This window comes from Aricia agestis, chromosome 3 (assembly GCF_905147365.1).
Source record: "Aricia agestis chromosome 3, ilAriAges1.1, whole genome shotgun sequence".
In the NCBI taxonomy this organism is placed as follows: domain Eukaryota; kingdom Metazoa; phylum Arthropoda; class Insecta; order Lepidoptera; family Lycaenidae; genus Aricia; species Aricia agestis.
This window is the reverse complement of record NC_056408.1, coordinates 20,881,430-21,139,045: the sequence shown is the minus strand read 5'-3', so window position 1 is coordinate 21,139,045 and position 257,616 is coordinate 20,881,430. Positions and strand designations below refer to the sequence as shown.

Genomic DNA, 257,616 nt, shown 5'->3' with positions numbered 1-257,616 from the left:
GTTTTTTGAATTATTATTGCACCTTTTAAAAAAATTACATTATACACAATTGACTTTATTAGAATCTAATTTAATATTTTTGTAATAAACTATGTATGACCCGATCCAGATATTATGTGTAGACCACTGGGTCTAGGCCGTCTAGGGTTGCCAGGCGTGCGGATAAAGCCGGACACAGTCAGGCTTTTTGATTGCGTGTCCGGCCAAAATTAAGAGTTCGGCTTTTGTAGAGCTTTGAATCAATATAAATATATGAAAATCTACTAATTTTCGAAGGTCTTACACGTAATAACATAAACAAATAAATTATTATTATTATTAAAGAATTTCAATAACGTCGGTAACTTTACAACGCGTCCAGAATCGAGTCGATTTCATTCGATATAACGTAGCGTTAGAACTAGCGCGCTTGAAATAATGGAGATTTCATTCGATATAACGTAGCGTCAAAACCATCAAAACTAGCGCGCTTGAAATTCGTTGTAACATAGCGTCAAAGCAAGCGCGCTTGAAAGAATCGGGATTTCATTCCTTATAATGTAGCGTCAAAACTAGCGCGCTTGAAAGAATCGGGATATCATTCCTTATAACGTAGCGTCAAAACTAGCGCGCTTGAAAAATGTAGCATATTCCACATAGCGTGTTAAGAAAATATAGCCGTTAGGAACACCACTGCTCTGTACCCCAGATTTATAAGACGGGCGCCAGACATGTGATCAAATACGCAAATTCGCCAAGTGTGGCACTGACATTTGCCTATTTGTGCAAATTAATTGCTGGCATTTTCCTATTTGTGCAAAGTTTGCTCAAACTTTGAAGCCCAGATGTCTGGCGCCTGCTTTATTTCAATCAACAAATTAGGGTAACTAACTAAACAAGTATGACACATTACCCTGACCGAGTTTAAGAGGATACACCAGGGGCGAGAGAAATTGAAAATAGGTATTTGAAAATGTATTGCTGTCTCACCAATCTTAAGTCTCCCACCGCAGAGCGCGATAGAGATAACACGACAAAAGTTCTAATAAAAGAACAGAAAATCTTTGATTCGTTGTCCGCTGATTCCTTTTCCAAAACTTAACCGATTTAAGTAATTTTTTCATTAAGAATTAAAGCAAGGCTTGAGCTGTGTTCCTATGTTTTATTTTTTTTGTATATTCTAGCCAGTTTTGTTTTCTGGGTGTTTGAACACAGAGGAAAATCTGACCATTTTTTTGGGTTTTTGGACGTTCTTATCTTTTTTAATAATTAAATTATGAAAAAAAGAAAACATAGGGACATGCTAATAGTGGCCATAGATATTCAGGAAAAAAATCATAACTCTACCGGCATTATCCAGGGAGGAAACAGGGGACAGCGTATGTATGGAAAAACGGCGGTGTGGACTCCTCTTGAAATTATTCCTACTTACCTACTTACTAATAAAATTATTTATACAATGGTTAAACTATACAATATTTTCTTAACTTATAACTACATTGGAAAAATCAAATAACATATTTTAACAAGACATATATTTTTTATTATTATATACAAAACATCATTTTAACAGTACCCTTATAGTTTTGACCTAGAGTCCACCCCATTTAGACCATCGAGTAAAAACGGTGATACATATTTGGCAACCAATTCAGGATTATTGATATGCACATCGTGGTTTCCTTCCACAACCCTGACTCTATAGTTTTTGTTCGGGAAGGATGCTTCATCAAACAAGTACTCATAGCCTCTGCATCCACCGAGCTGTTTGGTTTCCGCTGAAGCTATCACCAGTGTAGGAACTTTACTGTTGAGGTCTCTACTCGTTATGAATTCCTTGGAGAATGGTGGATAAGTGATGTTTTTGTTCCTTTGATCGTAGGTAAGCCTGAAAATGTGTATAATAATTTATTCATACTAATATTATTATTATTTTTTTAATTCGTAATTTGAAAATGTGTTTGCTAGTTCAATATTGTAATATTCTTTTCTTTTTTTTTTGTGGTACTGTGGGAGTTTCTTAGGGGGGTATTACATTATCATTTCTATGATCATATATAGGATCCAATATATATGATCATTTGATCATATCTGCTTATTACATTATCATATTTCATTGATCCTATTTTACGTCATATGTGGTTTCAATAGCCAATGGAGAGCGCTAACGCTGACAGGTATTGACGTCAGGGTTACTAGATCTCAGAGAATTCGATGTGTCAAAAGACATCGTCATTTTTAATATGGCTTGTTTTTTGGTATTTCAGCAAGATTATCCAAGTATATAATTAGAAAAATAATTACATTACATTATTTGAAACATATTAACGAACAAGAAATTAAAAACTCTTTTTTATATTAAATAACTGGCAACACCTATTTATATGACCGTATTGGATCTAATCTCTCAGCAAATGTAAAAATCTATGATCAAGGAAGAAATGAATCATATTATGTCTATATTACATTATCCAATATCATTGACTCAATGATCTCGGATCCAATATATATGATAATTTAATATCCCCCTAAGGGGGATATTAGATTATCATATATATTGGAATAATGTAATGTAATATTTTTCTAATTATATACTTGGATAATCTTGCTGAAATAACAAAAAACAAGCCATATTAAAAATGATGATGTCTTTTGACAAATCAAATTCTCTGAGATCTAGTAACCCTGACGTCAATACCTGTCAGCATTAGCGCTCTCCATTGGCTATTGAAACCACATATGACTTAAAATAGGATCAATGAAATATGATAATGTAATATGCATATATAATCAAATGATCATATCGGATCCTATATATGATCATAAAAATGATCCAATATATATGATAATGTAATACCCCCCTTACACCGGGTAAGTTTCCATACTGACTACTGAGTAAGTCAACACGTAATAATTATAATTCTTTAAATATTACTTTCAAATTAATTCTGAAACAATTTTCATTTGAAAATCACAAATCAACTTGCACGCTGATTGGTTGAACGGAATACGCCTCGTGCCGTCACACTTGTACCATTGAGGAAATTGATTCCTGGGCAGTTGACAGACCAACGTCATTGTTATCTGTCGGCTGGGTTTAATGTAACGCCACGAAACTACGTAGGCCCCCCCTCGGCCTAAGAATCTACTTCTCTGATTTTACCGATAAGTACCGACAACATATAGAATATGTTTAATTATTAACTAAACAATGTAAACTGGTCTTTGTCTGGCACAGTATAATAGTCACTTGACAGGCGAAGACAGCAACAGACTTAAGGTGATCATCATCAAATCATACATTTATCATCGAGGTTTCACATTTTTTGATGTTGTATTAACCCGTCGATTGTGGAAAAACGAATTTCTATTGTGTCTCGGTCACCGGTGACCGTTTGGGGCGTGATGAATTAAAAGTCAAAAGATGTGAAACCTCGCATATTTGTCCGCACCGTACGCGCGCGTTCGACGCGTACGCCGCAAACGATGTTGACTAATGTGCGATCAGCTTTATACGCCGTTTATCTTTAATAGTAAGAGGGCAGGTACCTTATGTATCCGTTGCCAACTGGTTGCGACCATCTCTCTAACGTCGCCTCAGCCGCCTCACGACTTAAAGCGCGAGAACTCATTAGCTTCTCTATTACCTGATAAGTAAAAAAAAAACCATCAAAATCGGTTCACCTACAAGTCAAAAAGTCTGATGTAACAAATATAAAAATACAGACAAAGGACACTTAAATAACTATTAAGCAAGGTTGTTGAACTTCTGTTCGAAGCGAACTCGCGACCACATCCCTAACCAATATCCTTAATTAAATATGAATCAGAAATTACTAATTAAACTATCCTGTCTTAAGGCCCTGTATTCCTAGATTTAAAAGTGACAGGAGACATAAAAATATAGTACTTAATATAAATTCTGAAAAAAAAATGTGTTAGTTAAGGATCTAACACAGTGGAATTTATATTCCATTACACAATATCATGAACTTCACTCGATAGAAAAAAATTCCAAAGTTACCTCTTCTTTTAACGAAATTGCCTTACTATGTCCAAATTATTTGGAATTTTCAGATAATTTTTGTACTGAATTAATGACAAAGAATATATCTAGGGCGTTTCGTTTTTTTGACTCGATTTAATTGATGTATAAAATAACGGCGATCAAAAAATACAGGGTCTTAAGGCCCTGATAGTTTAACTATCGTAATCGTAATCTGTCTGGGCTTGACACGAACAAATTGCGTAGCTTTTCTTATGTCTATGAATTAATTCCTGTGGTAGTACTTCTAGAAGATTCTAATTAAACTAATCAAGAACTTTTTCTATGAGCTGCCACTTTAGTTTCTATTTTGCATGATAAAAGTGTAAAACAAAGTGTTTATTATGTCAAGCCACCAAGGCTCGAGTTCTAAATGATAATAAAAGTAATATACTTTAATAAACTTACGGTTTCTTTTTTATGTTTAGGTGCAGTTTCCAGGGGTGCGTTGTACAATTCATAATTGTCGAAGTACTCAATAAATTTCTTCTTGTACCTAAAACATTTTTGAAGATTGTACTTTTGGAAACTTTTCTTATGAGTGTATTCAAGTCATAATTCATGTCATTGTCTATAAATCTTTGACTGACCTATGTGATGTGTTTGGGTTATGTCAAGAATCAAGACTAGCCAACAAATGATGTTAATTGATATAACCCAACCAATCAACGTAGGTCTCTCTGCTTATGAGTTATTTTTTCTATAGTACATATGTACACTTAATACAAAGTTAAGAAAGCAAAAAGTTACCAGTCTGCAAATTTATCCGGGGATACATGCTGATCCCTCGCAATTGGATCCAGCTGCACAAAACGACTGACTTTCTCAGGATAAGCGTGCACATACATCTTGCCTGAAATGTGTTGTTGGTGTGATTACATATCAAATCTGTGGCTGAGAAGATAACTATAAAATTGCTAATAATAATTGCAATAGTGTGTATGTATGTCCATCTGTGTTTATAATAAAAATATTTATGTTATTAACCCTGGAGTCGTCGCGCGGATTACAATAGTAATTCACCGTTGCAAATCTAAGTATTTCAGAAAAACTACGCAGTGACATCGTTCGGCGCTCCGTGTACTTTACACTGGATAGTTGGTGCATGCGCTCAGTGCTGCGCGAGCGCCGATCGCGTGTGGTTGTCGAACAGGAGTCCCATGAAGTAGTTTATACTACCTATATTAAATTAACTTAGGTTAATAAATTACTGGCATAATGCATATTTCTTATAAAAATAATTAATTTTAGAATCACTATGGATCAACAGCGTGCTGCTCAAATTGAAGCTTGGCTTCATGAAGATTCTGAAGAAAGGCAAGATTCTGACAATGTTTCTAGCTCGGATGATGAAGAAGACTTTGTTGAGGAGCAGAACTACGAGTCCGAGTCTGAGCAGGAGGCAGACATCCCAAATGAGGTATCCGAAAATAACTCTGTCTCAGTAGCTGATCAGTATTACGTTGGTGTTGATAATACTATCTGGTCAATGACTGCGCCATCTAATAGAGGAAGAACTCGTCGACATAATATTGTTTTTGTGCCTCCTGGACCCAAAGGTATGGCACGGCAGAAAACAACTGTTGAAGACTGTTTATCTCTCTATTTACATGATAATATGATTGATCTAATTGTCAAATACACCAATATCAAAATTGAATCTGTCAGGACCAAGTACGGAAGAGAGAGAGACGCTAAATTGACGGATCTTCTTGAAATAAAGGCATTTTTTGGGATTTTGTATATGTGTGGTGCTTTGAAATTAAACCGGACCAACTGTAAACAAATATTTGAACATAGAAACCACACTGGGATCGACGCAATTTATTTAACAATGTCTTTGCAAAGATTTGAATTTCTTTTAAGAAATTTACGCAGTACGCTTTGATGATATTTTTGATCGCAATATCCGCGCTACGATTGATAAATTGGCACCAATACGAGAAATTTTCGATTTGTTTATTGCCAATTGTAAAGAGTACTTCATCCCAAGCGCAGAAATGACATTAGATGAGCAGCTGTTGGCTTTCAGAGGGCGATGCTCTTTCCGACAATATATTCCTAATAAGCCTGCAAAATATGGCATAAAAGTATTTGCACTTGTCGATGTTCATTATCCGTACACATATAATTTAGAAATACATGCTGGACAGCAGCCTAACGGACCTTATCGTCTGAGTAATGAACGTAGTGAAGTAGTGATGAGAGTTACACAACCTGTTTTTGGTCGAAATATAAATATCACGATGGACAACTGGTTATCATCGCTTGATGTCGCTAAAAGACCTTTTGAAACCAGACTACAATGGTTGCTACGGTGAGAAAAGATAAAAGAGAAGTGCCAAGAGAATTTCGGATAGCAAGAGGAAACCCATTATACAGCTCAAAATTTGGTTTTTCATAGTCCGTGCACAATGGCATCCTACGTAGCAAAACCAAATAAAGTTGTGATCATGATGTCTACAATGCATAATGATACAGCAATTGATAACAGCACAGGTGATGAACGAAAACCTGAAATTATCACTTATTATAACCGGACAAAAAACGATGTTGATCAGGTGGACAAGATATGTTCTCTTTATGATGTGTCTAGAAATTCTAGACGATGGCCAGTAACAGTATTTTATGATTTGCTCAATCTGAGTGCACTGAATGCGCTATGCGTGTATACAGCGAACAAAAATTTCGAGAAGATTACTAGACGTGAGTTTCTAGTTTCACTTGCCTTGATATGGATGAACTCATAGGAGGTTACAGCAAAAATCACTAAAGTGCCATTTTTATATTAAAATGAGGAGAAAATTTTTGTTTTGTTTTACGTACATATAGTTATATTTTAAGTAATATTCATTTAAATAATAAATAATACTCTATGTTACTACGTTTTTAAGTATAATAAACCAAATTGATTACTACACTCTCGTTTTATTCTTAGTTTAAAATGGATTTATGTAATCCATGCGACCACTTACATTCTTTTTCCAAGCGCGACGACTGTAGGGTTAAAATATCAGATGTTGATCAAAGGGTAAACTTTTTTTTTGCAGAATGAAGTTTCAGGCAACATCTAGTACAAGGGTGGCCAACTTTTTCCTCACTTAGGCCAAAATTCAGAAGTAGAATTTTACCCCGGGCCATTTAGCCACCAGAACTTAGAGCTTAGAACAAAAATTTTACTGTAATTAGCTAAAAAACACCCGTCATGCGCTCAGTACGTTATTTTAAAGTCAGCCCCACTTTATGTAGATAAAGCATGTGTTGATTTTAAAAGTAAAAGAAATGAAGTGTTTAGTTTGCTTTTTATAGTAGTTAGGTATATATAGGTGGTAATTTTAGTATTAACTTTGTTACTTTAAAAAAATGTGCTCGGCTCTGCGGGCCACAAGGTAACAGACGGCGGGCAGCATGTGGCCCGTGGGCCGCGTGTTGGCCACTGTTGATCCAGTATACTTAAAAGTTGTAATATGGCCTATTAAGTTTCTCATACTGACCAAGAAAACTGCCCATGGAATGTCCAAGTAGAACAAATGTGTCCCATCTAAAGTGTTTGATGACCACATGCATGCTGTACATGAGATCATGGCTGCTCATCATCAGACCTGGTGGCATATGGTCAGAGCGCCCAGACCCAGGGTACTCCATACCTGGAATAATATTACAGTTCTTATCTAATAATAATAATAACTTCCACACCGGTTTTGGTGGCCAGTTTCAGTTCTTATCTACTCCTCATACATTTGCACACTATGAGTATACAGTAATTATAGGATTTCTTACAATTTTCTAGGCAGTAAAGAGATATATTTAAAAAAAAATACTCATGTAAGTTATTACTTCTGTAGAGAATAGATGAGATTGTGCTCACTGGATGCACATCTTTGCTGAAGACAATACTCCAGATGACAATCGCACATCGCACTAGACTATTGTTTGAATAAACAGATATCTAGATAGAGGTTGCAGGATACATTTAAAAAAAAAGTAAGTTGTTCAACAGAATAGGGAAATATTCAAAAACCCTCATTGTAAGTATAACAAACTTTGTATGACACATATTTACCAATGTAATAAAACTGTTTAGGAAGTAGTTTTATAAGTGGCCGGAAGCTTGCAGCTGAGTCCAGGTGTCCATGGCAGACCAGTACAGGTGGGTCTAAGCAGTTTCCCCATGCTATAACTAAAAAAAAAACTTGGATTTTCATTTTCAGAAATAAAGAAGTAAATGGAAATACAAAGAAGCTAGTAAGTACTCATATTTGTGAATTACCGATTATAATTAGATAAAGCTGTGCCATGGTTTTATAATTAACATTCATTAAGGTACAAAGTACACAACTAGCAAGCACATTAGTTGAATCAATACAATACCACAAATTCTTCCCCAGGGTGCTTCAATAAACCATTCCTTTTCATACAGGACCATTATTGATTTAGATATGATTAGTCACAACAAAAATATTGCAGAAAAGCCAGTAAAAGTACTGGGGTTATAAAAAGGGTGATAAAATGTCGATAATTGTTTCATAAATTTAATAAACGCAGCTAATAAAAATGTACATTACGATGATTATTAAACTTTAACTACTGTGCTCAAAACTTCAATTTACTTATTTAATTAAATTTCTTAGTGGTAATTCTTGCACAGAAATTAAAATTGATAAATCTATGAGATGTTTTGATATAAAATACTTCTTCTTCTTCTTCTTTGCTTCTTTTTTTCTTTATTATGGCGCTTCGGCTATATAACTATGGCTAGCCGCCACTGTCAAGAAAATGGCGGGAAAACAATTTTTAGTATCGAATATGACTTATTAACTGATTAGATTTAACATCTCGCTATCCTATTTATGTAAAATGACTCCAAATAAATCATTGTAAAACCAAAAATAGTAAATGATCACCGACATTATACTAGCATTTTAATGTAAAATGATCACCAAAGATTTAACACCTCGCTGTTCTATTTATGCGAAATGACTCCCAATAAATCGTTATTATACCAAAAGTAGTAAACGATTACCAAAATTAGTGAATTATCACCAACATCATACTAGCATTTTAATGTAAAATTATAACCAAAGTATTTTCATTTTGCTATCCCATTAAAGAAAAATAAACCAAAAAAATTATTGCTTACCGGAAAATAATAATCTGTACTTATATAATATTATAAAGCGGAAGAGTTTGTTTGTTTCAAGTTTCAACGCGCTAATTTTCAAATCGGACCAGTAGTTTCAGTGTTACATAGCCCATTTATCAAGGAAGGCAGATAGGCTATATTACGCTAAGACGAATAGGAGCTAAGAAACAGAGGAAAATATGGCAAAAACGGGGGAAAATATTTGAAAGGCCTTATCTTACGAACTACTGGAGCAATTTTTTTATTATTTGGCACAGATAATTAGACAACGTGAAGGATCATAGGCTATTTTTTTGTGGACTAATTTGTCTGTAAAATATCTAATCTACGCGGGCTAAGCCGCGCAGAACGTCTAGTATGATAATAAAAACCAAAGGAGACTGGGCACATTTGTATGGGAAGTGATCCGTGAACCAATTATACGTTTTTTAACCGTTTATACGTGGGAGAGCTATGCTTCGGCAAGAATGGGTCGGCTCGACCGGAGAAATATCACGTTCTCACAGAAAACCGGCGTGAAACAGCGCTTGCGCTGTGTTTCGCCGAGTGAGTGAGTTTACCGGAGGCCCAATCCCCTACCCTATTCCCTTCCCAACCCTCTCCTATTCCCTTCCCTACCCTCCCCTATTACCCTATTCCCTCTTAAAAGACCGGCAACGCACCTGCAGCTCTTCCGATGCTGAGAGTGCCCATGAGCGACGGAAGTTGTTTTCCATCAGGTGACCCATTTGCTCGTTTGCCCCCTTATTTCATAAAAAAAATACCGTTGATGTATTGTTGTAAAATTGTAGATATACTTACTTCAACATCATCCTTGTGCAAAGAGGCATCAAAATCTAACCCGGCAGTTTTGAAAAAATAAATAAATAAGATTACCATTATTTTGCTACTTTTTGTTTGAAAAACGTTTTAGTCGAGTATTTTTTACTGTAAGTACCTATTATTACGTCTTATTATTTTCTCTGCACTGTCTTATCACCGTGTCTCATGACTTATTCTTTCTTTTTTATTTTCTCTTTTTTTATAATTTTGTGTCTTTTGCGTATGTGATGTTTTTAATTTCCTTTCTTTGTATTGTAACGTGTAATTTATTATTGTAGTGTAATTCTGTGTCATATTGTTGAATAAACGTTATTATTATTATTATTACATAATATTATAAATACAGTAAAAAACCGTGTAGTGGCGTGTCAATTAATGGCAATTTAGAGTTCCGTAGTACCGCTAATTTTTGATACTTTTTGTATAGTCAATGAATATTATACATTTATAACGTGTTTTACACTACTAACAACATCATCTCAGTTAGAGTCAATTTATAATAGCGCAGAGTCGAAGCGAAGCGAATTCCCAAAAACTTAACACAGAAAATTCAACCTTAACTCCACAGCGTAACGTATACATTACTTCTGAGAGGCCAATCAAGGTTGGTCGGGCTTATTCACACGAATTCGCGCGCCTTTTTAAATTCTGAGAAGTAATAAAGTTCGTTAACGCTTTGAAGTGCGTTAAGGTTGAATTTGTTATGTTCAGTTTCAATAATTCGCTTCGATGCGCTTCGACTCTGCGCTAGTATAAATTGACCCTTACGTTCAAAGGAATTTGAACGAAAAATTCCTTTATACTTCGCCGAATACATTTTTTATTTTTTTTGATCGACTCAATAACTTATAAAGTCTTCTTAGCCGTGATAATTTTCCTTTTAAATTCAGCATATTTCCTACTTAAAAACCGGCCAAGTGCGTGTCGGGCCACGCGCAATACAGGGTTCCGTAGTACCACTAGTTTTTTATACTTTTTGTATAGTCAATGAATATTATACATTTATAACGTGTTTTACACTACTAATAACATCATCTCAGTTATGTTCAAAAAGAAAAAATCCTTTATACTTCGCCGAATACATTTTTTTTTTGATCGACTATACTCAATAACTTATAGCCGTGATAACTTTCCTTTTAAATTCAGCATATTTCCTACTTTCGTGAATTGTTTCACATTTCCAGAAGCAACCGTTTAGCTGATAGACGGGGGGACACTGGTCTCAAAAGATTTTTTCGACTTTAAAACTTCATATTTCACAAATAGATCCCTAAATCGGAAAATGATTTTTGCATACTCGTAATATTTTTAAAAAATCTATCGAACGATACCGCACACGGTGGGGTGGGCGCGAAAAAAAAATCATCCCCGCTTGATGTGTCCCATATAAAGAATATTTTTTTAATATTTTATATACCATTTTGTCGGCACCATTAATAAATTATGTTCATTCATGCTGAATTACAGCTTTGTTAGTTCTATAGTCTTTGAGCAAAACGTCAGACAGACAGACAGACGGACAGACCGAAACTATAAGCGTTCCTTGTTGACTACGAAACCCTAAAAATACGCAGTTTTGAAAAAATAATTAGATTACTTAGATTACTTAGATTTTGATTCCTCTTTGCACAAGAATGTAGTTGAGGTATCCCTACAATAATACATCAAATCAACAGTATGTGTATTGGTTCACGGACCACTTTTGCTTAGTTTCCTTTGAACTACATTTTAGTAAATGAGAAACAAAAGAATTTCGGAAGCGGAAGGAAACCTTGCACTTTTTATTTTACAGCAATTTTAACCGTGGATCACCTATCGGATTTGTGCAAAAAGACATTTTCAGACAATAAAAGTACAGAGAACATGAAGTTACATAGAACCAAATGTAGCAATATTATAAATAAAGTCTTGGCACCGCATTTTGTATTTGAATTCATAAAAGATGTGGGAGATGCAAAGTTTAGCATATTAATAGACGAAGCTACGGACATATCAGTCACAAAAGTTCTTAGTACGACAATTAGGTACTATAGCCGGACAAAAAGCAATAACAACATTGTTAGGTTTGGTTGAAATTGAGAACGGGACAGCCATTGCTATAGTCAATGGACTAAAGACCCTATTTACATTATTAAATTTAAATATAAAAAAAATAATAGGGATTGGAACCGACAATGCTTCTTCTATGATTGGTGTCAACAACGGCGTGCACAGCCTTCTGAAATCTGAAACTGGCAATAATAATCTAGTATTAGTACGGTGTCATTCTTTACAGTTGGCTATTACTCATGCATCTGAAGAAACTCTACCACGAAACACCGAGTTCCTGATCCGAGAAACCCACAACTGGTTAGACAATTACAACAGTATAGACAATTGTTCTACAAGCAACTTTTTAAAACGTTTCAATTCAGGTTCACATTTGCTTTGGTTGTGGTTCACTTACGGTTTGGTTCTGCTGCGTCTGAACAAAATACAAATTTCAGTATCGTGCTAATGTTCCAACCGTAACTCAAACTTAGATGGAACTCGAACGAAGCACAACGTTTGACCTTTAGACAGACATTGCAGCGGACCAATCAGCGCCCTTCTGATTTAATTTTGATTGCCTTAAATATGAACAAATTTTTTCCGATGCGTTAATTGGTCAATTGACAAATTGTTTATTTACATTATGGAGGGTAGATGGCTCCTTAATTTAGATAAATAGGGATGAATATGACACGAGTGAAGTGTTATGAAATATGAATGTTATTTGGAGTTTTTAATTTACGTAGGTGAATTCTTAATATTGTTTTACTTAGATATTTTACAAACGCCATACTTAAGTGTTGACTTTTGTCACAAGTCACAACTTGTGAGTTGTGACTTGTGACAAAAGTGTTTTGGGGAGCGGAAAACATTTACGTAAAGAAGTAATGTCAAAATTCAATTCACTTTTTAACAAACTCAAATAGTCCGTAGTGTTATTTTACAGCTTTGAAGTAAAACATACGCTTATACATAATATTATAATTTGATTATAGCTTATGTTATATTTTTCCATTCATTTTTGTCAATTTGAGACACCAAAATAATGAAACGTTTCAGAAACGTGCGAGTAGAAGTAGAATTGTATCAACTTTTTGTTTTGCCAGCGTTTGCGCTTGTGCTAAGGTTCAGTAACGTCTCAACTAGCTGTCAAAACGTTAGCGCGATACCGAATCGTACCAAAAGTTTATCAACGTCCGAGTTTCATTTGCGCTTCAGTTGAAAAAAATTTAAATATTCAAACATTGAGAAAAATGAATATGTTTTCTGTATGGGAAACTTTGAAAGCAATTAAACCTGCAGGGCAATCGCGATAAATTTTTTCAGCCGGCCTCGAAGACCTAAAATCGTGTATCGAATATGCGTCTGACGAGGTTAAAAGTGACAGAGTTGTGCTCAAACTTAAAAACAATGTGTAAAAACTCAAGATCGAAACGGATTGCAGTTTTAACAAAAGTACTTTTAGCACTGAGACTTTTAGTGTAAACAAGATAATAAGATTTAGAGGTGGGTGGTTTTGATTTTTAATTAGTTGTACTGTGTACATAAGTTCATTGAATTTTTTAAATACGCCTAAATGCAAAGGATGTGGTTTAGATTTATTTTAAATTTCTAAAGCGATTATTGTTCGTAATTAAAAAGTTGTAATTTTCCATTCTTTTGATGTGTACTTATAAATAAATTTTATTCTAAACATAGCTACGTCCTTTACATTTTGACGGTCCTAAAGTACCCCGTACACGGTAATTCAGCATGACCATTCATTTACGTGAATTACATGCTGCATGATGAACGCTCATTTTTCATCATGCAGCATGATAATTCATTTTATATCAGACAAGTCTATGGCCTACGGTGAGAAGGTCATCTTTGTCGCTATGGATCAGTATATTTTGTCAAAGACAGATGCATTTTTTCTTGTAATGACAGCTGTTATGCTGCGTAAAAAGAAAAAAAATAGAACAAGGCGATGGTCAAAAGAGTGGTACTTGTTAAGAGGATACACCAGGGGCGAGAGAAATTGAAAATAGGTGTTTGAAAATGTATTGCTGTCTCACCAATCTCAAGTCTCCCACCGCAGAGCGCGATAGAGACAATACGACAAAAGTTCTAATAAAAGAACAGAAAATCTTCGATTCGTTGTCCGCTAATTCCTTCTCCAAAACTTAACCGATTTAAGTACTTTTTTCATTAGGAATTAAAGCAAGGCTTGAGCAGTGTTCCTATGTTTTATTTTTTTTGTATATTTTAGCCAATTTTGTTTTCTGGGTGTTTAAACACAGGGGAAAATCTTGCCATTTTTTTGGGTTTTTGGACGTTCTTATCTTTTTTTATTAATAAAATTATGAAAAAAAAGAAAACATAGGGACATGCTAATAGTGGCCATAGATATTCAGGAAAAAAATTATAACTCTACCGGCATTATCCAGGGACGAAACAGGGGACAGCGTTTGTATGGAAAAACGGCGGTGTGGAATCCTCTTAAGGCACCGATTTACGCACGAACATTTACAAAGAGCGCTTGTTGATACAGAACCAGATGATTTTAAAAACTTCCTAAGAATGGATGAAGCAACGTACGAGTATTTGCTATATTTAATAAGACCTAGAATTGAGAAGCAGGATACTGTAATGCGACAGGCAATACCTGTAAATCAAAGACTAAGTGTGACACTTAGATATCTAGTATCAGGTATGGATCTAGAGGATTTAAAATAAATTACTTGTGCTATAGCTCCGTGCACACTCGGAGGTATTATAAACGAAAAATAATATTGTGATTTTTTTTTTTTAATGAATTAAAATTTTGTAAATATGTTGCTAGCTGCAAAGTCGATTCAACTCCAGTACATTCATTCTCTGTTCTAGAAGATTTTTTTTGAGTAGGCTGATTAAAAGCATTCGAAACAAGCGATGTGTTTGAACTGCTTGGGCCAGGATTATTAATAGGATACGACTTGTTTAGACAAGGTTCTTGAATCACATATTGCGTCATAGTATAAGGTTGGTTTTGTGATGGTGGTGATTGGTAAGCTACATAGTCATACTGATTCGGAGATGAAGTTAGAGACGGAGTAAGCGAACCGCCAAGCACAGTGTCATTACGGGACGGGATTGTTGTATGTGAAACGTTTTTTGTAGGACTGTTAATTGCAGTCGAAACAACCAATGTGCGTGAACCCCTTGAGCTTGGGTTATTTACAGAGGATGGAACAGCTGATGTGTATGAAACACTTGATGTAGAGGACCGCTCCAAGATCACTGGTTGTTTAGATGCAGAATCTGATGTAGTAGTAGATAGGCTATTACATGGACTAAATCTAGGCAATGACTGAGAATCAACAGGAGGGATGTCTGAATCAACCGGAGACGAAAAATGTGTATCTGGAGTTGATGATATGAAAATAACTCCATCTCGCGTTAATGTATTCATTTCTGCTTCAAAAAGAACGTCATTTATTATTTTTTCTGCAAACCGTCGTTGAAGGGGACTTAATCTGTTAAGTTTCATTGCCCAACCCTTCGCGATAATATCGGTGTCACTCTCTGGTCTCTTAAAATAATTCATGGCTAATGATAAAAAATCATCGTCGTTGGACTTTTTTTGTTTCTTCCGAGTTGTGTTTGTAGTAGGAGAGTTAGTAGACACTTTTTCCGTGACCTCCTGTAATAGAAACCAATGAGTGCATTATTAAATTAATTAATTTTGTTTTTAGGTTCCCAGATCATCGGAAGAGTGGTGCAGAGTTGCCGAAGGATTCCAAAATCGATGGAATTTCCCTCATTGTATAGGCAGTGTTGATGGCAAACATATAAATATTCAGAAGCCAGCTAATTCAGGATCATACTATTATAACTATAAGCAATCCTATAGCATTGTCTTTATGTCTATAGTAAACTCTAGCTATGAATTTATGATGGTTGATGTGGGAGCAAATGGTAAAGTGTCAGATGGAGGTGTTCGCGCCAAACTTTAGCGCGACGAATGTGGCAGTTGGCAACACTGCGCATGAGTCTGCGCTGTCAGCTGTCATACGTTTGACGCAAGTTCGACACAGTCCATTACCGGCGCGCGATCGTTACATATGAAAAATATCGGCTAGCCGTTCCCGTGATTCGCGATAAATCCTCAGCTCAGTGAAATAGAAGGTGACAGTGTCGTGTGACTACGAGCATCAGCACATCAGCCCTATCAGCCCATCTGCCCATCTACCCAGCTACCTCAGCCACCAGGTAACCCCAGTTTCCTTTCTGCCCAACGTTGTAGTGTAGGGGTCCTCGCCCCTACATTTTCTGGTCCTTCGAGCCGTCCAGTGACCTTTCTGGTCCTTTCGAGCCGTCCAGTGACCTTTCTGGTCATTTCGAGCCTTTCAGCACACTCCCTGGTCCATAGCGAGCCTAGGAATATATTTTTTTCACCCACCCGCTTTAATGCCCCGCCCGGCGAAAATTAAAACTACAGTTCATTCTGCTCATATTTCTGCCTAATCTTATTAGAATCCCATTTTATTACTAATATTCTATCGAATAAAGTAGCCTCCGCCCATTTTTTACCCCCTTACGGCAATATTTTTGCAAAGTTTGCCAAATACGATTTTGTTCGTCCGCCATATTAAATAGATAATAATTTGCATAGGTAATTTAATCCCCTATCATCTTATTGTATAATTGTAATCGCATTATTTTCAGCCAATATATTGCGTCTATATTGCATTTAAATTAAATTCCCGAATATATTTCAGCCCAAACACCAATATAAAAATATCTTCAACATAATTCCGTCGGGTTGTAGGAACAAAGAAACTTTCATACATCACATAGTTTGTGCCTATTACATTAAGTGTTATTATTGTTCAGCTCATTGAAATATTTACAGTTGTTTTTGTTAACTTAGCACTTAGGTACTTCGACTTAATTACTCGCCTTACTGCGATCGATCTTTCGCCGCGCGCGCATACCTCAGCACCTCTGCTCCGATAAGAAACATCTGTTAATTGTTTTTAATAACTATTACAATAACAAGCGTCTTAGGTATCGCATTTAAACGTTTTATGTCTCCGCTCATTACATAATATTGCTGTTACCGAGTTATACTTGCGTTAAAATTCAGATATTATACTAACTCAGCACATTACTATACCACTTTACTATTTTTTCAACATAGTTTATTAACTACTTATATACATTTTTATCAGCTCGTTAAGGTTCCTTTACACTAGCATGCCTACTAAATCGCAAGCTGCCGTTTTCAGAGAGGCCGTCAAAGCTTTCAGTCGGCTCAAAGAAATTGCGACAGCACTTTCTAGTGGCGACTCCAAGGAGTCTTCTCAAACATTAAGAAAGGAATTTAATGCGCGTCTTAAGGAAGTCCCCTATCAAAAAACAAGGTTAGAAAATATTTATCATGAGATTCTAGACGACCCAAACTTATCCCAAGATAACGAAAAACTATATACGTCCAATTACGACAGTGCGATTTCGGACTATTATTTTATTTTAACGGCGGCGGAAAATACACAAAGTACTTCGGAGACTCCTCAGCTCACTTCTTCCGTTTTGCCTAAAATTGAGCTTCCGAAGTTTAATTCGTTGGTTGAAGAATGGCCTTCTTTTATTACGATTTTCCGTAGTCTGATGGACGACATGGCAACGTTGTCGGACGCGGTTAAATTACATTACCTGCTCTCATGCCTGTCGGGGGAGGCATTATCCATGGTTTCTCATCTAAAAATCACTAATGAGAATTATAGTGTTGCGCTCGACATACTAATGCGTCGATATGAAAACCGTCGCGTGTTGATCGACAGGTTTGTCGATATTATACTCGGTCTGCCCAACATTCATATACGCTCGAGTATCCGAGCTACTTTTCTCACTCCGCTCATCTCAGCTCAAAGCGCATTAAAAAATTTAAACTTGCCTATGGACAGCAATTATGTTTTTGTTTCAATTGTAGTCCGTAAACTACAGGGGGAGCTCCGCACATTATTCGAGAGGAGATACGGCGCCTCTGATGTCCTGCCCACATTAGATAATTTAATCTCTTTTTTAGAAGAGCACGCGCGCTGCATCGAGACAGAATGTCCGACGCCAGCGTGCGCTGAGTCTCAAGGTCAAGCGGGACCTTGCCGTCAACAACCCCCCTCCCCCCGCTCTCCGCGCAGTCTCCGCTTTAGACCCATAAGCCCCGCGTATCAGCGCTCGCCTTCAGCACATACCATGCGTACCCCGCATGTCAGCCCAGCTCCATCTCATTCTCGCCAACACTATGCACCCCCCTCTCCCCCCCGACAAGTTCAGCACGTATACTCAGCTCAAGCCAGTTTTAAATCTAAGTTTTACTGCCCATATTGTAGGTCCACAGAGCACAAATTAATAGCTTGTCCCAAGTATAACCATCAGCCCATTCAAGGACGTTGGGACTTTATCGAGTCAAAAGGTAGATGTCGTAAATGTTTAGGTCCGCACTACGAAAACGAATGTAGGTCGACTGGTGTCTGTAAGGATTGTGGTAGTCCTAATCATCACACTTCTCTTCATCGTCATGATGCACCACGCTCGCCAACATCATCAGCTCATTTACTTCCCGCTCACCTGCGCGCGCAGCCCCGTCGTCGTGATAATAATAATGCTCATACCTACACATCTAACACAAACCATACGATAGTTCATTATCAACCATCTACATTTAATCAGTCGCGTTCATCTTCGCCTCATAATAATAATAATAACAAACAATGACTACCTACCATCACGGAGCATTCAGAGTTAGAAAATCAGCCCAATAATTTAAATAATAATTTTTCTCATCATAAATCCGCTCATAACTCAGCTCATAATTCAGCTCATAATGATTCCGCTCAAGTTAATACTACTCAGCATAATAATAACTCATTACAAACTCCCATATTATTACCTATAGTTGTTTTGAAAATTTCAGATAAATATGGTAACTATCATAAAGCACGCGCATTACTTGATTGTGGTAGTATGATAACTTTAATTACTCAACGCTTAGTAAAAACACTTAATTTACAACCGAAACATTGCTCATTAAAAATTACAGGCGTTGGAGATCAGCACATACAAAATTCTAAAGGTCATGTTTCGATTACTTTTCGGCCCACACGTAGTGACACGCCTTCTATCACAACTTCCGCTCATATTTTGAAGGATGTCACAGGTTACCTACCTATGCAAAAAATTCCCGATGTAGTACATGACTCGGAAAGTCAGCTTATTCTGTTAGCGGATAACAATTATCATACTCCTGCGCCCATCGATCTCATTTTAGGCTCAGATGTTTTAGGCCATGTGTTAGATGGTACTAAGGTGACTTTGGGCCCGGGGAAGCCCATAGCCTTCGGCACGATTTTTGATTTTGCACTCATAGGTCCCATTGAACAATTATATGATAACTCAGTAGTTCAAGTTAACTCCGCTCATATCGCTCATTCGACTCATTCCGCCCAATCCGCTCATTCTGCTCATTCTCATTCTCATCAAGATATAAATAAAAGTCTAGAACGATTCTGGGAGTCAGAAGAACCCCAGCCGCGTCCAACTCACTCAAACCCATTACATGAACAATGTGAAGACTTATTCCGCTCAACTACTACTCGTAACCGATCGGGACGTTATATCGTAACTCTTCCATTTTTATCGAATGCTCCGCAATTAGGTAGTACACATGCTATTGCTCTCCGTAGATTTCTCAACTTAGAAAAGCGATTGCAATCCGACCATTCATTCCGCTCAAAATACATAGAATTTATGAACGAATACATAAACTTAGGCCACATGACACCTTGTCATCCTTCTACTTTTACCCATAAACCTCATTATTATATTCCTCATCATGGTATATTTAAATCAGGTACTGATAAACTCCGCACAGTATTCGATGGCAGTTGTAAGTCATCCAATGGTGTCAGCCTTAATGATTGCCTACATACAGGCCCCGCCCTTCAGCGTGATATTGTCGATATAATTCTGACATTCAGGACACATCGTGTAGTCTTTACCACAGATATAAAAATGATGTTTAGAAATATTATTATCAATCCAGATCAACGTCATTATCAGCTCATACTCTGGAGATCGTCTCCTGATCGACCTTTACTCACATATGCGCTCAATACTGTTACATACGGATTACGTTCAAGTCCTTATCATGCTATCCGCACATTATTACAACTAGCTGATGATGAAGGTCATCGCTATCCCCAAGCTGCTCATGTATTACGTAACTCCATATTCGTAGATGATATTCTCTGTGGTCATGACTCCATAGAAGAAGCTTCAGCTCTCCAATCTCAGCTCATTAATTTATTATCGCTTGGTGGTTTTCAGCTCAGTAAATGGAAATCAAACACTCCTCAACTCTTACAACGTTTCCCAGATGATCAATGCGAAATGCCTAAGGACTTTGACATCAGCTCAGATTCTCCCTCTGTTAAGGTTTTAGGTATTAGATGGATTCCGCAGTCTGATGAATTTACATATCACGTTTCACTACCGCCAATTCCTCACATAACGAAACGATCCATACTCAGCACTGTAGCTTCTCTTTATGATCCAAACGGTTGGATCACTCCTGTCATATTCCGCGCGAAATTACTTCTACAAAAATTGTGGTTGCTCAAATTGGATTGGGACGACCCCACTCCAGATAACATTACACAAGACTGGCAGCGCATTTCTCACGATCTTCCGCACATCTCAAACATACATTTTCCCAGACACGTAGCTCCGCACAAATTAACTTCTACATACTCACTTCACGGTTTCGCAGACGCCTCAGAAAATGGTTTTGCTGCAGTCGTATATTTACACGAATTAAATCACGATGGATCAGCTAACGTTCAGCTCATAATAGCTAAATCTAAGGTAGCCCCTATTAAAAATAAACTCACAATTCCTAAATTAGAATTATCCGCGGCTACACTTTTATCTCAACTCATGTCTCGTGTCTCTCAACATCTCTCCGCTCATCTCACAATATCTCAACACGTCTGTTGGTCAGACAGCACCATTGTACTCGCGTGGATTAAAACTCCTACTCATCGTTTACAAACATTTGAAGCTAACAGAGTAACCAAAATTACTAATAACTCTCTCTCACTCATCTGGCGTCATGTACCTACACATTTAAACTCTGCTGATTGTGCCAGCAGAGGAATCTCAGCACATTCTCTTCTTTCGCATAGTTTATGGTGGTCTCCTCCTTGGCTCAAACTGCCAGAGGATACCTGGCCCAAGATGCCTTCAGCTCACACTCGACAGGAATTACCTGGACTCAAACCTAAACAAGTTCCATGTCATTTCACAATCCCCGGTATAGATAGTGATCTTCTTACACGATTCAGCTCATTAGATAAACTTATCGGTGTCACAGCGTACATGCGACGATTTATTTCTAACTGTAAATTACCTACACACTCGCGAGAACTAGGTCCGCTAACTGTAAATGAACGTAGACAAGCTCTGCTCTTCTGGATCCGCTCTGTTCAACAGAACTCATTCGCAGAAGACATTCACCGCCTGCAAATTAACAAACTCTGCACAGTTAGGTTACAACGATTATCACCTTTTATGCAGGACGGTCTCCTTCGAGTAGGTGGTAGACTCACTCGCTCGGAACTCACATACGATACACAGCATCCATTCATTCTGCCTAGTTCTAGTCCGCTCACAGACCTTATCATCGATCACTATCATCGTATTCATTGTCACCCTGGCACCGATACATTACACGCTATATTACGTCAACAATTCTGGATATTATCAGCACGCCGCATCATTCGACATAAAACGTATAAATGTATAAGATGTTTCCGTTGTCGCGCTCAGCCCGAAATGCCTGTCATGGCTGACCTTCCAGCCGACAGAGTTATACCTCAGCCCGTATTTAGTCACGTGTCAACAGACTTCACCGGTCCATTTTTACTTAAATCGAGTCAACTACGAAATGCTAAGTTAATAAAAGGTTACTTTTGTATATTCGTTTGTCTCACTACAAAGGCGGTTCACTTGGAACCCGTATCCGCACTTTCTACAGACGCATTTATTGCCACGTTACAAAGATTTTGCTCACGTCGCGGTGTTCCCGTTTTAATACGTTCCGATTGCGGCACAAACTATGTAGGTGCTAGGAATCAGCTCCTAGAAGTTCAACAATTTCTCAATGACAATAATGACGCCATTTCCCATAAACTCTCAGCTCAAAATATAACTTGGTTACTTAATCCGCCCAAGGCCCCGTGGATGGGAGGCATCCACGAGATTAATGTTAAATCTACCAAGCAACTTCTCTACCGTGTAATCGGTGAACAACGCCTCACATTTGAGGAATTCTCAACTCTGCTCGCTAGAATTGAGGCCGTATTAAATTCTCGGCCTATCAGTCCACTATCGTCCGATCCTACGGACTATCAGCCCCTCACAGCCGGCCATTTCCTCATAGGCCGTCCGCTCACAGCTCTTCCCGAGCACACAATAGATGACAGAGTCATCTCCCCCCTTAAGCGCTTTCAGCTCATTCAATCTCTCTCTCAGCGCTTTTGGGCTCTCTGGACCAGGTCCTACCTCCATACCCTTCAAATCCGCTCCAAATGGCTTTCCTCTTCCTCTCCACCCAAAATTGGGGAACTGGTTCTGCTCAAAGAAGACAATCTGCCTCCGCTCCAATGGAAGATGGGAAGAATCACACGCCTACTACCTGGGAAGGATGGAGTCATCAGAGTTGTGGACTTGGCCACCTCACAAGGCCAGCTGCGGAGACCTGTCGGCAAGATTGCCCGGCTTCCACTGGATTCAGCTCAAGATGGGGATCAGCTCACGCCCATTGCCGGCCCCCCCCAGGATGTTCGCGCCAAACTTTAGCGCGACGAATGTGGCAGTTGGCAACACTGCGCATGAGTCTGCGCTGTCAGCTGTCATACGTTTGACGCAAGTTCGACACAGTCCATTACCGGCGCGCGATCGTTACATATGAAAAATATCGGCTAGCCGTTCCCGTGATTCGCGATAAATCCTCAGCTCAGTGAAATAGAAGGTGACAGTGTCGTGTGACTACGAGCATCAGCACATCAGCCCTATCAGCCCATCTGCCCATCTACCCAGCTACCTCAGCCACCAGGTAACCCCAGTTTCCTTTCTGCCCAACGTTGTAGTGTAGGGGTCCTCGCCCTACAGGTTTTCATCAAATCAACTAAATATCCCACAACCCTCAGAATTACCATCAACAAACCAAACGTTACCCTACGTCCTCAATGGCGACGAAGCATTTCAGCTCACCTCAAATTTCATGAAACCATATAATCAAGCTGTTTTAACAGACGAGCGCAGAATCTTCAATTATAGATTATCTCGAGCACGGATGGTTGTTGAAAATACATTCGAGATTCTAACAACGAGATTTAAAATATTTAAACGAAATATTACCCTGCCTCCACAAAAAGTGAGAAAAATTGTACTGGCTTGCTGTCATTTGCATAACTTTTTATCAAAGAGAAGAATAAATTATATTAGACGTGACGATGTAGACTTCGAGGATACACAAACCGGAACAATAATTCCGGGGTCTTGGAGAGCAGATACGGTAACAACCTTGCCTTTACAAAATTATAGAGGGAACTCAGCAGTGGAAGCAAAAAGAATTCGCTACATTTTTTGTGAATATTTTAATACAATTGGCGAAGTCTCGTGGCAACAAAGATGTTTATCATAAGTAAAACATTACAATACACGTTGCACTATTCATAAAGATAAAAAAACGGTCGGACTCGCGCACGAAGGGTTCCGTACCATTATAGAGCAAAATTAGGCCAAAATTTATATTTTTTGTATGGGAGCCCCGTTAATTTTTTATTTTATTTTAAAATTATTCTTAAATATTAAAGTACACATATAATTAAGGACTCTTTGAAAAATTCAAGTACCTACCTGTTGTCATTATTGATATAGAGCAAAAAAGGCCAAAAAATCACGTTTATTGTATGGGAGCCCCCCCTTAAATATTAATTTTATTTTGATTTTAGTATTTGTTAATAGCGGCAACAGATATACACAATCTATGAAAATTTCAGGAGGCTAGCTATAGCGGTTCTTGAGAGTACAGCCTGGAGACAGACGGACAGACAACGAAGTCTTAGTAATTATAGGGCGGGACCCTACTTTTATCCTTTGAGTACGGAACCCTAAAAATTTTCTGCAGCAGATTACCGTTTACCTATTACCAGCTATTTTTTATGTACTATAATAATAATTATTATACCTATATTAAATACATTCCGGATCAAAATTTGTTTTTTTTTTCATATTGGTTTATTTTGATAATTATGTGGATGCAATTCACATAAAAAATTTTCAGATGGATGAAATAGGGTAAAACGAATAGTAATTGGACAGTACCAGTCATGTCTATAATATTTATAATGGGTTGCTTTAAAAACTGCCTGTTTTTAAAGTAATAGAACGCCTGATTTTAAAGAAAAACCTTCGATCACTAATATACAGAAAAACAGTTAGTTTTTAAAGCAACCTTATTAAATATAATGCTTAGGGCCTGTTTCACCACTTCCTGATAAGTGACGAATAGGTTATCCACCAATTAACTTGACAGATCAAGTATGGAGAATATGTCAAAAAGGTTGTGAATAGCCTATTCAGCACCTTATCAGAAAGTGGTGAAACAGGCCCTTAGTGTTATTGTGCTATGTCCAATGACTAGTATAACTGTCCAGTCACTATTAAGCCCGGCCGCACATTGTCCGAAATTTCTGATACGAAACAGTTGAACGTCCGCGCTGTCTCTTACATTTTGTATTGAGCCGAGTGAGCTCGAACTCGCCGGAAGGATATTTCGGATAGTGTGCGGGGTGCTGGTCCGTCGAAATTCAACTGTGATTTTTTTTTGACATAAGTATTAAAAAATATTACCGTACTCCTTTCCATTGAACCTTCTGTCGGTGCAATGTCGATTGAGTCTGTGATAAATAGCATATCCTTATAGTACCACAATTTTGATTGATACACTTCGTCACTTGCCATTCCAGATTTTAGGCTTTTTTCAGTCTTGTGTGTTCTCGGTGGAAATTCGATCGTAAAGTGTTTATTTTTCTCTTCAACTTCTCCACATTAAAATCTTTGTCAAATCTTTTTAAAAGGTTCGTCATTTTGTTTAGCGCAATGTTTCGCTTATTTCTGTCCATATATGTTTTTTTTTTTGAGTCCCACAACTCTGGGTAGTCTTTATATAAGGAAATTAATAATAGAATAAATTCCTTAGCATCTGCGCTGGTGTTGCTTTGGTCATTATCGTCGTGCTGTGTCTCGTTGACCGTAGCCATCTTGGTTAATATTACCTATATTATACAATAGTTTTCACTATTTGAAGACAATTACAAAGAGGATAATAATAATATTATTTACTGGACTAAAAAATACTAAATTTTAATTATTCTCAATAGTAATATAATCATATAATAATATAATATCTATGGACGCTTCACACCACGTCAGTCTGGCCCTGTGGTAAGTATGTAACTGAAGGACTTGTGTTACAGGTACCAGACAACGGAAATATATTTAATACTTTTATATTTATACTATACATATATTTAAGATTTTTATTATATGATACACATATTTAATACACAACCATGACCACACATGAAAACTTTTTGTTCCGTCGGCGGATTCGAACCCGCGACCCCCGGCTTGAGCTACCAACGCGCTCACCACTGAGCCACAGAGGTCGTCAATTTATATTATAAACTATTAAAAAAATAATTAATATTTAGTGCTGGTGTCTGTACACGGGTGGCGGGGTTTTTTCATAATATTTACACACTCGCGTTAATAACAAGTTAATTAAAATATATATTGTATTGTAAGAAATAACATATTAAAACATTATAATATATTGAACAATAAAACTAAAATAATAGACTAATAAAATAAAATTAAATAAATACCTTACGAAAACAAGTTACCGCGTGAAGCTCGGAAAATTATCTCCTTCTCTATTCTATTTTATTTAAATTTCAAAATTCCGCGGCAAACTCCTTTTTTTTTTACTAAGTCACTAACAAAATCTAGTAAGTGCTTTGGCATTGAAACTTTACGTCGTTGCCTCAATGCAATACTGGCGGGACCTCAGGCGGGACAAAGAAGAAAAAAAAACACATAATTTTTTTTTTAATGTATGTTTAGGTTAGACCAAGGTTAAACATTATTATGAAACATTCCAGCCTAAACTGATTTTTAGGCGCAAACTATTCAGGTTACAAAAAAAATGATATTAGAAACCTCAATATGATTTTTGAATACCTATCCATAGATACCCCACACGCATAGGTTAGATGAAAAAATAATAATTTTTGTTTCAGTTGTACCTATGGGGACCCCTAAATTTTTTAATATTTTTTCCATTTTTGTATCAAAATCTTAATGCGGTTCACAGACTACATCTACTTACCAAGTTTCAATAGTATAGCTCTTATAGTTTCGGAGAAAAGTGGCTGTGATATACGGACGGACAGACAGTCAGACAGACATGACGAATCTATAAGGGTTCCGTTTTTTGCCATTTGGCTACGGAACCCTAAAAATACGCTCAAAAAAATCGTCGCTTCACCACACTGTTCAATGCGAGAGAGAGAGAGAAACATGCACTACCGCACGGCTTACAACTATAGCAATTTTGCTATAGTTGTTAAATTTAACAACTATTGTATTTATACATTGTATTTATACAATAAACTAGTATAATATTATGTAAACTGGAACTTCGTTCCATCCGGGTGTCTCTTGAGTCTTGACACCTCTCAAGTTTTTTATAATGATAATCTTTTTTATCTTATTCATTGCACCTTGAATAAATTATTGTAAGTACAAATATTTTTCACACCGGTTTCGGTGACGATGGCCGGTTTCATTGAAACCATCGCACAGGAGTAATTTTATAGTGCTCAAATGTGTGCACAGTACACAAGAGTAGGTATACTCTCTATTCCTTTTACTCTCCTAGCCCAGTGGGCCGAAAAAACGACACGACTGGCGAAAGATCAGGCGCAGGGCCGACTTTTTACATGCCCATCCGACGCATGGATCATTACTTGTCAGACGATTAGGTGATCAGCCTGCATTGTCCTAACCAATCTTGGAAATAAAATATTGTTTCCAACGCGAGAATCAAACCCACGACCACGCTAAACCACTGGACCACGGAGATCACGATACGTTCTTGTAAATACTTACCGACGTTTTTTGTATAAATTAAATTGAAAAAGTTATTTCATCATCATCATCATCATATCAGCCTATATTCGTCCAAAAGTTATTTATTAGCAATAAAATATTATATTATGGCAAAATATATTATTTGATTTATTAATTTTGCGCACATTAACAGTTTGTATGCCCTGTTCAAAGAAACGCATAATTTTTTTAAGTGTTCGGGAGCACCACCCTGGAACTGAGTTGTCCCATGGGCATGCCGATGATATGCCGATCGCGCGATCCGCTGCATTATTGCATGACGAAAAATTAAACCACTTGTAAATCAATGTACAGCACGTAGTTTGCATGTCATTCGCGTCATTCACTACAATAAACGATCATGCGTGAATTACAGCACGTGACTCATGTCGTGCTGAAAAATTAAAGAAGTTGTCATTCAATGTACAGCACGTTGTACAGCACGTAGTTTGCATGTAATTCGCATCATTCACTGCAATACACGATAATTCGTGCATTACAGCACGTAATGCATGTAATGCAGAATTACCGTTTAGCGAGCGCATAAGCCCGTCAAAGTATGAAGGGAAAATTCGCAACTTATGATAATAATATTTAATAACAAGAATGTCAATGAACTACGTACGGAACTACTAGCGGAAGGGCGGGGCCAGTCCGCGCATGTGTCCATATTTTGTGGTGTTTAGTAGGATAACTTTCGGAAGCTATTTCTCAACATTTTAGTAGGTACTGAGTTTTATAAAAGAAAAGAGAGAGATTATAAAAGAAAAAATACATGTATTTTTATTTTTCACAAGGATCACTATATTCAAAGGTAAATGCCCAAAAATGTATGGACCAAAAACCCGTAATCGATTCAATCCATTTGTATCTGGCATAGTAGACTACATCTACGGTATCCCAAATACAATGTCCTTTTTGAATTAAACAATCACCATGTACTTTAAAAACGATCGTAATCAATTGACTTTTCTTATAGGAATCTATGATACCTATTTAGGACGACATTATGCTACAAATGATATTGTGACGATTAGTACGTAGTAAACACACATTTATATTTGTCTACTGATTCTTATATTCATATATCAGTCAGTATATATATATATATATATATTTTTTTATTTATATATATATATATATATATATATATATATATACATATATATATATATATATATACTGACTGATTGACATAGTGATCTATCAACGCGCAGCCCAAACCACTGGACGGATTGGGCTGAAATTTGGCATGCAGGTAGATGTTATGACGTAGGCATCCGCTAAGAAAGGATTTTGATCAATTCCACCCTCAAGGGGTTAAAATAGGGGATGAAAGTTTGTATATATAATAATACTTCTTAACGCGAGCGAAGCCGCAGGCAAAAAAAGCTCGTTATAAAATATTTATCACTCTTATGTCTGAAAGTATAGAATGTCAGATTGGTATAGAAACGGTATAATCTGTACAATGTATTCGGTTTGTCCGTCCGTCTGTCTGTCCGTCTGTCTGTCCGTCTGTCTGTCCGCGGACCGCGGTTTTGCTCAGAGACTATAGGACCTACAAAGCTGTAATTCGGCATGAATGCACATATTAATGATGCCGACCGAATGGTATATAAGATCTTTTAAAAAATGTTTAAGGTAATTAAAAAAGGGGAGGTCCCCTACACATATTTTAGCGGGGATGAATTTTTTTTCGCGTCCACCCCACCGTGTGAGGTGTCGTTGGATAGGTTTTTAAAAATATTATAAGTATAACATAATATCATTTTCCGATTTAGAGATGTGAAATATGAAGTTTTATTGGGCATTCACCTTTGGCAGGAAGGTAAAATTGCACCCTGTATTTCACAGACAAATTAGTCCACAAAAAATAGCCTATGATCCTTCACGTGGTCTACTTCTTATCTCTGCCAAATAACCGTGTAAATATTACATTTTATTTGCCTAACCTGCTAACTATATTTATTTACAGGCAAGTTTGCCAGTGGTTTTGGATATTATTATTTTTTTAACATAATTTGGTAAACCTAATTTTAAAACTTTATTTAAATTTTTTCTCCAAAGGTGCTACTTTTTTTTGAAAAAATGTTTATTGGTGTTTCTTATAGCTGCTTATACTTGCTTACTATATTTACCGACTTCCAAAAAGGAGGAGGTTATACGTTCGGCTGTATGTATCTTTTTTTTTTAGTATCAGCGTTGCCACACCAAATTTTTAAAAACTATTTTGCGGTTTATTTGGTTTTGTTTTTCTGCACTGCATGTCTGTGATCTTTGGTTGTGGTTTCTAATAATTACTAATAATGGCTGAAACTCCCCAAGATATTATTCATCGATTGGAGGCTGAGAAGGCAGCTTTACAGCAACGGCTGGAACGACAAAACAAACCGGAAATATGCAAAGTCTCCGTGAAGCTCCCTCCATTTTGGCCGAACAAGCCTAAAGCTTGGTTTGCTCAAGTAGATGCTCAATTCGAGCTCTCCGGAATCAAATCCGATACCACGATGTTCAATTACATCATTTTGCAGTTGGACCAGAAATTAGCTGGAGAGGTGGACGATATTATAACCGATCCTCCAACCGACGGTACCAAGTAAAAAACAAAACTGAAGGAAGATTTAATCCGACGTCTTTCGATGTCCGAAGAACAAAGGGTACGCCAACTTGTCGGAGAGGAAGAACTAGGCGACAGGAAACCCTCTCAATTCATTCGGCACCTCCGCTCCCTCTGGAACAATGCCCTCACAGACGAGAGCATTCTGAGACAGTTGTGGATGGGACGCCTACCCCAGCAAGTACAGGCTATTTTGGTCTCACAGACTGACCTGACCCTGGAGAAACTGGCAGACCTAGCCGACAAGGTCATTAAGATTGCCGGGCCAAGCAGAGTTTCTTCTTGCTCTTCGGCGGCCTCATCATTTTCCTCGACTGTGTTCAGACACACTTCTGGCAAGGGTTGACGAACTAAATAAGCAGGTTGCTTCTTTAACTCATCAGGGGCCTGGACGTTCACGCAGCCGCAACGCATCAGCTAGTCGTAGCTCTCGTACTTCGACACCTGGTGCTCCTGTAGAAATGTGTTGGTACCACAAAAAAATCAACACCAAGGCAGCCAAATACATCCAACATTGCAGGTGGTCAGCGCCGCAACGAAATGGCAGCAACAGTCAGTAGAGGCGACCACTGATTGTTACCAACCCAGCCGCCAGACTAGACTCTTTGTCACTGATCAGAAGTCTTAGCACCAGTACCTCATCGACACTGGCTCAGACCTCTGCTATTTCCCTCGGCGGCTCCTTAAAGGTCGGTTTACTGACAATGAGTACAACTTCAGCGCTGCGAACGGTAGCTCAATCAAGACGTACGGAAGTATTTTCATGCATCTGAACTTGGGCCTACGTCGCGACTTCCATTGGAATTTTGACATCGCTGAGGTTAGTACTCCTATCATTGGTTCTGACTTTCTTAGTTACTATAACCTTTTGCCAGTTTGCCGACTCAAGCGTCTTGTCGACGGTAATTCTAAATTATTTGCGTCTGCTGTCTCGGCTCAGGTTTCACAGGACAGTGTCAAGACTGTAGCCTGCAACGACTCAGTTTTCACACAGGTGCTCGCTGAGTTTCCTGAGATTACACGTCCTCCTGGCTTACCCCGAGTTGTGAAGCACAACACCGTCCATTTCATCCAGACTACTGATGGTCCTCCTGTATCGTATCGTCCTCGCCGTTTGGCTCCACACAAACTTGTTTCAGCCAAAAAAGTTTGTGGACATGATGAAATGCAGGATAGCAAGGCCATCTACGTGGGAGAGCCATGCTTCGGCACGAATGGGCCGGCTCGACCGGATAAATACCACGTTCTCACAGAAAACCGGCGTGAAACAGCGCTTGCGCTGTGTTTCGCCGAGTGAGTGAGTTTACCGGAGGCCCAATCCCCTAACCCCTACCCTATTCCCTTCCCTACTCTCAACTATTCCCTTCCCTTCCCTTTCCTACCCTCCCCTATTACCCCATTCCCTCTTAAAAGGCCGGCAACGCACTTGCAGCTCTTCTGATGCTGCGAGTGTCCATGGGCGACGGAAGTTGCTTTCCATCAGGTGACCCGTTTGCTCGTTTGCCCCCTTATTTCATATAAAAAAAAAAATCTAAAAGTGACTGGGCCTCTCCTTTGCAGATGGTGTTCAAAAAGGATGGCTTATGGCCACCTTGTGGCGACTACCGGGGCTTGAATGCCAGGACTGTCACGGACAAGTATCCGGTTCGTCACATCAATAATTTTACGGACAATCTTTCTGGTGCCAAAATTTTCAGTACCCTTGACCTGGTGAAGGCCTATCATCAGATCCCCGTCTTCAAGGACGATATTCCGAAGACAGCCATCGTGACTCCGTTTGGTCCCTTCGAATTTCATTACATGACCTTTGGTCTTCGTAATGCTGGTCAGACCTTTCAGAGATTTATCGATGAGGTCATACGGGGTCTAATTTTCTGTTTTCCATACATCGACGATATTTTGGTCTTTTCACCAGACGAGGATACTCACAAGAAGCACCTACGCACTCTTTTTGGACGCCTACAAGAATATGTAGTGATTTTAAACCTATCCAAGTGCGTCCTTGGCGCCAGCGAGGTTGTGTTCCTCGGCTATTCCATATGTGCCGATGGCACGCGCCCACCCCAGGACCTTATTCAGGCCCTGATAGATTTTAAGCCCCCTGAGGATGCCCAAGGAATGCGCAGGTTCCTCGGCATGCTCAATTATTACAGGCGTTTTAGCCCTTACGCTTCAAAATTTCACGCTCCGTTTATCGAGACTTTGGCCGCTACCAAGAGTAAGGGTTCCAAAACATATCCCTGGACGCCTGAACTGCTGAAGAATTTCGAGGGTTGTAAGAAAAGCCTTTCAGACGCGACAATCCTTCACCATCCTGTAGCTGATGCACCCTTAGGTTTGTTTACCGATGCATCAAGCCTACATATCGGTGCTTGCCTCCAACAGTTGGTTAACGGAAATTGGGTCCCACTTGCTTTCTTTAGCAAGAAGTTGACCCCTAAACAGTGTGAGGGGCCGGCTTATTACCGCGAACTTTTGGCCTTGTACGAAAGTGTGCAGCATTTTCGACACGTTGTGGAAATCCAACACGTGACAATTTTCACTGACCACAAGCCATTGCTGTAGGCTTTCGTACAACGTCGCGAGAAGCTTCCCCCACCACAACTTAAACAACTGTCTTTTATTAGTCAGTTCATGTGACGGACATTAAATATATACGAGGCGAGGACAATATTGTCGCTGACGCAATGTCTTGGGTAGAAGCCATTTCATTAGAGCAAGAATATGAGGCTCTTGCCGCGTCCCAAGGAGCAGACGAGGAGTTGACCCAATTATTTGGCAATTCCAGTCTTAATTTGGTAAAATTACGCGTACCTGGCACAGGCTTCTCCCTGTTTTGTACTTATAATAAAATAATTTTTATTTTACAAATTCCTTTAGTAACACCTGGAAAATTTATGGTGTATAAAAATATTCCTTTGCCAACGCCTCACGATGATGCTCATAATACTTTCGCGTTAATTCAACCCTCTGACTCATATATCGCCTTGAGCGACGACAGACTGCATTATGCTATGCTGAGCTCTTTAAATGATTGGAAATTAATAACTAGTAATTATTCTATTTGTGAATTGTTCAATATTTACTCTTGTATAAGTAATCCAAATTGTGAATCAAAAATCTTAACCGATGTCACACTTTCGTTGCCCTCTGAATGTAATTCTAAAATTCTATACGGTAATATCGATATGGCAAAAGTTACAAAATAATAAATGGATTTTTGTACAGTCTAAATAAATTAACTATTCGTTGTGATGATGAAATTAACGATTTTTCTATCCAGGGTACTGGTATTGTTAAATTAACAGCTGATTGTGTCGGCTAATCAAAGACTGTGCAATTGTTGCCAAGCAATTCTTATTCTTTTATGATTAAATCACCTTTAGATATAAGTTTTGATATTACCGAGGACGATTGTTGTACAAAGGACATATTTAATCAAAGTTTACCACATTTATCTCCTATTTCTTTAAGTAAAATTAATTTAGACTCTTTAAATATGCCTCTCATCAAATGGATAATTTAAAAATTGGACTTAACAATTTAGAAAAGGAATCTCATTTTATTAAATATGGCCATTATTATTCTACATTTACTTATATTTTGATTGTGTCTCTATTTTTGTATTTTGTGTATAAGATTTTCAGATGTTTTAAAAATAAAAATTCAATGAATGAATTAGGATGTTGCATTCAGGTTTTCAATCAATGTAATAATAAGGAAAATATTCGACCTAAATCTAAAATTTCAAATTCTATTGAGATGTCTCAGATTTCATCCTCAGATGATGAAAGGCAATAAGTAAATCCTTGCCATTGCAACATCGAGCAAATATTTTTGACAAAAGTCAATCTTCTTCTAATATAAATTTAAATTTTTAAGTTAATAATAATTTTGTCTCGTTTTATTTTCAATTTCTTTATTTTTGTGAAGATTTTTCTATTTTATGAATTTTATGATGTTTTACTATGTTGATATTTTAATGATGTTTTTGATAATGTCATTGATGTTTTATTTTTTTAGATATCAACTTTCTATTTCATTTGTGTTTTCAATGTTTTATATTTCTATGTTCTGTAGACTTCGCACACTTTACATTTCTATCTCTTTACTTCGCTTATCTTAAAGAGATAAAGCTTCGTCAAAAGGGGGGAGCTGTTACATCCCTAGTTAGAACATTCCGTTTACTTAAGCATTTCTATATTCTTCGATATTTTTCCGTTTGCGTTGCAGTTTTCGTTTAGTATTCATTCTACTTCAATTTATAGTTCAGTTAGATTCTGGAAGCCGGGCAAGTAAGGTGTGGGAAGTCGTAGTTTAAAGTGTAACTAATTTAATTTTGGGTTAATAAATTATTTGGGGTGAACTTTTGGTTTTTTTTTTTAAACTAACACAGAGGGTGCTGCAAAACAGTACGACGGCCTTCCATCCGAGCGCCAACGGAATGATAGAGCGCGTCTTCCGCCAATTAAAGGCATCCCTAATGTGCTATGGCAATTCCTCGATCAAGGCTCTCCCACTCGTCTTACTCGGAATACGCTCAGCTTTCAAAGAAGACTTGAAGGCCACAGCTACTGAAATGGTTTACGATGAAAGACTTCCTGGACAGATACTGGTCCCAGTGGCTTCGATCGAATTCGAAGAATTGAAAAATGAAAAATTCGATTCGAATCGAACAAATTCGAGGACCCTGCCGACATTGTGGCGAAACTCCGAAGCCACATGGCATCCATTCGACCCGTTCCAGCGTCACGACACTCGGTTCCAACTACATTTATTTTTAAAGACTTGGCTACTTCCTCGCACGTACTTTTGCGAGACCATACTGTCCGTCGCCACTTACAATGGTCGTTATCAAGTTCTTGAACGGGCCACTGACGGCAAAACTATCACCGTTGATGTTAAGGGCAAGACCGTTGTTGTCAGCGTCGACAGACTCAAACCGGCCTATGTCGACAATTCTCCTTCTTTAGATACTTCACCACCGACTTCTCCGATATCTCAGCAACCACCTGACTCTTCCACAGCAGCTAATGTTCCAACAACTCAATTAGCACCATCTCCAACCACAGACCAGCCTAAACAGCCGTACACCACAAGGTCTGGCAGACGTGTACGTTTTAAAAATTTCAACGATTATGTTAGTTTAGTTTAGTAACCTTACAATTTCGTTGGGTTATCTTTCTCCGTAGGGGGGTGGTGTGGCGACTCTGTCGCAACTTTAGTATCTAAATTAGTATAATGTATAGATTAATAATTATTATACCAGTCCTCAGAAGTCCTATCAGTCCGCAAGCTATTCATCTTGCAGACAATCTTGAGACAACACACTAAACAACATTTTCATAAAGATCTATACGCTAAAAGACGAAACAAGGCTATAGCAGAACTCCCAAAACATAGACATGCTTTTGTCAATAAACATTATTGTTTTCTAGGCCCATTCCTGTATAATAAAATAAATAAAGAAATGAATATACACCCTTTAAGCAAATCAGGATGCAAACAAAAATTATTTGAATATCTACACAAACTCACGTATGAGGAGACGGAAAAACTGTTAATAACTATGAAATAACTAGTAAATTATTTAAATTAAATCCAAGTACATAATTTCTATTGTTAATTATTATTTTCCAATGGTTGTATTATTAATTTTATTTGTGATAATTGACAATATTTTATTTAAGTCCTTTATTTTGTAAAAGATGTTAAACTAATTTTTAAGTTGTAAACATATTTATTATTGTAGTAACATATTTTTAGAAAATTTATAATTATTAATATGATTTAAATAGGGTAGCTTACAGTTCGTTTGTAATTATAGAGTCTTGGAAAACTGAAGAGCACTGTGGTCTGAAATACAGATTTATCTAGTTCGGACACAGAAGAATTACATTAAGACGTGTACATTATATATCAAAATTATATTTTGTCAATTTTATACCTGTAAGTTATTTTATGAGCAATGTACTGTAATTAATTTTGATGATAAATAAATTATTATTATTATTATAAATTATTATTATATTTGAATAGCAACACCCATTATTATGTTGGCAACACTGCCACGCTTGGCGTCACATCTGTCATGGCTACGGACTTGGCGCCTTTTTAAGTTGGCAACACTTTATTTGTTTACGGGGAAGCCCTCACTAGCATGACAGGCGTGATCGCCGTGATCACGTGGTTTGTACTTCTGTCATCTGTGTTGACAGTTGACACCAATTGACATACGTAGTTCGTGGTTCGTCGTTGTTTCGTACTTTGTAAATACTCAGTTCTCTTTTATCTCAATTCTCTTGTCGTTTGTTGTGGATGGGATTTATTGTTACGAGACTTGTTGCGGGAATTCTCGAAAATCGTAACAATATTCTCACATTGGAAAAGATAATCGAGAAAATGCCTAAAGAAAAGAAATAATAAACCAACGTACGTGCAAAAGTACGTAAAAAGTTGGGAAAATGATCCATCCTTCAAAGGTAAGTTATTACTGGAATCCTGCTCGAATTGGAATTATACAAATTATATACATATTTTAAATTCATTTTAGGTTTTTAGGAGGAAACGGAAAGACCCGTCTATTGTCCTGTATAGGGTTGCCAGGCGTCCGGATAAAGCTGGACGTGTAACACGGGAAAGTTTTTTATTCAATTTAATTTGCTTTTTAGGATGGTTGCAATCGTCCGTTGGTGACGCAACTAAGGCATTTTGCGCACTTTGCAAAACGACGCTGATTGCTCACAAAAAGACGAAGCACCAGCAGTACGCTCCTAATAAATCGATGATCACTAAACTCCGATTTTTAATTCAAGATCAAAAAAACTACTACAATATTGCCACTGCAATAAAATATTTGTGCAAGAGTATATTCCTTTTTTCTAAAAAAACAAGGCTTAGATAATTTTAATTATTAGTAATTTTAATCAGATTATTTAAATAAGAAACCTGAGTTATTTAATTTTACATAAATACAAAACGCCCTAATAAAATCATAAACATCGGTAATTTTTGGTAGTATACCTGGTATTTTACTGGTATCACTTCAGGTATTCATAACATTTGGTGCAATAATTTACAGGCTATAGTAACATACTTAATATAATTTAAATATACATGTACTGTACCTAATTTACAAAATAGCAGAAAAGTTGTGTGTAGCTCGCTTTATGGTCGTTATCTTATCGCCGCCATTTATTTTCGGAAGATAGTGAAGAAGAATAAAAAATACGTATGAAAAGTGATTTTATTTTAACCTTTCCGAATCTCTTTCCCTTTATATTAAAACGAGCTTTTTCCCCCGGCTTCGCCCGCGTTAGGAAGTATTATATACAAACTTTCATCCCCTATTTTAACCTCTTGGGGGTAGAATTGATCAAAATCCTTTCTTAGCGGATGCCTACGTCATAACATCTACCTGCATGCCAAATTTCAGCCCGATCCGTCCAGTGGTTTGGGCTGTGCGTTGATAGATCACTATGTCAATTAGTCAGTCACCTTTGAGTTTTATATATATAGATGATACGATGATAAAATGATGTCTTATATGTTTTACAGCAGCATTTGTTATATTCTGTAAACTATGTAAGTGCGAGAGGGACGAATGCTATTCAAACATAAAAGACGTCCTATTTAGACTAAGATGTAAGAGTATCATCTGGGTTCTAATAAAAACCATTAATATTAATATAAAAGCTTGTATCAATAAGGATTATTTGACGAAAACCTTGTTTAATGATTATGTTGACCAGTAATGCCAATAATAAATAAAGTAACATATTGCGAAAAGGTTGGCGAAACCTGAAATATTCATTTGACAATGACATAAGTCACTTTGACACCTTTCACAGTGACGTATTTGTAGTAGCTTTTTAATTTAGTTTGTTTTTATGTAAGCGTCGTCTTAGTAGTAAGCCTATCTCTGATCTAGGTAATTGTCTCTTTCTCCCAAACCCATTTTGTAAAGACCGCGCTGTAACCAATTAACCTGTGTTGGGTACTTAACAATGTTTTTTGTTTGCAGAAGGGTACCATGCATATCACATCCAGCGCGTCCAGCAGCTCCAAGAAACTGATTACCCGAGAAGAGTAGCTTTTTGTCAAACAATGTTGCAACGATCTGAAGAAGACCCTGATTTTTTTAACAAAATACTGTGGACCGACGAGTCCCGATTTGAAAGGACTGGAGTATTCAATATGCATAATTACCATAGCTGGGCCATAGATAACCCACATTTGGCAAGGGCGTCAAATTTTCAAACACGCTTTAGTGTCAACCTTTGGTCTGGGGTCCTAAATGGAGAATTAATTGGCCCATTTGAATTGCCGGCCAGGTTGGATGGAAACAGTTACTTACATTTTTTACAAAATAATCTCATTGGATTGTTACAAAATGTCAATCTCCAGACCCGACAAAGGATGATTTTTCAACAAGATGGCGCGCCCTGTCACTATGCGGCACGAGTAAGAGAGCATTTGAACACCACATATCCCGAAAGATGGATCGGGCGTGCAGGGATTAGCCGGGTCCACACCGGACGATCCATCGCGCTCCGATCGCGCGCGGCAGCAGCGCGATCCAAAGATGCAGGCGGTGTGGACGTGCCGCGCGCGATCCATGCGCACGTATTGGAGCGCGCGCTCCCTACCTCGCGCGATCCGTGTGCGGTCGGTTTTTGTGCCAGCCTCAAAGGTGCCTCAGTTGCGTGATGCGCGCGGTGTGGACGGTTGTGTTGGTTCGCGCGATCCACCTCGCCATGGACATCTCAGAAAGTCGCCGTTTGATATCGCTTTATAAAGAATTTAAATGTTTATGGGATCCCAAAGATTCTAATTACACCAATAGAGGTGTTAGAGATGATGCTTGGTGTCAGATTTCTCGTGAAATGGGGAATAAGTCGATCGAGAACCTAAAGAAAAAAATGCGATCTCTGGCGGGAGGCTACAGAAGGGAGAAACACAGAGAGAAGCAAAGCCGTATAACTGGATCCGGTAAGAAAACAAAGCTACTTTTTATCTGTAGGTATTAAAATTATATATTTTATTATAAGTAATTACATCATAATATTTACTGTGGATTTCACGTGATTTCGCTTTTTACATTTAAGCTGTTAGAAATACACGTGGTTATTTTAATGAGTAACTTGTTTATTTCAGGTGCTCAAGATACATATAAATCAAAGTGGTTTGCGTATGATGACTTCGACTTTATGGCGGATAAAAATGAACCCGGAACCACACGCGATACATTGGAACATGTGAGCTATTAGTTTACTGATATTCATTTTGCCAAACTATTGTATGGTTTGTAACAAAGTGTCTTGCTAAGTGGGACCGTATTGTAGTGGCATTTTTTGTTGCTCTTCTTGGTACGACGGCCATCGGTTGTAGCGATTGTGATGGCGGTTCATTTCGCCAGCTTCCAGGTATTACTTCTCCATTCTCCTGTACTGTATCAAACGTTCCTGGCGATATAAAGTTAGGATTACTGCGTAAGTAGTTATATAGATGAACCGTTGCCAGCACGACTTTAGTCGCAGTTTCTGGTTCCAAAAGCATAGGTTTACGCAGGACTCTGTAGACAGAACTAAGTACTCCAAACGCGTTTTCAACTACTCTACGTGCTCTTGACAGTCGGTAGTTGAAAATTCTTTCACAAGAACCCCTTTCCCGTGTACCATCGTATGGTTTCATAGTATAATCATTAAGCTGAAAAGCTTTATCACCTAGTATATAATAGGGTACCTCAATTTTATAGGGAACTTGCAATATCTCCGGTGGAGGAATATTTAGCTCTTTTTTTTCAAGTTTTTTATATAAATTTGTGCTTTTGAACACGCCTCCATCTGATATTCTGCCTTTAGTCCCAACATTCACATACAGGAACCTATAATTTGCATCTACTAATGCAAAAAGAACAATACTAGGAAATAATTTGTAATTATCAAAGTCGTTGCCACTATTAAAAGGCGATTGTATAGCGACGTGTTTGCCGTCCATCGCTCCTATCACGTGTGGGAAATTCCACTTATTCTCGAATTGCTGAGAAACTGTACGCCATTCTTCTTTAGTTGACGGCACCTGAAAATAAAGGAGATCTTAATTATAATATAAAGCTGAAAATAAGAATAAGCAGTAAATAGTAATAATAATTGTTGTTACAGGTAGAATCTGATACGACTGAAGGGGAACTTGAAGTTAATACTACAGTGAGCGAAAACGAGAACAGTAACATTACTAGTGACACACAACCGGAGAGAGCCAACCACCACACAGATCAGAGTAGAGAGCAGAATGATCAGAATGCACAATCCAGTGTCCAAACAACAAACAAAAGAACAAAAAAAAGAAAGAAAACTACTTCTAATAATGCAGATGACATATCAGATGAAACTCTTTCAGAGGCTTTCCAACTTCTGCAACAATGTGCTCAGCCACCACAACCGGAAACTGATTCTTACATTGCTTTCGGGCAGTATATATCTACTGAATTGCGGAAATATGATGCAGTAACATTAGTTAATGTCAAAAATGCTATATGCCAAGTTATTTTTCAAGCTGACACAGGAAGATATGGGGATAGCAATTATGGATATTACACTAATTCATACCCTGGCACACCAATAGCATCCACTTCATCACACTCCCAGTCTCTACAACCTCAAAATTATCCAGCTCCAATTCCACAGACATCACCGTCTGCTCATCTAGCCTCCAATTCATCGCAGTCCCAGTTTCTGAAACCTCAGGATTATTCACTTCCACAGTCACCACCGAATTAAATAAGTACCTACCTATATCATGTTTTCAAAAAATAATTAATAATTGTAAACATGTTACTTCTTTAAATTATGATTGTAATACACTACTTTTTTATTGAGTAATAAAGTATGGTTTTACTTACCTTTACATAATCATTTAACAGGTCAATGATGGCTTCACAAACTTCAGGAATAATTATCGATATAGACTGTTTGGAAATGCGGAACAGATACTGCAAACTGACGTACGAATCTCCAGTTGCTAAAAATCTCAATGTTAGTAATAATCTTTCCTTCACAGTAATGGCATCTCTATAATTTGTATCATTCTTTCTTAGCTTGTTATTTAATAATGAACACAATATCTCAAATTGATTGGCATTCATTCTTGCAAAATTGTGTTCAACTTTATCTGACACTAACTCTGCGTACAGCTGAGTCCCAGATTCCAAGCGATTTTTGTAAATTTGTTTCACCCAAAACCGTCGTTTTCTTTTTTGTGATTTTTTGCGCAAGCATTTAAGCAAAATAAAAGTTACTGCTGCAACGGCAAGACGCCGCCGTTGTACGTGTGACTCCATATCGTACAAGAGTTAGACTGGCTGAATCACGGATCGCCTTAGGATCGCTTGGAGCGCATATTTGGGATCGCAAGTTTCCAAGAGTGGATCGGCATAACACGATCCACGATCCACGCTCCGCGATCCTGGATCGCGGATCGCGGGATCGATGATGATCGTCCGGTGTGGACCCGGCTAATGGCCTGCGCGTTCGCCAGACCTCAAACCCATCGATTTTTTTAATTAAGGGGATTTTACAAAGAGCTGGTGTACGCGAAGGAAAGCAACAGCGAACAAGAATTGAGGCAAAAACTTACAGAAGCGGAAAGAAAAATAAAGCAAGAGCATTCAAGTAGCTTCTGACAATTAAAACGTAACTTTTTATGTATTCAGGTTGGAGGAAGGACTTTTGAAAATTTACTATAATAAATAGTTATTTTTCAGTAATTTGTGCTTTTTATTTGTTATCAAAAAGCAGGTAATTTCCCAACTAGCATTTTTATTCTTGCTCACATTTTGAATCCTTAGTGGTGAACCAAAATTATTAAATTACACATGCTACAGTTGTTTTACAGGAATTTCAATGAAATTTAATTTAAAATTACATTTTTAAGTTTAATTTACCATAACAATGATAAAAAGTAGATAAAATAATTTTAAATGCTTTAATCGTGTTTCAATGATTTTTAGCCTATCCGCCTTCGAAGGCCAATTACAACAAAAATAGGCCAATAGAGTATTATTTTTTTATGATTTTTGTAGTTTAGAAGCATGCGGAGTTTTTAAACTTAGCCAGAAGCTATGGAAACTCCTTTTTGTATTTTTAAATTGAAGTTGAATGTTTGAGCAAATCCTACTAAAAACTAAAATTCTGACTTTCAAGCCTTTTTTGAGTAACTTTAAGTAATTTCAGGAAGCTGAGTTATTTTTTTTAATTAAAAACAGCATTCAAGAGTCTTGAATGCTGACAATTTGAATCAAGACAAATCATGTCACAAAAAAGACTGGAAAATACCTACCTACGAAAAAAGATATGAATTTTTTAAACCTCGCTGGCAGAAATCATTAAAAATACACAAAAAAAATTATAACTCGAAAACTAAGAAAAATCGCTGAACATACATCGGGTATTTTCGGATACCCCCAGGTGCAAGGAATCTAAAAAAAAATTGTTGACGTCACTAATTGGACCACCCTGTATAGCTAAACTATATCGGAGCCGAGATATTAGGCATATTTTAAGTTCGTATTTTCAACTAAAAGTAAATTCAATCATAACATGAATACTCAGGAAAATAAAAAAAAACGGCATTATTTATGAGCTTAAAGCCTTCCTCGATATTCAAATCGAACAAGCAGTTACTGAGATTATTACTTTCAAACACACAAACACTTCAGCTTTATAATATTAGTATACAGGTTATAACAAAACTAAGTGATAATACTTTAGGGTGTGTACTGTGTATGAGTCTCGTGTATAGAGTTTAGTGTAAAAGTAGTAGCGCTGAAAGAGAATATTTTTTTTTTTCACTTTTGTATGGGGAAACTTTTAACGCCAGGGCGCTTGCCCATGCAAATTACAAATAAAAATGTCTTTCAGCGCTGCTTCTTTCACAGTGAACTCTATACAAGGGACACATAATATATACTAGAACTAAAGTATTGCTACGAACACACAGAGTCAGCGAACCTTATCGAGGGGACACACTATACAGACAACATAAATCCCCTACTCGATACTAGATGACGTTAGGTGCGGACTGCGGAGTGCGCGAGAACATGCTCGAACTTTGTAGAAACATTCCACACTTGTTTACTTGTTTACGCAAATTGCGTACATTCGGGAAGGAATGTTCTCGTACAGTCTAGGGCTCGCTTCGACCCATATAAATTGTCACAGGAGGACGGGCCCGTAATTCAGTTCGATACGAGCTATCATCAAGGCGACTTCGGAGTGAAAACAAGTGATTAATAGTGAGTGAACCAGTGAACCTACGACTTGGCTACGACCTAGGACAGTGATAGTGCTTAGTGTATTGGACATAGTGAAATAAGTCTTCAAGAGAGTCAGCAGGTCTTTCTATCCAAATCCTTCGAACCCTAGCACGTAATAGTATTATCACTTAGTTTTGTTACAACCTGTAGATATAAGATATAGATACAAGTACAATTCATTTCATCATTTATTTTTATTTTTAGTTATTCGTACATTTTAGAATGACTTAACAAACATTATTACAACTAATTATTTTTTTTCTTTTGCAAATCCATCTTTTCTCGAATTTTTTAAAGAGGGCCGTTTTGTTTTTTTTATATTGTTTGTGTAAGTAAATAGTTAATTATATACATTTTATAAAACAAAGTCGCTTTTTTTCCCCTCAAGTCCCTTTGTTCCCTTTCATCTTTAAAACTACGCAACGGATTTTGATGATTCTTTCAGTGTTAGATAACCCATTTATCGAGGAAGGCTATAGGCTATATTTTATCATGTTAAGACTAATAGGAGCGAAGAAACAGAGGAAACTGTGGAAAAAACGGGGAAAATTATTTGAAAGGGCTAACTTGAACGCGCTTATCTCAGGAATTACTGGTCCGATTTGAAAAATTCTTTCAGTGTTAGATAGCTCATTTATTGAGGAAGGCTATAGGCTATATTTTATCACGCTAAGACTAATAGGAGAATGTGGGAAAAAACGGGGAAAATTATTTGAAAGGGCTTATCTCGCGAACTACTGGAGTCGCTGGTCTGGTGGTACTGGTCGCTAGTACCTATTCTATAAAACATTCCTACAGCTCCACGTGTATGAGCCGGGAAGTAGATTAAAAGCTAGACTAAAAATTCTGCCGAAAGGTGGCGTCCGGCGTTTATGACTGAACTATGGCCAAAATTCTTTAAATAGTGGAAATAATCGACATTATATTATGGGAACAATACCCTAGAGTCATTTTACCTACAACACATTAATACACAAGAATAATAATAATTATAAATTCCTAATATTGCATCCGGCCCTTTGAAAACCACTGTCTAGTGAAATATAGTCTCAAGTCTGGCTATATTTTAGTCGGACGAGAGTTAAACCCAGTGTGAAAATAATATGTAAGTATGAAAAATTATTCATATATATGACGCGGACGAAGTCGAGGGCAATAGCTGGTGAGAAATATATATCCAACAGATTAATATACTTTTTCTATACCTGATTGATAAGGATAGCTCCATAATGTAACGATAATTACTATTGATTTTATGAACATAAGGCGCAAATATAAATATACTAAAATAATCCTAGCTCAGCTCCGATATTACTTAGAACAATTTTAATTACTAATATATGTTTCTCTAATATAGTGCTAGAAAATGGTATTGGTTTAATCCCTGGCCGCTGGAAAAAATAAAAAGACGCCACAGGTCCATACAAAGTTACTCAATGCCCGAGCAAGCAAAAAAGGTGAGCCAGCAAAAGCTCACAAATGCACTAAAAATCATTCAGGCTCTTCAACCAACATGGAGCAAGCCATATAAGTTGAAGGTTTTAAAAATTCCATTAAAGACAGTGATTTACAACACTGCAATTGCAGATGGCGATTCAAGTACGTATAAAGTATATTGGAGAGTCGACCATACCCAGATATCCCTATACAAAAAATTGAATGTACAAATAATTTGCTACGTAATTATAACGGAAAAAATTGTTACTACAAAAAGATACTGCTGTTCCCCTTGTAGAACGTAAACTTTTAAATACGTAAATACTAAGAAGGCTGCGTACTGCTGTTCCCACTGCTATTAAAGAGAGACAACAGGAAAATTTAATCCACTGATTAAATTGTAATAAAATTGAGAACCTGCAAAAAGATATTTTAAATAGCACACATCATATTTTTGGAGATCTCGATCATTCAAATTGCCAAAGTCGTGCACTGATGAACGAAAAAAAGAGCCTAATCTAGTTCCAGAAATACCAACATTAATGCAGAAGCTGAAAAAAACGCATCCCAACTCCATTTTCGCAGTCTTTTGCATTCTTATACGCGCCCACAATCGCGCAGAACAATTTAATAGCATTGTAGCTAAGATAGTAGGTGGGAAACGTGTAAATTTTTCCCTCAAATATTCCTATACTACAAGATGTTATGCTACAGAGGTAGCATTTAATACCGTTATGCCACAATATACATTTTATAAAACAAATTGTCACGCTAGTCCAGGAAAATCCTTGCAAATTATTAGAAACCAGGAGATATGCAAAAAAAATAGCCGAGAAGTGACAGCTCGAGCAGGTACTTTTCGAAAAAAAAAAATTTGAATCCTGTTGACGTTCGCTACGGAAGTACATGTGAAAGACCTGTAATGGAAGCTGAGGATTATGAGCAAGGAAAACAACTGTTTTTAAAAAGTTTAAAAGAACAGGCGAACAGGAAACGGGATGAGATTGAGAGAGCTACCGTATTACAAGCGGAAAGCTCCTTGTGGCTTGAACTGAGGACGCAGTCAGAATGCACCTTGCATTCTGACTGCGTCCTCATTTGCTAAAATTTGCAAAAGACGAGCAAATCAAAATTCTGCTCCCCTCGTTAAATCGCTTCTTTATTCGTATAGCCTCGACCACATTACTTCTATAAAGCACGGTAGGGATAGTGAAGCAAAGGCCCTTGCACAAAAGTGTTCAGGAAAACACAAATATAGAAAAATGTGGACATTTTATCGACGAAGAATATTTTTATTTTGGGGCTACACCACATGGGTTGTGCAGTGTAGGATTAGTGGAAGTGAAATGTATAAGTTCACTTTTTGGAATTGATCCTGATACCGCGTTGCAATCTAAAAAAACTAAAATGTTTTAAGCTGAACAGTGAATCTGAAGTGGAGATGAATAAAAATCACGACTGGTACTACCGGGTACAGGGCCAGTTGCACATAGCCAAAAAAGACGTATTTATATTTGCTCTGTAGACTGATCCTGATTTTCCTTTAAAAACTGTAAGTGGAAAAAGATGATAGTTTTTGGCAGGAAAAATGTTACCTAAATTGATTCGTTTTTACCAAGACTTCTAATTGCCGGAAATCATAGATCAATGCTTTGGCACGAATGGGCCGGCTCGACCAGAGAAATACCACGGGCTCACAGAAAACCGCCGTGAAACTGCTTGCGCTGTGTTTCGCCGAGTGAGTGGGTTTACCGGAGGCCCAATCCCCTAACCTTTTCCCTTCCCTACCCTCCCCTACCCTATTCCCTCGTGGCGAGTGTACGGTCAGTAAACAAAATTCATAAGGAATTGTCTCTCATTAACCAAAACGGTTTAAACCTTAGACAAGTATGGATCTAAAGCAGAGCATTTTTTTGTCGATTTGACGGTCGCTCAAGCTATCAAAATGCTTACAAAATATTGCGCCCTCAAAACGAAAAAATAGGTATCAAAAATTTATAGACGGGCTACGGAACCGTGAAATCCGTACTATTATTTAGGCTCGTAGTTATGACACGTTGAAGGACATTATACGAGCTGCTCAGGACGAGGAATTGTCGTACAGTCGTCCGCAATCACACGATATGGCATATGTTGGCTACCAGCAACGTTATTCTTTTAATAACGTACGAGGAAATTTCCGTAGATTTGAAAATGGACGCTCTACTCGCGCTAGCAACAGATACATAAATAATAATAATCATTAATCAAAATAGAGTTTCTGTTAAGGGGCCGCCACATCAAAATAATTTTCAAAATCAAGGGAATAAATTTATTCGACATACGGGGTTCAGCGCGGGTCGTCACGTGATAATCGCGGCAGGCCTGGACGTGCTTATACGCGTAATAATAATGTGCACGTCATCGAAACGGGCATGAATAATATAACTTTAAACAATGAAAATCGTATCGACGAAAACTCGGTAGAACATAGAGATAACAATTTGCCGTTTTTTCGATCCTAATTTTATTTATGCTTGTGACAGTATTAGGTGCCAAATGTGGTTTGCTTATAGATTCCGGAGTATCATTATCCGTATTCAAACACAACACCGGAGCGCAATGGAACGTTCCAATACGATAAGAACGCATCTCCATAAACGGTATTGGAGGCAAAGTGCAAACATTAGGCTATGGTTTCATTACGTTAACCACAGTTCACAGTATACTAAATTGACGTCACATTGTACAGTGGTCGCTGTGCATAATATCGGACATACCCTTTGAATGCATGTGCAATGCAATGCATTGATTTCAGTTTAGATAGTTGAGATGAAATATTATCAAAATGGTGTAGAAGAGCACAGTGACTCATTTTTGAAAGGTACACAGTGGCTCATGAGCCACTGTGTACCCTCGTAGTGTAACGCTCAATAATTCTAATCTAATTATTTTATTCGTAGAATGCCGCGACAGAAGACTGATCGAAAAATAGGAAACATTCCACATGGAAAAATCAAAGAAGGTTTACAACTAATGTGGAGAGGTGAATCCATGAGAAAGGCATAAAAATTGTCGATTGCTACGCTTAAAAGATATTACTGGAAAACCAAGAACTGTCAATCGCTTGATGAATTGTTACCTAGTCAGTTAGAACCCAACAATTCGGTCAAAAAAAAATTCAGTCAAGAACAATAGATTGAACTTAAAAGCTATTTTACTCACTGTGCTCTTTTGTTCTATGGATTGACCGCAAAAGAAAGCCGAAAGATAGAATATCAGTGTGCTAAGATAAATAATTTGAAAAAGCCTGCTTCCTGGGAAGAAAAGCAAATTGCTAGCAAGGTAGTCCTTATAGGCTAATATCATTTGGACGTAGACATGGTATCACATTAAAAAAACTTGAACCATGCAGTCTCGCTAGGGCAACAGCTTTCAACCAGAGTAATGTCAGCAAATACGACAATTTGGAACAACTCATTTCACGAAGTCCTTCTTTCGCCGATGGAACCAGAATTTTTAATCTGGATGAAACATCCACTACACCGGTGCAAAAACCTCAGAAAGTACTGGCTCCAACAGGTCTAAAAATCATTGGTAAGGTGACTAGCGGAGAAAGAGGGACATTGGTGACTACTTGTTGTATCGTGAGTGCCAGTGGGAATTCATTGCCCCCATTGATGGTATTTCCCAGGAAGAACTTTAAAGACCACATGATAAAAAATACGCCACTTGGAACTCTCGGATTGGCAACACCGGATGGATGAATATAAATACACACATGACACAAATGCTTCGAAAGAAAATCCATGCATATTTGTAAATTGACAACTATGAGTCGCATTTGTATCTAGAAGCTCTGGATTTGGCCAAAAATGCAGGGGTGCATATTCTGACACTTCATCCTCACACGTCCGCCATGTTGCAGCCCCTTGACGTTGGTATCTATGGCCCATTCAAAACGTATTACGACGCTGCCATTGACTCCTGGTTATTACGAAATCCCGAAAAACCTGTAACAATTTACGATTTAGGTGAAATAATAGGATCTGCCTTCCGAAAAGCAACCCACCCATTCGATAGGCACATTTTCACAGATGAAGATATTCTTCCCAGTTAACTGATCGTCCATGTCCAGAAAATATACGCGATGAAAGAGCTTCCACACCAGACTCTATAAGTCTTCTCAATTAACTAGCTGAACCAGTGGATTTTCTGCACAGTTCGTATTTCATGAACAGCCCGGCAGTGTTCCTGATGCTGCAAAAGAACTTACTAAACCAGTCGCTGGATGTTCTGCACAATCCACATCTCATGAACAACCCGGCAGTGTTTCTGGTGCTTCAAAAGAATTAGAATTAGCCATAGAAAACACGGTTGTTATTAGTAAAACGCCACCAAAATCAGCAAAAGAACAGTGTTTTAAATCACCCTTTGAATTCAGACATCAATAAAAGCTGGGCCAAGAAAAACAAACAGGAAACGAAAGAAGCTTGGACGTAGCTACCGACACACCAGAAAAGACTTTGATAGAACAAGAGAAGAATGTGACCAAAAGAAAGGTCGAGGCAAAGAAAAATAAATTTATCCGCACAATATTAGATAGCGACGAAGAAATGGAAAACCGTGCCGAAATTCAATTAGCTGATTCCGATGATGATGATGATGATTGGCTGGAACTACCGGAAGAAGATCAAGATGAAAATGAGATCATTTTAACGGAAGAAGACCTATTGAATCAGTTACCTCGTCCACCCAAGGAAGGAGAATATGTTGTCGTTGAATTGACAACTAAAAAACAGAGATCACTATATATTGGGAAGGTAATAGAAGAAAGAAACAATGATCTTGAATACTACATATCATTTTTGAGGCACAAGTCTGGCACTCTAAAGTTTCTTATGCCAGATAAACCTGATCTTTCCCTTGTAAAGGAGAATCATTTAAAATATATTCTGCCAAAACCTTCGTTGGTCGAAACATCTTCCAGGCCATTCTATATTTTTTCTATTAATTTTACTCTTCTCTTTTTTTTAATGAAATAAGGGGGCAAACTAGCAAACTGGTCACCTGATGGAAAGTAACTTCCGTCGCCCATGGACACTCGCAGCATCAGAAGAGCTGCAGGTGCGCTGCCGGCCTTTTAAGAGGGAATAGGGTAATAGGGGAAGGTAGGGATGGGAAGGGAAGGGTATAGGGGAGGGCAGGGAAGGGAATGGGGTAGGGGATTGGGCCTCCGGTAAACTCACTCACTGTTTCACGCCGGTTTTCTATGAGAACGTGGTACGCCTCCGGTCGAGCCGGCCCATTCGTACCAAAGCATGGCTCTCCAACGTCTTCTGAATATTTATTACAAATAAGTGATTTATAAAGTTCCTAACTGAGAACAAAATGAGGGTACAACAAAATTATACGCGGTATTGTAAATTTTTTTCTATACTTTGATTTTTGAAAAGAAATTTGTTTAAATTCATAAAAATATTGTTTATAGTGTAACCGATAATAACAGCGATAACAGTTTTGATCTAATCAAAACGTATTATAAAAATTTAAAAAATCTATAATTGTTATACTTACCTACAAGAGTAGAGACTGATAATTATTGTTTTGCTATAAAAAGATTTTTGATTTTTTTTAGAATAAAGTGTAAAGTTTTTTTTAGAATGTCTTTTGTGTGCTTTTTTTTGTAATAAAACAAAGTTTCTCGACATTTTACTTTATTTTCAATACTCCTGTCACTGTGTACTATTAGAGTCACTGTGTACTATAGTAGTGAGTCAGAGCGTACACTTAATGGTACACAGTGACCCAATTCCCTTTTTTTTATTTTGTTTTAGGTCCCTAGTTTAAATTATGAAGTTAATAATAAAGAATCATATAATACAATAGTATAACTACATTGTGTGCAAATTTAAAACCAAATCTATGACAATTTCTTCATTTTTCAATCTTCTGAAAAAATTCAAGTCACTGATGCCTCCTTGACCCTACTGCATTCTGTAAATAAACGATTTGATTGATTCATTGATTGATTGATAGGTAAGTAGGCAGGTAGGTGGCATGACGATGGTAGGTCATATTACTAACTTTGCTTATTGCTTTTATTTCATGAAATGTGTGTATGCATGCTTGGTTTTACTTATCAATCTCAAGTCTATGATGGAAAAAAAATTGAGTAATACATCTAAGAAAAGAGCACTCACCCCAAGTGTGGAAGAAGCAGGTAATTAATGAAAGTGATGATCATGATAGTCAGGTTCAAAATCAAGAAGCACCACTGCCACCAAAACAAAAACAGCAGTATCACTTTAATGACAATTGGCTAGTAGATATTACATTAAAAATTGGATTTCAGAAAAAGAACAAGAAAATTGTACAATTGCAGCCCTTTGTAGAGTATGTAACTGCGCCCTGATGAATCATAAACCGGCGCTTCTCAAGCACAACTTGAAACATAAGCAAAATGTAAATGCTTTAAGTAAAACGACGACTATTACAAAATCATTCAAACCAAAAAAAGAGGAAGAATTAACAAAAAGAGCAGAGCTCAAATTGTGTGTTGGTATAGTTATAGAAACCATCACTGGAAAGGATGGATGTACACGTATTTTGCGACTCAATTAAAGATGCTTACGCTGGATTTATTTTCTACGTACGGAACATAAAGGAAAGGTAACTATTCAACTAATTATGGCGAAAAGTAGAGTTGCGCCTATCAAGAGACATATATCGCTACCGAGACTAGAGCTGATGGGTGCTGTCATCGCCGCAAGATTATATAGAGAAGTTACATCATCAGGCCTACTGTGCTCATGTAAAGACTACAAAGTCCACTGCTGGACGGACTCAGCTGTTGTTTTAGCATGGTTGAGAAGACAGAGTACATGGAAAGCCTTTGTGAGCAACCGAGTGAAGGAGATATGCAATAAAACTTGTATGGGCGACTGGAATCACTTACCTGGTATTTACAATCTTTCAGACTTGCCTTCAAGAGGCTGCGACGCGAAAACATTGTTAGAATCTAGATGGTGGACTGGTCCTCAGTGGCTGTATTTAAAAGAAGAAGAATGGCCTAAGTCTAATGTCAATGAAACGGAAGTAGATGAGGCAGCCATAGTAAACGAGCAGTGTAAAATCATAGCAGTAAATATGGATGTAAATATATAAGATTTTAGTGATAAATTACTGTATTTCAGCCAATATACAAAGATAGTAAGAATGGTTGCAAGATTACTGAGAATGAGCGCCAAAATAAGACAGAAGTAAAATGTTACTTCTTACCATGTTTACTATGAAGAGTACAGGAATGCAGAAAACATATTAATCAAGATAATACAGAAAGAAACATACAAAAATACAAGGAAAAAATATAATACATTAGTAACTATAGAAGTAAAAGGTTTAATAAAAGTAAGTACTAGATTAAACTGCAGTAAAGAAGATAGAAATTTTGTATACCCAATACTATTCCCTGGAAAAAGTGAATTGGTTATAAGAATGGTTCAAGAAAAACATAGGAAGATGAATCATGCGGGAACTCAAACAATGATGACTGAACTCGGGAATTTATTCTGGATTTTAGTTTCATATGTAAAAGATGTAAGGCGAAGAATTATGTAGTACCACAACCTCCACTTCCAGAAGATCGTATATGCAATACAGCAGCATTTAAGTTATAGGAGTTGATTTGGCCGGACCCCTTGTACTCAGAGATGGAAGAAAATGCTGGATAGTTTTATATACCTGTGTTAACTACAGCAGATCAGCAGAAAACTCAGTCTACAGGTAAGACACTCCCTATTCCTGTTTCGCCTGTTCCATGCTGTTCCATTTGTTGCACAACACACTACCACATTATCCACCAAACAACTTAAAGCACTGAAATTAAAAATTCAATTAATAATTTGATGCACTCTCACCGAGTTCCCGCCAAAAAGTTCCAAACCTAACCCTTAAATTCAGCGAAAAACGGCAAGAGTGGTTTTTTCCGCCACTTATTTATTCTGCATGAAACATTAGGCTTGGTTCTTCACCTATACTGCCTAATCATAAGTGAATTTTGAACTTATTTTTGTTAGTATTACTAATCCTTACCTGGTTATTAATTATTATTTGGCTTACAGAACACAGAACGTAAATAAATAAAACTAAATTTAATAAAATAACAAGTTTCGTATATAAATAATTTTTGTATTTTTTTTTGTAGTTTTTTTCTATGAAGTTTTATTGTGTTAGGCTGCAGGGCCTAATTGTCTTAGCCTTAGAAGAAGTCAATGTTATGAGTAAATACGTTTATACTCTATCTAGAGCATAAAATGCAGTTTTAGTCCGCTCACTTACACCCAGCAACCCAGCATAAACAAGATTGTTATGAGCATGTTAAAAGTTTATTTTCTTTCCAGGTCGCAATCAAAACAGACAAAATATCTGGAGTTTGATAAAAGAAAGTCCTTAGAGGGATCCGTTTGGCACCATTTTCTTCGACGGTCAATCCGGAAAATGTAAATTGTGTTCTAAAATTTTGAAATGCCACGGTGGTGTTCATTTAAAGTCAATCCATTGCATTGATTTAAAAGAAAAAAAGAACCCTTTGCAGTCGCAACCAGAATCCAGTACTTCTAGTACCAGCACGTCCATGCCTACAACTACACCAGCAAAAAAAACACAAAATGATGACAGACTTCTTTAATTCTTCTAAAGAAATGGACGAAAAAGTGTCGAGAATGGCTGCTCTTGATGGCTTGCCTTTCAGTAAATTTTGTACATCAAAAGATTTACGTGATCTTTTTCATAGATGTGGATATAAATTACCGGAATCTGGTACCGCCATAAAGAGAATCGTGCTTAACGAATTTGAAAAAAATAAAAACCAGCTTCGACAAAACATTGCACAAGATACCACAACACGTTATTCTGTAACTCTCGACGAGTATACTTCAACACGTAACAGACGATACATGAATGTAAATTTACACTCTGACAAATTTAAAGATAACTTCAAAAACCTGGGTCTTGTAAGAATTGAAGGCAGTATGCCTGCCATAACCGCCCTTACTTATCTGAAAGCACATCTCAAAGGCTTTGCTGTGGATCTAGATAAAGACGTAATTTGCTTGACAACTGACGGAGCATCAGTTATGATCAAAATGGGCCGATATTACGAGGGCTACCACCAAATATGTCTTGCGCATGGCATACAATTAGGAGTTACTGATGTTTTGTACAAGAAGAACTCCAACGAAGAAAATAACAGCAACAATGATAGAACGATTGATGCAAATATTTTTGAACCTGAACATCAAGACGAAGATGGGGCATTAGAGGAAAGTAGTGATGATGAAAGTGAAGAATTTAACAGTGGTTTTGATATTGATATACCAACAATTGCAACAGAAAGAGAACTTAACTTTAAAGAAACAGTAGAAAAGATTCGAAAGTTGGTCAGGTCTGTACGTAAGTCAAGCTTAAAGAACGAAGCTATTCAAAAATATGCAAGAGAAGAGTTTGGGAAAGAACTAAATTTAGTATTGGACTGTAAAACGAGATGGTCCAGTTTAAGTGACATGATCGAGAGATTTTTGAAGTTGAAGTCCTGTATCACCAAAGGTTTTCTAGACTTAGATATTGTGGTTCCCATAAATGAAGAATCCATGGCCATACTCAAAGAGCTACACGAGAGACTCAATGTCATCAAAATAACCGTGGAGTCTCTGTGCACCAGGGAGGCTAATCTAATGACTGCTGACACAGCCCTAAAGTTTATGTTAAAATCATTAGATAGCCTGAATGGTAGTATCAGCAATAAGTTGGCACAAAGCCTAAGAAAGAGAATAAAGGAAAGACGGCTTCCACTGGCATCTGTGCTGACTTATCTCTACGACTCTGAAGACTACCACGAAGACAACTTTGACCTTGGGACCTTCAGCAAACCAACGGGTCAAGAAATGTTCACGGAAATAATTAAAATAATTAAAAGATTAGAGAAGGAGGAAAGAATCCCAGGAGAAGAGGAAGAAAATAGTGATTGTATTGAAATAGTAACAAATACAGAAAATGAAAAAAAAAGACATTAAAAAAGAATTACAACAAACCATACAAAACAAATTAACAGTAAAAAGTAGAAGGAAGACGAACGTTTTAGATTTAGAAAGTTTAATAAGAGTAGAGATGGCAGTTTATGAAAACGGTGGCGTTAGAGGACAGTACCTACAAAAATGTTTCCAATATTTGAAAACAATACCGCCAACGAGCGTAGAAGCGGAAAGAGCTTTTTCGGTGGTCACCAATATATGTAATCGCGTACGAAGCTCACTCAATGACGACAGTTTGAATGCGCTTACCTTCTTAAAATTTCATTATAAACAAAAATGTACTTAGATTATAAATCATCAACAGCTGTCGCACGTTTCCGTTAGTGTAGTGAGCTTCTTATGCGATTTCATTGACTTTAATTACTACAAATGAATAATTTCTGATTTTTCTTATAAGTATATAAAACTCAAGTACTTTTCATTTCAATTGTTTTATTTGATCATATTTCTAATACATACTAAGAAAGTAAATCCATAAAATTAATGGTATTTGATAGAAAACATACATTTAAATAATAAAATAATAATATTAGGTATGACATTTTTGCAATCTTTTTACACTTAGATAGATAGAGTCAATATAAACTTTTTTATTTGTGTTCTGCACTCACAGTGCTAGTTGGTTAGAGCAGTGGCTGGCACGGATCGCCAGGCTCGTGGGTTCAAATCCCACTCGCGTTGATCTTTTGGTTTCAATATTTTCAATTTAAACTTTTTTTCACAAAAAAGACACTTTTGAGTTCCGGAATTCCGGAATTCCGGAATGGAAATACTGAATATCGAAACTCAATTCCGGAATTGAAAAACCATCCGATATTCAAGCCCTAAACCCTACTTCAGAGTGGCCTATCAAGGTCTTCGCTCCTTCAAATTGTGAAAACTTGCCGGAACATAAGATAAATGTTCTCGCTGCTACTATTTCGTAAGGGAAGCCGCATGTCTTACATGAACTAGCACAGCGTTTATCCTCATGGCATAAACTATTGTCTGCTGTAGTTTATGTTTTAAGATTTGTTAAGAGAATTTCAGCTGTGGATAAGATCCGCAATCTTATGACTGCGGAAACAGCTGTAATTCGTGCAGTACAGATGACTTATTTTGCTGAAGATATTGCGCTTCTGAAAGATAATAAGTTGCCTGAAAAAAAACTTCTGCATCTTTCGGCTTTCTATAAATATGTTTTTGATTCTAATCTTGTTCAACGTAAAAGGTTATTAGATCAGATGATTCAATCTTTCTGGAAAAAATGGCGTATGGAATATCTGCACACATTGCAAGTGAGACAGAAATGGGCTACTCCTGAGAATCTTGTTGTTCTTGTAGGGCAGAGTGATTGTGCCCCTTTAAATTGGCCCCTTGGTATTATAGTTGAAATATTCCTCGGAAAAGATAATATAGCTCGCGTGGCCATGGTAAAAACAAGTTACGGTACCTTCAAACGTCCTGTGGTGAAGTTGTATCCGATACCTACCCAATAACATTAATAGTTTAATCTCTTCAACGATGTTCTCTTGTATTTTTTGACTGTTGTAAATTTTAGTATACAATATTTTGTTTAATATTAGTAATTAAATTAATAAGATTACTTATATAACCAATAATTTAGAATTCTTTTGAAAGTTTTTCAAACTTCCAAAGGGGGGAGCATGGTTGTGCACTTAATTATGTTATAATTTAATATATTATATTTCCTTAATAATTAAATAATAAGTTCTCAAATTACACTCTGGATTTATGTTGTGTTTGATTTCCACTGTTGGGATGTAGCTCAGTTTGGGAGTTTCTGTTCATCAACCGTTGGATGAACCTTTAATATAATAATATTATGTTAAAGGTTGAATTGCCATATTATGGCAATTCACCATTGTCTGAAGAAGACGAAGAATACATATCTTTGACACTTGACAGATGACAAGTGTTTGCTGGCCGCTTTTTGCCGGGGACCGGGCTTGATGGCATTCGAGAAAATTTTTGTTCTGATAATTTTTCCTTGAAAAGGCTTAATCCAGCTGGAATTTCAAGTTTCTTTCCCTTTTGGTTTTTTTTTTCAATATAATCGCTGTGAACTTTTTGTGTGGTCGGCCGATCAAAGTGCATCAAAATTCAAGAGTACTTCAGCTACGCTCCGGAGCGGACAACGCGCTAAAAAGGACAATCATCTTGCTCCTACAAGATCCAACGGGATTGCTGCTACAGTAATTGTCTGAGGAGCACCCCTGCTGACTATGGAACAGGTTAGTCGGGCATGATACGGATTCCGGAGTGTTTTTTTTTTGAGAACTTTGTATTTTCCCGCAGGCAATTAAGCTATTTACACGCTATTGCCTTTCCATGTCGTCTTGGCACGATACCTACTTCAGCAATATTATCATTAAAAAAAAAAACGGACCGCTACTACATGAGCTGCAACTGTTCTGAGCCGTTCGCTCACTTTCGGAACGTAGATTAGTCTGTAAACGGTCCAAATCGTTACAAGAGTGGTGACAACAATACATTTTCACATAGAGAATATCACACACATAAAGAAACGTTTTTATTTTGAGGAGAAGCAAAGAATTAAATGCCTTTTAATTCCTCATTTTTATAAATCCTCAAAGCTTGATTAAAAAGAAGGCAGTCCCGTCTATAGCTCAATTAAGATCTTTGTTTCCAGGTAAGTTTTGTTAAGCAATCATCAATTACATTACTTTTTTCTATTTTAGTTTAATATAACAATACCTACTTACTTTTCTTTAGGTCTATGCCCAGAAAACCTAACCTTAAAAAACATACCATTCTCAGAAGACTCTGATCCTGAACCCGAAGTCTTCTGGAAACATGTTGCTATAATAAAAAAGGAGACCAGTCCCCAATGTTTCCCCTACTTTGTGGATTTGTGAGACAATTACTTGCACTTCCACATTGCTATGTGCAAATGTTGAGAGACTGTTTTCCACTGTCAACAATAATATAAAGACATGTCAGAGAAACTGACTCAGCACTGAAACTTTGGAAGGTTTGCTTCATACGAAGAGGTTCATTTCAATTAACGAAGAGCCGAGTGCTGAATATTTAAAATTATTCAATGAAAATATGTATAAACACCATCAATAAAACTCTCTCTATGGATATACTCGCATTTTTATTCTTAAAAAATTTACTGATACTAGGGCTGTTTGATAAGTTCTCGTGTTTAAGAATTTTTTCAAGATTCTTAAGGTGATTTTTTCAAAATTTAAATTCCATCTTTAACTAGAAATTATGGCTTTAAAATTTTTAATTTTAATAAATTAAGTTATTTTAAAAAAATCTTACAAAATGAACATTAAGATCGATTACGTCTCACTTTAATGTGTATCTGGTAACTGTAATTTAGATTTGAAAAATGTAATATTATACTGAAAATCAAATCTAAGGCTACTTGATAGCAAAATTTATTATACGCATTTATTTATTTTCATAGAAGGCATTGCAAGGCGGGCGCGCAAACAATTATCATGTTCGTAGGGCCCTACAGCACAATTTTTTTATGGTTAAGGCCTAAGAAATTTCTATTATTCTTCTAAAATTTACTGTTATTTTGTAAAATAAGAGTAATTTAATAGACTTTACTCCTCAACTAAAAAAATGTGGCCATTATCTGCACCACCTACATTAAAAAAAAATTCTTTCGTTCAACTAACTACGCTCATATTATATTACATCATCTACGCAACATCTACCTAATTCTATCAATTTTTTTAAATTTGGTGTCGCAACACTGGTTCCAATAGTCTCTCTTGAGACCGCGTATGATTCTTCGTGGACTGAAAGAGTAGATATTCTTTTTGATGTAAAACTTCTTTACGCACGCTTGACTTGGGGAGTAAGCTGGTAAATGTGTGTCGAGAGCGTTACGAAGAGGTTCGCCTGAACATTTTCTCAGACTTTTGTACGCATGCTATATCTGCGTATATTGTGGAAAACTACTCCAGAATATCCGGTTCAACATTACGAACTACGTTTACTTTTGGAACTGCTTGTGCGCCGTACTTAGCTATAAAAAAACCTTACAAAAGTTAGCACCTACAGAAAAAAAATAAGTTTCCAGTTGCTGCTCAAATTGCTATGAATGATTATTAAGGCGCGGATACACCGCGGCGCACGCTGTGCACGGCCACGCGGTGCACGGATTTATTTGTTTGACTACGTGGGTGAACGTTTCCACTGCAGCACACGCTACACAAACACGTTACTCACGACTATGTACGTAAGCTAAGAGGATGTAAACCACGTAATTGTTATTACGTAGTTTACATCCTCTTGGCCTCCGTGTCTCCCGTGTACAGCATGCGTATTGTTGCCAGCGTTGAGCTACGTGTGGTGTGCACCATATAAGAGCAAGCCACGTGAGTCAATTGATACGTAGCGTGTCCGTGGGTTGCAGTGGATACAGTCACATATGTTTCTTGCAAAGCGAAGCTTGACGCACGTGCGTAGTCTCTCCGTGCCCTGCGGTGGATCCACGCCTTTATGTTGATGATCTTATGACGTGATGCGAAACAGAGACAGAAGCTTTAACTATTTACAATGAAATGACTGAACTAATGAAGTCTGGTGATTTCGAATTAGTGCAATGGAGTAGCAGTAATGAACGAGTTGTAGAATACTTTGAGAAGAATAAAATAAATACTGAAAAATTAATAACCATAAATAATGATAATACGATGAAGGTGTTAGGAATAAAATGGAACAGAGTTACAGACCATTTTGAGCACATAGTTAATTTGGAAGAAACGCAGAAACCTATTTTACGAAGAGAAGTATTTTATCGGATATAGTAAATTATTGAATGAAGTATATCAGGTGATGGGAATCTCAAAGAGTAATTAGTTTGTATGGACTGACTCTACAGTTGTTTAAGCGTGGTTACCAGGACCGGCATGTCGATGGGTGACATTTTATGTGAGTAACAGTCTCTCATATAGTAACAATTATGGATTTTGAGCAGTGACATGTGTCAACAAATTTTAATTCAGCTGATTGCGCTTCTAGAGGGTTGAAACCTACAGAGTTAAACAGCTACAATTTATGGTGTTACGGTCCTCCTTTTATGTCTAAATTAGACTACGAATAATAAAACCTAAGGACAAACTAACAACTTTGTAGCCTTTTGGTGCACATTTTTTGACGGAGTTATAGTAACTCCGTCAATTTGTTTACATATGTTTGTTTACGTCTTACTTTTTAAGAAGCTTTTTACAATATTGTTGTTGTTAAAATGCCTAAATGCCCTGTGAAATGGTGTAGAGTAGAAGTCATACAGATACGACTTTTAATAGAGGAATAACCTTTCATCTGTAAGTGAATTGTTTAAAATTATGCTTAAATTTCTTGTATTTTTGTCGACCTAAAAATGATGGTTTATTTAAGTTGGATGCTAGGGTATTTGCGTAAAATTAAGCTGGTATCTTTGTTTTTATCTTATTAAATTTACATTTTATTCTAAAAGTGCAATAGTCAAAAAATAATAAAATTATAAAACTTGGCGCGGCGTCGTCATCGTCCTATGACACGACGCCGTCACCCTGACATGGTGCGACGCCGGACAGTGTCCCGGTGACGCGAATGGTGCACCGCGCGCCCTATTCAGGGTAAAACTTCCGAAAAATGGCGTTCCAAACTTAAACGAGGCATGTGAAAAACCAGCACAGTACGTGTCGGGTCACGCGGAATATAGGGCTCTGTAGTACCGCTAGTCTTTGATAATTTTTGTAACGTCAATGAATGTACATTTGTAACGTGTTTTTCACTACCAACAATACCATCTCAGTTACGTTCAAAAGAGTTTGAACGAAAAGTTTCTTTATACTTCTTTGAATACATTTTTTTAGTTGATCGACTATTACTCAATTACTTAATTAAGAAGTTTTCTTAGCCGTGATAGTTTTCCTTTAAAGTCAGCATAATATCTCCTACTCCCGCGAATTTTTCCACATTTCTAGAAGCAACCTGAGCTAAACAGCTAAACCTGAGCCTGAAACATGAGCTAAAACAATTTGAGCTAGTGGAAGGGGGGACACTGGACTCTAACGATTTTTTTCCACTTTAAAACTTCATATTTCACAAGTGGATCCCTAAATCGGAAAATGATCTTAATACTCTGAATAATATTTTTTAAAAACGTACCTAACTACACCCCACACGATAGGATGAACGCGTAAAAAAAATCCCCCCCGCTTGATGTGTATGGGAAGGTACCATAAAAAAAAAAGATTTTACATACCATTTTGTCGCCATCATTAAGATAATATGCATACATGCCGAATTACAGCTTTGTAGGACCTATAGTCTCTGAGAAAAACCGCGGACAGACAGACAGACACACAGACGGACGGACAGACCGAAACTATAAGGGTTTCTTGTTGACTACGGAACCCTGATATGCTTTTTGTTTGTAGAAAAAGGTATTTTTTTGTTAAAAAATAAACACATTTTTTTTTTGGAGAAAAGTTACATTTTTTTTAATAAACCCCATTGATTTTGAAACTGACACTGGTACTTAAGACTTTTTTGGTTCCCAGTTAACAAATCGAGACGCATCCCATGACTGTTGAAGGGTGGGGACGGGTTCCATACAAAATCCCCCATAGCCCTTTACGTAAGTTTCTTATTTCAATTCTGTAATAATTTAGCACATAGATTTTTGTAATCTGAAAACGTCTTCTCTAGGTGCTCGGACAGTTTTAGATTCGCCCGAGTCGTACAAGGTTTGTTCATTATTATTATTACATGTATATTATTATTATCGATGTTTTAAGGATCCGAGGAAAATGTTTGTTTTTAAAATAATAATTATATGCTCTGTTCGAGACCACGGCGAGAGAGGTGCGGCAACTGGGGCGCGGGACGCGGCCGACGGAGCGGGCGAGCCGCGCAGCGACCGTCAAAACCAGTCCGAGAGGCCGGCCGCGTCTAGCGGCCGGCCTACGCCACCAGACCAAATTCTACCCGGGAAGAGTAGGGACACAACTTGTAACTTGGCCTTAATACACAGTTATATTTTGTTTCCCGAGTTTTTTATTCTTGTCCCCTAATTCGCAGACAAGAATTTGGCGACCGTGACAGGACTGGTTTGACGACGCCCGCGCAGCCATCTTCGAATTGCAAGAACAAGATTCAAGAACAAAGAAAAAACGGCCACGTGGACTGGGAGGCGGCCTGGTGTTTCTATAGCCACCAGAGAACCAGGGGAGTGCCATTTTTTCCTTTCCTTGTTCCTATTCGATTCGTGTGCAGCGTATTTTCCGGTTTCTTACGTTAAAAATAACATTATTTCCCGGATAGTCATAAAATTTTTGGTCTCATTCATTACGTTAAATGCAAGCGATCACTTGCATATAAAATCCTAAGCAGTTTGCAATCGCTTTCTTAAAATAAAGCGCTTTATTTTGCACAAATACCTAACTGTTCCTACTTCTATATACATTATATAAAAACTTTTACATCATTGCCTAAGTTCCACTTCAATTAGTCTTTATGTACTTCCTTCCAGAATCCAGTGTTTTTTTTTAATATCAGTAATTGTAATTGCATAAAAGTGAAAGGTATCGCCGAACGTTTCAGGTTCACGGGCCGGGCGTGGTCGGTACCTACTTCTTCGCTTCCCGCCGCGTGCGCGCCATCCCGTTGCCACGTGCGGCGTCTGCGCTTCTCTGCATGCCGCGGTCAACGCATGCTACGCATGCATGCGACAGTCTACGTTTGCCAATAACTGCCCGCCGCTGCAACCTGCTTCACCATTGGGTTTGATGCACATATTTTACTTTGTTTAATTTATTTTTTGGCACTACTATAAATCTTAAAATGACTAGTACATCTGAAAACCCTAAAAATGAAACAGCAAAATCTACAACCGATAGTGAACTGTCCCAATTATTAAAACAGCGAGGTTCTATTAGAAGTCGCTTAACTACTTTTAGTAATTTTTTGCTTCCATTACAGACAGGTAAGCTTTCGGATATTACATTACCACAAATTCAGCAATTACGAGCATTAAAATTTTCTATTTTAGTTAACCGCAAAACTAAAATTGAAAATTTATTTTCTGAATTTGAAAATTGTCAATCCCGTATTGAAGTAATTTGTACTGATCTTGATGTGCAATTAACTGAAAGAGAAGCTACCGAAACTAAATTTTATGAAAATATATCAAACGCAGAGTCTTTAATTAGCTCGCATCCCTCTAATAAGGAGAATAGACGTGAAAGTGTTAAATCAATTGAGTTTACTTCTCAAAATTATGAGGTCGCGTGGGATTTATTATGTCAAAGGTATGATAATAAAAAAATCCTCATTAATAATCACTTAAAAGCCTTATTCAAAATTGATCCTATTACAAAGGAATCGCATAAGTCTTTGCGTTACATTATTGATACTGTCACTAAAAATCTCAGAGCTTTAGAAACTCTTGGACAACCTATTGATAAGTGGGACGCCCTCATTAAGTATATACATGGTTTCCACAAAACTAGATCCTGTTTCTAGCAGTAAGTGGGAAGAATATCGAAATAATTTATCCGACTTGCCACTGTTAAGTGAATTTATAGAATTTCTTCGCAATAGAGCCGACATTCTTGAAACCATAGTAGCTAATAGAAATGAAAAATATGAAAATAAAAATGCATACCAAAGTAATAAACATGAACAAAAAAGTTTTTTCACTTCTAAACTTAAACATTTTAATTCAACTTCTTGCCCTCTTTGTAAACAAGCTCATAGGATAGTAGATTGTAGTATTTTCCAGTCCTATGATTGGAAAATACTACGCAAAAACATTGAGGTCACGAAATTAAAACTTTGTTCAAATTGTTTACGCCGAGGCCACAAGGCCCAGGATTGTCGCTTAGGCTCTTGTCGATTATGTAACGAAAAACATAACACTATGTTACACAAGAATCTTGATGAAATTTCTGACAACGCAACAAATAATAACGATATTTCTCCCCAATCTTCACCGGTTTCCATGTCAGTATATTCTACTGGACAGGTTCTTCTTGGTACTGCTTTAGTAGAAGTCACCAACCATGTAAATAAAAATACTTACCTTGCCCGTGCTTTACTCGACGCTGGCAGCCAGTCTTCCTTTATGACTAAAAACTTAAAACAAAAAATAGGACTTATTAATCGTAATCCTGATTCCTTAATAATATCAGGCATTAATAATGTTCCTGTACCTATTTCGGACAGTTGTGACGTAAACATTAGTTCCATAACTAGTCCTTTTGATAAAAACCTAAAATGCTTAATTTTACCTAAGATAACTGGGCAATTACCTAATTCGCCAGTTAATATAACTCAGTTAAACTTACCTCATAAACTCCAGTTAGCTGATCCTAATTTTTACCGCCCTGCAGATATTGATATGCTGTTAGGGGTGTGTTCTTTGAAATTTTACTTCCTGAAAAAATTTCTTTAGGCCCTAATATGCCTACTCTTCAAAGTACTCAGTTTGGCTGGGTATTAGCCGGCCCTATTGGCCTTAAACCTAACAAGAAGTCAGTCCACTGTAACTTCACAAAACAAATTCATGAAGACATGACACGATTTTGGAACCTTGAAGAAGTTCCACTCACAAAATGTCCACTCTCAGCCGACGAGGAATTTTGTGAGGAACATTTCGTTAAACATTTTCAACGTCAGCCTGATGAGCGATTTTCCGTATTAATGCCTATTAAGGAACCTGAAACGTCACTTGGTGATTCTTATAAAATGGCAGCAAAACGATTATGTAATTTAGAAAAACGGTTAAATAAAAATCCTGAAATAAAAATACAATACACTCAATTCATTAATTGAGAATGAAGAGTATGAATCTTTAGGTCATTTATCGAAGGTTAAAAAACCAGATTTTGGTTATTACCTACCACACCACGCTGTAATTCGTGATAGCAGCGAAACTACAAAGGTACGCGTAGTTTTTGACGCGTCGGCAAAAACTACATCGAACAAGTCACTGAATGATATACAAGGAATAGGTCCAGTAGTACAGAATGATCTCTTTATCATTTTGATTCGTTTTCGCGAACATAAGTACGTCTTAACAGGCGATATAACAAAAATGTATAGACAAATTAATTTGCAGCCATCCCAACGCCACCTTCAGCTTATACTGTGGCGCGATGAGGAAACAAAAACCCCAAGTACTTTTCAATTAAATACGGTTACGTATGGAACCGCTTCAGCTCCTTTTTTAAGCACTCGCTGTCTTCTTCAGCTAGCCATAGAATGTTCTGACCCTGTTGTGTCAGAAGTAATAAAAAATGATTTTTATGTCGACGACTTACTGACAGGGGCATCGTCTGAAAGCGAATTAGCACATATTAAGAAAGGCGAAACTAGTTCCGCACAAAGTGTCCTAATATACACATTGAAAAAACAGAAACTCAGTATTTGGACTTAAATAAAGAGTCGAGTGTTTTAGGTATTCGTTGGGTGCCTGATACAGATTTATTAATGTTTTCTATAAATATTGATAACACGTCTGATAGGATTACAAAAAGAACAATTCTATCTAATACTTGTAAAATATTTGATCCTCTGGGCCTACTTAGTGCATGTACTGTAACACTATAAATATTGTTACAAAAATTATGGCAACTTAACTTGGGATGAACCCGTACCAAATAACATAAAGAATATTTGGCATAATTTAAGTAAAAATTTAAATACCTTACTTTCAGTATCGGTTCCTAGACACGTACTGATTTCCTCTTCAACAAATTGTGAACTTCACTGCTTTGTTGACGCTTCACAGGATGCGTACGCTGCATGTGTGTACGTACGCACCACTGACCGATTTTCTAACAAAATCGTAGTTAGACTTCTCTGCTCGAAGACCCGGGTTGCTCCTATGAAAACCGTAACTATACCACGGCTTGAGCTATGCGCGGCGTTACTAGGTGCTCGACTTGTAGCAAAGGTTAGTACAGCTCTCCGTTGTAATATTCAGAAGAAAACTTTCTGGTCAGACTCGACCATAACCCTTGGCTGGATAAAAACCCAACCAAGGCTTCTTAAGGCGTTTGTCTGTAATCGAATTCATGAAATTCACGAACTCAAAAGTAGGAGTGAGTGGAGGTATGTACCAACCGAATTAAATCCATCCGACATGGCGTCTAGAGGCACCGAAGCGCGCAACCTTATTTCCTGTTTAAAATGGTGGGAAGGCCCGGAGTATCTAAAATCTAAAGAGTCCCAGTAGCCTCAAACGCCTAAAACAACAACTAAAGACTTACCTGAACTAAAAGTTCTACAAATAATAAACAAACCTGAAAACAATAAAAACATACAATTAATTAACTTCGAAAACTATTCAAATTCATTAAAATTAAAAAGAATATTTGCATATGTACACAGATTCATAAATAATTGTAAGAATAAAAATAATAAAATTACAGGCTCTTTAACAGAAACTGAACTTAAACAATCCTTGATAACACTTATTAAAATAGCACAATCAGATGCATTCTTAAATGAAATCAACTTAATTAAAAAGGATAAAAAACTTACCTCTTCCACTTTGTTACAGTTGTCTCCATTCATCGACGACAGCGGTGTCTTAAGAGTGGGTGGCCGGCTCAGCAACACATACTTCAATTTCGAAAAGAAACATCCTGTGTTGCTAGATGGAAAACATTATTTCACGAAACTGTTGATGCGAGCCGAGCACCTACGCTTACTGCACGCTGGCCCTCAACTGCTCCTGGCCAGTCTTAGAGATCAGTTTTGGCCTCTGGGGGAAGAACGTTAGCACGTAAAGTAGTACGACAATGTGTCATATGTACCCGATTTCGAGGCAAAACTATGGAGCCGTTGATGGGCCATCTACCGGCCAGTAGAGTAACTAGAAATTATCCTTTCCAAATCTGTGGGACCGATTTTGCGGGCCCCATTTTAATTTCGAGCAAAACTGGCCGTGGTAATAGAATATCTAAAAGCTATATCTGTCTATTCGTTTGTTTCTGTACTAAAGCATTACACTTAGAAATTGTTAGTGATCTCACAACAAATGCTTTCATTTCTTGCCTTCGTAGATTTATATCACGCAGAGGTAAACCAAGCCAAATTCATTGTGATAATGCTACTAATTATGTAGGTGCCAATAATGAATTAAACAGAGTATTAAAGGCAGGCATTGATTCAATTTATAATTTCACTGCAGAGGAGGGCATTCGCTTCATTTTTAATCCCCCCTATTCGCCAACTTTTGGCGGCTTATGGGAAGCCAGTGTTAAAAGCGCAAAATTTCACTTAAAGAGAATTGTCGGAAATGTTAGTTTAACGTTTGAGGAATTGAGTACGCTTTGTACACAGATCGAAGCCGTCCTCAATTCCCGACCCCTCACTCCTTTATCATGTAACCCCAACGACTTTTCTCCCTTGACCCCAGGGCACTTCCTGATCGGGCGGCCGCTAACGTCACTTCCATCGCCTCCGACCTGAAAGAAAAATCAGAACGAGATACCAGTTAATAGAAAACCTAAGAGAGGATTTCTAGAAAAGGTGGTATCACGAGTACCTATCCGAGTTACAAACGAAAACGAAGTGGCGATCTCCATATAGAGGACTCTAAGAAGGATCAATGGTCGTATTCAAGGAAGATAATTTACCTCCCATGAAGTGGAGACTGGGCAGGGTCCACCGGCTATATCCTGGCAAGGATGGAGTCTGCCGCGTTGCCGACTTCACCACCTACAAGGGCGTCGAACGTCGCGCACTAAACAAAGTGTGCCCCCTTCCTGACGATGCAGATGCTTTGGAAGAAGCACCAGCTTCTTCCAAGGGGGCCCAGGATGTTCGAGACCACGGCGAGAGGGGTGCGGCAAGTGGGGCGCAGGACGCGGCCGACGGAGCGGGCGAGCCGCGAAGCGACCGTCAAAACCAGTCCGAGAGAAGCGAGAGGGGAGGCCGGCCGCGTCTAGCGGCCGGCCTACGCCACCAGACCAAATTCTACCCGGGAAGAGTAGGGACAAAACTTGTAACTTGGCCTTAATACACAGTTATATTTTATTTCCCGAGTTTTTTCTTGTCCCCTAATTTGCAGACATGCTCGTTTCTTCGTGATAGTAGATGTGCTTGGTGTATACTGCATAATACTATACGCTTTTGATAATTATTGTCAACGGCTTTGTTTCATAACTATGTGTTATCTGTGGAGGCTTGTAATTGGCTTTTTTGTTATCTATCTTTTAAGCTTAATATAATATTGTTATCTGTAAGCCACCCAAATAAAATAAAATAAAATAACTATGACAATGACAATAGTTAACCGCGCAGGCTGTAGTCCGGCGCGCAATATTATGATACGTTACCTGGGATACGACCTTGGCGTAAATTTGAATTGTCATATTTTAGTGTTCGAAAAGGAGTCAAATTTAAAACGGTTGAAGTATGGCAGTTAGGTTTCCTTAGTTTTTATTATTCGTAGAAATTAGATATTTCAGTTGTTAAACCTAATTTACTTGATACTCATGAAGAAGAACGTGTGAAATATTTCGCTGTAATGGATAAACCTATTGAATGTGAATGGTTTTTTTTTCTGATTTAAATAAAATGTTAAAAGTAATTTCGTTGTGTAGAAGATTTCTAAAGATTAGACTACCTATTGATGAGAGAAAAGTTTATTCACAGTGACGCCAGATGAGATGGAAGAAACTTTATACAAACTATAATTGTACAGGTTCACGAGCATAATTTTGGAGAAGAGCTACGTGCATTAGAAACTAATAGAGATGTTGCCGAACGGAGTCCATTACGCACGCTTTGCCCTTTTTTTGGATAAAAATGGAGTTTTAAAAGTAAACGGGGACGTTTAACACAATCGGACATGAGTTATGATAAGATGCACCCAATTATTTTGCCAGCTAAGAATCATCGTAATAATAGAGGATTCTCACACCAAAACTCTTCATGGTGGACCACAACTTATGGTGAGTTTTTTTAAGAACAAAATTTTGGATTTTGAGAGCTCGCGACAAGGTTAAAAAGTGTTACCGTACTCGTGTTACTTGTTTAAGGTTTTCTAACACAGCAACGACAAGTGATGGGCCAATTACCAGAATATAAATAAGATTTTCTCCTGGACCTGGTTCGAATTCCTACAAGGGCTATATCAATTTATTTGTTTGCATGGTGGCTCAAGCTATTCACGTAGAAACGGTTTCTGATTTGTCTGCTAAGGGTTTTATAGCCGCTTTTAGAAGATTTGTGTCTCGTAGAGGACACTGCCAGGATTTATTCAGCGATAATGGCACAAATTTTGTTGGCGCAGACACTTAATCAAAGAACATGAGAGGTAGAGGTAGGAGATGCATTAGTGGTAAAAGATGATTGTATTCCACCTGCTAAATAGTCATCAGGAAAATTTGTAGAGAGACATGTTGGATCGGATGGTATGGCACGAGTTGTTTTAGCACACTTTAAAATGTGGTAAAGCATTACTTAAACGTCCTGTATCCAAATTATGTCTTTTAACTAAGCCCTAGTGTAAAAGGATCAAGTCCTTGGTGGACGGGATGTGTAAAATAAACAAAGTATGTACAACTAAAAATAAAATAAGTGTATAGATAATAATATAAGTATACTAGATGTCCCGCGCGGCTTCGCCCGCCTAAATTAGAAATTTTACAGAATCCGTAGGTACATTTTCCCATAAAAAATAATTTCCCCGTTTTTCCCACATTTTCCTGAGTTTCTTCTGTCGTATTAGTCTTAGAGTAATAATATAATATAACCTTCTCGATAAATGATGAGTCTTACTCGATAAATGATCTATCTAACACTGAGATAAGTTTTTAAATCGGACCTGTAGTTTCTGAGATTGAAGCGTTCAAGCAAACATACTCTTCAGGTTTATAATATTAGGTAGATATAGATTTTTTTTAATTATCGCTTGACAAACTCGAGTCTCGATCTAAAAGACTATGAAATGGTATAATATGGTAGTGATGATGATGATGATGATGATGAAGAATGTAATTTGCATAGTAGCATATGCTTTCTGTTCTTAAAACAACGCCGAAACTCCCAAACTTGTATCTATAAAGAATCAGGAATTCTCTCAGCACCTTCCGAACCACGGTATACCAGGTATATCTCGGTGCAAAATCTTACTTGTTGGTAGCATATGCTTAGAATACTTCTCACGAAACCGAAGTCACCATATGTTTCCCTATAAGTTTTGAGGAGTTCCCTCGATTACTTATGGATCCTTCATCAGATCACCACTTTTCTGAATATAATACCAAATTGGGATGATACCCTATATACCAAAAGAAAAATTTTGAAAATCGGTTAACAAACGGCGGAGTAATCGTTGAATATAAGAAAACGAACATAACACCTCCCCCATTTTGAAAGTCGGTTAAAATTGTAGCCTATGTGTTATTTATTTAATATTTTAATCAGCACATGAATTGAATAACAAAATTTTTTTCAAATTAATCGTAGCACCATCTGTCAGGACAAACTAAAATTGAAATAGAATAATATTGAATGCGATGATAGCGCCGGCCGTCCGCCGGATCTAATGTAAAACATTCCAAAATCAACAACTCCTTATAAATAAGAAATTAATTGAAAAAACATTTTCCAGTAGACCAAACTGTAAATCTAAACCATTCTCGAATCTCCACGAACACACACAAAAAATTTCATCAAAATTGGTCCAGTCGTTTAGGAGGAGTTCAGTCACATACACACGCACACAAGAAATATATATATTAAGATAAAACGATATTAAAACGTGTTTGTAAAACTAAGTATTGCATAAAATGTAGTACAGTAGTGGAGCGATAGATGTCGCTACGGACCTCGAAAATGTCTATTTGATACAAATTAATTAGTTCAATGTTTTGTCAATAGATGTCATGATGATGAAGTTCGGGCCATAGTAAAAGGAAGGGAAGTAAGTTATCTTCATATTACAAAGGCACCGCGAGCGGCTTGTATGTGTGCGCCGTAGTATCAATGCGTCGCCACTCGCCGTCGCCGTCGTTTGTTGTGTGCCGTAGGTGGCGATGCATTGATACTATGGCGCACACATACAAGCCGCGCGCGGTGCCTTTGTATGAAGATAACTTACTTTCCCTCCTTTTACTATGTTCGGGCTACATCGCGATATCGCTTTTTCGATCGATATCCCGATGTAGCGATCGATTTTTATTGTAAAAAGTTGTATAATTGTAGAATATTTGTCGTATTGTATATATTTTTTAATTGTATATAATTATTTCTTCGTTCTGTTGGTAAGTTTTTTAGTTATATAAAAGTCCCTCCACGGGACCAGGCGCGCCGCGATGTCTCAGCGGCAAACGGAACAAGAAAAGACTAATATCGTCTAGTCTGGTGGATGATCAGGCTGAGTCGAGTAGCTCTGAACAGTCTGAGCCCACAGAGGAATCTAACAAATATGCTCCTTATAGAGTCAATGATTACAGCCGTCGCTATCCAGAGGACAGCGCAGCTGTATTTGAATTTGTAGTTTTTGTGGAAAGCACAGGTGAAACTCCTATAGGTACTCGCGACATCATGGGTTTAAGTCGTATTTTCCAACAATCGATTAAGGGAATATCTTTCTTGAGAAAAATTAATAAATTCAAAGTTGGAGTCTATTTTAATCGGCCGAACTTAGCTAACGCATTTCTTGAAAATACTACAAAACTCCGTCTCGAAAGGAAGTATCCAGGGCATACAGAAAAAAAGCAAGAAACTATCGTCCATTTTATATCTAAATACAATACTACTCTCAGAGGGCGAGTTACAAAACTCATAAGAGTATGTCAAAAAGAATTTATTACAGCCTTAGGTATTTCAAAAGACTGCATTCAACGAATCTGCAAAAATCATACGACATCAATGGCAATGGCTAAGGAAAACAGAGGGGGAGATCGAAGTGCCAAGTACGCCGATCGAAATGCAGTACATATTGGGTTTAAAATTCTTAGAATCGCATTATGTACGTGGAAAAAGCAAGGTTCAATACCTCAGCAGCAATTTGAGTATCAGTAAACTGATACATTATAATTATACGATGATGAGATACACAGCGATGATTATATGATCGCTTTGGAAAGCTTACAATTTAGAGCACAGCGATCATTCAGTGAAATATGAATATTTTCGAAGAGTATTTACTCAAAATTTCTAGAGTTTCAAAAGCCTAGCTACTGATTCGTGCTTTAAATGTGCTGAGTTGAAAGAGCTAATGAAATGTGAAAGAGAAGAGCGGAAAAGAATTAGATTGATGGCAGAGTTACGTGTTCAGAAACTCCGGGCCTAATGGTTTTACAAGTACCTAACTTGCTTCACAAAGTGAAAATGATATTACTTTTTCATTCGACTGCCAGAAAAATTTACGTTAGTTTAGAGATATGCACAACAGTGCGAATATTCAAGCTGCATTGCTCGTAGCGCCAACGAATGGAATATTACTAATCAAATAAATTTTATTGTTAGTGACAATGCAGCCAACGTCAAAAAAGCTTTAGCAGATATAGGGTTCCAAGCCTACGGATAACAAAAACTAGTGGAAGCATTATGGATGCTACGGCCATACCTTGAACTTAATAGTGCAAGATGCCCTAAATTTAGTCAATGCTTCGTTGGATAAAGTTAAACTATCGGCCGACGTTTTAAGACAAGCTTAGAAAAATTATTAAAACGCAATCACAGGAAAAGCCGGATGTAAAATCAAAGCGCTTGATACAGGAAGTACCAACCAGATGGAACTCTACGTTTGATATGATACGGCAGTTTGTTGAACTCGAAAATGAAATACCGTAAATTGGGGGTACTAGGGTCGGCAGGGAGAATTGGGTCAAAAGTGTGACCTTTTTAGAAAACCTAATTTCCATAGTATTTTAATTTTACACTCTATGGACACTCTATGGTAAGCTTTTTTATTTAAAGCTTACAACATTTTTTATATATTCTGGCAACATTTGCTCGTCCTGTCATTGAATTTAATGAAAATAACGGTCTTCAAAGAGTTGAGTCAAAATCGTCTGAAATTTGCTCCGAAAAACATTTTTACTTATTTGGAATAATTGTGTGAAAGTGAACATCGCATCCGTTGTAGCGGATATTCAGGCATTGAATAAGTAAGAAAGTAAGTGGATTTAAGTATTTTTTTAAATAGTATTTAAATTTTTTATCACTAAGGTAGTTTTAAGAAAAAGGGTGTAAAGGGTCGTATGTGGAAGAAATTGGGCCGAATATGGGTTTAATAGGGACCTAATTTGGATGAATTGGGACGCCTATGGGTAAATTGGGTCTTTATGGATAGGGTTGTCACGATGGATATATTCTAGTATTATTATTTTATCATCATTGTTCGTACAGGTGTTTGTTGTTTAAAGGGGAGAAAAACCATGCTTCGGCACGAATGGACCGGCTCGACCGGATACATACCATCACCTCATAGAAAACTAGCGTGAAACAACGCATGCGTTGTGTTTTGCTGAGTGCGTGAGGAATTGTGAATTTTAAAGATCAGCCCCCGTAGACAAGTGGCAAAACGCTTACGCTAGCGCTAACGCTAACGCTACAAAATGTATGGATTTGACATTAGTATTCGCTAGCGAAGCGATGACTTATGTCAAATCGCATACATTTTGTAGCGCTAGCGTTAGCGTTAGCGTGAGCGCTTTGCCACTTGTCTATAGGCCCAGGAACGCAAGTCGCAACACCAGACGAGTTACAAGACGACGAAGAAGAGTGACTCAATATTTATATAAAAATATAATAATAATGTGATAATGCTTGATTGGATCTGTTGTTTGATTTTGTATTAATTCTTGTATAATATATACCTCATACCTATACAGCTATGCCAAAAACATTATTTCATATAAGTACCTACCTGAGTAGGTAGTACCTATTTGGAAACATCAGGAAAGTGGCAGCCCTAGCAAAAATGTCTATTAGCCCCATATGCGTCCCTTTTCACCCCAGACTGTGGGTGAATTGGGTCTAGTAAGTTTTTGGACCTTTTTGTATATTTTATTTAATAAACTAAAATTGTAATGTATTGCAAACAAAACTAGGAACCACCGGAACTCTATTGATAAAAATTTTTCTCATTAATCTTAAGATAAAGTCAATAAAAATCAATGTTGAACTTGGAAAGTGACCCGATCGCCCCCATTTTACGGTATGTGCCACTGTTGCAATTCTTAAAAAAGATTTACCAATCATCATTTTCTTACGCTCGTTTGTATCGATATGTTATGGACCAGGTGATTACTGCGGGCATTATTAATAATGAACGAGCATTATGAATAATGTCTAGCTTTATCGGGCTAAGTGATTAATTACTATCTTAACTTCATCATTTATCACATTGCACGGTCATTATTATATTACTACATGACAGTAGAAAGGTCGGGTTTCTTCAGCTCCTGCAGGCAACTTAGACTCAAATCGGAAAAATGTTTAAACTTCCCGCCACGTTGCTGCTAAAGCAGCACTAGATTTCGTTCAAGCTGGATTCATTAGATGGCATTACTAGTTTTCGATTGGTTGGGCATTTTTATGTCGGAGTTCGGACAAGTAACAACGTGCAAACGTGCGCAAACTTTATAGTGAATCTGAAATATTACGGTCAGTTTCGTTTAATATTATACTAAATCAGATCAGAAATATATAAAGGACTAGAAAGATTACGAAAACAATTGTTTTTTTACTAGATTTATTTGATGAACTTTAGTTACAAAGTGTGGGGATATTTTGCCTCGTAAATTCGGGTAACATTGACTCTTGTGTCTTGAGCCAAAGTTGCCCGACCGTATCTTATATCTTTAAACGAGCAATTCTTGTATATATATATATATATATATATATATATATATATATATATATATATATATATATATATATATATATATATATATATATATATATATATATAACGATTTTCATGAAATTTAGTATATAGGGGGTTTCGGGGGCGATAAATCGAATCGGCTGCTCTCCTGAAATTCAAATATTAATTTGATTGCAGGTGAATACAGCACGAGTAGTCACAAGTGTGAAATGTAATTGTGTTTAGAATCAAAGTGGTAAATTCAAGCATATCGCTGCTTTGATCCACTTTATAAACCATGAAGAGAGCCTGTCAAAAACATGTCACGAACAACAGTGGGGTAAGCCAAGTGCACGCCAATTTGCCAAAGAAAAATATTCCAAAGGGAGATATTTTGATGAATTTTTTCCAACAAACCAAAAAATATCCTATGAGCCAATGACAATAGATCTGTCAGACTTAGCAGAACACTCAGCTTTAAGATCTGTGATGGAAGCCTCATCTCAAACGGAGGATACATTTATAATAAAGGATGTAGTAGAGTCAATAATAAAACATACAGAATAAAATTTGGTGAGAGAAGACTGCAAGCCATCCGTAATCAGTTTTTTTTAATTTTCAAAGATGAATTTGAAGTATATCAGGCTGAAAACAAACTGAAAGAACAATTACAACAGTTCTATGAGAAAAACATTCAGATAAATGAAGAACCTTAATTAATGTATGTTGTAAAACAATTGAGCAATCGAAGTGTGAAGACTGGTATGCTAACCGGCGTTTAAGAATATCAGCGAGCACAAACGTTCACAATATTAAAGTGCGAAAAACTAAAACCACTGAAAGTCTAGTTTCAAGCTTTTTACACCCACGGAAAATTGAATGTGAGGCAACAATATGGTTTAAGAAATGAACAGCACGCTTTGCATGAATATGAAAAATTACATTCCTGTAAGGTTAAAAACGTTGGTTTAATCATAAGCAAATATCAACCTTGGCTTTGTGCCAGCATTGACGGGGTTGTCATTGAAAATGAATAGCTATGTCCACACTGTGCACTTTCATCTTCAATTTTCGTCATCAACTTTCATATTGGCGCATTCAATAATTGAATAAGTCAAGGAACGCAACGCCAATATTGTCATTTTTGAAGTTTTGGATACGGTCAGAGGGCATGCGTCGCGGGCATGCCTCACGTTCGCTGTTGACTGCGCTATAACGCATGCCCTTGAAGAACAGAAAAAGGCACAGTGTGGACAAAGCTATTGTATCTTATCAAGACTAGTTAAAATCAAATGTCCGATATCATGTACAAAACAACCTGTGATAAATTCTAATGAAAAGATGTGCAATGTCAAGTATTTAGGCCCACTTGCGCCAGACAGAGTTAAGCGTTGGGTTAACACGCTTAACTCTGAGTTAAATTATACTTCGAATTTAAATTGACATCATATCTTGCACCACCAAGAGTTAGGAGTTAGCCTCGAGTTAATTTTTTAAATTTTTAACCCACCGATGTCGGAGGGTTAAATCAACTAACTCTGGGTTAGTAATATCAAAACTGAGATTTTTCGGTTATGACTTATGTAGTTTGTTGTGTTCAGTAATAGGTACCGGTTTTATTTTGTGTTTAACCATGATAAATGATCAGTGGTTGTTATCTGATGATGATGAATAAATTATCGAATATATTAATTCGGACTAGTATTACAGAAGGATTGTAGAACGGATCGATCTGTTTAGTGTATCTGTGTATCTGTTTAGTGTTGTAGACAAAGATTTCCATCGAAGATTGCGCCTAGAAAAAGAAACTGTTCTCTTTTAATTAAATAAAATTGAAAATAATTGCAATATACAAATGAGCATAAAAAGTAAGTCCCTACCAAAGTTTAATAATAATAAATATTGGATTAGTGATTCTTTAATGAACTCCTTCATAAATAGGTAGACTAGATAAACATTGGACACAAGTGTTTCTTCCCAATTTTTATAATTTTCCGCATAATTTATTTGCACAAAATATCACAACACGCACGCACAATGCAACATAGAACCACGTGTCATTTCAAATCGGACATAGGGAGATAGCCTTATTTAGTACAGTGGGGCGAGAGAAAGCAGTACACTTAAATTATTCAGCATTCGCTCTATCATATTTGGCTGGATGTAAAAATAATGAATGAACATGATATAAGCCCGGGTTAGTTGACTCTGGGATAAATTCTTCTGGTGCAATATGTAGTATGAGTTAAAAATTAAAAACGTTAACTCTGAGTTAGTAAGCCCCGGGTTATTTATTTGACTCAAAGTTTTGGCGCAAGTGGGCCTTAGAGTTTGTAAATGATAGATTAGAGTTAAAAACACAAAAACCGTATTATAATCAAATCAACAGCCAAAACTTAATTTTACTGGAAAAAATATAATCAATGTGATGTAGGTTCGATAAAAAAATAAATAAGTCATACAAGTTATTTTATTATTAATGAGCAGTATAAAAATATAATATATATTATGTATTTATGATTTATTTATTGTTGTGCTTTAAGTTTGACTGAAAGTAAAAATAAGTATCATTTAATTATTTTTGGATTGTTATGCATAATAGTATGAATAAACAGAACATTATTTTGTTGGAAAAAATAAAGAAATATTCACAGAGACACATTCTTTTTTTTAAATATCGGGGGCTGTAAATTTACCAATACACAGCAGATATGTACAATGTCATCGATGCAGTAAATTAAATTTTCAGGAATTTTGTTCAGGTAAACTCTTAATCTTTGCATTATCCTTTCGACATGAATTCTTACACTGGCAATATTATATTACGTTTTTTGAGTCTCTTCTATAGAAAATTCCCTCTTATTTTTGAGAAAGGCATAACAATCTTCACCTCTTTCTATCTATCTATCTCTAATTGTTTTCATTTCTGGAAAACCTTTTTCGGCTAAAACAATGTCGCCATCATCCAAATAATCAATCAATCCGGATTCTATCGCCATTTGCGAATCACTTTTTCTTCCACCAGCCACTTTAGACTTAAAAGAAATGAAGACTCCAGGAGTAATACCTATGAGCAACTTAGCAGTAAATCCCTTCTTGTAATGTGAATAACAATATATACGATTATCTACTGAAGCCGGAACTTCTATCCTGAACTCAGTGCAATCTATTATCACTCTTGTATTACTGTATTTTGGACGGAAACAGTCTGGAATTGTGAATTGAACAGTATCTTTATTTGGCCAAAAAACAAAATTGGCTGTTGATTTAGCTACATTTTCTAAAGATGTATAGAAAATCCTTGATATCGTCGTTATCGGTGTGCCGTAAGGTTTGCACGTACGCGCATTATATCGACTACGTGTATTAGCGAGTACCTATCCGAGTGAAAGGCGCCCGCGCTCGCGCGAGGCATCGCGTGTGCTATATAATATCTATAATACCTTCGTCGTTTCTGACTACAGGGACGATGGAACCTCAATCAAGTAACTCCTCCGTTACCCAAGCCATTGTTTTTTCCACTAAGGAGCATATTATCGATGCGATCGATGATACCCCAATTAAGGATTACGCCTACGCCCTTAGTAAAGTAATCGAGTCCACACAGATAAGATTTTTAAGCAGAATGTCCAACAATAGAATTTGTGTTTTCGTATCAACAAAAGATCTTGCCGACGAACTGATAGATAAACACCAATGTATAGTAATTAATAACAAAAGAATACCCATTCGGCCGCTTATAACAAGAAACAAACGAATCATTTTTTCCAACGTTTGCCCGATCATCCCGCATAAAGTACTAGAGAATAAGCTATTAGAATTAGGAATAAATTTGGCCACTCCTGTCAGTTTTGTTAAGGCTGGTATCAATGATCCCAGTTTCAACCACATTTTAAGTTTTCGGCGTCGAGCCTACCTATCGCCGGAAGATTTAAAAAAGATTCCCCATCATGTGCAAGTGGATTTTGATGGCAGCACGTACTGGGTTTACATCTCCACTGATACTATGACCTTTTTTATTTGCAAAAAAGAAGGTCATATTGCAAATAAATGCCCTGAAAACATAACACCTGCAATTGTTATAACCGACAATCGCGATTCTATTTTAAATTCCGTCAATTTACAGATTTTGTGCCTCCCGCCACCTTCAAAAGACCGCATCCTCCTACACCTGAATCATCACAAAGTATTATTTTGTCTGCAGAATCCTATGATTCAGAAGACAATTCGAGAAGTGATGCGGGATCGAGTGGAGCCTTAACAGATTGCTCTGTAACTACTTTTTCAGCTAAAAAGAATAAAAAAGGCGTCAAAGAACAAAAAAGGACACCTACAGTAGATTTGCAAGCATCGGAACTGGACGAGATTAAAAATATAATAAAAGAAAGTGATTACCCTATGTCTATTACCGAATTTACCAACTTTTTAGAAGAGTCTTATGGAAAATAAAATATTATACAGATCAGCCAGAGTTACACTGAAGACTTGAATTGTTTGACTAAAATGCTTAAAAATATAATACCTATTACCTCATCGCGTAAAGGTAAAAATCGGATATCAAGAATATTTAAAAACTTAGTATTATTTAATAACTTTTATGTATCTAAAACTTATTCAATGGAACTGTCGAAGTATTATTCCAAAAAGACTTCATTTAGAAACATTTTTGTCAAAAGAAAGTGTACATATAGTGCGTCAAGAATGTCTAGGAGGCGAAACTTTTTTTTAAGCAATAGCAACACTCTTTTGACATTTGTCCCTTTGTTGTATCAATACTCTATGACATAAAATTTACAAAACAAAGATTTTCAATTTGCTTAAATTTAGTTTTACAATGTGAAAACTACATGTTACTGTGATTAATATTAATAATTAAAGTGAAAGACGTGTCATAGTGCTGAAAATGTGAAGATTTTCATTGAAGGAAAATAGTAATACGCGAAAATATCACTGAAATTCTCGCGTCCACATTTCCGATTCTGATCGCACAATCGCCATAGTAGCAGGTAATTAAGCGTTTGTTTTATCAAATTTATTTGTTTATTTTATTGTATAATGCAATTCTAAGTAGCCTGAGTAAGTATTATGTGGTATAAAAAAACAACAATTTTTTCATAAACCTTATGTTTACGTAAACAATGAAATGTCAAAGAAATCTATCATTAAACGCGCCTAACAATGATTGATACTTTGACTTAGGTGCTTTGCGTTTTTAGACGTAGGTATATAAAATTCTCGTGTCACAGTGTATGTGCTTAACTCCTTTAACAATTTGATGCAGCGTTATATAATATTATAATTATTACGTTTAATGTTTACAGGTAGCAGAAAAAGCGTTTAACGAAATAACCGAAATGACTGGGAGAATTTATGCTATCATTATGAAACACTGAAAATAAATACAAGAAGTGGAAATTAACCCTTTATTAGGAAGTCCTAAATTCAATATTGAAGAGCTGATTATTGAAGATGAAAGTGCCTCTTCACTGTGACACCACTGCTGTAACTACATGGACCCAGAACGTGGTGATGATTCTGTTTCCGGCTGCATTGTAGAATATTATTTGGATGATCATATTTTATTAAAAAAGAAAACCCTGTTTTTCACTTATTTATTTTTTGTATTTTCTTAAATAAGTAGTTCCATAATAAAAAAGGAGTGAGCTTCTCTCAGCTCTCACTGGTCATCAAAGTAGCTCTGCAGCTCTTAGGGAGAGGGTATTTAAATAACAGTCAATGATATAATAATAAAAAACTCAAAGCAGATATGTTACTACCGCGCGTTGTGAAGCTTCAAATACGACCCAATTGGGTCGTCTTTTATTCAGTCTGTCTCTTTTATGTAAATGGCATTTCGTATCTTTTGTTTCACTTATCTGTCAAATTTGTCAATGTTGTTCGGAAGAGGAAGCCGGAAAATAGTATGAACGTAACAGATCTGTATAAGTAGAATATCATTGATAACAGGTGTTATAAATTCATAATATTATGTAACACTAGTGACTAGATGAACCGGTGAACTTCGTGTCACTTATTAGCCTTCCCTGAACTTTCAGGAATATTTTAAGACTAAAATTAGCCACATCCGATGTATATATAAAAAAGATATATACATCGGTTCGTCAAGAAAGTTAAGAAATTAAAAAGTGGCAACATCGTAGTGGCAATATATATATATATATATATATATATATATATATATATATATATATATATATATATATATATATATATATATATATATATATATATATATATGCGCTAGGGCAAAGTACGTATTCAGTGTCAGTAAATTATCCTGTAGCCACTTGTAGACTTTATTGAATCCCAGTTGTGCCAAATAGTAAACATCGTCCCAAGATTTTGTGCTGAACAAGAGTGCAGTATCGTCAGCGAAACTTACAATCTTGCCATTAAGAAGATTTAGCAATCCGAGGTCATTGATGTAGATCAAGAATAGAGTAGGACCGAGAACTGATCCTTGAGAAGTTCCGTAGGTAAGTACTTGATCCTCACTAGTGAAGTCATCAATTTTAACCTTTTGTGTCCGATCACTTAGGTAGTCTCTAAAAAGGTCCAACGGAAGACCTCTGATTCCTAGGCATTCCATCTTATGTACAAGTATATTGACAGAAACTGTGTCGAAGGCTTTTGCCAGATCCAAAATATGCCTAAGACTTTATCCCCACTATTCATTTTGTTAACTATGTAGTCAGTGAGCTCATGTACGGTATCATTCAGATAATAACTTACCCGAACGAAACCCAAATTGTGTTGGTGCAAACATATTATTGCTTTCTAGATAGACAACCAGTCTTTTATTCATCACGCGTTCTAATATTTTGGAGAGTGCTGTTAGGACGGCAATTGGTCGATAGTTGTCAACACAGTTTCTGTCACCACTCTTATGGATCGGATGGATTAGGGCTTTTTTAAATGCACGTGGAAACTTAACCGTGGAAATGGCGAGATTACAAACGTAAGTTAGCGGAGGAACAATTGCACTCTCATGTTTTTTAAGTAGGGCACTGGATATACCATCCCATCCCACAGCACAGTCACTACGAAGTGATTTTAATATATTACTTATCTCTATTTCGTCTGTAGGCAGTAATACCGTTGATTTTGACATCTTAGGAATGACAGTATTTAATATCAATTGTTGTTGGCTCTGAATACGTTTAGCAAGATTTTCCCCTATTTTGGCAAAGTAGTTATTTACATGGTTAACGGACTCTTGTGGTGTGTCCAATGTGGTTAGTAAGTGAGATGACGTGTTAATTTTTTTGTGCCTTCCTGCTATTTCATTGATAGCCGACCAGATTAATTTAGGGTTTTTACCGGCTTTTTTGATTTCATTCTTTTCAAATTGCATTTTAATGTCTCTTAATAATTTATTGCAATCGTTTCTGTACCTAGTAATTAGCTGGAGAGTTAATCTGTACTGGCCCGTTCTCTGTCCGAACCTGTCGAGTTAAGCCAATTAGTTAGGAGAAAGATTCAGATATGATTTTGATATATTTTGTTGGTGAATACCTCGTGGTATTCGCTTTCAGGATGGCCGATGTTACGAGCGCCCTTAGGCAGAACACACGACGTGGCGAGGTCGACGTCTGACGGCGGGGCAGTCGGTGTCAGCGATGTCTGTCCATAGACCTCAATAAGGACTATGGTATTTTTATTCTGTGCATCTGAGTTTTGCGCCCGCGCGCGGCGGATGTCAGGTTGACGTTTTGACATTTACTTTTATTATGATTGTGGCGGTAAACCGAAAAACTGTACAAAAAGTGTGTGCGATATTGTTAATTTGTGAGAATAAGACTGATTAAACCTAATTCTAGTATCAAGAGTTGTTTCAATTAACAATTTCTTATATTACAGGATACGTTACAAGATATTTACCATCTAAAATAGAGTGCACTCACTGTTTATCTGATTTAATAGCAACTACACCTGCACAATATGAAAAAAATAATTAAAAATTATTATTATATAATAATTAAAAAGTAATTCATAAAAAAATATAATAATAATAAAACCAAAAAAAAAAATGATTAGGTAGTACCTAATCATTTTTTTTTTTGGTGAATAACAACGAGATATTTCAGATTTTGCATGATACCCATCTGAGTTTAGGGCATGGTGATAGAAGCCAGATGGTGAAGGATCTAAATTTTCGGTATAAAAATATTACGAGGGAAATGATTATCATTTATTTAATTCTCTTTTGTGAGAGCTGTAAAAAGAAACGTAGCGTTCCAAAAATTGATTAGTTGTTAAACCTATTCTTAGCGACGCGACGAAATGAATGCAAGATGTCAAGTAGACCTTATTGACATGCAACAAGGAGATAATCAGTATAAAACACTTGTATACCAAGATCATCTCACAAAATTTGTGCAACTCCGTCCGCTCGAGACCAAAACTGCTGAAGAAGAAGCATATGTACTACTTTATATTTTTACAATATTCGGTGCACCAAGCATTCTTCAAAGCGATAATAGCAGAGAGTTTGCTAAAAAAATTGTTCAGGAAGCTTGTGACATATGGCCTGAATTGAAAATTGTACATGGTACACCGAGACACTGTCAAAGCCAAGGGTCAGTAAAAAGACCAAACCAGGACATAGAGAATATGCTGAGTACGTGGTTGGAGGATAACAACACTCAGAAACAGTCGGAAGGATTACGTTTTGTACAATTAATGAAAAATAGAGCCCATCACACAGGTATTAACTGTACTCCATATGAAGCCATGTTTGGAACGAAGTTGATAGTGAGGCTTAACCGATTCCGTGCGGAATGCGGATATCGCCGCAGAGGCACCATGTATCTTTTCTGTATGGCGTGTGACGCCCGAGAGGAGATAAAATGTTTATCTGTAAAACTATGATGAAATTACATTTTTTAGAGGTTTCCCCTCAATGAAAGTGACTTTATTTGTCACGTATTTGTGTGTATAATTGTGCTCCATCCAAATATTCATCCACACGGATCTTTTACATCGTGAGGACGAGATGTAACGAAATGTGGTCGGAATATTTTGATGTAACGTCTCTCAAGAAATGTATTTGGTATAAAACTAACCAACCTATAATCGATCGATCGATCGATCGATCAGTCCAATATAAGTAGTAGGGTGTGTCATTTCTTCCAACTTTTGATCTTTTACATGTAATAGTTTTCAATAGTTGTATTTGTCCGTAAAAATAATAACTACATTTATTTTTTCTAATTAAGTTACGTTTTTGGCTCGCTCAACCGTAAAGAGCGAGCGCAAAGGAGTGAGTGCGGCGTTAGATGAGGAGGCCCCAACATGTTGTTCAGTAAAACAGAGAAACAAAAAGAAAATAAAGTTAGGTTAAAAATATTTTAGTTGCACGATTTGTCAATTTGTAGACTTGTTTTGAGAATAGAAATTAATTTTATTGTGGTGCACCTTTCGATATCGTTTTAAGAAATTCCGTTGTAAGATTGTCCAATTTAGAGTGCAAGTTAGTATTTTTGATAAACAATTTAAATTTTAGTTTTACAAATAACTAGCTGTCCCGGCAAACGTTGTTTTGCCATAAAATTATTTTCCCTATTTTCCTGCTTTTCTCTTGAAGGTTTTTCTGATTTTTTTCTATAGACCTCACGGAGCCCGAGACCTTTCCAACGAATGCAAAACCGTGGAAATCGGTTCGTGCGTTCTGGAGTTATAGCGCCAGGAAGGAAAACCGAAAGAAAATGTCGTGATTCTAGTGTTTCGCCATAAAGCACAATGGCTCTGGTGACGGAACCAATAATAGCAATCTTAGGTATTATTTTCGGTTAATAAAAATTTTCGAAAATTAATGTCTAAAACAAACAAATATAACAGTACCTGAACTTTGTAGACATTTTACAAAAAATAAATACACTCCCGGGGGAGGCAACATGTGCGCAATAATCATCAAAACCTATTTTAAAAATGCTTCATAAAAATAAACATAATCAATAAGTAATAAAATAAGTCTTGTCTTCTGAATTACAAAATTATAAAAATTCCCGGTGATTCTGCTGGTAATTTTCGCCGGTAAATTTGTCATGACCTTCTTCGCCCTTTGACTCCTGCAAGATGATCTCGTACTTTATCGTCTAGTCTTGCCGGTTCAGCCAGCTTCCGACGTAGTGTGCTGTGTGGCGGTCCGGCCGACGTTCAAATGTTTCGTATCAGAAATTTCGGACAATGTGCGGCCGGGCTAAAGGTCTCAGCAACCAGGCCATAAGCTCCAAAAAAAAAAAATTGTTGTTACACTATTTGACAGGATTGGACAACAAATGTTAGACATGTAATAAACAAATCAGCATCTATTGAAATGATAAAATATTCATTAATCATTACACATATCGAGTTCATTTCATTGTTTTTAAGATGTATTCTGCTATTCGGGACGGAAACAAATCCAACAAATCAAAAACCATTGCAATTGGTCCAGCCGTTCTCGAGTTATAAGTGTTGTAACAAACACGACTTTCTTTTATTTAAATAGATATATCCGATATATGAACCATATTTTTGGTGTGAATTCGGTCTGGTTTTGTATGATGTTTAAGTTTTTTTTGAAGGACATGTTCAGTTAATCAATTGTTTTTTTTTGATCAGCATTAGTTTTTCTGGTATGCATTCAGTTAATTAGCGGAGTTAAGGTAGTGTGCTGAAAAATTATTCTGATGTGCATTTAATAATATCCCATTGTAATGTGGTGATTTTGATTACGGGGGGTGACTTAATCACTATGAAACCCCCTTCAAAACTAAAGAATTAAAAAAAGTAGGAACAGTGATATTGATGAATCGGCATTAAATATAAGCATTCGGATAGAATTTTTTGGTAATAGTGTTTACGTTTTTGAGGGTTCCGTAGTTCAAGAAACGTGATTTTTTGGCCTTTTTTGCTCGATTTAAATAATGGTAACAATTAGACACTTGAATTTTTTATAAAATCCTTTACTATATGTGTACTTTAATAATTAATAATAATATTAAAATAAAATAAAAATGAGGGGGCTCCCATACAAAAGACACAATTTGTGGCTTACTTTTGCTCTATAACCGTACGGAACCCTTAGTGCGCGAGTCTGACTCGTACTTGGCCGATTATTTATAATATTCTTATGCCCTCATCAATTTAAGTAATCCTACCAATAAAAATTCGATTTACGTTTCAGCACCATGTGTAAATTGAATAAAGAAAACAGAAGTACTTATCAATTAAAAAAAACATTTCTATATGTTTCACACTTAAAGGGGAACTCAACAAATAAATAAATATATGTATTACTTTATTTTAAACCTCAATCTACTAGAAGTAATTATGCCACTTTTTAAATATGAAATACACAAAGGACCCAAAGTCCATACAATTTCGCTACCAGTCCCAACAATAGAAAATATTTTGTCATAGAATTCACGATTCTGAGCTAGGACCGACTTCAAAATTATAAAGATTATACACAGAAATAGTTGAGGTTTAGGCAAATTCTGAAAGATTCTTGTTGAAGTATATTTGAAATTCCCGCGTTTTGGTTTGAATATTATGGTACTTATATTTAAAAAAAAAAATGTTTATCTTTGTCTATGCACTCTGTGCTCTGTGTTCTCTCTGCAAAAATTATCATGGCTGTAATGTGCTCGTAATTTACATCAGTGGAAAATAAAATAAAATAACAAGTTGAAACTGTTTTATTACAACAGGTTATGGGCCCAGATTCGTGAAAGTGTTAGTAAGTAAAAAAAATAGTTCGCCGGTCATATATTGTGATACGACGTTTCGACTTAACCTTTCGCGCACGTGGCTGTAAGAACAAAGAGATGTCGTCAAATTCCATGGCGTTGATTGAAAAGTTGGTTGGACGAGCCAATTATAATACTTGGAGATTCGCAGTTGAAACTTATCTACAGCATGAAGAGCTTTGGTGCTGCATTGAAAATGAAGGCAAGCCTGTGGATCCGAAGCTTGATCTAAAAGCAAAATCAAAAATCATTTTATTAGTTGACTCAGTTAACTATATACACATACAAGAAGCAAAAACAGCAAAGGAAGTTTGGACAAATTTACAGAAGGCTTTCGATGACAAAGGGTTGACTCGTCGTGTGGGTCTACTCAAAGATTTAATTACAACCACTTTAGACAATTGTCAAGATATAGAAGACTACGTAAACAAGATCATGACAACGGCGCATAAACTGCGAAACATCTCTTTTGAAGTAAATGATGAGTGGCTGGGTACTCTCCTTCTTGCCGGCTTGCCCGAAGTGTACAAGCCGATGATTATGGCATTAGAGAGTTCTGGCATATCCATTACAGCAGATTCAGTGAAGACTAAGCTCTTACAAGAGATAAAGAGCTCCGAGTCTGTGGCATTATATGCCGGTAATAAATATAAGCAGAAAGGACAAGCAAATACACAACAGGTCTCAAAAGGTCCTCGTTGTTACAAGTGTAACAGATATGGTCACATTAGCAAGTACTGTAAAACAAAAAGGAAGGATCATAATAAGAAGGAAGAAAGAGAAAATGGTTATGTTGCAGTATTTTCAGCATCAACTTCAAATGATGAAAATAACTGGTATATTGACTCCGGAGCATCCATGCACCTAACTATGAGGCAGGACTGGCTGTATGATCTTTCACCGGCACCAGTCACGAGCATCCGTATCGCCAATGATAAAATGCTTGCAGTAAAGGGTTGTGGAAAAGTGAACATGTCAATAATTGATAAAAATGGAAAAACACAAAACATACAAATAACAAATGTGTTATATGTACCGGAATTGGCAAGTAATCTTCTCTCGGTGAGTCAACTTATAAAGAAGGGGCATTCTGTACAGTTTCATGATAATGGCTGTAAAATACTCAACAACTCAAAGGAAGAAATTTTGTCATGCAAGTTAATAAATAATATGTATTGCTTGAACGGAAGTACTGCGATGGCTTATGTCAGTAGCTCAGACAGTGACAGCTACCTGTGGCATCAAAGGATGAGCCATCTCAACTTATCTGATCTTAGCAAATTACCTAACTGCGTAGAAGGTGTCAAGATAAGTGACAATAAATTGAACATGGTGTGCGAGTATTGTCAACAAGGAAAAATGTCAAGACTGCAGTTTCCTAAAGAAGGCTCCCGTGCAAAGAAGCCTTTGGAAATAGTACATTCAGACGTGTGTGGACCATTGGAAGTAAAGTCACTTGGTGGGGCACAATATTTCCTGACATTTGTGGATGATTTTACAAGGAAAGTATTTGTCTACTTCCTTAAAAGTAAGTCTGAAGTATTTAGTAAATTTAAAATGTTTAAAGTATTTGTAGAAAACCAACTTGATTTAAAAATTAAAAGATTAAGAACAGACAATGGTACTGAATATTTTAGCAATCAATTCATAGAGTATATGCAAAATTCAGGAATAATTCATGAAACTTCTAATCCATATACTCCTCAACAGAATGGATTAGCGGAACGCATGAATCGTACTCTTATGGAGAGAGCTCGCTGTATGCTAATTAATGCCAATTTTCAGAAAATCTATTGGGCAGAAGCTGTGGCTACAGCAGCTTATATAACAAATAGATGTCCAACAAGGTCAATTTCATATGTGACACCTGAAGAGTTATGGTCCGGAAAGAAGCCAAACTTGAAGCATATACGAATCTTCGGATGTGAGGTTATGGTCCATGTGCCTAACGTCAAACGTCAAAAACTGGATTCTAAGGCAAGCAAAATGTTATTTGTTGGTTATTCAGAAACTACTAAAGGTTATCGTTTATTAGATACAAAAACAAAGAAAATAATTATTAGTAGAGATGTTATATTTTTGGAAAACAGTATTAGGAGAAAATTTACTATTGTATCACTTACTGATAAAGATTTTACTAATAATTTAACTGATCAAACTGCATGTTCTGAGAGTTCAGATTTTAAAAACTCTAAAGAAACTTGTGAGTTACAAAAATTATCAGATGATGATGTTGAGTCCTTTTATTCTGATGATGATTCTTTGTATGTACCTAAAAGAGAAGTAAAATTAGATCAGTTTAGTAATATAACAACACGAAAGAAAAACAAACATAATACTAATATTTACCTTTGTCAAGGTGGAGATCAACATGTAGAGGAAATACCACAAACTTACCAGGAAGCTCTGTCTTCTGCTGAAAAAGAAAAATGGGAAAAGTCTATACAGGAAGAGTTGAAAGCACATGAAAAGAATGAGACCTGGGAGTTGGTGAAGAAACCTGATAAAGTGAAAACAATTGGATGTAAGTGGGTTTTCAGAATCAAAGAAGATAATAATAGCCTACTATACAAGTCACGACTGTGTGCTATGGGATGTTCACAGAAGTATCAAGTGGATTACTCGGAGACATTCTCACCAACAGTCAGGTACGATTCTTTAAGAGTTATGCTTTCGAAAGTTTGTCAAGACAATTTAAAAATGATACAATTTGACATTAAAACGGCTTTTCTCTATGGAAATATAAATGAAGACATTTATATGACTCCACCTGAAGGTTTAAATATTAAAGAAGGCTTTGTTTGTAAACTTAAAAGGTCCTTATATGGGTTAAAGCAAGCACCTAGGTGCTGGAACCAAAGATTTGATTCTGTATTAAAGAGATTTGGTTTCACTAACAGTCATTCAGATAAATGTGTATACACTGGTGAATTAGATGGAATCAAAGTTTACTTAATCCTTTATGTAGATGATGGGTTAATAATCTCACAAGAACAACATATATTAAATAAAGTAATTGATGATTTGAAGAAAAATTTTGAAACAAAAACTTGTGAACCTAGAAATTTTGTTGGTTTAGAAATTGAAAGAGGAAAAGATTATATATTCTTACATCAAACAAAATATATAGAGAAAATAATATGTAAATTCAATATGAGTAATGCAAATGGAAACAGTATACCAGTAGATATAAATACAAAACTTGAGAAAAATAACACAGAGTTGAACAAGAAAATACCGTATAGAGAGGCAGTTGGTTCCTTAATGCATTTGGCTATTGTAAGCAGACCAGATATTATGTACGGTGTTAGCTTAGTGAGCAGGTATTTAGATAGCTATAATGATAGTCACTGGAAAGTAGTTAAAAAAATTGTCAAATACCTAATAGACACAAAAGAATATGGTCTGTACTTCACTCCTAAACAACAAAACATAGTGGAAAGCTATAGTGATGCAGACTATGCAAATGACTCCGAAACAAGACGTTCAATGACAGGATATGTTTTTATTAAAAATGGTGCCGCTATAACTTGGGCTAGTCAGCGTCAACAAAGCATAGCATTATCTACAACAGAAGCTGAATTTATGGCTGCTTGCAGCGCTACTAAAGAAGCCATTTGGTTAAAACAGCTTTTGTTAGATATAGATGAATATAATCAGGTATCTTTAAGTTTAAATATAGATAATCAGAGTGCAATTTCTGTCATAAAAAATGAAAATTATCATAAACGCTGTAAACATATTGACATAAAGTATAAGTTTGTAAAAGAAAAATATGAGGAAAAAGTTATTGATTTAAAGTATATAAATACCAATGAACAATGTGCTGATATATTAACTAAACCTTTGTGTAAAACTAAATTTCAATACTTAAGAAATAAGTTAGGTATTTGTAAACTGTAACAATAATCTTGTATGATTATTTCTTAAGTTCATGTATTGCTGAGAGTCTTTGTAAACAAGTGTATTCTGTTTAAGAAAGTTATTATTTGAGTATATATATATAACTTTTGTTAATTAATGTTTAATTAAGTAAAACGTTGGAATTTGGAGAGAGTGTTGAAGTATATTTGAAATTCCCGCGTTTTGGTTTGAATATTATGGTACTTATATTTAAAAAAAAAAATGTTTATCTTTGTCTATGCACTCTGTGCTCTGTGTTCTCTCTGCAAAAATTATCATGGCTGTAATGTGCTCGTAATTTACATCAGTGGAAAATAAAATAAAATAACAAGTTGAAACTGTTTTATTACAACAATTCTACTAAAGAGTAGACATTTTTAATACTTTTTAGTTCAAAAAAATAAATAAAGTTGTTAAAGTGCACTTAACACTGGTTAGTGAGCTAGCTCATTTACGTTGCAAGGTTTCATTCTAATTGGTCGTTATTTTTAAACGCCAATTATTTTTTGTTGACTCTATTTTATTGCTGTACAACTGAAAGCATGGTGTGGCGAACATTGAGTCAAGTAGGTCTGATACGTTTTTATTCTCTTATATAAAGGACAAGATTTTAAAATCTCGTTTAAAATGTTTGTGACATTATGCTATATTCTTAAACTGCACCCCTAAGCGATGGGGAAGCTTCATTTTTTTTTTACAAATTTTATGTAAATATATATATTTTTTTATTATTTCCACAACTTATTCACATTGCTAAGAAAATTTCCACTGCTGTTCTCAGATACTTTTCTTCGTCATTTCGATCAATGCCAGTGAAGATGGAGTACCTATGGCGCTTGTAAGAACTTTTGAGTTTATTCTCATTTTAATTTTGTCTCGTAAGCCAACCACGATCTTGTGTTATTTGAATATTAATATGATTTATGGCGTCATGGGCTCATGGCGATAGCAGAGTAGACAAAACTAGCAATAGGTAGTTAAAGTTATGGCTAATTTTGAAGCAGGTTTCATTAAAAATGCAATAGCCCTAGTTTTTGGATTCGTTGCATTTTTTGTCATTGATTTTATTGTGTTATAAAAAATGATTAGAAATATAAGATTTGGCTTGTTGAGCTCAAAACTATGTGTGTATTAAAGTACCAAATTTGTATAATCTTTTGTGCGTACCCTACGCACAAAAGATTATACAAATTTGGTACAATATGGCGGTGGGTTGTTAAAGTGTTATACTGGTAACTGGGCACACTGACCTCTATAATATACAGAGGTCAGTGACTGGGCAGTATTAAATATTATTCTCTAGCAGAGCAACTCCTATATAGATAAAAAATAATAATATTGCGAACCACACCAACTGTAAAGTAGTTTTCTTTTTAGCTCGCGAGGATATCCTATCCAACAGTCCAAGTCGTAAGTATTTTTTAAAATAATCCTAAAAATTTCCTAATTTGAAGATAAACATCATATTCTCGATTCGGTGTGATGACAATATGACGAGTAACGCTGATCGCACATTTCGTCGTCAGCAGTCAGCACTGTACGCACCAAACACATGTGCCATGTTTCACATCATTTCACGAATTCTAAAATACGGCGCGTACGGCGCGTGCTTGCGGAAAAATATGCAAATCATTTTTACACTAAATAATTGTTAAAAAGCAATAATTCCAGGAACCATACAATATGCCCGATACCAAAGAAGTGAATCCTCGACATAGCTATGCGAACGAAAAATTTGAACAGTTAATTGCATACAACAAGTACATGACCGCGAGGATTAAGGAACCACACAGTGTCGTAAGTAAATAAAAAACAAGCAGACAAATAAATGGTGAGCTGTTAATGCCACTCATCGGAATCGAAATCCCACGGTAAAATGGTAACTTACATGGCAATGTTTTGTTCTCCTTGGACCTTATTTTGGACCTTTCTCCGGTTCTTCCCTCATTGGTCCAAGACGTGGTAATCGAAATTGAAATCGATGAGGCAGTGGCACTGTCATTATTCTTTATATAATATATGGAATAGACGTCAGCCAAAGATTGTTTTTTAGGACGAAAGACGTGAAATTTTAGAAGGAGCCTACAAAAAATTATCCAAATTCATTAATACTCACATAAAAGATTTAAAACGACTACTATTTGCTACTGATATGGCTCTCATGTCGATGGTTCAGCTCAAGCTAAATAAAAAAATGGACGCATCTGAAGCAAAAATTAAGGCGACGCAAGCGAAGATTCCATTTGGTTTATACGTTAGTCCTGGTAAGAAAACATATTATATGTACTTAGTAATAATTTTGAATTACTAAATAAAACATTTTTTAATCGCTACTCGCCGTGAAGAGGTGACTACTACTTGCATGATATCGAATAATTAGTAACCATAGTTTACCAGTTGGGGAAGTGTTTTGATAACCAGGTTTAGGTAAGGTTAAGATAAGAGAAAGGATAATTAATCTATTCTCAGTCAGATATAGAATATAACATTTATTTTGCCTAATAACAATCATTCTAATTAATAATATTATGACCAAATAATTTCAGAGTTCAAGTGCATGGGTACTTCGTACTACATTGCGTCGGCTCATAACCAAGAAGACGTACAAATGATTCTGTCAAGTGAAAGAAAACCTCACTGTTACACATTTAGAGGTCAGTAGCGTCCCATAAGTGAACACAGAATCGTACTAAATCCACTATAATTCTGCTCTGCAAATTCACATTTGTTACTCCTAGGAGCGTTCGCTTTTACGGGATTCTTTCATCGACACGCGGAGACGACTTATGTTGGCCCCCACGGGGAACAGTTTCAGACGAAGGACCCTACTCAGGGCCTTTACTGCCATTCAGACGACAATTGGACCGACGTGCAGTGTATTTACAAGTAAATATTTTATTTGTAACTCATTTTGTCTTCAGTATAGTTTATAATATGCAATAGAGATATTACATTTTTATTTTTATTTACACATTCATGAACCTTTTCAAGAAGGGCCAAAATGGCGTACCTCATTTTGGCCCACGGTATAATCCTTTTAAAACCCATATTTCGGTTTCCAGAATAAATCCTCGCGAGGAATTTCCTGAATCTGTTGAGTACGAGCCGAAGGTGTCGTACTATTGCGGCCCCTATAGATACTTCATACCAGCGACTACGGACATCAGATGTATCTTCTCGATTTTCTCCATGAACTTCATCCTGAGGTTCGGTTACGATGGAGTCACATACAAGAGCTCGGATCTGTCATTCGTAAGTTACTTGCTAATTACCAAGTGAGATGAGACACCAGCTAGAGACACTTGATCGTGACAAACTAGAAGACGTAGCCCAAACCAAAACAAGCTTCAGTATTCAGCCAGCCTCAGGGACCATATCTCCTTCGCATTATTATTATGAAAGGCGGCAATATTGTTTATTAATTAATGAGCTTTAGCCCCAATGCTTTTTCTAGTAATTATTTTTCTTTAAGCACAACTTTCAAAAGCCTACCGCTCAGATAGATTGTCCGATCGTTTTAAAGTGAGCCAGAATAATGTCAAAAAGAGACCAAAATGAATTCACGTACATTTTGAGCTCTTTTTTGAGTTTTCTAAATCGTAAATCACAACCTATTTCGAACGTTTTACCGCTTCTTTGCTGTCTTTCAATGCATCAAGAATGAAAACTGTAGCTGTGATTGGTGTTTAATGTATTTACGTCTTTAAAACGTAAATACATTAAACACCAATCACAGCCACAGTTTTCATTCTTGCTCAAGTCTGCTGTATCTCTGGTTTTTGCCTCTGCATCATTACAAGATAACGTTAGTTTAACGAGCATATCGAGCCCTTAAAGTCCTTAAACCCTTATGTAAAATTTCGTTTTTGTCGATTGAGCTAACATGTCGGCAAAAGGCCCGATAGATTTGTTGACCTGTCCAAATGAATTAATTGCAGATGTATCAGAACGGTCAGGTGTTCTACACGGACGAGCCCTGGGCCGGCATGTCCTGCTGGGGATGGGCGTGCAAGTGGCGCCACAATCAGAACCAGAGGTCCAACGAATTTTTTGTCAATTAAACCTTTGTTAAAAGCTATATAAAAAATTTAAGTCAAAAAATAAAATTCGTTTACTTGTGTCATGCGTTAGTCTGAATTTTTAAGGCCTTGGCTTACAAATTCAGAATTTGGTTTGGTATTTTGTTATATTGGTATGGGTAAGGATACACAGAGTTATAACTTACAGCAAAAACTAATTATTGCGGCCAAAATTCTTGTTGTAGTAAATATTAAAAGTGAAAAATTATGATTAGGAGAAAATCATAGACTTAGAGAAATGGACAGAGACTCCAAGTATAATAAAGTAAGGATAGAAAGATGTAAGAGGCGTAAGAGAGATGAAATGAGCGTGCGACCAATATTTGTCTCTGTCCATAATGACCACAAATAAGAGGAAAGGACGAAGAGAAAGATGTTGGCCACACGATCGCTTTATCACTTTCTAGTGGTCACTTTCATACCGATATTGCTGATTCCATTTTTCTAAGTCCAAGGAGTAAATTGAAAGAAGTCATTAAAAACCTATTATTTTATTAACAGTATATTATCCAACAACATATTTGTCACTAACGGACGTAATTATTATAATATTATGACTTAATAGTAAATAGTATAGTTCGGTCACGGAGCAGGGAGAAATGCATTGATGACCCCTCACAATTACTTGTCTTGCGCATTACACAAACATTTCTTTCGCATTGTGTATTCGTGAATATAAGAAAGCTATTATACCCCGATCGAAAGAGAGTAGTAGAGAGGTCAATGGACGTCTTTCTGCTAGGCAACCGTATTAAAATTGTCTCCTTATTTCCGTAAGCAACAACTTGCCTGACGTTGTTTTTAATTAATATCATATTTCCTAAAATATTATTAACAGTTTATAGAATTTGCTTACAAGAACAAGAAAATAATTTCATAACAAGATAAACAACAGCTAATATGAAGGTGTGTGAAGATCGTCCAGAAAAAAATACTGCACGAGAAGATAATATATTTGGCATGTTTAAAGATACAGTAAAAACTAGATGTTAATTTGCAGTTTAATGTGCTAGCCCTATATTGCCTGATTTTTAAAATATTTAATATGGTGAATGTACAAACGCAGAATATAAATAGGTTAAATGCTGTACTTTGAAGAAACTAAACCCTTTAGGTAGTAATGAAATATACAAAATTTGTATAATTAATGGATACTATTTATAATGTCTTATCCTTGTATGGTAAGTTAGAAGTCTGAGTCATACAACAAAACATTGTACAGTTTATTTACCGTACTAGCAAAAAGTCGAGCTTTGTGAGGGTTTGCGTCGCCACACCTTGACTGACTGATGATTACACATCTACATAATATAAAAAACCTTGACTAACTGATGATAACACATCTACAGTTCGACAAGGCTTTATATGAACGTGGCGAAAAAATAAACTAAACGCTTCATACAAAAACGTCATTTTTGACATGTGTTTGACAGTAATTCTCTTTTACCAGCAGCGCTTCCGTCAATTACACCCACGTTCATATAAAGCCTTGTCGAACTGTACATATAAATAAAAATTACTATGTTAAAGAACAAATCAATAGGCGTGATAGTTTTTCCGTACCACAAAATGCACAGGTTGTGGGATATACTAGGGCTCGCTTCGATCGCCCTGATAAGATGTTTTACTTTGGGGGTACAACAAAAAGCACCACAAAGAAAATTTAAAGGGATTTGCTCTTGAAGAACCAACTAAGAACTAAAGTCCATTGGACTTATAAAAAGAAAGGGTTAAACGCTTTGTGCCTCTTTCATGCTCTTAAAGTCAAGCGCAAGTAAGACAACTAGCGTTCCTTTTTAAAATTTCTCATGTGTCGGCAACTATACTTAAGCCAAAATTTGATATTGAAGGGCATGTATATTTATAATGTAGGGCATGCTTTAGAAATCTACATTTTTAATAAAAATAATAACAATGACTGCTATAAAAACACAAAAACAATCTGCCCGTAATGGGGATTGTCCATTTTTTTTTAATTTTGTTCATTACAAAAACATTTCGAGGAATAAGGTCAGTGATCGTTTTTCTGTATATAAACGAAAAAAATACCCATTAGTTACTTATGTTTTTGAACAAATATGTTTAACCTTTGTTTGACCTTCAATGGCGTTAAATTAGCAATAAATTCGACCAACATTACGTTTCGAACTTTTCGCTTCTCGTATCAGCTTTCACATAATGGGAACTTGCATTTGACGAACCAGCCATTATAAATAAGATTGAAAGGAAATTTAAAACATATTGCACAGGTCAATTATTGGCCGCTGATGATGACGTCAGAGCGAAACTTTAAAAATTTATTGAGAAAAACTAGCTAATGAATTTCAAAATTATTTAATTTATATTCTTAAAATACCCTATTTTAACGAAAAAAAATATAAAAAGTACATGTGATTTTTTTGGACAATGCCCATTATGTAACTTAGAGATAAAAATCAACATTAAATTTTCTAAAGTTACATAATCGTTAAAATGGTACAAAAACTAAAGCTATGACAACCATATTTTCTAATCTCTATCTTTACAAATTATTTATGATCAATTTGACTGTTCACTTAATTATGCCTAATATTCTACAATTGCACGCATCTAAACTATCTACTTTTTACATAAATATACAACATTATGCGCACTGGTTAATTATAATTTTATTATAAAGGGCTTTAAACCGACGCAAATAGTTAAAGTTAAGAGCGTAAGCGTTTTTATTATTAAATGTAACATTTCTTCTTATTTCTCGGGGTCCCCGAGCGAAACTAATTATTGGTGACCCCTGATCTACAACGTACTGAACTATTAAATAACTAGTATACACAGGAATTTTGCTCTTTTATAATATCTACAATTATTTTAAAATCATAATCTCTTTGTAATAATATTATAATTTGTAAACTAACTTATTATGCCAACATTTTATCATTGTCAATTTACAAACTATTCATTTCATATTATTTATATATTATACATTCAACTTTATTGCTACTTTTTGGTTATTAAAATGAGAAGTATTTTTTAAAACCTTAAAGAAACCTTAAGAGTCCGGGTGCCATCGAAATTCTCATACAAACGTAATACCAAGATCATTTCCCATACGAGAATATTTACCATATATTTTGAGTTATTATTCAGCTTAAGATAGTAATTAGCTAGGTTTCTGTTCAAAGATTCACTGCAAACAATTTACATAAGTACCAAAAAATATGAGCGATTACAATTTAGTATGTAAATATTGTAATCGTTCATATTTTTGGTATGTAAATATTTTACAGTAGATCTTTGTACAGGAACCTAGGTACTTAATTACTATCTTATGCTGAATAATAATAACTCAAATATGGTAAATATTCTCGTATGGCAAATTATCTTGGTACGTTTGTATGAGAACTGCGATGGCACCCGGAATCATTACACGGAAATTGGATGTCACATAAATTGAAAAACTTCTTTATGGCGATTGGTGATTCATGGAAACTCGCACTCTTCGGTACATCACTTGTGTCAAATCAGAATCTTGCGCCATAATAATTATGGATAGTAGTAAATTTCAAATGTGAACCATTAAGTAATACATTGTATTTTCTGGTTTAAACGACTCTGAAAGTTTGTTTGAAATTAGTAATCAATATATGTAGATGATTTGGTAAATTTTACTAATAATATCTTTATTAATTATTGTCCTAAACAAAAGTCACTATTCAAGGGTATGTTGCTGCCTACGATACACATATAAATGTATTGTATAAGATAATGTAGATTAAAATAATTTTAAGCTTAAACAGCGTGTTTACCAATGAACTCTTAGGTTATTCTTCAAACTTTTACTATATTACAAGATAACTGTTCCAGCAGTACCTATTAACATATTTTAAATAGTGGATCATTCAAAGGAACTCGCTTGCCTATTTACGACCGCACTCAGAGGCATTTAATGATTACGAAACTTATATTAACAGTACGACAAAAATTCATGGAGTTTATGTAAACAAGATCCTCTATAAGAACAATTTCGGTCTTTTACAAAAAAACTAAACATCTGTTGAACAGTTTTGAGACCATTTTGTACTGAATTTTTCTCTAATCAACTGTTCAACAGGTGTTTAAATCTTTTGTAGCAATACCGTTTGTGTTTATTGTTAACGATCGTCTATCTAGACAAAGTAATAGAAAGGGTAGAGGTAACGCCACCAACCGTTGTTTTCGCTCTCTTCACTCTTATCGCCCTCCTCGTGCGAAGCAGACTTCTACAAGGAAATTGTTGTTTAATATCATGTTAAGCTACGCATCATTTTAAAGTTGCCCAGCGAAACAGGATAGGGCAGTCAGCGCATGTATTCAATATCTACCAATAAATTCTACTCTAAGAACCCGTCTGTAGCTCTACCATGAGTTTTTATCGATACTCGATACCGACTACGTGAATATTTAGTATGGCGATTTTAGTTTCGCAAGTAACCGCTAGAGGCGCTGTAAAATTTGCAATACTAAAAATTTACGTTATAGTCGATATCGAGTATCGACAAAAACTATAGCTTTAAACTCATGCTAGATCTACTGATTGCTGTAGCAATAGCGTTTTTTGTGGTCGCGCATACACCCCGCTCACTGCGCCCTAAAGAGAGCTTCAATCAAACACTGCATCTTTGGCGAGCAATCTGCGCTGCCCATACTATTTTTCATTAATAGACACGTGAGCGTGCGCCCGCGCGAGTTTTAGCGTTGGCCCTTAGAGTCATGTGTTTGCTAGAAGTTACACTAATGCTAGGTAATGAAAATGCTAACCTTATTATCATTAACACCATTGATTTCCTTTCTAGGCTCTCTTTCTGTATCTTTTACTTCTCTGTCTTTGTCGCTATCTCCGTTCGAATTTACTTTTTCTTTTTCTTCGACATTTTCTGTCTGCGTGCTCTGGTCTTGTGTGGTCTTGCCGTTGTCCATATCAGGCCCTTGCTTAGAAGTCTGAAAATTTTGAGCCCAGTCAAGTATTTCACAAACTTCGTCAGTCTAAGAGAGAAAAAAATAATGTGCTTTTATCATTGTAAGTAACGGCAAACGGGCCATGAATAAAGTATGTCAATGTGATATATAAATTATCTTTAAATGAAGTTTTGAAAAATTGTATTCAAGCTGGCATAAATTGACTTTTTTTGTTTAATCTTATTTACAATATTTTATTAACTCACCTCCATATCTTGTTCCTCAACTGCCATATGCCTGTCTCGGTTGACCTGATCTGGACTTAGCGGTATGAAGTCGGGCAAATCCTAGGAATAACATTTAAATAATTAGTATAATGTCTGGAGTCGAGATGATCGATATATTCTTAAGGATAAAATACGGGCTTTTGAGATCGATTAATTAAAGAATCGATGTTTGGAGCCAAAAAGACCTTTTTTTAATTGATACGTCGTACTGATTCGATTAAGTAAACCGGCATTTCAAATTCGATATTTAAAATATTTTTTGAAATCCATAATACTACAGAGACATGATCAATACTTAAGGAGAGTACTCGGTACTCGATTCTCATTATAATTATGTAATAAAATTAGGTAATTTTTGACCAAATTTCCGTTTAATTGAATCATGGACACTTAGTAAATAACTATATGACGCGACGCCTCCCGCGTGCGGTGTCCATGCGTTGGGTAAATAATTATTTAACTTTAAACTACATTTACTCAGTGATCAATTAGTTTGAGTCCCAGGAATAGACATAGAATTCTTTTAATCCCTGTCTGTCTGTCTGTCCGTCTGTTCGTTTGTCCGTCTGTCCGTCCATCCGTCTTTCTGTCTGTCTGTTAGACAGCTATAATAATAGCTACTTAACCTCCGCACAATAAGTTGTACCCTATAGTTAAGAGGATACAACAGAGGCTAGAGAAATGAAAAAAAAGTACGTGTATTATCTATAGCTGTCTCCCTTACCTCAAGCCTATACCGCAGAACGCGATAGAGACAACTGCAGAAAATCCAGAAAATCAACGATTCGTTGTCCCCTGATTCCTTCTCCAAAAGTTAACCGATTTAAGTACTTTTTTCATTAAAGATTAAAAAAAGGCTTGAGCTGTGTTCCTATGTTTTGCTTTTTTTGTATAATCTAGCCAAATCTGTTTTCTGGACGTTTGAACACAGCGGAAAATCTGGCCATTTTTTCGGGTTTTTGAACGTTCATATCTTATTTAATAATTAAATTATGAAAAAAAAGAAAACATAGGGACATCGTATTAGTGGCCGTAGATATTCAGGAAAAAAATTATTACTCTACTAGCATTATCCAGGGAGGAAACAGGGGACAACGTTTGTATGGAAAAAAGGGCGGTGTGGAATCCTCTTAATGGTTGAAAGGGCCTGTTTCACCGCTTCCTGATAAAGCTCCAAACATCTATTCACCAAATAAAATATCTGCTATATAAATCCGCCTGATATATTTTTTTGGTTCTACCACGTAAGTTTCTGTTAAATTAAGCGCCGGATAATTATCTCTAACCTTATTTGACAGTCGGAGCGGCAACGTCGCAATTTACCACCGTACGTTCCATTTTAAGCCAACCTTATAATAGAACGTACGATAGTTTCATAATTTCACTTTCTATTATAGAAAGAAACACCAACAAAAAGAAGTTAACGTTTATTTATTTATGGATTTATTTAAGTTTTACTTAAGATTTGAATAGTAGGTAGACATTTGAAAATTTGACATTTTGTTTTAATATTGATATACCTATTTCAGTGTTCTAGTTTCTTGAATTTATCAAAAAAATGTTTATACAGGGTGCAATTAAACCTTCCTGCCAAATTTTTTCCAGGGCTTAGTTTTCATTAGGAGAGTCCAATTACCCCAAAAAAATTGGGTGTTATATTTTTTTTGACATGTTTTATCCCATTTAAAATCCTTGCAGAACGGTCACTCGCGGCGCGGGGTAATGAGAGGCGGTGAGGCGGGATGAGGCGCGCGCGCGGGGACACGTCACGCGCGGCCGACGCATCGTGTCCATTAATTGTAGTGTTTTTTAGGATAACTTGCGGAAGGTATTTCTCAATATATTTTTAGGCCGGTATAAATAGTCAGTACTCAAGACGCATCTCGGTCTCAAGACACGGTTCAGGCTCTGTGATTCGTTGGCTGTCAAAATTTGGACCAATCACGGAGCCGAACCGCGTCTTGAGACCGGGTCGCATCTTGAGTACTGACTATTTATACCGGCCTTAGTACTGAGTGAAGGATCAATATATTAAAAGGCAAGAAGGTTTAATTGCACCTTGTATACGAATCGCTATAATGGACAACGGAAAGAAACGCGAGACAAGTGTACATTTTTCCCCTGGGGATTGGGGATACTGACAAACTAATAACTCTCGTGCGAACTTGAAGAATCGTTATTCGTTTCTAGAAGTCCTTATCACTATACCGCTCTGATGGGTTTTGAGCGTCGCGTAAATATCTGCGTGAAGAAAAATTATACAGATTTTCATAGACATAATTTAGAAACTGAATAAAATCTTCCATGCTTTTCTCTAAACACGGTTTAGTTGGAAACGGACAGTTAAGACACTCAAGGAAGCCTCAAGGTTTATTGAACTAGTGATACAATTTCTGAGGATTGAGGTTAAGAGAGTTAAGGAAAAGAATAATTCAGGCACTTAATAAGTTAACACCCACCTGTAAGCTTATCTACAAAGAATACACAAAAGCCAAAAATCAAGCTGACTATCATCGTCGGGCTAAAAGAGCTGTCAAATTTGCAAAGGAGCATTCTTTTGAAAGAATGGCAGCAAAAATTAACCCCTACGCTAAGAAAATTTTTGAAATGCAAATCAACCTGTGCACGAAAAAGAAAAAAGGTCGCAGATTCACATTAGAGGAAAAACTGAAAATAATGAAACAAAGCCCAAAATGCTATCGTTTTTTGCACAAAATTTTCATTTTCCCATCTTCATCAACTTGAAATAAGATAGTATCCAGATTAAAGATTGAGGCTGGTATCAACTCCCAATTTTTCACTCTAATGAAAAAAGAGGTAACCATAACTTATTATTAGGTAAAAAGAAAGTAGGTATATATTATTATAATATAAAGAAAGGTCTTATCTATTATCTCATTACAGATAGATGGAATTTTAAACATATAATTTATATTTATTTTACAATATAGGTCCAAAGAAATGCACATGTAGATACATATAATAGACTTAACATTTTGAAAATCTTTATTTCAGGTTGACAGCTGGGAGGGCTCAAAAAATATTGTTCGATCCTATTTGATGAAATGGCATTGGGAATGGGACTGTCATATAATTCGAAAGATGATAAAATACATGGATTTGTCGAACTGACTGAGAGAAAAAATAAATTTGCTGACCATGTTTTGGTTCTTATGGCACGTGGAGCAGTCCATAAGTGGCAGCAGCCTATTGCATATTATTTTTGTGAGGGGGCTACGTCTAGGCCAGAGTTAAAAAATATTATAAAAGATATTGTATCGGCCATTGCTGATATTGATTTGAAACCAATAGTCCTTGGTTGTGACCAAGGCACAGCTTTCCAATCTGCTATACGTAACTTACAAGAAGAGACGAGGCGAGAGCAATTGCTTAGGAATGAAGAGCCAGGTTAGAATTTCACAAAGCTAGTTATTACTACTGCTTCATTTTAAATATTATATTTAATATGTTTATATTCACAATATCATGTATTTTCAATATTTTACAGATCAGTCTGTCATCATTGGATGCTCCAAACTTAGTGTCATATATGACCCATCCCACCTCATTAAAGGGATAAGAAACAACTTTCTTACCAAAGATATAAAATGGAAAGGAAAGATTTCAAAGTGGCAAGACATAGTAGATGTTTACAAAACTGACTGCAGCCACACACAATCAAGAATCTTGCATAAATTAAATGACGAGCATGTCATACCAGCAAAAGTAAAAAAAAGAAGGTAAGATTTTTTTATTTAAATCAAAACCTATTTTTAAATCAAAATGTAAGTCTTCATAATTTTTACTTCTCACCACTATGAAAATGTGCTGCATATATTATGTTTGTGGCATCATCTTTGTTCGAAAGCATAAAGTTAATATACCTAGCGGAATAGAGAAACAAAGGCCTGAGCAAGCGAGATCACTATCAGTAATACTGCATGGTAAAAAGAGACTTGTGATACATAACAGCAGAACCAATTTGTTTCATCTATTTGACTTCCAGTTGGCACGTTGACTATTTAATCTCATAGAAAGATGCTTGTGTAAGTGTATATAATATGTAAACAAATGTTTACACGCAGATGTAAATCAATTTCGGTTTAGTTTGACAGCTCGAGATTGTTGCTCTATTCTGCTAGGTATATTAAGTTTATGTTCGAAAGGTGTCTCTATTTGACACCGATATTCCCTATGTTTTATGCAACTATTTAACCTTTTGAAATAGTTTGCATAATTTATTATTATTTTATATTTTATTTTATAATCCAATTAATAACTTGCTTTCCAGGTGAAGAATTGTGTGCGCGTGCTTAGCAAATCTGTAGCTGCTGCACTTTCCTACACTTCACAGTTCTGTAAGTTACCCAGATTTCGATCTAACACAGAATATTACCAGGCTAAACACAGTTTACTTTCTCATGTCCCGGAGTGAGCATGATATACTCAAAGTCCACTTTGCTAGCAATTTGCAGGATTAATAAGATCTACATGTCTTTTAATTAAAGGAAATATAATTAAATAAGCAAGTAGCTTAGGTAGCTACTTGCTTATTTTATATATAGTCTTATTTAAAATTATTTAAAATAAAATAACATACAATTCTGTTGTTACAGCTACTTATGTTGACGGAACACCAGTCAGTGAGACATTAAAAAATACTGCAGAGACGGTGTCATTTTTCGACGACTTATTCGACTCTGTGAATGGTGCAGCTGCCACAGCTAAAGCTGCGAAGGGTAAAACATTGCGGACCGCAGTGAAGGATTGTACCCAGCACCACAAGTTTTGGGTAGATGCAATAAAAATCTTGAACAAATTAAATTCATGGAAAATGGTCGTGAAAAGTCTGTGCCCACCTTAAAAAATTTTGTAACAACACTAACAAGCTACATGAGATTGTGGCATGTATTCAAATCAAATGATTTAAAAATTATGCGCCCTAGGTATTTTAATACAGACCCTGTCGAAAATTATTTTGGTCAGGTTAGGGCGTATAATTATCGTAACACAGACCCTACCTGCCACAATTTTATAAATACTTATAAGGCGTTGACCACCACTCGTGTGATTAAATTTCATTCGGATGGGTTTAATTGTGAGGATGACCCCGCAGAACAATTAATAAATCTTCAATGTCTTTTCCAAAACGATGAAAACAAAGGCCAAAATCAAGAGACACAAAATAATGTTCTGCTGGGTTGTTCAGAACCAGAATCGCAAGGAATATTGGAGCAAGCGCGAAAGGAGAGATTAAGTACTCATTCTAAGGCTTATGTGACTGGATGGGTAATTCGAAAAATTTTAGAAAAGAACCCTTGTTCCTTATGCAAAAAATCTTTGACAAGTAATGAAAATGAAACGATACATAATTGGATTAGTCATAAGGAATTTAAGGCGTCAAATAATAGCCGCAAGCTGAGTTACACATCTGGAGTAGCTGTTAGGTGCTTCGGGACAGTATTAAATAAAACAAATGAGTTTTTAGAAAAAATGCTCTTACAAAAGATATTTTAAAAACTATTATGAAAGAAATAGATACTATTGATTTGGTAAACTGTCCCGAGCACAAAGATTTCGTACACCAATACTTCTTGCAGATCGTCATCCGATTCACAATTTATAATTGGTGTAACACGATAAACAAAATTTTGAAAGGTGTGGATATTGTAAGGCTGGAAGGTAAAAATTTGCCATATTACCAGAAGCTGGCTTATGAAAAATATCTTAAAATAATTAAAAATAAAACAATAAATAAATAAAACATTTCTTTTATTTAAAACCTTGGGTGTAATGCGTTTCAAATGAGAATAGGAACGAAAAAGTGGGAAATCATTTATTTTAATAGTGTGGCTACTAGTCTGTTTAATTAGTATATAAAAAAAAATATCAATTATAACCTCATTTCTACTAGTGCTTTTTAACCGACTTTCAAAAAGGAGGAGGTTCTATGTTTGGCTGTGGTTTTTTTTTTGACAACCTAAATTGGGTACGTCCAGTAGTCACACCACACCATCACACTAGCAAGGGCAAAAAAAAAAAATTAAATGTCAGTATCGCTCGGAAATCGTAACACTTGCACCAAATGTTAGACAGATGGCAGTCTGATACGTAGTATCCCTAAGAAGTCTGTGAGGGGACTGCAGGAGCGCGACGTCTTCGTTTGCACCGGGCGGTCGGTTCTACGACTACCCTCGAGTTGTCCAATATTTGTGTTCCAATACACTGAAAGTCAGTAGGTTCACTGCGACACACAACACTAACTGTATCCGGGTTTACACTTATAGACACAGGTGACACACGCGGTTTGCACTTCTTAATCAGTGGATTCCAAGCGAGCGACAATTTAAATCCGTCCTCACGATTGAAATTTTTGTACTTTTTAATTTCAATGGCTTCACGTATTACTCTCGTGTGGTAATTACGATCCGTAGAGAGGATTTTAGGGTCGTGTAGCTCCATACAGTGATTAGTCCCCATATCAAGCAGATGTTCTGCTACCGCGGATTTGTCTGGCGATTTTTCACTGCGACTATGTGCTCTTTCACTCTTTCGCCAATAGTCCGTTTCGTTTGGCCAATGTACGAACTACCACAGCTACAAACTATTTTATAAACCCCAGGAGTTTGGAAAGGTAAGGAATCCTTTGGTGACCGAAGTAAAAGTTGAAAAAGTATGTACTCGTAGTACTTAAATAAGTCGCGTTAAGTCCCGATTAAAAAAGTTTAATTTTTTTGATAATCTACAGACTGTTATTGAACGACAACCGCAATTCGCCGATGGTACGCGCTTATTTAATTTAGACGAGACCAGCACTACGACCGTCCAGAAACCGCAAAAAGTCGTAGCTCCACAAGAAGTCAGTGTGGGCAAAGTGACCAGCGGTGAAAAAGGGACTCTGGTCACAACTTGCTGTATGGTCAGTGCAGCAGGATATGCATTGCCACCGGCAATCATCTTTCCACGCAAGAATGTTAAAAATATGATGTTAAACGGAGCTCCTCCCGGTAGCTTGGGGCTGGCCAATGCCAGTGGTTGGATGACGAGTGAGCTTTTCGTAGAAGTTATCAAACATTTCGTGAAACATACACGAACATCACTAGAAGATCCATCTTTATTGCTTATGGATAACCGCGAATCCCATTTAAGCAACGAAGCCTTGGATTATGCTAAAACATCAGGTGTGACAGTTTTAACTTTTCATCCACACACGACGAACAAGCTACCACCTTTGGACGTGGGTCTGATGGGTCCTTTTAAAACCTTTTATAATTCGGCGATGGAATCATGGATGCTACGTAACCCGGGAAGGCCTGTCACAATATACGAAGTTGCTGGGTTCATTGGGCAAGCATATCCTAAAGCTATGACTCCTACAAATATAGCATCAGCCTTTTCTAAATGTGGAATATTCCCTTTTGACAGATATGTTTTTACAGACATTGATTACTTGCCAAGCACTGTCACTGATCGTTCAGTACCAGAAAATAGTAACCCAAGTGCTGAGCGATCTGAAATAAATCTACCACGCGAATTAACAAACCATACAAATAACGATGTTGCAATTTTAAATGCACCAGGTGAACGAGACTCAATCGATAATACTAATAATATATCGATTCCTATTTTACCTTCGAGTAGAGAAAATAGCCCATCTATATTAGCCAACACTTTTGAAACTCGTATCCTATATAACAATGAATCTATAGGGGAAACTACAAAATCACCAGGGACTTTTATGACGCCAAAAGAGTTTCGTCCACCAATAAAGGCAGGCCCTAGATCTAATAAAAGAAAGAGAAAAGCAGGAAGAAGTATCATTGCAACTGACACCCCTGAAAAGGATCAAATTGCAGCAAATAGAGCAGCTACTAAAAGAAAGAAAGAAGCTGCTGCAAAATTAGGGAACTTTAAAAGAAAAGTTTTAAAAGGTACTCAAGATAGTCAACCATCTACTAGCGGATTAAAAAAAGCTAAACGGCCAAAGAAAGAAGAGTCTGAAACTGATAAATCTGAAGAAGGAATAGAACTTGAAAGTGAAACAGATGTGGATGAAAATTCTACAGATGACGATGACGATGTTTTGTTAAACGACTCATTTCTTCCATTACGTCGGAAACCAAAAGAAGGTGATTTCGTACTCATATTGCTAGAATCTAAAAAACAAACAATTTACTATGTCGCTAAGATAGTGGAAATCGCTGAAGAAAATGAATATTCAGTGTCATTTTTAAAACTTAAAAAAGGAGAACAACCGTGTTTTATATTTCCCCTGGAGCCAGATTTAGCTGTTGTGAATTTATCTGAAATTAAATTTTTTCTTCCTGCTCCAAAAAGCTCAGGCACTAAAAGACTGACTAAATATTTTTTCAAAGTAAATTTTTCGCGTTTGAATGTGAAGTAAAGAATTAATTAGATAGATAGATATTATACAAAGACTGGTTGATTATACAAAGACTGATATCCACTACTCTACTTTGGATGGTTTATTGGCAAAAAGTTGTTCTTAATTATGAAGATAATGTTTTGTCTATGGTACAAAATACAAATGGATGGTGATTAATGTGACATTATCAGGCACAGTTTCTCATAAAAGTTCCTATTTAGTTTTAATTGATTTTTTTTAGATCTTTAGCTTAACCTTTGCTTATAAGGTTCACTTATTTTTGTAAAAAAAGTTCATTTATTTTCTTAAAGGAGATTAAGTCCCTATATTTGGTACCTTCGTATATAATAAGAGCTTTAAATTTATTCATAAGATAAGATTGTTCCTGTTATGTTAATAAAGAAGTATATTAAATAGGTATTTTTTTATTTGACTTTATTGTTTTTTTCGCCTAATTAACTCTTTGGTTCACTGTAGAATAGATACTGGCTCACTGTGTAACATGGGTTACACAGTGAACCATTTCTCATTTTTTTTTAATCTTGGTGTGCTGACTTCATGTATTTACATTAAGGGCTGAAGTTAATTTATATAAAACTACGATAAATTTGCTATATACAGTAAAAAAATTGGAACAATAAACCTCATATCTTCCGAGATACAGGTCTCGAAAAAAAAACATGGTTCACTGTCCAACAAACGCTCCTACTTCTTAGGAACCTATATTAGGAGCATTTCGTACAATCTTTTGATTGCAGTAGGTCTTTGTGTTATTTCACAAACTATTTCCTTGTAAACCATGCATGATAAACGCTGCACCAAAGAGGTAAATTCAAAGGCATTACTTTCTCAATAACAAGAATTTTGAGAACACAACCTTAGAAACTTTAGATTCATGTATATTCACGAATAAACATTGACACACACACACACCTAAACTACTAGAAAAGTTAAATCATTGATAATATAAAATCCAAATTAGCTAAATTCTCATATGTACTTTTTCATTTATAACTTCTCTTGACTACAATATGATATAATATACAATGGGAATAGTCACTAAAACTCAAAAATATAATCCTACATTACTTATAGTACTTATTCCAAAAAGACAACAAAAATTGCGTAACAAACATACTTATTGTTCATAAAACATAATATTTTCATTGGAACTTATATTATTATTACCAAAAATACTTTTGTACCTCAATAATAATAATATTAGTTTTATATTATTACATTAAAATTTAAAATACATGAGGACTTTAGTAAGTCCTCATGTATTATAAATTTTAAAAAGACGTGGTCGTCTTAGGGACCTATCAGACAGAGTGGTCACGCGTTGAAGCATTTGCGTTGGAGCAGTCAGTGTGTGACTGAGGAGCAATAATTCTGACACATTCAGAACTCCTCCTGTGTGAGTATATAGAGATACTCACACGGGAGGCATTCTACAACATAACACAACACAAAGAACACAAAACCCTTGACCGCTCTCTGTCTGAGATATCCCAGGCAATTTCCTATAGTTGCAACTTGCAATGCAGTTTTTTATTGTTATTGGTTTGCCAAATAAAAGTCTGAAATTATAATATTGATTTTGTCTTTCGTCAAAAGTTTGTATTTGAACTCCTTTAATAATAATAAATTAATATTTACACAAGGGATATTTAATTCAACTTCTTTGATTTTAAGGGACAAGACCTTGTTTAAGATTTCCGCTGTATAAATATTTTTATAAGTATAATGTAAAAGAGATTTAACACTTGCCTATCTGATACTAGGTTGATAATAAGGTGTAAGACAAATATAGTACCTATTGATGAAAGCTGTGTATGAATATGTATCTAAGGTATATTTAAGTGAGAAAAACCATTTAAAAACGAGTATTTATTAAATTTCTTTTAATTTAAGCTTTTGAGTGAATATATATTATCTTCCTAGGACTTCGTCATCATTACACTTGCAATTCTTTATTAGCAATGTAGTACTTACAGTATCTCAGTGTTAGCAATCATCCTTTATCCTGAAAAATATTTGGTTCAGCGTACACAGTACTAATAATGTAAAATGCCTTACAAGGCACGAAAAGCGGATTATTAAACTTATAAATTGCCTGTTTATGTTACAATAATACCTATTTGAAAGCTCAAAAAAACTTAGGTAGTTCAAGAATGAGTTCAAGTTCAACAAACTATGTTCAACTCATGACATCAACTCTGTTGTAATGCATGTAATTGTAATCCACAAGTTTGATGCATTTCTAAGACTTTTTTAAGGTTCATTATTTAGCGTAGGTATCAAATACCAATAAACTTATCAATTTCTTGCTTAAAACATAATCTTTATAAAGCCGGCGCCAGACATGGGCTTCAAAGTTTGAGCAAACTTTGCACAAATAGGCAAATGTCAGTGCCACACTTGGCGAATTTGCTTTTTTGATCACATGTCTGGCGCCCGCATTATAAACATAATAATAATATCTAATTATCTTTTTTTTGTCTCCTTCTTCTTCTTTTTTTTAATTGCCGACTCAGTGAGTTGCCAATGTCAGAGAATTATTTCTCCTCTAGATCGCCATGCTTGTGATAGTATAAACATGAAGGAGTGTTATTTTCTCAGTGTTTTGATAAAGGGCTTTTATAATACCAAAAAATATAAATAAAACCATTTACACATTAAAAATAATTACCTTTAAATACAATAAATCGGTGCAAAAGTAACTATTCCTACATTGACCACGTTATATATTAGAAAATAGTATATTTTATAATAAAAAATATCAATCTTTTTTAAACTATATTTTCATCTTGATTTACAATAATGTTAGTCATTATGGCTAAGCCATTTCAATTCCTAAAAAAAATCCGTAAGTCAAATTTGACGTTCGTTTTTGACATTTCTTATCCAGTTCAGAGACAAATATTACAGGTTAAAACCATTCAGAAGTAAAAGTGGTAATGATACCGAAACAGACCCATTCGCTTTACAACTGATAAGTGAACTGCGAGGAAACTGCGTGGAAGTGACAAAGATAATGATACGGGCCCTGGAAGATTTTGTGTCCACAATCAAACCGTCTAGAAAAAAACCTGGATGTTGAAGTACTCAACCACAACGATATGTTGATTTTTAAAAACGACAGCTTTCCCTAAAGATTAGAATATTCAAAATTTAAAGGTTGTTGAGTTTCGAAGAGGCAAGCTTTCACTTTTTGCTAAAAATGATTATAATGGTGAGTTTAAAAATATACATAGATATTATATTATTATTATACACTTTTTAAAGAAAAAGGTTGAAAGAGTTTTAAGAAAGATGATCGACAATAAAGAAGACCTTGTAAATATGATAGAAACAGAGTATAAACCGAGAGGCATAAGTGAAGTTAAAAAAAAGAATTGCTAATACTTTCAAAGTCTATGCCTGCATCGCAGCGAAGTTTTTATGAAGCCCTTGAAGAATCAGATCCACCTGACCTTCATACAAATAATATTGATTCTGATTTATAATCGGATAAAACTATATCGTTTTTTTTTCAGTACACAATTTAAGAATTTATTTTATACTAATTGTGCTACCAATTCTTCTTTAATACTACAAACACACACACGCACGCACGCACGCACGCACGCACGCATACACACAACACGCACATACACACACTTTTAATTGTTTTTTTAGTTTGATATCATATATTTATTCATGTAGTGGACGACGAACCATCAAAACTGTCAAATTTGTACAACCTGAACACGAGGCAGGTATTATATTTGCGAAAACCAACTTCAGCATGGACCGGGTCCGCCCAATCTGTACTACAGATTGGGCGGACCCGGTTTTCGGACAGATTCTGTAGAGGCCTTTACAAAAACTATTTATTGTAGGCTCGCTAGGGTAAAAATTTTCTTTGATTGTACTGACCTTACTCAAGATACTAAAACGAAACACCCTGATGTGGAAACTAAATTTTCGTTCAATGGGAACATACATTGGAATTTTGCATGGCCTCCCAAAAAGTGAAGGCTATCAAGGGGTTCACACACAGAGCAGGTAATGTATATTAATATACATTACATCCTAGGATGTATAGCTTTACATTATATTAATGTATCACACATACAACAGGTAATGTAATATATCGCGCCACCTCTAGAGCCTACGTGCCTTTCACAGTTTAGATTTTACATTCGGCAAGGAAACTCGTGTCGTGTGTTTGCAGCAACATGATGGAATGTTATTATTGCACTTTTTGCTGAAGAATTCGTATCCTGTCGCTAGAACACAGAAAACTAGCGTAACGTGCGGCGGGGGGAGCCACCGCGGGCGGCCGCGCGGCACCTCGCGGCGCACTATGGAAAATGGTAGAACTAGAGCATATTATCATAAATGGATTTTAAAAATATCACAATTTGAATGAAATATTTATTGCATTCGATACTCTAATAACCAAATAATCCTAATCAGACATTTTTTTGTTCTAAAACTGCATAATTTTTTTTTTTCATAGGTTGAAGTAAGTTGAAGTAGCGGATGGCTCATTCAAATGTTTGCATACACGTAATTCAAATGAATATTGTGAAAAAGTATTTAGCTCATGCATGCGGTTTTATACATTTTTAAAAATGATATTTTATGTTCTTAATAATGAGCTATTAACTTTTTTTAATATGCTTTTTATTTCTGAGTAAGTACTTAAAAATTGACATACCCTATTTTTCACTTTTCTTTTTTTTTCGTCGAAGGTTTACCGACGGCTCCCGACGCGCAACTTTAAGTGTTATTTGATAGCCTAACTATTTATAAATGAAAAATTAAAAAAATCAGCTGCGGAAGTTTCCTGGAAGTTATGGGAAAAAATGTGATAGCGGTCGGAGTAGATAATTCGGTATCTTTTGCGGTTACTGCTGACATAGTTTACAAAAACTATATTAACCACAATATTTTGATAGCAATAGCTTATCATCTATTTTGCACTCGTCGTGCATGAGTAAATATGCATAACATTCATATTAGTACGTATTTCATATCTAAAAAACCAGTATATAAGGGGAAGCAAATATCTTCAAATTGCACACTTCAGCGTGTATTTCATATTGAGTGACACTTATTTAAATTGGTTATTTCCATTAAAATGTCAACTTTCAACTGTACTAAGGGCGATTTCATCATTCCCTATATCGAGCGTGGCAGAACCTTGGAATCGTTGTCCATAGTTCTACAGCAAACATTAAATGTTTCTGAAAACATCTTGTGTTTTGTAATTGGTGACATTCAAAGAAATATTCTGCCTTCTTTCAATAAGCGCTGGGCTCAAGCATCACGGAAAAAGGACGAATTTATTCGAAATAATACAAGCTGGCTGGAGTCAGGATATTCAGTACAGTTTCCGGAGTCTGAAGCACATTCACTGCCATCAACTTCTGGTAAACGAGGGAGACCGTGCATTGCTTATGGAGACTCCTCAGAATCAACAAAGAAAAGGAAAAACACTCTTTTACTAGAAGAATATGGGTTTGAGCACATTTGTAACGCATTTTTGCAAGGACTGCGGGCCTTAGGTGAGTATGCAGAGGCTCATCTTGTTGAAGAGCTAAGAAACTTTGAGAGCGAAAAGAAAAAAGTTTTCTCGACTATGTGGAAAGAGTCAAACCAAATGAAGATTTTATCTGATACAGAAGCATTGAGTGCTTTTATTGATTTGGATCTAACTAAAGCACAATATATGTACCTAAGAAATTTAACCAACGAAAGAAAGTGTACAATGTTTCCCCCATATTACAAAATACAAGAAATAAAACAAACTTGCTATCCACCATCTTCTACAATCGAAATCACAAATACTTATGCTATAGTGATTAATATACAAGACTTACTGGACCACACAGTTGCCAGAATTTTAAAAATTAATCCAGTTTTCCTAGAACAACACAGAAATTTAATCCCTTACTGTAAATGGGGATGTGATGGTTCATCTGGCCAAAGTCAATACAAGCAGAAACTGCCAGAAGAATCGGAAACTATTTCAGATGCCAATCTGTTCGTCACTTCATTAGTTCCCATTAGATTAATTGATGACCTCTCACAAGCCATTATTTGGCAAAATCCAGTACCTTCATCTGTTCGTTATTGTAGACCCATTTCTATTGAATTTTGTAAAGAAACTCCTGAAAAAACTAAGGCAGTTGTAGACGAAATTACCAGACAAATTGAATCTTTACGCCCGTCATTAATAAACAAAGATGGTGTTGCAGTAAATGTGAAGCACGAACTTTTTCTAACAATGATTGATGGTAAGGTGGCTCAGGTCCTAACAGAAACTCCATCGGGTTCTACGTGCACGATATGTGGGGCTACTCCTCGACTTATGAATGACCTATTAAAAGTGACTGCTAGACCTGAAAATGAAAGTGCTTACCAATATGGATTATCCACATTGCATGCCTGGATTCGCTGCATGGAAATGGTATTACACATTTGCTACAATCTTGACTTTAAGACTTGGTCTGCTACAACAAAAGAAAAAAAGAAATTGAAGAAAGAAAAGAAGGAATTTGTTCAAAAACGTTTCAGGGAAGAGCTAGGATTAATTATCGACAAACCTCGTCAATTAAGTGGAAACTCAAGTGATGGAAATACAGCACGAAGGTTCTTTTACAATTACACTTGCTCGGCGAACATAACAGGTGTTGATGAAACATTGATTAAACGCTTGTATATTATTTTACAAGCTCTATCTTCTGGAATGATGATCGATCCCGAAAAATTTGGAGTTTATGCCTTAGAAACTGCGCGAATTTATGTTAGTAACTATGATTGGTACTACATGCCATCCTCCGTGCACAAATTACTTATACACGGAGAAAGCGTGATCAAACATTTTTCTGTTCTTCCTATTGGGCAACTGTCGGAAGATGCACTAGAGTCGCGCAATAAAGACTACAGAAATATGCGCCTGCACCATGCCAGAAAATGTTCCCGTATAGCTACAAATGAAGACGTATTTAAAACGCTTCTATATACTTCAGATCCATACGTTTCAAGTTTAAGAAAACCTTATGTGAGAAATGTGAAGGATCTTGATGAAGAGGCACTAAGTCTTTTGAAGGTGGTACCTGAAGGTGATCCTACATTTACACCGGAAGTAATTTTAGTTAGGAATAGCGAGGATAATAACAATTAGATATAACATTATAAGTAACTAAAACCTAGAATAAAACCAATAATATTATAAGATTTGTCTAATCTAAGATAAATTAGTTTGGTGTGAGGCATAGATGTATTTTATTATGAGAAAAGGTTAGTTATTGCAAACGTCACCAGTCACCACTATAAAGGTATTTCTCACAATACTATTTTTTCTTAATTTTACATGACTACATTGAAAATATTTATTTCAGGTTGCATCTTGGAATAAAAACAAAAAACTATGTTCAATAATCTTTGATGAGATGTCATTGGAGGCTGCATTAAATTATGACAGAAACAAAGACAAAATCACAGGATTTGTAGAATAAAATAAAAAAACGAATGACTTCATTGAAAATATTTATTTCAGGTGGCATCTTGGAATGACAACAAAAAACTTTGTTCAATAATCTTTGATGAGATGACATTGGTGACTGCATTAAATTATGACAAAAACAAAGACAAAATCACAGGATTTGTAGAATATAATAAAAAAACGAATGACTTCGCTGACCATGCCTTAGTTTTTATGCTAAGAGGAGCAGTGTTTAAATGGCAGCAACCACTTGCCTTTTACTTTATCACTGCCAAGGAGCCACCTCAGGCATAGACTGAAAAACATTTTAAAAGATGTTGTACGTGCTGTAATTAGTTAAATGTGGCTTGAAACCTATAGCCTTAATATGCGATAAAGGTGCAGCCTTTCAATCAGCCCTAAGAAGCCTTAAGCAGGATACACGACGTGATCAGCTGATTTCCAATGAAGAGCTAGGTGTGTTTAGTGGGATATTTATGTATTTCTAAAATTATCCACATTTATATTATAACATTTCTTTTTTTTTCAGATGGGACTGTGCAAATAAGTTGAGCAAAATTAAGTATTATTTACGATCCATGCCATTAAATAAAAGGATTGCGAAATAATTTCTTAAAAAAAAACATAATTTTTGACGGGAAACTTTCAAAATGGAATAGTCTACAAGACTGCAATCATACAGAAGCTAGGCTTTTGCACAAATGAAGGTGAGTTATAAATAATATTAAAATATCTGTTTTGATTTCAAAGTGGGGAAATTTTTTGGTAATCCTAATAATATTTTTTTGTTTGTAGGTGAAAAATTGTGTTAAAGTGTTAAGCTCCACTGTTGCTACCGCTTTATCGTATACAGCACAATTTTGTAAGTAATAAAATATTTTATTATTATTTTGAGGGAATGCCAATTGATAGTTATAAGTATATCTAATATCAGACTCGGTACACTCGAATTTGTTTGCTGTTTGGACGATACACCGGACAATGATTAGCTTAATGACTATGTCGATATTTACGTAATAAATTCTGTTTTCAGACAATGCCGTTTTAAGTAGTCCAAAATGTCGAAAAAGGACTACCCAGGCTAAGTATTATATCATTGGTTTGGGAGGACGATGGAAGATTATTTTGGCCTCCCCTAAACAAAGTCATAAATATAGTCTGCCAAGAAAGTGAAGAAAATAAAAAGTGGCAACATCGTAGTGTCATCCCTTTCAAATCAATCTAAGAAAAAAGGGACGACACTACGATGTTGCCACTTTTTAATTTCTTCACTTTCTTGACGGACTATAATAGAAGTCGACTTATTCGAGAAAAAAATTCGTTCCCAAGCCCTAATTGGGACATTCTTCAGTGCACATTAAAAATAAATAATATTGGAACATATGTAACAAGTGGAGGAAGAAATGCATTGGATGGAAAATCATACAGGCACTGACAATGAAACAACAGTAGGACTAAGCGGACTCCTGCAATAGCAGCACAGGGGTGTGCGGCATTCCGCTCACTGGAATACGGGAAAACCCCTATCTGCGGCTGCCGCCTGTCACTGGAATGGCACCGGGTCAAATTACCCGCTCAAATTGTATGGCTTCAAGGTATTTGCCCCTTGGTGCCGCATTGCAATTAAAAAGAAGAAGAAAGGAGCTTATCTGTGGTGTCTTTACCACGCTCGGCTTGGTACAAAATAAAAAAGATATAAGTCAATAAAAATTGACTATTGACAGTGACTAACGTCATTCATTTAGGTGAAAAATTTCGGCGTGTTCGCATTGATTTTTATAAACCAAGTGAAATAAACTATGGGAGCGTAAGTAATGATTTATTATTTATACTCATTATACCATATTTTCATTAAAATTCGATAAAAATATGTATGTGACGGTAAAATTATCAACTGACAAACCGCGAACGTGATTTTACTGCCATCATATTACAACTAAGGTATTATTGAAAACGTAAGTAAATGTTATATTAAAGACAAACAACTTATTAAGTTTTGGATAAATTCAGTGGGGGGATGTATTTCAATCATACAAGTTTATATTTCAATAAAATACGATCCTACTCCCTATTGTTGACACATAAAGGCGGCCATTATAACGTCATTGACCTCCGTGTATGTCGTAATTCTCGGATGCTAACTATGGGTGGATAAGACTTATATGATTTTTTATGCATGTATTTTTATCAAGTTATAATCAATGCGATTTTGTTATTTATGATCTAGAGAACAAGACTACATTCATAACTCGACATATTTTTTTGTCTGTTTGACTTACATATTATGAGTTAGGAATATTTCTGCATGCACTTAATTTTTATGTTAACCCACAAAAAACAAGGCATCGAGTTATGAACAATGCAATTTTGTTATTTGTGAATTATGATCCAAAGAACAAGACCTTATTCTTCGACCAGTTATTCGACAGTGTCAACGGGGCTTCCACATACTTGAAAAATAGCTAAGGCAAAATTTTGCGATCCGCTATTACTTTTATATCATCTGGACTTTTGGAGAAGCTATATTCATTGTTTGTCGATGCTTCAGGAAAAGTGAAGTCTGTGCCATCTTTAAATAATTTAATTATAACCCTAAAAAGTTACATAAGGCTGTGGCCGAATTTAAGGGGTCAAAATATAAAAATAATGAGGCCAAGATACTTTAACTATGATCCAATAGATTTTTTTTTCTGCAAGTGAGAGCTTACAATTATAGAAGCAATAATCTGAACTGCCACAGCTTTAATTGTACGAATGTACAATTAAATCCCTTTTAATAACGAGGATAATAATTCCACCAAGACCCATTTAATTGCGAAGATGATCCGGCCGACCAAGTCGTAAATTTACAATTATTGTTTAATGAAGAAATAAAAAATAGTGTCGGACCGGATCTTTCGAGGTCAGCAGAAATAAATATTGATAAAATTGTAGAACAGGCCCGGCGGGAACGTATTAATATACATTCGCGGGCCTACACTGCTGCAAGCATATCTAATTGTTTCTTGTCTTCGCTTCTTGAAGGTATTCAAGAAGCGAAGACAAGGAAAGTGATGAACTGTAACTGAGTTGCCGTAAGGGCCAGGCAGTTTCGTTTCAGAAACAATTAGATATGCTCATCAGGTGGCCGAACAGAAGCATCCCAGGGTTGCAAAAATCTAAATTAAAAAAATAATGCATATCGTTGTCGCAAGGAGCCGCTGCCTTCATCTGCTTCTGCAGAAAGACTCTTTAGCTACGTTACGATGATGAGTTTACCAAGGTACAATCGTCTAACAGACGAGCATTTTGAAACAAGGGCAATATGTAAAGTGAATGCAGCGAAAATATATTATCTGTTTTCGTGTGTTTCGCAAAGATTAAATGGAGAATATTCATTACAGAGATTTTTTGTAGAAGTAGCCTTGCAGGCAGCTACCTCCTCTCAAGATTACCTGAAGAAGACAATGCGAGTTTGAAGGTTCTTTGAGCTTTGATGGAAGTACCGGTCAGTCACTTTATAAACAAAAACATTCTGATGATCCAATATTTACTACCACATTAGTACCGTTAAGGCTAAAAGATAGTGATGAAAAGATTTTCAACATGACCTTCCTAAGCACTTAATAAGTCATGAATCATGATGTTCGCGTAATAGGTAAGAAACCTATTTCGCCAATTATTGCTTCAGTATCACCCTTCTACCATACATAATATGAATAAAACTTATAATTTGTTAAGCAAACGACAACAACTCCGAAATCGACGACAGTTAGAGACGTCGTTGCAGGATGAACCACAGAAAAAAATAATCAAACCATTTGTTAACGCCGTATCTACTTCTCAAAGTAGCCCTAGAATTCGAAATAACTTAGAATCCGTGATAAAAAAGTGATTTCCAAACATTCAAATGAGGGTAAAATTGTCGAAGAACGTTAAAAGACATTCAAGCGAAAATGAGAAACCAAATGGGTATTTTAGTCGATATAGTTCGTCCAAATACTGGCATCACAAATGACGGGAATACGGCTGAGCACATTTTTGCGACAGTCGAAAGTCGTACAATGTTCGCCAAAATAAATTTAGAAATTGAAGAGTGGCTTGAACATGACTTAAGTATAGTTTTATTACGATTAATAGTGAATTGCCAGTCAACACAAAAAAAACGATTTCTTTTGCAAAATTTTAGTGTATCTATATGTATGGATGGCATCACATGACAATAACTCTACATAAAATATTAGTCCACGGCCAAAACAAAATTAAAACAGCGCCTTTACCTATAGGAGCGACGCCAAACTTACGTCCCTTCAATTTAAAGCATACTTTCCTAAGAAATCATTTCGGTAATACCGACTTCGGATGTAGCGACGATTTTGGGTGTAGCGACTTTTTTATGACCCCGTTGTGACCGGTTCCTAGAAATCCCATGCGGATATTGTGACTCAGTCGACAAAGGCAAAGACTCGTTAATAAAACCAATAAGATTTCTTATTCTTTGTTTACGTTCACAGATGTTTAAACAAATGCTTTGCTTGTTACATGTAGGAATGCTAAGCATGTGCATTTTGTTAAAAAAATTAATCAGTAAGACAACGAATTCCAATGAGTAAACAGTGTTTCTTAAACTTGTTAATATGGCTCCTAGACGTAAATTTACAACCAATTACAATTATTATCAGCGGAAGCAATAAAAATAAATAAAGACTCTCAAACAGTTCTGTTTACTTGGTGAAGGTCAAAATAATTTAGATCTAGAAGGAATTATGACAATGGAATACAACTTACAGCGTGCACTGAAAACTAACCTTAAACAGTACACTATAACACGTTTTTCAATAAGACCCATGTATAATATTATACTTAAATAAATAATAAGTAAATACATAATATGTATCTGTTTTTTTTATTATTTCGTATATTGAGACCTTCGGATATAGCGACGACATTTACATGGTCCCTTCGGCGTCGTTACAACCGAAATATACTGTATTGGCGTTATGACCGGGAGCATCACACTCGTAAAAATTCCAGGATAAACACTATGACCGATTTGTTCCATCGAGCGATAGTGTCATCTGACCCAATAATTTCCTATATATGCCTTGATTCCAGACAAAAACGCATAAAAAGAGTACGTCCACCTGAAGTAATAAACTTATTAATAGAGTTTGGCTAGCGAGTCGTGGCACTAAGCATTTTTACAAATTCTTTATGTGGCAACATTTTCGAACTGTCATGTCAAACGTTACAAATCTGTTTTGTAACCTATCGTCTTGTGTATTTTTATCAAAATATTCCGAAATTATGTCGAAACCGATAAAAAGTGGCGTGAGAAGTATGTTGTATACTATGATAAATAATTACGAACAAGTAAAAAGTGAATTCAGTGAAGCTGCGATGCAAAAACAACTCCTTTTGGATGAAATCCTGTCCGCGTCAGGTACTATGACCAAAAGTTATTGAAACTTGACGGTATATATTTTTATGTTTCTATTTTTTCTTTTATTTAGCTAGAAATCAGCATTTGTTCTTTTATTCTTTCAGCTCGTGTGGAGGATGAAGTTAAAAATTCAATTCAAGGTCTAGTTCTGGAGTTACAAAAAAGTCAAGAAAATGGGATGTTGAATTCAAAGTCACGATATATAACACAAATCAGCACCATGACAGGTAGTAAACTGAAAAATATACCTTTGATAATATCCAATTTCTTGATACTATCTCTGTAAAAAAATCTGACTAATCAAAATACAGGCTTTCGCCTAGTTTGAGGTACGTTCTTAAAGTAATCTGTTGAACTGTGTAATTTCACAATGAATAAAGATTTGTTTTTAATGTACTTAGCATTAGTTAAAATATATTAGTTAATATAAAAATGACACTACTACTAGTTAGATCGTCCTTCCTGAAACAGCATGGGCATGAAGTTTTAAAGTTGCCTCCGTATCACTGCGATCTCAATGCGATAGAACTTATATGGAGCTTGGTCAAACGAAAGATTGCAAGCAAAATTTGGGCGTGCATGGCACTCAAACCGAAGAATTAATTCAAGAATGTTTCTCATCCATCACCGCAAGCGACTGGAAGAAAATCACTGACCACATAATTAATGTGGAAAATGAATATAAAACTAGAGACAGAATTACAGAGACTGAACTGGAACCATTTATTATAAATGTTCGTGAAGACGATAGTGACAGTGACAATTCTCTCTCTGGTATTGAGTTTCTCGAATCTGATTTTGATTATGATGAATAAAATGTTATTATTTTTAGTACTTTGTTTTTTTTAAACTTTATATTTCAATGGAAGTTGAATAGTGCTCCAATGTGTGTTCTCTTTCTATGGAAACCAATGGCGAGGTTGTGAGCAGGCAAGGCTATGAATAAATGTCATTATCATTTAATATTTTGTTAGCTTTTTGTCATGTCAGTGGTTTTAGCAGAAATTTAAACTCATTTCAATTTCTGTCCCGGCCGGAAATTGAACCCGGGACCTCTTGCATGTTGACTACTGAACCACTCAGGTCGTCTGACAGCACGCACCCACAAAAGAACAAAAGCAGTTCTTATAATTTTAGACAAGGTCCATAAATAACCAATTATCAAAACCGTTTTATCCTGGTATATTGAGTGTTGTCTGCTTAAGATTTTTTAAATTTGCCGCCGTTTTCTTGTGCCACGACTCGCTTGCCAAACTCTACCTATTGAACCCTTATGCTCCTATGATATAATAATAGCAGTGTTGATAATAGCAGAGTTGTTGATAATTAGAAATATAATAACTTTTCACTTTTTTATGGACGCGGGATTGGGATTTTCTTTTGTAGATTTATTACATTGAAAAGTTTAAAGATAGCGATCGACAGAAAATATTTGACAAATTATGGGCTATTGGGAACCATTCAAAACAGTGGGATATCTTGGCTCAGTATGTACAAAAAGTAAATAAACGTAGAACTATCACGGACACTGATTCTCGTCGCACCTTTACTAACATTTACTACTTACCTGTGTTAAACAGCGACAATACTAGATTTGGCATAGATAATGAGCAGAATCAGCGATATTCGATATCCACTATCGAATTAAAGTATGCTAAGAGAGTTCAAAAATATCAGAAAACAATTATAGCGGAAGTGCAACAACTGCACTTATAAGGAGGAAACTAAAGTCGCGATATGTATGGAGGAAGTAGCTGCTGCAACTGCAAAGTTGGTCGAAGAACTGTAGGATGTTGCTCCCATATTATGACAGTCGTGTGGGGTGGGCTAGGCATGAAACGAATATATCAGCACCAGCAGCATATTTAGATGATATAGTTATACAAGAGGATGAATAATAAGTTTTAAGTGGTAGGCTTTAGTTTCTACGTTCTTCCGACTTTCAAAAAGTGTATTCATGATACCTATTTTGAATAAAAATATATTTTATTTATTAATTATTAATATTCAATTTGCATGTTAAAAAGAATGACATTATGTGAAAATATGATAATGATGCTTGTTGATGATACTGACAGAAGTTCTTTGGTGTATTTCTTTAGGGCTTTTTGATGCCTTGTTCTTTGGATTCGGAGATGTCCAGGATATTAATGAGGTTGATAACCTCATGCCATTGACGAGGAGCGTGAAGCATTACAAAATACGTAAAAATCCACTGGAAGAACTTGAAGAAGGTACATTTAAAAAAATACAGGATTTTTAAGCATACTGCTGTAATGATTATTGATATGATCTAGCTGGCGATACAAGAGGTGGCTTTATATCACCTCACCTTAAAGTATTGGCTGAAAGATAATTTTAAAGGTCCAATCGGATATTTTTGTAAACGATCAATTTATTAAATATTTACTTAATGACTATTGTTTTTTTTTTTTTTAATTTTACAGTTATTAGTGTTTCAGATAAAAAAGGTTATTATCGTGTCATTATCCGAACCCAGCGATGATACCAGCCTTTTCAGCAGTGATGATGAAGAACCACGGTCCCGGTGAACTTTTAAGAGCCGAATGAACCCTTTCGAATTATATAACGAAGCAGAGTTCAAATATCGCTACCTACCGATTAACGAAGACTACAATAAGAGTACTCGTAAATAAAGTTGAAGCAAAAATAAAAACTTAAGGAAAAAGCTGATTTTTGATTTTAAATTAATTAAATGTAATATTGGCATATTCCATAGCATTTTAGCAGAGCCTTCTTCTGATGCTGCTAGAATGCTATAATATAATTTTAGCTATAATTCGGAATAATTATAAATTGTTATATTTAGCATAAGGTACGATGGGATTGACATCGTCTTTTTGTACAAAAATCCCTTTAAATTATAAAGATTAAAAAAAAAACATAAACCTCTCACATTAAGGAACAAGTATATAATTACTCTGGAACAAGTTTTATTAACTATGAGTTTCTACGCAACGGGGGACTTCCAAATAACAGTAGCTTATTACATTAGAATACACAAATCAACAGCGAAATCGAATCATTAAAAAGCGTCAGCAGCTATTGCAGAGCTCAGGCCTGAATTTATAACGATGCCCAGAACAGAAGAAGAAAGAAACAAGTAAAAAAATGAATTTTACTTTATAAGTTCATTTCCTGGTGTTGGAGCTGTAGACTGTACACATATAAATAGAGGTCCACGAGCAGAGCTTTTTTTGCTGAAGGCAGGTCAAGTAGCCCTGATGTCACTGCGGCCCTTGAGGATCTATTGTGACTCCTACGAGCAGAGCTTTATACAAATAGAAAGAGCTACTTTTCACTGAATGTGCAAGTGATATGACGGGATGCTAATTAAAAAATATTGGACATCATAAGTCGGTGGCCTGGATCAGTCCATGACACCACAATTATTATCAACGATTTCCACATTCGGACTGATTTTGAGAGTGGTAGTTACGAAATGGATTACCCATTGAGAGACAGTAGGTAGTGGGTACCCATGTCGGCCATATTTATTGACCTTTTTTACGGCCTTCTACACCTAGCGAGGTAGCATACAACGAGGACCATATAAAGACAAGAAATACTGTCGAGAGATGTTTTGGGGTTTTAAAAAGATTCCCTTGTTTATTTATGGGCCTCCGTTGAATTAGAAACTACAATGAATTTAATCATTGCTTGTAAAGTGTAATAAACTTGCTTCATAATATAGCTTTAATTTATGATGACCAACTTGAAGACGTCATGACATCTGAAGATATGGAACCCAATCATCCAGAAGATACGACTGGAGTGTCAGGTACAACACATCAGTTCGGTTGTAATGTTGGTTGTGTTGTGTTGGTGGTTTATAATGATTAATTAAATATAAACCACCAACACAACACATTAACAGAAATTTTAAAAATCCTTTCGCGAAAATTATTAAAGATTGTGGGTTTAAAACTTGTACTTGGAATTACTTCGAATCAGCTCATGGCAATAACGCTGCGGATGGTATAGGTGGATCAGTAAGGCAGACGTTAGATAGCTGTATCGCATTTGGTTCGGATATTCCAGATGCTGCAACAGCTATTCAAGTACTAAGGAAGAAATCTAAAAATAATGCTTTACTATATAAATGATGCTGATACGAGGGCTGCCTTTTAAGTTCTGTCGTTTGTAAACTTCCAGGGATCATTGAAAAAAAAACCATATGGGTTTTTAATCTCCTTGTATTTGGATTTTAAAAACAAAAAAAATTATTCAGATTGGTCGAATAGTCTTATTGTATCGTCTATTCAAAGGTGACAAGTCGGTTGTAAAAATGGAAATGTTAAAGGACCGTGCGATAATTTTTTACAACTAACGAAGTTGATTATCGCGACTTCGGCGTTTTGAGAAGATCACTTCTGTACTTAGTAATGCTGGACCATGTCTTAGGATTAAAGAACGCTGGTATTTAGAAGTTTAAAGTGGTTACCCTAGCTTCAGTGACCAGTCACGTGACGGTCGTTCAAAAACCGTCGTAACGCAAGAGAATATTGAAGCCGTGCAGCAGCTAATCCTCGAAGACCGTCATGTGATATATCGCGAAATAGAGGCATCCATGGGCATTTCAGGGACCACTGTCCGAAAAATCATGCACGAAAAACTTGGAGTAAAAATGGTGATTTCTCGTAAGATACCTTGTTTGCTTAGCGACGACCAAAATCAGCCCGTGTTAGTTTTTGTCGCAAAACTCTGCAGCGATTCAACCCAGGGGAGTCAAAGCACGTTTATAATTTGCTCAATGGTGACGAGTTTTGGATATATGCTTATGATCCAAATTCTAAGCAGCAGTCTGGGTCTTCTAGAATGAGCCAAAATCGATCGAAGTCATGGGCTCACAGAGCACTTTAAAAAATATGTTTGCCTCCCTTGTGGCAGAGGGTGGTCACATCGTCACTATTGTGCCCGAAGATTGCAAAACGGTTACCGCTGACTAGTATACCACAGCTTGTTTGCCACAAGCCATCACCGAATTTCGAAAAAAAACGATTCAAGACGTCGTATGTTCCTGGCCATGACAACGCATGTTCGTATTCTGCAGACCCTTCATGGCAATGAGGATTCACCAAATTATTTGGATTAAAAATCAGTTCCTCAATGGCATTGTTACTCCAAGGGGAAATACAAAATCCAACGGCTTAAAGGAAGCGGATGGACTGAAAACCGAAAATTCATTAGAGCTACGGTATATGAAAAATCGCCTCGGACGTATAAATTACTGAACTACGAAAACTTTTAGGAAAATTAATTTTGAACCCTGGCATTAATGACCTGATATTTGATTATATCAAGAATCGTGCCAAAAAGAATACACAGACATTGATAATTTGTGCATTTTAACTTTTGATGAAATGTCAATAATGAAAAACATTAATTATAACTCAAAATATGATCAAATTGATGGATACCAGGACCATGGGCATCAAGGCAAATGCCATATTTGCCTATCATGCTTTTGTATTCATGCCATAAAGTTAATATACCTAGCGGAATAGAGCAACAATCTCGAGCTGTCAAACGAAACCAAAATTGGTTTTCATCTGTGTGAAAAATATTATGTGTACGTATACACTTACACTCGATGGAATTAAATATGTCATTTCCTTTGATTCGGAGTAAAACTATCGAGCAAAACCATATGTGAGTACTTAGCAATAGTGACATCTCTCTTGTTCAGGCCTTTGTTCTCTATTCCGCTAGGTATATTAACTTTGTGATTCATGCTAGTGTAGATAAGGCAAAAGAGAAAACAGCAAGTAGCCTATTATTTGTCGGGCGACTATGTCACAGCAGACAGATTGACAGTGCTTATTAAAGAGGTACACATATTTTATACTTGTTTTTATATTACAACTGGATACATTAAGATTGTTTTTTTAGGTTCTGCACAAATGTCTGGAGTCAACAATAGCTATTTGAGCAACAGTGTGCGATAAGGATGGGGTCAAATAAGAGCTCTGGAGAACTTAGGTTCCAGTGTTGACCATCCCTACTTTCAATTTGACGGCCACGAAATTGTCACTTTACCAGATCCTCAAGTGCTTTAGGAATTTGTTCCTGAAGTATGATGTAAAGTTGCCTTTACCCGACAAAAGTGCAAATCAACAATCTACAAGCACAACACCTGCGTTCTACAACAGGTAATAGAAAAAACATTTTTAGGGTATGTTATAACTTATCAAGTCTTTATTGTAAATTACATTTTTATTTCACAGGTGTGAAATTATTTCACACCTTGGACAACGCAATACACATACCCTCATTTTGTGTTTGCTCCAAAATTATCAAAACTCCATATCCAACCCAATTTCAAATAAAAAAATGCGAGTTAAGCTAGCCAGTCAGATATTTAGCCACTCTGTAGCAATGGGCATATTTTCTAAAGCAGCTACAAGTAAGTAATTTTTCTTAGATGGAAGTTAGATAGAGCTAATATAATTTCAAATAAATTACAGAGTTGTAACTTGTAGGTACTTTTACATATAATGCACATAAATATGTAAACAATAAACTTAGAATACTTAACTATACAACCTCTTTCATGTTTCTCTCTCATCAAATAATAATAATTGTTACAGACGAGCTGCCATCAGGAGCTATATATATATATATATATATATATATATATATATATATATATATATATATATATATATATATATAGCCACAGTAACTTTTCTAGAGCATTTTAATAATTTGTTTGATTTGCTCAATGCAAATTCTGCGGACCGGAAAAGCGGCAAGCCGTACAAAACTAATTGGACATCAAAAAGCTCTCATGGAGATTTTATCAAAAAATCAAAATTCATTATTAACAAATTAGAATTTATAGGGTGTAAGAGGACACTACCATCAATCTGTGATGAGGACATAGATACCTCGGCAGAAATACAAGCATGTGCCTATGTGTGTGGCTTCATATTTATAAAATATGCCAGAAATTGTGTTTTATGTAAAAAGGCTATGCTTGCCGAGACATCCGACCGACGACCGACATCCACAATTTTATAAATTTTAAAGAATATATTAGATGGCAAGCATAGCCTATATGCTAATGTCAAATTTGTAGCCGGTGTAGACAAGTGTGCGGAGGTTATAAACGAATATTTAATATACTAGTCAAAACAAAATAAGGGCCACGCGTCTTTTTTGTCGTTGGAAGCGATTACTTTCTTTTAATGCATTGTTTAAGTGGCTGACGGTTTATGATTGTGTTAGCACACGTGTTAGCAAAGATTTCTTAAGTACCCCACTTGGATATTTTTTTGAAATGGATAGTTTTGGACACTTTATTGTAACTCTACCTGATTTTAAGATAGATTTTAAACTCATTTCAAATAAAGATTTCGTCAGGGGCAGTTAAAGTTTTGTTTTACTAGTGCCTTAATTATCATTTTGAGGACATCATGCAGAGAATTCGACGACATATGGACTTAGCAACCGTATCTAGGGCCGTAACATTACTGCAAGAAGGCCATTCACAGCGTTCTGTGGCGTTGCAGCTCGGTTTTTCTCGGCGAGCGATTCAAAATGCTTGGAATCGATTTCAAGAGACTGGGGCACTAACCAGAAGACGGGGATCTGGTAGAGTAAGAGCAACCACCGCACAGGAGGACCGCTACGTGCGCTTGACGGCCCGTAGAGAGCGCGCCAGCACAGCCCGCTCGATACAAAACCGTCTGCGGCAGGCGACGGGAACCAGCGTCAGTGACCAAACGATTAGAAATCGGTTACACGAGGACCAGCAGTTCTCCAGAAGACGATTAGTACGAATTCCCTTAACGAGTGCTCATCGGGCAAACCGATTATCGTTTGCCAGGCGGCATCTCGTATGGAATATGAGTGATTGGAGCAGAGTATTGTTCACTGACGAGTGCAAAGTGAAATTTTGTAGTGATGATCGTCGCATTAGAGTCTGGAGACGTGAAGGAGAGCGATTTTCCGATGCCTGCATACATGAAAGTGATAGATTTGGGGGTCCTAACGTTATGGTGGGGGGAGGAATCTCTATGTCTGGCAGAACCGAGCTAGTGATTCTCAGTGGAGGTACGATAACGGCTCAGCGATACATCGAGGAGGTCATAGGACCCCACGTGGCCCCATATGCACACAGAGTTGGCGCAGGATTCCACCTAATGCACGACAATGCTCGCGCACACACAGCTAGAGCCACCAGGGAAGCCCTAGAGTCCGCTGGTATACAGGTCTTGCCCTGGCCTGCGAACAGTCCGGACCTGAATCCCATCGAGCACATGTGGGACATCTTAAAACGAAAGGTCCGAAGCACTGACCAACCCGTCCACAATGAGAGACAGCTGATCGACGTGCTGAAAAGAAGCTGGGAAGAAATTCCGCAAGAAACAATTGTTCACCTTGTGGAGAGTGTACCTACAAGACTGGAAGAGTGCATTAGAAAACGAGGAGGCCATACCAGATATTAAAAAAAAAAAAAAAAATTGAACACCTTTTTATTTTTTTAGTTATTCAGTTATTTCTTTCTCTATAATTTTCCCTCAATATTTGATTTTTCGGTATAAGATGTTTTAAAATATTTTTTTAATCTTTTTTTTCATTAATTTAAGATGAATTAATTTAAAATTAATTAATATACCTAATTTATTCATTAATTTATCCTGTAATCGCATAAATTCTTGAGGGCACTTAAAAAACGTGGTGGCCCTTATTTTGTTTTGACTAGTATAAATAGTCCTCACGCAGATAGAGTGAAAAATAATTGTATATGTTACTGTAAAAGCAAATGTAAGTATTTCTAATAAAAATATGATGATTTTGTCGAACATTTACCGTGGGTTGCCAAATTATTAGGGACAGTTACATTTTGTATCAATGTGATCTTTGAGCGCACTTAACTACACTCTCAAGTGGTGTAAGTGTTGTTGGAATGTGTTTTTACGTTCACCATATCTCGGTTTCTCAATTTTTAGAAAAAAAATCAAGAACTGCTTTTTTTTATTTATAAAAATATTTGTATAACCTGTGGGATACCAGAGTGTTTATCACACGTAAAAACGGAAAACGCATTTTATTGTTTGAAATAGATTATTGGTTCTCTTGTGCTAGTTTTAATTAAAGGTGCGTACTATTTTATTGTTATTGATTAAAAACAAATAAAAACAAATTTTTGATAATAAAATTTAATTAATTCATATTTTTGTAGCCTTCAGTATGGGTCGAGGGGTTGATTTGTCTCCAAGAAAAAAACTGAGGTCAAGACCCTTCTTCTGCATACAAATCATTCACAAAGGAAGATAGCAAATATTACCGGGGTTTCTAAGACGGTTGTTAACAGAATTAAAATTAATTTAGACCTAAATCGTCCACTTTTGTCCCAAAGAAAAGGTAAATGCGGATGAAAACGCATCACGACGACACGAACTGACCGGAAAATTCGCGATATCTGTTTACAAAACAGGAAAATATGTGTTGCTTTGTTAACGCAGATGATTCAGGAGTTAGGAGTAACCATTTCCAAAAGAACTGAGCAGCGTAGGTTGGTAGAGGAAGGCCTGATCAGTCATCAGCCAGCTACGAAACCGCGGTTGACTGAAGCAATGAAGAATTCCTACTGTAAAACACGAATTTCTGCTGTAAGACACGACTGACGCTATTCTCACAACGGATTTTGTTAACGATGCGTTGCGCATTGGTTTGACAGAATATTTAATAAAATTGAGAACTGGTGATTCAAATGAATGAATCTCGGAATTATTTAATATTCCCAAAAGAACTCTTGATGGAAATGTATCTGAAGCTCGGGATCTTTTATATAATTATTATGCATTTAGGTCTTAACCACATAAACCGGCAAGAAACAATAGATATAACATTGCTAATACCTCATGGCTTATTTAGAACTGTCAATGGTGAAAATAAGCCTGTCATAATTATTGACGGTACATACTGTTATGTTCAAAAAAGTTTTAATTATCTTTACCAAAAAAGAACTTATAGCTTACACAAATTTGACAATTTAGTGAAACCATTCATGATTGTTTGTGCAGATGGTCATATTTTTGATGTGATTGGCCTCTATCCGGCGACGACTTCCGATGCAGATATAATTAATCGAGAATTTCGTGACCCTTATTCAATGTTTCGCCAATATATTAGATCGGATGATGCCTTAATCTTGGATAGGGGCTTCAGATGCGTTGCTCTTGTTTAATGAATGTGGTTATAGAACGTATGTCCCATCAACATTACAGGAGGGTGAATGGCAGCATTCAACTATTGAAGCAAATAAGTCGAGGGCAGTCACCATAATATGTAGATGGGTTGTAGAGAGAGATTTTAAATTACTAAGACAAGATTATTTTAACACTGCTTCGAGACATTTGATGAAAGATTTTAAGGTGGCTGCTTCTCTTCTTAAGGCTTCTCGCCCTCCTATTAGAAACCGTAATGATACTGGGGAGATATTGCAAATTAATAATGAAAATATGTTCAAAGAAAATTTAAGAGATTATGTTATACAAAATAATGTGAATCGACGCAGAGCTGATTTTATTAGAATGCATGTGCTAAATGATAATCTCAATGATTTTCCCCAGCTCACATATTATAGTGATTTGATTAAAATATCTTTAGGGACATGCCATATTAAACAAGCCAGGTCCTATTACGGAGAGCACATTAGGCATGATGGGCGATATGAAATCGAAGTATGTCGAGAGACAGACAGCAACCTACTGAGAGAATTGTCAATACCCAATACTTGTTGGCTATTAAGAGGACGAATAAATTCCCGGCATATAAATGCAAAAACATACTTCATCTACATATTAGTTGACAATTCTCGCAGAGGAAGGGACGCCATCCGAGATTATTATTGTAATTGTGTTGTAGGGAGACGAATAGTAGGTTGCTGTTGCCATGTAATGTCCGTTATATGGTACCTAGACTGGGCCAGACATCAAGAAAATCTAATACCACCTGCACAATTTTTAGACAACATTCTAATAGTTTATGATGACGAATAAATAAATTTGAGAATAATTAACCGCTTTTTATTAAACTCTCTTGACAAACCAAAAATTACGAATATGTTGACTCAATTTCGTTTATTATTTTTAATTCCATTAAACATGCTAAATCATTAAACGGTAAGTGTCCATAGGCGTTAATTGTTCTTATAATACAAGTACCTAGTGAGTGGCTATAACAATTTTGAGATTATTTTTCATTTACCAATATCATCTTGTAACTTTTTTCTATAGAATAACACTAAAATTATTAATGTAACGTTCAGGCCCAACTTACTATGGACTTTCGCCCGTCGCCATTGACGAAGGAAGATCAAAAAAACTTCTTGAAAAATTTTTTTTTTTCAAATTGTTAAAAATTGTTGCATTTAAGTTACTTATATATTCATTTTTAATGTTATTATTGAAAGAATGGAAAATTCAGAATATTGTATTCCAATTGAAATAAAATTGGCATACAATATTCTGAAAGTTTGATTCTTTCGGATTAATTAATAATGAAAAGTACCGCCACCACGCCCAGCGAAATTTAATATTTCCCGCCAAAGAGAAGTGGTAGAATTTTAAATTTCCCACCAGTTGACGTCATCGCCTTATCAGCGCATTCTGCCCCTACTTCGCAGGTACTTAAAAAAAATTACGGGAACATTTTTTTCTGTGAAGTTCCGCCCCAAAGCCCCAAAGGTTATCGGCTCTTAAGGAAGATGATTATTTTGCCAGCTCCTCAAACATTAATAAAATTATTATCGAATGGAAACACTCAAGCTGGAATAAATAAAAACATTTTTTCTCAAATGAAAAAACGAGCTGAGAAGATGAAAGCATCTGAAAAATTATGTATATTGTTATTTGACGAAATGTAACTTGATTTGTTTATTTATTTACATATTTATTTTATTTATTTATATAAGGCTATATAGGCCTTGATGCTGGCATTACTTGGAATGAGAGAATGGATAGAGTTGTTGGACTTGTTGACAATGGGGAAATAGTCGCCAAAGAATATGCTGATAACGCACAGGTTTTCATGATTCGAGGTATTATAAACAGCCAATTGGTTACACTTACTCAAGGCCAACCACTAGAGGTTCTGAATTGGCAAAATATATAAAAGAATATGTCAGAGAAATTACTAAGGCTGGATTAACAGTTGTTGCCACTATTTGTGACCAAGGCTCTGGTAATAGAAATTAAATATTTAGTAGAGGAGTCATGAGCTACATGGCTTAGAAAAGGTGAAGAGCCGAAAAATAATATTTTTAATAGACAATTCTAAAATCATACCCCTGTATGATACACCTTACTTAATTTAGTGTATCAGAAATAATTTAATTTCCAAAATTTTAAAAAGTAGGGGAAATACGTACAAAATGACACATCGGGCTTTATTCAAAATTGGCGCGCTGTAGCGCGGTGTTTGACATTACTGCACGTGACGGCCGCCATGTTTGGAAACCTGCGAGACTTCAAGCGCTATTGGTCCAGTCGCGCCATTGCAGTGGAGCAACAAGTGTTTGACGGTCGTAAAAGTTTTTTGTTTACATGGATTTCTGCTTGTTCCTGGTAAGTTTTGTGCATAGTTTCATGAAGGATATTACTCAGTTCGTAGCATTAGTATATTGGCTTGTAATATCAGTAGGTTTTAATACGAGAATCTGTGTTTTCGAGAAATCGTGAATTTGTTTTTGTTTTCAAGGTCTGTAGGACAAAATGACATACCCACAAATCGGACAAAATGACATAGTATGTCATTTTGTCCGTTCTCGATATTCTAACAGATAATGTTTTTTAATAAATTATTAATATTACCCAGGTACAATGCCACGTGACTATAAGAGAACAACCAACCGTCAGGCTTGGAGTCAATAATCTATGAAAAAAGCAATTGAAGCAGTTCAAGCAAATAGGATGGGATGGCTGGCAGCATCAAAAACTTTTGGTGTTCCACAAGCTACGCTTAGAAGACATGCATTAAATGCGAACAAAACTATACTGCCTAATACTAAAGGCTTAGGAAGTTTTAAGTGTATCTTTACTCCTGAAATTGAAAGGGAATTGGTTGACCACATAAAGTTCCTGGAAACTAGACTTTTTGGATTAACGCGAAAAGCAGTTCAAGAACTTGCTTTTAATTTGGCGGAGATGAATGGGATAAAGCATAATTTCAACAAAGAAAAAAAACGTGCTGGGCAAGAATGGCTTGATGGCTTTCTTAAAAGGAACCAGGACATTTCTCTGCGTACCCCTGAAGCTACTTCAGCAGCTAGAGCTCAAGCATTTAATAAACCACAGGTGGCAAAGTTTTTTCAAGAGTATCAAAAACTTGTAAATGATTACAATTTTCCACCACATCGCATCTACAATGTAGACGAATCAGGCCTGACTACAGTACAAAAACCACAAAAAATTATTGCCACTAAAGGTAGAAAGCAAGTCGGCAGCCTTACGAGTGCCGAGAGAGGTTCGAATGTAACAGTGGTCTGTTGTACAAATGCAATTGGCTCGTTCATACCGCCTTGTATGATTTTCCCTCGTAAAAACATGAAGAACGAACTAGTGGACGAAGCTCCTACTGGCACACTAGGACTAGCACAAGAGAGTGGATGGATGAATGCTGAGCTATTTGTGAAATGGTTGAAGCATTTTCAAAAACATACAAAATCCAGTATTGACGATCCAGTCCTACTTGTGTGTGATGGTCATGCTAGTCACAAAAGTTTCGAAGCAGTGACCTATGCTAAAGAGAATGGTATTGCAATGCTCTGTCTGCCACCGCATTGCACACACCGGATGCAGCCATTAGACGTGAGTATTTATGGACCTCTCAAAACCTATTTTCATCAAGAAATATCTAAATGGTTAAAGAATCATCCAGGGCGAGTAGTCACTCACTTACAAATTGGACAGCTGTTTACTGAAGCTTACGGTAAAAGTGCAACGATACAGAACGCTACAAATGGATTTAAAAAAACAGGACTATGGCCCATAAATCCAGAAATTTTTCCAGATTATATGTTTGCACCAGCAGAAACAACTAATATTCCGTTGAATAATCAAACTGACGTTGCTCAAACTCTTGCAAATGCTCCTCCTTCGGCGCTCCAAATGCATGAAGAAGATGCAACTGATGATGGCCAAATACCTGATTCTTCGATAGAACAACATGTCATAAATGCAGAGGCGACCCCCAGTCCTTCAATCTTGGAGATGGATGGAGAAGTAACTGATAATGACAATAGACCTGGTTCTTCTATGGAGCCAAATACGGTAAATGCAGAGGCAGCACCCGACGAGAGACCTGATTCTTCTATGGAGCAAAAAGCTAAAGGTTCATTGCTATTTCCCGTGGAGACCATTTCACCAGCGCCACAAGGGCCGTACATTCAGGGCCAATGTATACGAAAACAGAAACCCCGAAAACACCACTGGCATTTAACATCCACTCCTAACATAATAGAACTCAAAGAAGCAAACACACCAAAAGCTCCACCTAAAGAAAAGAAAAGGAAAGTAAAAAAGACTCTTTTTGAAATACCATCTACCTCAGGCAAGCAAGAAATGAAAGCGAAAAAGTCTAGCAGAAAAAAGAAAAAAGTAGAGAAAAAAATTGACAGTGATGATGAAAGCTCTATGAAAATGCTTTGTTATCAGATGTAGATGATGATGATGACTGTCCGTGTATTTATTGCAATGATCTTTATTCACGATCTAAGCCCGGCGAGTGTTGGCTGAGGTGTCTTGAGTGTTCTCGTTGGGCTCATGCATCATGCGCTGATGTTCCGAAGAAAACAAAGAACTTTGTTTGTGAACTGTGCTTATAATTTTATGTATGTCATAATGTCCGTATTGTGTATGTCATTTTGTCCTGACAGTATGGACAAAATGGTTTTTGCTAGATGTTTTGATTGATCTCAATATTATTTTTTCTATCGTTCCTATTTGATAATAAGATGCATAAACATTATGCTAATGAACCAATGATGATTGTTTTGTATGGAGGATGATTGTAGCTTTTTAAAATAAAGAGTTATGATTAAAAATGAAAACACTATGTCGTTTTGTACGTACTTCCCCTATATTAAAAATAATGAAACCAAAGTCGCCAAATGGTCACATATGCCAAGTTCAGCAAAATGAAAGTGATATATGCAACACAACTCTTCAGTCGAACTGTAGCCACAAATATGGGATATCATGCTGTTTACTGGTAAGTGTTGGAAGTATATCCCCACTTTGTTAAATTTCCTCCAGGAATTGTTTATAGAATAGTCGAATGATTTGTGTACACACGGGTGTACAAGAACCCTGCAAGCCACGCGTATCGCGTGTACACTGTACACACGGGTGTACAAATTGTTTGTGCGCGGATTGGCCATTTATTTTCAACGTTCTGCTACATGCAGCCTAATTTATTTATTTTTTAAATAAATGTGGTTTACTAGAAATAAAATTTTCACCATTTGATGCGTATAACGGAGATTGAGTAAAAAAAAGGAAAACAAAACATTACGATCTGCGACCGCCATTTTTTCTTCGAGTGCTTGACTGGTGTAGTGATTTTTGGAAATTAATTTTCGCAGGAAACGGTGAATATTTTTATAAGAATTTTATATGAAATAACTGGAAATTTAGTGAAGTTTCTTATTAAATAAGAATAATTGAAGAAAGTGCAATGTTTTTTGGTGAAAACCGATGAAACTTTTGAGGTTAGGTTTTTTTCACTCATGCCGCGTCATATTTGACATGAAAGTTTTCACTTATTTCAACGTTTACTTGTATTTATTCATTCTAAAGTGTACATTGGTTATTTAGGAACTTATTTTCAAAAGAATTATTCAGAATTTAGTGCTAATAAAAGCTTTATCGTATTTTGAAACAATCTATAGCGCATTTTTCTTCTAATGTAAATATTTAGATTGAGAAGTAATTACTGTGATTTGGAGAGAAATAACTTATGTTGTCAATTCTAAAATATATGTAGTTTATTGTGATAGTGATTGTTTTGTGAATAGTTAAAGATAATTGAGTTAAATTTGTCAAAATCTCCAAAAGTTGCGAGGAAAAATAACTAAGCTATGAAAAAATACATAAATTTTATCCAGTAAGCGTTTATAAGAATATTCTTATTTGATTTGGTAGGAATTTTTGTGTAGATTATAACGATGTACATCATATATGGTTTTGGTACTGATACTGATAATGAAGTTGGAATGACAACTGAGGATGAAAATATGTTGCAAGAAAGAACGAACTGCAAGTATGCGCTTATGTGAGTGGTTTTAATTTAAAAAAAGGTTTAAAATGATTCCGAGCAATTTTTTTCAACAAAAAACTTTAATGAAATGCACACATTTATAGAATACGAAGAATAAATGAAAAACAAAAAATCATTAAAATATCCGAGTGAGTGCTTGGTGCTCTGTGTTGAATCATGTGCTAATTTTATGTTTGAATATTTAAAAGAAAAAATGCACATGAATTAAATTTAACAGAAAACATAAGAATTAATTTATTTGAAAATGTTAATATTGATTTTCTGAATAGTTGCACAGAGTACAAGGAACAAAATATAGATTTTATAATACATAATGTATTAATATTAGCATTAAAAGATTTTGCATTAAAATAACAGAGCATTTGACCAAACATCTGCTGAAAGAGCACTCCTATGGAGGTCGAGGACAATGGTGGCTAGGCCTGTCGCCGGAGAGAAAGGAAGGGCGAAGACCAGGAGGTCCTGACGGCCATGGCGGAGTGCGGAGAGGACACGACATTATTGAACTTGCTTGCTGTACACAGATAGACTTTGTGGTCCGGGGTAGGTAGTGATAAAAGGTACAGTGTGGAGACCCTGACCCCGACACTGGGACGTTAATGTGCCGGAGAGCGAAAATGATGGTATTGAAGAAAGGTATGTACTCGTACATACCTGTTATAGAACGCGTAAAAAATTTATTTAGATGACACAAACAGAGTTATTAGTGCTTTCAAAAAAGAATATAGTACGCATGCAAAAAAAGGTATTTATGTTCACCTTTAAAAGATTTGTATAAAAAACTCCGTTCAGAGCTAAATTAAAATTTATTAAGCTAGAGTAGCTTAATAAATTTTTTACAAGCTGCGTCCTTTTTGGGTGCTTTTCCATTAGTGATCGAAGGCTTTTCCCAAAAGATGTCTAGAGAGAGACATGTGCTTGTACTTTGCACGTTAACATGGAATTGTTTATGACTGCGTTGAATAAGGCGACAATACTAAAAGAAAAAAACTGTGACCAGGTGCTCTCTAAGCTGTATTGTGCTCTCTAAGCTGTGTTGTGCTCTTTAAGCTGTGTTGTGTCTCCAGAAATATCAATTGCTTATGTGCGTGGCGGCCAAAGGAAGATCTTCCGACCGAGCGAGGTGTTATGCTCGGTCAGGCCGGAGCCCACGTGATACATTTCAGCTGTCGTATATAAACTGACGCGCTCAGGAAACTTGGATAGCGCGATGCAGGAATGTAAGGCGAATTGTGGGTACCGCCACACTTACAAAGGCATTGTACCGCTTACAGCTCAAAACGTCTAGATTATAATAATGATCAAGAGAATAAATACCTTACATATTTTAAGTGGGTATAACCAAAGACGTCCTTTTTAAAGATGGTAGAAAGAAAAAACAAGCCATATCTGGTCAGTTCAAGAGAAGCAATTGCGAAAATGGATAAGGTTTGTATAATGTTTCTGCAACACACTTACAAAATTATCGGCCAGTATAAAACAATTAAAAACCTTAAAGAGAAACACTAAAGAAGCTTTGATTCATGTAGACTTTTCCGAAAATTACTCCCTAAAATATGCAAAAGAAGTGCAACCTTTTCACTTCGGTGGAAGTAGACAACAGATTTTGATACTGGACTTGTTACCCCAACATCTTTGTGTACATTAAGCGACTGTTGACATGATGCTCCAGCTATATGGGCATTTAATTCCATTAATAGAGGAAGTAATCAAATTAAACCCTTCAATTGACACCATCAATTTTTCATCTGATGCACCATCCTTTCAATACAGAAACAAGAGCATGTTTCACATAATCAGTCACATTAATGTAACTAATCACACCATAATATATGTTTCTTATCTAGTTATGGTAGTACTGCAAATGCTGCTGGAACTTGGCTTGAGACGCTACCGCGTGACTAGATACAAGATGGAAATCATTTATTTTCTGAACTTAAACTGATATGTGATTATTTCTGAAGAACAAAAGATGGACAGATACAAGGACGAAGATGTTTTGGCCAATATAGAACCTAAACGATTTTTAGATTTTCGTGATGTTTAACTTGTGAATAATGACAGATGCTTACCCCTAGGGCTAGCTCCGAGTGGCGAAGACTCCATATAACCCGATTCCCGTCGCATATAGGTCGTTTTTCATGATTTACGCGGCCAAAATTATTTTTTTGTGTTATTCGCTACACAATACGATAACATTATATGTATATACGATAACATTATATAAATAATTTACATATAACATTATATGTAAATTATTTATTGCTTTTATTTGTCTTTTAAATGAAAATTTCTAAATATGCGACTTTTTCATTTATCGATGATAAGTATTGCTCGTTCATTTTATCTAAAAGGTATTTTCTGGTTAACACTTTCCCTCCCGAGCAGCCAGATGATCCTCCTGCATAAAAAAAATATTTCATCCAAAAAATAATATTAGCTTTTTTCAATTTTTTCCAAAATTATTCAACATAACTTATTTCAGAAAGTAGCAAAAAGTAGCAGCTGATTTTTACCAGTTATGTTCCCAAGATTTCAATGTATGTAATAAGTCCAGAAATTCTACTCGGAAAGGGGCGGAAGTACAGTATTTTAACCATGAAAATTTTAAAATTAAAAAAAAGTATTGTTAAAAGGTCAGTTTGACAGAACCATTTTATAAGTCAGTGGGAATGCATTGTTATCAAAAATTATATTATTTTAATAGAGGCTTAACTCGGTTATCGGTATCCATCACTATCATTAGCAAATAAATCACCAAACATAAAATATTCACTTATAAGATTGATATTTTGTAAAGCGCGTCGCGAACGTTCACGTGCATCAAGTGCGACATTATAGTTTCGACTGAGAATACAATGCGCCAGCGCCAGCCAGGGGTGTGTTTGGGTATGTTTATTGTTCGTCAGGTGCCGTAGTATTCCAGGTATATATTCATTTTGCCATTGTTCTGTTCTTGGAATTTCTACTTTTGGCCGCTTAAATCGTAAAAAACGACCTATGTGCGCGTCGGCTTCCCTTAGAAAAATCGAATCTATGGGCCAAAGACATTTTTATCTAATAAATATTTTACATACTTACTTAAAAAAACTTTTTTAAGTAAGTATGTAAAGACTTTATTAGGAACGCCTTTAGCGGTATTAAGTATTATGATAGGCGCGTAATACATTTTTATTTTGCTGGTTTTTTAGTTTAACATATGGTGGAGAACTACGAATCGTAAAGTGTGTTGCCACTTGCCAACTATGGGGATTTCTCACTAAATTTAGTGGAAAAAAAATAAATTTAGTGGGGTTTTTAGGGGGTAAAATATTTTGGGGATATTTTTGGGGGTAAAATTTTTGAAGAATGGATTTATTTATTTTATAAAAACCTTAGAGTTTGGCATCGATTTCAATAAATTGTATAAAGAAAATTACTGCAACAGCTACTAGATGGAACTGCTACACAAAGCACATGTCTCTATAGTCTAATACTCTATAGAGTTATGCTATAGAGTCGTAGCAGCTGACACTGTTGAGTGTTGACAGTAGGCCGACAGATTGTAAAAATGTATGATTTTAAAGAATCTCAGTCTGAAGAAGAACAATTAAAATCAAAGGCAGCTGACAAATTGTTCTCAGCTTTAACCTTAGAGTATACATTAGCAAGCTATAGAGTGCTTCTAACAAGGTATGAACCGTAAGCACGAGTGTGAACAATGTGAGATTTCAAGGTTACGTCAATTTAGACGCAGTGCAAAGCGTGCCGTGGTAGTTTCGAAGAGCAATATTTGGTAAAATATTCCGTAATAATGGTGAAATGTGCAGTGCCATGCTGTAAAAATGATTCAAGGAAACAAAACAAAAAGAATAACAATATTTCCTTTCACCGGTAAGTAGTATTTTTAGTTATATAAACGATAATCAACAAAATTCTGTAGGGGCTGGCGGGGTGGCGGGAGAGGCGCGCGGCGGGGGCCGCTGCACGTCCCCTCCAGCCCCGTTCTCTCCGCAATGAGCTAGTGTTGGGGTAGTATCGTAATGCCTATGCGTCGTTTCAAGGCATCTGTTACGATTACGATTTTTTATATATGTGTAGGTATTTAAAACAGATCAAGCAAGTCAATCGCGTAATAAATAAACTATGTTTGTAGTATATTTGTGTTGGTATTTGATTATAAATGTTAGTTATTTAAAAATATGGATCTCAGTTCTCTAAATAAAAAAATATTGTAACAAGTATATTAGGTATCCTATAAGACTATGTACAGCTTGGCAAAGAAGAGTCTGACGCGGTGACAGCTGGAACTAAGAGTTTTTATTTATGACAACACTACATTACTTGTCAACTCTAGTATATATTGTGTCAAAAGCGAAACGTAGGGTTGCCTGTATTTAAAGAAAAGAGCCCTCATTTAATCCACACTCTTCTTTGCCAAGCTGTAGGTTTAGTATGTTGTATTATCAAAAGTGTTTTTTTTTTTAAGAATTCACCTACAGCTTGGCAAAGAAGAGTGTGGATTAAATGAGGGCGCTTTTCTTTAAATACAGGCAACCCTACGCTTCGCTTTTGACACAATTTTTTTTTTAAATGAAATAAGGGGGCAAACGAGCAAACGGGTCACCTGATGGAAAGCAACTTCCGTCGCCCATGGACACTCGCAGCATCAGAAGAGCTGCAAGTGCGTTGCCGGCCTTTGAAGAGGTAATAGGGGAGGGTAGGGAAGGGAATAGGGGAGGGTAGGGATGGGAATAGGGTAGGGGATTGGGCCTCCGATAAACTCACTCACTCGGCGAAACACAGCTCAAGCGCTGTTTCACGCCGGTTTTCTGTGAGAACGTGGTATTTCTCTGGTCGAGCCGGCCCATTCGTGCCGAAGCATGGCTCTCCCACGTATAAAATATATATTAGAGTTGACAAGTAATGTAGTGTTGTCATAAATAATAACATTTAGTACCAGCTGTCACCGCATCAGACTCTTCTTTGCCAAGCTGTACCTAATTATTATATTTATGTTTTAGATTTCCGAAATCCCGTGATGTAATAAATGCTTGGGTTAAAGCCATAAAAAGGCCCAATTGGGAACCGAATATTCGAAGCTTCGTTTGCTCCGTTCATTTTAAATCTTCATTTATATCAGAAACAAAACATGGGCTCCGCAAGCTGGTTGAAGGTGCTATACCAGAGCTTCACCTAGAGGTATGATCTTATCATAATTGTAAAAGAACAATGAGTCAATCTAAAGTGTTCTCATTAATTTTATTATTCTTTTGTATTATTTTAGAACGAAGCAAATAATTCTGTGAACGTGGTTCCACCTACGGGTGAATTGCTGGCAGTAGCTGAAGGTGGCACTTTGGACTTCAAAGTAAGTTTTTATTTAAGAATATGATGGTATTGGTAGCATTTTATTTTAAATACTAAATTAAATGATACTTTTGTACAATCTAAGGTTAAGTCTATCTAAAATGTTATCAGCTATCATAGAAATACGTGTACCTACCTACCACTTATACCTACCTACTAAAAATGTGACGTTACTATTTTGTTTGTTTTAGACCAATTCAAATTTAGTACAACAAGCACCGCCATCTACATCAAGTGGCGAGACACCATCATCAATGTTGTTACCTGACGATTATACCCCGAACCCAACTGACACTCCACGAAAGCTAAAACTAAAACGTCGACTCCTTTATTTAGATAAAGTCGCAAAACGACGTCGATTGCGTTGTAATGCATTATACGGGCATCGAAATCGCTTGATCAAAAAAATTGAGTCCCTGACGGAAATGCTTTCTGAGCTTCGGAAAAAGGAATTAATTACACAAGAGCATAATGATATCCTGGAAGTATGTGGTGTAAGTGCAGCAGAGCTTTTCCAAAGGATACGTCACAAAGGTAAAACATATTCTCCAGAGCTGCGAGCATTTGCCTTGACCTTGCACTTTTATTCACCCAAGGCATATGCTTACGTGCGAGATTCATTTAATACATGTCTCCCTCATTCCAGCACAATCAGAAAATGGTACAGCACTGTTAATGCCTTGCCAGGTTTCACCGAAGAAGCATTTAGAGTTTTAAAAGAGAAATCTCAGAAGAGTGGAAGAAAAATAATTTGCAGCCTTGTTTTTGATGAAATGTCAATACGGCAACTAGAAGAATTTGACGGAACCTGTGTACATGGTTACGTTGATCATGGTGCAGGAGAAACTTCTGAAAACTCAACTGAGTTAGCAACACAGGCTTTAGTCTTTTTACTGGTTGCAATAAATGAAAATTGGAAGTTACCAGTAGGATACTTCCTTGTTAATGGAGTTTCAGCACAACAAAAGGCAAATTTAGTTAATATGTGCTTAGCGAATTGTCACGAAGCAAATATTGATATTGTGTCAGTCACTTTTGATGGATGTCCATCGAATATTGCTATGGCCAAATTGCTTGGATGCTGCTTTGAAGAGGAAAATTTTAAGACATCATTTGCACATCCATCTACAGGCAATGAAGTTGTAATTTTCTTGGATCCATGTCATATGGTAAAGCTTGTACGTAATACTCTGGAGAGTAAAAAAGTCTTTAAAGATGGCGAGGGCGGTCAAATAAAATGGCAGCATTTTTCAGATCTACAAGCTATACAGGAGCAGGAAACATTTCATTTTGCTAATAAATTGACGTCAAGGCACATAGAATTTAAAGACCAAAAAATGAAAGTTAAACTTGCAGTACAACTATTCAGTTACAGTGTAGCTAAAGCAATAGAATTTTGTGACCAAGAATTGAATATCATGCACTTCGAAAATTCAGAGGCCACTGTTCAATTCACACACTTAATGAACAACTTATTCGATGTACTTAACTCACATAAATTCCCCGGTAGAGACTTCAAACAGCCAATAAATTAAAAAAATAAATTCAAATATTTTTCGTTTTTAGATTCAGCGTTCGAATATATACAAAATTTAACTACGTTAGATGACAACAAACTCATAAGTAGTAGAAATAAAGTTGGCTTCTTAGGTCTTTGCATTTGTATTGCTAGCATGAAAGCGCTTTTTAAGAGACTTATAGAAAAAGATAAAAGTTTAAAATTCATCCCTATGTACAAGATTAGCCAAGCCGAAAGCATACCATTCCAAGATTACTATTTCAACCGAAAAGAACAAGGATCTATTAGATTTGCTGTGCTTTATTCATGAGAGCTCTCATGAGTTTTACAGAAGTCTGAGCTGCAAGACTGATGTCAAAGACACTGCTACGGATAATGATGATGATTCTGATGATGAGTAATTCTATGATATGATAGTTATGTTCATCTAACTCCCAAGACCTATTAAAGGTTTTATTTTGATTTAAGCAGGTACCTACGTACTTTTTGTTCTCTTCATTATTCTACGACGAACTGCCTCACTCATAGAGTCGAATTACTGCCTATAGGTTAACAGCTGTTAACTGTACTGTGTAAGTTTTAAAGTGTTAGCAATTTTGATGTTTATTATTTTTCTAGATATTTTTAAGGATTCACACAATGGCTGTGCTGTTATGATTTTGTACTGAATAGGTTCACTTTGATTATTGTGATAGCTGCGTAAGATTGATCTGTGCCATTTCTTAGTATTTAAGTTTAAGACTACTTGCATTTAAAAATATCTCTATTTACTTCTTCTTATAATTTTGATAAAACTGTGCCTTATTTGTAAGTAAATTCATAATTTTGAAGTCTTTAATAAACGTTAATTAGGTATATATCGAAAACTTTGAATAAAAGCAATACGGCGAAAGAACTTTCAACCTAAAAATTATCATAGGTTATGTCGCAAACAGTTAAAAAAAAAAAAAAAAATAATAATAAAAATATCAGTCCGCTAATCATTGCGTTGTTTAAGTTTAATGTATTTTTGCAGGACTAGAACATCAACACAAGAACTTGAAGAAAGCTGGTATACCTACTGTTTTTTCATGAAGCCTCTGAACACTTAAGCAAAAGCTAGAGAAGAATGTTAGATAACAAGAAATCGTAGAGCAAGTAACAGAATTGCGCCAAGAACCCTATTCCAAGAAAGTCCATCGACTTCTGCCACCCAGTTTTACCGTTTACGTATACTGGATGCACCTTACTTGAAGTAAGTATATATTTATATCGATAAAAATATTGTCATGGACTAAATGTTTTTTTTTTAGGATTTGAAAATGCTTCAAAATAGATGATGAACAGAAATATTTAGACGCAAGTTTCATGCAAGTTTTTAATCCTTACTCCCTTATGAAGGTATTACAATACTGGGATTATCATTTCAAACGTAAGTTTGAAACAATGATTTTTATTGAAATAAAAAAGCTCTAACTTCTGATGGTGAGATGGAAGTGAGTAGGGATGGTTGAAGTGAGGAAAATTCCCCCTTATCACTACCACCCTCAGGAGACAGACCCCCCCCCCCCTCTCTCAACTGTTTTCAGTATAGTTTTCGAGGCATATTTAGCTAAAGTTTATATTTTTATAATATGAATTTAAGTATTCAATACTCGTATACTCGCAGTTAAGCATTAATTGTGGATCAAGCCACATTTTTTTAAGTTATGGATGCCATTTTAAATGATCTAAAGAACATGATATATACGTGGGAGAGCCATGCTTCGGCACGAATGGGCCGGCTCGACCGGTGAAATACCACGTTCTCACAGAAAACCGGCGTGAAACAGCGCTTGCGCTGTGTTTCGCCGAGTGAGTGAGTTTACCGGAGGCCCAATTCCCTTCCCTATCCTCCCCTTTTCCCTTCCCTTTCCATCCCTACCCTCCCCTATTATCCTATTCCCTCTTAAAAGGCCGGCAACGCACCTGCAGCTCTTCTGATGCTGCGAGTGTCCATGGGCGACGGAAGTTGCTTTCTATCAGGTGACCCGTTTGCTCGTTTGCCCCCTTATTTCATAAAAAAAAAAAAAATGACTGCATTCATATCTCAATACGTAATTTTTTGTAGCATGATACGCAAATGCAGTCATTAAACAGAGTCCAATAATTATAAAGCAGACAACCTTTCCCGTAAATCATATTTAAAAATTGCTAATTTCATATTTTTTCATTTAAATCTTGACATGTCCAAATTTTGTAATGTGCAAAAAATTTAATAAATACTTTTTGAATATTGATACTAAACAATACATTTTTAGGTTAAAGAAATGCTCCTAGAGAAGAGGTCAATGTGATGATGAAGACAATTGAGAACCTATATGGAAGTTAATATAATATTTACTTCAAAAGCTGCGACTAAGAACATAATATTCAATAAAACCTTATGTTTGAATATTTTTCATTTTCAGGGACTACTAAAACACTGACATTAAAAAACCAAATAAAAGCTGTCATCAAACAGCTGTTACTGATTAAATTGAATGTGATTGCAACGGTGTGTGATCAAGGCGTAACAAATATAGCTGCAATAAACAGCCTTATAAGTGACACAAAGTCTCATTACTCGAGAACCAATCAAGAGTACACTGGTACATTTTTTGTTTCATTAAATTTTCCATTTGTCTCGAAATGAACTTATTATGTTGCATAAAAACTTATGTTCAGGGTTATTTGTAAAATACTAATAACCTATTTTCTTCCCCGACTTCAATTCATCATTCTAACCAGCTTTTCTTCTACAACTGTGACAAATTGTACAGGATTTAATGATATTATAAAATATATTATGTAATGTAGCAACCTATGATTGAAACAAAATTATTATTTTGGTATTACTATATATTATTATATATTACTTTGGTTACAGAATCTGGTTGCCTGCCCAAGTAGTCCACTGAAACTGCAGACTTGCTGATATTTTTTGATGAGCTGTTCGATAGTGTGAATGGCAACTTTCATCAAGTAGTTGGAGGGAAAATTTATAGGACGGCTGTCACTCCTAAGTCACCACATCATAAGCTGTGGCGCAAAAGTTTGCCTGTTTTAAAGTCAATGAAATTTGACACTTTACTTAAACGTGGAGTAGTTCCTTCTATAACGAGCTGGGTTAAAACAATTGAATCTTTTGAAAATATATGCATATTTTTACAAAAGAAAGGCATCAATTCTCTTTTGCTGCGCAACTTTAATCAAGACGCTCTGGAAAACTTTTTTGGTTCAATTCGGGCACATGGTCATGGTAATATAATGCCAAATGCCTCGCACTTTGAAGCAGCATATAAAACGTTATTGTTTAATAATTTAACATCGCATCATGCAGTGGGCTCAAATTGCGAGGCAGATGATGGCTTCGCATTAGACTCTTATAAGGAATTTCTTGATGAAACTCCGAAAGAAGAGGAAAATGCGAGTTTAATTATAGAAATGGACCATTTAGCCATTATGACTGTAGACACCGAATCCCTAATCACAGATAAACAAAAATATAACGTTGAAAAGTGCGCAGCAATTGGGTATTGCAGTGGGTGGATATTAGTTAAAGCCAAAAAGGCGATTTACAAAAATTGCCTTCAGTGCACAAATAGCATGGAAACTCAAACTATACAGAGTTTCCATGAATATATAAAAGTTAAAGAATATGAAAATAAAAGATGGCTCTGCTATCCCACAAGGTGTATGTTTAATTTCTTTGCACAGGTAGAAAATATAACATATGAAATTTTAAAAACGAATGCTATACGAAGTAACATTTCAGAGTACATTAAATTAATAGTTAATGTTAACATCAGTTTAGAGTTTATAAATTGTTCAGAACACTCGGAGGCGCTAAAAAAATTTATAATAAACAAGAGTATTATTTTTTTCATTAGTAATTGGTGCAAGGAAGTGAGCCACTTACTCACTGGCAAAGTGACTGTTTTCGATGAAAATGATCTATTCAAAACCTCTGCTCGTAGGATATTTTAAAAAAATAACAAGAAAAAAATATAGGCAGACTGGTGAGTCAATTAATATAACTGAGTAAGTGACGATGACAATTTATTAAAATGTACTCCAATTTTTATTGAAATTTCAATAAAGGTTTATGAATCATAATATCGTTTTGTTTCTGTAATAAAATCTTATGTTTACTCGAATCTTACTCCTTGAAATCAAACAAAACTTTTATCGGATTTTATTGCGGTTCATTTAGATATTAAACTTTAAATGCAATCAAAACCCCTTGTAAAGTTTAAAATCTAGTTGAATCGCCGTAAAATCCGATAAAAGTTTTGTTTAGTTTAATGTTCATAAATTATCAAATTAAATATAATACACAGTGACATCTATCGGCACAATGAGGAAAGTATCTGAGAAAGTTTTCGAGGCAAATGCGCAGGTGTCGCTTTAAACGCCTCATACGTTCGAGTTGCCAGTCTATTTCCAATAATATATATACTAGTTTATGGTCACTGACGCGTAGGTTTGTTCTAAATCTAAGCTTTAGGGGGTCATGTAATTCGAACATGCTTTCCGTCTAAAGCTCCTAAGCAATTAAATACATGCCATTTACTTTTAAAATCTTCAGATACTTCATTCTATTCAGTCTCAATATTCGGTACCTGCAATATTATTTTGTTAATTTGAGATAGAGCATCCACATAAAACGAAGAAGAAGAAGAGTTAGGACCTGCTGAAGCTGGAGATGCAGATGGTTTAATCAAACAAGCGACAGCTACGATGACACAAATGTCTCAACACATTACCAGTAATGCACACACTAACAGCGACAGCCACAACTCTACTTTTTGTAATTTTGTGAACAGCGAGTTGACCAGTATTCTGCATGCTAGCAACAATAATTTTGTAAATAAAGCTAAACAAAAGATTCAAATGTGCCTGTTTGATATCTGGGACGAGATTAATACTGGTAACATGCATGAGGAGAGACCGTCCACGCAGTACACTAACTACTCTTGAGAATTCTATAACTTCTCAGAATACCTACACGGACATCAAAATCTCAATCTCTCTCTCATCTCATTGTAATTAAGAGAAATGATTTGTTGATCTATAAGCCCACAAGAGAATGACAGTGTCGAAATCTGCACAGAGGACGAAGACAATATTCAGAAATCGAATGAAAAAATTGTATATTACATTAATAACTATGATCCAGAAGATATGGCATAGCAATTGCATACCATTGTTAAATAAATAAACATTTTTTATCTTTTTTTGTCATGTTTTACTGTAACAAAACTATACCAAAGGAACTTACTTTTAGGTGTATATCCTTTAAAGCCTTGTATTATACCTATTGCTCTACATGTTTCCGGTATAATAAATGATAGTGTACATTGGGGAATTCTGGTTAGAAACTGTTAAAAGCTGGAAAAAGTTTATCTGGTAGCCTAATATCTCAGGGTTACTAATAAACGATCTTTTGCACTGATTGGATGAGTTTCTTGCTTTGAAATTAATGGTGCCACCTTTGACAGTATATAGTTGAATACAACTTCATTCATGCGGAGGTATGTTTTGTATGACTTTATGTCTTCCAATCTAATAATAATAATAATAACGTTTATTTAACATAAGACATCACATTACACTACCATAAGACAATAAATATTACAATACATAAAGAAAAATAAAAGAAAAATAATTACAAAAATAATAGCATAATAATATCACGAAGAACGGTACAAGTAGTGCATTGTCATGTCTACTGCCAAAAAGGACACCACTCAGGCGTATCACCGTGACGTACACCACAGTGCCTGGTACGAGTATTGTGGTTACTAGTAAGCCGTCATCTAAGTTCTTCGAGTAAGGTATTATGGACCCCTCTCTCGGACCATTTTTAGAAAATGTCATTTTATTCGTGTCGGCTCGGTCAAATAGCTAGATATGATTATAATATGATAGTGTAATATTAGCCTAAAACAAAAAATACTTTAAAGGGAATGTAAAATGGATCCGCCATGAAGATTACAGTACCGTAGATATTTTTATAAGACCAACTATGACCCCTACACACCATATTTAGAAGTTTCTCTGGTATAAAATCCTAATATTAAGTATCCAGGAAGTTGCCTTAACATGTAATAACCAAAAGGGTAAAATCACTAAAGAAAAAATAGCTGATATAAAAACACAGCTTGAGTACATTGAAAAAGAGTCTCAATGGTATTATATAAACATTTTGAATAATGATTAATTGATATAGGTAGTGTTACTTGCCAACAAGTTGTAACTTCACATTTTTGACCTAGACCTTGTAAGTTGTAACGTTTTTTTTATATGTAAATAGAGCTTTTTCAAGTAAAAATCGTTATTCTTTTATTTCTCACATAAGACCTTTTTTAAGTTCATATAATGTAAATATGATTTATCTTATATATTTAAACGAGCAATGCAGGTGTTGTTACTTAAGTTTTTGCCGTGTTTTTATTGTTTTTTTACTAGTTTTTACCCATATTTAATAAATCATTATAAAGAAACACATACTATGGAACATTTAGCTTCTCCATGTACCACCAAATATACGAGAAAACGTAAATCTGACCCAGATAATTGAAAGACAAATGTGGCGAAAAAAGCTCGGTAAGTTTAGCCATAGCTGGGCAATAACTCGTTAATCCGTTAATTAACGAAGTTAACATTTTGATTAACGGATTAACTTTCAAGTTAACTTTTAAAAATATTAACGGACTCGTTAACTTTCGTTAATATGCAGAAGTCCGTTAATCGTTAATCCAATGCCTACCATTTACCGCACGGCACCACGGCGCGGCGTGAAAACAGGTTCAGACAGTTAGTATGAAACTACAAGTGCCGGGCGGGCGGGCAGCGCGGCGCCGCGGCACGGCAGCAGCAAAACAAAAACAATACTAGATACATTTTCAGGCGCATGCGAGTGAGGAGATTTGTTTCGTTTTATAATTTCATTACTCAGCACCGGTGCTTATAGAAATAGTGATTTGTTTATTGTTATATCATTTGCATGTTGATAAAGAAGAGTGCAGTATAATTTAGTTAGGTAGAATACAATAATTATAGAAGTATTTTGTTTTGTCCCTAACATGTTAACTTCCAAAACCTTAAAGTTAAACCAACAGGTTTTGTATGTACACTAACGCAATGATATAAGTTACAACAGGGCCATATTACACATATTAACGGATTAACGATTAACGTTAACTTGCGTTAATTCGTCCGAAATGTAACGCTTTAACGTTTAACGAAGCTAACATTTTTTTTAATGGATTAACGATTAACGAAGTTAACTATCTGATTAACGGTGCCCAGCTATGTTTATCATAATCTATTATCATTCAATGATGAAAAACTCAAAGCAGATATGTTACTACCGCGCGCGTATTTTCATATCTTTTGTTTTACTTATCTGTCAAATTTGTCAATGTTTGCAATTTTGAATTTGAAAATTGTTCGGAAGAGATTTAAGCCGGAAAATAAACACACCGGCAAAATTAGAGGAACATAACAACATTTTAATTTTTTTTTAATTGTTCACTGATTTTTATATATTTATTTATTTATTTACTAATTGATTATTAAAAAATAAATTTTATATAAATTTAGGGCATAAAAACGTGAAAAATAGAAAAAATCAGCAAAAATCAAAAAATTAAGAAAATCTTTGAAATTTCAGTAGTAAGTTTTTAAGATAAATTCTCCATTTTTATTTAAGAAATGCCATGTTAAAAGCGTGTAATGCCTTCTATGGATCTCAAGAGGGCCTGGATACGCCATTCCATGCTTGCATTTTAATTGTCAATCATTTCCTGTGGGATATTCTCCTACTCCTCCAGTAGCGCCAACTCGAGCTCCTGGACACATTTTGGAGCTGGAGTTTTAACTCGTACCGTTCATACATTGATGTGCCACACGTCTTCAATCGGATCCACATCCGTAGACGACGCTGGCCTCTCCACCTGGGCTACGCCAGCATCGTTTAGGTAATAATGCCCGATTTTCTTACTCTATGGACGCACATAAAATTGAAATTACTACCTAAAACTGTGTAAAAGGCACACCATGCAGTTCCAGGATGTCGGTGCTATAGCCCTGTACTGTCAAAGTACCATCATCTATAATCATCAGCTCCATGCGGGCTCCAAATCATATGCAACTCCAAACCATTACGAAGCCTGCATCATAGGCCACTGTTTCCGGTAAGTTTGATGGCCTGTAGCTTTCCTTATGATTTATCCACATTCTTTATCGCCTGTCAATACAATGTACACAGAATTTGCTCCCATCACTGTACAGCACAAGATTTCACTCACTTGTCTAATTTTGATGTTCACGCGCAAATCTTAGCCTGGCTCTTCGGTGGCCTGTCTCAAGTTTTGGTGCCCTTGCTGGCACTTTTGAGTTTAATTTAACTTCTTTGAATCTTCTTCTTACTGTACAATCACTTACAAGTTCATCTTGGACCTGTTTCGACAGGTTTCGTGTCTGCATAGCAGTTTGAGGTCGATTTCTTAAGTTTTGTTTCCTTACAAAATGGTCATCCTGAACCATTGTCACCCGATGTCTGCCTTGTTCTCGTCTCCGAACGTAAGATCCAGTCTCTCTGAAGCGTTGAAAGTTACGATGAACCACGGAAGCCGACACACCTAAGGCCTGACTGACCGAACGGTAGGTGTGACCTTTCTCTATCGTGGTTACAGCTCTAGCTGTCGCAGATGCTGGGAAATCACTAATTTTGTATCTAAGCAAAGTGTTCTTCCAAAAACCAAACAATCAAATGAGCTGAGCATACCTTGCACCCCGCTAAAACGCCATTCTTATCAGGAACACTTACAACGTCAATAATCGAAAAACACTTATTATGGCATAATTGCTATAAAAACCTGTCAACTTGCCAGTTTTGTTCAATATTTTATTTCTTGAATGAGCTTAGAAGCTATAAAAAAGGCTTTCAGACAGCCCGACCCACTTGAGTTCAAGTTTTAGCCTTTTTTACCTATGTTCCGCTAATTTTGCCAGTGTGTGTAGTATGGAACGTAACATATCTGTATAAGTAGAATATCATTGGTATCATTGAACTCATTGAACTATTTTGACACTTGTCATTTTTTTAGATCACTATTTTTTATAATATTTTTTTTTGGTTGTAAGTAATTGTTTTATATTTTTGATGCAATGCAAATTTGATGCAATTATTAATATTGGAGATTTATATTATATTTTTACTTACGAAAAATTGTTAATATCATAAAGAGGAAATGTTTGTAACCCTTAAATATATTCCTCGGTATATAAGTACACAGAATAATTTTAGTAAGTAAGTATGAGAAATAGAATGTTAGAACTTTTATTTTTTTTTCTATTTGGTTTATGCTTAAGTATAGCTGCGGATTTCAGTTTACGAATTTAATGAATGATTTCTACTATTTTATAACAAGTGCATTTTATGTGCATTTGGTCATTGCCAATCACATGTCCTCTAGATTCTAATATTGGGTGTCCTGTTTTATAAAACTTCCTTTTAAAATACTGAATTTTTAACATAGGTACTGAATAAAGTTTTCTTTGATTTACTGCACAGGTTTTCTTTGAAATCTTTTAGGCTTCATTTGAACTAAATCTAATCTATTATTATTGTTTCAGTTACTCTCCTCATGCCCTACCTACTAGACCTGAGTGTGGACATGACAAGAAAGCTTTTCAGTGCTGCAAGTTAACTATGGACGATATTTTGGCTTTTCATAGTGCATTTTATAACTATAAGGAAAAAGAAACACAGGATGCATTTTTGCTCAAGTATTGCACAGCAGTATCTACAAACAGAAGGAGACCGAAAAATGACAAGCATACAGAAAAAAGCTATTCCAAACAAAATTTACTGTGTATTGTAAATCAAAGAAAGCTTGCATACCCGTGTGTCAAAAATCATTCCTTAATATTTTACACATAACGAAACATAGAGTACAATATGTTATTAGAAAATTTTACCAAACCGGAGAGCCGGTGAAAGAGACCAGAGGCCCTAGCCAAATTTACTTCGCCTTATTACGAAGAGACTAGTAGATTCTTTAACGCCAATGCAATACAGAACATTTTGCCCTAGCCAACAACCGGCGAACTTACGTTTCGGTGATTCCATAACGATTTTCTCTTTACCTTCGTTTGCCCCAAAATTGTCTTTGGTTTTGTTGTCCTGTCAAATGTCAACTGTCAAATGTCAACTGTCAGTAACGAACAGTATATATATTTAGGCTGCGTTCCAGATGACGTTAATTTTGACCAAAACGCTCAAAACGTCCCCTTCTGCCGTTCCCTTTGGCGACCGGGGTCGTTTTGATCGCGGCTATGACGTCACTCATGACGTCATCATTTTCGCTCAAAACGACCCTCGACGAAGATGGGTCAAAGTGGGCGTTCTAGTTTTTTTTTTTAATTTTAACGTAACTATATCGCGAAAGCCATGTTCGGAAAGTTTTCAGGAGAGAGTAGAGACAAAAAAACTTTATATTATTTCATTACAAATAATATTTATATTACTTAGATAAATTAAATAACATTTAATGAAATATTTTGATTGGAAAATAAATTGTTTTAAATGAAAGGTCAAATGATTTCTTATAAAATATTATAATAATTAATACTAATTTTCATCTCTCCTATACCTGTTGATTTATTCGTACTTGACTAAACATTATACGGTGTTGTTACCTAACGTTTATATGTATATTGTGACAATTATAGTCAATATTCAAAGTATGTGGTTTTGTTATTAAAATATGATTCAATGTGAAAACTCAAATATAATAAAAGTTTAACTATATTAAAATATGATTACTTAAGTAAAAAAATGTAATACTAAAAACCAAACAAATATAATATTATGTATTTTATTTGTAAAATAAATATTACTATACCTAAACAATAAAATTACTTTTATTTACGACTTGAAGAAAAGGATCATAATATCCAAGTTCGGTTCATTGTACCTATGTATAAAAAAAATTATAGTTCTTTTTTAAACTTTTCTCAAAACGCTCAAAACGATCCATAATCCGTTCCACTTGGGTTTGTATCGCTGACGCTCACATGCTAGTGGAACGGGAAAAACTACGGTCTTGAGCGTGAGCGTTTCTAACGTCATCTGGAACGCGGGGTTAATAGAATACATGGAGACGTAAGTAAATTTCACAATTGTAGTTAAGTACTACATTGATGCCTACGATGATGTTGAAAACTTATATTTTCTTAAATATTTTGCTTAAATGGTTTAGTGGTAGTGATAAAACTTACTATGTATCAATATTCAATTGTACACTTACGAAAGGATCAAGCTAATGGCATGAGGTATTAAGAGATAATAAAAGGTTTGTGATTTCAGTCTAGTTCCTTCAGACTAACCCTGAGGCATGATCCCTGTGCAATGGGCAAACCATGAACTTAATATTATCTTCATGTGTAGGAATGTGGTGCATACTAGATGATACTAGTTAGTAGTTCATAATATTTGTTGCTTAAATACTGAAAACCTTTATTCTATTAAATGTATTGCAGTAATGGAGATTTATTCAGACCCGTTGGTGGTGCCCAAGGGCGCCTTCGATCTGAAAGGCTATGGGACACCCTGACCCATAGCCTTAATGCCATAGGCAATGGCTCAACAAAAACAACCGAAAAGTGGAAAAAAGTAAGTTTTAAATATAGGTTTTTAAAATGTTATGAGTAGATTTTAAGCAAGATTAAGTATTTTATTTCAATGAGAAGGTATGTAAGTATTCATTTGGTAAAATATTTTATACATTTGATCATTTGTAAGTAGGTAAATGTTTGATAATATGAACCAATAATAATAATTTGTATAAATTCCTTCATAATACTAGAATCCTTAGTATTTTTTACATTGCAAATAAATCAGTTACAAAGCAGTATACATACTGCTTTTTTTCACTACAGTCAAAGTAATTCAATTGTTAATTTGCAAGGTTTTATTTCAAAGTATTTTAAAACAAATTTAGAAACAAAGTAATTTGAAATCTTGATTAAAGCTTTGTACCTTAAATGTAGCTGGGGGTTAGGTATTACAAAGCTTTTTAAAAAAACAAACTCAATTCCATGTAATAATTGTAATTTTTATTTCATCACAGACTTTCATGATAATTTTCTTTCATCAGAATACATCATTTACTTAATAATATTATAATATATTTAGTCATAATATTAATCTTTAATCTTTTATTAAAGAAGAATTGTTTCTTAAGTTTTAGATTGGTTTTAAGTTAATACAAATAAAGAATTTCTTACTCTATACTACTTCTTGATAAGAGAGAAATAGAGTTATAATTAAAAAAAAAACATGTTTTTCATTTTTCATAGGTTTGGGCGAATCTAAAGTCAAAAACTAAGAAGAAGGGGCTTAGAATCCGCCTAGCTGCCAATGGCACAGGCGGTGGGCCACATGATGGTCAGTCGCTGTCGGCACTTGATCTCAGAGTGCTGGCTATCATGGGCCCACTGGCTGTCCAAGGCCAAGAGGCTGTCCAAGAGCTGGGTTTTACCGTAAGTGATTAAAATATTAATTTGTTTCTATAATAAATTACTTTAAATGGATAATATTATGTTATGTATGGTCAATGTATGAAAATATTTTCATTGATAAAACTTTTTCATTTATTTTTTTCCAGAACATTAATCTCATTGAAAGACCTGTAGACATCCAGGCAGAGCCAGCCAACATAGAGCAAATTTTTGTAAATGGTATGTGTTTTTGTTAACTAATTTTATCAATACAATTAAACCCAATGAAACTATTTATCTTTTATAAAACTTTCATACACTGTTTATTTTTTTGCAGAATACTCCCACCACCATCACCACAATCACCACAGATGATGTCGACGGAAGACATACAATATAATATAATAGAGCCTACTAATCCAAGACCATCTACAACCACGGGGAGGCCCGCCGATGTAGGCGGTCCTAGATTAGTACCATCAGCACCTGCGGAAATAACATATACTTCCCCGTGATTACTGAAAGTTTAGTTTACTTTATTTAATAATAATATATTAACATCTTATATATAAAGGGGATTGCCCACTTTCTATAGACACTTTGGCCATTTGTGAACAGTTCAATAAGCTAATAATGTAATATGAATTAAATACTTTAGATCAGTAAAAAGCAAAATATAAACCTAGTTTTGTATCAGACTTTATATTTAGATTTCTATGTGTTATTGGAAAAGGTAAATAATCAAATAAAACAACATATTTTTAATAAATATTTTATTACTCTGTTTCATAAGTAAGTAATACTTGATCAAGAAACTGGGCAGGGGGATCAATATGATCTTGATGCCTTGCCCAGCCTAAAGACCATAAAATAGTCATAATATGAGCGCAGCGAAAGCGCAACAAAAGTTGCAAAGTCCTGAATGTGTTCTGCATTAAAACTATGAATCGGTTGCTGGATATTACTAAGTACCTCCCAATTATCATTATATAAATGGAAGGAACAAATCCTACAGTTTTGTGGTACATAAAAATAATCAGTGAATAATTTTATTCTCAGCCACTTAGGAGCAGCCAGTCTTTGGGTTGAATGACAATCAGGATAAAAACAAAACTGTTGAGAACCTGAAGCTCTAGTGTACATTGGCAAGATTATACTGGGTTGGTTATTGTTGGGATGTCTTACTTCAGTGAAACAAGTAGCAGCTCGGTCAATTCTTTGCCAGCATGGATGACAGATTTTATCAGATCCATGTACTTAACTGTAAAGAAAAAATCAATATCAAAAGTCTTGAAAAGCTAGTTTGTTTGTATTTCACTATTATAATTCACAATACTGCACATTTATTTAGCCTCAGATTCAAAAGTTGTGGGACAAATCATAAAATAAATGGAGTCCGACCATACACAAAACTGACCACTAGACCGATTTTGATAAAATCTGAAACTGTTTTAGAGCTGTTTAAATGGATTTTGACACTTGGAAACGTGCACAAAACTGAAACTCCGAACTTGAATAAAGAACTCAAGACCAACATGTGAATTACAATACCTACCTATAGTAAAATTACTTAAGTAAGTACATTTTCTTTTTCTTACCTTAATTTGGAGAGGTATTTCGTTGGTTCCCTTTAAAATATTTGCCCTGCGCAAATCCATACACAAACTTGTGTAGGAGGCTTTGTCAAGACGGAAATTTTGTGTGAATAGAAGTTCCGGCATGTCTTCTATTCTCTCTAATTGCCGTCTTAGCAAAAGCCTCCTCCTGCGCCTGTCCGATATGGTGTGGTGGTGCGCGGTCCACAGCAAGTGTAATGCATGCATATTAATTAGTACTTGAGTATGTTTTTAACAAGAAGTAAGAACCATTGATCGGCAGCCACACACAATTTACAGCTGAATGCACGCCATTTTGTTCTTCAACGCGATAACACCGCCTTTTTAACAATCGTTTGTGACGAAAAAGAAAAGATACGAAAACGCTAGCGATTAGTGGCATTTGTGTGTGTTGTCTAGGACTTTCTATACAAAAAGCTAAGGGGCACTTCTTTATCGCAATAAAGAAGATGAACAGTGATATCGCTTTCGTCCAACTTGTAATTTGGCTACCAATGGTGTACACGATTACGACAAGAGACTCATGATAACGAACGCTTATGTCATTTCCATACATTTTTGGTTGACGATTCTATAACGAAGCGATCAAGAATTCATTTTGGCTAAGGCCTCAGGGGGGTGTGCCAAAATCTTTTCGTTTTCGCTTCGTTATAGAATCGCCGATGAAAATGTATGGAATTGACATAAGCGTTCGTTAATATGACGTTGACTTTCGACTCGTCTTATATCAATTCCATACATTTTGATCGACGATTCTATAAGGAAGCGAAAACGAAAAAGTTTCGGCTAAAGGGCCTGGAGGGGTGACCATAAATCACACTTATTTAGTCGTAATAAACAAGCAGTCATGACGTTTATAAATTTATTTCTAGTTGACGAAGCTCACTGTTGTCGTGGCAAATCCATAAAACATTACCTTTCCGCAGAACTGAGTATTAGTAAAATGTGGAAGCAATATATTGCCCAACAAGCAGAAGATAAAAGTTTAAAGGTGAAAAATGGGTTTTTCAGAAGAATTTTTAACATTAACGATTCGCTAGGATTCGGAAGTCCGAGAACAGACGTGCGTTCGACGTGCCTTCAACTAACTGAAAAATTAAAAGTAACAGAAGACCCAATAAAGCTTCAATCCCTCAGAGTTGAAAAGAGGGTGCATAGTCTAAAGGCAAAAGCTTTTTTTGACTTGGTGAAGGAGGATCGGCCTGATTTAAAAACTCTGACATTCGATTGCCAAAAAAATATGCCGCACAAATCAAAAAACAAGTTCGAAAACGCGAAACACTCGTAAGACCAGAGGAATATTTAGAAATAATCAGCGAATGGAGTACAGTCATCAAATGGGTATAGAATGTTAGGTGTATTTTAAAAATGTTATGCAATGTGTTTTAAAAGACGTCGGAAACTGGCACTTTCAGTTTAAAAAATGTAAAAGATTTTATATTGTTAGGTCAAAACAAGTGGGAAATGTTGTGGTTAAAGGGGATATAAATTATAGGATTAGTGAAGGAGTGTTTAAAAAAGTGACATGAAAAAATAAATTGGTCAAAGACATAAATCCTAACGTGATTTCTAAGTGTGAAATAAAGTCAAATATTCACAAAGTTAACGATGTGAAGAAGTTGCTGAATACGCATTATGGTGACAAGTGGGAACAATTGAATAAATAAATAAATAAAAATAACTTTATTAAACATGTGAAAGGGACAGAACACAGCCAGAGTTAAATAACAATAAAACAAGGAATTCAAGTAAATTGACATGACGCATACAACATTTAACAACCTACTTAAAATTAAACTCGGTTATGGCTGTGCAATGCACACACCGCATGTTTAAAAGGGTAATCCACTCAGGCATCGACCGCGGCAAGCCGTGGCGCCTGATCTTCCGTGGCCCCCTGTCAGTCTGTGATCCCACAAACGGCACTCTCTTATAACTTATAAGTATATCTTGTAACCATAACAACAAACACATACATGAAATATAAACACTGGACAAATATTTACAATGGACAGATAAAAGCGGCAATTTTCCCACGGTCTGCAACACGGGCTCGGGATAGACAATGTAATTAAGTTTTAAAACAAGTTAGTCGGCGCGGGGACGCGCTTATTGAAGGTATTAAGTTTTTACAAAACATTTTTCGACCAAAACTCTGATGCTACGAGTACATCGATTTAATATTTTACAATTTGCAAGCACCCATAATCCTATTTGAACCTTTGTCCTATTGGCCTTATATTTTGACAGTTGATAATGTTACTCTTTCTTACTAACGATGCAGTAAGTTGAGTGAAAGAGAAAGCTCATATCGGTGTATAAACGTCAAAAGCCTGTAATGTTATGTCCTACCGAGTAGAAGATAACAAAGGAGTCGGTCTGCATATTTCATGTTTTAAAAGTGCTAATAAAAGTGTTTAGTGAACGTTAAATGCAATATCTTGTTGGGTTTTGTGGTTCCTCTAAATAATATACCATAAAAACGCCAAGGAATGCCTCAAACACGTGGATTTAACATAACATACGTAAGTTTTCAACAACGGTTTTGGGCTTATCAATCGGTATTTTTGTAAGCTAAAAAGAAAATTTATAAGTTTAATAATCCCTTAATCGTGCTATATAAGGCATTAGTGATAAAAATGTCACATCAAGTAATAATTTGGCTACAAATATTGCATAGCTTTTTACGTGTACTTTAGGGATGCACCTTACTTGAAGTATATATTTATATCGATAAAAATATTGTCATGGACTAAATGTTTTTTTTTTTAGGATTTGAAAATGCTTCAAAATAGATGATGAACAGAAATATTTAGACGCAAGTTTCATGCAAGTTTTTAATCCTTACTCCCTTATGAAGGTATCACAATACTGGGATTATCATTTCAAACGTAAGTTTGAAACAATGATTTTATTGAAATAAAAAAGCTATAACTTCTGATGGTGAGATGGAGTGAGGAGGGATGGTTGAAGTGAGGAAAATCCCCCCTTATCACTACCACCCTCAGGAGACAGACCCCCCCCCGTCCCCCCGTTAAGGAGACTGTTGTCAACTGTTTTCAGTATAGTTTTCGAGGCATATTTAGCTACAGTTTATATTTTTATAATATGAATTTAAGTATTCAATACTCGTATACTCGCAGTTAAGCATTAATTGTGGATCAAGCCACATTTTTTTAAGTTATGAATGCCATTTTAAATGATCTAAAGAACATGACTGCATTCATATCTCAATTCGTAATTTTTTGTAGCATGATACACAAATGCAGTCATTAAACAGAGTCCAATAATTATAAAGCAGACAACCTTCCCCGGAAATCATATTTAAAAATTGCTAATTTCATATTTTTTCATTTAAATCTTGACATGTCCAAATTTTGTAATGTGCAAAAAAATGGAATAAATACTTTTTGAATATTGATACTAAACAATATATTTTTAGGTTAAAGAAATGCTCCTAGAGAAGAGGTCAATGTGATGATGAAGACAATTGAGAACCTATATGGAAGTTAATATAACATTTACTTCAAAAGCTGTGACTAAGAACATAATATTCAATAAAACCTTATGTTTGAATATTTTTCATTTTCATTTAATTTTTAATATGTGTGTAGTGTGTACTGTGTAATATTACTTATACAATGTGTCCTAACACCGGTGCCCGATCCTTACATGTTATGAATTATGATGTATGGCATAATTTATTGACTGAAGGATCGGACACGGGTGTTTGGACAGTGGACACATTATATTATTATCTGTCCCGTCACCAGTATCCAATGCTTTAACTTCTTTATTTCTTCGATAATACATAATAATTGTTATTTTACAGAATTGTTGTTTAATAGTAATTAAGTATAATAAAGTATTTTTGTTCTTCTGTTGTTTTTTTTTATAAAAACTGTTGATTTTATTGATTACACCCCGGACAAGCCTTCGTGGCTTATAGAGTATACATAATTATTATGTATATTTTAAACTATTTGTGTAATTATATACTTAAATATTTTATTTATATAAAAGTATTTTCATATACTTTTGAACATGCGGGTCGAATTGATAACCTCATTTTTTTGATGTTGTAAAAATCTAATAACGTGATAAAAATCTGTAACATAAAATTATGGTCGACTATTGGTCGATAGCTGTAGTCTCATTTTATATTGTTATTGATATATACGCCCATACCTACACGCACACTACGGCAATTGCACACAAGCATAAAATGTCCACGCGCTGTCAAGCTAACTATATCCTTAATCTATGCTTTGTCCACTCACCCCTTCAATTATCCGGCTGTCTGTCGACTTACAACCACTTGATCCGTAGGATCAAGTCTCTCCAATTATCACTATCAATATAGACGAAATCCGCGAATACGTCAATGTCGATATTTTACTAGTGCAGGAGACGTTCCTTAAGCCTAGTAGAAAAAGCCCCAAAACAGCTAACTATAAAATAGTAAGAAATGATAGTACTCGATCCCAATTCGGAGACACAATGATTTATTTTAAAAAATCATTACACTGTGTTTCCTTAGAACCCCCATCCCTCTAATTTAGAAACTTCTATTTGTCACATTTACCATGACAGACCATCAACCCATCATAATAGGCATGACGAAATTTTTTTTTCATGTTGGTAAGTGAAGGACCATTAAAAAATAGGAATATCGGTGAAAAAATGACATTGAGAGCTTAAAAACTCTCCAAGATATGGACCATACAAAATGTTACCTAACTGTGACGTCACGCTTAGGTAGTTTGTTCGATAGCTATGCTAAAATATTATATTGCGTTAATGAAAATGATTTCATAAGAAAAAAAAAATTATAAATTGCATAACTTATCGAATGGTATACAAAAATTAAGGCATTTTATAAAAAAAATTCGACTGGACTATCCAACTTTGAAGGCTCATAACAAAAAAAATACATAAGTTATGAAGCTGAAATTTTGGAAATACTTATATTTTATCGCTGTGTCTTTATTTTATTTAAAAAATCAGCTAATCTTTGACCTTGCCGTCATTCCTATTGTATCTGCCTATTTAGTAAAATGCCCATAACTTCTAGCGAATTAGGATCGCTATTTAACTTAGTCAACGCCGTCATCATTGCCGGCGACCGAAATTGCAAACGCTCAGAGTGGGGCAATGTCATCTCTAAAATGTATATAAACACTGCGTAAGTTATATTAGACAATATTTTTGTCCACCTAGATCTTACACCTTGTGTGCGACGCCGCAACGCTGGGTTGTGGCCTGGCCCTGTTGCATCCTTAGGGTCAATTTATACTAGCGCAGAGTATAATTATGAGATTTTAAAAAGACGCGCGCATTCTCGTGAATTCGCACGTCTGCGCGTGATCAACGCTAATAAAATCAGAAGTAATGTGTGCGTTAGGCTATGGAGTTAAGGTTGAATTTGTTATGTTCAGTTTGGTAATTCGCTTCGATGCGCTTCGACTCTGTGCTAGTATAAATTGACCCTTGACAAAAAATAATATCGGACGTACCTGCGCCTCGTCGGCGGCCCAGCGGCGGTAGGCGAGCGCGGCGCGACGCATGCGCGCGAGGTAGACGGGCGCCGCGCGGCTCGACGCCCACGCCGCGACGCCGCACGGCATGCCGCCCGTCGCCGGCTCGTCGTAGTACGTCAGCACGAACTCCGTGCCGGACTGAACACATACAAACACTTTATTAAATTACAAAAACTCAGGCATACAGTATTTTCAGAGCGAATTAACCACTCTTCAAATACCGTAGGGCCTGGGATATGATTTTAAGGGCTCCCACACATAACTGCGAATTCGCATCGCATCGCTAATATCTGCGACAAAATTCATGTTAAAAATGACCTTAAAAGTCATGTCCCAGGCATAGAAAGAATATACCAAAAACCCACCTCATCAGTCAAAGCCTTCACGACCATGTGGCTCCAGTACTCCGTCACGCGGATCGCGTGCTTCGTCTCCGGGACGTCGGGGTGGTCGCACGAGCGTGACAGGATGACAAACACGCGGTCACGTGACAACTCCAACTCCGCGTGACGGCGGATGTACACGTAGTCGCGGTTCGCGAACAGCCGCTGAAACATTGACTCCTGTCAAGCGCGGAAGCAGGAAGAGGCAGGCATAGTAATAGGCACAATAGCTATTAAAAATAGAAGAAGAAATAATGGTACATATTATAATACCATTATTTTTTCTTCTATTTAACCAGACCGCACAAACAGAGTACACGACATAATATAAAACTTGTCTAGCGAGAAATTTTGTGACAGAAAAACTCTTTGATTCTGAAAATTACATATGTTGGTCTTATGAACAGCCTTAGCTCATAAAACCAACAAATGTAATTTTAAAAATCAATTGCTACGTTATCTAGTTAATAGTTAATATTTAAATTACTCTTTATCTGTTTCAAAAGTATCTATAACCTTTTAGTGTTACAAACGCTATAATCTCTCTTTTCATACACCCACCGGCTTCAGCATTTCCCAATGGCTGCATTGGGAGGTGCTGAAGCCGGTGGGGGTATGAAACTGTCTGCCTGGTGACGGAAAACTTAAAATGTGTGGCCTCTCCATGGCCGCTCTTAAAGTTAAGGTCAAAATCGGTTAACGGCCGTTCCCGATATTTGATCTATCTCTGGTTTTGCCCTACTAGAGATAGGAATAGCTCACAATTGACGTAAAATATATGTCTCTAATGTCTAATGTGAGTTATTCCTATCTCTAGTAGGGCCAAATCAGAGATAGATCAAATATTGGGAACCGCCGTAAAGCTACAGTTGTGCTGACTTCTCGCGCCTGCTCAAGCCAGCCCGCGCCACCTTCACACTGCACGTGGCTCGAGCTGGCGCGGCGCGGCTCGTGACATTACGCACCGTGAGAAGCCAGAATTAGACTCACCGGCCACAGCACCTCCCAGTGCAGCACCGTCTGCCCGGTGACGCCCCGCGCGTCCCGCTCCACCACCGCGAGCGCCGCCACCGCGGAATCCCACACGCGGCGGTACGCGCCGTCCAGCTGCACCGCGGCGTAGTCGCTCGCCAATACCTCTGGGTACCTCCCGTACACTGGGAATAAAGATACAATGTTGTTTTATTGAACACCTTATTGTGTACATCATAGTTTCTCAACCTTATTTTGCTCACTTTGAGAATATGTTTTTTTCTAGAGCCCCCCATCTTAATTTTACCTACCATCTGTGGCGAATTTAAAACAGCTATTGCCATTTAATCCATTACTCGTCCTGCCAAAATACATGCACACGTGATAAAAATGATTACAATACCTACATTAACAAAAATTAAATCTACCCACGCCCCATCTGCGCCATCTCAATGCCCCCTAATTTTCTCTATTATCGTTAGGGGGCGTTATCGCCCACGTTGAGAAGTCATGGTGTACATGAAACACCTAATAATAATAAACATAGAAAGACAACATAAAGGAACTGCTTTTAAGAAGAAATCTCTTACAGCATAATTATTAGTCTGTTGCTGGGAGAATCCATTATAGGAGTAAAAGCATCTAATAAGCTTTCTCTGCTCTCAAAGCCAAATAATCTCATCTTCCCTTCACAAGAATGGCTTGTTATATAACACAGAGCGCCAAGTAATAGTGTTCAAAAGTGAAAAAAAACTGTGAGAATTATGCATTAAAAAATACTAGCTATTTGACCGAGCTTTGCTCGGTATTCGCTAAAACACTAATAAAATGACATTTTATATAAATTATTACTAGCTAGATCGATTTATCGCCCCCGAAACCCCCTGTATACTAAATTTCATGAAAATCGTTGGAGCCCATTCCGAGTTTCCAATTATATAAATACAAGAATTGCTCATTTAAAGATATAAGATAAGATTACCAAGCCCTTGATAGTGATTGTGAAATTTATAATACACAATATACCTTTATAAGCGTATAATCCCTTTCCAGGTTTGTACTCTTTCCTCCATATTATAACATCATCAGTTTCCATGTACGGAAACCAGCCATCAGAGGAATCTTCAGCAGGCTTTGGCTCTTTGCAGCTAGAAAGATATAAGTAATATGAATAAACAAAAAGCTTTAAACAAACTAATAATAGCATACCTATTACCTACACTCATGGGCGCCAGCAGAAATAATTTCCAAGGGGTGCAGATTTTAGTTTTCTTTCTGTTCTTTTCACTTTTGACGAACAACAGTGACTGTCTATTTACTTCAACATAAAACATTTAGTGCCGAAACATTACGAACTATCCTTGTACGGCATGGTAATAGGGTTACAAAATGCTTTTTATTTCAATAATTCCTGTTGATCCCGAGATTCCCAAGGGGTGCAAGTACACCCCCTGGCACCCATCTGCCGGCGCCCATGCCTACACTAGATATTTAAATGAATATGACGTATAAACGACTGTGTATTTACATTCCATTGAAGTGGCAGAATCTATAGAAATAATGTTTTGTGTTTCAGTTTAAGATCTTTTTATATTACAAGGTTCAAACACTTACGGATTTTGTCGCGAAGCACTTTTATTAATCCCGACGTTACGGCTACTTTACAGCAGCCGTGGTCACGGGTGGACTGTCACCCGTGACCCGTGACAAAATCCGTAAGTTTTTGAACCTTGTAATATAATGAGTAATACTCGCGTAAACCTAAGAAATCATTATTTAAGATCTTTTGTACTTAACACATTCATGCAAATAATTCTAATTTGACATACCCACAATATTGTACACCCTCTTGTTTCCTGTCAATCATGATCCTGTTTCCGCAGCACGTGCAGTACAGCGTCAGCTTGGCCAGTTGCTGTACATTATCCAGCTCCAGCAATAGCGACTGAAACGGAAAGCTGTGTTACTGGAAAGATGATATTAAACTTTATAGGGGAGCCATTTGAAGTTTGAAATCAGTTTTAAAAAAAATGTATGTAACTAAATTAAAAAATTATACATATACCTACATGGTTTTTACATTTAAAATTTATTTGTTTGGAGACTGGTTCATAATTTTTACTCATTTTCAAGATATTTCAGTTTCAATGTTGTACTACGACATTAAAAAAGGCAGCTCTATCAAATGTGGCAATTTCGATTGTTTTCTAGGTCCATAAGAATTTACTAAGTATTGTAAGTGGCAGATTCTATGATTTTCTACGCTAATTTCAACAAAGAATGCTACTTTCGATATAAGAAAATAACGATTTTTTTAGTATTATCAATATTTTTTGCTTACATTCTTAAATAAAAAAACACAAACATCCATTTATTCATTTTTATTTATAAAAATGCACATTTTTAACTTAAAGAAACATACTTAACAAGTTATTTAGCATTTGTAAGTAATAAAAAAAAATCAAAACTAAAAACATATAGACTTTCTAAAAAACAAAATTAACAAATTACTTAGCTTTTGCTATGTAAAAACAACATATCAATACTTAAAAAAATAGTCTTTCTGAAAATGTAATCAAATTACCTAATTATCGTATGAAATTAAAGTTGTGAGATCTTTTATTTTACTTATAAATATTATGATATTCTGGAAATTTAAAGAAAAATAATAATCTTACTTAATACAAATCAGACTTAATAAATTCAGACTTGTGTTAAAAAGTATCAGTAATCTTCATCACTTTCGTGAACATCTTTACTAGGAAAGGGTCGTACTGGAAATGGCATCGTACCTGGAAATAGGTAATACAGGGTAAGGGGTCATTTCCCACTAACACCCCTTTAAATGTAATACTTTTAATATTTTTTTCCTAACTAAAAAATTACTCAGAAAATGCAGTTGACCGGATTTCCCAAGCTGCTTTCTTTTTTTTTAAGATGATGTTTTCAGTTTTGATTTTAAAAGTAAAACATAATGCTTATAATTTGGTCCCGTCGTTATTTTTTAAAAATATTTTTATTATTTTCACAGATAATAAACATAAATAGGTGATTTCCAATTTTGGTGGCTTGTCGTCGACCTATACTTATTATTTAATATCTAGACCGATTTACAAAAACTTGATACTGGATTAGATTTTTATCTTTATGTACTCGTTTAATATAGTTGACTCTTGACAATATATGAATTATGTTGTACTAAGTTCTGTAGTTGAGTTTTTATGACACAGTTTAGGTCTGTCGTGGAGATTTTACCAATTTTGGTGTCATTTATGAAACGTTGTTTCTGCAAAATACCATTGATCCCTTAAGCATAAAAAATACTCCATTGACATCATTCAGCCACACGTTAACACGTTTAGGAGGTGGCTGTGGGCTGGGTCGTACCAGTTTCCAGCCAGAAATGAAAGAAAACTGGTGTACTTAAATTATCCTACTTGTGGCAATAGTATCATGTTGTTATTTTGAGTATCGGTAGAGTTTTGGTTTGTTTATAATAATATTAAGTTAATGTGCACGTTGTTTTTTGTAGATTATTTTTCTCGCAAATTCCAATTTTGGTGGGTAAAACATTATTTTTACAAAATACAAATAATTCTCAAAGCATAAAAAATACGCCATTCACTTCATTCTGTCACAAGCTAACTCGTCTAAGTGGCGGTTGTCGTACCAGTTTCACGTAAATACCTAATCTCTAATTTTGGTGGAAACAAAAATTTCCAACAAAATTATATAAAAAATGCTGCAGTTGTTGAAATCCACTCAGTTACAGGGTTAAGTCCAAATATATTTTTTAAGTTCTAATCTCTTGCTTTGGTAGAATATGTACTCGGATTACCGATTTTGTCATCATAGATTTCATTTAAAAACTTGCATTCATCGTTTGTGTAGTAGTCAAGAACTGGAGATTCTGAAAGAAAGAAAGACATAATATTATGATTAAACAACTTTTGATAACTAAAAACGATAGAAATTATGAAAACAAAAAATCGAATCTATGTATAAATACATTGAAGGTTATAAGTGACGTAAAACACTATAGATAGTGGTAAATTCGATATTTTCTCAACATAGAAAAGTATCGAAAGTACCACTTTCAATATTTTATAACTTAAGTTAAACCACGTATATTATTGAAAGTGGTAGTTTCGATAGAATACATCTCATTTTTGAGGAGGAACAGTATTGAAACTGCTACTTTCAATAGTATACTATGTTCACCTCAAAATATTGCCTGTGTACACAGTTTTTTGCAAATAATAGCAAAAGTTTTATTTAAACTATCTACTCACACTTGTCTTACATAATCTTTTACGCATAATGAAATACGAACTAATTAAGACAATATAAAATTACTTACCAGGCTTAGATTTTTCAATATTGCTTTCTACTGTTTTGCACAAATCTTTATTTGTTTATGTAATTAAATCGACGAGATGTTTACCCCGATTATTCATCTTTATTATTTAAAACTTATAATTACGTAAAGTTAACTTATATTAAACAATCACGAAATACGTCCTAGATTCGTCGCATCTAGTAGAAGACTGTCGATACTGGTAGATACATTCTGCGCTCGCGTCACACTATATCAGAACACTATCGATTCTACCCAATACCATAGTTTTCTCCGCATATATATTGTACTTTCGATACTACTTCATTAAAAAGTACTTGAAATAATTAAAATAATAAAACAAAATTTTATCTGTATAAATGCACCGTCTAATACTGTACGTAATACTGTACGTAGCGGCCGTCGAAGTATAATACATTATTCAGTTTGAATTTGATTCTACTGATTCAACCATATTTTGCCTTTGTATTTATTTATAGCAGTGTTCCACAAAAGGTGTGCCACGGCCAGTAGTAGATGTGCCACAAAAATCACAGTTTATCACAGAGTAACAGAGCACCCCACACACATACTAATTAATTTGTGTTGTACCTCCAAAAAGCTGTACCTTGAGCACAAAAAGTTTGTGGAACACTGATTACAATATGGCACTTGGTAACTTTTTCATTCCACTGTCAATATTAAAACATTTAAATGATTGGTATTATTTCTTCTCACAGTGCTTACGCCTTACTCTCTCACAGACACTCGCAGAGCTTCATATTATATTGTGTAATACATGCCTCTAAACCTGAACCTGAGGTGTAACAGAACTATTAGATAGGATCAATAATAATTTTCCCCCAGTATCAACAAACTATTGTCGAAACTCCTATGTTTTTAGATCCAGTAGAACGTACAATGAGATTACTCGGAGCACAGAACTAGACTTATTCTGTACCAGTATTGGTAGAGTAAAGAAGAACCTTAGCGACCCCTTTTTTAAATAAATTAATATCATATACAATATTACTATGTAAGTATTATGTTCTTTGTTTGCTGTTTGTTTCTTTGTTTAACTTCTCTAGCGTATTTTATGTGTGTGAAAACTTGTAATTGGCCTTCCTGTGTTACTTTAAAACTACTTGTTACTCTAGCTGTAAGTTTTCCTAAATAAATAAAAATAAAAAAAATAATAATAATAAAAAAAAAAATGTTTTCGTGAGACTAGTTTACTAGAGTGACAATATAGCCTTGCATTATTTTTGTTTCTTACACTATTTATGTAATCAAAAACTATACAACATATTGCAACATCAAAGATGTTTATTTCCTTGTTAATTATTTACACATCTTTTGCAATTCTGAAACTCGAGCCAAGCACTATATGTAAACAAGACCAACATAATATGAATGTTGATATGAATCTAAAAAAATATTTCATGCAATATTTAGTATATTTTCTACATGAATAACAACTTCAAAAGATTTTGCAATAGATTACATCTAAAGATGTATCAAGTTTGTAAAAGCTGATAGCTTATCATTAATATCATCAACAAAGTCAACAGTAAGGTGATTAGCATGTTGACTAGGTGTTTTAAAACAGCTGTAGGAAGTTTACACCAAACCAAACTTAGCTATGGAAGGAATATGAAGATTTTATCCATAAATATTTTAATTAACGTATATGTATGAAATGCGCTTTGCACAAGAATGGAAGATGCGTGTTTACAACAACAGCGTTACGTCACAAAAGGATGTTACCTGCAACTCTTCGTCCGAAATACCCTGCTTACAACTTTGCCCGCTGTCATCATTGAACTTGTACGCAGCAGCCGAGAGCAACAGAGTCCGTCTAGGGCGCAGTATCGTATATTTGAAACACTGTATCACGTCTCTAACACTACGCTCCCGCAAATACCGCCGCACCGTATTCACACCACTTCTACGAGTCCAAACGTTCCATAGTCTCAAAAATCTTAGTTCTTTGAATAGAAACTTCAACCTCACCGTAGACATGCTATAAATCAAACTTTTCACGTGTGTAGATAAATGTGCTATGTTTACCGCATTCGCCGCATCTTGATACGGACCTAATTACAAATTATAATGGAAAAATTCACGTTGGATTACCAATTTCCGAGACGGTACACGGATAACCTCCAAAATGTTGAGTAAAAAACAAACGTCAATACAGTATCCATAAGTAGTCTGTGGTCAATACTCAATTGTCATTGTCAGGTGCTGCGCCCATAGATAAAATATATAATACCTACCATCGGATATATCTCCAATGTCTCCATTATGCAATACTTGTTTAATGGAGGTCAGTGGTCAATTCGTATCGACGGCGACATTAAGCGATATAAAAAATGTGGAGCAATATCGCCGAAATAATTGCCGCAATTTATTGAAATTGCTCCATATTGCTCCACTAATTGCTCCAGATCGGTCCATTCGTGTCGCCGGGCAATTATTGCCAGTGCTACAAGCACTAAGCGCTTCTAAATGCGGTATGTGAGGGCCCAACCTCGGGCCGTGGCCCGATACTGGGTCTGCCGTGAATCACGGCAGGCCGCCTTGCCGTCCGCCGGCTTATGCAGGATAGTCTTAGAGCATTAAACCAGCCCGGAGGAGCCACGCGTAACAATTCCTAAGCAAAAATTTCTGCCACTTTCGGTGCGGGGTGAGGTAGCACACATAGACTTTTCAAACATGTCGCTATGCACGCACACAACAATAATATCGTACACACTCATAAACTACACGCACACAATCGCATACTCACACAGTCGCCCACGTAATGATGTCTGTCAGTATACAACACAATGGCATAGTAAAAAGTAAAACAATAGCAGCAAAATGAAACAAGCTGGTGCATGACATTATCGATATTCGACTATCGATGAATTCTTAAGTCTACCAGAAACACTTGATTATTTTTACCCAATTGCCGAAAAAGCGAAGGTAAATAAATAATAATTTACTAATATAAAGCAGAATTTTATTTTGTCATAACTCATAAGCAACCCATCAAGTAGGGTGTCAAAAAAAAGGTTTTAATTACAAAATATACACTACATGTATGTTTTGAAACGTAATTTTAAAAAGACAAAATGCACAGTAAAATACTGCAGTTGGGTATTGGGTATGGGTAAGGAAATATAGAAACAAATTATGTATATAGTTTAACAATTTTATTTGTTACGATAGTATATAAAATGTAAAGACTAGGGGATAGTAAAGGAAGGAGTAGTATAGTAGGAAGGAATAGTAAAAAAAAAAGATACAATTTTATTGATTTTTGAAGTGAATTAGCTTTGTGTATACATGCCTTATACACTTTTGAGGGTCACTTTTCTTAGACAAATAAGTAATTCTAACATTGGTATATTTTTCTGTTACAAGTTTTGCTAGTTCAATATTGTGCACAATGAAATCATTATCAAAATAGTGACCCCCGATGTTAGGAAAACATTGCTTGCCAATAAAGTATTCTATCACTTTTTTGTAATTTTCTGCGTCGAACAAGAACGACTAACTTTTTTGTCAGGAGTTAAATTTTTTCGGATTTGCACTTCACAAAGACGACACATATCAATAACTTCCTTCGAAGCATACTTAAGAGTTAAGACCGCCTCTACTTTTTTGATATGCTAAACTTTTCTCATTCGGTTGACCGAAAAGGTGATAAGTATGTTTGTGCCTCTATTTCTGTGATCATGTCAATCTCTTCTGAAGGATTGTCCATTAAAGGTATTTCGAATTCCTTTTGTTTCGAGCTAGAATTGATTTTTTTAATCGCGGACGTACAATTAATTGGCTCTTGTTCATCTTCAGAGTTTTCGCAAGGTTGAACCTGAAACGAACAAAAAATATACCTTGTTTACCCTCGCACTACTTTAAAAGCTGCAGATCATATTATATTTTATGCAGACATAGTCGTGGGCAAGTAAATGAAAATAACCTCTGATGAAAATTTTAAAGCTGGAATGGAGTTCTGTTTCAATCTTCTCTTATTATTTGACTGTGTGATGAAACACGAAGTTACGAAATTGTGCTCGTTCTTTTAGGAGTCCATGTTTCATGGTTCCCACATGCTTTAACCCACACACACATCGAATCCCAATATCTTTTGGAAATCTGTAAGAAAAAAATATAAAGAAATGACTCACAAAATTACGCTCGCTTTTTGGATATTATAATAATCAAAAAATGGGTTATGGGGGCTGTTTCTGTAAAAAAAAATACAATAGTTGTAAAATTTGCACGTGTTTTCTTCTATTTTTAAAAAAAAACTTTATGACTTATTTAAACTTTTTGCATAACAAAACCCGTTTTTGTTTCTTATGGTAAGTTATATTACCCTTCATTTAAGGCTATTTTTATAACAATAGGACGAAACCTCGCAGAGAAAGAATGTTTTTTGCTAACCGGTTTCGCGAAAAATTTGCCATTATGCTGTAACAGCACTAATTTTTGGTTCAACTCCCAAGCGGCCACATCTGGTCGTTAGAACAATAGATTTCCAAGAATCCGCGATCGAAGGATTAAAACTTCTTTTACAAATTAAAAAAAAATATCTAGATAAAACTTAGAGCAATAAACCAGGCTGGTTTAATGCTCTAACTGCCGCACTCAGAGTGGAACATTCATTACTTAAAATATATAATTAATTCAAAATTTTGACATAAGTCCCATACATTAACTGTCAAACTCTTCATTAAATTGAATGTTAATCATAATTTAATGTCTCTGAGTACGGCGGTAAGAGATAAAAACAAAAAAATATATCGATATGTTTTGTGATTGTGCAGTCACATCACTAAATTTGTTGAGGTGCTGCCAGATTCTTCAAGTTGAAACTGATATTTTTTATAAAATATTGACTTAAAATATAGTTCAATCGGAAAGTGTAAAAATAATCTTAAACATGCTTGGTAAATTTACTAATAAATTGTTAGAATATTATGTGTTTTTTTTTTAATATATACCGATATAAATGCGGTGTTATTGCAGCATTTCCTTAAAAATTCACACGAATCTATAATAATCATTATTAATTCAATACAATAGACAAATTTAAATAATAATTGTAAACGAAAAAATCAGTTTTAGTATCAAACTTAACTACAAAACTTGCTCAGAATATTGCATTCTATAAGATACTGGCAACACCTTAGTACAAATGAATATTTTTCTATTTTTGCTAAAAAAGTGCATTATTTAATAGTATTTGAACAATTTAATACTTACAGATGAAATGTAATATTATCCTTTTGTAGGTTTGAAGTTTGTGACCTATTTTTACACCAAAAAACACTGCAATTCGGCATTTTCACCGGAGCTTATTCTGCGCGTAATGTAACCCGACTAATGGCGGACGACGCGCGGCAACTAGTTTTATATAACGGGTATGACCGCCGCTCTTGTAACTTTGGCAGAGGGGTATGCCTATGAGTGGCGCCTCCGGGCTGGTTTAATGCTCTAAGAGGATAGTGAATGGTGTCGCAGGCCTGCATGGCCGGCCGGCAATGATACCATTCAACCTGCATAATCCGGCGCCCGGCGGACAGCAAGGCGGCCTGCCGCAAGCACTTTTACACACGATTCGCGAACGAACCCCGTCCATCCAACCAAATGTCAAACCGAAATGACATATTTTGTAAAATTGTTTTCAGAGTTTAAACTCTATACTATTGTAATAAAGTTCCAAATGCCAAAAAGCTACCTTTTCGTTAAGTGTTACCAATCCTGAAATAAATATTTTCCCCACACTGTAATCTGTATATTTGCATAGTAAGGCTCTCTGGGCTCTGGCTGGATACAAAAATGTTTTTGCTATGAAATAGAAATGATTTTGTTGTCAATTAATTTGTAATTTTTTTGACTATGTCTCGGTTGTATCTAGAAGTGTTTTTTTTTTATGAAATAAGGAGGCAAACGAGCAAACGGGTCACCTGATGGAAAGCAACTTCCGTCCTCCATGGACACTCGCAGCATCAAAAGAGCTAGAGGTGCATTGCCAGCCTTTTAAGAGGGTTGAGGGTTATAGGGGAGGGTAGGGATAGAAAGGGAAGGGAATAGGGTAGGGCATTGGGCCTCCGGTTAACTCACTCACTCGGCGAAACACAATGCAAGCACTGTTTCACGCTGGTTTTCTGTGAGAACGTGGTATTTCTCCAGTCGAGCCGGCCCATTCGTGCTTAAGCATGGCTCTCCCACGTATTAAGTATCGGTTTTATTATTTTATCGGTTTGGAAATATCAATATTATGAAGCCACTATAAACTATTCAAGAAGAATTAAAAGCACAGTTTTTGAAACTAAAAACAGAATATTTAGAAAAAAAGATTTAACGAATTTAATTGAAGATACAATATCCACTTAATTAAAAAATTACAAAATTCAAAATATGTCCAAGGGAAAAAATCACAAAGTCATAATATGTGTATAGAATATTAGTTGTTTAAACTAAGTTTAATTTTATTACAAATGGAATATGAAGAAGTTTTCTAAGCCCGGGCACGCACCTTCGTATGAAACTGCCATAGACGACGCGCAACTGGCCGCAACGCTACCTGCAGCCACACCATACTTTCGGTGGCCGCTAGAGCGCGCCCGGGCAAAGAAGTCGGTTATAAAAAGAAAAAAAGTCGCGGCGGCATGCATTTCCCTCGGGTCTTGCGGGAAATAATATTTTTGGACTGGCAACATAGTCACTTTTTCTTTCATTTCTTCGTGACGGCCAACAACGAGCGGCGGTGTTTGTTCGATCGCTTGGTCACGTTCACGTCATCTTTTTTAGCTTCTAATGTCTGAATTTTGCATCCCACATGCTTAGGGGTAACCGAAATAAGAAAAAAAGCAAGAACCCTAGAACGAGAAGAAAAGTGCGCGTAAGAGGGCCTGTAAACTTAAATGTAAACTAGAAAGTGTGTGAGTGGAGTCGCGAGGTGTCTCGTCCGTCCGGTTCGATCTGGATTTTAGCAGTTTGAACCGCGAGTCAGACCCCTTTCCCCCAAATTAAGTGCAGTGCTTTGGACAATATTTCTTTTCGTATAATCGCAATTTGAAGTTTCTGAGTTTTGTTACTTGAGTTACACCAGTCCAAAATGTCTGAAGAATCGTCAGCAGATCGCAACGTCGAAATATGGAAGATCAAGAAACTCATAAAGAGCCTGGAAATGGCGAGAGGGTTAGTATTTGTCGTGCAATATAATCGTAATTACTTTGCGCCATGTGTTGTTTGGGGCCTTATTGATGACATAGCGAAGTTTTTGGCGTTTTGATTGGATAAATTGCCAACTAAGCTAGGCTGCGTCAATCGGCCGCACGATACATGCGCGAATTTACATGCGCGTATCATAACCTCGTATCACGCTAGAGGAATAATGCCTAATTTCTTATAATACGTCCTAATGCAAGTCATTTGCAATAAATCTCGTAGATTTTACGTTCAAAAACTTTGGAAAATGTTGCCCAATCATGTTGTGTGAAATGAATGTCAAGTGGCAACTTAATGTTGAATATTGATCTATTTTTGATCAGCATTACGCTAGTTTTATGCATTATACACGTCATAAAGATTTGTTAATTTGCCAAGTAACAAACACAAATGCTTTGTTCTTTTATGTAATGCAATCCTGATCCAAACGATTAGGTTCCAATTTTGAATTCTTGTTGCTATGTAACTATGACCTATGTACACAAGACTTTTTTTTTTCACAATTTAAGCAACTCGTAGCAACTCTCTCAACTGTAATTTCTACCATCAAGTTTGCTTTAGTCTGAGTAGCTGAAATAAAAAACAAAACAGCTGTTCCATTGCGCAGTGTTACCAGGCTTTGATTTTGTCCAAAGTGCAGACAGTTCTGAACAACATGATGATCTTTCATTTTAAAACTTAGGTTAAAATAAATTTGGCAATTTTTGCCACCACAATCTCTCAAGGTTTATTGTTATTTCATGGAAAATTTATCTCTGAAGGTCATTTCCTGCCTTTTCTTAGCTGATCACCTGGTGATTGTTTTGTAAATACAATATTACATCATATTTTTAACACACTTCCAAAAATGAGGTGACAGGCCATATAAGGGGCTTACTATAATTTTAGCAATAAGTTTAGAATGATTCTATGTAAACAAATTATTGATGTACCTATTTGTAGTAACTTGTAACCCTTATTGCAAAAATTTTAATTTGTTTTTCATAAATGTTAACATCAACATAGATCAGACAGTTAATAAAACCAGAAAAAGTATGTTTATTTATATTATAGTTCCTACTTTAAGGCCCTGTTTCACCACTTCCTGATAAGGCTATCCACCAATTAACTTGACAGATCAAGTATGGAAAATCTGTCAAAAAAGTTGTGAATAGCCTATTAGGCACTTTATCAGAAAGTGGTGAAACAGGCCCTAAATGTCCTTATTCCTTTATAAATAATAATATAACTTAAGAGTCTGGGTGCCATTGAAATTCTCATACAAATGTAATACCAAGATCATTTCCCATACAAGAATATTTAACATATTTGAGTTATTATTCAACTGATAGTATACCTAATTAACTATGTTTCTGTACAAAGATTCACTGCAAAATATTTACATATCAAAAATATGAACATACAATATTTACATACTAAATTGTAATCGTTCATATTTTTTGGCATGTAAACATTTTGCAGTAAATCTTTGTACAGAAACCTAGGTATGTACTATCTTAAGCTGAATTATAACTCAAATATGGTAAATATTCTCATATGGGAAATGATCTTGGTATTTATTATGTTTGTATGAGAATTTCGATGGCACCCGGACTCTTAAGTTAACAATACATCAAAGATTTTTTTTAAATAAATAAATTCATAGATTGTAATATCAAACTCTTTCACATATAAATTATTGTTTTAGAAATGGAACATCCATGATATCTCTAATCATTCCACCCAAGGATCAAATATCTCGTGTATCCAAAATGTTGGCTGATGAATTTGGTACAGCGTCCAACATCAAGTCGCGGGTCAACAGACTCTAACTCTTTCACATATAAATTATTGTTTTAGAAATGGAACATCCATGATATCTCTAATCATTCCACCCAAGGATCAAATATCTCGTGTATCCAAAATGTTGGCTGATGAATTTGGTACAGCGTCCAACATCAAGTCGCGGGTCAACAGACTCTCCGTGCTCGGTGCTATCACATCTGTACAGCACAGACTAAAGCTGTACACTAAAGGTATTTTTTTTTAATTTGTAATTTTTTTCATGCATTTTTTCTTTTGCAGTCACTTTTTTTTTCAGTTTAGATTATAAATTTCTGTTTTAAATCAACTAAAACTAATCTAAGGGCTAGTTAATAGAAATTTATAAGCTAGTTACCTAGTTATATATATTTTTATAATTTTTTTTAAATGTTTCAGTCCCACCAAATGGTTTAGTGATATACTGTGGTACAATCGTCACAGAGGAGGGCAAGGAAAAGAAGGTTAACATTGATTTTGAACCATTCAAGCCCATCAACACGTCTTTATACCTGTGCGATAACAAGTTCCACACCGAAGCCCTGACGGCACTGCTCGCTGATGACAATAAGTTTGGTTTCATTGTTATGGATGGTAACGGAGCCCTATTCGGTACCCTACAAGGCAACACTCGGGAGGTGAGTTTTCATAATTATCTACTACTTTTTTTAGTATAATAGATTGAGACAATAAAACCAATGTATATTTCTTACAAGGATATTCGGAAATTTGACGACATAGTGGGTATAAAATAGTAAGAAACAAGATAGTAACAGAAATATTTAAATAAAAATGTCAAAGAACTGTAAAAAGCAATGCCTTTCTTAATTTATATTTACAATTTTTTGAATAACCTTTTTTTTTATTTTTTAACTAAAATCCCACTGTCATAGTAAATACTCTTTGTTGCTTCCTCCAGCCTCACCTTATTTTTATATATAGCCCAGGCATAGGTCTACCAGAATCTGATGGCAATTTTGACAGCAGATTTTCAGAAAATATCCTTGATCATCGGATAAATTTTTATATTCGCATGTTTCACACACAGAATAAGCTGCTAAAGGAAGAAATAAGAATCAAAATGTTTTATTCCTATTACCCCGGTATTGCTTGAGTCAATTTAGTTTCTCACTTTTGCCATCAGATTCTGGTAGACCTATATAATATATATAATAACCTACCTCAACTTCCATCAGGTCCTGCACAAGTTCACAGTAGATTTGCCGAAGAAGCACGGTCGCGGTGGTCAGTCGGCGTTGCGTTTCGCGCGTCTGCGTATGGAGAAACGGCACAACTACGTGCGGAAGGTGGCCGAGGTGGCCACTCAGCTGTTCATCAGTGCCGACAGACCCAACGTGGCCGGCCTCATCCTGGCCGGTTCCGCCGACTTCAAGACTGAACTGTCCCAGTCCGATATGTTTGATCCGGTAAATATTGTCACTCGGCTTTTGGGCAATAACTTGTTTGCCTTCATAGGTTTACAAGTTATTGCCTAAGAAAAACCTACTAACTGCCGAATCGACGAAACAAAATAAAGGCGACGAATTGTCAAAAGTTCATGATTCATATAAAAGCTTTTTGACAAAAGAGAATGTTTTGATAATAATTTGTAAATTGTACCTTTGTTTGGTAAGACAAAGGCACAAGCTGTTTTACTCTTGCTAATTGTATTTGAATGTTCAATTTGAAAGTATGTTTAAGGATATTGCTATAAAAACATTTGACTTTCTTTCCAGCGTCTGCAATCTAAAATCATCAAACTGGTGGATGTGTCCTATGGCGGTGAGAACGGGTTCAACCAGGCCATCGAGCTGGCTGCGGAGTCGCTGCAGAATGTCAAGTTCATTCAGGAGAAGAAACTCATTGGCAGATATTTTGATGAGATCTCACAGGTATGTACTGATGCCACTAATAATTAGTTATCAATGAGGGTAGTCAATATATCATTTGCCACCAGGAGGACAGTAGGGTCTTTCATGTCAAATGTTGTCTCCGATATAAGATATTTGACAGCTATATCGTGATATGTGGAATCTATTTCGTGACCGCTGTTCGATATGACAATTGACACGATAGAGTATAGACTCTATGGCTACATAGCCCCAAACTTCCCTCACTACTAAGACGGTAATTTGCATATTTTTAGACTGGAGTTTCCCACCTTGGAATATTCAGTCTTTGGCTCGTATACTAACGTCCATAATATGTAAATGTGGCAGCCTGGGTTAATGTTGGCCATTGTTTGTGACGTTTTGAAATACATTTATATGTTTTCAGTTCAAACTATAGCCAACTCCATTAGACAAGACGTCATAAAACTTCATACTATGAAGTTCTTTCTCGTGAATATATTTTCGTTTATCGCGCAGGAACCGTACATTTCCGGGATATAACAAATATTTTTCTTTCCCTAGACCTTAAGTATCCTCATACTAAATTTAAGCAAAATTGGTTCAGAACGTTGGGCGTGAAGAGGTAACAGACAGACAGACACACTTTCGCATTTATAACATGAGTATGAAATTATTAATTTGAATACATTTTTGGTGTTGTGTTGTAGGACACGGGGAAGTACTGTTTCGGTGTGGACGACACGTTGCGGGCACTGGAGCTTGGGGCCGTTGAGACTCTCATCTGTTGGGAGAACCTCGACATACAGAGGTGAGATATTCACTTAATACTATAGTGTGTGCGTTTTATGATGATATGCGTGACACATTATAATTGACAATAGTAGGGAAGTTACCTAACAAAAATAAATCGATAGTTTAAAAATATCGAATCACTTCGTAAAGGAATTGCAAACGAAATTATCGATTTCGTACTGACATTTCAGTGGTGCCAGCGATTTAAGATGGCCGCCCTTTTTTATCGATTTGATTTCGATTCAATAGAGTCAATCTCTATTGACATAAGTTCCATTTCATGCATATGACATTTTACAAATGTTTTCGTAACAATAATTTTATACTCCTATTTCACAGTTAATATTTATAATTTTTATTAATAAGTTAGTATTTAGCATCTTTTCATTTACAATTATAGGAAACATTTGTTTTTGTAGATGGAATATAATTTATTTCATTTTGATTTTTTTTGTTTTCTTGTAAAAAAACCTGTAGCAAGGAACATGAAAACTGTCACCCATATCATCTTATAACGCACAAACTATAAGTGCTTCCCGTGATCTTGACATAGGAGTTATGACGCGGGTCCCCCGATAGAACGTTATAAAGATATTAGACAGAGTTTTCAACGTACAGGACATACCAGTCTATATGTGCCAAATTTCATCGAAATCGTCGTAGTAGTTTCTGAGCCTATTCAAACAAACATTAGCTTTTTCTAACATTAAAGCAAAAGTCGTTTGACAAACGCTTCAACAAATTTTAGAACTTTGCTATAATGATAAAATATTATATGGTTAACAATTTTTTCGCAGATATGTTCTAAAATCCCACGCCACAAACCAGGAGACCATTTTGCATCTCACACCCGAGCAGGAGAAAGACAAGTCCCATTTCACAGACAAGGAGGTAAGTCACAAATTAATTATAATTACATGTTTTCCTTTGACAATCATTGATATCCCAAAAAGGCATCCTCTTTCTCACACTAAGTAAAAACAAGCAAATAAACAGAAAGAAAGCAGACTAATAAAAAGAAAGCAAATGTTTGTGTGTTTGTTATTTCATCATCCAAAATTCTAAGCGAGTTTTGACTTTAAATTAGTTTTTAGCTCTGGAGTAACACATATTGATAACCTAATATTATTCTCTGACGAAATAGAAAAGTGCTTCCTATGTTACTATGTTTAGTAACAGTTTTTATTGAGTAGTATATTAATACATAAATTATAATTTCCAGAGCGGAGTTGAGCTGGAGCTGGTGGAGTGTCAGCCGCTGCTGGAGTGGCTGGCCAACAACTACAAGTCGTTCGGAGCCACTCTCGAGATCATCACGGACAAGAGCCAGGAGGGCAGCCAGTTTGTGCGCGGATTTGGTGGCATTGGCGGTGAGTACAGCCGTACCAGAGCTTACCCCCACCCGTATAGCATATTGATGATATAGGGAAGATATTTTGGTTCCAATTTAGTTGATTTTATATTATAAACTGCCGCACTCAGAGACGAATATTAATTCTATTCTATTCTAATTAGCCGTTTGTGTCCCACCTGCTGGGCAAAGGCCTCCCCTCATTCCTTCCGCACATCTTCCCTTCCCTACCCTATTACCTCTTAAAAGGCCGGCAACGCAACTGCAGCTCTTTTGATGTTGCGAGTGTCCATGGGCTACGAATGTTGCTTTCCACCAGGTGACCCGTTTACTCGTTTGTCTCCTTATTTTACATTAAAAATTCGGTCAAAATTCTAACCCTAATTTAAATGATTGACCTTATTATAATGAATATACATTTTTTAAAGTTCTGAGTATGTCCCATAATATTTAAGAATTTTGACATCTAGTGTAAGATAGCTGAACTACGTAGTAACATCAACATCGACCTAAGCTAGTAGTTTTGCTTTTACACGATAGGTGAAATATGGAAAAGTGGGCGGAGCTTGACACCCCTTCACCCCGCAAATTGTCACGCGTTGTTTCTTAAGGAAATTTGATTAACACACCTCCTCTCTGTATTAGCTCCGTGGGTAGGATGCACATGTCGACGTGTTTACGTTTTTGCGAACATACGTTACGTTTTTGGTAACTGTAATTAAATTAAGATTTTGACTTAAGCCCCTTGCCCCTTTGACATTATCTGTCAAACTCTTAATTAAATTGAAGGTTAATCATAATTAAATGTCTCTGAGTACGGCCGCAAAATGCTAGGATTATGAGGTTTTTTGACATAAGTTTATCATAACTTCCCTACTCATGAAAAAGTAGCTGACAGATGTTTCACGTCATGTGTTTTTCTCATTTTGTTGCGTAGGTATGCAAACAGTTTCAAGAGGGTTCTTACAATTAAAAGCAGGTTAAGCCCCAATTTCACCAACGACTGTCAAAGTTAACGCTCGAATTAGTATCACTTTACCTCTTTCATTTTTCTTATGAATGAAAGAGAAGACATGACATTTTAACATGCTGTTAACACTAACATACGTTGGTGAAATTGGGGCTGAATATCTCATATGACGAATGTTTTTCTCCGTGCGACAAAAGTTTTCTAAAATCTTCAAAATCTCTAAATCTTTACTATAATTAGTAAATAGCTGTTAATGAGAAGATGTAGGTCTACCAGAATCTGATGGCAAATTTTTGACAGCAGGTTTTCAAAGAATATCCTCGATTATTTGTATGTTTCACACACAAAATAAGCCGCTAAAGGAATAAAAAAGGATGAAAATGTTTTATTCCAATTACCCCGGTATTGCTAGAGTTAATTTATTTTCTCACTTTTTGCCATCAGATTCTGGCAGATCTATAAAAGTTGAGCTTTAATAATTCTTTATTATCTTTATAAAAGATCTAGGAATAAATTAGTATAATATGCAAAGACATACTGGGTGCGAACAAAATGTTTAAATAATTTTTTAAACTTTTTGCTAAGTTTTTTGTCATATTTAAATCAGTCAATACTTTTTCAAATAAAGACTATACTATATCTGAGTGTATAATAATGTAAATATGGAAAGGTAGTGTGCAAAATTATAATCAGTTTAACAAAGTTTCTTATGGCTGCGATAAACATTATATTAAATAAAAGTAAAATATGATTTTAAGTTTATTTTGCACATTACTTCGATTTTAGACTATAATTATAATTTGACCCTTTAGTTAACCCGATGTGTTTTAAGCTAGAGATGTACTTGGACTTGCCCTTTCCCCGTAAGACTTAAACCCCTTAGGCTAAAAGATTGTGTTGGCTAAGATATTGTACATATTTCTGTGGACCATGCATAGTAGTAATAATATTGACGGTATTAACATGTTTTTATCTCTAAATTATATTTTTTATTCCTAAAATAATAATTCAAAGTACACAGTAGTCCCAGTACATCCCGAGCCTAAAACTCATACATAAACGCACACATAAAAAAATCAACTGTTCTAAGCCTTGGACAAATTGTAAAAAATCTTATATGCTTATTTCACAATTTATGTATGCGTTTGTGTACAAAGTATACTAATACAGTCTTTCTTTCCTTTTTCTGCTGCTCGGACTCCGCTGGACTAACAATAGGCATTTTGCGATACAAGGTGGACTTTCAGTCGCTGCAGCTAGACGAACCGCTGGACGATGTTGACCTCGACGACTATTAGGGTTTAGGATTCAAACTAACGGGCAACGGCATCATAGAGTCAGTTTACAGAGTAGTTTCACCGAATGTTGAAATAGCTTGGTTCATTTTCATTTGTTCTTTATTGTCTAATAATCTTGTGGTTTATTATTCAGTTGTAAGAAATAACCCATTGTTTATTTATGCTGTCAATACATTTTAAAATTCATTGTTCTCAGTTTAAACTTGTACGTTTTTCGGTTCTACTTCTCAAGTATCTCTAGTAAATATCTCTATGATGCTCCTGCCCCCTCTAGATTACATATAGAACAGATCATAACGCTTGTAAGATTATTTTAGACTGATATATTATTACGGGGTGGCAGATAGGCTAATTAATAAAAAGTGTTCACAAGGCGTTTTAAGTGTTTTTAAAACAAAAATCATTCCGCCTCTAAAAAATATCATTTTAAAGATAAAGATACATTTAAATTATCTGTTATTTTATTTATACATTTATTTTTTGTTGCTATCAGACGGACGCTAATCTGCCACTCGACAAATGATCACAATTCACAAATTAATTTTGTCTCTCTCCTTCCTTCGTCCCTCTCTCTCTCTCACACACGTTTCCAACGCTAGCTCACAATTTAGCCGGATATTGGATAGACATAGGTTTGGATCAGTTACGAAGTGTAGATCTTTTTCACTAGAAAAAGATAGAAACCAATAATTTTATTAAAATATTTCTCGATATTCATGAATAAATTAGTTGACTATTATTCAATTATTAAAACGAGCTTATAGTTTTTATGAAATTGTTTCGTAATAATTATGTTTTGATCTGTCCTTGCTTTAATCTCTTTAGGATTTATTTAAAATTTTAAATTACTAATCTATTGTCCTGTATTTTATAATTATTATGACCCCTTCTAATCTCTGTATCGCTTACGAGTTACGAGATATAAACCAGAAAGGCCTTTAGCAATAGTGTACGCCTTATCGTAGTTTTACGGGAAAGATTTGATTGCACGAGAACATTGTATAATGACAGAAGTTCCCACCTGTCCCACTCTCTATCCCTCCCCGAATAAAACAAATTCTAACTGGTCACTAAAACATAATCCGACAAAAAAGGATCAAAATAAATAAAAGCGAAAGTGCAATATGAATGAGACAAAATATTTTCAATTTAATTGAAAAAAAAACCTCAAGAACATTTCAGCATATTTTTGATCCTATAAATTGGATGTTTCCTATTTAAATGTATCTAGAAATGGAATACACTTTTGTATTACAATAAGGAATAATCTGTGGACGGAGAAGAAAATATTTTTCTAATTATATAAAAGAAATAAAAAATGGTGGTTAAATACTCACCGATATAAAATTCTGAAGCAATAATGCGGTCACTGTAGGTAAGAAGTACCTAAAATGCAGCCGATATCAACCAAGTCTTTCCCTTTTACACATGAAATACATAGACTGCTTGGACATTGGTTCTGATATAACATAAAAATGGATTTTGAGATTTAAAAGTTTTCTGAAATGTAAAACCTCACAAACGAGAATTTTTTTGGTATTTAAAAATACCTGTATATTTTACTATTAAAAATATTTATGGAGCGTTTCACTATTGAAGTTCCGGTGTCTGTCTATCATGTGACGTTTCCACTATGCCAGACAAGAACAGATCTTGTTATTCGCTGTGTAAATATTTTTATTGGTAAGGGACGTAGGGGTATTTGTGATGAAAGAGCCGGAAGCAATGTTTTTGACCGTCAATTTCCAAGCAGCAGTCGGAACACATTCACGCGAAACGGGAAAGCATACATGACATGCAGGCAGGAATGGAATTTATTTATTTTAATTATTTGCAACAATACTACATTAAAATTAGATTGTATTAACGGTTTTTGAGTGCAATTATATTTAAGATGTATTTTAGATTATTTTAAATTGAGAGTAGTTTTAAGTTGACGAATTATAATTTTAGGACGCGTACGGAACGTATAAGGATTGTACAATGTATGCTTTCTGATATATAAAGTTTGCAATATTTATTAGAGTTTTCTTCAGAACCTGTCAATGTTAATTTGAAAAACTAGGATTTTATTAACTTTACCCATTTAATATCCTCAGTTGATAAGAAATTGCCTTGTTATAAAGATAAACAGAAACTAATACAATTTAAACTTATAATTCAATATTCATTTCTAATTTCTGTATAACATGGATTCAAGGTAAGACCAACTGTTGCATGGTCCTTGTAGTTTTGTTGTTTGCACTTTTCCTTTTTTAAATACACAGATTTGTAGTTTTAGTTATAGACGTAGTGTCGTATTTTATTGTTACACTTCTACTGTTTTTTGTGTTAGGCATGCGGTTCTTTTTTCAATAAACACAATTATTTTTATTGTCTTACTATAATATAAATCATAATAAACATAATCGCATGAACTTTTAAAAAAATAAATAATTATACACTTTTCTTGCACTTATTGTCCCTAGTAGACAAGTGGCAAAAGTTTATCGTAAACGCTAACAAAATGTATGCGATTTGACATAAGTCATCGCTTCGCTAGCGAATACTTATGTCAAATCCCATACATTTTGTGGGGTTGGCGTTTACGATGATCGATTGCCGCTTGTCTAGGCCCTCTGTTGTGTAAATAGTAACTTAATGTAATAAATCTAATATAATAAAGTGGAATACCAACTCACTGAGCTAGCCATTAAAAAAGAAGAAGAAAGTGGAATAAGTGCAAGGAAAGTGTATAATTATTTAAATGATCATGGATTTCCACCAAGAAGTTACAGTACATTCAATTACTTTAAGTTATTTTTAATTTTCTTTCTTCCTTTTGTTTTTATTTTCTGTGTTTTCATATTTTGATCAAACCTCTGTCCAACATTCAGAACTTTAAAGTGTATATTTTAATGAGTGATGTGTATATTTTCCAGGTCTTCTCCGTTACAAGGTGGACTTCCAGTCGATGCAGTTGGACGATGAAGAGATTGACAACCTGTACGATATCGATGACTACTAAACTCCAGCCGGTGTCAGCGCTCGTGGGAACATGTGGGGGGTAGAATAATATAACCTGTGTTTGTTGGTACCTTTACAAGTGCTACTGTCCGTAGTAGCAGCAGCAACGAAAAATGTATGATATATTATGTACGGTATTATGAAAGATTTTTCTAAAGTGCCTTATTTTGAACTTGTAAACTACCACACAAATACAGGTTCTAAAAGTATTAGCGAAGTTTCAATAAATTTGCTACATTTTATTGAATTTGTTTAAGAAATTATTATAAAATATACACGGACGAGTAATTGCTACTTGTCTATCCGGAGTAAAGGTTTCAAATTGTTGTATGAGACTTGCGGTGGCGGGTTCGGTTCCCTGTGGAAGTTCATATTATGTTAATACTCCAATGTTAAGTTTATAAATCTGTATACTGTTGCGTTGTAGGCGGGAGACGGACCCGCTTCGGATCTCTGGGACTCTCTTGCATTTACTCGTAGCGTTGTGACTGGTATCCGGTGTCACCATAATCCCAGGTCGCTTGTATGTTACTGTTATACAATTTTAATTTATTTTTACCACGAGTTGCGGAAATCATTTCGACACACATACAATAGTTGTCGCCGCAACATTTGTGTGAGAACCACGCGAGAGAATGGTAAAATATGTATTATCGGTATTTTCCGATTGGAACAATGAAATTGTGCAATACATTTTTAAATTTGTATATAACCAAATGTTAAAGAAGTCTCTCGCGTGCATCTTATTCTTGGGATCCAGTCACAAATATATCATTCACAAAGTCATATAAAAAGGGATCAAAATTGTACAATACTGTGTCTAAAATATACAAAGGATTTTAGATTTTGTAACAGAAAATTTTGGGCCCTTTTGGACCCAGCAAATGATGCGGCGATTGTAAACTCTCTGGTGATATCCAAATTTTAAAGCACTTTTCTAAATAGATGTATTGCAATAAACTTAAAAACCAAGTTTCTTGTATTATTTCTTCCATATTTAATCCCAATTATAATACCAGCGGACCAAACAGCTGGGCTGATTTGTATAATATCTAATTTCTAAATACAAAAATTTAAGTAAATAAAATGGGTCCAGCCGTTCAGTGACACAGTAGAATTAAAATAATTTTAAATAAAGAGTCTGAATTGAAGTTTTGTGCCTCGATACTAATTACTAGTTACTACAGCTCGACAGAGCTTAAAATGAACGTGGTGAAAAAAGGAACTAACGCTGCCATCATACAAAAACGTCATTTTTGACAGTTCTCCTTTACCAGCAGGCGCAGCAGCGGTCCCGCCCACACATTGATTTGATTATAGTTTGTGCGTTTTATGATGATATGCGTGACACATTATAATTGACAATAGTAGGGAAGTTACCTAACAAAAATTAATCGATAATTAAAAATATCGAATCACTTCGTAAAGGAATTGCAATCGAAATTATCGATTTCGTACTGACATTTCAGTGGTGCCGGCGATTTAAGGCCGTGCGCCCATTGCGACTTTTTGTAGCGATGCAGTCGCGATACTGTCGCATATTTGCATCGATACAGTCGCGATGCAGTCGCTAGGTGTGTGTTTTGTATGGAGTTGCAAATGCGTCTAACGCGCGTTAGTAGTGATGCAGTCATGCGCTTCATAGTCGCGCGACTGCATCGCTACTAAAAGTCGCAGTGGGCGAAGGCCCTAAGATGGCCGCCCTTTTTATCGATTTGATTTCGATTCAACTGAGTCAATCTCTATTGACATAAGTTCCGTTTCATGCATCTGAGATTTTTCAAATGTTTTCATAACAATAATTTTATACTCCTATTTCACAGTTAATATTTATAATTTTATATTAATAAGTTAGCACTTAGCAACATTTCATTTTTATTCATTTATAATTATAGGAAACATTTGTTTTTGTAGATGGAATATAATTTATTACAATTTGATTTTTTTTCTTGTAAAAAAAACCCGTAGCAAGGAATATGAAAACCGTCACCCATATCATCTTATAACGCACAAACTATAATAGTCGATAGTAGGTTACAAATAAAACAGGATGTACATTTTCATCGTATATTTAATCGTCTCGATGGAGCGGCCGCTACGTGGCGCCCTCTACAGACACCGCCTTACGCACAACTAACACTCGCAACACTTATATATTTGCCCGTCGAGTTATTTGTACGTTATGTACATAATAAATCTTGTATAAAATTATATTGATAACAAAGAGTAAATTTTACGAACGCATAGTCTGTCAAAAAAGTGAAGAATTTAAATTGGCAACATCGTAGAGTCATCCCTTTTTTCTTATATTTATTTGAAAGGGACGACACTACGATGTTGCCACTTTTTAATTTCTTCACTTTTTTGACAGACTATAATGTGATTTTTAGATTTTTTAAACAGTTTTGAAGTTGTTTATAAAATCATACTTTTGTATAACGAAACCCAAATTAAAAAATGTTAAATTCCATAATATAATGATCTTTATAATTTAAAAAAAATGTATAAAATAACAACTTGACGCACACATCGAAATATTACGGACTTGTTAATACTAAACTATCGAGCATAACATAGCGGTGCCGAACCGTACACGCGACCATAAATATAACAAAAATAACCTATGAGTTGATAACAACGCTAACTTAACTAATAAATTAAAATTTATATAATGAAAATTTGGTATGAAACATCCAATCGGACAGAGCATTAGGTGTGTTCTGAAAGGTGCATCAGACTACAAAGATATATTTTCAGAGAAACGTAACTGAAACAGATCAACATTATTATAAAGTTTTTTTTATAAAATTAGAGACAGACGAGCAAATGGGTCACCTGATGCAAAAAAACTGCCGTCGCCCATGGACACTCCCAACATTAGAAGAGTGGCAGGCGCGAGGCCGGCCTAATTTTTTATACGAGTACACATTTTAGCATATTTTAATTTAACTTTACGTTTCTTCCAAATTTCAGTTTTTTGGTAGTATGCTGATGCATATTTCGGAACACATCCTAAAATTTAAGATTCAATAGTCAATAACTTGGAACAGTCAAAATATTATACCACTCTCTTCATCTCTTAATAAATTTTAATGACGAATTGAGTATTTTGTAGACTGTTTTAGCGATTGCCAAAGTAATCAATCCCATAGCTTCCATATTCCTACCGATTCTGTTGTATTCTGTACAACTTTGAGATTAGAAAAAATCTTTCTGTAATTTCACTAAGGGTAGTATTTAATCGAGTGACTGTAAATTACAGTTTTAGGTGTCAAAATTACTAAATTTGGGTTATAGAATTACTATTTGAGCGACTGAGAGTGAGTGACGAGAAATTAACAGAACAGCAACTTAGAAATTATTTATTTGAGTTACTTAAAATACAAAATGAGTAGCTTTATAATTTTTGAGCGACCTAATATCTGTTTGAGTGTCAACGTTACGTCGTGCATTTTTTTCAATATTTGGCAAATGTAATTTTTATACTGAGCGGCATTTTATCTTAAATGAAGTGTTTCGAATACCAAAAACCACTTTGAAAAATACACTAATAAGCCTCTGCTTATTAGTGTATTTTTCAAAGTGGTTTTTGTTTTAATGTGTGCTCATTATACTCTATAATGAGCACACATTAAAACAAAAAAATGAATATGAAATAACTATTTGATGAAACACTTTTATTCAGGGACTACTACGGACAGGGATAGAATATTTTTTTTATTACTATCAAGCAAATTTTTTGTGAGAAGCTTCATTTGGATAAGAGGAATAACAATTTTATATGTGAAAAAAAGTGGTAGCTAACAGAGATAGAAAGGATTTCATACTTTGATTTGATGATCCCAAAATATGTATTGTTCTATTTGTAGGAACTTAAATTATATAACGGTAAAAGTTTAGAATCATACCCAACGATTTAGAGGGGCAGGGGAGGGGGGTAAACCCCATTTATATATAAAATCATTAATAAATTACACAAATTATCCTTAACGGAACGTCAAAGAAATGGGTAAAATTTTAATGGCGACCTATAACAAAAATAAAAACAACTGGCTTAAATTATGATTCGACGGAACCCCGCTACGCGGGGCTCCTACTTCTGGGTGGTTTACAAAAAAATAACCACGATGGCTAAGGCCATCTAACCTAACCCAAAAAAGTCGTATTGGTCCGCAGCCCAACTCACCTGACTGCAACGATTCGTCGCCCCGCCCCCATTCGAATTCGCACGCATTTAACAATATGTAGTGTTCATTAAAACACGTATCAAAATATAAAATATAAAGCTTCAAATAAAATATCAATAACCAATTATCATTAATAAAGCAGCTCACAAAAGTTTGCTCAAAATGAACTTTTTAGTAGCTCGTAATAAATAACCTCACTTAGAAAAATTGAATCTATATTTAACATTGAAGTTGCCCGCTATGTATTTCCAGTCGCTCACTTAGTAATACAGTCGCTCGGATAGAATTTTAATATCTGAAATAGATTAATCGCAATCCACATTTTGTAAGCTCGTTCTGGATTTTATTATAAATCAATATTAGTCGTTAGATTAGTTTATTTTTCGCTTAGTCAAATACCGCTCATGTTATTAAAACAGTATGTTCATCATCAGTCGCAAAGTAAAGTAATTTTTTATTCGCTCGTTTTATTATTTCCCTTTCACTAAGGGCACAAAAATTGCCGTCTTTACATTTTTTTCCAATTTGACAAAAATTTTGACGGGATATAAGATAAATTCCCGTCAAAAGTGGGATAACGTATTGTCCTCAATTTATCAAAATTACAATCCTATCCCTATTACCTTATCATTGATATGATATTACCTATAAAAAAATCTTGAAATTCTTATAAAAAACAACAAAATCAGTAGATACAATGTAGAAGCTACACACCGCAGTAACAGGATATTTCAATATTGTTCCTCAACCACCGAACAAGTGTCGGTTAGCCGATCATATTTTTGTTGTCATATTATGACAAAAACAAAAAATATGAATTAGCTATCTGAAATTTACCAGAATATTGGGAAACAATTTTATATATGAAATTGTTAATTAAACTCTTTTTAAATACATTTTGATCCAAATGTGAGCAAAAAAAACTCCACGTAATTAAAGTGCCATCGTGGCTCTAAGTGTCTAAACACACTAGGCTGAAAATACGCCGCCGAAGTTCGGCATGATTACGCCTGCAATGTATTTTAAATGACTGATGGCACACCATGCCGAAATTACGTCGCGTTATATTGCAGGCGTAATCATGGCGAACTTCGGCCGCGTATTTTCGGCCTAGTTTGTTTAGACACTTAAATTCATTGTAACCTGAGTTTCGTTAACATTTTTATCAAATTCGATTAGAACAGAGTATAATTTTCTATTTGAATCTATTAAACAATAACAAAAGTTTGCGGGTGGGATCAAGTATTCGCAGTCGTTTAATGTCGAAGTAGTATTCAATTTCAATCGATTATAAACTAAATACTATTTACAACATTAACCAACTACAAATTCAAAGAAAAGGTACATTTGCTTAATCTTAAACTAAAATAAACTTAACTATAAAAATCTCTTTAATTTTTATAAATTTTTGGTAAAGGCTCAGATCGACAGGTTTTTTTTGTGGCTTAATTTTTTTTTTCAAATGACAGATGGCGCTTATGTGAACTATGATGTTTTATTATTCGATCGAAGCCTTTTCATCTTGAAACATTCAATTTCGGTGGACAATATTATTTTGTATTTAAAATCGGTTTGGACCAATCAGACCTAGCTACATAAAACGGCTGCACGACATATATTAATATTAAAAAAACAGAAACACTGCGCTTATTACAATAATTTTAATCGTGGGATAAAAATATTTCATAAAATCATACGATAAAAATCATACTCCATAATTTAAATGTAAAAGATTGCCTCTGTTGTCGCACCGTCAAAGTCATAACACAATAACAAATAATACTATATTTATTATTTCAGCATAACTGTCTTATTATAAGAATATGTATTAAGTATTTAAATAACTAAATTACGATATATGTTTTCATCCAATAAACTTAAAAAATAACAGAACATTTATAATTATTGGACTTTAAGCGGATACATTTTTATTCTAATATATTATAAAACATATCATAATACATATTATAATGTATAATAATATAACAAAATCTTTTACTTACGATACTCTTATATTTCTTTTTTTTAATCTAAAATATATTTTTATACTATGAAATAAAATGGAATACATGATAGATGTTCGCTTAGTCAAAAAAAGGTACTAGTACCAAGCAAGGGGGATAGTAAAACTAGGAATTTTGAGTATATCTGGCCCCTTTTACACTAGTACCTTTTAGATTTATATTTATTACACAAATGAAGCATGTTTATATGAAACACATATAGTCACATTTTTTTTGTAGTCAAGTCATCGATTAGATTAAGAAGAAATCTTAAGTTACCGCGACCGACAAAAAATCAAATAAAATGCCACTTTATGACACAGGTTAAGGTTTCATTTTCTACCGCCGAAGCTTTGTAGTAGGTCATAAAGTGGCATTTTATTTGAGTTTTTGTCGGTCGCGGTAACTTGTGGCAAAGATCAGAAAGCCACTTAATAGATTCATGCTTAACAAAGACAAGAGGCAAGTAACGTAGGACCATCCAAATGTCTCTCTCTATCCGGCGGCCGGACGTAATAACTTTTTGAACTGGTCGTGTGCAAAAAAATTAAAGGAATTTTACAGTAATATTATATTAAAATCCTTTACTCGTAGGAAGTACAATCTTTTTAGTTTTTCCATATTTTCGCCAACACAGCAAGCTAGTTTTCGATGAAAAATTTTCAATAAAATCCATTCTTAAATCGGTTGCACTTATTTTAACAATACATTTTAAAATAATTATATTGTTGCTATTACAAACAATTTTATTATTAGATTTGGTCGGCTATATTATATATTTTGCTTAGATATAGTATTTACATATAACAGTAATGATATAAATAGAATATTGTGACACATGTTGCAGTTTGGTTTAACGGGACAAACGAGATGAGGTTTTTCTATACAAGCTAGCCTCTTTTATTCTTTTAAGTATTCGGAATATGTATTTAGAAAATGAAAATGACTGCGTCGCAAAAATCACAATAGCCATTTATATCATAACCGGCCTTAGAGTCCTACTAAGAATTATCTATGTATGTAATATACGCGTATGTTTCAAAGTTTTATTTTTACATTTAAATTAAATCAGTACGTTTATTTTACACACAAATACGAGTCTTACGACATAACTATCAAATAAAAATATATAGTTGTATATTTAACGAGCTAATTACACTATAATAACGTTTAACATTGAGGGGCGGTTACATTCTCAGATTTTATAAATTGGTGGGTTCCGTGGGAATAACAATGGGATAAACGTGAACTGGCGAGGCAAATTAACTCGGTTACCATTTACTCTGACGGTTACTCAGATCATCAGATCTAGTTATTATAATTTGTTGAGTTTCTTAATGTTCGAACGCCACACAAACTCAACGAATAAAATATAAATTAGACTCTAGTCTTGTATTGGGTATTAAGAATTTTCCAGCTAACTTTCATTTTTGGCAAAAACTTGACTCGACAGTTCGTGACATAATATTTAATAACTTCCTTTCTATATATTATGTATTATAAATTATTATCTATTGTAAAAACTCAAGTTAGCATAATATATTTTATAAAACTATGCATACACAAAAATTTTGTTAACTATAATAATTATAATTTAATTATCTATTTATTATTATAATTTACGACTAAAAGGAGTATTTATTTATATGTTTTTAATTTATATTTACATATTTTAGTAACACGTTACATTCGAATTACGCATTCGAAGTTTTTTCGTTTCTAGGACCCAATAGACGACATTTATAATTTCTATACGCGAGACGTCAAAGCAAAGCATGCAAGAATATGCATTTTGCCAACCAATCAGTTAGTTGATTTCGACCAACGCCATGTAGTCTCAAAAACACGGTTAAACTGAAATAAACTTGGACCGTATAAGTCTTGTCCGGATCGTATAAAACCTTTTTCAAAATAGCAACTCTAAATTCTTCCAAAGCACACTAAGCACAAACAGCGCATTAATTGTCCTGGATTCAGAGTTTTCTGAACACTTTTTAACTTTGGACAACACCTCAATAATCATCAAATCGACCAGCGTTTAACACTATCTAAAGTCACATTTCTCTCTTCTCTTTTCTGACGTTTCTGAATTTGTTAACACTGTCCAAAGTCACACTTCTCTCTTTTCTTCTCTTTCTCGATCATCATCATGATCAGCGCGCGTGCGGCGGCGGGTGAGGGGGCGGGGGCGGTCACGTGTCGTCGGGGCGGTCGCGGCGCGCGGCGACTATAGTCAAGTCGGGGCGCGTCCGCATCAGCTGGGAGGGCGAGGGCGCCCCCGCCGCCGCCGCCCCGCCCCCCGCAGCCCCCGCCGCCTCGCGCAGCGTGTCCAGGCTCGCCACTCGGATCGAGGGCCATTTGCCACCTGGGTTAGATTTTGAGTTAAAATTTTGTGTCTTAACATATTTACATAGGCAAGTAAGTAACTTACGAGTAATTAGTGCTTTCAGTACTTTACGGTCGTGCAAAAAAAATATATTCACATAAGCCGTTTAAACAAAGAAAATTGCATAATTTTAAGTTGTTATTAACATTGCGTTCTCTACGACGCTAAAGAAACTGGCCTCACTCAGCTGATCTAACATAAAGCTGATTAGTGATTAATCTATATAATTTGATCAATCATTTTTAGGGTTCCGTAGTCAACAAGGAACCCTTATTCACCTTTAAAATTATCAAAAACTAGCGCTACTACGGAACCCTATATTGCGCGTGGCCCGACACGCACTTGGCCGGTTTCATTGACCTCTACCCTATAATCTATAATATATGGGCCTAGTATGGCTTAAATAATGATTATTTAATTTATAATGTATGATGTACTCACTGGGCGTGGGGTGGGGCAGCATCGGCATGACGGGCGGCATGACGGGCGGCATGCTCGCTGGCATGCTCGCCGGCATCTCGTCGTCACTCTTCTTTATTGTCACCTACAAAGCATATTTAGCTTTTAAATATAACATTAAATAGATTTGACATTCCAAGACAGTGGGACCATTTACGGTTTATAATGCCACCCTGATTTTCATTTTTTCTAACAATATGACTGCCTGTATCAAGAAGAACTATTCTGAATATTTAAATTACATATACTTAATACAAAACAATATAAATATTATATGATATACAACAGACCATCTGTATATTAGACTCGATGGCGCACGCATTTTTAAACAACAAACCTACTATGATTATTGATTAGCTGGTTTAATTTGCAGCACACACAGCTGAGTAAAGCAGGCCATAAACGCAAGGGTGTACCTGACAGGTTTGCCTGTACAGTTACGCCTTTCAGGCAAAGTTGAGGAAAAACCTACACAGTTCTGTAACATACACGCTCCGGTTTACCTGCGGGGCTAAAATGGTCATTTTGGAGAATCTTATTATGAATCATAATGTGGTTCATTTCTTTTTATCGCTAAATAGCTTTGTCTACACTGTGCCTTTTTCTGTTCGTCAAGGGCATGCTTTATAGCGCAGTCAACATCGCACGTGAGGCATGCCCGCGACGCTATGACACTTTTCTTTCCAACGCGGGTGGATTTTGACGCATTCAATTATTGAATATGCCAAACGAAAGTTGAATAAAAGCTTTGTCCACACTGTGCCTTTTTCTGTTCGTCAAGGGCATGCGTTGTAGCGCAGTCAACAGCGAACGTGAGGCATGCCCACGACGCATGCCCTCTGACCGTATCCAAAACCTCAAAAATGACAATATTGGCGTTGCGTTCCTTGACGCATTTAATTATTGAATGCGCCAATATGAAAGTTGATGACTAAAATTAAAGATGAAAGTGCACAGTGTGGACATAGCTAATTAATGATGAAAATTGAAGATGAAATTGCATAGTGTGGACATAGCTAATGGTCACTCTGCTTGCGATTCATATATGTCTAGTTCGTACTAATTTGACATTCGTCAGTTTAACAATACATTTTCTGAATTTATTTTAGAGGAATTGCAAAATGTGACCATTTTAGCCCCGATGAACGGTTGACGTGTTCAGGTAAACCTGTCTCCTTTACGTGTATCGCCTGCATTACTGATTCGTACCTTGTCCGGAGTGGGCATGTTGAGCGGTCGGCGCTTGTTGGAGCCGCCGCTGTAGGTGCGCGACCGTATGCCCTTCCCGTCGCCGTCTAGTGCGTTCATCTCGTTATCTAAAAAGTTTCAGAAACTTTAGACCAGCGGTAGGCAACAGGCGGACCGCGGTCCGTATGCGGACCGCGTAAGGTCGAATCTCGGACCGCGAAATATTGTAATGTATTTTATACCAAGTATCAATTAATGCTGCTGGTAGGCCACGTAGATATTTTAACTAATTATATAATTCCTGAGTACTAATATAGTTTGTAATGAAATAATTATTGTATTTACTAACAATTTATGGACTCCAGTTTGAAATAAACATTTTTATTTATATACATATTATATTAATTAAAATAATATTTTAAAGCTACATAGGGCAAGTGTGCTTTTTCTGGACCTCGTTAAAATTTTCCCTCAGTGTCCGGACCTCACTTAAAATTAGTTACCGACCCCTGCTTTAGACCCACGATTAAAAGAGACGTCACGTTTCTCCTAGGGAGTAGGGCTGCAATCTATTGGAGCGACGCTGTCGCTTCGTTGTTTTAGATAGAGCTCGACAAGGATTTATATGAACGTGGCGAAAAAAGGAATTAACGCTATCATCATACAAAAACGCAATTTTTGACAGTCCTCCTTTACCAACAGTGCCCCCGCACACGTTCATTTATAATCTTGTTGGACCAGCTGTCATCTGTCAATTTCTCCGGTCAAAGTTAAGGCTAAAGTTAAAGCTAAATTTAGCCTTAACTATAACCATAACTTTAACTTCCACACCTCTGGTGCATTGATACATTCCACCCTCAGTGTTTTACTATATTTTTTAGTGTTTAAATATTTTGTAGTAAATTTTTGTGCAGGAACCTAGGTAATTAAATATAATTATGAACTTAAGAACAAGGTCCTCGATATCAAGAAATCCATAAGGGATCTTGGAGTTATTGTAGACTCAAAATTGATCTTTGATGAGCACATCGACTATATTATTAAAAAAGCCTCAAAAGCCCTGGGATTTGTCATAAGGTCGTGTAAAAATTTTCAATCTGTCAAAGTAGTAAAAATACTATATTGTGCGTATGTTCGTAGTATCTTAGAGTATTGTTCGGAGTTGTGGAACCCTGCTTACAACATATATATCGATAGAATTGAGTCCATACAAAAACGGTGTCTCAGATTTATTCAATTTAAGTGCAACCATTTTCTAAATGATTATGATGCCGTGCAAAAAGTTTCATTTTCTCCCCTTGTACCACCGGAGACATATAGCTGACTTATTTATGTAAAGTTCTAAATAATAAAATAGATTCCCCTGATTTACTTAATAGATTTAATATTAATATTCCCCGTAGAAACGCTCGTCATTTTATGCCCCTTTATGTTACACCTTACAACACATACTACCGTAAAAATTCTTTTATACTTAGGTCTAGTTCACATTTTAACAGATTTTTAATTGCCCATCCACTTGAAGACATGTTCTCCCTAAAACCAAATAAAATTAGAAAGCTTATGACTGATACGTTCTTTAAGTAAAATAAATAAAATTTGTGTATTGAATTACTTTTATTGATTTTTTTTTATCGTAAAAGTAAAATACTAAAGGATCGTACCATCTGCTGTGTGTTTAATTATGTTTAATTATGTATAATTATTTTTATATTGATTACTATTTGCTTCATTAGCTAACAATTTTTAATCTCTCAACCATTTCGTGTTATATAAAATTTAACAAAATATTTGGTAGTTTGCTTAAATAGTAATTTACATTTTAATTGATTTTAGATTACCTCAATTCATGTAAGTACTTATTAAGTAAGTAAGTGATTTGTATCTCGTCAGGACTTTATGTTTGAAATGTTAATTTTAGCTTAAATTTATTTCTTACCAGCGAAAACTTGTTATTGGCAAATCGTTATATAATTTGTATCATTACCATTATAATTATGTGCTGTAAGTTTTCCCAATAAAATAAAATAAAATAAAATTACTATTTTAAGCTGAAAAATAACTCAAACATGTTAAATATTTTCATATGAGAAAATGATTTTGGTATTACGTATGTATGAGAATTTCGATGGCACCCGGCCCCTTAAAGGTGCAACTCACCCCGTTCGTTAAGGTCGGCGATGTATGCGGCGAGGTTGGTGGGGTTGACGCCCAGCGCCAACGACGCCGCCTCCAGGCTGAGCTCGCCCTTCTGCAGCCGCTCCAGGATCTCCGACGGACCCTTCGCCTGCCAGAAGTCGCGCGCGGTCCTGGGGACATGATTGAATTAGATATAGACACCAAACTTCGCCTGACAAATTGTCGTAATAAAAAGTTGAAAAAAAGAACGAAAAGTTGCGACATTTTAAACTTAAAAACGTTACGGAAGCTCCGTCACCGGCTGGACCCCATCAGGCTGTATGCCAACTGTGACCTTGACCGCACGTCCCCTGTGATCTTGCCCCCACAGTGAGTCCACACCTCTGTAACCTTGACCCCGCCTCCATTGTGACCCCGCCCTCACACGTCTGTGACCTGCGACCTGCGACCTCACCTGTAGGGCCTGTTGATGCAGCCGAACACGTCCCTGTAGCGGCCGTACAGCGTGCCGTAGCTCACGCCCAGGATCTCCGCCGCCTGCTTCATCTCCAGCTCCTTCAGCCTCACCGCCTCCATCACCTGGGACATATTTACAACTTAATTAAAGCCATCGTTTTATTTTAATGTATAACTAAAACCAAGAACAAAGTAAAGGTTGTTTTTGCTATAGCGACTTGTCATTTCAACTTTAAATAAAAAATTAAAAATACGTTTTTGCATTTCATAAAAGTTCCGGATTAATGCAACAGGTGGCGCTAACTCATGTGGTACTATCAGAGAAGTTGAGTCATAGGCAGATGGGGGACCTAATGGCCGATTTACACGGGTGACTAAAGCCGCACGATTTCCGTCGCACGGCGAAAATCGACCGTGTAAATGGAAATTCGACCATGCGGCTAAAGTCGTAAGCCCCAAAGTCGTGCGGCCAATGGCCGCATGCGGCTGGTGACTAAAATCGACCGTGCAAACGCTCAGTCGCAAGCGATCGCTTGCTGCGAATACTATTGTTGACTGGTGACTTGCCGGGTGACTAAAATCGACTCGTTAGTCACCCGTGTAAATCGACCATAAGTATTTTAGTCGCGTTACGTCAAACCCAGCCGACAGATGACGTCTTACATAAGTTGACATAATCCGACGAAACGACGTAGGTCCGTGAACTGCCTATTAATCGATTTCTTCGATGGTACATGATAGTAAAATGACCGCAGTCCGCATCGTACCAGTGTTTTCGATAAAATGACGTAATTTTGCAGCCCTGAGGCGTCCCCCCACTCACCCGTTTGACGTAGCTCTCCTCCCAGAACTGCGGGCGGCGGCCGTGCTGCAGGTAGTCGTTCAGCTTCACCACGTCCTGGAACCGCGGGTCCGTGTTGCCGCTGCTCTTCGGCACCGCTGGGGGAACAACATTACAGGTTAGAACTCAGTCTGAAACACGAGCCGTACCACGAAACTGTTTTGTGACGAGAATGCCGCGTCCTGCTCCAACAACATCATATCACGTTTGGTTAGAGCAGGACGTAGCCGTAGTGTAGCCGAGCGGTACTCACGTTTGAGGTCGATCATGTTGGCGGAGGGCGGGCGGGAGACGGCGCCCGTCATCATACTCTCGTCTGACTCCTCGTCTGTCAACACACAACACAAAATAATGTATACAACTTTAGGTTAAAAAGCTACGTTCATTCTAAACTACATAGTAATAATTAGTATTGTATAGAATGTACAACTTTAGAGCTCAGCAAATCTGGAGGGGGCAATAGTTGATACCTGTCACCGTTTGTAAATCAATAAATCAATGCACATTTCCTCTTCCATTTCTGCTGAGCGATCAATGTGCGCGATCCATTGCTGCTGCACACAGCTGACATGAGAAATCCCCAGCTAAATCAGAATTTGCTACTATTTCTCCCTTTCAGGTTATCTCCCGTCTCCCTTTCACACTATCTCCGTCTCACTCTCACTATGTCTGTCCCACTCACCGGCGCTATTGTCCCCGTCGACGCGCAGCCTGGTGTGGAGGAAAGAGCCGATGTCGGCGGGGGGGTCCGCCCACTCCTCCTGACACACTATATCCGTCTCACTCTCACCCACTACGTCTGTCCCACTCACCAGCGCTGTTGTCGCCATCGACGCGGAGCCTGGTGTGGAGGAAGGAGCCGATGTCGGCGGGGGGGTCCGCCCACTCCTCCTCGTCGTCCCCCTCGTCGTGCGACCCCTCCGACCCCTCCCCCCGCTCCGCCCGCTCGCCGCACTCCCCCCAACCGAGCACGCGCTCCGCAGATATATCCTGGAGAAAGTTAATATTATAGTTAAGTAACTAAGTATAAGGGCCTGTTTCACCACTTCCTGATAAGTGCCAGATAAGCTATCCACAACTTAACTTGATAGATAGAGTATGAAGCAACTGTTAAATAAGTTTTGGATAGCCTATCCGGCACCTTATCAGGAAGTGGTGAAACAGGCCCTAAGTTTTGGAAACATTCTCTGCGTGCTTGTTCAGTTCAGACACAGCGGGAACCGCGCGTTTCCCGTGTTTCAACATTGTGGTTAAGGGAGGAGCCACACGGGTGCGGCGGCGGCGCGGCGCCGGAGCGGTGCCGCTGCGGCGTCCTGCATATAAAAATCACGTACGTAAAAATCACGCACCGTGTGGCATATCATTGATTTTTATATGCAGGACGCCGCAGCGGCACTACTCCGGCGCCGCACCGCCGCCGCACCCGTGTGACCCATGTGACAGTGTGAACGCTGTAATACAAGGCCTTTGCAATAAGCTGCGAGCGGTTCCCGCTGTGTCCAAACTGGGTCTTAGGGTATATTTCCATAGGAGGTGCGTTGCGAGGAATGTGTTTTTGAACACCAATACAATGGCATCATTTGCCTGATCTCGCTCAGAGCAGCCTAAAATACACAATTGGATGGGATGGCATCTTAAAAACACATTCATCACCTTTTTTGTCCTTGTCTGATACGTTTGAAAAGTCGCTTAATAGACAAGGACAAAACGTTATCTGTTTTAAGATTAAGACAGGACTAATATAAATGAATCATGTCTGTAAAATGATTTGTATTTCCAACAAAGAAACATGCAAAAATAGTACAAAAGTACAAACATACACTGCCAAAATCTTTTTTGAATTCTTAACATTAGTATTTCTAATAGTGAAAAAAATTTGAATATTATGAACAGGAAAGGTTTCAAAATACGAAAAAGACTAATGGGAATATTCCATAAATATCTTAAATGTCAGTACCAACTTGTTCCTTCATTCTTATATTATTATTTTTGATATTTTTTTCCTTATTCATATTCTAATATGGATGTTGCCTAGTCAAAATATTTCATAATTTTTTACAAATTAAAAAACTTTCATAAAAATGATTACATAATTTAGGATAAACAGTAAGTTGCACTTCTAGTATATTTTTATTTTTTATGATTTTCCCTGTTCATATTGTAATAGGGAATAGGGATGTTGATAAATGTTAGTTTTTTAAGTAAGTATATTAATAATTTTCCACAAATTAAAATAAAAAATATATTTAATAGATTAAATAATTTAAAATGTGCACTTATGTAGATTGATCAAAATTAAACAACCAATTAAAAAATATTGTCCTTTTCTTTGCAAAATATTTTTTATGGTTTAAATATTTATTATTTGCATTGAAGTTTAATATGTGATACAGATTGGTGTCATACAGACAAGACTTACCAGATTCCCATGCCGCCACTCGTGTTCCTTATCCCTGTAAAATAAACATACTTAATGCAATTTTAAGAATACACCTTACTAATCGTATAATAATTATGACACCTTAAATACAAGCTAACATTAAGTAATAATTTAGACTCTGAAGTAACACATAGGCTACTACTTATCGTACATACTTATCCCGTAAAATACAATTTTTCGCGTAGAATATTATTAACTACGTTATGCTTGCCTAGGAAAGTCTAGTTTCAAGATAATGTACTGTAACTGTGGGGGAAGGGGGGGATAATACTGACAATTTCATGGTATGCGAGGAGTCGTCTTCGGAATGTTCCACCGCGCTGGTCAGCCGCTGTCGCTTCGGACTCGGGCTTTCACTGGAATATAAAACGGTATAATATTTTAACTCGTTTACAGTCAAAACATAAGAATGTCTTGAGGGATCACTTTATCATGGAAGTCTGTATCAAACAAAAAACGTTTTCAATTAAGGACAATATTATGCGCATTTTTAGGGTTCCGTACCCAAATGGTAAAAACGGGACCTTATTACTAAGACACTAGTCAGACAGACCGACAGACAGACAATGTCTGTCGGTCTGTCTGTCTGTGTGTCTCCAGGCTGTAACTCAAGAACCGCTATAGCTAGATTGTGTATATCTGTTGCCGCTATAACAAGAAATACTAAAAACAAAATAAAATTAATATTTAATCCCATACAACAAACGTGATTTTTTTTCTATTTTTTGCTCGATATCAATAACTGCAACACATAGGCATTTGAAATATTGACGAAATACTCAGTTATACAGGGTGTAATAAAAATAAGTGATAATACTTTAGGGTGTGTACGTGTTCCTTGTAGAGAGTTCACTGTGAAAGTAGCAGCACTGAAAGACCAATTTTTTTTTCACTTTTATACTCATCAGTGACGAGTGTCGTGCCCGAGTGCCCGAGCGTCACGAGTGATGGAACTCGTGACGCTCGGGCCCTTGCCCATACAAAAGTGAAAAAAAAAATTTCGTCTTTCAGCGCTGCTACTTTCACAACTGACCTCTCTACAAGGAACACGTACACACCCTAAAGTATTATCACTTATTTTTGTTACACACTGTATTTGTACTTTAAGAATCAATAATAAAATTTAAATAAATTAAATAATTAAGGGGGGCTCCCATACAAAAAAAAAAATTCAGCCTATTTTTGCTTGGTTGAGGTACGGAACCCTTCGTGCGCGAGTTTAACTCGCACTTGGCCGATTTTTTTTTATTTACTCAATCTTAACGCTTATAAACTATCACAGTGAGACGTGAGACTTACGTGTCAGAAGTTTCCCTTTTGAGTGGACTCAGTTTCTCTTTAGTCGGCAGTTTGATCAGCGGCGGTGGCCCTCCTGGAAAAATATATGAATCGTCAATAACTTTAACATCCATATCCATAGACCATACTGATATTGTAAACGTATGTCTGTCTGCCTCTTCTACCTCTTCACGCCTAAACCGCTGAACCGATTTTGCTGAAATTTGGTGTGGAGATAAAGTGAGTCCCGGGAGAGGACATACAATACTTTTATTCTGTTAACGCGTGATAAACGAATACGGAGTTGCTAGTTAGGTATAATGATCTACTGCAGAGGTTCCCAAACTTATTTCGTCTGCCGATGCCGCCCACTTTAAGAACAAATTATATTTTAGCGCCCCCATTGTTTCAATTTAAAATGCATCCTGATGAAATAAATCACTCCCCCTCTACACAGCGCCCAGACCTTCAGCTTCCACAAGGGGGCGTTATCGCCCACTTTCGAAAAGGCTGATCTGCTGCTTATGCGACACAAATCCATCAAAGAAATTGATTCATAGGCAGTTGACGGACCTACTTCACTTGGTCGGATTATGTCAATTCAATGCCACTTGTGATCTGTCGGCTGGATTTCACATAATGCGACTAAATTACGCAGGTCCGCCAAAAACTAAAACTAGGCCTTTACATCCGTTGTGGATGATTTATACAGTTATACTAGATGACGCCAGCAACTCCGCGCGTTGCGCCAAAACTCGTTTATCGCGCGGGAACCGCACATTTTTCCGGGACTCAAAGTATCTACATGCCAAATTTCAGCTAAATCGGTTTGGGCGTAAAGAGGTAACAGACAGACAGACAGACAGACGGACAGACAGACTCACTTTCGCATTTATAATATCAAGTATGGATTTTTCAGAGCGAAGTAACCACTCCTCAAATACTGCAGTGCCTGGGACAAGATTTTTAAATGTCCGTATGGTTGCCCAAGCGCATACGGCATTCTCGCATCATAGTCGGCCTAGTCCAGAGGAAAGAACTAGTCAATACGTCTGGGACCAACTATGTGCGGGTTTCCTCACGATGTTTTCCTTCACCGTACGAGCGTCCGTATTATGTACTTGAGATCAGAAAATGTCTCATAGGTACACGCCTACACCCGGGTTCGAACCTGCACCCTCTAGGAGTGCGAACCGAAGGTCTACTTATTAGGTTAGGTCCGCCATACGCCTATGAAATAAATGAATCAACTTCTGATAGTACATTTTTTAACAATAAAATTGCTGTTTAAGTTAGCACTTGGTGCTATAAGTCATCGTTCCTACTTCTTACCATTGACTTTATCCTTAACTTCAGCGTCGCTCTCCTCCGTCCTCGGGTCAGTTTCAGTCCGGTCCGGCGCGGGCCGGTCGCGGCTCTCCGACGTCCGGTCCGTCCGGTCTGTCCGCTCCGGCCGGTGCGCCGGCTCCGGCTTTCTGTCGTTTGTTGTCGCCGTCACCGCACCTAATAACATGATAAGTATTAATTGAAATTACATTTTAACAATGCAAAATTATATACATACTAACAATGTAAAATTTGCCTGTTTTTTATCAAAAGCTTACCATTGCCGTCCATCCCATCTAGCCCAAGACTCACCTTTTACATGTGTATACAACGCATAGATCATTTTTCTTGTGAGAAAATCAGCCTGTATTTAGTAACAGACTTGGACACAACATTTTTTTAACACTAGAATCGAACCTAAGTCTTCCAAGCCAAGAGCCCAACTCTAAGGGCTCCATAACAGTGAATTCATGATGAATTCAAAACTCATAATAAAAATTAAAAAGACGATGCATTCGTAGTTTTAAATGGAAGCCCTAAGACTTAACGCCTCTAGTCCACCGACGCTGCGAACTGCGAAACAGCGGCAAACCGATTTACTGTCTCATCCGCCACACGAAAGTGCGTTATATTGCATCTCGCTCTAATATACAGTTTCGCATAAGGGGTTGTACCACGAAACCGTTTTGAGACAGAATGCCGCATCCTGCTCTAACAAACGTGAAATGACGTTGTTAGAGAGTAGGACGCGGCATTCTCGTCCGATTGTTGAGTCTCAAAACGGTTTCGCAGTTATTTCGCGTTTCGTCAGCGTCGGTGGACTAGAGTAGAGGCGTAACAAATATAATGATGTATGTTACCGCTGGCGCAGTCGGGCGGCTCGTCCTTGTTGTTCCACCGTATGTCGGTCAGCCCCTTGATGCGCAACTCCTCCGCCGTCTTCAGCAGGCTCGCCAGCTGCGACTGAAACACAACACACAACACGACGGCTGTCACTTCAGTTAATACTTCGGGGTTCCAAATTCATCTAAACTTGAACACCATTCCTCCTCATCTAAAGTTAAAGACCATTTACATCATAGTTTACTGTCAAGGCTCAAGTGGTCCAAATGGGCCTTGAGTGTAGATTGAGTTAGCCATAACTGTGAAGTAAGTACTCTACAGTTAAGGCTAACTCACTCTGCAGTCTACACTCAAGGCTCATTCATTCTACAGTTAAGAGCAACTAACTTTACCATCAAGGCCTTTGGCAACCACACCAGTGCGGCTAGACTTAAAGCCCAATTCCAAAAGCCAAGGCCGACCCACTATTCTATTAAGGCCCACTATCTCTTCTCACTCTACCCATAAACCCCGCTCCCTCTACCCATAAACCCCGCTCCCTCTACCCATAAACCCCGCTCCCTCTACTCATTAACCCCGCTCACTCTACCCATAGACCCCGCTCCCTCTACCCATAAACCCCGCTCCTTCTACTCATAAACCCCGCTCACTCGACCCATAAACCGTCCTCACTCTACACCCCAGTACTCTACAGCCTGCAGTACTCACATGGTGCACATTCATCTCGCCGGTGTACATGTAGTCGAGGAGCGCCCGCAGGTGTCGCGGCTCGGCGCCGTCCAGCACCAGCACCGGCTCGCCCTGCGCCTCGTGCGCCCCCAGCAGCGCGCCCAGCAGCTCCGAGCACGCCGCCAGCACCACCCTGAACACAGATTTTGAGAATACTGACAAGTGGTAAAGGAATATAATGTTTTTTTTAAATATTTTCTTCGGAATTCTTATGAGTTACGAGTTTATGACAGTTGCTATCCACTACACTCCTAAATTTAACCGTTTTAGTCAAAACATTCGATTTCACGATTACGCAGTTGTCTAAAAGCAGCCTTTCCCAAAGTGAGCGATAACTCATAACGCCCCCTTGTGGGCGCTGAAGGTCTAAACGGGTGTGGGATCTAGACAAAAAAATGGGGGCATTGTGTAGAGGCTTGGGGGGTGATTTACTTCGTATAGATTCATTTTAAATTGAAACAAAGGGGGCGCTAAAACATAATTTCTTCTCAAAGAAGGCAGTAGACAAAATATGTTTGGGAACCCCTGATCTAAAGGAACTCATGCTCGCCCTTCTAGACTGCTTAAACTAAACCGCCGCACTCAGAGACATTTAATGATAACCTTCAATTTAATGAAGAGTTTGACAGATATTATGTTACATGACTTATAAGGCCTATGTCAAAATTTTAAATCAATTACAATTAAGTAATTAATGTTCCACTATGAGTGCGGCAGTTAATCTCCTATTAATTATGGTAGAACCATATTGGTGCTCATATTGGAACCATTACGGCCATGCCACACGACGCGGTGCGGCACCGCACCGGTGTCCGTCTCACCGGACTACCGGCCACACGGTGAGTGCGGCACCGCAACGTTTTGCAGTACTGTAGCAGCGACGGACTCGAGCTCCCCGCGTCCCCGCCTCATCTCGAATCCGGTGCGCGTGCGGTGCAGCGCCGTGTGCCATACCATCCGTTTTTATGTGTCAGGCGCCGTACAGCCGCCGCACCGCATCGTGCATCAGGCATGGTCCTTATGGTGTTTCTGCCCACCTGTGCGCTCGCAGCGACACTCCGCGGATGTGGTGGGGGTCGACGGTGTCGTTGTTGGCCACCTGCGTGCCGAAGCTCGGCGAACAGTACAGCGTCACATCGCAGAACCGCTCTAGAACAGAACAATACCATTATGTACAAGTAGGGCCGGATTTATATTTTTATGAGTATAGGAGGCCATTTTAAATTTGCCGCCCCTATGTACGAACCAAGCCGCCACAGGACACAGCAGGCCATAGGCCATGACCTACGCTGCCTATACACAAATCCAGAGCTGTGTACAAGTCTGAAGGCTCTTAAATGCGCGCCCAGTCAGAATAAACTGTGTCCATTTTTCCAGACTTTGTTAAGCCATTTTGCAAACGCGCCCATAAAAATTAAAATGAGAGCAGAAGAAGTTGGAGAGGTCAGAGGCAGTTTCTTCGAAGAGAGACTTTAAAGTTATGGTAAAAATCACTAAAGGTTGTTTTAACTGTTTAAAATCACTAAAGGCGAAACTATAACAAACCTAGGGATTCTGGCAGTAGAAACGATGCCTGAAGGCAAAATGTCAGTCGAGTCTGGCTGGTTTCTCCGGCTTAGGTTTGGTTATCTGGTACATTGAAGACCACTTTACAATTACATTGCCAGAATAACGGCCCTCGCTCGTTCACTAGGATCAGCCACCCGCGATTGCGCTGAATGACGCAGACGTAGTGTCTCAAATCCTAATAAAACAAGAATCGTAGTAGGTTTTTACTTTGTTTTTATGTATCTATGCTTGCTCACTCATCACTCGCTCTGATAAATCCGGAGCTGGCTACGCTGTACATAACAATCGCACACTACCAGCCCAAATCTGTCACAATTCACTAAACATCCTATTTAATCTTCCTCATAATAATATTATAGATGTAAAAAACTCCCAATTTCATCATAAAAGCGAAAATTCGTGTCTCGAGTAACTTTAACATGCATGTTAATTACTCGGGGGCCCGTTAAATCTTTTTATAGCGTTTTCCCATGCCGCGACCCGCGCCGAGATCTCTTCCCATAGTACGTCTTATCTAAGGTTGGCGCGCTACAGTTTTTTAACCGGCTTCAAAAAAAGAGGATGAAATTCCCAATTCTACCTCGTAGTCGTTTAGGTTTCTCAATTCGACCGTATATTATACTAGCTCAAAGCCGAGCTTTGTGAGGGCTCGCATCGTCACACCTTGACTGACTGATGATTGATACTTGTGATAACACATCTACATATAAATAAATATTACTATGTTAAAGCACAAGTCAATAGGCGTGGTAGTTTTTCCGTAAAGTGTACCACAAATGTTCAGGTTGTGGGATATTATACTAGGGCTCGCTTCGCTCGCCCTGATTATTATTATTATGCTTTTTCGTGGATAACTTCGTCTTTTATGAACCGATTTTTAGTTGGAAGGAAGACATTTCAAACGTGGTCCCATAATAAAATACTGTCTAGAGACTTTTTTTGTTAATTATCATCAAAAGCAACTTTATCATTTTATTACAAATGAACCCCAAAAACTCTTTTTCGGTTATATCAGCAGGGTTGGTACTTCACTACTAAATACTTAAAATAATATTCATAACAATATTAGAAATGTAAAAGTGCCACTGTCAGTTTCTCTGTTACCTAATTAGTTAATTACACATAAACCAGTGAATCAATTTGGATGAAATTTAATATGGAGATATTTTGGTTCTCAGGATTCAGGAACATCGAATAGTCTTAGGGTTGTTTTTATTCAATTTACTGCGATTTACTTAGTGCCAGCAGAGACAGCAAAATAGGCGTTATTTGTTAAGCTATAAAATAAACTAGAGAAGAAAAACGTGAGCCTCAAACTTCGACATGTAGAATGTAGATTCCATGCATTAAAAAAAGTGCGAGTCGGACTCGTGCCCGAAGGGGAACCCTTACTGTAAATGGCGATTTGTGTATGGGCGCCCCCTTAAATATTAATTTTGTTTTATTTTTAGTATTTGTTGTGAAAATTTCAGAAGACTGGCTATAGCGGTTCTTGAGATACATCATACCTACAGCCTGGAGACAGACAGACGGACAGACATCGAAGTCTTAGTTATGGGGTCCCGTTTTTACCCTTTGGGTACGGAACCCTAAAAAGAAATATACATAATATTTTAACTCGTTCATTCAAAAACATTGTCCTATCAGTAAATGAAGTAATTAGCTTTCAGCGACATTAAATCCACGTCTGCATGAAAATAGCTTCAACGAAACGCCCGCGCCATTCGGAGCCGCTCATCCATTTCGCGATCGCGTGACAAACATACATACAAACTTATACTTTCACATTAAAAATATTATTACGATTTAGTCATTTATATTCATTAAAATATTATCCAGCCGATCTCCACGACAGAGAATTTAAATGGAGCAGTTTTCAGTTAAGTTTTTTGTTACTGGCAACAGCATTTTCGTTGTTGGAAAATTCGTCTATCGCGCGGTGACCGTACATTTTCTCGCACTCTTTTTCGCACACTCGCACTCCAACTAACACCCTCACAAACACTCAAAATACTAACATGAACGGACTTCACTATAAAATATAAATGTCGCAATAATAACTAGTGTTCTACTGTATTGTAATTTGCAAGATGGTCCGGAGTCTCCGGTGCCCTGAAATACAGGCAACGCCTAATAGTTTAGGCACCAGTCTCCCACAAAACGAGTGTTTTATGTAGAATCTTTAATAATGGTGTAATTTTGTGGTGAGAAAATAAATATTTATTATTATTATTGTCCGGATAAAAATTAAATTGGTTATCTGGTTTAGGGGCTTAAGTATGAGGAAGTAGCAGACAAACACGTCTTGAGCAGTGCTTTATTTTTGCTTAATTGCTTTATTTGTGCTTTATTTCTTGCTGGACCTAGTGGATACAAGTTGCAACTTCCTGCTTTCCTCAAACATCACGCAGCGACCGTAAATTTTTATAGAACAAACTTCTCATCCCATCTCCTTTCTTGGTCTAGCGGTTAAATTATTTTGGGATTTTGAGAGGTTTTTTATAAAAAAACATATTATAATAGCACTTTAATCGTGAAGAAGTTGAGGACAAACAGACACACTTTCGCATTTACAATATTGCTATGGATTTTATCTAGTCATGGTGGTCTCGTTTAAGAATTGGATATAAAATATAAAACAACAGTTACATTAGTTACATAATATAAGTTTACGATCGAAAAAAGTCTTCGTTTTTCCTTATTTATGATATAGGTACCTCGATCGTGGGAATCGCAGACACAATAGATTTTCAATTGTTATGCGACAGCCGAGTGCCGCTTGGGGATTGATGGGTTAATTTGTGAGTTATGAGTCGCAGAATTTCGGCTGGCAGAAATACTGCTGCATTCGGTTTCATACAAAAGTCTTGTTTGATTCCCACGAGCGTAATTTTGTGAGTCATGATTTGTATGAAAATTGAAAAGATATTTACGCGGCAGAAATTCTGCGACTCACAACACAACTCACAAATTTGAAATTAGGCTCGTTTGGCTTCACCGTGATCTGGCGGTTGAAAAATCATTTAAATCTAACAAAGTACGCCACGATAACAATCCACATTCTTCGTTTACAATTAGGAAAAAATGAAATTAAAATATATAATTCATAGTACAGATTTTCCGAGACGTGCCAACCCTGACGTTATCTAACTATATTACAAAGCGCGCAACTAACGGTCGGCGGGTCAATGACCCGAATCAACATGGCGTCGATTTTGATTCGAAATTCGAAAGTGCTAGACAAAATGGCGCTTGGAATTTTTTAAATAAAGAATATTTATATAACGGCCTACCTCTCGGTCACGTCTCTCCGGCGCGCGAGAAGAAAATCAAAAATCTACTTACCATACGGAATGGGAATGGTACACTACACACTCCTACGTTCATTTCGTTATCAGCTGTCTGTTCTAACACGCCACACGGTTTAATGCTATCTAATGATGAGATATTTCAAAATAAGTGTCAATGAGTCTCTACTTATTCCGGACCTAAAGGTTACAAACGGATCCTTTTGATAATAATTCTTTGTCCGTACTTGATTACACGATGAACTTTTATGCAGGGTGTAATGAAGCTAAGCTCCCTTACATGGAATTCACTGTGAAAGTAGCATCGCTGAACGAGCTAATATTTTTGTGATTGCATAACTTAGCAAATGTACTAGCACAGATTTCTCTCTCTCTCGCTCTTTCTCTCTCTATCTATCAATCAATCAATCAATCAAAATCATTTTATTTGCTCTAGGAAAGTAGTCAAAAATATCAGTTTTATCAAATTAAGAAATGAGCACAAATCACAAGCATAACAGGAAAAACTTTAATATTATTTTCTAAACATAATCAAAAATCAAAAAATGTTGTTGATAGAGATAGATAATGTTACCTATGTACTTATAAATATGAAATATACTTTTTTGTTAATAAATTATGTACCGGCTTTAAAAAAGGATACATATTGTAGGATGTAGGTAATACATATTTAGGTTTTTCAATCCAAAAATGTTGTCTAGCAGATGTAATATCAAATCAAAAGATAAAAAAATGGAAATACTAGAGTACTTAACATTTTTAAGGTTCCCTACCCAAAGGGTAAAAACGGGACACTGTTACTAAGACTTCGATGTCTGTCCGTCTGTCTGTCTCCCTAGAATATCCCACAACCTGTACATTTTGTGGCACACTTTACGATTAATTTGTGCTCTAACATAGTTATTTTTATTTATACTTAAAATAAATTATTTTGTAGATGTGTTTAAATCATCATTCAAAAGTCAATCAAGGTTTTTTATATGCAGATGTGTTACTATGTTATCATCAGTCAGTCAAGGTGTGACGACGCGAGCCCTCACAAAGCTCGGCTTTTAGCTAATTTATTTTGTTTTTAGTATTTGTTGTTATAGCGGCAACAGATATACACAATCTGTGAAAATTTCAGAAATCTAGCTATAGCCGTTCTTGAGATACAGCCCGCTGACAGACAGACGGACAGACAGACAGACAGACAGACATACAGACAGATAGACAGACAGACAGACAGACAGACGGACAGACAGATGGAATGACAGAAAACGAAGTCTTAGTAATACCCTCTACTAATACTACAAATAATAGGGACCCTCCCTTTGGGTACGGACCCCTAAAAAATCAACAAACTTTCCAGGAGTCAAAATATTCCTACACCGATTTTCATCTAAACTAGTTCAGCGATTGCAGAGTTAACACATTCAATTACAGAAACAATATACCCTTACGCAGTTCAAATGGATATTATTTTTATGTTTTGAAAGAGATAAACGCCAATGACCTCTTTAATTTTGTAAAAGTGAATTTCATAATAAAACAAGTTGCAAGCTTTTAAAAATCGAAACATTTTCATTTTGCCAAAAAATACTTTAAGCATTTCTCTTTTATAGTCTGTCAAGAAAGTGAAGAAATTAAAAAGTGGCAACATCGTGATTCGTGGGAGAGCCATGCTTCGGCACGAATGGGCCGGCCGACCGGAGAAATACCACGTTCTCACAGAAAACCAGCGTGAAACAGCGTGCGCTGTGTTTCGCCGAGTGAGTGAGTTTACCGGAGGCCCAATTCCCTTCCTATCCTCCCCTATTCCCTTCCCTTCCCATCCCTACCCTCCCCTATTACCCTATTCCCTCCTAAAAGGCCGGCAACGCACCTGCAGCTCTTCTGATGCTGCGAGTGTCCATGGGCGACGGAAGTTGCTTTCCATCAGGTGACCCGTTTGCTCGTTTGCCCCCTTATTAAAAAAAAAACGTAGTGTGATCCCTTTCAAATCAATCTAAGAAAAAAAAAGGGACGACACTACGATGTTTCCACTTTTTAATTTCTTCACTTTCTTGACGGACTATACATCTATAATAACGGGGCATTTATAAATAAACAACCTCAACCTCAAAATATAATATTTTAAGTGGGATAATATTCTGAATAATGCTTTCGTCGATAGTCGATACTAAAAAAAGCAACGATTAAAAAAACCCGTTCGGCACCGGTTTCTTTTTTCAAAATATTATCGCATTGGCGCGTTACAAAATGCGCGTTTAAAAATGGAATTTATCAATGATCGATTCGTGGTCAAACGGCCACGCTCGGTTTAAATTTAGAATAGTTTTTTGGAAAGTCGTAGACTACCTTCGCTTCGAGCGCGCGTTCGCTTCTAACTTTTTTTAACTAGGTACTTGTATCATTTGGAAAAACTATTATCGCATATTTTTAGAACGATCGAGCACTTAAGCCGTTACCTAATGACTGATATTATCTAACTGGCCATTTACAAATTCAATCGCCTTTAAGGAAAGAGACGGAAAAAATAATTCGTTAGCGATTTTCATTTTTGACGCGTTAAATTAATGATGACTGTTCACGCATTCAGTTCGTGCTACTTTGCGGCTGCACGAGGAAAATTTGATTTCGAGGTTCTAATATTTTTAATTACGAATGGGAAAGTTAATAGAAATACCGCAATCGATAGACAAAACGTTTGTGCCAAAATTAAATATCCTTGTATTTGATTTTGGCAGCAGCGACTAGCGACCAACCTTTGTAACAGAAAATAAGCGGCTGTCAAAAAATACTTATAAACCATCAGCAGTGTGATTATGTATCTTGCGACAGCAATGCAACAGACGTTTGGCAGCAATAATATCCGTAAAAATGTCCTATTTACAAAACTTCTGTCAGACAGCAGATGTACAATACCTGCTGTCGAAGCCTGTTGTATTGCTGTCGAAAGCCTGTTGCGTCGCTGTCGCAAGAGGACCGAGGTGGTACTCACCGTTCTCGAGCAGCTGGGCGAACATGCTCTGCACGTTGCTGTGGTGGTGCTTCCACCGGAGGCAGTACTGCTGCGGCACCATGGTGGCGGCACTACACGCTCATGCCGCGGACGCCGCACACGGTGTACCCTCACCTGAAAAGATGGAGGGCAAATAAAGCAAATTAATCAAAAACATCGTCCTTCTCTCTTTACACTCACGCCCGTCTTACAAGTTAGGTTTTTCTTAATAACTCGATAAATATACTACATTTAAAAAATCCGCCAGGCCAGTCCCTCGGTGATAGAATTTTATTAGAGATGTGCCGACTAGTCGGTAACAGGGCTTCATAACGTTATCGAATACCCGAAAAAATATCGTTACGTATTCTCATAATGGTAGCCAGATAACGGTATTTTTTTATCGATATCTAGTAACATAACCAAAAAATATCGTTATGAAAATACCGGTAAATATAACGATATTTTCTGGTATCAGGTATGCGGTATGCGTCGTAAACCAAATCTCACTCGCAGCCCAACTTCCGACTTCCGAGCACCAGTTTTTTATACGTGGGAGAGCCATGCTTCGGCACGAATGGGCCGGCCCGACCGGAGAAATACCACGTTCTCATGGAAAACTGGCGTGAAACAGCGCTTGCGCTGTGTTTCGCCGAGTGAGTGAGTTTACCGGAGGCATAATCCCCTCCCCTATTCCCTTCCCTACCTTCCCCTATTACCCTATTCCCTCTTAAAAAGCCGGCAACGCACCTGCAGCTCTTCTGATGCTGCGAGTGTCCATGGGTGACGGAAGTTGCTTCCCATCAGGTGACCCGTTTGCTCGTTCGCCCCCTTATTTTCATTTAAAAAAAAACTTTGACTTAAGAAGTCAAGATGGTGCCGCAATTTGTTTAGTCAATGAATGCAGGGTACCTTTTACCGATTATGCAAGGTACCTATGTCCGTATTTATTTACTTGTTTTAATTGTGGCGAATGCGGGGGATTGGCAAAATATGGATAATTATTTGTATTTATTACTAGAATTCTAAGTTTAATAGATATATTATATATTGTAGACTGTAGTTAAAAATATCAACACATTTAAAAAAGGAAGCACAAAATTATATGATAGCATTTACAAAATATGTAGGTATTATAACACGGAGAATATTATAAGGAGCGTAGCCCGTCGGATCAGAGGCGCTTTGCAGTTTGCACACGACGCGACGGGGCGGGGCGGACCGGTCAATTTCGCTGCGAAATCTCTGGTTTTGCCCTACTAGAGATAGGAATAGCTCACAATTGACATAAAATATATGTCTCTAATGTCTAATGTGAGCTATTCTTATCTCTAGTAGGGCAAAACCAGAGATAGATCAAATATTGGGAACGGCCGTAAGAGGACAAATTTTACTCCAGCCACCGTGTAAAAACCATTACGAAGAAATGTGTGCCTAATTAAAAAAAAACAAGACAGTCATGTCTCATAAGTTCATAACAATAATTAACAAACAAAAACTTTTATTTTTATCATAATAAATTTAAAAATAGAACTAAACAATGCATTTTAAGTATTTTAAACTTGTAGTAGTGCTCACGGTTCGCAGACCATAGTACCTACTTTGTAGTGTAAGAGCCAGTCCACACTGCGCGTTGCGTTGCGTTGTCACAACGCAAATATTTTGACGGCCACACGAGCGCTGCACCATCGCAACGTTATTACTTACTAGATTACACCCGCAACTCCGTTGCGCCAAAATTCGTTTATCGAGCGGGATAAAAACTATCCTATGTCCTTTCTCGGGACTCAAAGTATCTCCATGCCAAATTTCAGCAAAATCGGTTCAGCGGTTCGAGCGTGAAGAGGTAACAGACAGACAGACAGACAGACACACTTTCGCATTTATAATATTAGTATGGAAGTATGGATGGATATTAGTATGGATTAGTTATTACGACGAACTACAAAGCAGTCAAAGGCCGTGTTCACACAAAACCGACTATGAGCCGCCGAATGTGGGCGACCGTTACGCAGTTTATTGTATTTCCATACATATTCACTTTTTCGTTCCCACCTAACCGACATTAAGCTATTACGCTAGGCGTAGGCGCAGACATTCGATACCGTATGTTTTCACGTTCACACTGGGGCTCACAGTGAGCCTGCTCACATTCGGCGGCTCACAGTCGGTTTGGTGTGAACACGGTCTTAGCGTCATCATCCCGCTTCGTCTCGGGGCTGCTGTCCGTCATTGTGTGCGTACTGCGTTGTGACGACGCAGCGCGCCGTGTGAACACCTTGGTTATTTATATGTAAAACAACGCAACGCGCTGTGTGGACTGGCTCTAACAGCCGCATATTATAAAGACATTTTTGATGATTACTTATTACTTAAACTCTAATAATAATGAAGAGTTGCCAGAAACTGTATGGAGTTAAGTATGTCAAAGCCTTCATTAAATTAAAGTTAATTTATCATTAAATAATAAATATATTTAAGTACGCATACGTTATTATTACGTGGGAGAGCCATGCTTGGGCACGAATGGGCCGGCTCGACTGGAGAAATACCACGGGCTCACAGAAAACCGGCATGAAACAGCGCTTGCGCTGTGTTTCGCCGAGTGAGTGAGTTTATCGGAGGCCCAATCCCCTACCCTTTTCCATTCCCTACCCTCTCCTATTTCCTTCCCTACCCTCCCCTAATCCCTTCCCTACCCTCCCCTATTACTTTATTCCCTCTTAGAAGGCCGGCAACGCACCTGCAGCTCCTCTGATGCTGCGAGTGTCCATGGGCGACGGAAGTTGCTTTCCATCAGGTGACCCGTTTATTTCATAAAAAAAGGCCAGTAATTAGTCTCATAAAAATTATGGAGATGCATTTATTCGCGGCTCATTATGCATCAGACTAGATCACTAGAATAATATGGAATAACTGCTATTATATGGTGCTGAGAGAACTCCTGGTTCTTTATAGATACAAGTTTGGGGGTTTCGGCGTTGTTTTAAGAACGGAAAGCATGTGCTACTATGCAAATTATATTCATCATCATCATCATCAGCATCACTACCATATTATACCATACATCGCCCCATGGTTATGGCTTATGAGCCTATAATGACCCTGTTATTGGTACTTTTCATAGTCTTTTAGATCGAGACTCGAGTTTGTCAAGCGATCAATCGAAAAAATCTATACTCTATCAAGCGAAAAAAATCTATACTTAATAATTAATATTATAAACCTGAAGAGTATGTTTGCTTGAACGCGCTAATCTCAGGAACTACTGGTCCGATTTAAAAACTTATTTCAGTGTTAGATAGCTAATTTATCGAGTAAGACTATAGACTATATATTATCACGTTAAGACTAATACGACCGAAGACACTCAGGACAATGTGGGAAAAACGGGGGAAATATTAGAAATTACGAACTACTGGAGCAATTTTTATGGCAATATTTGACACATCTATAGAGTAAACCAAGTGAAGGGAGTAGGGACATAAGAGCTATTTTTATGGGTTAAATGTACGGTTTCCGTAAAATTCCTAAATTACGCGGGCGAAGCCGCGCGGGACTGTTAGTGTGTTATAAATTTCGTGGAATTAAACAAAGAAAAACCAAAGTTTAAGAAAAATAAAATGTGTATTTTTTAATTAATGGCTTTTTGTGAAAAATCTAGCGCATTATGCGCAAGATTTTTCACAAAAAGCCATGAATATTAAAAAATACACATTTTTTTTTTGTTTTAAAAAGATAAAGGAGGTTTTCATTTTCGCTAACGGGCCTGGTGCCATCGAATTTATCATGTACATATACGTAATACCAAAATGATTTTCTCATACGAAAATATTTAACATGTTTGAGTTATTTTTCAGCTTAAAATAGTAATTACCTAGGTTCCTGCACAAAAATTTACTACAAAATATTTAAATACTAGAAAATATTTTTTAGAGTTCAAATATTTTGTAGTAAATTTACCATTTATTTATATATTTTTTAGTGTTTGACTATATTTAAACAGTAAAAATATTTTGTAGTAAATTTTTGTGCCTAGGTAATTACTATTTTAAGCTGAAAAATAACTCAAAAATGTTAAATATTTTCGTATTAGAAAATCATTTTGGTATTGCGTATGTATGAGAATTTCGATGGCACCCGGCCTCTTAAGCCCAAAATATGTCGGTACCCTGGGTTCCGTTATCGTCCAAAACTCCAACGCGTTATCGTATTTTCGAAGCCCAAAACAAATTTTAATGTTAATTTAGATTAAATTATCTCGCGTGCGTCATACTCGTTTGGGAGAATTTCAAAAATGTAACTGTATTTGTTGTGAACTGTAGTTAAAATGTTTCTAGGTATTTCGTCACCCCGTTCGATAATTTTGACAGCGAACAAAACAAAAATTCATAGGCTTTTTCAAAACACGTTATTGGGCCGATAAAAAGACACTTAAAAATAAAAAGTGACTTAGGGCCTAGGCTATTTCGCCGCTGCTTTGTAGTGATGTAGAGCAAAATAAAACCTATAGCCTAGGTCATAAAGTGGCTTTTTATTTGATTTTTGTCGGCCGCGGTTGCTTGCGACAAAGATCGAAAAGCCACCTACATAAATGAAAGCAAAAATTGGGTATGAACTCAGTTTCTTACGCTGGTTCTTGTCGCCGGGTTTGTTCCCGAACCGGTGGTAGGCCTCATGATCCGTGGAGACGTTCTAAAAATGTTAATTTTAAACGGGATTGGAAATAAAAACACATTTCATTTCATAGGATTCGAATTTCGATATGCATCGCTTTAATCAGGGTACCCAAAGGTACCCCTAAACTCTAAAGGGTGACTGACTTAAAAAAAAGGTTCTATCCAAAATAATAGCTACTTAGGAGTTAGGACTCTGGGCAACCTAATTTTTTTTTAAATTTCAATTTTCAATTACAAAGATCGTCATCACTTAACAAATTAGCGCCAGCTTCGTTACATTATCCGTTATTCGTAATATACTGGGCTACTGGCTACACGTTACAAATTAAAAACAAGCTCAAAAGTCAAAATCATGAAAATAACTTCCAAAAATACACTTTTATCAGCGCGGCGTGTTGTTTTCAAACAAATAGTTCCAAACAAACTGATAACTTTTGGATGTTTACAAAAGTATCAAAAACATGACCATTCCATGCGCCCGCGCATCTAGCGCGCATGTGTGCGCGTGCATGTGTAAGTGAGTGCATGTATGTGTGTGTTCCACACTTACACACGTGTGTGCGTTACATGTACCTACTATGTGGGTGTGTGTGTTCTTAGAATACCACGTTACAAATTACAATGTGAACCGATCGCGCGTAACAAGTTACAATGCATAATTGCAGACAAAAAAACTATTATTCAGATCAATCACTTATAGGCTAGGTTTTGCCGGGCACAGTTCTCGCACAGTTTCACTTTGTTATGTGTCTTCTGATCTTTATAATAATAACAAAAACAATATAATAACAGTCATATTATTTAGTTGAGTTGAGTCCCGGGAAAGGGATCCCGGAAAATGCGGTTCCCGCTGCCCGCACGATGAACGAATTTTGACACATCACACAACTCGTAGGCACGGTCTACAGCTACTTGATAGTTGATACTTCTAGTAAAGTCGTATTATAATATAATCGGCTAAGTGCGAGTCGGACTCGCGCACGAAGGGTTCCGTACCGTTATAGAGAAAAAATAGACGAAAAATTATGTTTTTTTATTGGAGCCTACCTTAATTTTTTATTTTATTTTAATATTATTTTAAATACTGAAGTAGACATATAATTAAGGCCTTTGTGAAAATATCAAGTGCCTACCTGTTGCCATTATTGATATCAAGCAAAAAAGGCCAAAAAAATCGTTTTTATTTATTTTGTTTTTAGTATTTGTTGTTATAGCGGCAACAGATATACACAATCTGTGAAAATTTTGGAACTCTAGCTATAGCGGTTCTTGAGATACAACCTGGAGACAGACAGACGGACAGACAGACATTGAAGTCTCATGAATAGGGTCCCGTTTTCACCCTTTGGGTACGGAACCCTAATATAATACTGAGTAGGGGCTACAGAAGGCCGATAAATGCTAATAGAGTCCCGGGTCCCGGCTAAGCAGAATTAGTCTAGCACTAGCAAAATTGTCATCACAAAATATAAGAAAGAAAACTAAGATGTATATTACTGCAATGTTTTACGCTGGAGACAGCACCAGCACGAGCACAGACAGTAAACAAAAAGTTTTTTCGAGGTTATGATAGTTTCTGTCAACATGACGTGTGCTGTGTGCATCATGTCGGATTATATTTTAGTGTCATTTTACTGTATGCGCTAGTAGCGCCCTTTGCTTCGACCTTTTTTTATGAAATAAGGGGGCAAACGAGCAAACGGGTCACCTGATGGAATTTGGAAAGCAACTTCCGTCGCCCATGGACACTCGCAAGTCGCAACATCAGAAGAGTTGTAGGTTCGTTGCCGGCCTATTTAAGAGGGAATATGGTAATAGGGGAGGGTAGGGAAGGGAATAGAGGAGGGTAGGGAAAGAAATAGGAGAGGGTATGGAAGGGAAAACGGTATGGATTGGGCCTCCGGTAAACTCACTAACTCGGTGAAACACAGCGCGAGCGCTGTTTCACGCCGGTTTTCTGTGAGCCCGTGGTATGTCTCCGGTCGAGCCGGCCCATTCGTGCCGAAGCATGGCTCTCCCACGTCAAGATTTGCATAATGTTCTCTATTGCAATTACATAATACAAAGAAAAGCGCTTTAACACACTAGCTCTATATCGCACAATAATCTTAAATATATAAAATTCTCGTGTCACAATGTTAGTTCGCGTACTCCTCTGAAACAGCTTTTTTACCAAATTTTATATGCAGTAGTCAGTAGGTCTGAGAATCGGCGACTGGCTACTTTTTGCATGCATTTGTAGAATTTACATTATTACAACTCGAGACTGACGGCGACAATTGTTTGTGCAACGGGATAGCGATGGACGTTGCCATGGTAACTTACTTATTATTTTAGTCACTTCAATAAAATAATACAGGCGAAATACTTTATGTGGCAAAACAACGTTTGCCGGGACAACTAGTATTAATATAAATAAAATTACATGTCCTGACTGACTGACTGATTCATCATCGCTGAGCAAAAACTGTAAAAGTTACAGCCACGAAATTTGGTGAGTAGGGTTGTTTTATTAAGTAGACACCCACTAAGGAAGGAATTTTGAAAATTTTACCCCGAAGGGGGTGAAATAAGGGTTGAAAGTTTTAATGAAAGTCAGTCATTTCTTGAGTTAGAAACATGAAATCTTATGTTTGGGTTACTGATTAAAAATGATTGGATACGTGTTTTTAAGCTTTTCTGAAAATTTTACCCCCAAGGTGGTGAAATAAGTGTTGAAAGTTTAAATGAAAGTCCGTCATTTCTTAAGTTAGAAACATGAAAGGTTATTGACGTTTGCGTTTGACGTTTGCTTAATTACCGTTTTTACCCTTTGTATAAGGAACCACAAAAACAAAAAGGAGAAAACTATCCATCTTTATTATTATACTATGTTAACGCGGATGAAGTCGCGGGCAACAGCTAGTATTAATATAACTAGCTATTTGACCGAGCTTTGCTCGGTATTTGATAAAACACGCATAAAATGACATTTTCTAAAAATGATTCCTAGCTAGATCGATTTATCGCCCCCGAAACCCCCTATATACAAAATTTCATGAAAATCGTTGGAGCCGATTACGAGATTCCAATTATATATATACAAGAATTGCTCGTTTAAAGATATAAGATATGCCCCTCACTCATGTTAATCATAAGCCCGCATTCTTTAATTGCTCATTTAATATTACCTAATTAAACGACGCTAAACACTTTTTCATCACCAATATAATTAATTAATTAATTTAAATGATGAACAAATAATATATTAGAATATAAATAAAAATTAATAAACAATAATTAAATTACTTATAGAATAAAAATTCTAAGATATTTATCTCATTATTTTATTGTATAGGTTCGGTCCATAATTTAAAATCGCACATCAGAAGAATCCAAATCCACAATATTATATACTAATTAGTATAATTACTAATATTACAAAGCCAAAAGTGTTTGTCGGTTAATACCTCTTCGTGCTTAAACCTGTGAACCGACTTCTATGAGTAAACTAGCTGTCCCGGCAAATGTTGGTTTGCCATAAAATGATTTTCCCTGTTTTCCTGCTTTTCTCTTGAAGTTTTTTCTGATTTTTTTTCTATTTACCTCACGGAGCCCGAGACCTTTCCAACGAATGCAAAACCGTGGAAATCGGTTCGTGCGTTCTGGAGTTATAGCGTAAACCCGACTTATTTTTATAATATACTAGCTGACCCGGCGAACTTAGTATCGCCTAACAGTCGATTCTTTAACTTTTGTATGGGAGTATAGAAAAGTGTTGTTTTTAGACTTTTTCAGGAAATTATTTTTTTTTTAGAATTTTTCTCTCCGTAGAACCATCCTCGTACTTTAAGGAATTTTAAAAAAAAGAATTAGCGAAATCGGTCCAACCGTTCTCGAGTTTTGCGCTTAGCAATACATTCAGCGACTCATTTTTATATTAATAATAATAATAATAATAATAATAATAGCTCCCACACCGGTTTCGGTGACGGTGGCCTGTTTCATTGAAACCAGACCAGCTACGCAGGAGTAACTTTTATAGTGACCAAGTGTGTGCGCAGTACACAAGAGCACTCTCTATTCCTTTACTCTCATAACCCAGTGGGACGGACGACCGACACGACTGGCGAGAGATCAGGCGCAGGACCGACTTTTTACATGCCCATCCGACGCATGGATCATCTTACTTGTCAGACAATCAGGTGATCAGCCTGCATTGTCCTAACCAAACTTGGAAATAACATGTTTCCAACGCGGGAATCGAACCCACGACCTCCGAGTCAAGAGCCGCGCTCTATACCACTAGACCACGGAGGCGTTTTTAAATTATAGATATATTAGATAAAGCCTACATTATGCTCAGCAGTAAAACCTTTCAGTAATATCAAATAGCCGCTACATCTAGGTGTCCTATAACAAGCGCGGTCAGCTAGAAAGTTGTAAGTGGAGACACCCGACCCCTCTTCCGTGGGATTCTAGTGCTTTCCGAAACGCCTAGGTCTTATAGTACTTAGTAGTAATAGTAAGTATTAGGTAAGTACTGTTTTATTTTTAGGTTAAAATATTTAATTTTTATTGTTTTTAGGGTCAATTCAGACCGCAACGCGACGAGAATGCCGGTAGAGTTATGATTTTTTTTCCTGAATATCTATGGCCACCATTAGCATGTCCCTATGTTTTCTATTTTTTTTCATAATTTAATTATTAAAAAAGATAAGAACGTCCAAAAACCCAAAAAAATGGCCAGATTTTCCTCTGTGTTCAAACACCCAGAAAACAAAACTGGCTAGAAAAAATAAAACATAGGAACACAGCTCAAGCCTTGCTTTAATTCTTAATGAAAAAATTACTTAAATCGGTTAAGTTTTGGAGAAGGAATCAGTGGACAACGAATCGAAGATTTTCTGTTCTTTTATTAGAACTTTTGTCGTGTTGTCTCTATCGCGCTCTGCGGTGGGAGACTTGAGATTGGTGAGACAGCAATACATTTTCAAATACCTATTTTCAATTTCTCTCGCCCCTGGTGTGTCCTCTTAATCCGTCAATCGCGGATTCTTAGAAATCTATTGTTATCGCGGCCACATGTGGCCGCTCGCGCTTGGGTGTTGAAGCGACATTCTACATTCGCATCGCGTTGCGGTCTGATTGACCCTTAATTGAAAGAAAAGTCCAACAGAAAGACTAAAGAGGTTCTCGCGACTGTGTGCGCAAAAGAACACGGGAAACGTACATTTTCCGGGTGGAAAAAAAAGCTTATGTCCTTATTGACTTGACTGGGGGGTACTCCACTCTGCCAGTAATAAATTTCATCAAATCCGGTAATTTTGAAACTTCTTCAATGAAAATAAACACGTTCCTCCTGCTTTTAATTATTTAGCATCCTTAATAATATTATAAATGCGAAAGTGTGTCAGTCTGTCTGTCTGTTTTTCTGTTACCTCTTCACACCCAAACAGCTGAATCGATTGAAATCGTCCCGGGAAAGTAAATAGGATACTTTTTATTCCCGACAAATGTACGGTTCCTAAAACTAATTTTGACTCAACAGAGTTACGGGCGTCATTTAGTAAAAGGTACATATAAATTACGAAGGTTGCACCTCGAGTAAATCGCGCCACAAGCCCTAAGTACCTAAGTCAAAAAACTAGACATAGAAAATGGCGGCTAGGTGGCCTAGTATCTAGAAACATGGCCTCAATTATTGAGTACCTACTTACCGGTTACTTGCGAATTGCGAGTAAAAGTAATAGTTCTGTATTAACGTAGCGTAGGATGAGAGCGAAAGATTTTGGTCTCGTTGTTATCCTTACTAGAGATCGCCCAACGGTCGAAATTCGACCTTAGTTTCAATGACATTAGGATTTAGGACTAAGACCTTAAATATTTTGTAAAAAAATATTGACTTTATCATATTTTTTTCAACTCTTGTCTCTGGGACTCAGCTGATCTGAGACTGGCCGTGTAAGTATTGTCTAACGGCCGTTCCCAATATTTGATCTATCTCTGGTTTTGCCCTACTAGAGATAGGAATAGCTCACAATTGACATAAAATATATGTCTCTAATGTGTGAGCTATTCCTATCTCTAGTAGGGCAAAACCAGAGATAGATCAAATATTGGGAACGGCCGTTATAGTATCAGAAGATTCAATAAAAAAACTATAATCCATTTTCAATTTGTCACCTTGTTGTCAACAGACCTCAATCATAAATAAAAGAGTAAAATTCGTATGTATAGGTTTGTCACTCAAAAATCTGTCATCGTTCCTACTTTCCTAGTGTGTGTGTTGTAATGTTTTATTTGTTAAAAATGTATGATTAAAGCATCATTTCAAAATAATATTAGCTCGATGCACTCCATCATATAAACTATAACTGTGCAAAATTTCATTCACCTATGTTTCCCCATTTTTCGTCAAAAGAGATACAAAATTTTTGGCTATTATATAATATACAGTCGTGGCCAACTAATTAAGGACGCTATACCACGAAAACGCATGTGTTTCTCAAAAGGCCGAGAAACCATTTCTCAAAGTAGCTTTGAAGTTTTTACCATTGACAACAAGTAAATTGACTAGCACTCTTAATATTTCGTGGTCAGAAAAGGAAATAGCTACTTGACATCGCTATTTTTTAGGTAAATACGTTACTGCTATTTTCTCATTATTGACTACGTGGACAACTAATTAGGGACATGTCACATTTTGACTACAAAATTAAATATGCTGGGAAATATTTAAATGTTTATTATATTAAAATGTTAATTAACAAACTTTTAACAAAAAACGAAATGAAAAACTGACATTCTAATAACCGGTATGGTTTCCTTTGTTGGTTAAAACCATTTGACATCGGCGTGGCATCTATGCAATCAAATTATTGCAAGTTTCTAAAGGAATATTATTCCAAACAGCTTGGAATTGCTGGTAAAGCTGATTTTTAGTAGCAGTACGTCGAGTTGCAACTTTTTTCTTGGCTTCGTACCATAAGTGTTCGATTGGGCTTAGGTCTGGCCTGTTTACGGGTCAATCTAGTACCGTCACTGACTGCTGCGCTGGGAACGATTTGACGGACTGCGCCTTATGTTTTGGGTCTTTACCGTGTTGGAACGTCCACAATCCTGGCAACACTTCTTCAGCATAGAGTATGCTAATATTTGTTTATATTGAAACTGATCTAGTTTTCCTTCAATTTACTCCATGTCCTGCAAAACAGCCCCAGATTTGAATATTGCCTCCTCCATGTTTTATCACCTGCTTCTTTATATATTTTGGATTAATGGCTGACTTTTTTGGCCGTCGCACATATTGTCTGCCATCTAATGAAATCAAATTTATCTTGGTCTCGTCAGAAAGTAGCACATTTTTCCATTGAGCAACAGTCCAATGTCCATATTTCCTTGCGAACGCCAATTTTGCTTGTTTGTGTTCTTTCTTCAGTAACGGAACTTTCCGTGTAACTCTTCCTACAAGTTTTGCCTCCATTAGCCGCCTTCTGACAGTCCTCGCTGATACTCCAGCATTCGATTCTGGCCCAAAAACTTTGCTCTTGATATGAACGGAACCCTTAAAGGGGTCTCTTTTCGCGAGAACAATCATTCTGTGATCATCTTGTTCGATGGTTTTTCTTGGTCTCTTCTTTCTAGACACTAGACACACATTGAAATATGCCACGGCATTGTAGACCATGTTTTTGGACAATTCCAAATGATCTACTGCTATTTTCTTGTACGGCCACCCACGTTGGTAAAAATTGAACATTGTTGCGTCACAACTATTCTTTCGACCCAAATTTTTAATTATTTAATGAGTTTACAAGACACACAATAACGATCACGCTTTTCAAATTAGCGCCAGAATTAAGAAAACGCGAAAGAAAAGCTATGACTTTTTAAATTTTTTTTAATTTAGAAGACAAAAACTAAATGTCCCTAATTAGGTGGCCAGATCTTTTGTATCATATTTATTTGTTGATGTGTTTTAATGAGGTTATATACGAGTAGTATGTAGGTATTTATTTTTTTATTTTATTTTATGCTAAGAACTAGAGTACTATCAGTTAATATGTTTATAAAGTAACAGACACTAATATCGAATATAGGTGATAATAAAAGGACTTGAATAGTTAATATTGCTTGGTGCCTTAACTGTCCCTAATTAGTTGACCACGACTGTATATTACAATTTACAAAATATATGCATTACATGATGCATCTGTCTATAACCACTTCAAGCTTAGGAATGCACCTGATCCTAACTTGACTACATACTTAAACCTAGATCTCAAAATCTGTAAGGTCTACGTGGAAGAGCCATGCTTCGGCACGAATGGGCCGGCTCAACCGGAGAAATACCACGTTTTCACAGAAAACCGGCGTGAAACACAGCGCTTGCGCTGCGCTTTAAGAGGTGGTATCATCATACATTCGAGTTTTGATTTTTTTCGATTGTTATTTCTTTTATTACGTTATTTAATAAGTCAGTACTTTATATTATATACAGTGATACAGTGACGTAACCTTAAACCTATCAATGATAAATAGTTTATGGGTAAAGTTGTGTAATTGGGGGGGCTAAATAAGCTTTAAAATTTGGCATAAAATATAAAGTTTAATTTAAAAAAATGAAATATTATGTGCACACTGCACAGCTGTTTTGATTTAAGGGGTACCAGGGTTTTTTTTATAAAAGCTTTTGACACCAATTTTGTTGACATCGCGCGCTATAAACTGAAGTCCACGCGGACGAAGTCGCGGGCAACAGCTAGTATTCAATAAAGCAAAGAAATAGTCTATTATTTGTTCATAAATCATAATGTTATTTGGTTCCTACTTCCTATACTATACTATATACATATTTCAATTTTCCATAGAACTTGGCACTCATTTAGATCTCCATTCTTTTTACGGTGAAGTCCATAGACAAGAATAATGTTTCAAGTATGGAACTTGGCTCTCCATTTTTACATATTTTATGTTTTTGGTAGGATACATTATACAGTATACACGTATAGTGATTTAAATATTCGACTGAGCATTACATTACAATATTACCTCCCTGACCGACGAGCATTCACGTGTAAACTGTAATGTAACATTAAAGATTCGATTTGGAGCATTACATTACACTCTTACCTCCCTGGGGCCTGGGCTGACTGACGAACATTCTCGCGACTTTGAGCATTCCATAGCTAGTTAATGTTAAAAGTTGTATCAAGATATTAAACACTGTATCATTACAAGGTGTGCATTGTAATGCTCGGCTCTCCTCCCTCACTGATGTAATGCTCGACTTTGTAACTTTACATTACAAGCGAATGCTCCCGGTGAGGGGGCACCTTAAACCGTCGTGGGAGACATTATTAAGTAATCAATCAATCAATGTATTCTCCAACAGCAAGCAGCGGGCCGATGATAACGCTATCCGTGTCCAAGTGGCTCTGAACAAACAATTTTTTCGCATTGTCTTGCTTCACCGATCAACTATTTCTATTGCGGCATGCATTTTGCAATTTCAAACTTTTTGTACAGCCGCCACGCTTGATGCATTTTGAAAACCGACGGTAAAAAATGTATTGCTTATTAACCGATTTCGATAAACGTTAATAGGCAATTCCGAAATACTTGGCGACTGCAAAATTCGGGCAATACTTAGTCCTGTTTCCATGATACGGCTAAGCATAACCATAGTAGAAATGCATGGCAGAACTTAGAGACAAAAATTGACAGATCTCCTTTGCCTATATTTTATCTCCCACTCTGCTGTAGAAAGAAACCCCTGTGGCGGCCTTGCTAAATTGCCGGGCATGTTGCCACAATATAGCTACAAAATGCAAACTGACAGATCGTAATAATTGTCTCTTCAATCTATGCTATCTTTCGGGCATCTAAAGTTTGTTTATTGCCGCGTGCAGGTTGAACAACGAACGTCACTGCAGTGTGCATTCACTACATGCGCATTTCAGGTAACAAGGAAAAGTGGATCGTGGATTAACTGAATAATTCAGTTATTTCAGTCATGAGAACATCATTATAATAACATTGATTCAAACGTAAGTATTAAACAAGAACATCCAATCATATGAGCAAAGCCATTCGGTTAGTTTTTTATTTAACTAATTCGCAAATCTCGAAATGTCCGTACTCTGTACCACTGTTTCGGCCTACGACAACTAGTCTAGCGAGAAGAACTGGCGTAAGAAACTCGCACGGGGCCACTTATTACCTAAATAGTGGAAAGTTGTAACGCTTAGCCACATAGAATAGGGCCTTTTTTTAACATGGGGAAATGCTTTACGCATCCCCGGCAAATTGGGGATATCGGCCGGGGTATGTGGGACTCCTGTAGTCTACCCACTAAAGCCCCATGGTGCTCCACTCATCGCTTAAGGCGAGGATAAACCCCAATTTGTTATTACGTGACTCCCGGTTTACCTAGTTCCAATATAATAACGTAGTGTTAAAAAATATGAGATATAAAGCACAATATTTAAAATACCTTAAACCATAAACATTTTAATAAAACGTAATACTTTGGCTGTAATTAATTATTTACAAACTCACCTCCGATAAAAATCTATTTCATCGAAATATAAGTATTAACTAGGATAATTATACATTTTATTTGAATAAATTGTTAGTATATCTATATTAAAATGTCCTTAACCGAACAATTTTGTTTCTTAATGTTTATATCCAAAGATATTTTTAAAAAACATGAAAAATAGAGAAGATCCGCCGGAGAACCTATAAAGTTTTATGCTAAGTTAAAATGAATCTTATTGCGATGCGTATACGCTTGGTCTTTGGTTGTGTGCAAGGTTATCGTTTTGGATTGAGATTAATCCCCGCCTTAAGGCAGAGTTGCGGGTATGATATAGAACCTACCGCAACTGTACCAGCGATCATCTACAGATCCGACAACACCCCGGTACCCGGGGGGCCGCGATGCGCAGGAACACATAGACCTTGGCCTATAGGCAGCTGGCAGGCCTACGTTGATAACGCAGGCTGATCACTAGATAAGATGATCCAGGCGTCGGATGGGCATGTACAAAGTCCTGCGTCTGATATCTTGCCGATCGCGTCTGTTTATTCATCTCAATGATTCATGAGAGAAGGAAGAGACAATGCTCTAGTTGGACATAAATGCAAAGGATTCAATAGTTTTGTCCCACACTGTGCCATTTTTTGTTCATCAAGGGCATGCGTTATAGCGCAGTCAACATCACACGTGAGGCATCAGGCATGCCCGCGACGCTATGACACTTTTCTTTCCAACGCGGGTGGATTTTGACGCATTCAATTATTGAATATGCCAAACGAAAGTTGAATAAAATGATGATGACGAAAATTGAAGATGAAATTGCATAGTGTGGACATAGCTAATGGACCAGCAACTCTCACTGAAACCGGTGTGGTACTTGGGACTCGGAAGGCACATCAAAAGTGCTGTCTCTGCATACCAAACGGTAGAAAGGAACCGTAGGTTTGGTTTGACCAGTTGAGTTTGGTACTACTAATATATATTCTGTGGTTGAGTGTAGAGTCAAGAGTGGCACTCTGCTCCAGTGGTCCCTAACCTTTTCAGAGCGGTTACCTCTATGGTCTGTTAGAGAAACTGATTAACCCCCCCCCCCTCCCCCCTTAAATTTAACCCCTATACATTATCTGTCGAACTCTTCATTAAATTGAAGGTAAATCATAATTTGTGCCAAATGCCAAACGAGCGTAATTTGTGCGTTGTGACTTGTGCCTAGTTAGCCTATAGCCTTCCTCGATAAATGGGCTGTCTAACACTGAAAGAATTATTCAAATCGGACCAGTAGCTCCTGAGATTAGCGCGTTCAAACAAACAAACAAACTCTTCCGCGCTGCTCGCGCCGATCTTCTGCCACTTTCATCGTATCACGTGGCACGAGATATGGCGTAAAGCAATTACCGAAAAAACCTTTCTCCGATCTTTTTTTAGAAATGGGCAAAATTAAGCGGCTAAAAATAAAACCGGTGAGGCCGGATTTTTTATGCAGATTATGCAACGCGGCCTTCGCGGGTCCGGCCCGCGGCCCCCGGCCGGATTTTCGAAAACCGTAAAGAAACATGGCGGATTTGTGCCAAATTTTCCACGCGCGGGCAATTACAAGTGTGCCGTGATCTTATTTTGTAAGTCAAAGGTTTAATGATTTTTACTTTTGAATTTTTAATTATTATTTACCTACTTTTACATTTTACAAGATTGCATTTTTAACCGACTTCCAAAAACGAGGAGGTTATACGTTCGGCTGTGGATATGTTTTTTACGCGTACAGAGTTGCGGGAAACACGGAACACCCCCTACATCTGTCAGTCTCCTCTTAGCGCTTAAACCGCTAAACAAATTTTCATGATTATGTGCTATGAACAGCAAAATAGACAGGATAAGAAATATATTTCTTATCCTGTCTAAAAATGTACGGTAGGTGATAACAAATATCGGATAACATTTCATCAGTCTGTACTCTGCAATAATTTTGTAACTTCTGTAGTGGGTCTCTGTTTGTTGTAATACGTGTTTTGATAATAAAGTTATTTTTTTAGTTTTCCTAGTAGGCGAGCATTATCAGCATTTTAACTATTTCTATGATAAAAGGTCAAAGATTGCCTCAATTTGAATAACAAAATGTGACAAAATTGTAAAACTTTTGACGAATTTACCTATCATTATTTTATTTTTAAACAGTAAATTGTTACATTTATTTGATTCGCCATGTTTATTATTTCTAATATTATCTATATATTATTATTTATTACAAATTACAATAATTGAACTAGCTTTTGGCAACAGTTTCCCCTAAAAATAAAATTTATTTTGCTGTATCCACAAATGTTGAAAACACATTTAAGTACAATTTATTGTATTATATGGAAAAAATTCGCCAAAATATGCGAGTTGGACTCGCCCATGAAGGGTTCCGCAGCAGAAATAAAGTTTCTTTTTATGAAATTTAAATATAAGGTTTTTAATTTATTTCTATATTTCAGTTGATTTATCATTTAATAAAAGTTAAATTAATGTTTACCATTTATGACGTATAAAAAAACAACTTGCTAGGTCTCGTTCAAACCAATTTTCGTCGGTAGTTTTTATAGTAATGTACATAATGTACATTGAATATTTTTTTACACTAATTAACATTACTAATTTACTACTACTACATTACTTTAGAAGTTAGAGGGGGGAAAACATTTTACCACTTTGGAAGAGTCTCTCTCGTAAACTATTCAGGTTAGAAAAAAAATATATTAGAAAATTCAATATGATTTTTGAAGACCTATCCATAAATACCCCACATGCATAGATTAGATGATTTTTTTTGTTTCAGTTGTACTTACCCCCCTAAGGACCTAAGGACCCCTAAAATTTTTAATATTTTTTCCATTTCTGTATCAAAATCTTATTCAAAGTTCTTTCCCCGGACTGAAAGTATCGCCATACCCAGCAAAATCGGTTCGATAGCTTGGGCGTGAAAAAGTAACAAACAAACGGACTTTCGCATTTATAATATTAGTAGGATCGTCACAAGTTTTGAAAACCAAAAAGTTCAAAGTTCGAATGACACAAATAAGTATTCCACCAAATAATGTTGTGCTGCCTTTATCAGCATTGGTCAACATTTTAAATCAAATATAATTCAAAACATGTTTACTGTTAAAACGATAAAACAGTGTTCTCTCAATTATTATTGTTTAGACCAGGGAGTTACCGCCTAGGGGGCGCGGGACATCATCTATGTACTAATCTATACTTAATATTATAAAGCGGAAGAGTTTGTTGGTTTAAACGCGCTAATCTCAGGAACTACTGGTCCGATTTGAAAAAATCTTTCAGTGTTAGATAGCCCATTTATCGAGGAAGGATATCGAATATATATATTGTTAACAAATTTTCAATTTTTTACATAATCATTAGCAATGTGTGATGAATGATGAGTGTGTAATTTCTGGTAGAGTTTTCCTCAAAAGATAAAATTTTGGAAGATCGAAATTTAAATAAATGTACTAGTTCACCTTGAAATAGGTGGGTATAGACAAATTATTATGGTTTTTATATTTTTTATCCTATTAACCATTCTAAAACCACAAATTTATAATCTGAAGTGATAATACAGCTCCTATTTTAGTATTCCAAGCAACAGAAAATGTTCTTGTGTTTTTTAATAAATATTTAAAATAAACAGAGTCAGAGGTCGACTTCAAAAAGTCCAAATTGGTTCTAAGAGACAATAAATTATTTTAAGTATTTTCCTTCTAATAGTCAAGTATTGGCCAATATGTAAACTATTCATTATCCCAAGTAGATTGTGTACTTGTTAACCCATCAAGCCCCATAAGCTCACCGGTGAGCGAGACACAATAGAATAACAATAGGTTTGCAAGAATCCACAATCGAAGAATTAAATTAAGACACATTCAATACAAACACTATCCTTTTCATAATATTGAACAGAGTCAATAAAATCTATAGAGAGCCCATCCAGCATTTTTGAGTGTCCGTAGAGAAACCTTATGATTACTAGCTGTCTGTCTGTCTGTACCACCACTGCATCAATATAGCTGCAGTACAGCAACTAGAGCACAGTTAACAGCACTGCATATCGGTGGAATTGTTATCATAAAAAACACATAAAAGTCCTCATTTATTGGGAATGGGCTTATAATTAACTGACCACCAGAAATAGTAACATTTCACAGACAAAAATAGTAAACAATCACCAAAATACAGACCACCATTTTAATGTAAAATGATAACCAAAGATTTAACATCTCGCTATCCTATTTATATGCAAAATGCCTCCAAATAAAACATTGTTTAAAAACTAAAAATAGTAAATGATCGCCAAAATTACTAACTAAATAATAACCAACATTATACTAGACTAGCTAGCATTTTAATGTTAAATGATAACCAACGATTTAACATCTCTCTATCCTATTTATGCAAAATGACTCCAAATAAATCATTGTTAAACCAACAAAGTAAATGATCACCAAAATTAGTAAATGATCACTTAACATTATACTAGCATTTAATGTAAAATTATAACCAAATTATTTTAATCTTGCTATCCTATTAAAACAAAATGACAAAAAATAGTTGCTAACCGAAAAATAATAAATATAAAACCAAACTATATTTTGGGGTTGTGGGCCCTGAAGTTCTAAAGGTGATTTATTTCATCAGGACGCATTGTAGACTGAAACAATGGGGGCGCTAAAATATAATTTGTTCTTAACCCTCGGTTGGTCGCGTGGGGTCTTTAAAAGCCCGGAGTTTGCGAAATCGAGAAAAAACTATATTTAAATTAATCGTAGCATCTCCGCTCTTTAGGTAGCTTCCTAAAAAGAGTTAAATTTCGATATAATTGCCACTAATCTGAGCTGGTGTGCACGTGTTATGTGTTACGGATGTGTTTATTCACGCTGTGGTCTTTAAAGACCCCAGGTGACCAACCGCGTAACTAAATTCGATTTGATATTTTCATACAGTTTTCACATCGAAATGGGTTTCTTTTGTGATTTTCCTTGTATTTTAATAATAAATGCATTAAAATGTTCGTGTGTTAATTCTTATTGTGTTATATTGCATATAAGAAGTTTTACACGCACTTTTCCAGAAATGCATATTTTGCTATGTAGACCAAAATGATGATGATTATTATTTGGTGATGATTAGAAACTAATTTTCGGTACATTTACCATACATTTAAAGTATTAGAACAGGAAAATGTATAAAATATATAAGGTTTTTTTGCTGAAAATTTGTCAATGTTTAACATTCAATAGTTTATATGTTATTTGGACTTAGCTTTTTAAATTCCAATCTAAGTTATAGGAAATTTAACTGTTATTTTAGTTACCTACACGTTTTACCACAATTTTAAAATAATGTTGATTTGATTGGTTGTTGGTTGAGTTGAGTTGGGAAAATTGATTTTTTTCAATTTTCCCAACTCATGGTTTCTACTTGAAATTTTTTGACTTCTATTCTTAATTTGTAAGTTTTGGTTTCATGTATTCAAAATATAATTAATCTTTTGATTAAATCTGATTAATATTGAATTAAATAACAATAATTTACAGAAAAAGTTAAGAAATATATAAATTTATGCCATTTTTATGTCATTTAATTTTCGGGCTTTCAAAGGCCCCAGGTGACCAACGACGTTATTTTAAAAGAGCAACCAACCGAGGGTTAAAGTGGGCAGTAGACAAAATAAGTTTGGGAACCTCTGGCTTAGGGTATCAGAGAATTTTATGGTGGTCATTATATATTTTGTTCCCTTGGGAATGTGCTCAGCGAGAGAATGAGAGGAATCTTAACAAGAAGTTAGATGAGAGGAGTAAGATTGAATAGAACTAATTTTTCAAGTATTGTAGAAAGTTCTGGTTTTTCCCTGTAGTTATCTGTGACCAATCCATATATACCAAACCACATATATTATAGGTAGATATTGTGATAAAATGGATTGGCGTCTTAAGTTCCACTGTAAGCGAATAACATGAGCAGACGAAAAATTGTAAAAAATTAGATATTAATATTTAATTTCTTATTTTGACAAACATTGTTTCACATACTTGTAACTTCTAAGTACTGCCATAAGAAATACCGGAAGATTTAAAATTACAAATTAGATGTATCAGAAATAAGCTATTATAAAAGTATAACTTAGCTTATTTCTGATACATCTAATGTAATGTCTTTTATATAAATTTATGATTAATGCAAAGGCATTAATCATAATTTTTTTGTAAATTGTGTAATCAGCTGAACAAACTACAAATATGAAAGAAAATAAAAGACATACCAAAGTATAAGCTTAAATGGCAGGAAAAGGTATGTAAACCCTATATATATTGTGCATGGTTTACATGCGCAATATATATAGGGTTTACATACCTGAACAAAGTTACAAGAAATGGATCACGGAAAGTTCTAATAAATCTTTGATAGGAATAATTTTTTTAGAAGAGGCCTATGCCAAAACATCTGATAAGCCCATCAACAAAGTTACACCAAACTAAATATAATTTATATTAATAAAAGTGAAAATATTATAATCAAACAGAAAATATTATTGGAATAATCAAGAGTAAATATGAATTTTGGTTTAAATATTATGATCTTCTTAAAGCTTGCTTATCAATTCTATAAATTAGAAAATGCTAATTATAATTGAATTTATAATTAGCTATTTGTAAAAATTGCTTGAAAATTTTAATATCTTTTTAAACCGTATTAATTTTTTTAAGTACTTAGTAGGTATTTAACCAAGAGTTTCATCAATTCTGGAATATATTGTCTTGTACAATTTTTAAAGGTTTAAAGGAATGTTTTCAAAGGTTCTGTTTAAGGACAGATTCTTTTTGTTTTTAATGTGTGTTTATTGAAAGTTATCGAGAAGATACTAAAATGTTAATTATATTATTAAGTTTTATGAAAAGTGAATTAAATATACTGACAACTTATTATGTTCCTCTTATTAGATTTAAGGGATTATATTTGACGCGGATGAGTGATGACCCATTGAATATTCAGTGTGAACCTTCTAAGCACCCAGTGGGGTAGCCAAAAGCACTTCTATTCTGTAGTCATCCCTAATGATTCTGATAAATCAAAACGAAAATATAAGTAGGCACAGCATATTTGAGTTCTTATCAGCAAACAAAATACCTGTTTAATGTGTAATGGGTGTTTTATTATGCATATTTCCTACGGTCCTAAATATTGTTATCGAAGGCTGATTAACTTCTTTGGGCATTTAAAACTTCATAGCCGGTCAAAACGAGAATAAATAGATAAATTGAATCGGGAGCTCCAGTGCAGCAGTCGGTTCAGTCAATTTATGTTCAATGCAGGGGAAATATTTAACCTGACCAGCACATAACTAGTATTGCACGTATGTGTGAGTATGTGCGCACTGGGAAACTACCTATTCCTAGTTCAAACAGACGGCGGCTCCGCGTTCTAGAGCTGCTCGGACACCACGGCTACTTACTGGAGGAGGTTTCCGGAGTCCTCGGTCATCGGTTTCCCACGCAGACACATACGTCTGACGACCTGTCGGCATCCGAGATCACAAAAACACAAAACTGCCGTACTTTCACAACCTAATCCACTGAACACAAATAATAGACAAACAAATAGTTCGGCTCACGGTTGTCACGAAACAAACATCTTCGAAGCTAACACTGCACCGCGATACATTATCACGTCGTTCCCTTAGCGCTAACCCATATTCCAGCTCGAAATTACTCCGTAATGAACTGAATTATTACCAATTTGCCATAGCGCGCTCGACGTCCGTTCGCTGCGAGAAAATAAATGTAAAACGTTTTTCGAAAGCGCTTAGATACTCGGACGTGGACCTTTCGAAAAAGTACAAAATATAGTGGCGCGCTAAATAAGAAAATCGATAAGGCCGTTCTATTGTAGACGGATCGAAACTAGAATAATAATTTATCAAAAAATATAATAAAAACGACATTATTTCTTGTGACGGTTTCGAGCTGTCAGAATTTTCTACTCGCTAACCGGCGGATTTCAGCGATGCGCTTTCATCAATTACGACGCCTTTTGTATGGAACTCTTAAAATCCGTCGGTTAATAAGAACCGTCGAGCGAAAAACGACCGTAACGACTTCGTCGACTTTCATATTTGGCGCTACTTGCGAAAAATGCGAAACGGATGCGAATTTGTTTGTAAAACTTACGGCGAGTACGATCAGTGGATTAGAAATTTCCAAATGATAAACGGTGAACGAACACGAGTTATCCGTGACGAGGCGCGAGATACTGTTTTCGAAACATTTGGCCCGACGACGTCATTTTTGGCGTATTTTGAGTTGGATCATGAACGGGAAAACTCGAAAGCGTTCGGACGTGCGAGGGAGACAAAATTACTCGTGCGGCAAAGAAAATTGAACTGTATACGCCTCGAGACGTCATATCTTGGGGTATTAATTTCCCATCAATAACTTACAAAACGAGCGAAGAAGCCGTACTATTTTGAAGTTTTTTTCTATACTACGCTGGTATGCTATGCTAGGGAGAACGGCTGTTTTCTATGTAATTTCTCGCTTGTGTGAGTTATTTCCCGTATGTGTAGTTTTCGTGTTTATATAGTAGGTATACTTGTACGAGTTTCTGTAATACATTAAAATCGTATAGTCAACGACTGAGCCAGCAATACAATCAATAATCTAAAATTTCATTTAATATTTTGAGCAAGTCATGTCCGCTAAATGCTAGTTTCGAAATAGCTTCCACTATCGTATGCGGTATAACTAATCGCTTACAAAAATTGTTAACTAATACTTGTTAAACTCGATCTGTGTCAAATCGAATAAGTACTTACATATTTCATATTAAGTATTACATTTTTGTATTTTACAGTCGATAATCGAGTTGAATTTTAAGTTTGTTCTCTAATAGTAAGTATTATTATTACTTATCATTTACCATTAATGTCTACCCATCACTGTTATCGTAGACCAAGCAAGTTATGATAACAATACTTAGGCCTTATAGCCTATATCTACAACTTAACTTGACAGATAGTATCTGTCAGATAAGTTGTGGATGTGGATAGCCTATCCGACACTTAACAGGAAGTGGTGAAACGGGCCCATTTATTTAGGGTTTACATTCCAAATGTCAAAAAGGGGAGAATGGCCATTATTAGTTCATAATATAAAAAAATATCGACGTTTATAAAATTTTATTTGACATTAAGTATATTAAATTAAAGCTAATTATAACAGAAATTAAAAATTGGCCAGCCAAGGGGCTAGGCTAATTATATAAGTACAAATATGTACAATCTATAATTCTTCGTCAGGCCCATTGACTTTTAAACAATCTTTCTGAGCAGTAAGGTCAAAAGTTTGAAATACCACTGAAATCCAGACCTATGCAGGACCACCTTACATACATAATAACCCTTTTTTTTAATAAACAATTTATCAGCATAATAATCTAGCCATCTATTAATTTATAATAAGTAATTAAAGTAATATTACTAGTGTGTACTATACAAATCGTACCAAATCTAGGTCGCGAGGCGTGTCTAGCGCTAGAAAGGTGGGAAAATATCTAGACTGTGAGACAAGTCTAGTTCTCAAGTCGTATAAAATGAACTTTAATTTTTTTTCGATTACTTAGGTACTCTTTATTAACTCTGCTATAATCGTATTAAGTCAGTCTTAAAATTACTATATTTCTTTAAGAAGATAAAATTGAACTTACAATTACTTACATTTAGCATATTATTATCGTAGTCTATACATATAATTACATTACCACTACAAAACGATCATACATCAAAATCGGTCCTCTCGTTTAAACAGAAATTTCATCATTTAAGCCCGAAGTCCGAACGAACGAAAAGCAGAGAATAATTATTGATATCAAGTTGAGTTTGAATATAGGTACTTTAAGGGAGATCGCAGACGGCACACTTTTTGTGTGATCGAATCTGCGGCGCACATAATTCAGTTATCGCACAATATAATTAAATACATTTCTGCACATCGAGTACTTTTATATAATAATCACAAGCACTCTAGCACCAAAGAGAATGTCATATGTTTGAGTATTTCATCAATGGTCATATGCATATACTACGTAACATCTAGCACCTTTGACCAATAAAAGAAAAAACAATTCGACTTAATTTGGCCAAAATCGTAAAATAAAAAACACAAAACTCATTTCAGTCTTTTTACGCGATCCATAATAATATATACTCCTGACCACTCATTTAAGAGGATACACCAGGGGCGAGAGAAATTGAAAATAGGTATTTGAAAATGTATTGCTGTCTCACCAATCTCAAGTCTCCCACCACAGAGCGCGATAGAGACAACACGACAAAAGTTATAATAAAAGAACAGAAAATCTTCGATTCGTTGTCCGCTGGTTCCTTCTCCAAAACTTAACCGATTTAAGTACTTTTTTCATTAAGAATTAAAGGAAGGCTTGAGCTGTGTTCCTATGTTTAATTTTTTTTGTATATTGTTAGCGGATGTCAATGGACAAGCTACATGATATTATATTTATTTATTTAAATCAGTATATTATGTTAGTCACTATATATAATTTTAATAAGTGATTATTATATTTTAAATATTAATAAGTAAGGTACTTGATTTTGACAATTAGTTAGTTATAAATGGGCGGGAGGATTATTTACTTCCGTTATAACTTCCTCTTCTCATATTATCTAAAATATGAGAAGTACATTAATTAATATTTAGAATTATGTACTTAACTTATTCTTAGCCATTCTTAATTTTAATGTATTTCTTTATGATTTTGCTATATTTGAATTGTCAACGGAAGTTCGTTTCTTTTGTGTAAAATGGTATAAAAGCCAGCCATATTGCATTGATTGATTCATTCTGTAATTAACTTTGAGACATGTAAGGTAAAACTCTGCTCGAATAAATATCGCTCAATGTATAATTCAAGACTTTTACTATTGTCTAACATCTCAGAAGTGGGATTATTTCAAAAATGTCCGGTCCTTATGCTGCGGGACTTGGCAACCGGAGAAGAACGCCCAGACTTGCTCAGACTCTCTGCGATTGACAGCGAAGAAAGTGATATTTTTTTTCTTTTTTTGAACATAAACAACAGTGATTGTGATATGTGAACCAGTGATAAAACGACGCAGAATTACTCAAGCTGATGCAGAAGTGATACCAAAGTTTCAACCAGAAGACGACGCTTGTAATGTAGCTACATGGCTGCATAAAATCGACCACCTAGGAGAGGTTTACGGAACAGTACCTACCGATCGACAGTTCATCGTGCAAATGCGTTTACGTGGGGGCGCTAGACAATGACTGCCTTGAAGCTATGATGATTCAAACGAAGACTGAAAGCGGGCTGCGGGACGATGACCAAATATTACCACGATAAAGTCTCTCTGCTTAAGAAATGCAACATCCAGGGCGAGCGTTACTGAATGAACTACAAGCCAATGCGAAAGTCTACTTGGAGGAAAGGTGCAAGTGATGGAAAATCGACAGCAGCTCTCCAGCCAAGAATAAACGCTGCTACAATTGTCGAACTTTTCAACGCCTCTGTCATGCGACGGCTAACTGCTGGTTCGCGAATACAGCAGGAACAACTTGGCAACCGCAGAATTCAACACAAGTAAGTAACACTTTTTATACTTCAAGTAATATCTTAGTAAGTAAATAATAATATTTGCAAAAAAAAATGTGGGTAGGAGCCAATGAACAAGAATAATGAAAATGAAATCTAAAGTTAACTATAAAATAGATCAAGTGTGTCTTAGTGACCATGTAGAGACTGTACAACAACTGCCAAGTGACATAGACTTAATTATTGGCCAATCAATGATCAACCAGCTTGGTATTAGTTACTACAGCAAATTCCGCCACTTTTACTGAGACTTATAATTTGTTTGACAGTTACAAACAGCTGACAAATATAAGTGATAGATTTTGGTGATAGATATAACTAAAATGTTTTGCTGAAACGTGATACAATTTTACCTAAAAATAGTTGCTGTAATATTGATGTAATTGTAGATATCGATCCAAATGAGAAACAATTCAATGGAACAAATCCAGTTTATGTGCTATATAATTCCTATATTTGTGTTATATAATTCCTGGAGGAGTTGTCATTTAAAGGTTATAAATATTGGTGTAATTGAAATAACTTGGCCTGCAATATTCGTTAATTGCCCGGGCTGAAATTGTTAATATTATCGACTCGAATACCTCTACTGAAAATATGACTTTATCGATTGAATCACAAATAGCATTGAATCGGGAATTAGAGGGTTTAGGTAAGGTAATTGGTGAAAGTTTAGACAAAAAAAAGATGATGATATTAGATAGACAAAAACATTTATTCACTAGGGATACAAAATATTTAGGGTACACAGATTTATTAAAAATGAAAATAAAAACTGATAAAGTCGTACTTGGTAGGCTCTATAGGATATGTCTTAAAAAGAAAATGCAATAGTTGATGAAAATATTAACGATCTTTTGGAAGCTGGTATCATACGTTGCTCTATATCTGAATATGCTAGTCCAGTGATTCTAGTTAAAAAAAGGTGAAGGTTACAGGCTGTGCATTGATTACCGAAATTTAAATTCAGACACTCAAAGATACTCATATTGAGGACCAAGTGACAAAATTGTGTGGCTGTGATCTCCAGGTTAACACGGATGCTAGAAAACTAGGTTTAGGGGGTATACTAATACAAATACAGCAGGCCGGCACATTTAAACCTACAGCCTATTTTGGTAGTCACATCTAAAGAACGGTTTTACTATAGTTCGAGTTAAAAACATTAGCTGTTGTGGAATCTTCGGAATTTGCAGCGTTATGCACAACCCTTAGCAAAAGATCTTGCTCCTTGTATTGCTCTATGGTGGCTTAGCATACAAGATTATGACCTGCAAATTGAGTATCATCTAGGGAATAGAATGAGACATGTAGACGCTCTTAGTAGGAATCCCGGTCACGAAACAGTATACTTACGTCATTAAGGAAACTGATTGGTTACTAACATTTAGATATTAATTTACAAAATATTATTTCTCAGTTAAAGGGATACGAACAACCCTGATAATATAGTTAATAATTTTTATGTAGTTAAAGAGGATATACTGTTCCGAAAAAACTCAAATGGAGAACGATTTGTTGTTCTTAAATCAACACAATAATAATATTATCTATAGGATGGCTGTGTGATCAAATCCATAGTAATATTATTATCTATAAAGGATGGCTGTGTGATCAAATCCTAAAATCAACACATTATTAATATTATCTATAGGATGGCTGTGTGATCAAATCCTTAAATCAACATAGAATCTATAGGATGGCTGTGTGATCAAATCCATAGTAATATTATTATCTATAAAGGATGGCTGTGTGATCAAATCCTAAAATCAACACAATAATAATATTATCTATAGGATGGCTGTGTGATCAAATCCATAGTAATATTATTATCTATATAAGATCATGGATGGCTGTGTGATCAAATCCTAAAATCAACACATTATTAATATTATCTATAGGATGGCTGTGTGATCAAATCCTTAAATCAACATAGAATCTATAGGATGGCTGTGTGATCAAATCCTAAAATCAACACAATAATAATATTATCTATAGGATGGCTGTGTGATCAAATCCTAAGATCAACACAATAATATTATCTATAGGATGGCTGTGTGATCAAATCCATAGTAATATTATTATCTATATAGGATGGCTGTGTGATCAAATCCATAGTAATATTATAAACCCAGTCCGCATAATAACATAGAGGCAAAGCATCTCCTATCCGATACCTTAACCAATTTGCAGAAGACATGCAACTAAAACACTTTCTTAACGCTATAGCTAGTCCCAGATCAAATGTCTAAATATGAAACTGTTTCGGTTGACAAATTAATGGATATAGTATGGGGTATAAATAATACACCTAATTCTACTACTTCCTTCCTTTCAGCTTTCGTTTAAACTTATGTTTAGCTATGATAACTCTAAATTACCAGCTATTCCATCCAGTGGTCCTAGTGACCATACTTCGCAACGACAGGCATTAACTGAATGAAGGGCAACAGCAACACTCCGAATTGATAGAAATTATATGACTGTTACGAAAAATAGACAAAACTCACAAGAAATGTAGGAAATATTCAGTCGGTGATCTTGTATTGTGGAAAGGGGGAGCTACTAACGACCCCAATGCCAAAGTGACCCAAAAATTGAAAAGTAAGAAGTTTTCAGCTGTAGTAAGGGGTGAGGTATTAAGGCCTTATAAATCAGTGACTTCTGATACTGCTCAACTAGCGATGCTGAAGTAGACACGGATGATCTAATTGATTGACTTATAATTTTTGTAATAAAGTTTTAGTTATTATTAATTATTAGTTAATACGATTAGAGTTAATAATTTAATATGTATCATGTGTACAGAAAACAAATTTTATTGATATTAAATTTTAATTTTGCAATGGTTTTACAAAACCGAATAGGTACTTATATACAAATTTAATAACTATTTTATAATAATCACACTTTAGCTTTTCTACTTCTATATTCTTCACAATTGATATTAATAAGAAACTGGTTCCGGAGCTGCACCTAAAAGAAAAAAAATATTAACATAGGTAATTCAAGTCTCTGTGACCAAACAGTTACAAAAATATTAAAAACATAGTCAAAGCGTCAGTTTCGTTCTAAATTAAAATAAAGTCTATGTGACTGGCGTCTATGTGACTGGTGTCTAAGTGACTGGCGTCTACGTGACTGGCGTCTACGTGACTGGCGTCTACGTGACTGGCGTCTACGTGACTGGCGTCTACGTGACTGGCGTCTACGTGACTGGCGTCTACGTGACTGGCGTCTACGTGACTGGCGTCTACGTGACTGGCGTCTACGTGACTGACGTCTACGTGACTGACGTCTACGTGTCGGACGTCTACGTGATGGACGTCTACGTGACCGATGTCTACGTGACCGATGTCTACGTGACCGATGTCTATGTGACCGATGTCTATGTGACCGATGTCTATGTGACCGATGTCTATGTGACCGATGTCTATTTGACCGATGTCTATGTGACCGATGTCTATGTGACCGATGTTTATGTGACCGATGTCTATGTGACCGATGTCTATGTGACCGATGTCTACGTGACCGATGTCTACGTGATCGCTGTCTACGTGACCGGTGTCTACGTGACCGGTGTCTACGTGACCGGTGTCTACGTGTCCGGTGTCTACGTGACCGGTGTCTACGTGACCGGTGTCTACGTGACCTACTAAGTCTGTGTGACCTTACAAATATTCTAAAATTGAACTAAAAATTACTACAATAGTAAAGTTGTCTACGTGACAAAATATTATGTTACCGATAACAATACAACAAAAATAAAAATGCATAAATTACCTTTAGGCTTCAGAAATGCCACGTGTTGGCTGGAGATGAGATGTGATACTAGTAGATTTTTCTGACATCAATGTATTATATTTTACTTCTTTTTTTTTACAAAATACTGTTTCGATGTCTTCCGCTGTTTCAGACCACTGGCAGTTCTGGCACTGGTACAGCACAGGGAAGCAAACCATGGGAACGTCGTGGGACACTCCTAATGCAGGATGGCCGAGTGTTAGCGGATGTCAATGGACAAGCTACATGATATTATATTTATTTATTTAAATCAGTATATTATGTTAGTCACTATATATAATTTTAATAAGTGATTATTATATTTTAAATATTAATAAGTAAGGTACTTGATTTTGACAATTAGTTAGTTATAAATGGGCGGGAGGATTATTTACTTCCGTTATAACTTCCTCTTCTCATATTATCTAAAATATGAGAAGTACATTAATTAATATTTAGAATTATGTACTTAACTTATTCTTAGCCATTCTTAATTTTAATGTATTTCTTTATGATTTTGCTATATTTGAATTGTCAACGGAAGTTCGTTTCTTTTGTGTAAAATGGTATAAAAGCCAGCCATATTGCATTGATTGATTCATTCTGTAATTAACTTTGAGACATGTAAGGTAAAACTCTGCTCGAATAAATATCGCTCAATGTATAATTCAAGACTTTTACTATTGTCTAACAATATTTTAGCCAGTTTTGTTTCCTGGTTGTTTGAACACAGAGCAAAATCTGGCCATTTTTTTGGGTTTTTGGACGTTCTCTCTCTATCTTTTTTAATAATAAAATTATGAAAAAAAGGAAAACATAGGGACATGCTAATAGTGGCCATAGATATTCAGGAAACAAATCTTATCTCTATCGGCATTATCCAGGGAGGAAACAGGGGACAACGTTTGTATGGAAAAACGGCGGTGTGGAATCCTCTTAATAGTTCTAAAAGCAAAGATGTGAGGTAATATTTTTCAAATTCACCTGTTGCCTAACCTTATTACTAATAAAATTAAATTAAGAAAAAATAAAAGGTAAACCTTATTTTTTTTTAATTTAATTTTTTTTTTCATGTCAAAAAGAGGATATGAGCCCAAACACGAAATTTCTGCTATGGGTTGAGGAGCTAGGCTCCTTTTGATTCTAGTTGATGCTGCAGCAGCAGGATGCAAATATTAACTATTTATCTGCGTCTTATTTATTATTACAATTAAAATGAGCCTAACCACTAATTTTCTGTTCTAAGTTGGTGAGGAGTTGGGTATGCTATAGATTTCCAGGTTGCAACATCACCTGAGCATGAGGTCACTATTTCTATGAACGAGTAATATTAATAAGGGTAGGAATCAGAATGTAAAAAATGGAACTACTTAAAAGACTATAACTTAATGCATACCACACTGTCCACTGCAGTACTCACGATGCATTGTGATTTGTGATGCATACCTACATAACACTACACCGCTCATAAACCAGATCAACCCTGATTTTCCAGCACTGGCTGATGTAGATGATGATGAACTATAGCTAAGAACATTCTCGATTATGTTCGTTAAAACAAAAAAAAAACCTCGATCAAAATCGGTCCACCCGCTTGGATGCTACGAGGCCACGGTCAAAATGACACCTCTTTTACGTGGTTTGAACGTCATGTTTCGCGTATTGGGACTTGAGAGCTCCTCAAATATTTATTTTAACCTATTTAGAAATATTTTATTTTTAGAATTATAACAGTACCTCAGTACCTTAGATAGTAAAAGAACCATTACAATTTATAACAATTCTCTTTCGATCTACTCTCTCCATTTTAGGATTGAAGTAGGTATAGCTATTTCTTAGTTTTTCAACCCCAGCACAGACTACTAAGGGCATACTTGAACCCCAGTGACAGAAAGTACCTTAGGTGAACGCTTATAATTTATTTTATAACGAAACTATTTTTAAATAAAAATGTTAAGTTTGACTTATTTTTATCTCTGAAGTCCGAACTAATAATAATAATTTATCACGATAAGAAGGAATACCTATACTTACCTAAGTATTATAATATTAATAAAATTTCCTTTTAAAATTTCACCTTCATGGACTGTTATGAATAAACTTGCTATTTTGAGCGCATAAATTAAAATTATACACATTTTTTTTCGTGACTTTTCCTGTAAACCTGCTTTATCAAGGATTTTGTTCTATTCAAGACAGGTCTACAATTTTTGTAGTTGTCTCTTTCACATGCTTCCCGATTAAATGTGAACGAAATGTTTCGCTAATTCAAATATAGAGTTCATGTTTTTTTTAAGTACCGCACCTTGTAAAGCTTTATCACTTAATACTTAGTAGTTAATACTTATTTAGGGATTATATCTTTTTTTATTTGTTTTGCGCGAGTGATAATATATATTTTATTAATTTCAGTCCTTACTACGAACTGAAATTAGTGTTACGAACTAGGAAACTAACCTACTCTAAGTACCTATTAAATTTTAAATTTTGCAATATTATTTTTTTGTAACATAAAATTTAATTTATTTGGTACCCATTTCATTTAACAACATAAAAATTGTTTATTTAATCAAGGACAACGTCTGTTTAAGTTCGACTGCTGAATGAAAAACCAAAATATAATTTTTATATCTCGACGAGAAAAATCGCCCCACCTAACGTCTGAGCTGAAGACGGAAAAGAAAAATACAAAAAGTTAAGGCCATGTTAAGGCATTTTAGGGGAGAAGGGGGAACTCCCAACGCCGTTTCGAAAATCGATCAAGCGGCGCGTGTGTGGAACGTTTTGAATTTCGAACTACACTATAAGCATCAAATAAATTATTATCAAAGAAATTTCAACCTTATCTTTTGCATTTAAGGTTTAAGTTGCGTTGACAAAGTGGTATATAGGTATGCTTTCTACAAACTTCTATAAGCACCTAAGATATTTTTGGATTTCAATGTCTGCTTTACACATTTTAGTGAACCTTTATTTTTTATTTGACATCAATTATTATATTATGTGTATTTGAATATTGAACAGAATGTTAAAGTAGGCATTAAATGATAATATATGTCTACTTAATGTACTTATAATATCATTATACATATTACATACTATAATTAGCGATCTATGATTTTTCAAATCAAGAGGAAAAGTGTGTTCAAATATGACAGATAGGCATAAATATTTTATATCGCCCAGAAATTCAACGTTATGTTAATTTTGTGCCCATAAAAATCATGTGAATGTAGAGAACAGTTATTTATAGAAACAGAATGCGTACTCTGTCCGTCAAACATCATTATCAAGATCACAAAACGTGTGAAAATATTTTAAAATCTGTTAAACAGAAAGTTAACAATTTTACTTAAATTAATTTATCGTTCATCATTTTAAAAATCTCTGCCGATTATATTCGTTTGTAAAGTACCCACCATAAAAAGTAAAAAATCTCTATTACGATTTATGAGGACTGACAATTATTAATGTGCCATATCTCGTATGGTCCAAGTGTCCTTCTCCTCCCATTTAAAATAATGTAAAGTTTATAATAACAATTTTTGCAGTTTATGCCTTCAATTTTGAAATAAATTATTATTTAAAAGTGCTAGACAATGATGTTCTTATAATAATCATTGGTGCTAGAGCTAGATTAAAGCTAAAAGATGTTTTTCTACTTTTAAATATTTTAGATTGTCTAGTCGAAAATATATAATTTATTGACCATTTTGTCTAAACAAGAAACATTTGAAGGAGATCCAAAATTAAATACTTAGGTAAGTACATAAAAAAGAGTAAAAATAAAATTATGTAAATCGATACAGTACATTTTTAATTTTTGTTGTATTTTAGATACAATATAGTAATAATCTTATATATAAAATTCTCGTGTCACAATGTTCGTTCCCGTACTCCTCCGAAACGGCTTGATCGATTCTCATGAAATTTTGTGAGCATAATATTGAGTAGGTCTGAGAATCGGCCAACATCTATTTTTCATACCAAAAATTATTTTTATGGCAAAACAACGTTTGCCGGGACAGCTAGTATTATTATAAGATTTAAGAATATAGGTATTACCATAGAGTAATAAATGGTCTCTGGTATTACGTACAAAAATATTAGTATTTTTGTCATACTTACAGAAATTACGTTATGTAGGTAAGTATAGAATTTTGTTATAATCCGAAGTCCAGTTTTTCAATGAAACCGGCCACTGTCACCGAAACCAGTGTTGGGTAGGTACTATTATTAACGCAGTCAAAACGTAAGCGCTATAAGGCATACCTAAGCTTTCAGAAGTTCTAACCCCCACGGGGACGCCCCGGCCATAGACGTGTTTAATAGACATGGCATGGGAATCACAGGATATGGTAATGGCTTACTGTCCATTTTCTTGTGGCTTGAAATTGAGGTAAATCTTGAACCCATTTCTTAAATGAAAACTTCATATACCTAGTACTAGCTTGCATTAATAGCCTATCCTGAGTATTAAAATCTTTGTCGTGGAATTTACACACTGGTGGATTGTCTTGTGAATCTGTAAGCAAGTGGTATGTAGGTACTATGTACCTAGGTACATTTTGTACAATTTCATGTAGAACTTTATGGTGTCGTAATTTCCTTGGCAGACGTAGGTTTTGGGGTGAGGCTATAAAAATTTTTATACCTCCGCGTCTGCGTGGAGGCAAAAAAATTTTCAAATCGATACGGGCGGGTGATGTATGTCCCACCCCCAAAACGCTCTGGAAAATTCTCAAAATTCGCTTCTATTCTTGTAAGAATTGTTTTGCCTTATATCTAAGATTATAATAAAATTTTGTAAAAAAAAATAGGTTTATTCTCGCCATTTCCCTTATAATAACGTTAATGAAATAATTAAAATTGAATTTTTTATTCTGTGACGTTAAGGGGAATAAGTTTTAGCTTTGCCGCACGATTCTTAATTATGGTGGTAATCTTGAATAGGCTGATGCTAAACTGACACAGTGAGTTCGAACCCGGGGTAAAGTAGTATCATGTCTATTTCCCCAACAAAAAAAAGTTCAAAATAAAATAACAATTACCTACATATACCTCATCATCAAAAGCCTATTGCCGTCCACTGCTGAACGTAGGCCTCCCCCGATGAGCGCCAACCATCCCGATCTTGGGCAGCCCTCATCCATCCGCTGCCAGCCTCTTTCTTCAAATCGTCGGTCCACCGTGCTGCGAGACGTCCTACACTACGTTTGCCTAAGCGTGGTCTCCACTCTTTACTTATACCTAGAGTAATTTTATTGATTACTATACTTAAACATAAAATTATTAACATAAACACAACATTTAATTTGCCTGGCTCTACATTCAATAGAAGTTTCAACAATTTTATTAAATGCTTAAATTTAAATTGAAGATTATTGTTTTCAAATGGCTTTCCTGTAAAATATTGTAATCTCCTGTAAGTAAATAAAAGACATGTCTTCAAATGGCTATTCTGTTAAATTGTGTTTTTGAACATGCGATTATTTATGTACGGACTACGGAGGCATCGAAAATTTGTAATATCTATCTTGTTTTTTCCGCGTGATACAATTTGCCCAATATCCTCTTTCTACCAACTCGTAAACCGTGTTGTTCTGCTATCTATGACCATTTTATTCGAATTGAATAATATCATAGACAGGATATTTTTTGTATCATTCGTATATGATATATAATATGTAATAATCTGTATGTAATGTACCTATGTAATGTATCTGGTCAATATTTTTATATAGGTAGGTATAAGTAAGTAAAACAAATCTGAAATGTTACAGAAATAATGATCCGAAAATATTCTTTATTTTTTTTATAAAAGTTAATTTGAAGTTGTCTTTAAATATAAATTATACCTAAATGTTGCTATTTTTAATTTATATTTACTTACAGATAATATGTAAATGAACTTATTATGTACATTTATTAAATACATTAACATAAATTAAGTTCGCAAAAGTAGATGATAAGTTGTGCGCTCAAATCTTTGCAACATTTTTTCCCTCATCTAATCTAATATTATATCTTAGTTACAAATTAGGAAAATACTAAATAGGTATTTTAAATATTTTTCTATCCTAGTTTTAAAACTTTTCCCGGGATAAAAAAAACCTGGTGTCTGTCTAGGTAGCATAGTTACAGTGCCGTAAAGCGGGGAATTGACTTCCTTGGTACGGGCACAGACTCTGTGCCCGTAGTCCATACCATGTCCATACTAATGTTATAAATGCGATATTATGTCTGTCTAGTGTCTTTCTTTCTTTATGTCAGTCTGTGAATAGACAGAATTGTTTCACCCAAACCGCTGAACCGATTTTGCTGAAGTATGGTATGAGATGAAGCTACGTTTTGTCCCGGGAAATAACATAGGATTATTTTATTCTGAAATCGATAAACGAAATTTGGCGCAAGGGAGTTGTGGGCGTCTATACAACGTGTCCCGAGTTCCCGACACTGGTGTCCGATCCTTTAATGTCATGATCTATGGCATATTTTATCGACAAATTGAAGAATATTACATCAAACACGATAAAATCTTCAGACAATTCTAAAGCTGAGCTTATCATACAATATATAAAGTTTGAAGATTTGTCCAAAACATATGAAGGGCACAGGAAAAAAAGGAGCTCATTGACATTTTTGTTTTTTTGGATTAACTGTAGCATTTGCTTCTTATTTCTGTGGCCAATCAGATCACTTAATTTTAAACATGATAAAAGGGGCTGAAATGGTGTAAAGTTCTTTAAAAAAAAAAACAAATTTATAATAAAACGCGCTCATTGCATTCCATTTAGGTTTAAATCTCTTATTACTGAAACAAAGGCAATGTCAATGAACTCCTTCTTTTCCTGTGCCCTTCATATCAATGTCCGTGATCAATACCTATTACTCGGTTCAGGTTGTAAGAATTATGAAAAGAGATGTATAAATTTTAATTCTTTTTTTATTATCTACAACAGCCGAATCGATAAGAAATTGCTTTTATATGTTATTTTTACAATTTAAAACCCTTCGTCGCATATTATAAAGTTCTTCAATAGAGGTGTGAGATTAATGGGCTGCTGTAGGAGATGGGAGCGGCGTAGGAGACGGCGGGGGCGGCGTAAGTCAGGGGAGCAGCGTAGGACGTGTACGTGGTCTCGATGGCCGGGTTCGACTTGAAGTCAACGCGGGACTGGTGGGACACGGCGGAGGGAGCCACGTATGCGGTGACCGCCAGGGACCTCTTCTTGATCAGGTGGCTGTAGGCGATGGGGGCGGCTGACACGAAGCGCGCGGCCGACACGATAGGGGTGGAGAAGACGGGGGCTGCCGCGTACGTGAGAGGAGCCGAGTACGAGGTGTAGGCCACGGCCGGGGTCGACTTGATGTCCACTCTAGACTGGTGGGACACGGCGGCGGGCGCGGCGTACACGGCGGCCACGGACCTCTTCTTAATGAAGTGCGCGCCGTAGAACGGGGACGCGATGGCGGTGGTCAGCGGCGCGGCTACAGAGTAGGTGGTGGCCAGCGGCGCGGCGTAGCCGGTCACGAGCGGGGCGCGCGTGATGTACGTCGACGGCGCGATGAAGCTGGGCGCGAACACCGCCGAGCGCTTCTTGATGAGGTGGGCGTACAGTGGGGACGAGTACACGAGGGGGGTGGAGATCAGCGGGGTGGGGTGGATGACGCTGCTGGCCTGCCTGCTGATGGTGGTGGTGGCTGGGAAGAGGGCCGCGCTGTACGTCAGGGGGACGATCCCGCCGGCTGCCGCCGCGGCGACGAGGGTGCACAACACCACCAGATTGAACATGTTGGTCTGTGTTGTTTCGGTACAAAACTGATGCCCCCAGAATCGGCAGCACAGTATTTATACGACTGATCTCGGACGTGAGTATAGTCCTTTGTTATTAAGTGTAGGAAGGCCGTCGAGGAGGTGATCTTTAAGCGTACGAAGGGCAACAGAAAGTAGGTCCAAAACAATCCGTTAAGATTAACTGGTAAAAATCGAGTGCAAAATTAAGCTCAGCGGGGCCGTCCTGTGACATGTCGAAGACAACTTTATTACACCTACCTAAAGTATAAATTACAGTGATCCTGTTGTTGTTAACAATCAATAATGCAATAGTCTTGATATTTACATAATGTCGCAGTAATGTATGATTAACAATGAGACCTACTCCTTGTCTACAACTGTCCAAATTGACTTATTTTATATCCTAAAGCCTGTATCCGTGTCTACAACAGGCTTTCTATTCATAGAATAGATCTAGTATTTAGGCATTGTATATTGTAATTACTTACAGTAATTATTCCTACATATTTTGCAATTACAGGAAAGTCCACAATTGATATTATTATTAACTCCATGTTAAGTTACATCCTAATTCCTACTCGTATTACTGTGCCTAAATAATTATTATTGTACGTATACGGTATACCTATTACCTACTAGCGTTTTGTATACGGCGCGGCAGACCGCAGACGTACATATTTTATCCGTAAAACTAACTGATGTCCTTCCTAAATCAGTACAGCAGTTTTAAGTGTCAAAAGATAACGGATAATATTTATTAGAACACTTTTGCTGTAATGATAATATATATTTAGAAATCCAAATGTTTATTAGAAAATTGGTGAAAGAAGTATCAAGCGTAATTTTCATGAATTAGCTATTAGACATTAGTTTTCAGAGAATGGGGCCCGGTCATTAACAATTCACATCCTCTATTATTACTTACTAGCTGTTGCCCGCGACTTCGTCCGCGTGGACTTCAGTTTATAGCGCGCGATGTCAACAAAATTGGTGTCAAAAGCTTTTATAAAAAAACCCTGGTACCCCTAAATCAAAACAGCTGTGCAGTGTGTACATAATATATATATTTTTTAAATTAAACTTTATATTTTAAGCCAAATTTTAAAGCTTATAGGCCCATAATTACACAACTTTACCCATAAACTATTTATATCATTGATAAGTTTAACTTTTAAGGTTACGTCACTGCATAGATAAAGTACTGAGTTATTTAATAACGTAAAAAAGTAATAACAATCGAAAAAAAATCAAAACTCAAATGTAAGATGATACCACCTCTTATAGAAATAAGATGTAGGAGACGCACGGCGCCATCTATTATGCATTTTTGGAACTAACTTTTAATTTGAACAAATTTACGCATTTTCACCCCCTTACAACCCTTTTTTCCAGTAAAAAAAGTAGCCTATGTCCTTTCTCAGGCTTTAGACTATCTGTATACTTTCATTACAATCGGTTCGGTAGTTTTGGCGTGAAAGCGAGACAGACAGACAGACAGACAGACAGAGATACTTTCGCATTTATAATATTAGTATAGATCTCATCGACATACTTATCAGCAAAAACAAATCTTGGAAAATAATTTCTCCTGTTTTTATTACAATTTATACAGGTGTCGCTAATCACTACACGGGCAAGAGCGAGGCCACATATCACGGTTGCGTCGCGGCGCGTTGTCGTAGCAGCGATGCTTCGATTGCATACGTAAAAAAAATGATTCATAGGCAGTTGACGGACCTACGTCATTCAGTCGGATTATGTCAATTCAACATTACAGCTCGACAAGACTTTAAATGAACGTGGCTAGAAAAGGAACTAACGCTTCTATCATATAAAAACGTCATTTTTGACAGTTCTCCTTTACCAGCAGCGCCCCGTCCACGTTCATTTAAAGCCTCGGAGCACACTAAGTAATAATCTGTCGGCTGGGTTTGACATAAATTGAACAAATTACGTAGGTCCCCCCGTCTGCCTATGAATTAACTTAGTTGATAATCCATATTAATATTATAAATGCGAAAGTATCTCTGTCTGTCTGTCTGTCTTGCTTTCACGCCAAAACTACTGAACCGATTGCAATGAAATTTTGTATACAGTTATTCTAGAGTCTGAGAAAGGACATAGGCTACATTTTGATGTGGGAAAATATCTTATTTCCATGAAAATTTCGATGAAAATGAATTCGCATTGCGCGTGGCCAGCGCTCATCCCGGGGGTCCTGGATTCGAGTCCCGCAGGCGGAACAAAAAGTTTTCAATGTTCCTTTTTTTTCAATGATGTGTATTAAAATAAAATTTCAAAAATCTTAAACATATTTTATGTTTAATACTAGCTGTTGCCCGCGACTTCGTCTGCGTGGACTTTAGTTTATAGCGCGCGGCGGCGGCGCTTTTTAAAACCCTGATAAGTGGTACCCCTCTTAGGGCCGCGCTACACCGGAATGGCAGCGCTGAAAGTGCTCGCCTCGCCGCTGCCATTCCGGTGTAGCGCGGCCCTTAATTAATCAAAATACCCAAAAACAGCTGTTCAGTGTGCACATAATCAATACTAATATTATAAATGCGAAAGTATCTCTGTCTGTCTGTCTGTCTGTCAGTCTCGCTTTCACGCCAAACGCCAAAACTTCCGAACCGATTGTAATGAAATTTTGTATACAGATAGTCTAAAGCCTGAGAAAGGACATAGGCTACTTTTTTACTGGAAAAAAGGGTTGTAAGGGGGTGAAAATGCGTAAATTTGTTCAAATTAAGTTAGTTCCAACAATTCATAATAGATGGCGCCGTGCGTCTTCTACATCGCGCTCAAAAGTCTTTCTATAAGACGTGGTATCATCTTTTTAAGTTTCGATTTTTTTCGATTGTTATATCTATTCTACGGTATTAAATAACTCAGTACTTTATCTGTGAAGTGACGTAACCTTAAATCTATCAATGATAAATAGTTTATGGGTAAAGTTGTGTAATTGGAGGGCTAAATAAGCTTTAAAATTTGGCATAAAATATAAAGTTTAATATAAAAAAATGAAATACTTATTGTGTGCACACTGCACAGCTGTATTGATTTAAGGGGTACCAGGGTTTTTTTATAAAAGCTTTTGACACCAATTTTGTTGACATCGCGCGCTATAAACTGAAGTCCACGCGGACGAAGTCGCGGGCAACAGCTAGTAAATATATATTTTATGATACGCAATAATTATGCGTTGTCCATAATTACGGCGCTTTTCCTATCATGCCATTGCTGGTCGCATCTTACCATTTTATTAAAGTTTTCTGTCATGCGGGCAATACATGCGTGGCCAGTAGCACGTCGAATCCACATGCGGAGCAAATACGTGCGGGTGACAACAGCCATCACAGAAAAAGCGCCTTTACGTCGCGTCGTCGGTCGCAAA

The 257,616-nt window shown here is 36.1% G+C and overlaps 8 protein-coding genes and 4 long non-coding RNA genes across 20 annotated transcripts; 6 read left to right on the top strand and 6 right to left on the bottom strand.

Moving 5' to 3' along the window:
• Positions 1-1,500: 1,500 nt before the first annotated feature.
• On the bottom strand, positions 1,501-8,702 carry LOC121740386 (serine hydrolase-like protein 2). The gene is made up of 7 exons (XM_042133074.1): positions 8,396-8,702; positions 8,088-8,204; positions 7,519-7,671; positions 4,775-4,877; positions 4,433-4,520; positions 3,529-3,626; positions 1,501-1,867 (listed from the first exon to the last, which is right to left on the bottom strand). The coding sequence occupies exons 1-7, from the start codon at positions 8,448-8,450 to the stop codon at positions 1,558-1,560; spliced, it is 924 nt and encodes a 307-aa protein (XP_041989008.1). The 5' UTR covers positions 8,451-8,702; the 3' UTR covers positions 1,501-1,557.
• A 29,725-nt stretch (positions 8,703-38,427) lies between these two features.
• On the top strand, positions 38,428-40,812 carry LOC121740385. Its single transcript, XM_042133072.1, has 3 exons — positions 38,428-38,895; positions 39,061-39,161; positions 40,068-40,812. The coding sequence occupies exons 1-3, from the start codon at positions 38,613-38,615 to the stop codon at positions 40,683-40,685; spliced, it is 1,002 nt and encodes a 333-aa protein (XP_041989006.1). The 5' UTR covers positions 38,428-38,612; the 3' UTR covers positions 40,686-40,812.
• LOC121740389 lies at positions 39,531-40,898 on the bottom strand. The gene is made up of 3 exons (XR_006037635.1): positions 40,808-40,898; positions 40,515-40,640; positions 39,531-39,984 (listed from the first exon to the last, which is right to left on the bottom strand). It is a non-coding gene; the product is annotated as an uncharacterized LOC121740389 (long non-coding RNA).
• Positions 40,899-68,179: 27,281 nt separating this feature from the next.
• On the top strand, positions 68,180-68,726 carry LOC121740394. The gene is made up of 2 exons (XR_006037640.1): positions 68,180-68,274; positions 68,691-68,726. It is a non-coding gene; the product is annotated as an uncharacterized LOC121740394 (long non-coding RNA).
• A 21,933-nt stretch (positions 68,727-90,659) lies between these two features.
• Positions 90,660-94,335, top strand: LOC121740384. Of its 3 annotated transcripts, none has more exons than XM_042133069.1 (9): positions 90,660-90,782; positions 90,989-91,045; positions 91,585-91,617; positions 91,879-92,004; positions 92,261-92,471; positions 92,754-92,861; positions 92,946-93,093; positions 93,270-93,459; positions 94,146-94,335. In XM_042133069.1, the coding sequence occupies exons 1-9, from the start codon at positions 90,750-90,752 to the stop codon at positions 94,266-94,268; spliced, it is 1,029 nt and encodes a 342-aa protein (XP_041989003.1). In that variant the 5' UTR covers positions 90,660-90,749; the 3' UTR covers positions 94,269-94,335. The 3 variants fall into 3 exon arrangements, with proteins under 3 accessions (XP_041989003.1, XP_041989004.1, XP_041989005.1); XM_042133070.1 differs by having other exon boundaries at positions 90,678-90,773; XM_042133071.1 differs by having other exon boundaries at positions 90,723-90,777.
• A 4,015-nt stretch (positions 94,336-98,350) lies between these two features.
• LOC121740379 (stAR-related lipid transfer protein 7, mitochondrial) lies at positions 98,351-171,504 on the bottom strand. 2 transcript variants are annotated; one of them, XM_042133061.1, is made up of 9 exons: positions 171,106-171,504; positions 166,832-166,947; positions 166,029-166,150; positions 165,021-165,187; positions 164,013-164,195; positions 163,624-163,785; positions 99,470-99,550; positions 99,066-99,290; positions 98,351-98,527 (listed from the first exon to the last, which is right to left on the bottom strand). In XM_042133061.1, exons 1-9 carry the CDS (start codon positions 171,358-171,360, stop codon positions 98,435-98,437), a joined length of 1,404 nt encoding a protein of 467 aa, XP_041988995.1. In that variant the 5' UTR covers positions 171,361-171,504; the 3' UTR covers positions 98,351-98,434. The 2 variants fall into 2 exon arrangements, with proteins under 2 accessions (XP_041988995.1, XP_041988996.1); XM_042133062.1 differs by having other exon boundaries at positions 99,066-99,245.
• On the top strand, positions 125,573-143,067 carry LOC121740392. The gene is made up of 4 exons (XR_006037639.1): positions 125,573-125,583; positions 128,051-128,055; positions 141,352-141,533; positions 143,056-143,067. It is a non-coding gene; the product is annotated as an uncharacterized LOC121740392 (long non-coding RNA).
• LOC121740391 lies at positions 141,556-142,193 on the bottom strand. Its single transcript, XR_006037638.1, has 2 exons — positions 142,090-142,193; positions 141,556-141,585 (listed from the first exon to the last, which is right to left on the bottom strand). It is a non-coding gene; the product is annotated as an uncharacterized LOC121740391 (long non-coding RNA).
• On the top strand, positions 155,142-156,974 carry LOC121740388. Its single transcript, XM_042133076.1, has 5 exons — positions 155,142-155,154; positions 155,532-155,664; positions 156,351-156,533; positions 156,659-156,731; positions 156,829-156,974. The coding sequence occupies exons 1-5, from the start codon at positions 155,147-155,149 to the stop codon at positions 156,864-156,866; spliced, it is 435 nt and encodes a 144-aa protein (XP_041989010.1). The 5' UTR covers positions 155,142-155,146; the 3' UTR covers positions 156,867-156,974.
• Positions 171,505-176,064: 4,560 nt separating the features above from the next.
• On the top strand, positions 176,065-188,599 carry LOC121740381 (eukaryotic peptide chain release factor subunit 1). 4 transcript variants are annotated; one of them, XM_042133064.1, is made up of 10 exons: positions 176,065-176,538; positions 178,256-178,352; positions 178,505-178,583; positions 178,768-179,006; positions 179,565-179,795; positions 180,105-180,260; positions 180,929-181,029; positions 181,811-181,904; positions 182,236-182,383; positions 187,554-188,599. In XM_042133064.1, exons 1-10 carry the CDS (start codon positions 176,456-176,458, stop codon positions 187,637-187,639), a joined length of 1,314 nt encoding a protein of 437 aa, XP_041988998.1. In that variant the 5' UTR covers positions 176,065-176,455; the 3' UTR covers positions 187,640-188,599. The 4 variants fall into 4 exon arrangements, with proteins under 4 accessions (XP_041988998.1, XP_041988999.1, XP_041989000.1 ...); XM_042133065.1 differs by lacking the exon at positions 187,554-188,599 and adding an exon at positions 184,553-186,650; XM_042133066.1 differs by lacking the exon at positions 178,256-178,352 and having other exon boundaries at positions 178,408-178,583.
• A 6,866-nt stretch (positions 188,600-195,465) lies between these two features.
• On the bottom strand, positions 195,466-239,305 carry LOC121740370. Of its 3 annotated transcripts, none has more exons than XM_042133045.1 (18): positions 239,182-239,305; positions 238,467-238,836; positions 215,774-215,908; positions 208,951-209,062; positions 207,893-208,046; positions 207,202-207,304; positions 206,348-206,518; positions 205,037-205,109; positions 204,013-204,093; positions 203,717-203,750; positions 202,110-202,287; positions 201,551-201,625; positions 201,280-201,395; positions 200,455-200,579; positions 200,022-200,170; positions 197,883-197,989; positions 196,656-196,758; positions 195,466-196,193 (listed from the first exon to the last, which is right to left on the bottom strand). In XM_042133045.1, the coding sequence occupies exons 3-18, from the start codon at positions 215,853-215,855 to the stop codon at positions 196,021-196,023; spliced, it is 1,836 nt and encodes a 611-aa protein (XP_041988979.1). In that variant the 5' UTR covers positions 215,856-215,908; positions 238,467-238,836; positions 239,182-239,305; the 3' UTR covers positions 195,466-196,020. The 3 variants fall into 3 exon arrangements, with proteins under 3 accessions (XP_041988979.1, XP_041988980.1, XP_041988978.1); XM_042133046.1 differs by having other exon boundaries at positions 238,467-238,778; XM_042133044.1 differs by lacking the exon at positions 239,182-239,305 and having other exon boundaries at positions 238,467-239,172.
• A 14,155-nt stretch (positions 239,306-253,460) lies between these two features.
• On the bottom strand, positions 253,461-254,262 carry LOC121725483 (cuticle protein 16.5-like). Its single transcript, XM_042112487.1, has one exon. It carries the CDS (start codon positions 254,217-254,219, stop codon positions 253,461-253,463), a length of 759 nt encoding a protein of 252 aa, XP_041968421.1. The 5' UTR covers positions 254,220-254,262.
• Positions 254,263-257,616: the final 3,354 nt, after the last annotated feature.

Bases quoted from the DNA above. Each gene is read 5' to 3' on its own strand.
- LOC121740388 (XM_042133076.1), top strand. The intron at 156,534-156,658 runs GTAAGTGATTAA...ATTTTTTTCCAG, and splicing joins TCCAAGAGCTGGGTTTTACC to AACATTAATCTCATTGAAAG. The intron at 156,732-156,828 runs GTATGTGTTTTT...ATTTTTTTGCAG, and splicing joins AGAGCAAATTTTTGTAAATG to AATACTCCCACCACCATCAC.
- LOC121740370 (XM_042133045.1), bottom strand. From the start codon at position 215,855: ATGGTGCCGCAGCAGTACTGCCTCCGGTGGAAGCACCACCACAGCAAC. The intron at 209,063-215,773 runs GTGAGTACCACC...GTTCTGTTCTAG, and splicing joins CGCCCAGCTGCTCGAGAACG to AGCGGTTCTGCGATGTGACG. The intron at 206,519-207,201 runs GTAACATACATC...TCATGTTATTAG, and splicing joins GCCGCCCGACTGCGCCAGCG to GTGCGGTGACGGCGACAACA.
- LOC121740386 (XM_042133074.1), bottom strand. From the start codon at position 8,450: ATGGTCCTGTATGAAAAGGAATGGTTTATTGAAGCACCCTGGGGAAGA. The intron at 4,878-7,518 runs GTCAGTATGAGA...AACACATTTCAG, and splicing joins TTCCATGGGCAGTTTTCTTG to GCAAGATGTATGTGCACGCT. The intron at 4,521-4,774 runs GTAACTTTTTGC...AAAATGTTTTAG, and splicing joins CCGGATAAATTTGCAGACTG to GTACAAGAAGAAATTTATTG.
- LOC121740384 (XM_042133069.1), top strand. From the start codon at position 90,750: ATGGTGTGGCGAACATTGAGTCAAGTAGGTCTG. The intron at 91,046-91,584 runs GTAAGAACTTTT...TTTTCTTTTTAG, and splicing joins ATGGAGTACCTATGGCGCTT to CTCGCGAGGATATCCTATCC. The intron at 93,460-94,145 runs GTAAGTTACTTG...AATTAATTGCAG, and splicing joins AGAGCTCGGATCTGTCATTC to ATGTATCAGAACGGTCAGGT.
- LOC121740381 (XM_042133066.1), top strand. From the start codon at position 176,456: ATGTCTGAAGAATCGTCAGCAGATCGCAACGTCGAAATATGGAAGATC. The intron at 179,007-179,564 runs GTGAGTTTTCAT...AACTTCCATCAG, and splicing joins TACAAGGCAACACTCGGGAG to GTCCTGCACAAGTTCACAGT. The intron at 179,796-180,104 runs GTAAATATTGTC...CTTTCTTTCCAG, and splicing joins AGTCCGATATGTTTGATCCG to CGTCTGCAATCTAAAATCAT.
- LOC121740379 (XM_042133061.1), bottom strand. From the start codon at position 171,360: ATGTCTACGGTGAGGTTGAAGTTTCTATTCAAAGAACTAAGATTTTTG. The intron at 166,948-171,105 runs GTAACATCCTTT...TTTCCGTTTCAG, and splicing joins TTTCGGACGAAGAGTTGCAG to TCGCTATTGCTGGAGCTGGA. The intron at 164,196-165,020 runs GTGAGTCTAATT...TCAATGTTTCAG, and splicing joins ACTGGGAGGTGCTGTGGCCG to CGGCTGTTCGCGAACCGCGA.
- LOC121725483 (XM_042112487.1), bottom strand. From the start codon at position 254,219: ATGTTCAATCTGGTGGTGTTGTGCACCCTCGTCGCCGCGGCGGCAGCC.
- LOC121740385 (XM_042133072.1), top strand. From the start codon at position 38,613: ATGCGCGCGGTGTGGACGGTTGTGTTGGTTCGCGCGATCCACCTCGCC. The intron at 38,896-39,060 runs GTAAGAAAACAA...TGTTTATTTCAG, and splicing joins AAGCCGTATAACTGGATCCG to GTGCTCAAGATACATATAAA. The intron at 39,162-40,067 runs GTGAGCTATTAG...TTGTTGTTACAG, and splicing joins CACGCGATACATTGGAACAT to GTAGAATCTGATACGACTGA.